This window comes from Podarcis melisellensis (assembly GCF_964234715.1).
Source record: "Podarcis melisellensis genome assembly, chromosome: Z".
NCBI lineage: Eukaryota > Metazoa > Chordata > Lepidosauria > Squamata > Lacertidae > Podarcis > Podarcis melisellensis.
Window position 1 is genome coordinate 13,647,729 of NC_138547.1, and position 277,068 is coordinate 13,924,796.

Here is a 277,068-nt window from a genome sequence, read left to right on the forward strand (position 1 = left end):
AGAACGTTTTGTTGTTGGGTGGGGATAAATACACTACATACTGTATAAGGTTTGTGTGGATTGCATCCATGCTAATCCTGCTCAGAACAGGCCCAATAAATATAACAGACATGGCTAACGTAGATCCATTCATTTCAACAGGTCTGCTCTAAATAGAACTTAGTTGGATATTATAACCCTATGTCTGCCTTAGCAGCCCAATGAGGCAGATTAAATTTCATGGTACAATGGGAGGTCCCACCTGCTGGGAACTGCCTGTGCTGTTTCTATAGTTTCTAACAAGCACATCTGATCATTGGCTGGCTGGCTGAACTAGCCTGCTGTACAAGGGTAACAATGATGTTTTGCCTCTGGCTCCACCAACTACTGGCATATGGCTCTCAAAAGGTTGCTCAGAAGGGAATGTGACGCTCAGCCTGAAAAAGTTCCCCTGACTCTGCTTTAGGTTGTCCTTCTCATAGGGACACAGGTCTCCCTAGTTGTTGACTGTGGCGACACTGTCTACTTGAGAATCTTAGATAAGGTAGTAGGCCTTCAAGTTTCTTTAGCCTGTTCTGCTTGCAGATTAGCAGGCAGGGTTTGAGAAGGAAGAGAGCTTTCTCTACTGGAAGTAGAGCAGTGGCAGGCTGAAATCTTGAACCATTTGCCCACACCCTCCTCTCAAAATATATAATGCAGGGGAAACCTTTGAAAGCAAGAACGACTCTCACTGCCTCCGCCAATCACCACTCTGACTTCCCTCCCAAGTGACACCTGTGTCTACCCATTGTAGGGATGTTTAAGAGCAGGCTTAAGACCTTTTTATTTGGCATGGCTTTTGGACCATGAGGTGGGGCTTTGTAGATAATTGTCACTGATTTGCTGCTCCATTGTAGCTGGATTAATATTTTGTGATGTTATTTACTTTGTGTAAATAAATAAAGTATTTATTTGTAATAAATAAATTTGGTAAATAAATAAAATAGAGCACCTAGAGGTGGGTGCTCTGGCCTCGTAGCTTACAGAGAACACATCTCATTCACATTACAATTCTTTGCATGGTTTTTGCTAATACGTACAGGAATTGCTCATCCTGGGTTTGCAAACCTAGAGAAAACTGAACCAGCAAAGTCAAAGCCCAGATACCTAATTCATTACAGCTGAAAAGAAATTAAGCAAAGCATGTTAGGAGTCATGCCTTTTCCATGAGTCCACAAAGCCAAATCCATTTCAAGCAAGACTCCCCCCCCCCCACAGAGATTGTCCCTGGGAGTAGTCTTGACATCTGCCACATTTGTGAAAATGGGAAGCAAATTGTGCTAATTATGCACTTTGAAGGATGACAGTGGCTCTGGGGCAGAGCACGTGCTTTGCATGCAGAAGGTCCAACATTTAATCCCCAGGCATCTCCAGGTGGATCTGGGAATGCTTCCTGTCTGAAACCCTGGAGAACTGCTGGCAGTCAGTGTCAGCAACACTGAGCTTGATGGGCCAATGCCATGGCTCAATGTAAGGCAGTTCCCTATGTTCCATGAGGACTAGAATCTTATTTTATTTTTAGGAGGACAATAGCACAGGAGCAGAGCGGATGCTTTGCATGTGAGAGGTCCAAAATTTAATCCCCAAGAGAATTCCAGGCAGGACTGAGAAACACACCTGTCTGAAGCCTTGGAGAGTCACTGCCAATCCATGTTGACAGTACCAAGCTTGATGAACCCGACAGCCTGATAGAACTATGACAAAACAGTTGCAACAGGGGAGCCTAGGGTGGTTTGCCTGCCACGGTAAAGCTAAGAGGGGGGAGTTAAATCCTGAGCTTCGGCTGTGCTTGAATCATGCCTGCGACTGGGGGAAAACGAGGGAGCTATACCCTTTAAAAGTCCTCCAGTATGTCTGCTTCCACACTGCAGAATTACTCCACGCCAAGCAATAAGTATCTCTACAGTAACTCATCTGAGCCCACCAATAGGATTTGCAGGTTCACAGCCTGGTTGAAATGAATGGATTCTGCAGCTCTGGCCTCCAAATAAAGAGATGGATGAGGATCTATGGCCTCTGTGATTGGAGGAGAAGTTTTCTGCACCTGCTATTCCCATACCGCCACCCTGTTTAACCAGTCTTCCTTCAGACGGCACGGCAACCAAGGGAGGCAGGGAAGAGGACGAAATTTGGCCCAGCAGCTGGGGTATATCGGTTGTGGGCAATAGGTGGGAGTCACTTTGCAAAATGGGGAGAGACATCCTGCCCCAGCTGAGCAGTGGGTAAATGCTGCAAGATTAGGCATGTGGAGGAGGGAGGTAAAGTTTCTCTCCTAAGTCAGGGATGGGCAAATTGGTCCATTTCAGTTTCTTGTTTTTTGCAAACTTAGGTTCAGTTCTTCTCACTTCTACACTGGTTTGAGTTTTTTTGTTTTTGTAAGTATTCCCCACTTTATATACACAGACGTTTAAAAAATATTTTTTTCTAATATGATATATTCTTATATGTGTCCATCCCCCCCCTCCATGCATGGCTGCATTTTCTGCACTCTGGGTTGTATGCAAAGTTAGCCCTACTCAGACTAGACTCATTGAAATGAATGGTTTCATCAGTTCATTAGCTTCAGTGAGTTCAGACTGAGTAGAATTTAACGTGGCCTTCTGTTCCTCTGTTTTCTTATGGGATGGGAATATAGCTCATTGTATTCCACTGAAAACAGGATTGCTCATGATAAATGCAAAAAGAAAGCGGGTGAGAATACTATCCAACAGTAGAGTGATACTCCAGCTTTTCACAAAAGTGACTCCAGCATCGCTACATCTATTTGTGAAGAGAGAGACAAAGAGAACACAGGAAGTAGCCTTGTATTGAATCAGACCACTAGTCTGTTTAGCTCAGCATCATCTACACTGACTGGCAGAAGCTCTGCAGGATTTCTGGATGGGACTAAACCAGATACCTTCTGCATGCGAAGCAGATACTCTACCACTGAGCTGTGACCTTTCCCCTAAAAAATAAAGTAAAATTCTAGTCCTCATGGTTCTAATTAAACAGCTAATTTACACAGGAAGCTGTTTTGCACCGGGTGAGACCCTGGTCCATCTAGCTCAGTATTGTCTACACTGACTGGCAGCAACTCTGCAGAGTCTTTTCTCAGCCCAGCTTCTATTTATTACCTATGTTAATCATGCAAATAAAACAATTACATAAGCAAGACTAGGTATACAAAAAAGATGGGGTGGAGTATAATTGGCAGCAGTAACAAAAGAATGTTCTCTGCTATATCTGCCTGGAGAACAATATGTGATAACTTAGGTTAATGTTATACATTTGCATCATCTACGTATTCTGAAATACTTCTGAAGGAGATTTGCCATTTTCAGATTGTAAGTGGAAGTTCTGAAGCTCCACTAGCCTGCCGAAAAGTAGCCCTTTCCCCTTTCCATATGCAGATAATGTGTTAGCTTATTGGCAAGAGCCATTTCCCATACTTCATTATGGCATTTTAACAGTAAGAGTCCTTGTAAGCCCTTGCAAAATCTAGTGGTCAGGGTTTTTGCTGCAATTAGCAAAAAACAATGACACCCAACCAGTTTCTCCTCACAAAATATGTCTTCATTATTTCCAGTAAACAAATTCAGTAATGTGAGTTCCGGTGTAAAGCAAAATTGTTTTTACTGAATTTTGTTCCAACATAAAAGGAGGGGAAAGGCTCCATCTTTCAGTAAATGTGTTGTCTCCCGCTCTCACCCTTACTATATTCATTAGCTTAACCATCTATGCTGTGCTCCAAATTCTAATTAATGACTCATCTGCTGTAAGTGATTTGGATTTTTTCCAGTTGTAACCTGTCACTGTAAGAGCTGCTGTTGGCAAGTGGACCATAATTTATGTACCTTCCATAAAGAGGATTTCCTTAGCAATGGGAGGGGAAACCCTGAAGTAGCCATCTCCAACCTGCCCCACCCCAGATTCTGAGCTGTAGCTCAAAACATCTGGAGGGCACCAGGTTTTGGGGGGGGGCTCTGTGGTCTAAACCACAGAGCCTAGGACTTGCCGATCAGAAGGTCGGCGGTTCAAATCCCCGCGACAGGGTGAGCTCCCGTTGCTCGGTCCCTGCTCCTGCCAACCTAGCAGTTCAAAAGCACGAAGTGCAAGTAGATAAATAGGTACTGCTCTGGCGGGAAGGTAAACGGTGTTTACGTGTGCTGCTCTGGTTCGCCAGAAGCGGCTTAGTCATGCTGGCCACATGACCCGGAAGCTGTACGCCGGCTTCCTCAGCCAATAAAGCTAGATGAACACCGCAACCCCAGAGTCGGCCACGACTGGACCTAATGGTCAGGGCCCCCTTTACCTTTACCCTAAGGAGAAAGACACTTGGGGGAATCAAATGTGCATCCTCAGCCAACCAGCAGGAGTGGGGGACATTTGGGCCTCCAGATGTTGTTGAACCACAACTCCTATCAAGTGTGGGAAATGGGAGCTGTAGTTCAGAAACATCTGGAAGGCCAAAGTTTCCCAGTGCCAGATCTCAGCCAGCCACCTTTTCTGCCTTCCTCTTTAAAGAGAGAGGGCCACACAGGATCCTGTCACAGCGAGGGCCTGGTAGTCAGAAGCCCATCGGTGGCTGAGCACAGTCAGTCATCAGGCCAGTTTCCAACAACCAACATCCAAAGAGAGCCAGGCAGGACTTGAGCTGTTGCTCCAGGGCTAGCTGCTGCTGGCTGTGTGGGCAAAGCATGTCTTCCCCCTCTTCAGGGCTGTCAATCCAGTGCGACATTTCCCAGTGTGGGATGTGCTCAAAAGGCACCATGAAAAGCAATGTGTGACTCCGATCGATCTTGCTTGTCAGTCACCCTGGCCACGCTCCCTGCCTAGAGCGACAGCTTGCGCAGCATCAGTATTCCCTCGATTCACAGTCGTTGCCTCTAGAGGCTGTTCCAACTCTCAAAGGTTTGCACTGGTGGGAAATCCTGAGATTATTTTTTTCCATTGACACTTTGGCTAGAGATAGGGCTTTGGTAGTGAGGTGGACACTTCCCCCAGCAGGTGCCCTGCCTGCCACCTCTGCTGGAGAAGCCATGCAGGTATCAGCACTGAGTTCCATCAAAATCTCACAAGGTCCTGCGGAGCCTGGGAGATCTCGCCATCTCCGCTGCCGCTTTGTGCCACTGCCACAAAAGATGTCAGGCGGCGGGGAATGGCGGTACTTCCTGTTTCGCCTCAGGTGGTGAAACAGGACGTGCCACCCTTGTTGGTAGCCATCACTGCCCTTTGAGGGAGCAAGTTTCATATGTGCTGTGTGAAGTAGTACTTTTTCAATCCATCCTGAATCTTCCGACATTTGTCTTCTTCTGATGCCAGTTGGTTCAATTGTTTTGAGAGAGGGAGAAAAATTCCCCCTAGCTGCTTTCACTATGCCAAACATCATTTTATGAACTTCCGTCAAGTCCCCTCTTGCTCGCCTTTTCTCTAAACTAAAAAGTCCCGAAGGCTGCAAACTTTCTTGCTGGGAAAATCCCTCCACCCCCTTGATCATTTGGGATGGAGAGGTATTATAGTTAATGCGTTGGGGAGATGGTTGGAGATGGTTGGATGGGGTCAGAGAGAGTCGGTTAGTTCTCCCCCAGAATCCCTGCCCGAATCTTAGCCCCAGCTGCACAAAGCCTACCTGGTGCCTTTTTGAAAAGACACTCTGCACATGTTCAGAGGCACTCTCATCCTGCTCTAACCCTTTGCTTGTTGTAGAGCTGAGCTTTTGGTTTAGTGGCGAAGCCCTGTGCCAGTGTCCCTGCTGGAAAGGTCAGCCAAGCACTTGGCTGTTACAGCACTCCTCCCTCCCTCCCATTTGTCTCTATCAATAAGAAGGCTATGAGGGTTTAAAGGAGCGGAGGGCGGGTGGGAAGACACCATCCAGCCTGCCCAGCATCTGCATCTTGTGATCCTGGAACTCAAGAGCCCCTCTGACTCAGCAAGTTATTAATAACGCACAGGCCCCCAGGCCTCCAGGCTTTTCCACTGCTGCAATCTCCATGCCAGCGTCTCCTCTATCTCTCCTCTAGAGACTGCAGAATGCACCGTTTGGTGCTTTTTTTATTTATTTTTAAAAAAAAATCACCAGCAAGGTTAAAATCTTCTCTTCCTCCCCCCCTCCCCCCACGTTCTGCGCCATCAGGCTTTCCCCCCTCCTCAGGGAGAGGCCTGGCAGTCGTTTGTTTGTTTTTTGCTGCAAGCTTGAAAAAGCCGATCTGTGCCTGAGACTCTCCTGCCATCCCAAGGGACAGAGGTGTGCTTACGACAGTGCTGTGCCAGAATACATTTTTCTCTCCTGTGGTGCCGTGAAAGTTATGAGTTCTGTTTGCACTAGTAGGACACGCTGCAAAAAGCAGACCAATCTACATAGAATACTCCCTTCTGATGGTCTGCCACAGTCCCAGGCAGCAAGGTCGGTTTTTTAAAATCCTGTTTTGGTGCCAGAATAGGGCTGTTAAGTCTGATCTGGGGCTGATCTTCTTACATTCTAAGGCCCTGTCTGCTTCTCAGAAGCCACTTTCACACCATACATTTAAGGCCCCGTGATACCTATTTAAACAGTGACAGCTTACCCCAAATAATACTGGGAGCTGTAGTTTGTTATGAGTGCCCCTTACAGAGGTACAATTCTAGAGTGGTTTAACCATGGGTAGGCCCGGGGGCTGGATCCGGCCCAATTGCCTTCTAAATCCGGCCCACGGACAGTCCAGGAATCAGCGTGTTTTTACATGAGTTGAATGTTTCCTTTTATTTAAAATGCATCTCTGGGTTATTTGTGGGGCCTGCCTGGTGTTTTTACATGAGTAGGATGTGTGTGTTTATTTAAAATGCATCTCTGGGTTATTTGTGGGGCATAGGAATGCATTCATTATTATTATTTTCAAAATATAGTCTGGCCCCCTACAAGGTCTGAGGGACAGTGGACCAGCCCATGGCTGAAAAAGTTTGCTGACCCCTGGAACTGTTTAACGATCAATCCCTCTTTCCAACAGACCCTAATCATTGTAGATCTGGGAGAGGATTAAGGGTTTCTTCACAACTCTCAGTGCTGTTTTACCTGTAAATAATCTATACCTGTAGTTAAACAGGAGATGCAGAGTGTTAGGCAATAACTCTGGACTCGACTCTGGACTCAGATCATCTAAGGCAGCTTCCTGTTCTCCTAGCCCAGCCCAGGTCTTTATTTTCTTCACACCTGGCTTGTGATGCCAGGTGCCAGCAAACGACACATACACATTATTGGCTTAAAACACAGCACAGTTGTTCCTCGCCCCATGTGTTTAAAGTTGTATGTTTACATTGCAGTATGGACCATTATCTGATTTGTTTTCCTGTGCCTGCAACCCACCCAGAACTCCTATTAAACACAACTATCTTCTGAGCATATTGCAATGGATGTCTGAAACGTACACATCTTGGTTTCACCGTGCAGTGCTCCTCAAGAAGCTGCATGATAAATACGGAATGTGGCCATAGCTGTCAACGTTTCCCTTTTTTAAAGGGAAATTCCCTTATTCCGAAGAGGATTCCTCGCAAGAAAAGGGAAAAGTTGACAGCTATGATTGTGGCTAACATCGTGGGTAACTGACCTCAAACACCAGCTGTGGTGCATTTGCACTGGAGCAAGAATAAATTGTGATATGTATACAGTGGTCAAATTAGAAGGAAAGTTGTCAAAAGTGGTCCTCTTTTTTTGACTTATCTGGCTTCTGGCAGGATAATTGGATGACTCTCAAGGCTTTCTGTGTGCTCTTTATCACATACTGCCATCCAGTGGTCAAAAATATATATGTATGCCATAAAAAATAATAATTCTTAAGCGGTCAAACTCACAGGATGTATAAAGTTAAAGGGAAAAAGAAATAGGGATTTTTTTTAAGGCTCCCCTTTACTCTTTTTATGAAATCTAGGTATAATCCTAGATGTTGACAAATGTAAGTGTTTCTCCATATGGTACTGGGTGTAGTGGTTAGAGTTTTCCACTAGGGCCCAGGATACCTGCGTTCAAGGAGTGTGTGACCTTGCGCTGGCCATTCTCTTTTTAGCCTAACCTACCTCACAGGGTTGCTGTGAGGACACAACAGGGAGGGGAGAGAACTGTATCTGTTGTCTTGAGCTCCTGGGTAGAAAAGTTGGATATAAATGGTATCAACTAAATAATGATGATGATAATGATGATTACTTGCCTTTATATTTGTATCTGCTCATTTACCTTTGTACTATTTCTTAAACTTTGATAGGGGCGCAATTGTTTTTGTCTTATAAATGGACATTTTGTCCCATTTGAATGAAATTGGATAATTAAGGGTTTGGGGGTCAATTATGTTGGTTGGCCAGTAAATTATTTTAGTTTCATATTAATACAATCTGGGTTGTTTCCATCCTGAAGCACACTACATTTATAGCCTGCTCTCAGGAACTAAAGTTGCAGTACATGGCTTTCTCCCCACCTCCATTTCCTCTTCACATCAATACTAACTACATGCCAGCAAATGTATGGTTCCCAGCCTTGGGCTTGCAGGATGCAGAGTGTGTGTGTGGTACCATTTGCAGGGGAGAAGAAGAGGTAGGTGGAAAAGGGGGCTACTGACCTTTCCCCAGTAACTACAGGACATACAGGTATGCCACATTCTGAATTTTGAAAAATGGGTCCTGCTGTAATGAAATGTTGCAGTACAAAGGGTTGCTCTTCGTTGTCCCAGCCAACCGCACTCTCTTTTTTATAAAAAAATGAAGCGCACCAAGCCCCTCACAAATCTGGGTTGTAACCTCCAGGGCAGAAGATTCAGGATGGATTCATGTGGAGAGAAAGTGTGTTTGTCCTCCTTATTTTGTTCAAAGAAGAGAATATTCATAAAACTAAGTTACATGAATGTGTTGCTTTAGCAAATGGGTTGAATATAAGCACTGAAGGGCAAGGACTTGGGCAGAACTGTTAAAAACGCTTTGTACATAACTAATCTTGAATGTAATCTGTTATCTGCACCTAGGTTAACAGTGGGTGGGCATGAAGTGAATTTTAGAAAGAATAAATGTCAAATTCTGAAAGGTAGGAAACTGTGTTCAGAAGGGAGAAATTCTGATTTTTGAATGTACTGAATGTGAAGGGTACTAATGTTGATGCTAGTGGTAAGAATGAGGCCAGTGCTGTTCGTGCTGTTAAACCACATGACAATGGTGTTCATTGTTTTCATAGACATTTTGGGCATGTAACTTTTAAAACAGTCGCCAACATGCAGGAAGGAGGGAGCTGCAGCCGAAGATAGAAAAAGAAGTGATAAGGGAGCACCTAGCTACTTTGTTGTTGTTTAGTCGTGTCCGACTCTTCGTGACCCCATGGACCAGAGCACGCCAGGCACTTCTGTCTTCCACTGCCTCCCGCAGTTTAGTCAAACTCATGCTGCTAGCTTCGAGAACACTATCCAACCACCTCGTCCTCTGTTGTCCCCAGTGGCGTAGCGTGGGTTGTCAGCACCCAGGGCAAGGCAAGTAATTTGCACCCCCTAACCCGTGGATTTGCGCCCCCTAACCCATGGATTTGCGCCCCCTAACCCTAACCCCCAGATGTTGCGCCCGGTGCGGCCGGCCCCCCCTGCACCCCCCACGCTACGCCACTGGTCATCCCCTTCTCCTTGTGCCCTCCATCTTTCCCAACATCAGGGTCTTTTCCAGGGAGTCTTCTCTTCTCATGAGGTGGCCAAAGTATTGGAGCCTCAACTTCACGATCTGTCCTTCCAGTGAGCACTTAGGGCTGATTTCCTTAAGAATAGATAGGTTTGATCTTTTTGCAGTCCATGGGACTCTCAAGAGTCTCCTCCAGCACCATAATTCAAAAGCATCAATTCTTCGGCGATCAGCCTTTTTTATGGTCCAGCTCTCACTTCCATACATCACTACTGGGAAAACCATAGCTTTTACTATACGGACCTAGCTACTTTAAATTACTTCAAATCTCCAAATTACTTCTGCACCCTAGGGTTCTAAAGGAGCTTGTGGATGTAATCTTAGAGACTCTGTCTATAATATCTGAGAATTATTGGTGAACAGGTGACATCCCTGCGGAATGAAAGTGGGCAAATGTTGTCCCCGTCTTCAAAAAGAGGGGAAAAGAACACACAAATAACTACCAACTTATTCAGGTTAACATCAATACCTGGAAAGGTCCTAAAACAGATAATTCAATAATTGGTCTGTGAACACTTAGAAAATAATGTGGTTATAGTGGTACCTCAGGTTAAGTACTTAATTCGTTCCAGAGGTCCGTTCTTAACCTGAAACTGTTCTTAACCTGAGGTACCACTTTAGCTAATGGGGCCTCCCATTGCCCCTGTGCGATTTCTGTTCTCATCCTGAAGCAAAGTTCTTAACCTGAGGTACTATTTCCGGGTTAGCAGAGTCTGTAACCTGAAGCGTATGTAACCCAAGGTACCACTGTACTAAGATCCAGCATGAGTTTCTCAAAAACAAGTGATGGCAGACGAATCTCATTACTGGGTGGGTGTGAAAAGGGTGGTTCACTACCTTAAAGGTACCACAAATTGCCATTTAAAGTTGTCAGCTCACAGCAATCCTGAACTGGTGGGTTATACTGATGTTGACTGAACTAGGGATTCCAAAGATTACAAATCTGCAGGTAGATGCGTATTTATGCTTAACAATGGTCCCATTTAATGGGCCAGTTATAAACAGAACTGTATAGCGTTGCCTTCTACAGAGTCTTGAATACATGACAGTCACAGAAGCCTTCTGAGATAATAATAATAATAATAATAATAATAATAATAATAATAATAATAATTTATTTATACCCCACCCATCTGGCTGTGCCTCCCCAGCCACTCTGGGCGGCTTCCAAAAAAACCAAAAATACAGTAAAATCGGGGGGTGAAGTTCCATTACGTATGTGAGGCCACCCAAGATGGACTTGTGGACTTGTCTAATTGCCATACCAAAGAGATGACTGCAGATATTCAGACCAAGCCTCTACCAAGAGACAAGATTCCAGAACCTTAAAGTCAAGATGGGACTCTGCGTGGTTTAATATAAATATAAATTTATGTTGTTTTGCCTGAGAAGGGGTGTGTGGGATATTTTAAATGTTGGTTAGATTGCATTTTAAATATCCCACAAAAAATTCATGTTTTGCCAGATAAGCACATGAAAGGAGCTAAAGGCCACAGAATTTACCTGTAAGCTTGCTAGAGAGAACTCTGTGAGAGAAACTTCCCCTGTGCCCTGACCGGGGCGGGGGGGGGGGCAGACGACATAGCTATACAGGCAAACCTTGGTTCTTGAAAGGTTTAGTTGATGAAAAAATCAGCTCCTGGACACCAAAAACCCAGAAGTGTTCCGGTTTTTGAACGTTTTTCCAACGCAGCTTCCACTTGAGTGCAGGAAGCTCCTGCAGCCACTTGGAAGCTGCACCTTGGTTCTGGGAGTCAAATGGACCTCTGGAACGGATTAAGCTCAAGAACCAAGGTTCCACTGTATATTATCCTACCTGCCTGGGCACACACTCGCTCTTTCTTTCTCTTCCTCTCTCCACCATGCCAGCAATGTGAGGACATCTGCAGTCTGAACTCTAAGCTCAGACTCCATTTTAAAGCTAGACTTAAGTATGTTTTTGTAACTGAATTATCATTTTAAGCCTGCTTGAACAAAGCTGCTGTATCTGTTACTCTTCAACAAGTATTCTGGGTGAGTAAATGCTATTTTTACATTTTACAAGACTGTTTGTGTGGTTGTTAATTTAATAATAATAATAATAATAATAATAATAATAATAATAATAATAAATTTATTATTTATATCCTGCCTATCTGGCTGGGTTTGCCCAGCCACTCTGGGCGGCTTCCAACATAATATTAAAATACAGTAGTTCGTCAAATGTTAAAAGCTTCCCTAATCAGGGCTGCCTTCAGATGTCTTCTAAAAGACTGGTAGTTGTTGTTCTCTGGTGGGAGGGCGGTTGCCACTACCAAGAAGGCCCTCTGCCTGGTTCCCTGTAACTTGGCTTCTCACAGTGAGGGAACCGCCAGAAGGCCCTCGGCGCTGGACCTCAGTGTCTGGGCAGAATGATGGGGGTGGAGATGCTCCTTCAGGTATACTGGACCGAGACCATTTAGGGCTTTAAAGGTCGGCACCAACACTTTGAATTGTGCTCAAAAATGTACTGGGAGCCAATGTAGGATTTTTCAATGTAGGTTATGTGGTCTCGGCGGCTGCTCCCAGTCACCAGTCTAGCTGCCGCATTCTGAATTAGTTGTAGTTTCCAGGTCACCTTCAATGGTAGCCCCACATAGAGCGCATTGCAGTAGTTCAAGCAGGAGATAACCAGAGCATGCACCACTCTGGCGAGACAGTCTGCAAGCAGGTAGGGTCTCAGCCTGCCTACCAGATGGAGCTGGTAGACTGCCACCCTGGACACATAATTGACCTGCGCCTCCATGGACAGCTGTGAGTCCAAAATAGCTCCCAGGCTGCGCACCTGGTCCTTCAGGAGCACAGTTACCTCATCCAGGACCAGGGAGTCCTCCACACCTGCCCTCCTCCTGTCCCCGCAAAACAGTACTTCTGTCTTGTCAGGATTAAACCTCAATCTGTTAGCTGCCATCCATCCTCCAACCACCTCCAGACACTCACACAGACATTCACCCCCTTCACTAGTTCTGATTTAAAAGAGAGGTAGAGCTGGGTATCATCCGCATATTGATAAACACCAAGCCCAAACCCCCTGATGATCTCTCCCAGCGGCTGCATGTAGATGTTGAAAAGCATGGGGGATAGGACAGAACCCTTAGGCACCCCACAAGTGAGAGCCCATGGGTCCGAACACTCACCCCCCTCCCCACCACTTTCTGAACATGGCCCAGGAAGAAGGAACAGAACCACTGTATAACAGTGCCCCCAGCTCCCAACCCCTCGGTCCAGAAGGATGTTATGGTTGATGATGTCAAAAGCCGCTGAGAGATCCAGCAGAACTAGGAAACAGCTCTCACCTTTGTCCCTAGCCCGCTGGAGATCATCAACCAGTGCGGCCAAGGCAGTTTCAGTCCCATGATGAAGTCTGAATCCCGACTGGAAGGGATCCAAATGGTCCGCTTCTTCCAGGCATGTCTGGAGTTGTTCAGCAACCACTTTAAGGGGGAGTAAAGGAGGAAATACCAGGAAAATCTGGTCTGCCTTAAAACATCCAGGATTACTTAAACTAAAAGGCTAAAACTAGCCTATCTAAGCTTCCTTTTTAAGTTGCAAAAGGATGGCACTCTGCTGAACTCACAAATGTGAGATAGGAAGGACAATATCTAATTTAAAATATCCTTTCCCATAGCATGTATTCACATTCCAACAGGCTCTGGGTGGTGATGGGAATTGTAGTCCAAAAAATCTGGAGTGTACCAGATTGCAGTAGGCTGATCTAGATCAGTGCTAGGCTGAAAGTAGCTTGTGATCTATCCGATGTGAATGACTTATCAGTTTATTTCAGGTATGGGAGAACACACCATGCTCATTAATTTGAATATATTACCTTCTTGTTTATTTTGAGATCTTTCTGCCCTATATGTTTGCAGAGAATAATTCTTGGTGCTTCTGTTCCCTGTCTTTGATATGTCTCCTTGGAGATACACAGGAGATCTCTAGAGAATGTGTTATTGATACGAATGGATGTGTAGGAGATGGTGTTAGAACAAGCCAGCTCCTGTCCCAAGGGAAGGAATAAGGGACTGTTTGAGTACACCATCTCTCTGTAATACAATAAAAATTAGAGAACATGGTGTAGTAGTGGATAGTGTTTATGGGTAGACTTGGGGTTAGTTCCCTGCTTTGCTGCAAAGATTTCTGGGCATCCTTAAGAAAGTCATTTTACCTAGGCCTGCTCAACCTTGCAAGGCTGTAGAGGGGATATGTTAAATAAGAGCTGTCAAGTAGTAAGTGAGGTAAAAGGGCACTGCATTACAAATGGGCTGTGGCTCAATTAAAAGCACATTCTGCAATGAGGAAACTAAAATCTGACATTTGCTCAATGCAAACTGGATAGATATTGCAAATATTTGATCCTGTCATTCAGTCAGTCTTGGAGAGAGGTCCTTGCCCTGTGGCCAAGTGCAGGTTTTAGATGGAAACGTTTGCAAGTTCGGTCCAAAATGCTGCATTAGACTGGCTTTCTGTCTCAGCAGGGCTCTTTAAAAAGCAGAGCTGGGAACCAATGTGGTGTAGTGGATACAGTATCAGACTAGGATCTGGGAGACCAGGGTTCAAATCCCCACTTGGCCATAAAGCTTACTGGGTGACCTTGAGCCAGCCCCTGTCACTGAAGCTAACCTACCTCACAGGGTAGTTGTGGGGATTAAACGAAAAAGGGGAGAACCATGTATACCACTTTGAGCTCCTTGGAAAAAAGGTGGGGTTTAAATGCAATATATAAAATAATGATAATAACTCTATTGTATCATACAACTGCCTTTGGTATGAGGATGGGCATTAGCTCAGTGAAACTGCATCTGATTTACATGCAGAAGGTGGCAGGTTTAATTATCAGTATTGGTATCTCCCGGTAGGGCTGGGAATGCCCCCTGCCTAAAGTCCTGGACAGTGGCTGCTTGTCTGTGGTTTTCAATCAGTGTGCTGTGGCACCCTGGGGTGACTTGAGGAACGTTCAGGGGGCCTCCAGTGGGTCGTCCTTTCATTAACTTGCAGCCCGTATCTCATGCATATATACATATCTCCCCATGTTTATCTCCCCAGGGGCAGAATGGGGGAATTCCCACTTACACATGTCCTGTAACGGAACCCCAGTGTAAGCGCCTCCCATAGGGTTGCCATAGAAAGAATGTGGTTGGTCAAGGGAGAAGTGGACTCAAAAAGGTTGAAAACCACAGGTGTAGATAATACTGAGTTACTTGGACTAATTGTCTGAGCTAGTATATAGCACTTTCTTATGTTCCTATGGTTGGGACAGTTCTGTTGCCTTACAGCTCTCTACTAATCATGTGTATTTGGAAGAAAGTCTTGTTGAACGCAATGGGTCTTGCTTCCAGGTAGGTAGGCTAAGGATTCAGCAGCCTTAGTTTTTAATGTAAATGAAGGGCTGCATCCAATGCTAGCTTTGCTCAGGAACAGACCCAATGCAAAATAATAATAATAATAATAATAATAAATGGACATGACTTACTTTCATCCATTAATTTCAGTGGGTTTATTCTGAGTAGAGTTTAGTTGGACACAATCTACTTTTTGTGACTGCATTTATGTAAGTTTTTTTAGAATTGTTTTTAATTGATGAATTTTGCTTATACGTTAGCTTTCTCCTAGTCAAAGACCAGAAGAGGCTCACAGCATAAATTAAAACAGATACAACTAAAACTAAAACACATTATAAACATAAACAGTAAAAACGATTTTAATGTTGTATTTTAAATTACCATAACCCACCCTGGGACTTTAGGGCGAAGGGCAAATAACAAAAGAACTGTTGTAAACAAAATCTGCCCTTCTTCCCTTATGAGGTATCCAAGAGCCCGTATAGAGTCCTTAAGTGGGTTCCCTATTGGTAGGAGAAAATAACAGAGGCCAACCAGAGAATATTGAGAAGCAAAGCAGCTAGTAAGCCAGATCTTTATTAAAGCTGTTGCAACAGAGTGCTCCTCTCACACGCTGGAGGACCCAGAACAAAGGTTTGCCCACCGTTATGTAGATATTTTAAATTGCCCGCCCTGCAGTCCAAGACCACCTCCAGAAACATCATACATACATCACAGAAGGAGTGTAGCCCAAGACCACCCCGCAGATGCATCATACCTACATTATAGAAAAGGTGGTCTACAGCAGAAATCTGAGTGCGTTGTTTATCTCCTGTCTGGCAGGTTACCTGTTAATGGTCACTTGATTGCATTACCTGGGGAGCCTTGCCAGTCTTTTGTTATGATAACTACTTAGTTCCTATTCATACACAGACATACCCTTAAGACAGGATTTGTGAAGGCTTTTCCATTTTCCTTCGACCTTGCAGAGAAATATTTGAGGTCAATTTGGGAGGGACAAAATGGTTTCAGGAATTTTTCTGTGGGGTTTCAGACATGTGGTTTATATATGCAGTTATGAACATTATATACAGTATATATATATGACCTTAAAATTCTTATAACATAACCATATATATGACTTTAAAACTCTTATAACACAACCAACCGCTCTAAGTGCTTAATTTTGTTGGGATCAGGTCCATTCTTTCTGTCTTTCTCTTTTCCCCTCTCTGATCTGCTCTCCCACCCATTTTTTCCTTTTTATTTCTTTCTGTTCCTTTCCCTTCATCCCTCCTCAGCCAAAGCGCCCTGCTTTCCCCGGCGGGCCCGGCAGGCGCCGCTGTCCCGTTTCGCAGGCCTGGCCGCTGCGGGTTCAGCTGTTCACTCCAGCCCGGGGATTGACAGGCCTTTTCGCAGGAGGCGGAGGAGGCGGAGGCAACCATAGCAGACACTGAGAGGCAGTCGCGAGAAGCCTGGGAGGTCGCCGCCGCCTCTGCCTTGCAATCCGCAGCCATCCTGACCCCCGAGCCCCCGAGCTCCCCCGCCAGCCGGCTCCCCAGGCACATTTGGCTCCCTACAACCACAACAGGTGGGTATTGGGGGGCTCAAGATGCAGTGCGGGGGCTTTTCTGTGGGGCGAGGTGGGAGGCCGGGCAGTTATAAAATGGAGACTGAGGAAGGAAAGCGAAGGAGTGAAGTAGGCCAGGTTTCCCCCCACCTCAGGGGTGGAGGGGAATGTTTTTTACCTTCCCCCCAACAATCCCATTAGCGCTCCCCACCTACCCCCCTTTTTGGCCCTTAAAGGGGTCGCAGCCCCCCTTCCATATTTGACTTATTTCAGACTCTGCTGACCCCATTTTGTTTGTTTTTGTTTTGCAAATGCAAAGCAGACCTCCATCCAGTTTTGATGCCTCCATGCAAAAGAAAAGACAAAAATCCAGAGCAACACCCAAATATGCATTTGGTTTAAGTCATTTTAGGGGTTGTGAAATAGCTCCTTGCTATTGCTGTTGCTATTAATTTGTGGTGGAGAAAGGGAATTGGAAGGTTTTGCAAGGGAGAATTGATGAAAGGGCGTTGGTTCCCCACCCCCCTCTGAAGTTTCAATAACAAACCGTGCAATTGTAATGATCGTTATTACTGCAAAATTGTGCGATGCTGATTTCAGGGTTGGAGGATGGAGGTTTGTCCTTGGTTTTGGAGAAGATGTGGGCCAGTTAACACCCACCTCTTTCTATTCTCTGCCCCCCCCCCCGCCGCTTCAAAACCACAACATAAATGAGAGTGACTGAATATATTTCGGGTTCGCTGGATTGGGAGAGTCTTGACTTTTAATTAGTGTGTTGCCTTTCGGCGTTGCCATTTTGCCCAGGCTTCTGTTTTGCTTTTAAATCCATCTCTGCCTTCCATTGTTTTGGCCGTGCGTTGTGGTTGTGGAAGGCCTGGATATGTATATCTACGTGTGTGTGTGTATATCTGTGTGTGCCCCCTGTGACTGAAACTGCAAAACTGTTTCTTACCTTAGATATCGGTCTCTGACATGCCATACATGTAAAACGTGTGTGTGTGTGTGTGTGTGTGTGTGTGGGCATCTTTTAAAATAGCAACCGACATCACCCTTCCATTACGACACACCTGATTGTATACAGAAATTGGCATTTTTGGCAGGGGTGGGCACACTTTAAATAGGGTAATAACGTGGAATTTTATTCTTATTATTTCAAATGCAGAAAGATGAGGATTCTTTAATTTTTTAAAAAAAAATAAAGAATTTTGAATCTCAACGGAATTTCAGAAGTTTGGGTCTGATCTTTTTCATTGGTTGTGTTGTGATCCTGTTGCGGCTTCTTATGGGTGGCGGGCAGGATCCTGGCCCAGAGACTAAAAGTGGAAGAGAGGAAATTAAGGAAAGTCTTGCTTTGAGAAATGAGTGACATTAAGTGCGTGTGTGGTGTGGTGTAATGAATGTTGGAAGTATATTGTTGGGTGATGTTATCCTCCACTGTGAGACTGGTGCGTGTGAATGGCTGTTAGTTTTTCTGATGTGGTCAGTCTCTTCCCCCCCCCCCCGCCCTTTCATAGATGAAATTAGAATTTTAAATTTGTTCTTTAAGAACTGTGCATTTAATGGGTTTGTAGGGAGAACACGCCCCTCTTTCCTGTGTCTTTTTGGGGCTACAAATCATGGTTTTCGTTCCCAAAGTTGTGCAGCTTCCCAGCTGTGAAATGGTGATGATGAAACAAGAGAACATTTGGGAAGTTGGATCTGTCTATGCCTCCAAGATGGTCACTGTGTGTCGCATCCAAAATTCTACTGTCAATGGCTGTCGCTGTAATACAAAATGAGGATTGTGACAATCGAATTTTTTTTTATTGTCGTCTTTGATCAATACCTCTTTAAGCTTTGGGGGGGGCATGATGAAAGGCACAAAAGGTGGTGCTACTTTTTTCTCAGGATGATGGCCTGTGTTTAAGAGTGCTTCTTATTTTCCTGAGGTGGCTTCTAGCAGGTAGAATTGCTGGGGTGTTTTTTTGGTGGAATGTTACATTAGATCTCTTCTACAGTGCTGAGCAGTCATTGATTTCTGTTAGCACCTAGCTTTCACACATTTTTCCAAAGTCAAGCATTTAAAGATCCAGAGCCACAGGTAAAATTGAGACGGGTGGGCTATGAAACTGTATATAAATATCAATAAACTCTGCTTGCCTTTTGCAGATATAGATACATGTTCTTTTACTGGTTAAAGCTTGAAAGTTCCTCTCCCCCCTGCCCCCACCCTAAGCCTAGTATTTGGGGTATATTCCCCATGGAGAGAGAGAGATGAAAACCTCTCTTTTGGACTTTTTCTTGTAGTCACGATACCTTGGACCACAAGCGTGCTAAATGCTTGATTTTTGGGATGGAGTGGAAGGAGCTTATCCAATGTGGGGTACACTTCATTCCTCCCCCCCTCTGCTTTTTGCGATAGAAGGGTTATCAGTATCCCAGTTCTGAAATTGGTTGGTAATTGGGAAGGTGTCCTTGAACAGTCCACATCTGCCTCGTGACCATTCCTGGTCCATGTTATGGTCTGTCTGAAAATGGCTCCTCTTATGTGTGTTGGGGTTAAAGATAGTGGACTTGTTTGGGCATCACTCTAAATCTGTGCCTCTCTCTGTGTCATTATGCTCCAACTCCCATTAATCCACATGGCCAGTGGTCAAAGATGATGGGATGAGAGCTGTAGTCCAATGATAGCTGGAGGGCCTCAGGTGTTCTTCACACTGGTGCTAAGCCATACTTGTCCCTGGGTAAGGTGGGTGAGGCTGCTCACCTGTCAATCACATTTACTTCAGGTGACTTTAGGGCTTGTCAGTAGCGTTTAGTGCTTTGAAGTGCTGCCGATCAAAAGATTGTTGATGCTTCTAAGCGCTAAGGAGGGCTCTTTATAAGCCCCTTCAAGGATTGACCAGTTATGGAATTTTCCATGGGAAGCATAAGAGCACAGCCAGACCCAGGAAGCTTTAAGTCAGTTCCTATCAGTTGCTAGCACTAACTTCAAGCCCTGCTTTCTATTGGGTCCAGCTGTGCTGAGGAGCTCCCCATGGGATACTCAGGAATATATCTGATCCCAGGTGACCTGCTCTTGCCACTGATCAGCTGATTGCCAGGGAGCCCAAGCCTCCCTTGTCATTGCACTTTAAGGCTCCTGATCATACAGTGGCAGCTGCATCTTCACCTGCCCCATACCTTATGTCACGGATGATGTGAGAGGTGGGGTGGGTGGGTGTGATTTGGGAAACAGCCTCATGGGCCAAATTGGGAGCCATGCTGAGCCTTATTAGCTTATATATCTGAGGTTCTAACACTGGATCTGTTGCTCCAAAACAGAGGGAAATATTAAAGTAGACCAGTTAAGACCAGAAATGTGAAGTCCTGGGGTGGTGATGGAATGGTATGGTATGGGGGGGGGGAATTTCTTGGTTTTTTTCCTCCCTAGACCTAGGGTTATATCCAGTGTAGTGCTACATGAGGAATTTGTTTGCACAGCAGAGTATTCTCCTCACTCCCCAAAACCAGCCTTAGGGGTTCCCCCAACCTTCTGGAGCAGAATTGGTGAGAGTGCAAAAGCAAAAGAGGATGGAAAGTCCCATTGCACAAGCAGAAATCATAAGAATGTAAGATGAGCCCTGCAGGGTTAGGCCAGTGCCCCATCTAGTCCAGCATCCTGTTATCACAGTGGCCAACCAGAGGCCTGTGGGAAACCTTCAAGCAGGACCCGAGCACAAGCCCCTCTCCCCTCCTGCCTGGTATTACAGCCTCCAGCTGTGGAGGCAGAGCACACCTATAATGGCTAGTAGCCAAATCCTTGCACTGATGGGACATTTGAGTTGAATACTGCCCTTAAAATTTATAGATGAGCATTTATTGGGGGGGGGAACAGGATGAGTCTATTGAGGGCTATTATTCATGATAGCCAAATGGAACTTCCATGCTCAGCACAGTATACCTCTCCCATGCCAGGTACGGTCGACAGACCTTTCGTGAGAGTGCAGGCTCTTCATGTTTCTTATATCGTCTGCTTTTGGTTTGAAATAGTATAAGATTTTGGCCTCCTTTTTCTTGGGGGCGTTTCTGCAGCTTGTGTAAGAGAAATTCCTCGTTCTTTATAACTCTGAGTACCATCCCCGGACTAGATTTGGGTTACTTTGTCCCCTCCGTATATTTGAGGGCTTTGTGTGAAGGAAACTCTGAGTGTTGTAATTAGCCTCAAATAGCTTTAGATAACTTTGAGGAGTTTTGGATGGTTTCAGCGGGATTTCAAAGGGGCTTTCGAAGAGCCTCAAAGGATGGGAGGATGTTTAGAATGCCATCCAGCGACTCCCGGAGTCCTTATCTGTGGCTGAGGTATAAGCTTGTTTTCTGGGAGTGTGTCTTGTATTATTTTTTAAAAGCTCCTACTCCCTCTGCTGAGGCTCACAGGAGACTTGCTTCAGGCACCATCTTCTTTCTCCTCTATATACCTTTCAATATCAGGTGTTGTTGACAAACTGCATAAAGGCTGTTGCCTTTAGGCTCAGGTTTGGGCTTCTCAGGTGTATAAGGATGGCTGCTGTTGAATTCTGACTGCTGAATTTGCTGCACTGTCGCAGCAGGAAAACATTTTATAAGCAGGGCCAGGGGACCTGTGACCCTCTGACCTTTCCAGGTACCTAGGAAACTGCCTTATACAGAGTCAGACCATTGACCCAAGTAGCTAAGCAGACTTGGCGGGAACTCTCCAGGATTTCAGGAAAAGGAACTTTCCCAGCCCTTCCTGGAATAGTTGCCATTGGTGATTGAACATGGGACTTTCTGCATGCAAAGCAGATGCTCCCCCATTAAGCTACAACCCTTTCATAGGGTTTCCCTGCTGCTCCTGCCTCTTGCCTAGGGCCCTAGCTAGGATCAAGAATGGGGAAACTATGGAATTTTCTGCCGCAAGATTTGGTGGCCACCAGCTTCAGGAACATAAGGAGAGCCCTGCTGAATCAGACAAAAAGCCTATCTAGTCCAGCATCCTCTTTTCCACAGCAGCCGAATGAAAGCCCCAGTGGGAAGCCTACAAGCTGGACATAAGAACAATGCCCTTTTCTTGCAGGTGTTGCAAGAAGGCCCTGTAACAGCAAACGTGACTAGCAGCCATTGGAAAGCAGAATAGGCACATTCACAGAAAATCAGGCTATCGGTGTTTGCTAGCCATGGTGGCTATATGCCACCTCCAGAATCAGAAACACTATGAAGTGCTGAGGAGGAGCAGCAGAAGAGAGGGCTATTGGCCGTATGGCCTGCTTGTGGGCTTCGCTGTTGGCCACTGTTGGAGAGAAAATACTAGAGTTGATGGGCATTTGACATGATTTGCTCCTAAATGTAGTGGCCACCAACTTGGATGGCTTTAGATGAATCAAGGATAAGTCTATCAGTGGCTACTAGCCGTGGTGACGATGCTGTGCTTCCACAGTCAGAGATGCTTCCAAATACCAGTTGCTGGAATCGTGTGTCCCTTTCTGACAACATCAAGCTAACAATCAAGATGGACAAGACTGTTGATACCAAGGAGCTTAATTAGACAGATCTGTCTTATTTAGACAAGCTCATGGAGGTAAAAGGCTATCAGTAGCTTCCTAGAATCCTCCAACTATGGGGCAGCTAGGTAGGTAAATAAGTATGGGGAAAGCAAAATGTCACTTAGAGAAAGATCTGCAATATTTTCCTTGAAGCTTGCATTTGTTTTCTTCTGGATTGTTTCACTTGATGTTTTAATGTGTTGTAAACTGCTTTGAGATTTTTTCTTTTAAAATGTGGATGATACCCAGAGCTATCTCTCCTTTAAATCAGAACCAGTGAAGGCAGTCAATGTCCTGTGTGAGTGTCTGAAGGTGGTTGGAGGAAATAATGGTGGTTAATGAATTGAGGTTGAATCCCGACAAGACAGAAGTACTGTTTTTGGAAGACAGGGTGTGGGCGGGTGTATGGGACTCCTTGCTCCCGAATGGGGTAACTGTGCCCCTGAATGACCAGGTGCACAGCCTGGGAGTCACTTTGGACTCACAGGTGTCCATGGGGGCACAGGTCATTTCTGTGTCTAGAGCAGCTGTCTTCCAGCTCCATCTGGTACCATGGGCGTAGCCAGGATTTTTGCTGTGGGGGGCAGGCCTTTGTTAGGGGGGCAGAACATCAGTTTGCTATGTATTTTTATTTATTTTTATTGATTTAGGGGGGCAGCTGCCCCCCCGGCTACGCCCATGTCTGGTATGCCAGCTGAGACCTACCTGCCCACAGACTGTTTTGCCATAGTGGTATGTGTTCTGATTTATCTCCATCTTGGACTACTGCAATGTCATCTACGTGAGGCTACCTTTGAAGGAGACTTGGAAACTACAACTAATCCAGAATGTAGCAGATAGACTGGTGACTAAGAGTGGCCTCCGGACCATATAACGCTGGTCCTAAAGGTTTTTCATGGGCTCCTAGTACGTTTCTGAACACAACTCAAAGTGCTGGTGCTCATCTTTAAATCCCTAAGTGGCCTTGGCCCAGTATACCTGAAGGAGCATCTCTACCCCCATTGTTCAGCCCAAACACTGAGGTCTACCTCCTGGGGTCTTCTGACAGTTCCCTCACTGCGAGAAGTGAAGAGGCAGAGGGCCTCCTTGGCAGTGGTGCCCTCCCTGTGGAATGCTCTCTATGTCAAGGAGATGAAGAACTTTTAGAAGACATCTGAAGGCAGCCCTGTATCAGGAAGGTTTTAGTATTTGACGTTTTATTATGTTTTTATATGTGCTGGAAGCCACCCAGAATGGCTGGGGAAACCTAGTCGGATGGATGGGTGGCTTATTATTATTATTAGGTATAGAAAGTAAATAATTCTTAATAATAATAATCCCTGCTATAAAAAGGCACCTAGATATATTGTGACTGTCACCCAGGTTTAAGGTGCCATTTGGCAATTAGCTGAAATATCTGTTTCTAACACTGCTCCCTGCTTGTGGAATGCTCTCCCAAGGGAGGCCCTACTGGCGTCATCGCTGTCTGTTTATAAGCACCAGGCACAAATACTGTTCTTTACCAAGGTCTTTACCCCTAGTTTGCAAAGTAATTGGTTATATCCGTGACCTTTCCCCCCGTTCATCCTTTTAGTTTAGTTTAGTTGAGGTGGATTTATCTTTTAAAATATTTTGGTTTTTATATTCATGGATTAGTATCTTAGGTCTAGTATTTATATTTTGTTTTAATGTTTCTTCTGATTCCTTATATCTACCTTCCATAGGATCATAGAATTGTAGAGTTGGAAGGGACCCCAAGGATGATCTATTCCAACCCCCTGCAATGCAGGAATCTCAGCCAAAGCATACATGACAGATGGCCATCCAACCTCTACTTAAAAACCTCCAGTGAAGGAAAGTCCATTGCTTTTCTCATCTTATGCCCACTTAAGAAACTGTTGTTTGTATTGGAATACCAGGCGTGAAATCCTCCTCCTGGGTATAAAGGATTACCTAAAGCCTTGGCAATAGGAATTTTGGGTTGTATCCAGAGTAGACCTATTAAAATTTATTGATCTAACATAGTCAAGATAGGCTCTGAGGTTCTCGGTTCTGAGAAGGACTAGCACTGGATCTAACCCTTTCTCTCTACCTGCCCCTATTTTAAACCTTGTGTTTGTTTTCCTTTGCCGCTAATCTTAACAGTTGTGAAGATAAGCTTCCACTTCTGACCTGGATACATGCCAGGGCAGTGTAGATGTGTTTCTGTGCTCCAGTTCATTTGCAACAGAAGGGGTAGAGAATGGGATTTGGCCAGGAGCCCAGATTGTTATCTCCTCCACACATAACTGATGGGCCAAATCTGGAAGATGGGCAGTGTCCCCCACCTGGCAATCACATGACATTACAATGAGACATTGGGGGGGGCATGGAAGCAGTGGGATCGTTTCACAGGCAGTGGCAATGTCACAGGACTGAGTGTCAGGCTCTTTGTTTGCTCCGCTTCAGTAAATACTTTACAGTTTTTTGTTGCATCTGAACTAGCAAACTATGGTTTGAGCTTGCCTTCCAAACCAGGATTCCAAACCACCATGGTTTGGCATTCCATCTGAACTGAAGCTCTGTAAGCGTTGGCAATTTTATCATTTCCATTCCTGGTTGGAAGTTGAATTTTGTGTATGGGTGTGAGGAAGATGCCTTATTCATATGTGGCTGAGCAGAGATTTGAACCTGGACATTCCATTCTATTCTCTCTGGTGAGAGTATCATAGCTCAGTGGCAGAGCACATGCTTTGCATGTAGAAGGTCCCAGGTTCCACTCCTGGCTTCTCCAGGTAATAAGATCAGCGCAGCAGGTGAGAGCCTTCTCTGCCCAAGCACCTACAGCAGGAGTGTGGAATAGCTGAAGTAAGTATTCCAGTTAGCAAACTTTTTTGGGAAGCCGAACGTCCAATATGGCTTCCGATTGAGGAAGCTCCTGCAGCCAATCAGAAGTCACATCTTGGTTTTCGAACCTTTTCAGAAGTAGAACGGACTTCTGGAACAGATTCTGTTCGAGAACCAAGGTACGACTGTACTGTGTTAGCACTGGGCATGGGGCAGGTCCGTGGGTCTTGGGAAAACAGCCTTGCAGGCCTAGTTTGTCCCATGGGCTGGAGGTTTCCCACCACTGAATGGGCAGTACCAGGCTAGATGGGCAAACAGTGTGTCCTAATATAAGGCAATTTCCAGTGTTTCCTCTGCATCTGCTTGCTGTTGCTTTTGGCAAGCATTTCGGGTGAGATTGGCAAGTGGCCCTTAGTTCTGAACTGCTGGGTTAGGATTTTTCTAAAGACTGTCGATAATGTGTGGGTGGGTGGGTGTTTTCTAATTGCCACCTTGCAAAATCAGCCCATAGGTGTTTTCTTACCCACCTGTCCACATGCACCTGTGCCAAATCATTTGTTGCCCATCAACAGCCTTCAGGGGGAGAGAAGTAATAACTGTCTCTCCTCTCATTTCCAAATGTTGTCCTACCTGGTAGACTCTCCCTCATCACCTTGAAGCTGGAAACCTCAGGGACATTGTGTGCTCCTTTCCTGAATTTCCAGCTTACATTTTAAAAAGTCAAGTGGCTAGCCCTTGTGGATATGAATTTTGAAAAGTGTGCAGACAGTTTTTGTGCTCAGTTGCTTGTGTAGACTTTAACCTTTTGCTTTTTCTGGGCTACTAATGTTTTGGCCACCAGTGGCAAAGAACTAAGCCCTTATATTTAAATTTTAAGCAATGTTTAGTACAATTAAATAACCTTGTTAAGTTACCTCTATTTGTTTTCTGGTTGCTCCACATTGATTCCACATCCCTTGCACTCTGTACCAAGATCAGTGCTAGAGGAAACGGTTTGCTTCCATGGTGAAAGGGAAAAGGTAGGAGGACACTTTTTGTTCTGGCCCTTAACAGATTTATCCCAAAGGCGATGTGGACCTTAACAACTCCAACCCTTGATCTGCACAATTTTTTTGTGAGCTGCAAGGAGGAAATTGGAATCCCTTGCTTCCATTTTTACTAATGGAAATGTCTCATTGTGTCCAAACTGTTGTGTTTAAAACTGTATGGTTTCTTGAAGCCAGGGTCATTAACCATGGTTTGAAAGTGGGGAGAAATCCAATGTGTTGTTGTTTGTTGTTGTTTAGTCGTGTCCGACTCGTCGTGACCCCATGGGCCAGAGCAGGCCAGGCACTCCTGTCTTCCACTGTCTCCCGCAGTTTGGTCAGACTCATGTTTGTAGCTTCGAGAACACTGTCCAACCATCTCGTCCTCTGTCGTCCCCTTCTCCTTGTGCCCTCCATCTTTCCCAACATCAGGGTCTTTTCCAGGGAGTCTTCTCTTCTCATGAGGTGGCCAAAGTATTAGAGCCAAAGGGAGCAATCCGGTTCAGCACATTTATTTTACTTGTATGTTGGTACTTCGGTTGACGAACTTAATCCATTCTGGAAGTCCGTTCTTAAACCAAAACCGTTCTTAAACCGAGGTACCATTGTACTTAGTAGAACAAACAAATAAATGGAAATGGCCAGACTTGTCTAAATATTGTTCTTGCACTTTGCATCTGTTCATGATACTCATTAGCTTACAAAATGGAAAATCTGCAGAAAAACTGGGGGAATATTTTTTTCACTTTCCACTCAAATCCAGCCTAGAGCTACCCTCATAGCACCTCAAAGCTAGGTTAGCCATTCTCTGTTCTAGACAGTTACTAGTATCAGACCTCATTGGCTTCTGCAAGGTGACAGCAACTATGTCTTTCATGGTGGCTGTCATGTCTTCTCTTGTGTGGGTATCTCATATGGTGTCCTTTGGGCATTAGACTACAGTGTCTATTATACCTGACCATTGGCTGCGCTGGCTTCAAAAGGTAGTGAAGGCTGCCACCTTGAAAGGAGTTAAAAGAGGGTTAGATGAATTCATGCAGGAAAAGGCTATTATTGGCTACTAGTCATGAAGTCTGTGTTCATCACCATCCACTGTCGGAAGCCTCTGGGTGCTAATTGCTAGGAATTGCAAGTAGGGAGATTGCTGTTGCCCTCATGTCCTGCCTCCCAAAGGCACTTGCAAGCACTAGGTGGGCCATTGGCCTTTTCGAACATGGCTTTTCTTACTATCTTTTGGCTGGGATTGACGGGTTCTGGTGGCACTATACCCTATTGTATACCACGATTAAACCTTGCCTAGGCGCCTCCCGCCCAGTGAAATTTATTATTATTATTTATTTCATTTCTATGTCACTTTACAGTTTAAATAAAAAAATCTTAAAACAATTCACAACACATTAAAACATCTGATAAAACAATCCAGAATAAAACAAATGCAAGCTTCAAGGAAAATATTGCAGATCCTTCTCTAAGTGACATTTTGCTTTCTCCCATACTTATTTAACTTAATAGCTGCCCCATAGCAGAAGGACTCTAGGAAGTCAGTGTGGTGTAGTGTGGTGTAGTGCTTAGAGTGACGGACTAGGACCTGGGAGATCAGGGTTCAAATCCCCACTCTGTCATGAACCTCACTGACCTTGGGTCAGTCACAGCCTCCATACCTACATCACAGGGTCGTTGTAGGGATTAATTGAGTGGGGGAATGAAGCATGTGCTCTTCGGAGAAAAAGGTAGGATATAAATGCAGTAAATAAGCTCTTCTGCTTACCTGTCTTAAGAAAGCTGGAGGGATCAGCCAGATGGAGATGTCAGTCGCCAGCCTGGCATCCAGAGACCTCCATGTGGTCACAGTTGGACCTGTGCCAGTTGCAAAATATGCCTGGTGCCTAGACAATTTTGGACACTGCAGAGTGGTGACCCAATATGAGCATTTTCAGCCACTTTTCCTGCACTGTCAGGTGCCCATTTCACTCTGTGATCATCAGCTGCTTCACACATCTTGCAAAGGCACATCTTTTTTGCTCAGGGTTTCCTAAGGACCAACATGGTCCTAAGACTGGACCATGTTGTCTCTGAATTCCTGTTTTTATAATGCTGCTGTTCTTTGCGAAAGATGCTGTTTTATTGCTGTTTATTCTGCATATTGCGTAGGGCTTTTAAATTATGAAGTGTTTTATAAATACTGATAAATAAACCTTTGGTGGGCTCTGTGTTGGCTGTACCTTATGATGTAGAGCAGGGGTCAGCAAACTTTTTCAGCAGGGGGCTGGTCCACACCCTGTGGGGGGGGCGGACTATTATTTTGGAGGGGGGGAGAACGAATTCCTATGCCCCACAAATAACCCATAGGTGCAGTTTAAATAAAAGGACACATTCAACTCATGTAAAAACATGCTGATTCCCGGACCATCCGCGGGCCGGATTTAGAAGGCAATTGGGCCGGATCTGGCCCCTGGGCCTTAGTTTGCCTACCCATGATGTAGAGCTCTCGAGGTAATCACCAGCACTTTGACTGTTTCTGGAATCATCTGGGTAACCAGAGCTGATGTGAAAGTTGTGGCTATAGAGAATAAGAATAAGAATTGTATGTGCTTCAGTCAATCTGGTTGGTTCTAGCAGGTGCCTTTTATTCATGCCCCGCAGAGTTGGACTGAGGAACAAGCAGCCCCTTTCTCTGCAGCTTGCCTAGGTATTTCACTGGCAAAATAACTATTTCTAGGTTTGCACTGTTTAGAGCAGGGGTTTGCAGAACTCCCAACTCCCATCCCTGAACGTTGGCCACGCTGGCTCAGGCTGATGGCAGGTGGAGCCAAAGCAATGTCTTGAGGGCGACATATCTCCCTTCCCTTGTCACAGTGTAGTGGCCGACACTGGTTTAGGGTGAGAGTGTGAGACACAGGTGGGAGGCAAGCACCCACTTGGTAGTTTTCCTTCTTCTACCCTTCTCTACACACCCTCTCCTAACCAGTGTCCTACCAGCACCTTTCTAGTACTCTTTATTTATTTACTTATTTTATTGCATTTTTCTCACTTTCCTCCAAGGAGCTTAATGTGGTACACAAGATTCTCTCCCCCCCCCCATTTAATCCCCACGAAAACCCTGTGAGGTATGTTATAGGCTTAGAGGTAGTGATTGGCCCAGAGTCACACCCAGTGAGCTTCATGGCCTTGAGGGGGGCAGTCAGTCATGGGTCAGCCCCCTTTCTTGCCTGTTCACCTTTTGTGCTTTAAATTTCATCACCTTCCTTCTTTACATGTGAGTGGGGCTGGGCCACTTTTGGAAAGGCATGAGGGGATCCAGCCCAAGCAGCTCTCAAGAAACCTTTTTGATGGTAATACTCTCTGAACATCCTTCCTTGAGATGTGGCAGTTGTTTATTCCTTCCTCTGTCATTGTTCCTATGCGAACTGGGATTGCGAGAAAGGGTGGTTGCTAGGGCTTCTCTTTGGTATCTCCACACTGTGATCTGTTTCGCTGGCTTTTCTTGAAGAATTACCACCTGCCCTCTCCTTTTTTCTTCTTCTTCTTCTCCATCCTCTGTTAACCATCTGACATCTGCTGCTGCAAATGTTCCCCTTCCTGCAAGGATCTGGGGAATTGTGTTGTCAATGGGAGTGCGCAGAGTGTGCAGGTTGATGAGTCACTGTTTTCCTGTTGTATATACATGCGTGCAATCGCTTTGATTCTGTTAAATTGCCAAGCGCAGGCAGGTCGCTATTGGGTCTTTCTCACATCCCTGTTGCTGCCAAGGCCACAGCGATCCAGACCTAATGAGTAGCACTAACTCATTATGCAGAAAAGACTAAACTGGTATTGCCACAACAGGAAAAGCAACTGCAAATAGGTAGATTATTCGGGTCTTTATTTGCATTAATGCTGTTTTGCTGATGAAAATCTGGGGAGCATGCCAAGCCTTTGTGTGCTTGGGGACTTGTGATGGGTTCGCCATCACTCTTTGCCTCGCTCTGGTCAGAGTGGAGGAACTCCAGGCCCAGGGGCTGGAAGTGGCCCTCCAGACCTCTCTGTCCTGCCCTCATAATTTTCCCCAGCCACACCTCTCACCAGTCCTGCTTTGCATCTCCCTTGAGTGTTTTTGCTTGGCTGCAAAGAGTCTCCTTAAACTCTGAAATTGCCACTTGCTTGCCTGGATGGGGGATAGAGAAGGGTTTGTGAGTGTATGCAGAAACCAGCCTACTGTAGAAGCGTGAATTCTAAATTTGTTGCTCTAACTACTTTTGCATCTGGCCCACCCGCCGGTGTCATTTGGCCACCACTTCTTTCTCTCTCTCTCTTTCCCTCTTTCCCTCCCTCCCTTCCCCCCACAACACACACACACACACACAGCAGTCCTTATGAAGTCCCAGCGGCCTAGAGCCATAGCAAAGCAACTTAATAAACTTGGAAAACAAACACAAACAACCTCAGTGGACTCATTTTCTAACATGGAAGGGTTGTTTAAAGAGAACCCACAGGACAAGTTATCCTCCTGAAATCTTGGCTGTTTTAAATAAAGCAGTAGGCTTTCTTTATGGAGGAGTTAACATAAAGTGCCCAGTTCTTGTGGGTGTGGAATGTTGGTCCAAAATGTTCTACATCCTGGGACCAAAGGAAAGTATGGACGCCCCCCCCCCCCGGACTCTGGAGAGCAGCAGTTGTTGTTAACAGCTGACTACATACAATTCTGCTGCTACTCCCTTCCTGTTTGGTCTATTCGTTTTGAACAGGTTATACCCCTCAATTCCTATATTCCAGTCATGAGTCTCATCCCACCAGGTTTCAGTAATGTCTGCAATTCAGTAATGTCTGCCATCCTGTATTAAAAACTCCAGTTCATCTTGTTTGTTTCCCATACTCTGTGCCTTTTGTAGAGACAACTGAAACCATGAGTTGTTCCCTGCAGCTGCTTTTTCCCTGTAGCTTCTTGCCCTTTAGCAGGAGCACCATCTCAGTTTCCTGTGCATCAATGAAACTACCATATATACTCAAGTATAGGCCTATTTGCATATATGTGATGTTTTAATGTAGGTGTTGTTGTTCTTAATAGAATTCATAGAATTGTAGAGTTAGGAGGGGCCCTACAATTTCATGATTCTATGAATTCTGTTAAAAACAGTAACAGCTACATTAAAACATCACCCACATATGCAAAAAGGTCATAGATAGTTGAATAAAAAGGAATGTCTTTTTGGAATATTTTTTTTAATGCTAGTTTTGGTCATTTCCAGAGGGTGGTGTGTATGTGTGTGTGCGTGCGCGTGTGTGTGCGCGCTTTTCCTGTGGAGCCTTCAATGTGGGGCTCCTCAGGGTTCAATTTTATCCCCTATGTATTTAACAACTTCATGAAACTGCTGTGTGGGGTCATCAGACTTTTGGAGTATGTTGTCAGCAGTTTGCTGAAGACACACAGCTGTATTTTTCTTTTTCATCTGCAGCTGTGGTGGCAGTGGATGTACTGGACCGTTATCTTGCCTTGGTAATGGACTGGATGAGAGCCAAAAAACTGAAGCTCAATCCAGATAAGACTGAGGCTCCGTTCGTGGGGGTTGCTTAGAATGGATGGATGGGAGGTTGCCTGCTCCTGATGGGGTTGCACCCCCTCTGAAGGAGCAGGGGCAGGGGTACTTCTGGATCTTTTGCTTTGATTGAGGCTTAGGTGGCCTCAGTGGTGTGGAGTGCCTTCCATCAGCTTCAGCTAGTGGTCCAGCTGAGCCCCTATCTTGACAGGGATAGCCCAGCTTCTGTTGTCTGCTCTGGTAGCCTCTAGGTTAGATTACTGCAGGGGTCAGCAAACATTTTCAGCAAGGGACCGGTCCACTGTCCCTCAGACGTTGTGGGGAGCCGGACTATATTGGGGGGGGAATGAACGACTTCCTATGCCCCACAAATAACCCAGAGATGCATTTTAAATAAAAGGACACATTCTACTAATGTAAAAACACGCTGATTCCTGGACCGTCCACAGTCCGGATTTATAAGGTGATTGGGCCAGATCCTGCCCCCGGGCCTTAGTTTGCTTACCCATGGATTACTGCAATGTGTAATGAGTAGGGCTTCCTCTGAAGGTTTGGAATCTTGAGCAGTCAGGTTGCTCACTGGAGTTAGGCGGTTTGAGCACAGGATTACACCAATCCTGGCACAGCTGCACTGGCTACCAATTAGTTTCCATGCTCAATTCAAAGTGCTGGTTTTGACCTATAAAGCCTTAAACGGCTCAGGACCACAATACCTGAAGGACCACCTCTCCCCACATGAACCGACCCAGACCCTGCACCCATCGTCTGATTCCCTTCTTTATGTGTCCCCTCCACGAGAAGCCTGGAAGGTGACAGAATGAGAACAGGCATGCTTGTGGAATGCTCTCCCCAGGGAGGCTCACTTTGTGCCTTCATTGCACATCTTTAGGTGCAAGGCAAAAACATTTCTTTATCGCTGAGCCTCTGGGTGATTAACATTCTGTGGCCTTTTAAATCTGTTTGTGGGAGGGGAATATTGGTTTGTTTTTTGTTTTATTATGTATTTTCATTCTTTATGTTGTGAACTTCCCTGCGATCTTTGAATGAAGGGTGCTGTACAAATTAAACATATAGAATAATAGTAATATATGTATGTGAGTATTTTTCTTAAAATATTGTAAATTGCTTTGAGGGGCTATGACAAAAAAGTATTAACACATTTAATAAATAATAACAATAATAACAAAAACAGGTCAATAAGATGCCTAGAATGCAGATTGATATTGTCCTTTATGTAAAAATGTGGTGTGTGTGTTTGTTTTTTTACTGTACTGCTTTTCTCCTCCCCCGCACCTCAGGCAGATCGGGAGCGGCGCAGAGAAATTTCTTTACTAGATGACATTTCATCGCAATGTCCGATCGTTTGGGGCAACTTACCAAGGGAAAGGATGGGAAAAGCAAGTACTCCACTCTCAGCCTGTTTGATAAGTATAAAGGAAAGTCAGTAGAAGCTATCAGGACCACAGGTAAGCAAGGAGGAGGGAGTGAACTTGGAGGGAAGCGGAGAGGGAACTATGGGCTAGAGGCTTTGGATTCATGGACAGTCTTCTGTGCAATAACAGTTGCCTTGCAAATAAGCTCACATAAGCTACTAGCCTGGTAGGAGGAAGGTTCAAGGCTCAGTGGCAAAGCATCCGCTTTGCATGCCAAAGGTCTTAGATTCTTCCTCTGACATCTGAACACAGGGACTGCAGAAGAACTCACTGTCTCAAATCCTGGAGGACGTCAACTGATCAGTGCAGATAACAGTGACCTGGGTGATAGGGCTTTGTGGAAGGGCATTTGTGCTTCTGTTTGTGCATCCAAGGCCAGTGCTCGTAGCTATGAAAGCAAGTGAGGGATGACTTGAAACAATTTAATCCCTCCAAGGTCTGGGAGACTGCTCTTTTAGAAAGATCAGTGTATAAACTGAGCATATCTAGAGGTCAAAGCAAGAATAATTTCCTTTCTATTTGATATGATTTTATTGAGTACGCTTATAATATGAAACATGGCCAGTCACCCCAGCTGCATTTAAATGGATCTGGCTGATTCAGTCGAATAATTGCACTAGTGGGCGAGTTTGCAGGAGTCATCATTCCTCCCACCCTTTCAAAAATAAGGGATAACTTAAGTTGATTCTCGAGTATTATATTTTATGTGTCTTTTTTATACCTCCTCAACCTGTCTTTAAAAATTAAAAAAATATACTTTTTATACATTTCACTAATTTTATACATTTCACTAATTTTACAATCATTTTGACATTTCAAAACATGACTTCCTTCCCCCTCTTTCTGCGGTTCCTTTAATTTATTTTTTAATATCTTCTGCATATCCAAATTAACTTAATTTGCTCATTTATTATTGCTCATTTTCTTTAAAAAATACTCTTATGAATCTGCAGGTTATTACAATAATCCTGCCAATGTTTTTATCTGTTTACAATTTATCTGTAAAAAGTCAATAAACCATTTCCACTCTTTTATAAAAAGTTTGTTATCTTGATTTCTTATTTTCCAGTAAGTTTTGCCATTTCTGGATATTCCATAATTTTTTGTATCCATTCTTCCTTTGCTGGGAGGACTTTTTTCCATTTTGGGGCAAGTAACATTCTTGCTGCTGTAGTAGCATCACTGGCGGAGAAAGAGGCGTGCCCCCAATGGCATGATCCCGGTGGGGTGCCACGGCCCTATGGCGGCAGGCCACACCCCCAAGATGCACGCCACGCCATTACGGGCGGTGTGCCAGCCCTGCCCCCGCCTGCCCTCCGCCCCCAGTGCTGGAGCATGAAGCTCCGCCACTGAGTAGTGTACATGAATAAATTTCTATACAGTTTAGATAGTCTGTCCCTATATTTCCAAAAGAAAACCTTTTGGGTTTGTTTGTTTTTACAAAGCTTATTTTAAACATCCTTTTCGTTTCATTATATATCATTTCTCGGTAAGCTTTAACATTACTAAAAGACCGCCACATATGATAAAAAGAACCCTCTTTCAATTTACATTTCCAACATGTATTTGATTTAGATTTATACATTTTTGCCAGTTTACTCAGTGTTAGATACCATTGATCCCCAATCTCTGTCCTGGTACTGTCTTCATTTTTGTTCTCTTTAATTACAGTGGTACCCCGCAAGACGAACGCCTCGGAAGACGAAAAACTCGCTAGACGAAGGAGTTTTTCGTTTTCTTAGCCGTTTCGCAAGACGCATTTCCCTATGGGCTTGCTTCGCGAAACGAAGCTTGCCCCGCAACCTCCGGGGATAGCGGAGAAGCGCAGCGCGTCTTCCCCGTTGTCTCCGGACCTCTTTTGAAGCAAGGGGCGGCGGGGAGAAGATCGCTTCTCCCAGTTGCCAGCCCCGCAATCTCCAGGGACAGAAGGCGCGCACCTTCCCCTCTCTCCCCGGACCCCTTTTGAACCAAGCGGCGGCAATGGGGAGAAGCGATTCTCCCCGCTGCCCCTTCCCTTGCTTTAAAACAGGTCCGGGGACAGAGGGGAAGACGCACGCCTTCTGTCCCGGAGATTGCGGGGCAGGCAACGGGGAGAAGCAATCTTCTCCCCGCTGCCCCTTGCTTTAAAACAGGTCCGGGGACAGAGGGGAAGGCGCGCGGCGCTCCCCCTCTGTCCCCGGACGGTCTCCATAGGAACGCATTGATTGATTTTCAATGCATTCCTATGGGAAACCGTGCTTCGCAAGACGAAAAACTCACAAGAAGAAAAAACTTGCGGAACGAATTAATTTCGTCTTGCGAGGCACCACTGTACACTACCCAGTGTGTTATTGGAGATATAAGCGTTATATTTATATGTGCAGTTTCTTTTTGTTTTGTTAAAATCTTTATGGATGCTGTACATATGTATTGCATTTGGTTGGAAAGTGTGCTAATTCTTGTGGTTTTTCTTTATTAACACCCAACCTCCCCCCTTTTTTTTCTTTTGAACATTCCCTGTTGATTTTAGGACTCCAATACCTAAAAGACTGTGTCCTTCCCTACCCACCTTATTAGGTGCTAAGATTGGCAGAGAGAGCTCTCCTGGTACTGCCTCCCTCAGAAGTTCAGGGTGAGGGTGGCCTGGGAGAGGACCTTCTCTGAGGCTGCCCCTAGGCTGTGGAACTCCCCCCCCCCCACAGAGGCACCTTCGCCATATAGTTTCCTTTTCATGCTTAAGTCTCATCTTTTGATGGGTGTATATTTTTAGGCTGCACCTTGTTTCTGTGATTGCAAGTTGTCTTTAAACTGTTTTAAATGTTTTAAAGGGATGCGGGTGGCACTGTGGTCTAAACCACAGAGCCTAGCGCTTGCTGATCAGAAGGTCGGCAGTTCGAATCCCCGCGACGGGGTGAGCTCCCGTTGCTCGGTCCCTGCTCCTGCCAACGTAGCAGTTTGAAAGCACGTCAAAAAGTGCCAGTAGATTAATAGGTACCGCTCCGGCGGGAAGGTAAACGGCGTTTCCGTGCGCTGCTCTGGTTTTGCCAGAAGCGGCTTAGTCATGCTGGCCACATGACCCGGAAAAACTGTCTGCAGACAAACGTTGGCTCCCTCGGCCAGTAAAGCGAGATGAGCGCCACAGCCCCAGAGTTGTTCACAACTGGACTTAACGGTCAGGAGTCCCTTTTTAATGTTGTGTTTTAATTGTTGCAACCTATGCTGGGAGCTTAGTGTGAAGGGGTGATGGTTTTATTTGGTAATGATAGTAATAATAATAAAAATTAAAATAGCTCTCCTTCTCCAGTTATTCCTAGACATGGCTTACAGAGTCTTGGGAAAGTTGCTGCTGCCCGGCGCATGCCACCTCCTGCCAATTTGCCAAGTTTGAAGTCTGAGAACAAAGGAAACGACCCTAATATCATCATCGTACCCAAGGACGGCACAGGATGGGCAAACAAGCAGGACCCGCCAGACCAAAAGAGGTAGGAGGAGGAGGAGCACCACCCTCAACCCTTGGTCCTTTGCTTGCAGGAGGCAGTGCCTTCTGCATTCAGCTTGAGTTCTCCAAGTATTTTTATTATTTTATTTATTTTATTTCTAGACCGCCCTTCATTTGAGAATTACAAGGTGGTTTACAGTATAAAAACACAAACATAAAGTAATAACAAAGCAACAAACACCCCACCCCCTGGTTTAAAAGCCCATGATTGTGTAATCAGGTAAAGGCTTGAGAGAAGAGGGAACTTTGGCGCCTAAAGATATGTAACGAGGACTCTATAGGGAGAGCATCCCACAAATGGGGAGCCACTGCAAAAAGACCTGTTCTTGTGTTGCCACTCTCCAGACCACTCATGGAGGGGGCACCTGATCACAGGATCTAGGTCGGTTCATATGGGGAGAAGTGGTCCTTGAGGTATTGTGGTCTTGAGCTTTTTAAGGCTTTATAGCTCAAAACCAGGACTTTAGATTGGCTCAGAAACTAATTGGCAGTGTAGACAGGCCAGGATTGGCATTATATGCTCAAACCATCTTGCCCCAGTGAACAGCCTGGCTGCTGAATTCTGCACCAGCTGAAGTTTCTGAACCGTCTTTAGAAGCAACCCTACATATAACTTGTTACAGTAATCTAACCTAGAGGTCACCAGAGCATAGATAACGGACGTTAAAGTACACCTGCTGAAATAAATAGAGCTAAGTTACGTCCATTAATGGGTCTGCTCTGAGTATAACCAGCATTGAGCTGTATCCAATGTTATGCCCGATTCACACCATACATTTAAAGCACAACAATACCACTTTAAAAAGTTATGACTTCCTTACCAGAGGATTTTTGGAATGGAGCAGATTAACCATCTATCCTTAATCACAAGGAACCCATGGAATATTGGCTCCATTGGCTTTGTTTCAAGCAAACCACAGCTAATGCTGAGTCCATTGCTTGCCAACAGTGTGGTCAACTGCTGTTAATAAAAAACAGAAGCAATATTTTTCCAAACCCCCTTTTTTTGCGGCTGGCCTAGACTTTTTCCTTTCACACTGGACAATGACTCCATCTTCTGGGGATGGAGAAGGGTGGTGATAGCTTGCTGAGATGCTCAGCATGGAGGTGCAGGTGTCCAAGCAGCTCCCAGACTTTGAGCTGGGAATGGAGGACCACCACAGAACTGCCAGGTCAGTTCCAACTCTCTGCTGAAACTTCCAAGCTGTGGAAAAGGCTGGAGTCTCATCATGCTTGCTAAACTGCTGCAGCGCAGATCGGATCAGAATAATGTTTATTTGCATCAGCCACTAGCCATAGCAATAAAATAAAATAAGATGTACTGAAGATAGAGGTAAAAACTTAGCTATACAAAATACGTTTTGGAGGTTTACATCAATAATCAAATAATAGACTGCAGCGCACAAATTTATTTCATTTGTAGAAAATATTTATATACTGCCGCATCATAAAAATACATCACAGCGATATAAAACAGTACAGTAAGACCAATTAAAAAAGTAAAAACCAAAAATCTTTTCAAGAAAAACATACTTCAGTAGACCATTGTGACGGATATACTCTTAATTGCCTGTATAGGCCTGACGGAATACAAATGTTTTCAGCAGGCACTTAAAAGTTGGCACAGCCGGTGCCAGCTGAATCTCAGTTGGCAGCCTGTTCCACAGGACTGGGGCAATGACACTAAAAGCTCAATTTCTCATGGTCATCAAATGAGCCTCACCAACTCAGGGAATGGCCAGAGATGCTCTTGCAGGCTATCTTGGTGATTGATCTGGGATATAAGGGTTCAGGCGGTCTCTGTGGGTATCCTGGGCCAAGTTGTTCAGGGCTTGGTTGCAGTGTAGAGAGGGCTTAGGCTGCAGTTGTGGCTTAATGGCAGATGTCTTTTGAGCTGGCCTTGATTTTGGGGCTTGGCCCACATAGCATGTGCAGTGTTTTAACTCTCCCCTGTTCTTGCCTTCCCCCAGTTCCAGTGCCACGGCCGCACAGCCGCAGGAGTTGCTGCCGCAGCAGGATTTGCAGAAATCTGTCTCCAGTTTACAGAAGCTGACGCAGTCAATCAGTCAGGAGGTGAGAGAATCATATTGGTTTTTCATGCCCCATGCACATTCCATCTTTGATTGAAAAGTGCTGCTTTCCTTGTCTGCTCAACTCTCTTGGACATGGGTTGCCAGTCTGCCCATTCATATTCAATCCCAAAGCTGTCAGGTCCTGATCCAGCTGGACTCTTCTTCATTCTCTTTTTGTCTTCTTCCACAGAGTACAAATTCAGTGCCAGGTGGACCAAAGTCATGGGCACAGCTGAATGGAAAGCCAGCCGGACCAGAAGGTGGTAAGTATAGGCAACCCCCCCCCCCCCCCGTTTGTGCAGAGGTTGTGTTCTGGGTCATTGCACATGTTGGCGGGGCGCACATAAGCCCACCCCCTTCTGGGGCCAAAAAAGGTATCCTTGTCAGTGGTCACATGTGCCTTGAAAGCACGTGAAACGGAAGTTGCCGTAACATATAGGCCATTGTGCATATTTTGTTCTTCTGGTTTTGTCTCTCCAGCTAAGAAGGAGGGATAGTTTTTGGAGCATGGAGCCCCAGCCTCTCTGCCTGATCATCTTGTTCCTCTTTTCTCCCCCCTCATCAGGTTCAAGGGCCTCAAGCCGACAGTTATCCTTCTCTCCCGAGGAGTTTCCAACACTGAAAGCAGCTGGCAAGCAGGACAAGGCTGGCAAAGAAAAGGGCGTCTTAGATCCGTCGTATGGGCCCGGACCAAGCCTCCGCCCCCAGAGTACGTAAACAGTAGGAGCCAGAGTCCTCCTCTCAATGTAGCAGACTCATTTCCTGGCCTCAGATGTACACACAGATGTTCAAACACCTCAGTGGCACAATATAACGCCCCCATCTGCGCTATTTATTAAGCAGTATCCTACCACTTTAAACAACCATGGCTTTCCCCCCAAGGGTTCTGGGAGCTGTAGTTTGTTAAATTTTAAGAGCTGTTAGGAGGCCCTTTCATAATAAAACTGCAGTTCTTAGAGTTACCTGGGAAGAGGGATTGATTACTAAGCCTCTCTGGTATTTTTAGCTTTGTGTGGGAATAGGGGTCTCTTAACAACGCACAGCAATCTTAACAATCCACACTTCCCAAGATGCTTTGGGGGAAGCCATGAGTGTTTAAAGTGCTATGATGCTCCTTTAAACATATAGTGCAGATAGGGCCTAAATTGCTCCTGAAGGTGGTACTTAGCACTTGCAAGATTGAATGGAATATTCACAGTAAATTGATTTAAATGCTGGAAATGCACATTTTTCTCCATACATGGTGGAAATGCCCATTCATGACTAATCATTGGAGGCAGATAGTATAGGCTGTAACTCTAATGTAATAGGAACCACTCTTGAGACTCAGCCCAGTATTGATTCTGTTTTAATGTAATCAGGGATGAAATGGTTACAAACCTAAAATCCCAAGAATACATCTTGTTGGTAGCTGCCAACCCAGCGTAAACCCAGAAACAGAAGTGTCAGCAAGCTCCAAAAAAGGAATGGAATTTGTTCATAAGATATATGGAATCAGACAGAAATGGATAAGTTAATCAAACTTGTTCAAACCAGAGAAGGAAGGTTTCAGATTGTTGATTTTGCAGAGAGGTGGAAATGTTTTGTTGAGTCCAGGGACACAAGATAGGGAAATGTAAGATGGAAAAGACAACACTAGGAACATGGGCCTAGTGGGTGGCCTAGAGGACAGCCGGTTTGTTTTGGTGTTTTCTCCCTGTCCTTGTCTCTTACAAGGGTACTGTGAACACTTGGCACCTCCAGCTCCCCCTTCTCCGCTTGGAGACAAGGGTGAAAGGTGGAACCTGTTGGCCATAGTGATGTTTGTGATTTACTGTATTGGTTACAGCTGTGATTGGCCAGCAGAGTAAATGGACAGCAAATACTCCAGGGAGTCTCTGAATTACAGGAAGTTTATGAATAGGGTTGGGGCTGGGGTGGGGAGGGGGGGGGAGACCTAGGACTGTTGGACTAATGCTATGGATTATGGTACAGAAAAATGCTTCTGGTAGGGCTCTGCCCCACCTTGCCCTGCTGACCAGCTTCCCTTGATAGGAACCTTTGAAAAAATCAGCTGTGTGTTCAGACAGTGGTGTATTTTGCTAGTTCTGAAGCAGAGTTCTAGTTTATTTGCCATTTTCACAATGTGGAACTCCCAAGAGTTGACATTTCCCATTAATAAAGCAGCCAACATTCTGAATTCAATATGTCATATCTCCACCGTACTCCCTGCAAGATTCAAGGCTTTCATATACATTCATATAAGGCAGAGGTGGGGACCCTGCAGCCCTCCTGATACTGTTGGACTCCAGTTCCCATCAGCCCTCAGTGGCCAGGGATGATGAGAATTATAGTCAATAATATCTGGAGTTCCATTGGCTCCCCATCTCTGATATAAGGGCCCATAGCCGCTGTTTTCCAGTATTAAGCAGCCTTTCCCAAACTGATTCCTTCCAGATGTTTTAGGCTATATGTCCACATCAGCCCTGACTCTTGGCCATGTTGACTGGGTCTTGGCAGTTGTAGTCTAAAATGTCTAGAGGGCCTCAGGCTGGCAAACACTGCCTTAATGTTTCAAATGGTACCTGTGGATTGAGTTAAGAGCATGGGAGGTGATAAGTAGTAACAATACAGCCATTTCATTTTCAAAACAAACAAACTTTCCTTTATATTTCCTAGTAGCAGCAGCAGCTGTAGCCAGATAAAAACATTCCTCTTTAACATTCACATCCAATGCCCTTTTAAAATGTGTTAGGAAGGGGGGTTATCAGGTTCTCTTTGTTTTTATTTTGATTATGTATTTTGTGTTTTTATATTGTGATTTTATCCTGTGAACTGCCCTGAGACCTGCGGGTATAGGGCAGTATACAAAATTTAATAATAATAATAATAATAATGATGATGATGATGTTCATCTTAGAACTGTGGTTTCCCCTCCACACAGATGTCACGAGTTGGAGGGAGGGCGGCGGCAGAAACATAACCCCTGCTGCATCTTTGACCGCCTCCCTGGCTGAGCTGGGCTGCAAGACCTCCAGCTCAGGAGATGGAGCCCCCTCCTCAGCAAACGCCAGTGACCTTAAGGAGCCCTCTCTCCGCTCTACTCAGCCGATCCGTAAGGGGGCTTCGCAGTTCATGGCCAATGCCTACCAACCCCCAACTTACCATGACATGCTACCAGCTTTCGTGAGTCTTCTCCTCCTTGCTTTCTCTTTTGACACTTGTGTTTTGAACTTTTGAGTTTTGAACTCTTATTCATTTCTTTCCAGATGTGCTCAAACCAACCATCCGAGACTCCTGGGCCGGTGGACCGTGGGTCCTTCCCCCTCCCACAGTTTCGCCTGGAGCCCCGTGTCCCTTTCAGACAATATCAGACCAACGACCAAGATGGGTAAGGCTGTTGCTAGTTAGACAGCTATGATGGCTGTGTTCTGTTTTCAAGTCCAGTAGTGCTGGAGACCACAGGAAGGGATAGTGCTCTTTTGCTCGAGTCCTGCTTGCCTGTTTCCCGCAGGAATATGGCTGGCCACTGTGAGAAGAGGATGTGGGGCTGGATGGGCCGTGGCCCTGATCCAGCAAGGCTTTTCTTAAGTTATTTAAAGGCAAGGAGCATTATCAGAACAACTGGCTCATCTGTCACAGCAGCTGAGCCTTTGCTGCAGCACTGGTCACGACTGGTGAGAGTTATAGTCCAAGATAGCTGTGTTGGTCAAGACTGATGGGAGTATTAGTCCACAAATGACTGGGCTAGTCAGGGCTGAGGGGTGTTGTATTCCAAGATAGTCATGCTGGCCAGGACTGATAGGTGTTGGAATATTCCAGGTTGGCCAAGAAAATAGACACTACGTACTTCTCTCTGGTTAAAAACAGCGCTGGGGAGGTGGGGGAGATGATGGAATGACAGCCATGGCAATGGGAAGGGGGTTTAACCCTGCTGCTCACATCCCATTTGTGTATTTTGTTTCATTTGTACATCACTCTGCGATCCCATGTGATGAAGGGGGGTTATAATGATGATGGCAATGATATCTTCCAAGGCTAATAGCACAGGGGTGGGTGCTATTTACTTCTCGGAAATGCCATAGGCTAAAGCTTTCCTACAACTGGAAGATACCACTGGTGAATTGCTCGTGTTTCGGCTTGTTTGGCCTTGAGACCTGTCCAGGAAGTAGCAGGCGCAGCTGACTGCTGAGTGCGCAAGCACAGCGTGGCCACCTTGTTTGCTGCACCAACCCTCGCTGCTTATTTTAGGCAGCTCACCCTGTCCCTTTGTCGGCTGTGCACACTTCCTTAGCAGGCACACAATGTCTTTCTGCCTTGCCCTCCACAGAAAAGAAAACCGGCTTGGGGTCTTGCGCCCTGCCCGGCCGCAAGGGGAGCGGGTTCCCCGGCCCACTATCATCAACGCAGAGAACCTGAAGGGGCTGGATGAACTTGATAATGATGCAGACGATGGATGGGCAGGTAAAAGGCCCTCTTGTGTGAGTTTGGGCTCTGTGGCCAGGCTGTAGTGTTCAGTTTCTGGGTCCCATCCCCCCCCTTCCCTTGGTGGCTCACATGGGTCCCTTCTCCTTCTGCCCACTCGTGATTATAGTAAAACAAAAATACAAAAACCCCAAAGCATTGCATTGATGGAAGGTGGTGACGTCTTTCTCTAGTGCCAAACCAGTAGGGTAGTCCACTATTTTTGTTTGTTTATTTAAAAGCATTTCTAAACAGCTTAATATTTTAATAGTCCCTAAGCAATGCACACTCTGTGCAGCGGGAGGGAATCCAGGGGCCATGCTGATATTTTTTGTTATTACCATTAACCGCCTTATAAATTGCCAGCTCAAGGCAATTTACGCATAAGGTAATTAAATAAGCTAAAAATATAGAAATGAAAAATACATTTAAAACAAGACCTAAACCCCTAATCAGCGAACATTTGTAGTAAAGACCTTTTATCCAGCTGGGAAAAAATGTCGATACAAAAATGCCTTCAGCTCTTTCTGCGAAGTGGAGATGGTGGGCGCCTGTTGTATATTGAAAGGAATGCTATTCCACAGAACATGGGCACCACACTAAAAAGCCTTGCTCCTCTGAGTTACTGCAGAGCTGGTTTCTGAGATCTTTGGCCTTTTGTGTCCTGTTGGTTTTGAGTGACAGGCCCAGCCAGGCGTAGGATGCGCAGATAATTTCAGGGAAGTGAGCTAACCACCCTCCATCTCTTTTGTTGTTGTTGCAGGGATCCACGACGAAGTGGATTACTCTGAGAAACTGAAGTTCAGCGAAGATGAAGAGGAGGAGGAGACTCATAAGGACGGGAGGCCAAAATGGTAAGAGCAGTGGTGGGACAGGGAATCCGCAGCTTAGCGGGCCTCCTTCAACCAACACACAGAGAGGTTGCTGTGCCCATGAATGTGGGTGAGAGAGGCAGAAGGTAGTGAGGCCTGCTTTGCACACAGAGCAGGAGGAGGGAATATTTTTCAGCTGGAGGGCCATGCTCTCATTTGTCTTATCTAGTCTGACATCCTTTTCTCACGGTTGCTAACCAGATGCCTGTGAGGAAAACTGCAAGCAGGACCTGAGCACAAGAGCCCTCTCCACTTCTGTGGTTTCCCAACTGATTTTCAAAAGCATTAGTGCCTCTGACCATGGAGACAGGACAGAGCCATCACAGCTGTTGATAGCCTTCTCTTCCATGAATTTGTCCAGTCCTGTTTTAAAGCCATCCTAATTGGTGGCCAACACTGCCTCCTGCAGGAGCAAGTTCGGTAGTTCAGCTGTGTGCTCTGTGAAGATCTTTATTTTATCTGTCCTGATTCTTCCAACATTCAGCTTCATTGGGTGCCCCCGAGTTCCATTGTTACGAGAGAGGAAGAAAAGTTTTTCTCTGCCCACTTTCTTCATGCCATGCAAAATTTAATGAACTTCAATCATGTCATCTCTGACTAAAGTCCCAAGCGCTGCAGCCTTTCCTTATGTGCAGTTCTCTGGGGGCTGCATGCCAGGGGTGCATGTGACCATATGAAAAAGTGGACAGAGCAATGGACGTGATTCTCACCTTTCTATGCTAGGTTGCCTTGCAGAGGTGTCTGTACACATATACACTGCCCCACCCATCTTTCCAACCAGGCAAGCAAGCCACATTATCACAGTTGCAGGACATTCTATCCAGGCAGAAGCAGTCAAAGGGAAGCAGTTGAGGGATATGAATGGATGGGGAACAGGAGTGTGTGGCATTGGGAGAGTCCCAAGGGTTTGAGGTACCCCCCCACCCTGATGCAGAAGGCCTCCGCTCCTGTCCTCAACAACTGCAGTTGATAGGAACATAGGAAGCTGCCTTATACCTGTTCAGAGAAATGCTCAGTCCAGTTCCATATTATCTGCACTGACAGGCAGCAACTCTAGGGTTTGAGGCTGGAGCCTCTCTCAGGCTTATTTGGAGATGCCAGGGATTGAACCTGGGGTCTCCTGCAGGCGAAGCACATGCCCTGCTACTGACCTACAGGAAGGTCAGAAAAAGGGTCCATCTAGCTTTATATTGTCTTATGTTCACTGGCAGCAGCTCTCCAGGGTTTTTAGACAAGGGACCCCCCTAGCCCTGCCTAAAGAAGCTGGGGGTTGAACCTAGCACCTTCTGCAATCAGTGCAGATGCTCTGCCCCATTTTACTTTGCCTTTCTCTGCAGTGGCAGGTTTGGAGAAGATTTTCCACTTCTCTTTAGGTCCTGATGAGCCTCTGTATGGCTTGATGGGGTGTGTATATGTGTGGCATAGATAGATAGAAATAATGTGTGTGTGTGTGTGTGTGTGTGTGAGAGAGAGAGAGAGAGAGAGAGAGAGAGAGAGAGAGAGAGCGCGAGCTTGAAGTCCAGTTGGTGTTGTTTTAACATCCAATGTGTCTTAATTGACAGGAACACCTGGGACCCCAGAAGACAGCGGCAGCTCTCCATGAGCTCGGCAGACAGCACAGAGGCCAGGCACCCCCCAGAAGAAGCAAAGAACTGGGGCGACTTGGCTGGCCTGTCTCGGCCAATCCGTAAAGGACCAGATAACTTGCCTCCCTCAGGGAAAGTGAATGGCTGGGCTCCCCTTTCAGACTATCAGGTATGGTGGGCTTGCTCAGCAAGGTGGCTTGCAATTATTAACTGCTATGTTAGTGTGCCATGTTGTGGCTGCTATGAAGGAGATGGGAAAGGGCTTTTGCATATAGCATTAAAAAGCTTTTCCTGCACTGTGCTAATGTGAGGTGTGCATTTCCAGGCTGCTTGAGTGTTTCCCCATATTAAAAGCAACCAGAGTACATTCCTGCATTCATTCATTCATTCATTTTTGACCGAACATTTTTATTGACGCTATTGCAATGTTATGTTTTTGTTCTTTTTATATTTTCCCCCTTGTTCTTTTTTCCCCATTTTTGCTACACAAATTCAATATAGAAAGTAGAAATGCAAAAATGATTAAATAGGAACAGAAAAAAAGAATGTTCAGTATATATAAATAAGTTACACAAACTACTTATTAATCTATTGCTCATTTCACTGCACATTCAGATGTGCACATGTATGAACATACTATCACATACATACATGGGTTGCTATTACTTCTTTATGCTCTATGCCACAGTATTATGCTTGTCTGTTACACTAGGGGCTGGGCCCCTGCTTGCTCTGCTCACCAACCCCCTTGCCACTCCCTCCACATTAAGCCCCTAGAGTTTCCCATTCCTGCTCCATGTAACTACTGAATCTACTTCTCACTTTCCCAGCCCTATTTTTGAAGCCACTTCTCTCTTCTGCTTTGTAATCCTACATTGCACAGCTGTTTTCACCTTCACCCCACATCCATGTCTCCTCCCACTCGCTTTTTTGCAACTCTCCCCCCCCCCCACAAACCACCTTCATGGTGACCTACGTCTTCCTCCTCCAGCACTTTGCAATTACTGAGCACCCTTTTCGTCTTCTGCCTCCTTATGAGGCCACCTGCCTTCTGTTCTACAGCCCCTTTTGCATTTCCGCATTCCCTCCCTCCCTGCCATGCTATGCAGCTTGCCTTTTCTTTTGCTCCCCTATCTCACCCTGACTTCATGCAAATTCAGGCACTACAGATTCTCCAGTGGGGGTTGTGGGACGCAGCCTTTAATTTTTATGTAAGTAGGAAGGTACAAAAACGTGGTGTATAGATACCTGAACAAATAAACATAAGAAAAGGGAGCACATTTCCCATCTTTGCAGATTTCTCCTGCTTGGTGTGGAGATGTTGGTACATATTTTCCCTCTCCTTGGTGCCTTTGAACTGTGGTTCACCACTGTAAGGACCTTCTTACTCTTCACCCCCCCCCCGCCTCCTGTGCTAGAAACCTTCACTGGGGGGCCTCCGGCAGCAGTCTTCTGAGGACAAGGAGGAGAAGCTCCCTCTGCGGCAGAAGTTTGTCCACTCTGAGATGTCCGAGGCCGTTGAGCGGGCCCGGAGGCGGCGGGAGGAGGAGGAGCGGCGAGCGCGGGAGGAGCGCCTGGCCGCTTGTGCTGCCAAGCTGAAGGAGCTGGATCAGAAGTGCAAGCTGGCACAGAAAGCTGGAGACGGCCACAAGCACGTGGAGAACGAAGAGCCCAGGCCCGCCACCTTGGAGATGGCCAGCCCGCCAGAGAACAGCCATGCCACCCGGAGAGGTAGGGCTGCACTGGCTGGATTCATGGGAGGCCAAAGGAGCTATCATACACTGAAGCAGACCATGGGTCCCTCTGGCTTAGTATTACCTACACTGGTTGGCAACAGCTCTCCAGGGTTTGAGAAAGAGAATGTTCCCCAGCCCTACCAAGAGATGCTGGGAATTGAACCAATGCCCCTCTGCGTGCAAAACAGACGCCCTGCTTTTGGGGGTGAGGGGAGGGCATCTGTGCCAACCGAGAGGTGCTTCGCCTGGAGCATCTTTATTAAGAAGACTTTTGTCTCTCTCTCCTCCTCAGCAAACCCTGAGTTTCATACCCAGGAAACTTCTTCCCCTCCTGCTTACCTGGAGGAGGAAACTCTGGCCACGTCGGCAGCACACCGAAGCAGCAGTGAGGAGGAGCTCCGAGAAGCCGTGTCCCCCGCACAGGAATTCAGCAAGTACCCGAAACTGCTTCCCCCACGGTTCCAACGGCAGCAGCAACAGCATGTAAGAACCTCCACTGGGCCAAACAGGCCGTTAATCTCGGAGGGGTGTGTCTATGTGCCATGGGGGAGAATTCTCTTTCATGTTATGTTGGCCACAGCCGCACTGTATATTTTAAGCATTGTGGTACCTCTTCACCAGTCATGGCCTCCCCCAAATAATCCTGTGGCTGGCTAAGGGGTGCTGACAGTTGTTAGGAGACCACCTCCCTGTTCCTCTCCCAGAAGGGAGTAGGGTTATCCTAACAACTCTCACAACCCTTAAGAGTTACGGCTTCAACCAGAGAATCCTGGGAACTGTAGTTTAATGGTGCTGAGAGTTGTTAGGAGCACCCCTGTTCCTCCTCACGGAACTACCACTCCCAGAGTTCCCTGGGAAGAGGGACTGATTGTTAAACCACTCTGGGAACTGTAGCTCTGGAATAAGTTCTAACAACAAACTACAGTTCCTTGAGGGAAGCCGTGAATGTTTAAAGTGCTTGGGAGTATGGGTGGATTATTAAACTACTCTGGCACCTTCTGCATGCAAAGCCCTGACCATCGCCTAAAAATAGAGTAAGATTTCAGTCCTCATAGAGCCAGACCATTGGTTCATCTAGGTCAGTATTGTCAATACTGACTGGCAGTGTCTCTCCAGGATTTCAGGCAGGGAGAATTTCCGCCAACTGGAGATGCCATTGGGGGTTGAACCTGATTTAACCCAGAGGCATAGAATTATGGGAATAGGGAGTCCAACAACGTGGTTTCTATTCAGGGGCTAATCAGGCACCTGCACTCCATGCCCATTTAGTTCTTTCTCTCCCTCTTAAGGACCAGCTGTACAAAATGCAGAGCTGGCCGCAGTCCCAGGTCTATCCTCCCTCCTCCCACCCTCAGCGGACCTTCTATCCACCACATCCACAGATGCTGGGCTTCGACCCCCGTTGGATGATGATGCCTTCCTACATGGACCCTCGCATGGTCCAGGGGCACCCCCAAGTGGATTTCTACCCCTCAGCCCTTCATCCTTCAGGTAATGTTTTCTTAAAAGGAAGAAAACACCAGTACTTGGTTAAATTGCATCAAATCATAGTTTGTGCTAACCAGGAGTTAGAATGCAACCATGGTTTAGCTTTCAAAGAGGCAAACCATGGTTTAGAGCTGATTGCCTGCTTTCATTTTCCTTTTGCTCTCTGTACACCCCGTTTTCTGTATCTCTTTGTAAGCCATGGTGATGAGCTGATAATCCATGTGAGCAAAGGCTGGTGCACTGATGTCATTGTAAGGGTCAGGTGATTGACAGGTAGGCAGCCCCACCCATTTGTGAATCCGGACCCTTCAGGATATGGGGGGGGGGGAGAGATAAGGTTTAAGCCTTCCAGCTAAATCCAGTTCCCCACTAAAGACTTAGAGGTAAGGGTCATTGAGAAATGTTTAATGTTTTGTAAAACACAGGGTCCAATAGAACAGAACCCAGGAAGTTTCTAGATCTCTAATGTATGTTCCACAAAGTATATGGAAACAAATAAAAACATTTCCAGAGATCATCCCAAAGACACATCTAGTCTGGCATCGTGTTCTCACAGTGGCCAACCAGAGGCCCCAAAGGGAAGCCCACAAGCGGGAATGGGAGCACAACCTGTAATTCCCAGCAGTTCCCAGTATTCAGGGGCACACTGCTTCTGACACTGAATGTAGCAGGTAGCCATCATGGCTAGTAGCCATCAATAGCCTTATCTTTCAGATATTTGTCTAATCTTCTTTTAAAGCCATCCAAACTAGTGGCTGTCACTGCTCTAATAGTTTTTGGTTTGATTTGTTCATTTGTTTTCCAAATTGCAGTTAATTATTCAAAGGTTACTAGCCTTCATGCATTCCCCAGGGAAAGAGTTAGAGGGCACCTCGGGACTGGGGATTACATCAGGGGTGAGATGAGCACAGGATGCTACCTTAGACTGAGTCAGACCATTCATGCACGTAGCTCACTGACCAACAGTCACTCTCAGACATTTTTTTGAGGGGGGAGTTCGCATCTGTCTCTCCAAGCCCTTCAAACAGAAGCTGGGGCCTCCTGGGTGCCTCTACCTCAGAACCCAGTTTGGGCTCCCAAGCTTCCCATTGCCTCCTCTCCTTATCTCTCCTTCTGTCCCAAAACAGGGGCCATGAAGCCAGCAGTCCAGCAGGATTCTCTGACCAATAGCAGCTGCATGTCGAAGGAGCAGAACAGCCAGTCCTCCATTCAGCAGGAGAGGAAGGCTGTGTCCGGGGAGACCCCTCCACCAGTGTGGGGTCAGGAGAGCTACACTTCCTCTCAGAGCAAAGGCTGCCCCATTTCCCGCCCGAAACAGACCGAAGGCATGGCCAGCGAAGGACTGCACGCCAGGTGAGGGGAAACCTGCCCAGGTGCTCTCATCATGAGGACACTCAGGCCCCTGGCTCGGTATTGTTTGAATTGTTCTTCTGGGTTGCAGACGATGATCTCTCCTAGCCCTGCTTGGAGATGCCATTGAACTTGGGACCTTTTGCATGTAAAGTTCCGCCACTGAGTTACAGCCCTTCCCCTAAAACCTCGAATACTCCCTTATCCCGAGTCAGATCCATTGGTCCACCTAACTCAATACTGTCTGCACTGATTAGCATGCTGGGGACTGAACCTGGGATTGTTTGTAAGTCATTGGCACAGTGGCAGTGCTCCTGTTGTAAACCACCTTGCTTGGATCAGGCCGCAACCTTCCCAAAGCAATGACATTCCAGACTTTTCAAACTGCCTGAGGAAAGGGAAACGTTTTTATCCAGCACTGAGAAATTATGAGAAGGAGTCTGTAGGAACATTTATATTTTTGAATTCTGAATGATCCGGATTTCCCCAATAATAAACATGTTTTTTAATTAAAAAAATAAGCTCTTTCGCTAAATTGCCTCCGGATTTGAGTCCACCACCACCTGCCTATGCCGCAGCACTCCCTTGCGCTATGCGCTCTGCCAGTAACTGGGCACTCCACTTTTGCGAAGTGCCCAGTGCCTAGAGGGCAAGAAGAAAAGCAAAAATTACAGCATATTAATGATAGAATTGTAGAGTTGGAATGGGGACTCCAAGGGTCATCTGGCCCAACCCCCTGAAATCATAAGCGTCCATTGCAGTGAGTGAGAGTGGCAGGTAATGGTCTTGGGAGCTTTCCAATATTAAATCTGGACCAACTGCGGATGCAAGTCCACAGCACTTTGCTTTTGCTGAAACAGAACTCTAGCAAAAGCCAGCATCCTGTTCTTACAGCGGCTAACCAGATGCTCCAACTGATACTCGGAGGCAGAACATAGCCCTCATGGCTAGTAGCCATTGATTGCCTTCTCTTTTATGAGCTTGTCTGAGCCTCTTTTAAAACCATCCAAGTTAGTAGCCACCGCTGCATCTTGGATGCAGAGAGAGAGAGATGGAGGAGGAATATGAATATTGGAAGGCTAAGAACCTAAGGAAAGCCCTGCTGCATCAGATGAAAGGCCCACCTAGTCCAACATCCTTCTCACAGCTGGCCAACCAGGTGCTCTCATGGGAAGCCCACCAGCAGGACCTGAGCCCACTAGTGATTCCAGGGGGAATGGTGTATCCTCTCCAGCAGGGGAGGTGGTACACAGCCGTCGTGGCTAGTAGCCACTGATAGCCATATCCTCCATGAACCTGTCTAATTGTCTTTTAAAGCCATCGCAAGTTGTTGACTGATTTATTTTTTTGTGGGCGACGTTTTCCTTTTTCAGGAACAACAGCTCCTACTCATCGCAGAGCACCAGCATCAACCCTGCACGTGACCTGTTTGAGGAGTCCAGAGAAGATTACTTAAACATCTTCGACAAGAAGCCCCAGGCCAATTTTGACAGCTGCGTCGGCTCCTCCCAAAGGCTGAGCCAAGACCGTCTCTTCCCACATCAAGAGTGTGCCCCTTCCGTTAGCACTGCCGACCCTCACCACACCAACCTGAGGAGCTCCTCCTTGGAAGCTGGCTTGGCCCACAGTGATAAGAAGCCAGAGTACAACGGCTGGGATACCGGCCACTATCAGAAATCCTCGGATGGGACGGCTTCTGCAAATGAAGAGGCCTGCCGAGATGAGCAGTCCTTTGGCGCTGAGGCATGGAAGAAAGACGGACCTGCCAGCAAGCAGGCAACTGCCAAGCCAGGGTGGGCTTCTGAGAGCCGAAATGCCAGCAGCCAGCAGCAACAGCAGCAGCAACAGCAGCAGCAGCAGCACCAGGAGCAGACGGGGAGGGCTCGAAGATCTGGCCCGATTAAGAAGCCAGTCCTGAAGGCTCTCAAAGTCGAAGAGAAGGAGAAAGAGCTGGAAAAGGTGAAAGCAGATGGGGAAGAGTCCGCCCCTCCCCCACCAAAGGAGAAGGCCCCGGTTCACAAGGCGCAGGAGGAGGAGGAGGATGACCATGATTCTGCTGCCTTGCTCCAGTCTGCCCGCTTCCACTTGCTGGACGAGAAGTACCCCTCTCGGGCAGTGGTCCAAGAAGCCGAGAAACCATGCGAGGAGGAGAAGGAGGAGGAAGGTGAAGAGCAGGAAGAGGAGGAAGAGGAGGAGGAGGAGAAAAACGGGAAAGTCTGGGAGGCCAAGCCTCAGTCGAGGGAGTCCAGCGACTTGCCCCCCACCAAAAGAAACAACTGGATATTTATTGATGAGGAACAAGCCTTTGGCGGAAGGGGACAGGGACGTGGTCGTGGCTTCCGGGAGTTCACCTTCCGAGGCCGTGGCAATGCTGTGGGCTGTGGCAGTGGCAACATCAGTAGCCGGGGTGCCTACAGCAGCAACAGCACTGGTGTCTGCAGTGCTCAGCGAAGCAGCAGAGGGCGGCCCCTGAGGGAATTCAACCAGCCAGAAGAGTTCCCACGAGGGAAGCTCAGGCGCAGGATTGCCAGCGAGACCCACAGCGAAGGTTCAGAGTACGAGGAGCTGCCCAAGCGCCGCCGCCAGCGGGGCTCTGAAAACAGCAATGAGGGCTCCCTTGCGGAAAGGGAGGAGAGCGACCTCAAGAAGGGAGACTTCCGCGACTCCTGGCGGTCCAACAAGATCTATTCGGATGACCAAGGCACCCTGGATGCCAGAGCGAAGACCCCACGAGCTTTCGGGCGCTCGCTACCCCCGAGACTTAGCAATTCTGGGTATGGGCGAAGAGGCTTTGCTTCCAAGGAGCCTTCCCAGTGGCAGGGCCGGAACGGGGGGAACACGTGGCAGGAGTACGGCCACGGCACACCTTTGGACACCTTTGGGGCCAGGCGCCTGTCTGAGAGGGACTATAGCCAAGACTCATATAAGCAGCCAGATTCCTTCACCCGGCGGGCCAACGAGGAGGATCCATTAGACAAGAGGCACTACTTCCAGGAGGATTACGGGGGTGATCCCGAGAATGCTGAGAATCGTCCTTTCCGCCGCCGGCGCCCACCTCGTCAGGACAAGCCTCCCCGGTTCAGGCGCTTGAGGCAGGAGCGCGAGTCCATGGGGCACTGGAACCCGGAAGAAAGCGGAACCAACCTCCTAGCTTGCCAGTGGCCAGGGAGAGCCAAGCTGACCATGATGGATCGGGGTGGTGCCGCTACCAGGAGGTCTCCCGAGCTGCCCTACCAGAACTCCTCTGACCATGCCAATGAAGAGTGGGAGACTGCCTCGGAGAGCAGCGACTTCAGCGAGAGGCGGGAGAGGCGCGGTGGCAGTGCCATCTCAGAGGGCGAAGCCCAGCTGGACGGCAATCTCTCCAGCAGCGGCATGGGGGAGAAGAGGGAGCTGGCCAAGAGAAGCTTCTCCAGCCAGAGACCCTTAGTGGATCGGCAGAGCCGGAAAGCTGATTCGACTGGGTTTGGGGAGAAAGCTGTGAGAGCTGGTGGGAATGGAGCAGCCTCCTGCTACGAAAGCCAGCAGATGAATGGGGCACAGATAAAAACAAAAAGGTAAGCCTCACAGCTTTAATGTTCTCCCACCTCCCAAGTAATGGCTGTAGTTGTGCAATCAGATCTTCTGCTTAATAAATAAAGATTTTGCTTTATTCGTTTTGTAAAATTGATGCGGTGGGCCTTCCACTTACGAGACGGTTCAGTTCTGAGAGTCCCATGTGCAAAGCCAAAATTGCGCCCCCCCCAGAACTGCCCCTTCCCCATCCCCACAAGGCAGGACTGCTTACCAGGGACTGGGAAAGTCGCATGAGGGCTTTGGGAGTTCCTGTGACCTTATACACCCTGGGAAGCAACATGCTGGGCTTTGGGAAGGAGGCACAAGGGATGTCGCCAGAACACTTGCACTGCCTTTCCAAAGTTTGAGAAGTGAGGAAAACGCACTGGGTGGGGAAATAAATAAATGGAGAGCGGGAATGGTGGGTTTCCCCCTACCTGTTCAATTATTATTCCTCCACCTGCACAAAGCTGCTATTGTATAAGTTTACTGTAAACCACCCAGTTGTAGAAAAAACACACTCAAAGTGGTTCACGAAAAAGACAAAACTATAAAATTATCAATAAGAGAATTAATAATAGTTTGAGACTTTCAAAATATTAAAATAAAATAACAATAGGCTCAAAACAGATTAAAGCCCACTCCAGGTTTCTAAACATCTGGATTGGATTGTCTAAATTATAATGTTTTTAGCAGGTGCCCAAAAGAGTACAGTGAAGGCGCCTGCTTGCTATCTATAAGCAGGGAGTTCCAGTGTGTAGGTGCTGCCACAGTAGAATATTTATTTTTTACAAATGGAGAATGGGTATTACATGGTACCTATAATGGTGGCAGTGGTGGGCTTGTGTAGCATAAGCTGACTTCGCATGTAAGGATGTGCCCGGATTGCGGCACTGCACTTAAATTCAACTTCTTTGCTTGTCACATTGTGGGCAAAAGCCATGGCTCAGTGGTAGAGCACCTGCTTTGCATGTAGAAGATCCCAGGTTCAGTCTCCGGCATAATCTCCAGGTAGGACTGGGAATGCCCCCTGACTCAAACCAAAGAGTCACTGCCAGTCATCTTTTGCAGCCCAAGAGCCACATTCCCTGTTGAGTAATCTTCCGAGGGCCACATGCCAGTGATGGGTGGAGCCTGAGGCACAAACAGAGCAACCAAGAAAAAAGCTTTTACCTTTCTGTTTTCTGCACATACTTGTGCACACACTTCTCTTACCTATCCTCCATCCAGACAAGGACACAGTCCGGCCAGGCTAAAAAAATACTTAGGATGTGAAGCATGCCAGTGAGGCCTGGCATGAGGGGGTGTGGCTTGGCAAGTTCCAAGAGCCAGAAAGAGAGGCCTGGAGGGTCACATTCAGGCCCCCACGCAAGAGGTTTTCCCATCCTTGCATGAAACATTCTCTGAAGCTGGTGCTCTTTCGCTTTCTCTTCTAGATCTCCCGATGACAGTGGGGGGCTTGACCCCAGCAGTCCTGAGAGCAGCCATTCCGTTTACGGCTCCCATGCTAACCTGAACAGCACCGAAGGGCTGGGAAAGAATCCAGAGAGGGAGCCCAAGTCTGGAACCCAGCAGATGGGAGAGAAGGGAGAGGCCATTTCTCAGTTTGAGCTGAGCTACGGAAGTAAGTCCTGTTCACTTAATCCAATAGAGCAGCCTTTCTCAACCTGTGGGTCCCCAGATGTTGTTGGACTACAACTCCCATCATCCCTAGCTAACAAGGCCAGAGCTCAGGGATGATGGGAGTTGTAGTCCAACAACATCTGGGGACCCACAGGTTGAGAACTGCTTCAATAGAGGATGAGCTTTTGATACACAGTTTGGGGAATCGTCTGTCTGCTTTCTGTGCATTTGGACACATCTTCAGGTGATTGTTCCAAACCACCTGAAGGTGTCTATGGAGAGAAGATGCAGTGGTTTCTGATTTGTCCAAGATTCAGAGAAGTGCATAATCTGATAGACAGCTCTGTTCCTGTCTGGAGGATATAAATCCAGGACCAGTGCATTAGATCAGTTCACTTCAAGATGTGGACCAAATGAATTATCTCTCCATGCCTAGAAATGGTTGGGTGAGTCATGGCACAGGGCCTTTTCTGTAGGTGTGCCCTTCCTCAGGAAGTTTGTTTGGCTTGCTGTCATGTAGCCCTTAAATGAATGGTCGATACAGTCATACCTCTTGTTAAGTTTGCTTCAGGTTAAATCTTTTCAGATTGTGTCCCGCGGCGACCGGAAAGGGTTACTTCTGGGTTTTGCCGCATGCGCAGATGCTCAAAATGACGTTACACGCATGTGCAGAAGCGGCGACGCACAGATGTGGGTTGTGTTCTGCTCATGTTGCGAATGGGGCTCCGGAACGGATCCCGTTCGCAACTAGAGGTACCACTGTATGTAGTTTTGCAAGGGTTTGGGATTGTTTTAATATTAACCCTGCTGCTGCAATTGATTTGCTGCTGCTTTGGTCCCCTCCCCCCAAACGTGTGGTATTGTTGTGGTTATTGTAAGCCATCTTGGCTCCTGCAGCTTAAAGGCAGGTTGTGAAGCTTCTTCTAAAGAGAGACATCCTGGAATGGCTGTCCAGACCAGGATGAGTGGTAGGAGGAGTTCAAAGAATTGGTGTCCAATGATCCTGGGATGGGACCGAGTGAGCTGGGTTGGGCCACATCTGGACCCGGAGAGGATATCAGAATGAGGACCCACCCAGATGCTTCCTGGTGCTTCTATCTTGTCCCCTTTGTCACCGCGGCCTTCCAGTCACTCTTGCCAGCAAGTCTGGCTGCAGGGGAAGCGCCTGAAGATGCTTTGGGCTTCAAGCCAGCACTGCCTCCTGTCTGGACACAAAGACATGAGCACCAGCAAAAACAGCTCAGACCCAGCCCTCTTGGAGGAGTGTCCATTTGCTTGCCCAGTCTGAAGATACTTATTGCTTGCCACTTTAGAGCAGGAGCCCTTTTGGGGGTGGATGTTGATGGTTAGAACAACAGCAGAGCTTGGTCTGCCATGCCGTACACCTGCTGCACTTTGAACCTCAAAGGTTTTGAGCATTGGAGGTTTTGGATGAAGCCGCAGCCCCAATGTCAAGTTCTTAGTCTAGTGAGAACCAGAGCAAAGTTGGAAATAAGCTGAAGTTGTCTTTAAACTGACTCTCAGATGGTATCATGGACGGACGGCTTTCAGGCCCTGCTGAAGAGACAGAAGTCGGACCGATTGGGAGCGAAGGATTCATCGAAGTCCTGACAAAGAAGCAGCGGAGGTTGCTGGAGGAGGAGCGACGGAAAAAAGAGCAAGCAGCCCAGGTGAGCACCTGGGGGCAGGAGTGCCCCCTGAACCTAGGTATACATTTTTAGCACACCCACACATGCCACATGTAAAGGCAGCTGTCTTAACAAACCAAGGTTTGGGTTTCATATCCTGGCATTATACATTCTAAACCAGGGGTGTGTGGGAACAACTTTTGCCTTCCAGGCATTTTGCAGAACTACAGCTCTCATCAGCTCCAGCAAGTGTGGCCAGTGGCCAAGGGTGATGGGAAGTGCAGCTCAGCAACATCTGGAAGGCCAAAGGTTCCCTTCATCTGTTGTAAACCAAACTCTTTTGGGGGCCAGTAGGCACATTTGGAATTGTGAGAGAGTTCCATGGGCACTAGGAACAAAGTGGCTGGAACAATGTGTCTAATCCTGCCATACAATGAAATGAGGGCATATTAAAGAGAGGACGGGGTTTCCCAGTGCATGGGAGGCTGCACTGGTGTAGAGAGGTACTGAGGAGGAAGAGCAAACAGCCTCTGGTTGTACACTGCGGACATTTGAGGGAGTAGTTTCTGAGACCTTTCTCAGGTGCCATAGGAGGTACTTACTGGTAGGCACTCTGGGTCCTTTGGGCACTTCATTGGCAACTCATTTTCTAAACCATCAGAAATGACAGGCAAGGACAACTTTGCCACCGCCACCAATCTTGGAGCAAAAGCTGGACAAAGCTGATCCTGTTCTTTCCCAAGCAAATCCCCATCCCAACCTGGAGACTTTATAGGAAAAAAGGGGCAACCGTGTGTGGTCCTCCGGGGTGTTCCATGCAGCCCTTCCAAGGTCCTGCTGCCACTTTTACAGTGGGCGTTGTTGCCAAATCTGTGTCAGGCTCCTGTCTTGCCTGAAGATTGTGCTGCAGATTTGAGTTCTCTGATGCCACTACTTGCCGGTGTTCTAACAGATCTAGCCCACCACTGTTTCTTGCTTCCTGCCCCATGATGATGCTGTTGCAGATTAGGGTCTCTGCACACCTGCCTCTCTTCACCACCCCCTTGAGTTGGAAGAAAGAGGTTCACACTTTGGCCAGACAAAAACCAATGTTTCCTTGAGATTCTGTCTCTGGGTCAAAGCCTTCCAGTGTTTCCCAGGAGTCCTGATGCCCTTGGGCTTCCCTCGTTTTTCCCACAGGCTCCAGCCAAGGGCCGCGTCCTTCAGTCTCGTATCCCACCTCGCTTTGCTAAGAAACAAAGCAGCATGTGCCTTGAGCAAGGAGATGTTTCGGTTTCTGGAAACAGCCTGGGCACAGAGATTTGGGAGACCAACAGTCCAGGTGAGTCAGGTGTGTCTGGGTCAGGGTGGGGGCCACATTCTCTTCCTGGATGTGCCAGTAGTTGGCATGGTCAGATGCAAAGGTGTGGGTGGAGCAGTGAATGCAAATTTTGCTTTTGTACAGTAGGCCAGTTTGTACACGTGCTCGCTCTCTCTCTCTCTCTCTCTCTCTCTCACACACACACACACACACGCACGCACACCCTCCCTCCCTCTGTCCTCCATCCTGGCAAGCAAGAGGCATTGCCAGAGTTCAAGGACACGGTCCAGGCAGGGAGAAACGCACAAGGAGGATATGAAGTAGGACTGCTCAGGCACGTGGCCTGGGAAGAGTCCCAAGGGCCAGATAGAGAGGGCTGCATTTGGCCCCAGACCTGAGATTCACCATCCCTGTCTGGAGGCACTTGTGAGTTACTCCATTTCCAGCAAACCCTGTAAACAACACTACCCTCTCTAGATTTTCTGGAAATGCATCAGATCCCAGGCAATCTCTGAAATGGAGCAGGGTAGGGAGAGAAAAATGGGGATGGTAGAAAGAGACGGAAAGGGGTGGTCCTCACTTTTGGCTGTGAGCCTGCCAAACACTAGTATACCCATCGTCTGGCAGATTACTGCTAAGGGAATGCAGCCACCCCTTCATCTATGAACGAAACTCAAAAGAAAACTCCTCAAAACATAAGATGGAGGTAGGGCCATAGCTCAGTGGTAGAGCATCTGCTTTCCATGCAGAAGGTCCCAGGTTCTGTCTCCCATGGCATCTCCAGGTAGGGATGAAAGAAAGCCCTGCTTGAAATCCTGCAGAGATGCTCGTAGTCAGTGTAGGCAGTACTGAACCAGATGGACCAACAGTCTGAATCGATATAAGCCAGCTTCTTACGTTCCCATGCACAAAAGGTATCAGGTAAAACCAAATCCAAACTGCTGAAGCCCATCCGTGCCATACAATTAAAAGCCAGAGGATAGCATTTCCCCCTTACTATTTGAGTTTTATTCTGCTTCCCCAACATGCATGTTTGGGAAAAGGCGACATATGTAACATGAGAAGCAGCCCGGGAGGCCTCTCTGAAACATCTTAACTCCCATTTATCTGCTCTTGCCACAGCACTCTCCGTTCAGTCATCTGGCACGGATTCCTGGAGCAAACCTGTCAATGCCTTTACCAGTAACGAATCCAGCTCCACCGAGGTAAGTGCACCCAAGCCTCTCCTCTGTAAAGAGTGGAAGGGAGGGCGGGTGTCCAGTCGGTGTGTAAAGAGGTGGGGATGCCTAGTGTAATAGAGGCTGAGCTGGTGTGGACAGGAATTGAGCACAAAGAGCAACCGCTGTTGTACACTGTGGATATGGTGACGACTTTGACAAAGAGGCGTTAATTTTGGCGGTGGCCTCACGTTTCTTATGACTTGTAGCGGTATTGCTGGGAGGGGTTTTAACACTTTCCACGCTTTGCGCAGCAGGGATTTAAAGGCAGCCAGGGGGATAGTGGCATTGACCTGAGCGCTGAGTCGCGGGAATCCTCCGCCACTTCTTCCCAGCGCAGCTCTCCATATGGCACTCTCAAGCCTGAAGAGATGAGTGGAGGTGGCCTGGTGGACCCCAAAAGTGACTGCCAGAAAGAGCAAGCGCCAAAGCAGTCAGATAAAAAGGTAACCTAGCTTAACTGCCACTGGCACCAGATGTGCTGTCTAGCATCTGGATCCAGCTGCTGGAAGTCAAGGGTGGTCTGGTTTTGTCAGGCACGTTCTGGAAACCAGGCTCGATAGGGCTGGAAGTCTTCTAGCTCAGTGTTGTCAATATTGGTTGGCAGCGGCTCTCCTGGGTTTAAGGCAGGGGACATTCTGAGCCTGACCTGGAGATGCTGGGAGCTGAACTTCCTCCCTCCCTTTAAATCAGAGCCTCTCTTGTTTCCCTGCTAAGGATTCAGATCAAAGCCTGGGTCAGAGTAAGGACCACAAGCCGGGCCCAATTGGCAATGAGCGCTCCCTGAAAAACCGGAAAGGCTCTGAAGGAGCAGAACGCCTTGAAGGCAGCGTCCCCCCAGTCAATGGGGTGGAGATCCACGTGGATTCGGTCCTTCCTGTGCCTCCCATTGAATTTGGAGTAAACCCTAAAGTAAGGATTGCTTTTGCTGCTTCTTTTTCCGCCTGTTATGGTTTTGTGGGCTTAGGCCCCAAATAACTGAAGGACTGCCTTCATCCCTACCAACCTTCTTGGGTGTTAGCATCTGTTTGGGCAGGTGTGTGTGTGTGTGTGCTCTCTTAGGCCACAGTCATGACATGCATTTAAAGCAGTATGATGCCACTTTAAACAGTCATGGCTTCCCCCAGAGGTGTAGCTTGTTAAGGGTGACCAGAATTGTTAGGAGGCCCCGATTCCCACCACAGAGCTGCCATTCCCAGGGTGGTTTAATAGTCAAATCCTCTTTCCAGGGAACTCTGTGAGTAGGGGTAGTTTGTGCATGAGATGAGGTGAAACCATTTGCCTCAAGTGGTGGATCCATCCCCCATTGTTGCGCCGCTGCCTACGCAGCTACTCTGGGGCTTCCTGTGCCACTAACACAACAACAGTGCCCTAATCACTGCCCCCTCTATATCCTCACTGCTGCTGCTGCATTGTGGCAGCAGTGTGGGTGTCGCCAGAGGTAAAGATACAATTCCAGTGATGGGGCTACTGATGGTAGTAGCGGGAGCGGGGCCAGAGTGGGGACCCAGAATTCAGGGGGAGGCATTAGGGCATTTTGCCTACAGTGGCAACAGGTCTCAGGCAGACCGTATCTGTAAGGTGAATAAGGCATCTCCTAACAACACTCAACAGACTACACATCCCAGGATTCTCTGGGGGGAGCCATGGCAGCTTAAGTGGTATCCCAATGCTTTAAATGTATATTGCAGGTGGGGCCTAAGTTTCAATATGGGCCCAAATCTCATTCTCACTCCCCCACCCCTTTCCTAGTGATAGGAGCTAATTTCCCTACTTCTTTCAACCCTTCATTTCTATGGGGAAAAGTTAAAGGAGGCACTGGAGGCTCTGCTAGGTTAGGGGGCTAACCCTGTCCCCTGTTAATCCTGACCATTAAAGTATCAAGCCAGCTGCCCCCTGTGTCATTCCTTCCCTGTCCTTCACATAGCCTCACCTTGGGGGGTTTGCATCTAGATTGGGCTGGGGAACCACAGCATTCCAGATGTCACTGGACTACATTTCCAATTATCCCCTGATCCTTGGCCATGCTGCCTGGGAACCTGATGGGAGTTCAGCAACCGTAAAAGGACTGGTAAGTTCTGCACTAAAAAGTTGAGTACAGGGTTATGTAGAAATTGCCTCTTTGCAGGATTCGGACTTCAGCCTACCCCCTGGACCGGCCTCCAGTACCACAGCTAACTCAGTCACAAAGCTTCAGGATGCCCTGGCCAGCAATGTAAGTAGACCTGCCATTTGCATTCCTTCCTATTGGCTTCCAGTCTGCCTTTCGACCTGCCCAGCTGGGAAGATCATCTGCTGATGCCCTTCTTCAGATCCTCCTCCTGCTGCCATTGGAGGTGGATGATGACGAAGGAGGGGTCTTTTTGAACTACAGTACCCTCCTTTTGGAAAGTCATCCCCAAAGAGGCCCTCCCAGCATCTATTTTGCAATCTTTTGGCACTAACTAAACCTCTTAATTATTCTCTCCAGTCCTTTAGTGATTGTCGAGCTCAAGTCTTATTTTTTTAATTAGAGTCTCATGGGATTTTTTTGTTTTGTTTCTTTATGCTGATTGTATTTTATATCTCTAATGAAGCTTTTGTCAGCCCTGACTTCTTTCTTAAATAAGAAGATTGGTATGCAGTTTCTCCAGAATAAAAACAAACCCTGTTGTCTTTGTATTTGTGTCTCTGCAGGCTGGGCTCACACAAACCCTCCCTGTGCTCCGAAGAGACCACCACCTTCCACGGTGCATCGGCCTGAATCCCATGTCTTTCCCCACGACTGACCTCACTCTTAAAGTAAACATTGGGTTTAACGGGAGTGGGGCAGTTAAGGGTACTTGCCTCAGGGGCAGCTTAGAAAGAAACAACAGCCTTTCACATCCAGCAAGGGCGGAGGATTTTTTTCTAAGCCTACGGACCTCGGGAGCTAAACTATGGAATTCACATCCCTTGAGAGATCTAGTGATGTTCCCCACTTTAGATGGGTTTAAAACAGGGGTGGGGGAGAGAAGTTTATGAAGGAGAATTAGGCTGTCAGTAGTCAAGGTGGCAGTGTAGTTCGTCCAGTATTGGAGGTGAGGTCAGCTTCTGAGAGCCAGTGTGGTGTAGTGGTTAAGAGCGGTAGTCTCGTAATCTGGGGAACCGGGTTCGCGTCTCTGCTCCTCCACATGCAGCTGCTTCTTCTTCTTCTGAATACCAGTTGCAGGGGAAAGACCAGTGGGGCCAGTACAGTTGTGCTTGTGAGCTCCTCTGAGGCATCTGATTGGTCGTTGTGGGATCTGGATTCTAGGCATAATGGGTCTTGGCTCTGATCCATCAGGGCTCTTACCTACTTTTCCTTTGATCTGTAAGGAAAGGTGTATGTATTTTAATGAAAGTTGGAATTCAAGAAAGGGACTTCCAGTATTACTCTGGGGGAGGTGGTGTGGGCTTCAGCACAGGAAGCTGCCTTATGTTGAGTTAGACCATTGGTCCGTCTACCTCAGCATTGTCTACACCAGTGATGGCTAAACTTGGCCCCCCAGCTGTTTTGGGACTACAATTTCCATCATCACTGACCACTGGTCCTGTTAGCCTAGGGATGATGGGAGTTGTAGTCCAAAAACAGCTGGAGGGCCAAGTTTGACCATCACTGGTCTACACTGACTGGTAGCAGCTATTGGGTCTTAAGCATGGTCTTCCTAAAGCCATACCCCGGGTAAATTGTAGTAATAGTGTTAATCTTGCTCCTGAGTAGACCTGTTGGAACTGAGAGAAGTTACTATCTTAGGCCCATTCATTTCAGTGGATCTGAGTCAGAAACAACTCAGGATCTTCTGAATACAGAGCACCCGCTGTTTCACGAAGCTTTCACATCTCATGAACAAGACCCCTCCCATTCTTTTCCTAGTTGCAAACTCTGGCTATGACTCCCTGGGGAACATTTTCTTTCTTGTTTCTAGAAGGGCTGTGGGGTTCAGTGGCTATGCACCCGCTTTGCACCTGAAATGTCTTGGGTTGTTCTTAGTCTTGTCCTCTCTGCCCTTGCAGATGGAATCAGCCCGCAAAGCTTGGGAAAACTCCCCCAGTCTCCCAGAACAGAGCTCTCCTGGGGGTGCTGGCTCCGGCATCCAACCTCCTGCCAGTGTTGGGGCTTCCAACGGCGTGAGCTACAGCTCCTTTGGTGGCGTTTCTGTACCACCAATGCCTGTGGCATCCGTGGCACCGTCTGCTTCGATCCCAGGTACACCGTTTGCTCTCCTTCCTCTCTGTTTGCCTGCTGGTCTCCTGCTTTTCTTTCCCTTCTAGAGAATTGAAATAAAATGGGCCGTTGTTGACGGTTGTATCAGGTGTGCTTACTAGTGACCTTAGCTTCTCACACAATGGTGCCCACATATCGACAGAGGGACCCCTCCTCTTGGTCATGAAATGGTGAGGGTGGTTAACTTTTCAAAGAAGAAAAGTACACGGAGCTGGGGAAAGAGTGATGCTGTTTCCCACTTCATCTTTCATCTCCGTTTGCTTCTCAAGGCTCAGATTAATTCTGTTGGTTATGACTTGTACTCCTTTATATAGCAAAGTGTGGTGGAGAGCTGGCATTGTGTGTGTTTTCCCAGAAAAACAAGGCATTCTGGGAGATCCCTTCTTGCGTGCCCTCAGTCTCTGTGATGTTTTGCAATGGATCCTACTGAACCCTATGCTGTATGAGCAAAGGGCATTTGAAGAGATCCTGTGGCTGAGAGACTCGAATCTTGCCTGTCACTGGACCAGCTTGTTTCTGCTACTATGCTGGGGACTATGTTAGGCAGAATTCATCTTCTCTTGAAAGATTTTAATTCTAATAAGATTTTTCCACAATACAGTAAAATTACAGCTCTGAAAAATTAGAAAGAAGAAAACCAGGAGAAAAGAAAAGAACAATAGAAATAAAGAGAGGAAAGAGAAAAAGAGAGATAAAATAAGAAAGGAAAATAAAAGAAACATTAGCAAAAATAATAATAATACAGAAGAACTTCTGATTTTCCACCTGCCGTTTACATAATAGAATAAAATATGACTATTTAAAACTTTCAGTCCATGCAAACATCCATCTTCACTTTGCGCTAAATAGTATTTCTTTTAAGTTAAGGTGTCTCAGAATAATTTGTTTCCTTTTCCCATGAAAAGTCCAAGATATTTCCTAATTATTATTATTATTAATAAATGCTAACCGTATTTTTTTCTTTTAATTTTGCCTCTATTAATTCCCACCACAGTTACTTCATATTGAATAACAATATTTTTTTCCATCCATTTCCATATTAAAGACTCCACTGTGATCACACATGGGGCCAATATTCCACTTTTGTTCCTCATATATCCTCTTGTTCATGTCCAGATCCATATGTTCAGTTGCATTTCCTGCTGTATTCCATTTCTTGTTGTATTTATGGTGGTATCCCGATCTTCTCCTCAAGAGCCTTCCACTTAATTTGCTTCAAATCTTTTTCCAGAGGTAGTAACATAGCTGTTATCACAACATTCTCTGAATTTGCTCCAAATTGTATGCAGAGTACTTTCTCTCAGCCAAAACTAAAAAAATACCAGGACTGAAGTCCCAAAGCTTTCCCCCCTCTCCCCTCCATCAACACCATATCCAAATAATTCTCCAAATCATTTGTGACTTTTATCTTTTACTTTCCCCCAAAATCCTTGTATGGAGGTCATTTCCTTTTCCACACGATTATCCATTTGATTATTTATTGATCCAGTTCTGCCAACTTTTCATCAATTTGTTCTGTGGCTTCTGCATATTTCTCATATCCATTTTCTACCTTATATTCCTCTAGCTTCTTTTTTCTTCATCATCTGGCTCATTTCCTTCATCAAATATTGAGCTGATCATTGTTAATTGCTCAGCCATCAATTGGCTGAACAAAACCAACAATCACTGGTTGAGCCCTATTGAATGCTTTTAATGTTTCTGGTTATTAATGGCCATTCAATCCACCTAAATATATCCTCCTGCAAAACTACAATCTTGGGCTTCTCTGACTGGTATCTCAAAACAAAATCATTTTCTCACAGCTAATGATAATTACTCTACTTTCATTTTCTTGAGTTCTTTAGTGCCAGGAGGGGGAAAAAAGATACCGGAATCTCTATAGTCTTGTTTTAATCTTACTTGTCCACCGCAGATCAAGCTTTCCACTTTGCTTTAGACACTTAAACAGTTAATTTCTTCTCAGTTTTTCCAGAAACAGAAGGTGGTATTCAAAGATTTTCAGATTGTAGATTTTCCCCAGCAGATGGAGGAGGGATCTCTCATTACACTTCCCTTGTCCCAAACATGTTTTAAAGGGTTTTGAAAAGAGGGTGCAATTCTGTTTTCAATTGAATGTGTAGAGTTTGAGGATGATGGTGTTCTCTGCCAGCCAGCTCCCATCTGAGCTGCAAGGCATAGAAAAACTGCTTTGATCCAGATGTCTTGAGGTTAACTTTCTTTGATCACTGTATCTCCAGAGTGATTAATAAAGCCAGACTATCTGTCTGGCTATTATCTATCACCAAGTAATTATCTTCTGTCAGCCAGAGCTAGCAGAATGATCTCTGAATCACCATGCCTCTCTCCCAGAAGCCAGGATTTTAATTTTATTAACTATCTATAGACATACCATACCTGAGCCATATCCGCCTAAGGAAGAGAGTGTCACCTAACTCAGTGTCTTTCTCTATCAGCCACACCCACTCTCCCCCAGAATTATTCTTTAAGAATTTGCTTTGATTCAGTTGCCCTGAATCAGTAGCCATTTACTAGGGATGCTTATTCAGAGCTTAAAATGACTGTTTACTTGCATTCACATGATGCATGAGCTTCATTTGCATTTTAAAAAACAAAACAAAAAGACCTGAGTTAATGAAATGGGAAGTTGGGTTCTTAGTGTAAGTATATATAGTATGCAGTGTTGAGTTGATGGATTAGTCTAAACTCTACTTTTTCCTAATATTTTTATTGAGGGTTTTTTTTAAAAGAGATTAGTTGTCACAATTGTCAATAAAGAAATAAAGAATGCAGCTATGTGATTTATCAGGTTGAAAATAAAACATATGTGTGGTCTATAATTACTAAGAGTTCCATGTTCAGATAGTTAGTTAGATAGATAGAGATACAGTGGTACCTCGGGTTACAGACGCTTCAGGTTACAGGCTCCGCTAACCCAGAAATAGTACCTCGGGTTAAGAACTTTGCTTCAGGATGAGAACAGAAATGGCGCGGCAGCAGCGGGAGGCCCCATTAGCTAAAGTGGTATCTCATGTTAAGAACAGTTTCAGGTTAAGAACGGACCTCCAGAACGAATTAAGTATGTAACCAGAGGTACCACTGTATAAAAAGTAACCTTGAACTCAATCCAAACACTCACAGAGACTTGCAAAACCTGTTCCAATGTTGTCATTTGATGCCCCAGTGCCCTTGGTAGCATGAGGCACTGGTTTACTAGCTTGAGCTGGTTTGCTTCCTGCAGCCTTTCCTAGACAGGGATGATCTGGTCACAGTGATCTATGCTCCAATAACCTTCTAGTTGGATTACTGTAATGTAATCTATGTGCGTCTGCTGTTGAAGACAAGATGGAAGGTGCAGGGAGTGCAGGATTTGATTCAACCACATGAATTCATATCACATCACTTTTGAAAAAACAGCACTGGCTGCCTCTTCGCTTTTTATCCCAGTGCATGATGCTGTCGTTTACCTATTAACATTGTATGTGTCTTGGAACCCAAATACCTGAAATAGCATCTCTTCAAAATACGTCTGCCCTGTCTAAAGATGGTCAGTTGAGTAGCCTTAAGGTGTCTTAATGTTGTCTGTTTTCTAAGCACCTTCTCTTGGGGAAGTGTGTTATGTCGCTGCAAAGGAAACAGCCGTTCCTATGGTGGCGCCCTCAAGTTTAGCGTGTCCTCTCCAATGAGATACGACTGGTACCACATTGCCATCAGTTCAGTCCCAGGTTACAATATTTATTTTAAATTATTATTTCCCTAGGCATTTTAAATTAATGTTACTTACTCTGCTTTATAGTTTTAAAAGTTTTTAGCCGCCTCTTATTTTGTTACCGTATTTTGTTTTGTTTTGTTTATTACATTTATATCCCACATTTCCTCCAGCGGGCTCCTCTTCATTTTATCCCTGCAACTACCCTGTGAGGTAGGTTAAGCTGAGAGGCAATGGCTGGTCGAAGGTCACCCTGTGAGCTTCATGGCTGAGTAGGGGATTTGAACTCTGGTCTCCCATGTCCAAGACACTAACCACTACACCACACTAGATGTTTGGGTATTAACAGATGTCCATGTTTTGCCTTATGTTATCCCCTTCCCCTACTATTTCCAACCCATCTAGTTGTGGGTTGTGTCTATTTCAATAAGATGTAAACAGATTTTGTACTGGTCATATATATGTATTGGTCATATCTATATCTATATCCTTTTATCATATATATGTTCAAATAGAATACTTCAGGTTGTATTCAATACTAGTCCTCCTCAGACCAGACCCATTGAAATTAACAGACCTAAAATAGCCTCCTTCTGCACTGTACATTTACATCACTATTTATACCACTTTGAACTGTCAATGGCTTTCCCTGAGGAATGCTGGGAATTGTAGTTTGTTATTAGGAGACCCCTGTTCCTTTCTCAGAGTTGCAATTCCCAGAGTGGTTAAACAGTCCCTCTTCTCAGGGAACTCTGGGAATTGTAGCTTTAGGAGGGGAATAGGGGTGTTCTTACAACTCTCAGCACCCTTAACAAACCACAGTTTGAGTGTTCTTTGGGGAAACCATAACTTATCAAAGTGGTATCTTAATGCTTTAAATGTACTGAGCAGATGGGGCCTCCGTTAGTCATTTCCATTAATTTCCGTGAGCCTGCTTTGAGCAAGACCACTAGTAGGATACAACCCATTCCAATTACGTCATGATTTCTAGTAATACTTTGCTATGGGTTGTGTGCTACTTGGAACAGGTCCATTGAAATCAATAAGACTAAATGGGTTATGTCCATTCATTTCAGTGGGTCTGCCCTGAGTAGGTCCGGCATCAGATTTGCAACCCTTTGAGATCTGTAATGTGGGAGTGTGTCTGGTGAAAGGAAATGCTATTTGCTTGTATTCCCTGAAAGCTTTTTATCCAGTCATATGAAGGGCAGTCTAGGAATACTCAAAACAGGTGGGAAAGAGAGGACAGACGTGTGTGCCCTTTTCGTAGGTCACTTTCCTCCTTCTTTTCCTGCCCCATTAACCTGCCTCCCTTTGCATTTAGGACCGTTATGGCAAAGGAGTGCAGAAGTAGGATTCTGGAGTTCAGTATGGGGTGGGACCCCTGTATCTTTGATGGCCGGGTGGAAGGGAGATGGTGAGCAGAAACGCCTTCTTCTACCCACTTCCCCGCCTCTCTGGAGTGAATGGGATTAACTGTTTGCCATTTCCCCCCCTCTCTCTGAAAAAAATATGATTCTAGGTAACCACATCCCACCCCTGTATCTAGATGGACACGTCTTTGCCAGCCAGCCACGTCTCGTCCCCCAGACAATACCCCAACAGCAGAGCTACCAGCAGGCAAGTCAACTGGGTCTGTGCAGATATGTTATCCAGAAAGGTTGTTAATATTTTATTTATTATGACTGGGCCTGTGCATATGTATTATTAAGGGAAGCTGTTCTTATTGCTGCGTTTGTGCAAATGTGTTATCAAGGAGTGTTATTATCTTCATAATCATCACCATCTAAGGCATTGGTCTTTGACTGGTGGGTTGAGATCCACCACTGGGCTGTTGTCCTTTCTGTGGTAGGTCATGGCAGCACCACCATGGCTGAACAAATATATAGGGGCAGGAGATTAAGAAACAGGTCCTCAGATACATTTTTGGGTTAAAGGTGGATCCTTGACCTGGAAAAGTTGATGGCTGATTCTAAGGAGTTTTAACCAATGTAGCACTGAGTTAAATCCTCTTAGTGGTATATGTGTTTCCACTGGCAAAAATGTTTTGCACCAGTGGTGGAACATTGCTGTGCAAGAGAATGCATCCAAGCAGGCTGCTGGTGACTTAGTTGCACAAAACATTGCACAGCCTGTTCCCAGGCACGTTTCTGCTGTTGCAGCTCTTGTGTCGGATTCCTCCTCTGCTTAACCTTAAAGCTCGCCCGTCCACTGGCAGACAGAGAGTGTTGCATACGGCCCTGGATTTTTACCCTGCCTTTCCTCCAAAATGAGTCCAGAACAGCAAACAGCAAGACCAGGTGCAAAAACAAAAAGGAATAAAAACCTTTGACAATCTTGCATGATGACAGAGCTGCCAGGCAGATTTGGGGGCTCGTCTCAAAACACTGAGATGGTGCTGGTGAACGTTGATAGCTACAGCAGCAGCTTCCCCTACCATCTGCCTAAAAGTGAAGAAATAGATATACCTCTTTTTAGACTTTTGCAGAATTCTATGTGGGATTGGCAGTGCTCGCATGTGAGAAGTTGGCATTTATCAGACTTAGAGTGTTAGCTCTGCTGCATGCACCTAGCTGTTACTCATTCTTTGCCTGTTGTTGCCAAAATCAGAGAGTTTTGAGTGCTTTTGAATAATTCCAACTGCCTGCCAAGAGGCTTGAAGCCATGAATGCCATCACCTGATGGGTATTTGCCAGTAAATAATAGAGAGGAGGGAACCCAAAGAGGGAGAAGGATATGAAGTCAAGAGCAGCAGGTTTTCATGGAGGCAGAAATGGTAGTCTGCGCCACAAGATGCTTCCCTTCCCTTTTGGTCCAGGAAGCTTGCTGCCTTGATCTCACCTTCTTGTTGTTTTTTCATACTCTTTGTAGGCTGCAGCTGCTCAGCAGATCCCCCTCTCTCTTCACACGTCCTTGCAAGCCCAGGCTCAACTCAGTCTGAGAGGTGGCCTTCCTGTTTCACAGTCCCAGGAGATCTATAGCTCAATCCAGCCCTTCAGGTAATGGGATCCCAAGCAAGTCCCTCCTTCCTCCCCCAGTTGGCTAGGGCTCAATCGACTTCTTCAGAGAATGAAATGCTGCTTCTGGGGGGGACCCCCCCACACACTCCTGTTTCACATAAGCAAGGGAAATTAGTAGGTTTTCTTAGTAGTGGAAGCAGAATGGAAATTATATAAATGTTTGATGATTGATTGTTTGGACCCACTGAAATGAGTGGGTCACAACTTAATTTCAGTAGGTCTACTCTGGGTGGGACTAGCATTGACTACAACCCTACATCTGGGGTCCCCAGACTGGTACCCTTAAACTACTACCCGCTTGGCCCCTCTGCTCTGATCAACCCATTTTTAAAAAAACATTTGTTTGGGGTTTTTTATGGGGGGGACAGGCATTCCCTGCTTTTTTGGTCTCTGTTATTTATTTTGAGTGTGTAGATAGGATGCTTGTTTATGTTGGTGGTGTGTGTGTGTGTGTGTGTGTGTGTGTGTGAGTGAGAGAGAGAGAGAGAGAGAGAGAGAGAGAGAGAGAGAGAGAGAGAGAGAGAGAAGGTTCTTAGAATTACCTGTTTTCCCTTCTGTGAAATGTTGTGGTCCCCACAACAGTTTCTCAGATACGCAAAAGGGCCCTGAGGCCCAAGAAGGCTGGGCAAAACACAATTAAATGAATTTGCACAGGATACGGAATTCTCCTCTTGGCACAGGACTTTATAGAGTTGTAAAATATACTGTGTACATAACCTGGAGCATAGAAGTTGGATATGAATAGCAGAGACCCAGAGCTGGCAGCCAACATTCCTAAATCCTACCTCAATGTCTCACTCAGACGTGGCCAAAACAGTACCACCTATGCACGAAAGGAAGGTATCAGCAAACTCAAGGCAAACACTGAGGTTTGTGCACATCTGCCTTGCATCCTTTTAGGTCTCAGGTCTACATGCATCCCAGCCTCTCCCAACCCAACACCGTGGTCCTGACTGGGGGCACTGCCCTGAAGCCTCCATATTCCGCCTTCCCAGGCATGCAGCCTTTGGAAATGGTGAAAACTCAATCCGGATCCCCTTATCAGCCAGTTAACGGGAGCCAGACCCTGGTGTATGAAGGCCAGATCAACCAGGCTCCCGGTATGGGAGCCTCACAGATGATGGAATCGCAGCTTACACAGGTCAGGGCTCTGCTGCTGTCATGAGGCTGGTGCTCAGTGTGCGTATCATTCTGTCTCTTCCCAACCCCCAACCCCCCCCCCACTCCTGTGCTTGTATTGATAAGGAGTTGCTAGCTTCCTGCCTGGGAAAAATATTTGCCAAAATGTGGCTTGAGACATGAAGCTTGTCTTTGCGCATGTCTAAAAAGATAGTAGAGTAGACAGGTGCTGATATTCTTCTGTATGCACCAGAGGGGTTTCATGGACACAGATGGTTTTCAAAAGTTGCTTAGTTTGCTGTTTTAGAACTGGCACAGAAGTATAGAGGTGGGGTTGGGGAGCATCTCCAGTTTTGTGTGTGTGTGTGGTTCTTTGTACATGCAGGTCCCACTACCAGAACACTTGCTCTCTGAAATCTTAGTTATCCAGACACAAAGAATTAACACCCAAAGCTCACAACACAAATGGCTGATTTAGTTAGCCAAATGGCTGGTCGGCAGCAGCAGTTTCGAGCAGAAAGGGAGGGAGATCAGACTAATCCAATTTTTGTTTGGCTTTTGCAGCAGCTTCAGGCAAAAAGTATGGAGGGAGAAAGCATGTACTAGAAAGGTTCCCATAGGAAATAATGGAAATCATCAGCTCACCTAATGAACAATTTCCTGGGAACACATTATGTTTGGAAAGCAGGACCTGTGTGTATAATAGTAGTCTACATTCCAGTCATGTGGAAGTGTGTGTGTGTGTGCGTGTGGAGGGTCCTTCTGCCACCCCCACTGCCATCCAACATAACCCCCACTGCCATCCAGCATAATCGAGGACACATTCCAGTCAAACAAAAGAACTGCAGTAACAGGACCTGGGGAGGGAGCCAAGAGCCAGATGGGGAGGTTGCAGTTAGCCCCTGAGCCTGAGGCTTCGCCACCCCTGTATAGACCTGGTTGCTTTTATCTGAACACCCCAGTTTTACCTGTGTGAGTTGTTCAGACATGAGGTTACTTCCAGCGTCTCTGAGCTATGCTTCTCTTACCTTTTAAAATTGGAATATATGAGGAGTAAATTGATCCAGCTGCAACAGCAAGCATGTTTTTAATGTGGCTCTTCAAGACGCTCGTTGCTTTCAGGAAACGAACCGTAACAGGTTTGGGAAGGCCCCTTTGAAAGGCCATCTGGCATTGAAGCACTTAAGATAATTTGGCGGAAAGTTGGTGTGCGGCTTAATCCTTTTATAGCAAACAGAAGACTTCAGGATGAGATACTCTTGTATACACGGTTGGAGGAAACTGAGAGGCAGATGGGGAGGGGAGGTTTTATCCCTGCAGAATCCTTTCACCACTACAAAGCATCTTTTTTGTGAAAAGTATTAAATATCAGCAAACATTACCGTTGGCTGGAGGAAGGAATTAGTGGTTGGGCATTCTGTATATGCTCTCCCCTCATTTCTTCCTCATGTGCGGCTGGGAAGGCGGATAAACCATGGTTTAATTTCACTTTCCTGGCTCATCATTGCATATGATCCAGGAAACATGGTTCAAACCAGGGATCACCAGTGGTACTCCCATGCGCCCAGTGGCGCCCTTGAGAGCTTCCTTTGGTCCCTACAAAGCCTCTTAGCCCCCTCCCCTCTTGCTGCTCCTTTGGTCATGATGTGGTAAGAATTTACTTGTAAGCCACATCTTAATGGTTCATGCCCAGGCGAGGGAATAACACCTTAAAGAAAAACGCAACCAAGAGAGATATACAAACTCATCATCCGGTAGGGACCCAATTTGTTAGAGGAGCTGTTGCAGTAGGGCAGCCTCCAAAACCAGTAGTTCAGTGGACCACCAGTTTAGGGAACTGCCCCAGAGACACATTTTAACAATGCTTTTACAGGGTTTTTTCCAACACAATACATCATTAGTTCATAGCACGCATACAGAAAGAGAGGCCACCAGTCAAGGGGTTAAAACTGTCTTGCTCCGTTACATTACCTTTCCTTCATGCAGACAGATAAGCTAGAGATTTAGTAGTTTGTAGGGTCACTCAGTACATAGCTCATATAAGACAGAAATACAAGAATCAAACAATTCATTGGTAGTAATCTTCTATACAGAGAATAAATGCAATTGCTGTAGGAGATAGAAGGCTATTAAGTGACTACAGCAAAAAAAATGTATCAGTGATGTGGTGCTGGTGGTTGTCTTTTGCCCCGTGAAAAGTGCATAGAACAGAAGGCGGAAGTTGGAAGAACAATGTTCTTTCTCGTTTCCTCTTTCATCTCTATGTGCGTTTCAAGGCTCAGGTGAATTATTTTGCCAGATTCCTTGGAAAAGTGGTGTGTGTGTGTGTGTGTGCATTCTTTGTCTGGGTGGGATGATCCAGGGGAGGGGTTGGTGAGAAGAGACCGGGTGGGGTGGGGTGGGTGGTCCCCTAGGCACCTCTCAAGAGATAAAAAGTTTTTATCTTGGGAATTAGCTATTCCCAACACCAAAACTGTTATGGTCCCTGGGAAGCAGCATTGTGGCTACTTCCCATTATTGCCTCTCAAGTAACTGTCTGCTCATTAACACGCAGCTAACAATGTCAATGCCGGGCTCCCAGCTCCCGATGGCCCGTTACGGTTCTGGCCAACAGCCCCTGATATTGCCACAGTCCATCCAGCTCCCCCAAGGCCAGAACCTGTCTGTTGGAGCTCCTCGCAGAATTCTCTCGCCTGGCTCTCAGCCGCCTGTCCTTGCTTCGAGCAGGGAGGTAAGGACCCACAGGGTGTGTATATATGTTAATTGATTTTTTTTAAAAAAATAACCTATTTCTATTATTAACATACTTTTTAAAATTCACAACCTCGAGGCTACACTACAATAATGCACCCTGCATGGAGTTGCCCTTGAACTCATTCCAAGAACCTTCAAGCAATTCATATGGCATCTCATCTCCTGACAGATTTAGGAGTGTGGCAAGCATGTTAACAAGATCTGCATTGGCTTCCAGTTACCTCGCAGTTGTCATTTGCCAAGCAACTTGCATTTTCTTACTTATCTGAAAGGTTGGGGGCGGGGAGAAAGATGACCAAGAGAGAGAGAGAGAGATGTGAAACAGGTTTTTATAAAGTCATGAATGATCTGGAGAGACTAAAATCCCACCTCTGCCACTGCAGTAGAACTCGAGGTCATCCAGAGTGAATTTGTTTGGCAGTAGATTCTGGACAGACAGTAGGAAGTACTTTGCCACACAGTGTATCCCTAACATGTAGAGCTCACTCCTCCACAGTGTGGTAAGGAGATTAGACAAAGTCATGGAAGAGAATTGGTCTGTAATTGTGACTGTCGTGTCCCCTCTGCACTATACATTTAAGGCATGTCTTGTCTTTTCTTCGCTCAAAGAATCTTGGGAAGTGTAGTTTGTTAAGTGAGCTGAGAGTTCTTAGAAGATCCCCAATTCCCCTCCACAAAGCTACAGTTCCTGGAGTTGCCTGCAAAGAGGAATTGACTGTTAAACCACTCTGGGAATTGTAGCTCTGAGAAGAGAACAGGAGTCTCCTAACAGCTCTCAGCACCCTTAACAAAGTACAGCTCCCAGGATTCTTTGGTCTGTGGGGAGCCATGACTGTTGGACATGGCATGATAACTGCTTTAAATGTATAGTGCAGCTGGGGCCTATGGTTTGGGAGAATGTCTGAAACTGAGCCAGAATCTCTTTCCCATCCTCAAGATGGTGAAGTATTTTTGTGAAAAGGAAATAACCCTGCAACCTGTTCCTTTCTCCTTCCAGTCCTCGCATGTAGAAATGAAAGGATTCCACTTTGCAGACGCAAAACAGAATACTCCCACAGCAGGGTCCATTCCATCGCCTCACACATACAGGTGAAATACAGTTTTGATTGCTGCAGGTTTATTTTTGTTGAGTGGGATGGAGAGAGAGCAGGGAAAGGGAAAGGTCCCCCCTCCCAAATTTGCATATATAAATGCCTATGAAATTTGTTAATTTAATTCTAATCTTAAGAAACTTGTATGTTAAACAAGGTTTATTTAGGGGTTCTATCCAGTGTTAGTTCTACTCAGTCAATCCACTGAAATTGATGGGTATGCCTAACCTTAATTTCATTGGGTCTCCTCTGAGTTGCATTTAGTGAGATCCAGTTAGCTTAATCAGGTTTTATTTTAATGATCTCCTGAAAAGGTGCCCCTGATTTTCTCATTTGCAGATTTTTAACATTTTATTATTTCTAATACAGTCGTAAAATCTGCAGAGGGGAAGTGTAACCTTAAAAAGACACCCCCGCCGTTTTTGCTTACAGAAGGGAAAGACTGTGGGTAAATAATATTCCACCTGCTTTGCCTGCAGAAGGTCCCAGATTCAATCCCCAGCATCTCCAGTGTGAAAGATTCCCCTTCTGAAACCATTTTCCCTGTCCCGCTGTCAACAATTATGATTGCTTGGCATTTTAATTGGCTGTATAAATAGCTGTAGATATTGATAGCATTATTTGACTAAGGATCCTAGCTCAGGGGCAGAGTATCTGCTTTGTATGCAGAAGGTTCCTGGTTCAATTCCTAAAGGCATCTCCAGGTAAGGATGGCAGGTAGACTCGCTCTCTGAAAACCACTGCCTTTCAGTGTAGATAGTATTGAGCTAGGTAGACTAGTGTTCTGACTCTGTACAAGGCAGCTTGCCTTTCCTCTAACCTGGATGGGGATGCTTCTTGCACATTTACTTTGGTAGAACAGGGATGGAGAAGCTGTGTGGTTGGCCTGCAACTCCCATCAGCCCCAGCCAAGCAACACGAGAGTGGTCTCAGATGATGGAAGTTGTAGTCCAGCAACATCTGGATGGTCACAGGTTCCCCACACCTGATCTAAAAAGCTTGCTTCAGATCCATTGGGTTGGATCCATAATCCTTTGCCTGCTTGAACTTGGTTGGTTGGGGTTGATGGAGAGCTACAGGTCCCCCTACACTTGATGTAAAAGAGCCAGTCAGGCTGAGCTGGTCTTCATTTCACCATGGTTTAGTACTACATGCATGAGCGGGAATGAGCCTAAGTGAGGCTCAGTTGCTCTCTCCTCCTCCCATGTGTCCAGGAGAAAGCTTTCTGCTCTGTGTAGTTTCAGTTTCCATGAATCTTGGGTTGTCCTTGCATAGAGACCACAGACTGTGATTTAAAACAACCCTGGTCAGGTTCTTAACAAGCCAGCTTCAACCCATGGTTTATGAAGCTGGTGTGCTCAGTAAACCAGAATTTGGGTGGTATCTGGTGCTGGTCCTACTCAGAGAGTATACCTACTGAAGTTAATAAACATGACTAACTTGGGTTCATTAATTATAATGGGTCTACCATGAGTAGGGCTTAGTTGAAAGCAACCCTTGGTTTTTAAGTCACAAGGTATACTTCATACCTAACACTCAGGTTCATGCGCACCAGAGTGCTAAATCAGGTGGGGGCCACATTTCCTCATGGGCAGCCTTCTAGGAGCCAGATGCAGAAGTGGGCTGGGTAAAGGAAATGACTCCATCATGGCCCATATTTTATTCTCAAAGAGATTTCAATGGCTACTGTTAATAGGCTGAACAAGGGCACTCCTCTTGGGGTCTGGGAATTCCCACTTGCATCCAATGTTAGTCCTACTCAGAATAGACCCATTGTAATTGATGGACATGACTAACGTTACATTGATTTCAGTAGACCTGCTCTGAGTACTTATGGATCACCTTCAGGGAGCCACATACTGGTGGTAGTCAGGGCCTGAGACAAAAGGGAGTAGAGCAATGAATATAAATACTACTTTTGTAGAATTGACTAATTTCTGCATGCACAAACACCTCTCTGTCCTCCCGTCCAAACAAGCAAAGGCACAATCTCAGTTCATGGACACATTCCAGCCAGGCAAAAAGACTCAAGGAGGGTGCAGGGCAAGACCACTGAGAAGGTGTGGCCTGGAGAAAGTCCTGAGAGCCAGAAAGCAAGGCCTTGGACACTGCATTTGGCCTCTGGGTCTGAGATTTATTATCCAACCCCAAATGTCACATTTTCTAGGAATTTTACTCAGTAATGTTATGCCAACCTCTTGAGTTGCTTAAGGCATTTCCATAACTGAAGCCACATTCACAGCTTACATATAAAGCCTTATGATACCACTTTAAACATCATGGCTTCCCCAAAAGAATTATGAGAGTTGTAGTTTGTTAAGGGTGCTGAAAGTTGTTAAGAGACCCTTAATTCTCCTCACAAAGCTAATATTCCCAAAGTGGTTTAGCACTCAATCTCAATTCCCAGGTAAATCTGAGAATTGCAGCTCTGTGAGGGGAATGAAGGGGAAGGTATCATAAATACTATAAGCAGCTTTAATAAATAGCTCTCCTGAATCATTGGGGGAAAGCTGTGACTTGGTATCATTGCACTTTAAATGTACGGTGTGGATGTGAGACACAGAGCCTCCTTCCTTGCCTCTTTTGGGCTGTTTAGTTTATCTGTGTTTCATTCCTGCACATTGTTTGTCTGTGGGATGCGTTACATAAAATTAAGGGCCTTGACTCTCTGAGGCACTGGATTTGCGCAGTTCCGGCAGCCGGCATTTGATTTGATTTTTGTTTTGTTTTGTGGTGGAATTTTGACATTTCAGCAGAGAAAGGATCGTTGGTGAGCATTGTGCTGGACATGTCGGGGCTCCAGAAGTGTGGGGAGGTAGGTAAAATGAAACAGGACTCGTGGTGGGGGGAACATGCCCCTGACTCCTGGCAAACACTTGAACATCTGTGAGGTGGATAAAAAAAAATGTGGAGTCCACAGGCAACCCTCTTTTAATTGTGATTGCCCCCTCCGGGGCCTGCCTGCTGAGCTCGTTCTTGATTTTTGAGGTGGTGATTCCCTCTGTCTTTGCTTGCTCTGTCTTAACCTTTGTGTGTGTGTGTGTGTATGTGTCTGTCTGTGTGCGTGTGTGTGTTTTCTTTTCGCCCCCTGCAGGCCTAATTCTGCCAGCCCCAGTGGGAAGCCCTCTGGACCGGCCGTCAATATGAACTCTGTGCAGGGGCATTATATCCAGCAGGTAAGGATAAAGGCAAAAGCTCCCTTGTATGTATGTAGTCCTCACAAAAATGGCTGCCGCAATGGCTGCCACATTCCTCTTCACAATGGCTGCCAAGGGGTAAGCAGGGACCAATGAGGCGAGGGCAGGTGGGACGTGAGGCAAGCAGCAGAAACCGGTGGCTTGAGATTGGCTCTACTGTCACCTGGTTTTCTGGGCCAGGAGGATTCTGGGAAAGGCCTACTCTTGCCTCTTTTCACCTGAAACTTGGATGAGGCTTGGGTCACATCCAAAGCATATACATTTAAAACAAATGACTTCCCCAGATGAATCCTGGGAGCTATTGTTTGTTAAGGGTGCTGGGAATTGTAGCTTTATAGAGTGTAAACTGCCATTACCAGGATTGTGGGGAGGAAGCTATGTTCTTTCAATGTGTGTTATATGTATGTTGTGGATATGCCCTTCACAGGGTTCCTGATCAAAGGCCTGCGACACCTGAAAACCCTTCTGCTGCAGACGTTATTCTGGGTCCCGTAGCATCTCAGAACTTCATTCCACCCCTGAAGCTGCCCTTTTAGGGGGTACCAGCAGCCATAGTTTCCACCTTCTATTCTTGCACGTGCTGTGGGGGCACTTTCTATCAGTGGGCTCCCCCACTTGGCAGTAGAGCTCCCCATTCCTGGCAGAGACACCTCCACTCCCATCTGCCCACTGAGGGCCAGTGTGATGTGGTGGTTAGAGTGTTGGGCTAGGAGTTGGGAGACCAGAGTTCAAATCCCTGCCTCAAGCAAGAAGCTCACTGGGTAGCCTTGGGTCATTCACTGCCTGTTCATGTAATCTACCCTCTCAGGCTGGGGGGTAGAATTAAATGAGGAAGGGGAGAACCATCTAACTACCTGGAACTTGGAGGAAAAATACAGATATACATGAAATTGTTATTAGTAGCAATAATATCCTTTTGAAGGTTAGGAGCACTCTGTCCCAAATAATCTGAATGTACATATAAACGAATAATTCTCTGAGTGGGCATTTCCATGCTGGCCACAGAGAATAAAGCATTTCTTTGCTGGAAGAGGTACATTATTGTTGTTTTAATAATTAGCTTGCATTTCCATGCTAGCCACAGAGAAGGGGGTTTCTCCCCCTTTGCAGCTCTCAGGCTACTAGCCTCTTAGTATTTAAAAAAATAAAAAATGCCAGACTTACTTGCAAGGCTGATTTAATCCGCATCCCTATATTCTAAGAAAATATTTTCATTGCAGGGGATTGGAGGGTCTCAGTGCACTGAGTGCGCTTGCAGGTCAAGCATGATCTCTCAGGTGCCCAATTCCTTCCTTTGTTTTCATATTCTCCCTCTTTCTCTCCTTCATATATCCCAGCAGGCAAAACAGCGACTGGACGAAAGCAAAGGCAGCCTTGGAGTGGTGAAACTTCCAGAGCCCCCTTCTGCCAGTCTGATTAAACCGGTGCGCACGGGAGCCATCAAGCCTCAGGCGGTCAAAGTGGAGGAGAGCAAGGCCTAAGCAACTATGCCACCAACCTACCCTCTTCCCCAGCCCCAGGATGCCAGTCAGCTTTGTTATACTCCACACACACCATAGAAAGAGAGAGTGAGAAGCCTCTGCAAATCACTCCACGTTTTCCACCCTGGCCACCGGCTGTGCTGAGACTCCTTGCCACCCTCCCCGGCTTTACTGCAACTTATCTGTCAGCTGCCTGAAGCGTTGGTCTCGTCAGAGTCCTCCTCCTCCCAACAAAGCAGTTCTTTGAGCCGTGGATTTTGATGTGGACCTGCTTGCTTTCAAATGACAACAACAAAAGGCAACCATTCCTGCTGTACCGCTGCTGCTGCTGTCCCCCCTCCCCGAAAATGACTTGAGTGGCTCTGGTGGCTTTTGTTCTTTCCTTTTCCTTGCTCCCACGTGCAAATAGCAGTGACCGCTTTTGGGGGGATGGAGCCCACCCTTCTCCTCTTTGTGTCAGCTGAGCGGTAACGAGATCAGGAGTGTGCTGGATTTTATTTTATTTTTTAATAACAAAAAAAAAAAAAAACCAGGCCTCCAAGGTTTTTAAAGCAAAACAGGATGCTGTGTCTTTGTTTTTATAGCAGGACGTTTCTAAGTTCACTTGCATTTCTTTCTCTTCTTGTCTTCTACTCTTTGCCTTCTGAAAAATGACACCCCCCTCCCCCAAATTAAATCATGTACCTGGGTGCTCCCACTTTGGGCAGAGGGGATGTATGGAAAACAGTTCCTGTGTGATATGTTGAGCTTTCTACGCTCCTTTTAAATTGAGGCTGTGTCAATGCTTAGCCCTTATTTGTTTATTTCATAAAATTGATATACCGCTTGCGGTTTGAATCCCCGTGACGGGGTGAGCTCCCGTTGCTCGGTCCCTGCTCCTGCCAACCTAGCAGTTTGAAAGCACATTAAAGTGCAAGTAGATAAATAGGTACCGCTCCGGCGGGAAGGTAAACGGCGTTTCCGTGCGCTGCTTTGGTTTGCCAGAAGCGGCTTGGTCATGCTGGCCACATGACCCGGAAGCTCCCTTGGCCAATAAAGCAAGATGAGCGCCGCAACCCCAGAGTCGGTCATGACTGGACCTAATGGTCAGGGGTCCCTTTACCTTTAAATACCGCTTGATTGTAGGAAATCCTCAAAGCGGTTTACAAAAGGTGAAAAAAAACGACACAATAAAATTGAGGCAAAATTACAACCCATTTTATCCCTAAGTTAAAATGCTCAAACATATTAAAATTACCTCAACTTTCTAAGCATCAGGGTAGGCTTGCCTAAACACGAATGTTTTTAGCAGGTGCCAAAAAGAGTACAATGAAGGCGCCTGCTTGATCTCAATGGGCAGGGATTAGCCGTTGGCTCTTTAAAATCCTTTCAAGTAAAATATAGGATAAATGTGTGGGGAACCCTTTTGGCCCTGTTGTTGAATGACGGTTCCCATAATCATCTCTAGCCATTGGCCATGCTTTTTGGGGTTGATGGGAGTTGTCGTTCAGCAGCATATGGAAGGCCACAGGTTCCCCACTCTTGGGATAGGTAAAGGCATTTGATGGCTTAGGACATGCTTCATTTCCTCCCTCTTCCCTTGTTAAACTAGAAGCAGAACTTGCTTTAAAAGTAAAAACCATTATTAAAGGCATTTATAGTAGGTCCAGTAGCTGCTCCAGTTGTTGTCTCTTCTGCCTGCCTGCCCCTTGCAGTATAAAAAGAACAAGAAAACCACCATTGCTCTCATTTCAGAAATGCCAGCACGTTTATTCCATGAGATCTACCCCAATCTGGTCATCATCTGTGTGGAGTTGGGGTGTTTTTGTTTATATTTAAAAACAAAAATTCTGGAAGCAATTAGATTCTACACAAGGGGGTCTCCTCAAGATTCTACACAAGGAAGTTCTTGCCTTGCTGGGATCTGAGTTAGTTGAGAGTCATTGGGTTGATTCCAGTGTCAACAATTTTCAGTTAGACCTCGTGAAATTGATGGACTTGACTAACTTAGGCACGCTAATTTCAGTAGGTCTGTTCTGATTAGAACTTTGTTCAGTGCCACCCAGTGGACTTCTTTTGGTAGCTGAGATGCATGCCCACTACTGAAGCAAAATGGTAGAAGCCTCCTTCTGCACAACACACAACAGCAGATCAAAGGCTTGATTCCTTGTGAATGAAAGAAATCGCCGTGTGTGGGAGAGTTTTATTTCCTTCCTCCTTCCTTCTCCCCTCTCACATCCACACAAACACACACCCTTTTGCAAATAATTACTTTTAGAGCACTTGGGTGACTCTAGAATCAACCAAACGTAACCTCTTCATAACTTGCAAAGCGGCCATGCTCTGAAAAGGCAGGATTATACTGGATTCCATTTTCATGTCTGGTTTTGTGTTTTTAAAAGATGCTAGAGGTCTCAAGTGGACTAATTGCTTCCACTTATTTCCTGTTTAGATTTGTCTTGTTAAAAACACTAGAGTGGAGAAGGAAAATTCTCTTTCTTTTGTAGACAGTAACTTGAAATTTTGTCCTAACCGCCTTTTTCTGCTGGTGGTTGTTCTGCTGGTGGCTCCAAAGACAAATGTTTTGAACAAAGAATGTATTTAAGAAGGATTTGCGAGAGGTGGTGGGGAGAGGATTTGCAAGATTTGGAACACCCTCCTGGATTTCTTTTTTTAAAAGAGTTTTTAATTTCTTAAGCTTGGTAAAAACCGTGACATTTATAGGACAGCTTTAGTCCTGACTTCTAGGCTTGTTTTAACTCAGCCATGGCAATGTTTTCTCTTCACCGTTTTGTGTGTGTCTGCGTGTTTGTTTTCCTTCATAGAAAACCGTGGAAGGGGCTTGAGATAGATGGTGCTTTTAAATAAATTTATAAAATTGCCATTCCTGGGGAGCAAGAGGGTTATTTCTTGGGTTTCTAGTTTTGATGGCAGAGCTGCCCCCAATGCTTCTAGCATCTTAGAGTGATTTGAAGTTTAGTAATATTGGAGTTGCAGAAGTTCTTTCCTCACCCCCTGAATCTCACCCTGCCCCCACCCCACCTTTTCAAAGACAGTGACGTTAATATTTCCCGGATAATCTTGCTCTTTTTCTTCTTCTGCATGATGCCTCTGCTACTTTGAAATATCATGAGCAATTATAAAAACGCTTCCTTGGATTTTTTAGGGGTGGGTGGGTGGGTGGGCTGTGACTGATTTTAAATTTCAACAAACTCAAATCCTGCTCTCACCAGCATATTGCTTTGCACCTTTAGCACTCTTGTGATGCCCTTTTAATTTTAAAGAAGACACAAACCTTGTTATTTCTTTTGTATATGACTTTCAGATGGTCCTTCTGCAAATCGCAAGGCCGAGGGGGAGGGTGGCATTGGTGGAGCTTGAGTTTATTGCTAGATGCAAAATATCACAGAAACTCCTGGTGTAAATTTAATCAGAAATACAGTACTTACTATTGAGGGGGGGCGGTGGGGGAAGTCACCCTCTTTTAACAAGACAAAACACTAGAATTTATTTATACGTATTTGATGTTGTAGGTCTAGGTGAAAAAAGAAGTAAATGTTTCACTGCTCTATTTATATATTATGTCTGAATTTACTCTGTGAAGGAGAGGCCAAGAAGCAACCTCTTACTTTTCATTGCCTCTTTTTGGGGACAGGCAGGTTTAATTTGCATTATTACTGTTACCTGCAGCTCACATGACTTGTTTTTCACATGGAAAGCTGTCCCCTTACACCCTTGTTTTTTCAAAAATGCAAATGATGTCCCTTCTTTGCCACGTCTTCTTGTTTTTCTTCCACTTTAGAAAAAGATATACTTTGTGTTTTTTACAGTACCTGTTGGGGATCAATAATAAGAAGTTGAAATTTGTCTCTTGATTCTTTCAGTGCTACATTCTTCAGCTGAAGGTGGGGATAATAACCAATTTGGAAAGAGGTAGCAGATTCATAAAACCTCTGTGGCCTTCTGCTTCTCTCCTTACATTTTTGTGCAGTGACTTTGTCAGTTCTGGTGATAGTGCTGGCAGCTGACCCATGGAAATAAACCAGTTGTGGATGAGATATCCTCTGTGAGTGGGCTCCTCTTCCACAAACTGGGTAATTTTTGTCGCCATTCAATAGAAGAGAAGACTGGGCTTTGCCTCAGTTTCCCCTATCACCGGAACTGACTCTGCACGCATCCTCTACTTCCGGCAGATGTTTCACTCAGAGACAGGATTGTCTTGCTCCTGAGGCTGATGCAGAAGGGGCAGCCATGTAAGCTCAATGGCAGCTGATGCATCACTGTGTTTTCCAACCAGCTGGCATAGCTGCAGGCTTTATTACGGCTACGGTCACGTGTAAATAGTGTTCGATTCTACGCCTCCATTGCATTGTGCAGTGGTTCCCTTCTCCTGAAAACCCTCTTGTGAGTTCTTAGCTACTTTTCACGCCACGGTTTGTGGCCAGTTGTGGAGCAGAGAAAAGGCTGCAGCATATCCCTCTAAAATTAAAGGTGAAGTTGCACAGGTTCATATGAAGCAGTCCTTAAGTTGAATAATCCGTGGCTAGCTCCTGCGCAGCATGAGAACAGCAGCCACACAATTCTCTGCCTGCTGAATTTCATTTATGTTTGTGGCCCTGCCCACTCATTGTGTTAAAACATACCTCCCTCTGCCCCTCTTGAAAGACTGCTCCAAACTGATGTAATTCTCCTCCCCTTTTGCTATACTTTTAAAAGAATAGATTTGCAGTTCAGCTGTTGCCTCCTTTTTCTTTTTTTTAAACTGGCAGCTGCACCCACAACTTCCAGCAAGGACCCCTTACATCTCATTTGAGTTGCATGCAGGGTGGTGGTGATGGTTAGCCTCTGATTTTATGCAAAGATGCAACTCCTTTTCCATTGGGAGTGTGGATGGATAAACAAGCTCATGAGATGAAGCAGAATTATCTTAATGTCATGGTTCATCAAATGAGATGAACAAATCATTTTGAAGCAGTGGAACTGCTAAGTGTGGGAAGAATGAAACTGGTCTGGGCCCTATTTTAGGATATAGTATGCTTGTAACTTAAGACCTACTTGTGTCCAGTGGTTTTTTTCTACAAGATGTAACCATCTGAATAGTTATGTGGGAATTGCAATAGCAGTGTGGTACTCGCTTTGGCATGTTGAGACATTTCTTAAGCAGCAAGTTCCCCACCCACCCCATGCCCCTCGTCCTGTATAAATTGCATTTGTCGTTTCTGAAAGAGGGTATTGTACTCCTTTTAACCTCACAAACTGTACAGTAAAACTTTTTTTTTTCTTTTTTGGGCCTTTCCTTCTATTTGTCTTTTCATGTAGACCATATATTTGAAATGACAACTGACAACTTAAAATATCTTTTAATGTTCGACGTGGTTTTTTTTCCACCCTTAAAAAAAAAACCTTTCTGGGACAACTTTTTAACATGGACTGGATGTCTCTGATGACAGAAATCGCCAGGCTGGTGGCAGCAACGAGCTCTCTCTTTCCTCTTCTTGATTTCAGTTCCTATGGTTTCTCCTTTCAAATATGTGATTGTATTAGCTCTTTCCATATGAAAGAATTCTCCTTATTTAAATAAAAAAAACCTTAAAAAAAAACCCATGGTGTGCTTGTCAGCATTAGCACATGTTCATGGTTAACAGGTGGGTCAGACCGTATGAGCTCTGCTGTATCAGACCAAAGGTAAATTTTACAAGAACACAACAGCCTGCTTGATTAGGCCAGTGGCCCATCTAATCCAGCACTTTGTTCTCATAGTGGTCAACCAGATGTCGGTGGGAAACTCACAAGCAGCACCCAAGCACAGGAGCACTCCTTGGTGGTTTCCAGAAACTGGTATTCAGGAGCATTACTGCCTCCCAATCATGGAGGCAGGGCAAAACCATCGTGGCTAGTAGGTTTTGATAGCCTTCTGCATGAATTTCTCCATTCCTTTCTCAAACCCATCCTGGTTGGTGATCATTACTGCCTCCTGTTCGAGTTAACTAGAATCATAGAACTGTGGAGTTGGAAGGGACCCTGATGGTCATCTAGTCCAACCCCCCACAATGTAGGTGTTTGTTCCCAGGTAGGATTTTAAAAAAGATGCAACCACGAGATACAAGAAGCAAGGCACCCTGTTGCTGACTCAAGCCCTACTTTCTTGATTCAAACCATGTTGCAGTATGAGGCTGCACATCATACACATCACTAATCTGTCAAGCTCTCACAAACAACAGCAGGCATTTTGCACTCCTTATTTTGCTTCAAAATGCTTGCATAGTAGAACCGTAGAGTTGAAAGGGACCCCAAGGGCCATCGAGTCCAACCCCCCAGCAATGGAAGAATCTCAGCATCCTCCACAGGCTCTTCCCTATATCTGGTGGGATGAACATCATAAGAGCCTTCAGGGCCAGACCATAAAGACCTGTATCCTGTTCTCAGGCCAACCAGATCAAGATCGGAGTACGAGAGCACGCCCGTTCTGCAATTTTAGGCAACTGGTATCAGAAACATTACTGCCTCAGTGCAACACCAAATTTCGGGGCGACCCTCCCTCGGCCTTCCCTTCTGGATCATTGTTGCGGCGCCTCCTGCAGCGCTCCCTAAATCCACGTCTTCCGAAGAGTAAACCCACCGAAATTGATGGACATGATGACAAACTCGACGTTTGATAAATGTCAGTGGTTCTGCTCTTGAGAAGAATTTCATGGGGATACAGCTCTTAAGCTGGGTTTATTTTGAGTCCCACTGAAATCAATGGGATGGTGTCATGACTAATTTGTCCCATTGATTTCCACGGGATCTAAATACAAGCAGCAGCCGTTTAATCAAGCTTGGGGAATCTGACCCTAATGTTTACAGGCGAGATCCATGCCATACATTTAAAGAGCATGAATCCCCGCCCTCCGGAGGATCATGGGAACTGTAGTTCCTCTCTAACGGAGCACCGATTCCCACCTACTCTAATATAAACTACAGTTCGCATGAATCTTCAGGAAATGCGCAACTTCTGCGCAGAAGGCATAAATTAGGCCGTATCTCTGGGTTGCTATGGAAACAGCCGCCCTTTGCCTCTCATCCCGCCCACCTCGGGGTAGTGCTGGTGACGTCACATCCTGCCTCGCGTCCTCCTTCGTAGCTTTCCTGATGGAAGTGAGCCGTCTCTCGTGCCCCCCTCCCTTTTATTAAAAGTGGTACGGCCCAGGCTCCGCTTCATCAGTAAAGGCAGGAGGACGGCCGCATTTCTTGCGTGGGGGGGGGGAGGGTGAGGGGCGGGAAAGAGCGGAGAGAGGAAGGAAGAAAAGGTAGCCACTTGCTGACTTTGTGTGGGTGAAATTAAATTTCCATACTTTGTCTTGATTGGGGAGGGGCGGGGTTAAAAGATGCTTAGATATAAACGAGCCTTTTCTTAGGCGCACAGTCGTGTCCTGCTTTACTGAGGGGCTGATCGGGGGCGAGAAATGCGGTTTTTAAAAAATAAAATGCGCGCGGGTGAGGGGTAACAAGGGGAAAGCGACGCACGTGGAGGGGAAAGGGGGGTTAATCTGGGAGGGGGACATAGGGAGGAGGCCACTTCAGGCAAGAGGAAAGATTTAAGTAGAGCCTCCTTGTCCAGCTGCAGAATATATTTGATGCTGAGGGAACAGAGAAGTAAGGGAAGGGTTTTCCAAAGTTGGGTCTCCAGCTGTTTTGAGACTACAACTCCCATCATCCTAAGCTAGTAGGACCGATGGTCAGGGATGATGTGAATTGCAGTCCAAAAACAGCTGGAGACCCAAGTTTGGGAAACCCTGAAGTAGGAGGTGTCTTTTGCTTAGGGCCATAAATTTGCATAAAATATGCACCTGTTGGGGTGTTTGTGTGTGTGGACTGTATACTATATTCCGTGTTAGTCATAGTCATAGCTGTCAACTTTCAGATTTGAAAATAAGGGATCAGTAGCCTTACCTGTCCCAGGCACAGTCTACGGGATATCTAACAATTCGGGATAGCAGCGGGAAACGACACTGGAATAAGGGAATTTCCCACAAAAAAGGGAAGGTTGACAGCTATGGTTATAGTAGACCCATTGAAATGAATGGGCATGACTAATTTAATTTCAGGAGGGCCTACTCAGAATAAAAAGAATGACCTGGGCTGAAAAAATAAGGGAGAAGATGATGTCAGAGATACAAAGCTGCCTTCAGAGTCTAACCAGTAGTCCATCTAGCTCACTGTTACCCAATTTTCCAAACTCTGTGCACCATAAAATACTATTTTATCAATCAAAGGGTTTGGGTGCACTCCTGTGCATATTTACTAAAGAGTGAGCCCACTGAATTAAGTGATGCTTATGGATTGCAGATTTAATGAATTAAAAGGTGAGCCCAAAGCATCCATTCACAGATGCCTGCATCATATCTGCCTTTTTCTAGTAAGCTGCTTTTATGGGTGGGCAGTCCGGAGGCTGTGACTCATGGGAAAGCATAGGTTTCTACACACACACACACACACACACACACCTGGGCAAGAAAGAGGCATTACTTTTCAAGGACGTATTCTAGTAAGGCCAAAACATCCAAGGAGATTACAGAGTAGGTATGGTGAAATGAAATGTGACCTGGAGAGGAGGTGTGACTTGGAGAAATCCTGAGACCAGGAAGACAAGCTTCAAGGGCTGCATTTGGTCCCTGGACTTGAGGTTCCCCACTCCCCCTTCTGGAACGATATTCTATTAAATAATGACAAGAGCTCTCTTTACTTTTAGACTTGACAAAACTGCTGGACAAGATGCTAGGATTCCTGAAGCACCCAATTGTATTTTCCGTGCAGATCAACATGAATCTGGTGGTTTTGACTGTGGTGGGATTATTAAGCCGGTTGTGGGCCCTGTCCTACCCTCGTGCTGTGGTGTAAGCGAATTCTTCGGTGGTTTATATATATTTTTAATGACATTGGTTCTCCTGCACTGCAAGATCCAACTCAGTTGTTTTGTTTTGCCCTTTGTGTCACATTCTGTGGAGGCCACCACTGAAGTTGAAAGTCAGACTAAACATATTTTACTGAGTGAATAAAGAAAATAAATCAACTGAATAACAGGCGGGTTCCTATCCTTTAATAATGACATCCTAAATCTGGAGCCTAGGTTATACTGCCCCACCTTCCCTCTTCTCCAGGATTTTCTTCCTCTGCAATTTGCAGCCTACCCAGTCAAATAGAAAGTTACATAGGAGGTTGCTTTGTATGTCAGACCACTGATCCATCTAGCTTAGCAGTGTGTCTGCTGTATTTCAGATGGGAGTCTCTCCCATCACTACCTGGAGATGCCGGGGAATGAACCTAGGGCATTGTGCATGCAAAGCAAACAATTACTGAGCTACTGCCCTTCCTAAAACATAGTAAGCTGCCCTGTACCAAGTCAGACCATTGGTCCATCTAGCTCAGTTACTGTGCATACTAATTGGCAGCAGCTGCCCAGGGTTTAAACATGAGTCTCTCTCATCCCTACCTGGAGATACCAGGGACTGAGCCTGGGGCCTCCTGCCAGAAAATTTGTTGTCCTTTGCTGTGATTGCTGCAAAACCCACAGTCATGTACACTGACAACCCAGTTCCTTGCCCAGCTACTGAGAAGTTCATGTGCTTTCTGCTTGCTTGTGGCCTTTCAGCTTTGACGAAGTTTACTATGGCCAGTTCCTCTCTCTATATATGAAGCGGATCTTCTTTGTGGATGACAGTGGCCCACCATTTGGTCACCTGCTTCTGGCCTTTGGAGGTAGGGATGAATTTCATTGAGCCCGTATTCATTTCTCCTTTGCCATGAGAAAAATAGTTGTGAAGGTTCAGCACAAGGGAACAGCGTTACAGGTTTAGAAGCTAACTGATGGAAGATTCAGAATGGATGAAAGGGAAGGGACCTCTTTAACACCATGCATAGTTAAAGTATGAAATTTGCTCCCATGAAATGTAGTGATGTCCATCAGTTTGGATGTCTTTGAAGAAGGATTAAACAAACCATGGAGGATAAGGCTATCAAGCCATTGTGATGTACTGTAGGAGGCAACATGCCTCTGAATATCGTGGGTGGGAGGAGTGTTGTTGCACCCTGGTCCTGCTTGCAGGTTTCCTGTGGGGGCAACTGGTTAGGCACTGTGAGGACAGGCTGCTGGACTAGTTGGGCTACTGGCCCGATCCAGCAGGGCCCGTCTTTATTTTCTTAATATTCTTATGATTATCCATACCTCTCCATGTGCTGCTTCTACTGCTCTTCATAAAGCAAAAAAGCAGAACACCAAATAGTGAATCCAAACCGTCTATATCTATATACCCAGTTTCTAGAAAAGTGTTCCCTTTGTTATGAATAATATGAGAGAGAGAGAGAGAACTTGCATGGAAACCAATATACTGATATATATGACTGGTCTGTTTGATTCTAAAATAGTTTGGGCTCTGTTGAATTGCCACTTTACACAATTTTACACCAAACACCCAGTGACTTATACACGCTCTTTAATAGTGCCCTCTTATGCATCAAAAGCAAGTACCATTGTTTCCCTAGCATAAGTATTTTCAGGATTGTAACCTTTGTATATGTGTGTGTGGCTGAAATCCTCTTTCCTCCCTTCCATTTTAGGTTACTTGGGTGGGTTTGATGGCAATTTCTTGTGGAACAGAATTGGTGCAGGTAAGAGGTGTATGTGGTTCATCATAGCATGTCTGAGCTAGCTGGAAGTTAATTCCTTTTGTGGAAGGGTACATCTCAAAAAAGAAAGCAATAGCTTTTTCGTTTGAGTTGCCAACAGACACACCTGAAAGAGGAACAGGTATAGGGTTGTTTCTTCCAGTTGTCGAAAAGTTATGTTCTCCTACCCCTCGGCCTCTGGGTTGAAAGTACATCTTTGCCTTCTCCCCCACCCCTTGCAGCCTCTGACAACTGTTCTTTTAAACTTTGAAATATACTCTGATAAGAGGCCAGGGTTATCTCCTGATTGACATAAGGGTCTCACTAGGATTGTGCACAGCCTAATTTTGAAAGTATGAGGGGGAAGTTGCTTCATGATTGACATGTTCCAGTTAATCAACACTCTGTGCAGCCTGGCTCTGAGAAGGGGGTAGAACTGCTTCTGGAGTAGCTAGTTGATTTTTTAAAAGTGTTTTTGCACTGAACCAGAAGAACAGCTGCTGTCCCGTCCCTCAGATTTTGTGGAGGAAGATGCACGTCTTTCAGGTGTGCTTGCAAAGCAGTTCATCTGCAGGCACTCTTGAATGGGAGCTGGATGTAGTAGCATAGTAGGGTTGGAAGAGAGCTCAAGGATCATCTTGTCCAACCCCCTACAATGCAGGAATCACAATTTATGAATCCCTGAAATACAGCCATCTAACCTCTGTTTAAAAATCTGAAGTGAAGGAGAGCTCAGTGACAGAGATATCTCAGGAAGGGAACCTTTCTGTTCAGTCCTAATTGTGAGCAAAAGAAAGTGAGTTGTATGCAGTATCAGTAAAACCACTGAAATTGATGGGTGTGACTAACTCGGGAGCAGCAACTTCAATGGCTGTGCTCTGAGTAGGACCAGCATTGGATACAGCCCAAAATACTAGGTATGACGTTTAAGCTTGTTCTTTTCAGCACACCCTTCCGCAACAACAAAGTTTCTTCCAGATGTTGCCACCTGCAAGTTCCATTAACTAGATATGTAGAATGCTAATGCAAATTTAAATCTGTTTTTAGCTAATCATTTTAATTATTCTTTGAATGTTTCAAATAACTATTTTAAGCTGTTTTATCAATAGTGTTATTGTTTTATTCTTTTAGTAAACCTCAAGCAGTTGTTGTTTGTAATTTTGTGCCATATGGATTTTATGAAATAAATAAATGACCCCAACCAGCATTCCCATCAGCCCTTGTGTCACTGGCTGGGGATGGTGGGAGTGGTGGTCCAAAAGCAGCTGTGTTAGCTGGGGATGGTGGTGGTTGCTGTCCAATCCATCTGGAAGGTGTCAGGTCAAGGGGGAGGCAGATGGCCATGTGGTGCTCAGTGATTCCTGACTCTTGCTTGTGTCCTGCTCTGTTTCAGAATACAATCCCACTGTGCCAGTTTGGGCCCTGCGGCTGCTACCAGCCTTGGCTGGCGCCTTGTGTGTTCCTCTGGCATACCAGATCCTTGTGGAACTGCATTACTCACACTTTGTTGCTTTTGGAGCTGCCCTGCTGTTTCTGCTGGGTAAGGAATTTCCCCCTTCAGCTGTTCTCTTTATTGGATGCTGGTCACCATCCCTAGAAAGTATGCATACTTTGTAAGCTGCCTTATACAGAGTCAGACCGTTTGGTCCATGTAGCTCAGTGTTGTAAACATTGACTGGTAGCAGCTCTCCAGAATTTCAAGCTGCCCTACCTGGAGATGCCAGAGATTGAACCCGGAACCTTCTGCATGCAAAGCTGATGCTCTACCACTCTTTGTTTATGCTCAGAGCTCTTTACTCATGCTCAAACTTGTAGGTTTTCACAGAGCTTTGATTTCTGTATGCAAGCTACAGTCATAAACAAGGGTAGCCCACATGGTATTTATTTATTTATATTCTGCCTTTATCTTCAAGGAGCTCAAAGTGGTGTACATAGTTCTCGCCCTCCTCATTTAATCCTTACAACAACCCTGTCAGGTAGGTTAGGCTGAGAGGCAGTGACTGGCCCAGAGTCACCCAGTGAGCCTCATGGCTGAGTGGGGGATATGAACCTTGGTCTTCCAGGTCCTAATCTGACACTGCAGCCACTGTACTAGATTGGTTCTGGAGCATAGGGAGCTGCCTTTGGTTCATGTAGCTCAGTACTGTCTACGTGGACTGGCAGCAGCTCTCCATGGTTTCAGGCACAGGATGATTCCCAGCTCTACCTGGAGATGCCGGGGATTGAAGCTAGGATCACCTGCATGTAAGGCAGATTACTACATCTCCCATTATCCCCAGCATGGCCAGTAGTTTGGGATGACAGGAATTGTACATCACGTTGGCTGCTCTTGAAATAATGTAAGGGAAGTGCATACTACTGAGTTGTCCTCTATGAGGAAGGTATGCAGGGGTAGCCAATGACATGCCTTCCAGATGTTGTTGGTCTCCAACTCCCATCAGCTCCAGGTAGCATGGTCAGTGGTGGAGGATCATGGGAATTGGGAGTCCAACAACATCTGGAGGGCATCATGTTGTCCAGTTTAGAGCATCGGGTTCTTGGAATGCTTCGTTTCCCCAGATTTAAAGACACATTTTGACTTGTTTTCACCACTTTTGAGTGAGGGTCAATCATTTTTATTCCAGCTAAGGTGTTCTCTCTTCCTCCTCATTTGCTAACAGAGAACTCCCTGATCACTCAGTCCAGGCTGATGCTACTGGAGTCCATTTTAATCTTTTTCATCCTGCTGGCAGTTTTATCTTATCTGAAGTTCTACAATTCGCAGAAGCAAAGGTAAAAGGTGGCACAGAATTCTTTTCAGTAAATAAAGTAAAATAATTTGACAGTGAGACATATAGTGACCATTGTTGGCAGATCCAACCAGAAAAAGTGGAGACTTTGGTTGAAGCTTTCTGAGTTAGATGGGATTTTTTAAGCCAGTTGTAAAAGCAAGGAGTAGCTGTGGATTCCTAGTTCCTTTCCCTGGCAAAGTGAAGAGCAAAGTGAAGCTGGTGCATATCTTGGCTTCATAAGCTGGGACACACTGACGCAAACTGGGCTGGTGTGCACATCTTGAGGTTTTAAATTTGCACTAATTGCTGTTGCATATAAATAAATATATAGCAATGGATATCTTGCCTTGCTTAGAAGGGTTCTGTGTGGTTCCTGAGGATTGACTGGAGGGGTGTGGAGGGACTGAATTGACACTCAAATTCATTTTATTCATCCAGTCAGGTTTCTAGCCTGAGGATGTGTTTAATTACTTCTGTCTCTAACTTATTTCTTAAAAAAGTATATCCTAGCCTTCATTGCCCACTTGGCCACTGTGCCTGTGTTTGTTTGATGAACATGACTGACACCCATGTAGACTATGCTGGGTGTGCAAGCTAGACTAGGAACATAAGGAGCTGCTTTACACTAAGACAGACCTTAGGTTCATCTACTGCCTACAGTGGCTGGCAGCAACTCTCCAGGATTCCAGGTAGGGATCCCTCCCTGCCCTACCTAGCTACAAAAGCTGAGTCTACAGAAGAGGCCAGAGACCATCTTGGCTGTCTCTTCATGGAGACCCAGGTCATTGAGCCTGAGCTTCCACAGCTGCTGCCTGCCGTGAACCACCAATGGCAGAATGGCAGCAGCAACAGCAGATATGTTCTATGCTTATGATAATTATTTTGTTCACTTGCTAATTACGCTGTTTTAAATGTGTATTTTATATCTGACTTCCTTTAGCAATGTTTTCTTTTGAAATGTTTAAGATAAAAAAAACCTGTTGGGGTTGACTTTGCTGCGTTAAAAGAGTAACCTGGCATGCATGATCAGGCTGAGATTCTTGCACTGCAGGGAGTTGGATTTGATGACCCTTGTGGTCCCTTCCCACTTTATGATTCTATTCTCTGTGTTGACATCTTTTGTAATGTTTTGTTTTGAAATCTTTTAAGGTAATATTTTAGTTTCCTGTTAATTATATTGCTTCCAGTGTATACTTGACTTGCTTCAGCAATGTTTTATTCTGGATTGTTTCATTTGGTGTTTTAAGGTGGGTTGTAAACCGCTTTGAGATCCACCCCCTTAAAAATATAAAGTGGTATAGAAATGAAAACAACAACAACAAAATACCAGGAGATGCCAACCAGGATTGAACCTTCTGCATGCAACGCATATGCTCTTCCACTGAGCTATGGCCCTTTCCAAGAATATAGAAAGCAGCCTTATGCAAAGTCATACCTTCCACCCTTTTAGCTCAGTATTGTCTGTGCTGACGGGCAGCAGTGGCTCTCCAGGAATTATTCACTGGGGACTTTCCTAGCCTTACCTGGAAATGCTGGGCATTGAACTCAGGACCTTCTGCACCCAATGCAGATGCTTTGCCACTCAGTGGTGGTCCAGGAGAGCTGATATTAGCCAGAGTGCCCAAAATTGCACAGCAGCCGCAGACGTTTGCATTTCATCAAGCACTTATTCAGAAGCAGTTAATTGTGATGGGTTTAACTGTTTGCCTATTATATATTTATATGTGTGTGTGTGTTTTAATGTTGTCTTTCTTATTCAAGCCCCTTTTCCTCAAGATGGTGGTTCTGGCTCTTGCTCACAGGACTTTGTTGCTCCTGTGCAATTGGGTAAGCATTCATTCCCCCCCCCCCCTCTGTCTCCTTTTTCTATTGTACAATAATTCTCTCCCAAGTTGTTCTGAGTAGGGTTTGTCTTAAATTTCCTGCCTCGTGATGATTCCTGAATTCCTTATTTATGGCTGTGTGTTTCGCTTTGCTTTGTTTGGTTTTTTTGTTAAATATTTATATGCCAATTTTACAGCATTTCTTTATAAAGCAACTTACAAGAGCAGCATGAGGAATTAAAATAATGTAAAGGCAATAAAAACAGAAAACAATAACTAGAAAATATATCAGCCATCAAAAATTGGGGAGAGGGGGATGGGGTAGATTCCTTTATGGAGAAATGTCAGTGGCCTGATTAAAAAAAAAGGTTTTCTAACCCATTTGGAAGGCAAACAGTGGCCTCATTTAATGTTAGGAGAACAATCTATTATAAACCTTGTGCTCACATGCTGTTCCCTCTCTTCTGGGACCTCAGCAAGTTTCCAGTTATTTTTTAGATCAACCACAGTTTAACATTACATCTGCTCTCTAAACTGTGCCTAATCTTAACCACCATTATTGAAAACAAGCCAGCTTTATAAACGATTGCTTACGGAGAGGCCATGTCACAGATAGTTGAAGCTTTGGCAATGTATTCAATGATTCCTTTGACAGAGTCCCCACATAACTTTTCTTTTTGTATGCAATTGATAGGTAACATGCTACAGGATTTCTTGGAATGGATCAACATTATTTTACTACAATGTAATAACATACTCTATTGACATCTATGCCTGGGTTCAGTTTAGGTTTTAGGTTAGTCTAAAGCAGAAGCTTTATAAAGATTTGACCAAACTGCGGGAGGCAGTGGAAGACAGGAGTGCCTGGCGTGCTCTGGTCCATGGGGTCACGAAGAGTCGGACACGACTAAACAACAACAGCAACAAAGCAGAAGCAGAAGCTTTTAAACATCCCTTGTGGCAGAGTTGGAGGTTGGGACGGTTGCACACAAGCCTAAGTCTCCTCTTTGTAATGCTAAACCATAGCTTAGTGCTATGTGCAAACACAACCGTTTCCCTTTTTCACAGAGCTGTTCCCCAGCCTGAGGCACAGTTGCAAGTACCTTAATTTCTAGCTGTTCACATTGAAGAGACAGGTAACTGAAGCATATCCTAGATTGCTGCCTGTGGGACTAATTTGGCACAAATTCAAAGGCTCTTCCTGAACAGGCAGGAGCATGACAAATGCCAAGAAATGTTCTTTGCATACATCTTCCATTCATTTTCCAGGGAGTAACACAGGAGACTGTTCTCTTGGACTTTCATCTTAGATTGTTAGTGACCTTTGAAAGACCTGAATTCAGCTCTGCTCTGTTTGGGAACATTTCATACATTTTAAATAATTTACATTTGGGAGGTCTGAGTGGTTTCATTGCTATTTATTGATTGATTGCTGCATTCACAGGGTGAAATATATGGGCCTCTTCACGTACATCCTGCTTTTGGCCATTGCAGGAATCCACTCCTGGCAACTGATCGGCGACCAGAACTTGCCCAATGTAAGTAGCAAAGTGCCTTGTGTATGCGTTGCTCGCCTTTAGAGCAGGAATAGCCAATATGGGGCCCTCAAAATGTAGTTGGAACTGTAACTCCCATCAGCCTCAGTCAGTATAGCCAATGGCAATGGAAGTTTGGTGCTATTTTTATTTATTTATCAAATCAAATCAAATGAATAAATTTAATTTTTATTTATTAAATTTGTATCCTGACCTTTCTTCCAAAGGAACTCAAGGAGAGCAGGCATCAAAGTGTTAGAACAACACACAATTTAAAACAACAGTTATACAAAACATGACAGAAAGCGTAAACAGCACTGTGATTTTAAACACTAAACACACACACACACACACACACTTGTTAAAGTTTCCAGGGCCACTTTGGAAAGAAATTCACTCAGGGAACCAAATCCATCCTGTGTCGCAATGACCACCAGCTTTCACAGCCTCAAAATGAGATTTGACTTATTTATTTATTAAAATTTATATACTGCTCACAAGATCTCAGGGCGGTTCACAGAGTAAAAAGCAAAATTAAAACACAAGTAAATAATTAAAAGCAACAAATTCATGTAGGAGAAGGCTATCCATGGCTGCTGGTATTACCTCCAGACTCCAGTTACTGCAGAACAGAAATGGGAGAGGGGCTATTGCCTTCCTGCGCAGCCTGTGCATGTCCTGGAGGCATATGGGAAAGAGGAAGCTGGAATGAGATAGGCCTTCAGTCACATCCCATAGGGCTCTTCTGAGTTGTCCATTCTTGTTTCTAGGTGTGAAAAGCAACCTTTTTTAGGGGGGTGTTTCCTCTTTCCTCCTAGATGTCCCTGCTGTGCCACTTGCTAGCCAGAGGTCTGGCCCTTGTGATCCTCCCAGTAGCCACATACCTGTCTTTCTTCTACATCCATTTGGCTTTGCTGTACCGCTCAGGGCCCCATGACCAGATCATGAGCAGTGCTTTCCAAGCAAGTTTGGAGGTAAGGAATGGGAGAAGGGGCAGGGGCTGCAGAGGCAGGGCAGGGTTCTGTTTCAGAAAGAATGCACTAAGATATATGCAACCATTTCTGGATCCTGAGCTATGTTTTAAATGAGTTCAGTCCTATCTACAAATGATTCAACCATTGAGCATATACATGAAGTGCATAGGAGTATAGGAATGTGCCTTATACCGAGTGAGACAGTTGTTCCTTCTAGCTCAGTATTGATCCAAGTAGTTCAGCATTGTCTCTACTGTATTTCAGACAACAGTTTCTCCCAGCCTTTCTGGGTGATAAACGTGGGGCCTTCTGCACGGAAGGCAGGTTCTCTACTGACACTGAGCTACAGCCCTTCCCCTAAAGCATGGGAAGCTTCCCTATACCAAGTCAGACCATTGGTCTATCTAGCTCAGTTGTTTTCTACACTGATTGGCAGCAGTTCTCCAGCATTTGAGGCAGGGGACATTCCCACCTCTACCTGGAGATGCCATGGAAGATTGAACCAGGTATTTTCTGAATGCAAAACAGATGCTCTGCCACTGAGCTGCTGCCCTTCCCAAACAGAGGCTACTTAGATTCTGGTGTGTACTTGGGCATAGCAAAGGACAACATTAAAATCAGGTGTTTCCATTTGTTCTCCACGTTTTGTGGCTCTTTCTAGGGTGGTCTCGCTCGGATCACGCAAGGCCAGCCTCTGGAGGTGGCATATGGCTCCCAGATCACCTTGCGCAACATCCTGGGGAAACCCATGCCCTGCTGGCTGCATTCTCACAAGAATACTTACCCTATCAGGTGAGAGAGAGGAGAGATCCTTTGCCCTAAGTCAGGGTGACACAGAGGACATTGTGTCTGACTTTGGTGTCTCTTAACTACTGGAGCAATACCTTAGTGAGATTTTTTGCTTCATTGAATTTCCAAAATGGCCTTTGGGTTGAACAAGCTGCCTCTGGACTTGTGAGTTTTGCAATCATGGTATAGGTTTCTTTTGCACTGTGTGTAGTAGGGATGGGGACTTCGAGTGGTTCCTTTCTGCTTTTAGTGGACTACAACTCCCATCACTCCCTGCTGGCTGCAGGCGCTTTTGGGAGTTGGAGTCTAACAATAGTTTGAGGTCATCAGGTTGTGTTGCTGAACTACAACTCCCATCATCCCCATACCATTGGCCATGCTGACTGCAGGGGCTGATGGGAGCTGGAGCCCACTAACATCTGGAGATCTCCCAGATTCCCCAGCCTTACCTAAGGAGAGATATCTCCCTCTTTCCATGGAGAGATGTCTCTTCTAAATAGAAGCATTATTCTGTCTCTTGCAGATAATGCTAATTGTTAGATCAGGGGATGGGGTATCCTTGGTTTCCAGGTGTTGCTGGATTACAATTCCTGTCATCCCTGACTATTAGCCATGCCGGCTGGAGGCTGATGGGTGTTGGAGTCCAGCTACATCTGAAGGGCACCAGATCCCTTGCTCCTATTCTGTATACCGTATTTTTCGCCCTATAGGACGCACTTTTTCCCCTCCAAAAATGAAGGGGAAATGCGTGTGCGTCCTATGGGGCGAATGCAGGCTTTCGCTGAAGCCTGGAGAGTGAGAGGGGTCGGTGCGCACCGACCCCTCTCGCTCTCCAGGCTTCAGGAGAGCCGCAGCGCCAGTGCCACAAGGTCGGGGGACAGCGGGGAGGCGAAACGCCGCCATCCCGCTGTCTCCCGATGTGGTTTGGAGGCTGACGGCGGGGAGACGCGTGCTTCTCCCGGCCGCCAGCCCCGCAAGCTCCGGGGACAGCTGGGAGGCGCAGCGCGTCCTCCCTCTGTCCCCGGACCTAATCTGCAGGCGGGCGGCGGGGAGAAGAGCGCTTCTCCCCGCTGCCTGCCCCGCAAGCTCCGGGGACAGCTGGGAGGCGCAGCGCGTCCTCCCTCAGTCCCCGGACCTGATCTGAAGGCAGGCGGCGGGGAGAAGAGCGCTTCTCCCCGCTGCCTGCCCCACAGGCTCCAGGGACAGTTGGGAGGCGCAGTGTGTCCTCCCTCTGTCCCCGGACCTGATCTGCAGGTGGGCTGCGGGGAGAAGAGCGCTTCTCCCCGCTGCCTGCCCCGCAAGCTCCGGGGACAGCTGGGAGGCGCAGTGTGTCCTCCCTCTGTCCCCGGACCTGATCTGCAGGTGGGCTGCGGGGAGAAGAGCGCTTCTCCCCGCTGCCTGCCCCGCAAGCTCCGGGGACAGCTGGGAGGCGCAGCGCGTCCTCCCTCTGTCCCCGGACCTGATCTGCAGGCGGGCGGCGGGTAGAAGAGCGCTTCTCCCCGCTGCCTGCCCCGCAAGCTCCGGGGACAGCTGGGAGGCGCAGTGCGTCCTCCCTCTGTCCCCGGACCTGATCTGCAGGCAGGCGGCGGGGAGAAGAGCGCTTCTCCCCGCTGCCTGCCCCACAGGCTCCAGGGACAGTTGGGAGGCGCAGTGTGTCCTCCCTCTGTCCCCGGACCTGATCTGCAGGTGGGCTGCGGGGAGAAGAGCGCTTCTCCCCGCTGCCTGCCCCGCAAGCTCCGGGGACAGCTGGGAGGCGCAGCGCGTCCTCCCTCTGTCCCCGGACCTGATCTGCAGGCGGGCGGCGGGTAGAAGAGCGCTTCTCCCCGCTGCCTGCCCCGCAAGCTCCGGGGACAGCTGGGAGGCGCAGTGCGTCCTCCCTCTGTCCCCGGACCTGATCTGCAGGCAGGCGGCGGGGAGAAGAGCGCTTCTCCCCGCTGCCTGCCCCACAGGCTCCAGGGACAGTTGGGAGGCGCAGTGTGTCCTCCCTCTGTCCCCGGACCTGATCTGCAGGTGGGCTGCGGGGAGAAGAGCGCTTCTCCCCGCTGCCTGCCCCGCAAGCTCCGGGGACAGCTGGGAGGCGCAGCGCGTCCTCCCTCTGTCCCCGGACCTGATCTGCAGGCGGGCGGCGGGGAGAAGAGCGCTTCTCCCCGCTGCCTGCCCCGCAAGCTCCGGGGACAGCTGGGAGGCGCAGTGCGTCCTCCCTCTGTCCCCGGACCTGATCTGCAGGCAGGCGGCGGGGAGAAGAGCGCTTCTCCCCGCTGCCTGCCCCACAGGCTCCAGGGACAGTTGGGAGGCGCAGTGTGTCCTCCCTCTGTCCCCGGACCTGATCTGCAGGTGGGCTGCGGGGAGAAGAGCGCTTCTCCCCGCTGCCTGCCCCGCAAGCTCCGGGGACAGCTGGGAGGCGCAGCGCGTCCTCCCTCTGTCCCCGGACCTGATCTGCAGGTGGGCGGCGGGGAGAAGAGCGCTTCTCCCCGCTGCCTGCCCCGCAAGCTCCGGGGACAGCTGGGAGGCGCAGCGCGTCCTCCCTCTGTCCCCGGACCTGATCTGCAGGCAGGCGGCGGGGAGAAGAGCGCTTCTCCCCGCTGCCTGCCCCACAGGCTCCAGGGACAGTTGGGAGGCGCAGTGTGTCCTCCCTCTGTCCCCGGACCTGATCTGCAGGTGGGCTGCGGGGAGAAGAGCGCTTCTCCCCGCTGCCTGCCCCGCAAGCTCCGGGGACAGCTGGGAGGCGCAGCGCGTCCTCCCTCTGTCCCCGGACCTGATCTGCAGGCGGGCGGCGGGGAGAAGAGCGCTTCTCCCCGCTGCCTGCCCCGCAAGCTCCGGGGACAGCTGGGAGGCGCAGTGCGTCCTCCCTCTGTCCCCGGACCTGATCTGCAGGCAGGCGGCGGGGAGAAGAGCGCTTCTCCCCGCTGCCTGCCCCACAGGCTCCAGGGACAGTTGGGAGGCGCAGTGTGTCCTCCCTCTGTCCCCGGACCTGATCTGCAGGTGGGCTGCGGGGAGAAGAGCGCTTCTCCCCGCTGCCTGCCCCGCAAGCTCCGGGGACAGCTGGGAGGCGCAGCGCGTCCTCCCTCTGTCCCCGGACCTGATCTGCAGGCGGGCGGCGGGGAGAAGAGCGCTTCTCCCCGCTGCCTGCCCCACAAGCTCCGGGGACAGCTGGGAGGCGCAGTGCGTCCTCCCTCTGTCCCCGGACCTGATCTGCAGGCAGGCGGCGGGGAGAAGAGCGCTTCTCCCCGCTGCCTGCCCCACAGGCTCCAGGGACAGTTGGGAGGCGCAGTGTGTCCTCCCTCTGTCCCCGGACCTGATCTGCAGGTGGGCTGCGGGGAGAAGAGCGCTTCTCCCCGCTGCCTGCCCCGCAAGCTCCGGGGACAGCTGGGAGGCGCAGCGCGTCCTCCCTCTGTCCCCGGACCTGATCTGCAGGTGGGCGGCGGGGAGAAGAGCGCTTCTCCCCGCTGCCTGCCCCGCAAGCTCCGGGGACAGCTGGGAGGCGCAGCGCGTCCTCCCTCTGTCCCCGGACCTGATCTGCAGGCAGGCGGCGGGGAGAAGAGCGCTTCTCCCCGCTGCCTGCCCCACAGGCTCCAGGGACAGTTGGGAGGCGCAGTGTGTCCTCCCTCTGTCCCCGGACCTGATCTGCAGGTGGGCTGCGGGGAGAAGAGCGCTTCTTCCCGCTGCCTGCCCCGCAAGCTCCGGGGACAGCTGGGAGGCACAGCGCGTCCTCCCTCTGTCCCCGGACCTGATCTGCAGGCGGGCGGCGGGGAGAAGAGCGCTTCTCCCCGCTGCCTGCCCCGCAAGCTCCGGGGACAGCTGGGAGGCGCAGTGCGTCCTCCCTCTGTCCCCGGACCTGATCTGCAGGCAGGCGGCGGGGAGAAGAGCGCTTCTCCCCGCTGCCTGCCCCACAGGCTCCAGGGACAGTTGGGAGGCGCAGTGTGTCCTCCCTCTGTCCCCGGACCTGATCTGCAGGTGGGCTGCGGGGAGAAGAGCGCTTCTCCCCGCTGCCTGCCCCGCAAGCTCCGGGGACAGCTGGGAGGCGCAGCGCGTCCTCCCTCTGTCCCCGGACCTGATCTGCAGGCAGGCGGCGGGGAGAAGAGCGCTTCTCCCCGCTGCCTGCCCCGCAAGCTCCGGGGACAGCTGGGAGGCGCAGCGCGTCCTCCCTCTGTCCCCGGACCTGATCTGCAGGCAGGCGGCGGGGAGAAGAGCGCTTCTCCCCGCTGCCTGCCCCACAGGCTCCAGGGACAGTTGGGAGGCGCAGTGTGTCCTCCCTCTGTCCCCGGACCTGATCTGCAGGCGGGCGGCGGGGAGAAGAGCGCTTCTCCCTGCTGCCTGTCCCACAGGCTCCAGGGACAGTTGGGAGGCGCAGTGTGTCCTCCCTCTGTCCCCGGACCTGATCTGCAGGTGGGCTGCGGGGAGAAGAGCGCTTCTCCCCGCTGCCGGCCCCACAAGCGCCTGGGGGGGAAATAAATTTTTTTTCTTTATTTCCCCCCAAAAAAACTTGGTGCGTCCTATGGGCTGGTGCGTCCTATGGGGCGAAAAATACGGTAATCCACAGGAATTTAGGAACTTCAGAAATTGTGATGACTACCCCCACCAGCAGAGCAAGCCAGCTTTTTAAATGCAGTGAGGGGTTTCCCTCCCTGCTGGGCTGTTGATTGAGATATACTCCTAGTATCCAAATCAGAGGCAATCATACCTCAGAATACTGGTTGCAGGAAATTGCAGAAATCACAGGAAGAGAGGCAGCTCACGTGTCCAGTTCCTGCTTGTGGGTTTTTCACAGGTGTCTGGTTGGCCACTGTGACAACAGGAGGGTGGTCTGATCTGGCAAAACTGTTCTTATGTTAACTCCTGAATTATTGCCTGATGCATGTGATGCTTTGGGAGTGAATCTTTCCCACAATTTCCATTCTTTATCCCTAGGTATGAAAACGGCCGTGGAAGCTCCCACCAGCAACAAGTCACCTGCTACCCTTTCAAGGACGTCAACAACTGGTGGATCGTGAAGGACCCTGGCATGTAAGTAGACAGACACTTCTCTTTAAAAGGGGTGGGAAGCCTCCTTTTCAGGCCCAGGCTGCATTCTCTTTCTGAGCAACCTTTCCAAACTATACAAGAGAGGAAAAAGCAAGAGATATTGCTTTATGCATTTTTACAAAACTGAGCTGGGATGGGCATGGGGGTGCAAGATTTATTTTGATTTTGGGTTTTTTGTTTTTGTTTTTTAAGCACAAGGATCATGCCAGGTGTGTTTATAAACTGAAATTGTAGATACAGTGGTGCCCCGCAAGACGAATTCCTCGCAAGACGGAAAACTCGCTAGACGAAAGAGTTTTCCGTTTTGGAGGTGCTTCACAAAACGAATTTCCTATAGGCTTGCTTTGCAAGACGAAAATGTCTTACGAGTTCCTGCGGGGTTTTTCCCCTCCCCCCCTTTTTCTAAGCTGCTAAGCCGCTTATCCGCTAAGCCAATAAGCCGCTAAAAGCCGCTAAAAGCGCTAATACCGCTAATCCGCTAATCCGTCAATGGGCTTGCTTCGCAAGACGAAAAAACCGCTAGACGAAGAGGCTCGCAGAACGGATTCTTTTCGTCTTGTGAGGCACCACTGTATTATCTAATGGGTTGAGAGTGGCCAGCACCTCATTTTGCGAACAACAGAGGGGCCCTCATGGTAGTTTTGCCTCACTCAGAAGCTTGGAGTGGTGACCCAGGAAAGGGCCTTCTCTGTGGCAGCCCCTCAGTTGTGGAATCCCCACTCCTTCTACAGAGGTGTGCCTGGCACTTTCACTATACAGTTTTTGGCAAATGCTGAAGGAGCGCCTCTTTTACCCTGGTCTTTGACACCCACCCTGGAACCTTAGGGTGAAATGTGAGTAATGAATCAATAGTGATGATGATGATGATGATGCTTCTACTGCTCTCTGATATTTGTAAAACCAGCAGTTATTTTGAGCTTCCTCTGGATTACCAGTTCTTTTAGATGTCTTTATTATTTTCTTGTACTGTATTTATCCCATGTCAATCCTACCCTTCCTCCCAAAGAGTAAAATAAGAACATAGCTAAAACATTTTGAAATGTTTTTGGAAATTACCTATTCCCACAGCTACTAATTTCAAAGCCGCCTGGAAACAATATCCTTTCAGCCATCAAATGGTGAGAGTTTTTGAATCCCTCCTGAATGTTAATAGGGAGGCAGGTGTACTTAATTCCAAAATGAAAAGACGCTGTCACTGGTCAGTGCCAACCAGGCAGCATCCAGCACCACCACCAACAGGGCCTCCCCCTGCCAGTCAAAAGGCTCAAGATGGTTGATGTTAAAGGAGACACTACTTTAGGTACTTGAGTCCCAAGCTGACTGCTGCACTGCTTGACTCCAGTGGTGGCTGGTGCCCACTGGGACTCATAGGGAGCTGAACAGTAGATAGTGGCAGAGGAAATGACAGGCAGAGCCCACCAATTCTGTCCCCCTACCCCATCCTCTAGGGATGCGGGTGGTGCTGTGGGTTAAACCACAGAGCCTAGGACTTGCCAATCAGAAGGTCGGTGGTTCGAATCCCTGTGACGGGGTGAGCTCCCGTTGCTCGGTCCCTGCTCCTGCCAACCTAGCAGTTCAAAAGCATGTCAAAGTGCAAGCAGATAAATAGGTACCGCTCCGGCGGAAAGGTAAACTGTGTTTGCGTGCACTGCTCTGGTTTGCCAGAAGTGGCTAGTCATGCTGGCCACATGACCTGGAAGCTGTACGCCGGCTCCCTCGGCCAATAAAGTGAGATGCGCCGTAACCCCAGAGTTGGTCACAACTGGACCTAATGGTCAGGGGTCCCTTTACCTTTACCCCATCCAATACAGAGACCAAGGAGGAGGAAGCTGACAGGCAGAACCACTCCCTGAGCTGGTTGTAAGTAAAAAGACTGGCATGCAGGGGCTGGCTGAGGGCAGACTGAAGGTGGTGGGGCAGTTCTCTTATTTGTCGTAATGGACCATCCTCCATTGCTTGACACCCTCAGACATATTTCTCCTGGTTTTTTAGCCTAGATCTGGTTTACTCTTTCTTTTCTTGAACATTTCACATAACTCTTTCATGGCTAATTACAGGGACCTGCTCTATTTTGGTATTTCCAGGCCTGCTAACTCCCCCTGCATCATCTTTGCACATCTCTCCAAACAGGCAGCAGCTGGTGGTGAGCAACCCCCCTCGCCCTGTGCGCCACGGCAGCATTGTGCAGCTTGTTCACGGGATCACAACTCGCTACCTCAACACGTAAGTAGCCCTTGGCTCTCAGCAAGGTTGCTTCTGCCCCCAGATGCAATTATTAAGCTTTGTTCAGATGGTAATTTACAGTAGACATCCAGCATTTTAAAAAGAGGAGAGATCTGGCAGGCATTTGCAGGTAAACAAGAACATAGCTCAGTTGGTTAGAGTGTTGTGCTGACAGTGCCATGGTTGCAGGTTCAGTCCCCATGATTCTACTTTATAAGAAGAGCTTAGCTATTGAATCAGGGCAAAAGCATCCTGATTCCTGGCAACTGGTATCCAGAACCATACTTACTGCAACAACAGAGGTAGAACATAGCGTGGTGGCTACTTGCCACTCTTATCCTTATCCTCCGTGAATTTGTCAATTCCCCCTTTAAAGCCATCCAAGTTGGGAGCCACCACTAAATCTTGATGAAAGCAAGTTCTGTACATAAATAGAGACAGATGGCCTTCAGGTAACCAGCTCCTAAGCCATGAAGGGGGTTTAAAGGTCAAAACCAGCATTGGGAAGCTGGTTTGGGGGTGGGGGGGGGTCAGTACAAGTTGCCAAAGCACAGCGTGTAATGATCACATGGCCATACTACCATTAAAGTAATTGAGCAGCTACATTTCCCCCCTTAATGGCGGTTTCTCAGAAGCAGCTACAAGGAACAGCACAGGTAGAGGCTTTAAGGAAACTGCTCTGCAGCTCTTTTATCCATCTGCCTTTACAGACATGACGTTGCTGCGCCCCTGAGCCCTCATTCCCAAGAGATTTCCTGCTACATTGATTACAACATTTCCATGCAGGCTCAGAATCTCTGGAGAGTGGTGAGTTGATGATCGGAGGAAAGGGAATCACACGCCCCATATTCTCCAATCTGAGATGAGCAAGGCTTCTTAAAGACTCTCCTCACAACATGTCAATTTTAGTTTCTTATTTTGCATCACAGTGATGTCTCACACATTCAGTTCAGCAACCTTTGCGCACACATGGGAGGAACAGGCTCTCTTTTGAAATACCCAGATGTTGCAGTGGGAGGAAGACCCAGACACCTGTACTCCTTCACTCACGCCTAATCCTGCCTGCTTTGCACTGTCAAGGCATTCTTGGTGATGTTAAACTACCATCCTTCCAATGATTATATAATGCAAACATAGAATCAACATGTTGTGCATTTAAAACTGAACGTTTAGAGCAGGGTTGTGGGGAACCTTAGGCCTGGGGGATGATGTTGACCTCCAGATGTCTCTGGCTGGTCATCAGGATTCTTGTCAGGTGACACCCCCTCTTGCTAAGCCACACTCCTCATTAGTCCTGCTCCATGCCCCTCTTCAGTGCTTTGCCTGGTTGAAATGTGTTCTTGAACTGTGATCATGTTTCTTCCTTGCCAAAATGAAGAATAGGCATTTGTGTGTGTAACATTGGAATAAATATATCCTCCTGTACAAAGGTGAAATTTACATTCATGGCTCCTCCCGCTACTGGTATGTGTCCCTTAGAAACTTGCTCAAAAGGAATGTGGCTCCTAGGCTGAAAAGGCTTTCCCAGCCCAGTTTTAGGGGGAGAGGTGAAAGGGAAGGAGTCTCTCAAACAAACCCACATTAAATACCTGCAGGCTGTGTTTCTTGGCTGGAAAAGTCAACTCAGCTGCAAACAGCTCAACTATAGAAATGATCAAAGTTCAAGTGATAACTTGCTATTATTGCAGGAAATTGTGAACCGAGACTCGGATACAGATGTCTGGAAAACAATCCTGTCTGAAGTAAGGCTTGTCCATGTGAACACCTCGGCAGTGCTAAAGGTATGTGGGTTTTGGAGTTTCCCCACCCCCGGAGCTTCCCACCAGGAATTGTGCAGAGGCACAGCAGGCACCCACTTCATGACTTTGGGCTCCTGGAAGCCTTTATTCATTTGATTTATTACATGCGAACTCAGCCTTGCCCAACACGAGTCTGCCCCTGTGGCTTGATGGAGGTAGAAACTGTCTTTCATGCCTTGTTACACTGCCATTTCTATGGGGATATACGCTCGGTATTTATTACCCCTGCTATGCAAAAATCTCCAAATGAATCCGAACTTCAGTGTCTAAAATCCCTGGTAGAAGACAAGGATCCTGAGATCACATTAAGGGTAGCCAAATTCTGTGTGATTTCCATAAAACTTAGGGAACAAGCTGTGCTATCATAACGATTAAGGCCTTAAATGATAATTTTAGGTTATATGTTAGTGACTAATGTATCCCTATTGTGTTTTATGACTTCCTTGATATTGTATGTGGGCTGGAATTGGTCTGTGACCAAAATAATAGAATTCAAGCCTTGCCCAACCTGAGACTCTTGTTCTGGACTAGGAAGAGCTTGGCTGCTGGATCAGGTCAGCGGCCGAGCTAGTCCAGCATCCTGTTCTCATGGTGGCCAACCAGATGCCCCAAAGGGAAGTCCACAGGCAGGATCTGAGCACAACAGCAACTCTCCCCTCCTGCAGTTTATAGAAACTGGTATTCAAGAGCATATTGCCTCTAACTATGTAGATAGAACACAAGCACAATGGCGTTTAGCCATTGCTAGCCTTCTCCTCCATAAATTTGTCCAGTCCTCTGAAGGCTACATGGTCATCATCACTGCCTCTTGTGAGTAAATTCCGAAGCTATAAGTCAGTGCTGTGTGAAGAAGGACTACAACTCCCATCAGCCCCTGCTGGTATAGCCAGTGGTGAGGGATGATGGATGTTGTAGTCCAGGAGCATCTGGAAGGAACCAGGTTGGTGGGGTGAAGCAGCACAGTTTGTGAACAGCTGTGCTGTGGGCTTCTTTGCATCACTATTGGCTGCTATAATTTTTGTTTTGGGAATGAAAGACAGCTGGCAGCCAATCAGTTTTCTCTTCTTTCCCTATCCTGCAGCTCAGTGGCGCATCTCTACCCGAGTGGGGCTATCGGCAGCTGGAGATAATTGGGGAAAAGGTTTCTAAAGGCTACCACCAGAGCATGCTGTGGAACGTGGAAGAACACAGATATGGGAAAAGTCAGTTCAAAACCTAAACACTCTTTAAGACCATTATGCAGGGCTGGGAAAGTCTCCTGTCTCCCTGGAGAGCTGCTGCCAGTTAGTGCCAACACCACTGAGCTGATGTAGCATTGGTCTGACTCAGGTTCCTATTTAAAACCAGCTCAAGCATTACCCCAGTCAGGAGCAACCAGTAAGCAGCAGTCAGGTCCTTTGGGTTCTCAGTAAATGGAGGGCAACAAACTCTTAAGGAGCAGAAGCAAGCTTTTTTAACTGCTATAATAATAAGCATAGAAACAGCAACAGGTGTTAGTATACAAAGTGAAGATAATTAAAAGATATAAGGGAATAAACTTAAAGATACCTGTCATTTCTGCCAGTGAGATTCCCGGAACCAGTGACAGCTCCGCTCTTACTTAGGCCAAAATATGCTTGGCACTTTACCTGAGCAGTCTAAGCTGAAATCTCATCGCTGGGGCTGGGGCCTTATATATTATTATTATTTATATTTACTGAATTTATATACCACCCTATACCTGCATCTGTAGAGGCCCTGTGCCCAGATCACGTAGTCTTTGATATACAGGTGCTCATGATGCCATCGTTTTCTCATCCACTTCTAAGGGTATGTCCTTGGAGTTCACACTTGGAAGTTGGCACATGAGGGAAGCTGTCCTCTTCCTGACCTCCCTGTTATATTCTCTGGCTGGCACCCTTGAACTTCTGCCATTACTTTCATTATAGCAAATATATAAACAATAGAAACTCCAGCTACATCAGAAGAAAGGAGAAGCACCACCTAGTGCCAATTTCTCGTGACGCTACAGATCTTTATTCAGGACCATGAGGACTAGAACCTTGTGTTTACTTTTAGGGAAAGGCCCATAGTTCAGTGGCAGAGCATTTGCCCTTTATGCAGAAGATCTCAGGTTCAATCCCTGGTGTCTCAGTTTGGGGCTGGGAAAGATTCCCTGCCTGAAACATTGGAGAGCTGCTGCCACTCAAGAGTAGAGAGTATTGAGCTACGTGGACCCCAGTAGTCTGTATAAGGCAGCTTCCTGTGTTCCTTTGGAATGTGTTGCATCCAAGGACCTGCATGCTTTTAAAACTTTTATATATAAAAAAGTGTTGTAGGGAAGCTTACTATTTCTCTTCCTCCCTCCCCTGCGAATCGGGTTATGTCTCAGACCAGTTTGTTTCGGCTTCTCTTCCAGGCCAGGAACAGAAGGAGAGGGAGGTGGAGCTGCATTCCCCAACGCAGATCAGCATCAGCCAGAACCTCAGTTTCATGGCCAAGTTCACGGAACTGCAGGTGAGAAGCAGAGAGAGGTTGAAGGCAGCAAAGAGTAGAGTGGAGGAATCTACCCACTGAAGCCCAGTGCAGGAGCCACCCAGTTGAAGTCTTGCACCATAAAGAAGACAGAAAGACCAGCCTGTTCCCATAGGAGAACTTGGCACTGAGCTCACCTGTGGAAAACCTCCAGACAGTGTTGATGGGAGTTGTTCTCTAACCCGGTGCCCTCCAGAGGTTTTTGAACTCCAGTTCCCATCAGCCCCAAACGGGGTGATGGGAGTTGTAGTCCAACAAGATCCCTGACAGCCGCAGGTTCCTCACCTTCCAGCTTCATAGGCTGACATAAATAGATTTTTAAAATGTTTTATTATTACTGTTTCATTTGCAGGTGGAAAATCCATTGTAAGGTGAATAGCTTGGGCATTGTGTGTGACTCACAGAAGGGGCTGGGTGGGCCAGACGAGCGGCTTTGGAGGCAGAAGACCCCAGGCCCAGTACCTGGTATCTTTATTTAAAGGATGTGAGATACCTGGGCTGGGAAATCCTCTTGCTTGAAAGCCAAGCACCTCATCAGCGGAGACACAGCACTGGGCTGGGTGGACCCAGTGGTCTTGCTGAGTATAAGACGCAGGGCCAGTGATGAGGCCCCTCTGGCCCTCCAGATGTCTCTGGACTGCAACTCCTTCCCTTCCCTTAAGGTTGATGGGACCTGTGATGTCCAGCATCATCAGGAGGGTTGCAAACACCCCATCTGTGATAGCAGACAGTGGGAATGGGTCGTGGCTCATTTGTATCTATACGTCCTCAGCTTCATTCCTGGCATCTTCAGCCAAAAGGATCTCAGGTACCCAGCCTGGGAAGGACTTGAGATGCCTTGATAGCTGCTGACTCTGATTGTTTATTATTCTACTTTATATTTACTTTATTATTACATTTACCAAATCATGGAGATCAGGGATTCCCCTATGGCTCAGATGCCCAGCTCATGCTTATCTGCCTCCAGTACGGTGGGCCAAACTTTATGGAATCTCCGAGAGGCTCCTGACTTGTTGAACTTCTGGCACCCACTGAAGACTATTCCCCCCCCCCCCCGCCTTTAAATTCTATCAAGCATTTTAACTGAATCTTGATTTTGTCATTTTAACTGATTTTTTATTTTTGTTGTATTGCATTTCTTATGCATTACTTAAGAGATGATTGTAAGTAAGGCAGTATAGAAGCTGTCCAGATAAATACATTATAAATATTTGTAGTTCCAGAGACTTCAAGATGGCATACATGGTTATCCCCTGTTTGTTTGTTTGTTTGTTGTTTGTTTGTGTATTGCATTTATATTCCGCCTGTTTCTCCAAGGAGATCAAGGTGGCATACACAGTGTCCCCGTCCCCCCATCCTCATTTAATCCCCACATCAACCCTGTGAGATAGGTTAGGCTGAGAAACAGTGACTGGCCCTAGATCTCCCTTGAGCTTCCTGTGGCCAAGTGGGGATTTGAACCCTGGTCTCTGATACTCTGACCACTACACCTGGGGATGCTGCTGAACTTTGTAACCTGCCTGTCCCCCAAATTGTCACATGGTTATCAAAAGTGTTTTGCTGGTGAGTAAGTTCTCATTCATAGAAATATATTGCCCTGCACTCATTAGTTTGCAGTGCTAATCAGGGTTAGGCCAGGGAACCGGTTGTAGCTGTATTGCTCTGATAAGTTCTTAGTTGTCCTGTTCTGTTCTCAGTGGAAGATACTGACTCTGAAAAATGAAGACACAGAACACAAATATAGCTCTTCTCCCCTGGAATGGATTACCTTGGACACAAACATCGCCTACTGGTTCCACTCCACCTCAGGGGTAGGTTAATCCATTAACTAGCATTATTTATACATTGTCTTCCAAGAAAAAAATGTTGTCTGGTTGGCTTTCAGTGTTAGGAAACTGCCTTACACTGAATCCAGCTGTTCGTACTCCTAGCTCAGTATTGTCTTTACAGAGGGGCAAGTGAACCTGGGTCCTCCATGCAAAGCAGGATTCTCTGTTGCTGAGCTTTGGTCCTCCTGATACATTAAAAAATACACTAAAGTTTTAAAACCAGAAAGATTAAAACAGAGACTAAAAAGCCTTATTGGAGAGCAGCTGGACAGAGAGCCACAGAACTGGACAATAGACATAGCTTAAAAGGCCCGGTAGAATGAATTTGGGAAACACTATTTTCCAAATAGTGGAATAGTTTCCACTATTTGCTGAAAAGACAGCAGACACGTCTTTCTACCTGCCCACACCTTTTTACTGCATCCAGGGGACCACTGCTAAAAGTTTCTGTTTGACAGTTTGGACCTCTCTTGAGGACAGCTCCTTATTATGTGAGAAGTCTATCCAGACACGCTTTATGGGAGTCATTTTTGGCCTAAAGGGCGGAGCCTACATTTTCAAAGGCCTGGTCACCTGGAAGCAGTTTTCTGCTTGCCACAGGCAATTGGCAAGTTGCAACCTTGTACAGGCAGGTTCCTCCTTAGTTTTAAAAGCCAGCCCCCACACACAAATGAATGATGCACTCCAGTTTTCAAATGTGAATAAACAGATGCGAAAATAGAATAAAGACGTAGCTTCTAAGGGCCTCTTCACCTATTTATACTTTCTGCCAAGAGAAGCAAAAATTAATGTATTGTATGCACCCTATGATTCTGCGGGAGTACAGAAAAAGGTAACATAGTAAGGAATGCAGCTTCCTGGGACTTAAAAAAGAACCCAGGCTTCTAGTCCTTATGGATGTGAAGTTTGCTTGGAAGTGTGTGGACTATATATTTTGAAATTTCAGAATTCAAGAGCTGTTTTCTCTCTCTCTCCACTGGATGAAAACAGCTTTAATGCACCTCTCCTGGATTAGGGGGGAAATGAAGGTAAATTGATGTCAGGAAAATGGGAATTGCAGTTTAAAGCATCGGGGGGGGGGGGGGTCACCAGGATGGGGAGGGCAAATTCCACAGCAGTGCTTTTAACATTGTTGGTTATTGGTTCTCTAGGCCCAGATCCACCTTCTGGGGAACATCGTCACCTGGATGTCAGCCAATGCAGCCACTGCTGCCTACGTGGCTCTGTTCCTGTGGTACCTGCTCCGGCGGAGACGGAATATCTGTGACATCCCTGAAGGTCAGATATTTCAGCTGTTATCCCACCTCTTGTTTGTTTGTTTATTTCCTTACCCGTTTTACAACTCATAGCTTCAAACATAAATTTATATTCCCATAAACAGCTTGCAAAGGAGCAAGAAAAAATTAAACTGCAGTTAAAAAAATACCACCACAACAACCCTGCAAGGTTGGTTAGGCAGAGAGGCAGAAGCTGACCCATGATCACCCAGTCAGCTTCATGCGCCCAATGGTGGATTTGAACCTGCATAAAACTGATTGGGGAGAACTTGAGCTCCTTGGAGGAAAGTCATAATATAAATGGAATAGAATTAACACTCCCTTATTAGTAAGGGCTGCAAGCTCATTGGCAGAGCACCTGCTTTGCATTCAGAAGGTTCAATCCTTGGCATCTCCAGGTAGGGCTGAGAGAGTCCCTTGCCTTAAACCCTGGAGAGCTGCAGCCAGTTAGTGCAAACAGTATTGCACCAGATGGACCTACATTCTTACTTAATTCAGCACTTTGCTGGGAACACGTGAACAAAAACTCCTACTTTATTTTTAGGGGAAAGGCTATAGCTTAGTAACGGAGCACCTGCTTTGCATGTAGAAGGTCCCATATTCAATCCCCAACCTCTCTAAACAGGCCTGTGAATGTCATTGCTTGAAATCCTGGAGGTTTCCAGTCTGTGTAGACAGCAGTGAGCTAGATCAAGCCATGGTCTGTTTAATGCAGCTCTCTGTGTTGCCCCTTTACCCTGACAGAGGCATGGCGGCAATGGGTGTCAGCAGGAGGCCTCTGCGTGGGAGGCTGGGCCATGAATTACCTCCCATTCTTCCTGATGGAGAAGACACTCTTCCTCTACCACTACCTGCCTGCTCTCACTTTCCAGATCCTCCTGATCCCTGTTGTCCTGCAGCACGCCAGCGAATACCTCTGCAGGTATGACTTCTCTTGCCAGGATTGCTCTCTGCCAGGAGGCTTTATGTTACAGGGGCATTGACAAAGCTTAGCATGTCCAGAGGCGGGTGGTGGTGGGGTCTGGAAACCCAAGTCCTACTAGCAGCAAATGAAAGGCTCAGTGTATGTTCAGCCTGGAGAAGAGCAGATTAAGGGGAAACATTATGGTTGACTTCAAATATCAGAATGGCCTGTTCCACAGAAGATGGGACTGCCTTGTTCTTGTTACTCCAGAGATCAGGATTCAATCCAGTGGCTGAAAACAGCAGGCAAGAAGGCTATAGTTAAGACTTATTTGTTGGCTTGTTGGCTGGTTTATTATTTATAGCATTTGTACCCTGCTGTTCAGCCATAAAGGCTCCCAGAGTGGCTTACGTAATATCAAAACAAGGCACTCCCTACCTGCAGGTTTACAATATTTAAAAACCCAAAAACCCAAAACACACAAGGGAAAGGGGACAAGGAGGGAAGAGGAAAATCAGAACTTAAACACCAATTTCTAGACAGCTGTTCCAGTATTGACCAGTTGCCACAGTTCAGAGGCAGGAAGTGCCTGGTACAGTTGGACCTCCAGCACAGCTCTTCTTCCTCTCTTTCCCATTGAGACAGCCTGATGGAATGACTTTTCCCAGATGACAGTTGAGGGACAGAAGGGCTGGCCTGTCTTTCGCAGCCGAGCCGATGTTTCTCAGCTCTCCATTGTGAGATAAGGGCTGTTTAGCAATGGAACTAACTGCCTTAAGGGGTAGCAGGTCTCCTTTTGCTGGAGTTTTTAAGGCAGGGCTTGGCATTTCTCTGCTTGGGATGCAAGAGTTTCATCTTGCACTGTGGATCCTGCACTGAACAGGGGCTTGGATCAGATAAAAACCCTTTCTTCCACATTCCGTGGAGGAGCCTTATGGCTTACCAAGAGAGCAACTGTGTTGGGAGCCATTAGAAAGCTCAGTGTTAGAAAAGACTCCTCTGCCTTGCTTGCAGGTGGTCTCCGCTTCTGTCCCCAGCATCTCCAGATGAGGCTGTGAGTTGGCCTTGTCTGAAACATTGCCAAACAATGTAGACAATACTGAGCTAGATGAGCCATTGGCCTGACTTGATAATATTGCAACTTATTTAAATTAGCCCTTTATTCAGAACTATACAGAGTAGAATATTACTTCTGGGGAAGAACTGGAGCTCAGCGGTAGAGCACCTGCTTTGCATGCAGAAGGTCCCAGGTTCAATCCCCAGCCTCTCCAGGCAGAGCTGGGAAAAGATGCCTTTCCAAAAGCCTGAAGAGCTGCTGCCAATCAGTGTAGACAACACTGAGTTGGATGGGTCAAATGTCTGACTGTATAAAGCAGGTTGCTATGCTCAGAATAACTGTCACTACTTATATAAATTCAAGTGATGTTATTGCAACATTAAGAGGGGCAGAAGTTCATTGGTTGAGACAATTTCCCCTTAAACTGCTGGTTCATGTTTGCTTCAGCCTGTGTGTCTCTTCTTTATAGATCCAGACTCTCAAAGAGCATGCACAGTGCTCTTGTGGTTGCCTGGTTCTCTTCTGTTTACCTGACCTACCACACATTCCGACCGCTCACCTATGGGAAGCCTCCGCTCACCAAAAATCAGCTCCAGGACCTACGCTGGAAGGACAGCTGGGACATCTTGATCAGCAAACACTAGTCTTGCAAGACGGGCAACAAACAGCCCCCTGGGCAACTTAGCCCACTGATCATGTCTGCAAACACATGTACTCTGATTGCTTGATGTGAGGACTTAGAACAGGGGAGGCCTGTCTTGTTCACCCACCTAAAGCAAAACGGGACGGCATCGGCCCTGCTGCAAAAACCTTGCTTACTGAGGTTGGGCAGCTGTGGGTTTTGGCAGGGGTGGGTTGCCAGGGTGTTCCCCCATGAAGTGAGAAAAAAAAGAAAGAGTTTGGATTTGATATCCAACTTTATCACTTCCCTTAAGGAGTCTCAAAGCGGCTAACATTCTCCTTTCCCTTCCTCCCCCACAACAAACACTCTGTGAGGTGAGTGGGGCTGAGAGACTTCAGAGAAGTGTGACTGGCCCAAGGTGACCCAGCAGCTGCATGTGGAGGAGCGGGGATGCGAACCCGGTTCACCAGATCACGAGTCCACCACTTTTAACCACTACACCACACTGGATCTCACAAGTGTGTTGCAAGATCTTGCCAGAAGCTGCTACTGCTTGCTTCTCCCATGGTGGGGGTGGGTACCCGTTGGGGTTAGAGGCAAGAATGACCAGGCTGTCATAATTCCACTGTTCATTCAGCCTTGCCCATCCTGCCAACTGATGACCAGTTTTGACACCACCTTTTAAACTGAAATGGAATCATAGAATTGTAGAGTTGGAAGGGGACCTAAGGGCTGTGTAGCTCAACCCCTTGCAATGCAGGAATCTCAACTAAAGCACCCATGACAGATGGATCAATGAAAACCATTGATTCGGAGTCCAAAATTTGGGAGATGTAGCATTTTACTATTCCCTTATGCATTAAGCAACAGGAAAAAAGGTGGCATCAGAATTGGCCCACTTTAAAGCAGTATTCCCACTCTTGTTTCTGGTAAACTAGAGCCCAGGAGGTTGAATATGGTTGGCGGCCAAGTCCATCTCTTGCTAAACCCGGATCAAGTTCTGTGATTCTGTGGCACAGGCAAAGTCTTGTTCCTCAAGAGGAAAGGGTGATGGTCTCTAGAGAGTGCAGAGGCACTGCTGGGCAATGTCTCACTTTGGCGTTCTGTGTACTGTAAATTATTTTATTTGCTTGTTGGAACTGTATGTATCATTTTAGAATGAGGGTGGAGCACAATCAGTGAATAAAATGTAGACAAGGGAGGAGAAATAATTGGAAGCTGGGCAGCTTTTAAAAAAATAAGAAGAAGAGAAACTTGGCCTAGAGTGCTAACAAAGCAGATGGCACGGAGTGATCTTCAACATACTCTTGTTTTAAACCCTGCCTTTTAGATAGAGCCTTCATCCTTAAGGAGGGAGTTTAATTAATTTTTTTTTTTGCCCTTCACCCTGAAGTGGACTGTTCTCCTATTGAGAGTATTTTGGGAGGACCTTCTCTTACAGATATTACAGAAGTGGCTCCTATACCTGCCAAACATGGGTCTGCTCTAATTCTGCAAGCACTCCAACTCATCTCAAGCAGTGATAAGGAAACTGTTGCCCTCCAGGTGTTTGTTGCCAAACTACAGATCTCATCAGCCCTGGCTCTCCTTGCTAGGGCTGATGGGACTGTAGTTCAGAAAACTCTGGAGGGCCAAAACTTACTCATGCCCACATTAGAAGCAGGGTAGTTTAGTCTCTATATTGCAACAGAGAGTGGGAAGCAAAAAGGGCTGAGTTGAGAAGTAGGAATGTTGCCGTTTAGAGAAAGGCAGTATCATTAATTGCATTAGAACAATTGCTCCTCTAAGAGCATTGCTGATGCCTTTCCTCCTTGGCACTGTGTTAAAGCACACCTGAATACTCGAGACCAGCAAACTGCAAAAACTTCAGCTTTTATAGAGGTGGGCAAACATGCTGATGATCAATTAAGCAGCGGCATTTGATTAGCAGGACCTGCATTCACCTTAGTCCCTTAAGTCCTACGGAAGTAGTAAGGGTCCCTGTTTTGGTTTCATTTTTGTTAAATAAATCATGACACTGTGTAGTATGTCGTGTTGTTCATCTGAGGTTGTATTTACCTAATTTTAAGATTTGGTAAGGAATAGATGATGATGATGATGTCTTGATATGTAAAACCACCAAATTCAAAGAGGGTGTACTTTCTTTCCCCCATGACTCTGTATTCCACCTTTTCCTCCAAGGAGCTCAAGGTGGCAAACGTGGTTCTTCCCTTCTTGCAGTGACTGGCCCAAGGTCACCCAGTGAGCTTCATGGCCAAGCAGGAATTCATACCCTGGTCTCCTAGGTCTTTAACCACCACACCATGCTGGACAGTTCACTGTCTCCTCTCTCAGCTGAACAGAGCCTCCATAAACCTGGATGGTTCCTGTTGAACAAATCCTGGCAACTACTGTATGATTAGCGTACTTGAAACCAAGGTAGGATTTGCACTGACCATATTCCTTTTGATCATATTATGGAGGTTCATAAATACACACACACAATGGAGGAAGGCAAAAACAACTCAGTCATGTGCCATTTTTCCATGTTTTTTTATTTATTAACAAAGCCAAAACAAACCAACTAACTGAGTCAAGCCTTGCTTTTAGAAAATGTAGAGCTGGCAAGGCCTCACTTTTACCACTTGCCTGGGGGTTAAAATGACTCTATAAAAACCACTGATCAGGTATTTTCCAACGTCAAAACAAGATCTCCGACTTTGAAAAATGCCACCTGGTAGTGGCAGCGATAGCAGCACAAATGCATTTTAATAGAAAAACATTTTAGATGAGGCAAACACTGTTTACTTAGTGGTGATTACTGATCAAAGAAGAATCTACCACTCGTTAAAACTACAAGTCAACTGGAAGCCATAAAGGGATGGATTCTGCTATTGCCCACAGCTGATCTCAGCGGTTGCCCTTGTCTTGCTATATAGAGAGCGCAGAACTGTTCAGTCAGTTCTCTCTATGCTGGCTAGATGCAGTCTGTGAAAAGGCAGCTGCTTTATATTTAAAAACACACATCCTCCTAAGTCTATCCCGTCGTTACCTAGTGGAGTGCATAAAACCACCAAAGTTATCCCCTCCACCCCGGTCCTTGAGAAAGCACCATAAAATTGAGAGATAGAAGGGGGCAGGCTACCCCCATGGTTGCTAGAAGATAATGGTGATGCTGGATTTTTTTTTTGTACTAAAATGATTCTGGCTTTTAAAGCTAATGGCCACCCTTTTCTTCTTTCCCTTAGCAGAGAGACAATACGCGGCAGAAGAGAAATTGCACACCATTCCACATGGCCCTTTCCTAACTCAAAATATTATGCAAAAGTCTTGCTTTAATGAAATGAATTTGCAGGAAGATAAATTTGACTCTGAAAAGCAGCCTTCTGGCCATCACTCCTGTGTCAAATTATATTGGGGGGGGGGGTAAGAAATAGGGAACGCACAAAGACAATTTGCTTGCCTGTGGCAGACCCATTTTCTTTCCTAGAAAATTAAAAACCATGGCAGGCAAAGACTAGAGAGAACACCAATAAAAGGAGCACTTTTCTTTTTAACTTCTGGGGCAGATTTAGGTACTATCTGAAAGGAGAGAAACTAAAAACAGAAGGCAGTTTAAAACCACAGATTTGTCACCTCTTGGAAGAGAATATGGAGCACTGAAGGGCATCCAAAGGGAACCTTGGAACCGGTCAAAAGTCCAGCTGGTGTGGGAGGGGCTTCCGGCCGCCTTAGTGGGGGCGGCTGCTGGACTCCAAGTGGGACCGTTTGCCGGGAGCCAGCAGTGGGCTGCTGTCTACTTGCTCAGGGAAGGGCCTCTTGGAGGAGCGTCCATGCCCGTTCATCGTCCCACGCTGCCACTTGCAGAGGTCACCATTAAGAATGTCCTGGATATGCTGCACAATGAGGTTTATAGCAACTGCCGGAAGAAAGGCAAGAGGTGAGTGGAGGAATTAATTACGGGAAGGGGACAGAGGTCAGTGGCAAACTAAGCACAGGGTCTGGCATCTACATTATTGCTAATTATTACAAAGGAATCGAGGGGCAGGTGGTGGAAAATTCCAGCTAATAACCATTTCAGAAGTCTGTGCATCTTCTTTGCCTGAAATGAATATACAAAATGAGCCTTCAGGAGCCTAGAACGGCAAAAATGCCTCTTACCCATGTTGTCCACTCCTCGAGGGATAATCACATCAGCGTATTTCTTGGTCTGGAGATAAGAAATACAACAACTGTGAGTCTATGAACAAACCTCCAGAGCTGCCTCTAGTGCCCTCTAGACATTGGTGGACTTCAACTCCCAGCATCCCTCAACATCCCCATTCTGGCTCAGTCTGATGAGAGCTAGAGTCCCAACCACATCTAGAGAGTTCCAGGTGAGGGAAGGCTGCTCTGGAGACACCTGACCTCTGCCTTTAGGGCAGGAAGGGAGCAAGGAGGCTAAGTCCATGTGGACTTTGTGAAGACGCTTCCTCTTGTTACTGGTGTCATTTATGACAGAGGAATCTTCCTCAGATCAGATTACTGTTCCCTTCTGGGCAACCCTCCAAGAGCCACATTCCAGTGATGGGTGGAACCGGAGGGAAAAGCAGATGGGGCAACCTATAAATTTTACCTTTGTAGAAACTAGCCTACTATACAAACACTGATGGACTCAACTCCAGCACCCAGACAAGTGAGAGGCATCAGTGGAGTTCAGGGAAGCATTCCAGCCAGGGAAATACATGTTTTGCAGCAAGGGCTTTGAGAGATGTAGCCTGGGGGAGTGTTCTGAAGGCCTGACACATCTGCAAGGCTTACAGTTTCCCAGGGCTGACTTTTCACAAGGTACTTTGGAGAACACACCCCACCAGCCCCAGCCACCACAGCCAACAACCAGGGAGGGATGGGAGCTGTAGTTCAGAACATCTGGATAGCACCAGGGGTTGGGGAAGGCTGTCAAAGAGGCACAATTCTTTCTGGGATGCAAGAAGTCCCTCTGGGTTCCATTCCCAGGTGAGGCTTTGTCCCAGAAGAAAGCGGGGAACCACACAATTAAGCTCAGTGGAATAACACAATTTAGGACACAGAAAGCCCCAGATCAGCATCTCCAGCTAAAATAAATAACCAAGGAGCAGCTGATGGGGAAAATACCTCCTCTCTGCTTGAGACTCAGGAAAGCTGCTGTCAGAATAGACACTACCTAGCTAGATGACCTAACAGTCTGACCTGGTCTAAGGCCACTTCCTATATTCCTAACATGAAGGGGAGGGGGAAGAAACCATAGGTTTGATTCCAAGCCAATGTTTATGAAACCTCTCTTGAGACAGCCAGAGAGATACTGCGAGGAGGAAATGCTCCTCCACCAGCCTTCCATGCTTCCAAAATGGGCTTGAGAGGGAGGAGGGGGGATAAAAGATTCTGGTACCGGCAAACAGAACTCTTCGAAGGCAGGCTTGACAAACGTTGTGTACTGGGTCAGGATCTGCTCCAGGTCCCTTCCCCGCTTCATATCCCGGAGAACTACAGCCGGAGGAACCAAACAGGGCAGTTTAAAGAGACAAAAGAAAGTCTTTCTTCAAGCAGCACAGAAATACAACCACAGTTCAAGTCCACAAGATGTAGTGATGGCCAGCAACGTAGAATGATTCAAAAGAGGACTGGACCAAGTCATGGGGAATAATAAGGCTATTGATGGCTACAAGCCACAACGTCTATGTTCTGTGTTCCAATGTTGGTGACAATATATGCCTTGGCATACCAGTTGCTGGGAATCACAAGTGCTGTTGGTCTCATGTCCTTCTTGTGGGCTTCCCATTACATCTTCTGGTTGACCATTACAGGATGCTGGACTAGATGAACGAATGACCTGACCCAGAAGGGTTCTCCTTATGTTCTTAGTTCAGAACATCTGGAGGTTGGGGAAGATGTAGTGATGTCCTCTCCCTTAGATGGCTTCAAATTTGTGGAGGAGAGGCTATCAGTAGTTCTAGGTTCTACTTCCATGGTCTCCATTCTACTTCTCCCTAACATATTTAGAACATTGCTTCCTGTATACCCAAGGGATGAGGAACCTGCAGCCCTCTGGATGTTGTGGGACTCCAACTCCCATCAGTCTCAGCCAACATGGCCAAGGATCAGGGATGCCAGGAGTTGGAAGTCCAGCAACATCCAAAAGGCCTTAGGTTTCCCCATCCCTGACTGAAGTAGCAGCATTCCTCTTCAATGCCTCTGTTTAGAAGCATAGGGATGCGGGTGGTGCTGTGGTCTAAATCACCGAGTTTCTTGGGCTTGCCAATCAGAAGGTTGGTGGTTCGAATCTGCACAACGGGGTGAGCTTCCGTTGCTCTGTCCCAGCTCCTGCCTACCTAGCAGTTTGAAAGCACACCAGTGCGAGTAGATAAATTGGTACCACTGCGGTGGGATGGTAAACGGCATTTCCGTGCGCTCTGGTTTCCATCACGGTGTTCCGTGGCACCAGAAGCGGTTTAGTCCTGCTGGCCACACGACCCAGAAAGCTGTCTGTGGGAAAACTCCGGTTCCCTCAGCCTGAAAGTGAGATGAGCACCACAACCCCATAGTCACCTTTGACTGGACTTAACCGTCCAGGGGTCCTTTACCTTTTACCTTTACCTCTGAAGAAGCATTTCCTAATGAGAAAAGAGATCTTTTTTTTATCAGGGCCGGGGAATCTGTGACCCTCCAGATGTTGCTGGACTCCAGCTCCCATCAGCCCCAGACAGCATGGCCAATGGTTTATGGGATAGTGGAGGCAACATCTAAGGAAGTTTCTGACCCCTGTGGTAAAAGGGTTTAAATAAATTCCAAGAAACCAGGGGTTACCTCTCCGGGAGAGCCTGACATCTGAGTCCGTATCAACGAAAAGACGGAGATGAAACATGTCCCGGATATCTTGAGTATAGAATACCAGAATTCCCTCAAACAGCACCACATCTGCAGGGTAGACCATAGTCGTCTCAGGCAGCCTGCAGTGGACATGACACGGAATGGCAAGATGTGGTTAAGAAAGGTCCCAGTGTGACTGTTGCAAATGCCCAGGGAGAACATCTGGAATGTCATGCTTCCCGTTTCAGCACTTTAGAATGCTTGAGGGGGCTGGGGATGTTTAGCCTGGAGAACAGGAGACCGAGAGGTGATAGGATAGCCATATTCAAAGAACTGAAGGGCTGTCACATGGAAGAGGGAGCAAGTTTGTTTTCTGCCGCTCCAGAGGGTAGGACCCAATGAATTCAAATGACCTTAGGAAGATCTTTCTGATGGTAAGAGCTGTTCCCCAGGGGAACAAGCTACGTCAGGACGTGGTCATCTTTCAGGGATTCTTTAGCTGCGATCCCTGCATTTGTAGAGGGTTGGACAAGATGACCCTTTCCAACTCTACAATTCTAAGACCACATTTTGCCCCCAAAAACAGGAAATGCATACTGACCTGGAATGGGTCACAAAATCGTACGTTGGAACCTCAACCGTTTGGCCATCCACAATATTCTTCAACGTCATTTGCATTAATTCATTGTCAAAAGCATCTGTGCAATGCAAAAAGATAAGGGTGGCCAAACGAAACTGGATCAGCAGCAGAGGCAGTTTCAGATTGAAGATGCACTGCAAGTCAGGCACTATGACGGTGGTACAAAAGCTGCTTCCACGCAGTCTGATCTCGTGTACTGAGGACCCATGCAGGCGATGTGAATTACTGGTCCTGTATCACAGCAGCAACTAACAAATAGGGCTTTTATTACCTGTTTGACAGGTGGGATGTGGAGGCAATTTCACCTGTACAAGGGGGCAAAAGCAGATGGTTCTGTGCAGTGCTAGCCCTGCTCAGAGTAGAACCACTGGAATGGATGGCCTTGACTTAGGTGCTTAAATTTCAGTGGGTCTACTCTGAACAGGGCTTAGCTGGCTGCAACATAAAGCTATCTATGGACAGCATCTTCAAAGGCAAGGTTTTTTAAAAAAAAAAATACAGTGGTACCTCGGGTTAAGTACTTAATTCATTCCGGAGGTCTGTTCTTAATCTGAAACTGTTCTTAACCTGAAGCACCACTTTAGCTAATGGGGCCTCCTGCTGCAGCTGCTGTGCCGTTGGAGCACAATTTCTGTTCTCATCCTGAAGCAAAGTTCTTAACCCGAGGTAATATTTCTGGGTTAGCGGAGTCTGTAAACTGAAGCGTATGTAACCTGAAGTGTATGTAACCTGAGGTACCCCTGTAAATGAATGCTGGGTTTAATTTTTAAAAATATAGACAATATTTGTTCCCAAGATTCTCCAGATCACAGGCTGGAAAACACAAAGTGAGACTGCTGCTGGATGCCATAAGCATAAAATTTGAGGGGCAGACATCCACTCTGAGGGAGACCCTGTTTCCCATCCATAGGACTGCTAAGTGTACTGTCTAAAAATTACCCGGCTGCCCCACTGGGTATACCTGGGTGATCAAAGTTGTACTGTCCCTTCAGGGCTTTTGCCTTCTGCTCCGTCGTAAGCACTTTATAGAACCGATCCTGGCTGAGGATAACGACTTTCCGCTGGCGGTGATCCACTTCATTTTGCCCCACCAACTCCATGATTTTCTCACACACTGTCGACTGCCCAGGAGGAGGAGAATTTTGGAACACATCAGAAAAACAAACCCACCTACGCACGTGGTCGAAATTTCTCAGCCTAACATACCTAAAACAATGAACATAGCACTATAGTCCACGAAGGAAGAGGCAGATGTAACCATAAATTTAAACTGAACAGAAGGAGAAGACCCTATAAACCAGAAGCCTTATAGTGCCTGCTTTATCATGCAAAGTAATGAGGGACTTGGGGGGATTTTTTGTGGGGAGAGCAGTGGTGGACCTACATTTTGGGGGCCTTGAAGCTTGAACTGTTATGGTGTGCCCTTCCCAACCAGCAATGAGGTCTGGGTAACCATTCTTATCTTCTTCAGTGGGTTGTTCCACAACAGATCACAACAATTTTCAAAGAAATTGTAACTACTGCACCTCACATTTTGATTAAAATTGCTGTACTGGATTATCTTGCATGTCAAAGCCACTGGTGTGAATAATAATAAAAAAATCCTATGCCTTATTGTTTTCTAGTTATGGGGGGAGGAAATGAAAAATAGGGGAAATTTGGGGTGTCCTTTTTGAAGAAAAAAATGTAAGCTATGTGGACTAAACTCACCTCTGCGCCCCCTCTGAAGATTTAGTTTCAATAGTTTCATAACAGATCATCTCTCCCTGGAGACCTAGAGATGTGAGGATAAACTGCTCCGCCTCCTTTCTTTTAGCAAATGTTTTGTGTCACTGGGGAAGTGGTAATTCTGTATTGATTTGTTTTGGATGTTTGTATGTGATGCCAATAAAAGGTTTGGTGATGATGATAATGGATCATCATCTGCCCCTGGATGGTGGAGCGGGAATCACAGGCAAAAAAACACTGTGGAGTAGGCACTAAAAAGTGTCAGACTAGGCCCTGGGAGAGATCAAGGCTCAAAACTTCCCTACTCCAACCATGAAGCCCACCGAGTGACCAGTTCCATAAGTGTCTCAGCCTAACCCACCTCACGGGGTTGCTGTGAGGGTAAAATAGGGCGGGGGGTGGGTGGGAGAAGAATACACGTGACCCCCTTGGAGGAAAGATGAGATACAAACGTTAGAATAAATGCAATGTAAGCATCACCATCATGATCAGGGACGTTTAAAGGTGTCAGGAGAGATATAGGAAAAATTCTCAGGGATTTGAAGCTTTTGCAAGAATCGCGCACAGGTTTTAACTGGTCCGCAGTGCAATGCAATGCAATCAGGAGAATTAACTCACATTCTGTTGCTTTGCTTGCAATATCGTTATTTTGTTGTTTTTGCATTTTTATTTTGCACTCTGGCAGGGGCGCGGCGGCCCACGTAGCCAGGGAGCCCCCGCTTACCTACCTTGCCGCTGGCGGTGCCTCCGCTCACCCCGATCAGGAAAGGACGCGGATGCGGCCGCTCCACCTCCCCGGTACCCGGCAGGCTGCTGCTGCTGTTAGTACTACCGCTGCACCCGATGCCATTGCTGCCCGTAGTGGCCATGGCTTGGGCATTGCAGAAAGGGCCGGCCCCGTCTCAGATGCCGCAGCTGCCACTGCCCCAGGACGCACAGACTCCATCTCCCAGCAACCACAGCGCGGCGGGGAGCGCTCCGTCGGCTCATGGGCGGGCCGCGGGGCACGCTGGGAAACGAAGTTCTTTAGCCTCCTCCGGAGAGCTTGCGCAAAGTCGGTTGCGCACGAAGGCGGTAGTGATAAGGGGCGGGGCGGGGGCGCCGTGGGCGGGGCTTTCGGGGTTAGGAGGCGGGGCTGAAGCTGGGAAGGAAGCGCAATAAAGTGCTGCAGCACAGGATAAAAAAAAAAAGTTAAATACTTGGAAATCCGAGCAACTATAATCAACCAAATTTTGTTCATTGCGCTGCAGCACACAAGGCTGAGTACACAGCATACATTTAAAGTGCATTATTCATTACCAGCACCAAGAATCCTGGGAACTGCAGTTATGGGTTTTGGGAATAGTAGTACTGTCAAGGGATTATCTACAATTTTCAGGATTATTTGGGGGGAATTATGTACCGGGTACTTTAAATGTATGCCATGTAGGCAGCCTAAGAGACTTGTGACATCTAAAAGACTAACAATTCACTTTAGCTTATGCAAATTGTTTATTAAATTTCTATCCCACAGTTCCTTTCAAAAGGAGCCCAGGAGTGGCAGAAATACTATTAAAAATAAAATAAAATATATTAAAAACCATTTGTAACATCTAAAATCATCCCCCATCCTCCAGTAGCTTCAGGGTTAACTGAATATCTCAATAGGACTTGGCAGCAGAAAGAAAAACAGCTAACCCCAAATTACATTCTGAAGCTGGGGCAGCAGTGGCAGAGCAAGCAGAATTGGAATGGAGTAACCATCCACTGAGTGCTGGACAAAAGCCCTTGCACCATTATGATAGGACTGGAAGCGCCTACACCTGTGAAACAACATGTGGAAGGCTCAGCCAAATGGCAAGCTGCGCCTCCAGGCAACACCCAGTAGTGCAGGATCTTAGAGCGCCAGAGGAGGAAGTGGTGCTGGCCAGAGTGCCAGTACCCTAGAGCCTAGGTAAAGGGAACATAGTTCCGCATGGCACCTATGGGCAGATTGCAAGGGGAAGGAAAGGTGCTGCTACATAATATCAGCGCAGAGGATGTGGTGCTTCTGGGTGGCCAGCGCATAGCCCAGCTGATTTGTGAAAAACTGGGCACACCAGCCATCCAACAGGTAGCAGAGCCAGGGCTCCCCACCAACCCTGGTGCCAACTCCAGGGGCCTCGTGGGCTTGTGTACCCACAAAAATGTTGCTGTGGGTGCCCAGCCTCTGCCCCTGCTGCTGCTGCCACCTGCCGCCTTACCTCTGGCGCTGTGGTGGTGACTGGGCTGAAGCCTGTGCCTCCATTGTGCGGCCTCTGTTGAGGCTTGCTGCAGCCATGGATGTGGTTATGGGGTGGTTCTGTAGGTGGCCTCAATAGAGGCTCCACAGCAGAGGCCCAGGCCCAGTTGCTATTGCAGTGCTGGAGCACGGTTGTGCGCTGCGCATCATGATGTGGCAATGTGACGTCACACTGACATGACGGTGTGGTGCGTGCAGAGTACCCACAGCGCGGGGCCGAAGTCAGTGCACCTGCTACCAACAGAAGGGGTAAAGTTTTCGGATCCACAGATTGTGAGTTAACACCAGGACAGAAGGTACAGTGGTGCCCCGCAAGACGAATGCCTCGCAAGACGGAAAACCCACTAGACGAAAGGGTTTTCCGTTTTGGAGGTGCTTCGCAAAACGAATTTCCTATGGGCTTGCTTCGCAAGACGAAAATGACTTGCGAGTTCCTGCGGGGTTTTTTTCCTCCCCCCCCCTTTTCCCAAGCCGCTAAGCCGCTTATCAGCTGATCCGCTAAGCCACTTATCAGCTGATCCGCTAAGCAGCTAATCCGCTTATCAGCTGATCCGCTAAGCAGCTAAGCCACTTATCAGCTGATCCGCTAAGCAGCTAAGCCACTTATCAGCTGATCCGCTAAGCAGCTAATCCGCTTATCAGCTGATCCGCTTATCAGCTGATCCGCTAAGCCACTTATCAGCTGATCCGCTAAGCCACTTATCAGCTGATCCGCTAAGCCACTAATAGCGCTAATTCGCTAATGGGCTTGCATCGCAAGACGAAAAAACCGCAAGACGAAGAGACTTGCAGAACGGATTCTTTTCGTCTTGCGAGGCACCACTGTATGGGTTGTTTATCCCAATCAACTCAACCAACCTGATGAGATGATCAGTCAGAGCTACTTACTGCGTGGTAATAACTAACGCCGTTTGCCCAATTCATCTGCGTACAGCTTAAGTAAGGTGCAGGAATAACGGGATTCTCGGCCTGCTTAGAGGAAGCATAACACACTACCTGTGTCATACAGTCCTTTATCTTGTGTGTATTATGTTCCCCATATTGTATATAACCTTTTTTTTTTTAAAATGCAAGCAGGTCATGGGAAAGGGAAACAAGCAATTGATGGACGCAACCCAATAAACTCTTCTGTGCATGAGCAGCAAGTTCCTTTCTAGAACCGAAGACTGATGTGACAGACAACTGGAAACAGTCCTATTCCCAAGTGCAAGCTGTTATTGGGGGGGGGGGGCTGAGAGAGCAGAACAATTAGTAAGATATGAAGGGAAGATAGTGTAAAGCCAAGGGGTGGAATGTGGTGGAAATGCAGAAGAATTGCAATTGAGGTGGTGTGGGTGGCCTTGCGCAATTCACCCTTCGTCTAATGAGGTGCTGCTGACTTCATTGCTTGCAGGAGCGCTTCTGTTCTTGGAGATGGCCCAGCTGTGGGTTAATTGCTTTGCTGGCGTAGATCATGGGTAGGCAACCTAAGGCCTGGGTGCCAGATCCGGCCCAATCGCCTTCTAAACCTGACCGGCGGACGGCCCGGGAATCAGCGTGTTTTTACATGAGTAGAATGTGTCCTTTTATTTAAAATGCATCTCTGGGTTATTTGTGGGGCATAGGAATTCATCTTTATTTTATTTTCAAAATATAGTCTGGGCCCCCACAAGGTCTGAGGGACAGTGGACCGGCCCCCTGCTGAAAAAGTTTGCTGACCTCTGGCCTAGATCATGTCAGATGAAGGTAACCTAGAGAAAGGGAAGCTTTGCTGCAGTTCTAAACTGCTGATATGTGCAGCATAGCCTGGCCAGGCTGAGAAATACCGTAATTTTCCATCCATAAGATGCCCCCATGTATAAGACACCCTTATTTTTTGGGACTCAAGAAAACGGGGGGAGATGACACAGAGTTATTGAGCTTTTTTTAGGGGGGACTGCTGAAAATCGCTCACCTGCACGCATCCAAAACTACACCTCTTGTCTTTCCCCTCGCCAGCAGAAGCGGCCTGCGCAACTGCCACAGTGTCAGCCAATCAACACCAGCCATTGATGCAGCAACCAATAACACACCCAATAGTTGCTGACAGCCGCAGCAGCAACCAATCAAACATCTACCCCATGCACTATCCATGTATAAGAAAAAAACCATAGTCTTATACATGGAAAAGTACGGTACTTTGCTGCTACATCCCTGGGGCTTTCTGCAGCTGAAAGGAGGGTTTCTGCCATTTGTATCCTTGTGTAAAGCAGGGTCTGGTATTCTTGTGTCAAGATCCTTTGGCCTTTGGCAAAACAGAAAAGTAGCTCTGTTTTTGATACAAATGTCTGGGCACATTTTTGCCTCCACAAAGGGAATGGCTTCCACCCCAACATGGGATGACCTTCTTTGAAGAACCATAGCTCCCTGGTAGAGCACCTGCCTTGCAAGCAGAAGGTCCCAGCATCTATTCCCAGCATCTCCAGGTAGGGCTGCAAAACTCTAAGACCCCAGGAGGGTCCATCAGCCTCTGGCCCGTTTGTTCTGTGAGTCACCATTTAAATACTGCAGAAAGCCACAGTAGCACTATACTGGGTGCCCATGGGCACTGGGGGAAATTTAAAAATCAGCTCCCGTACATCACTGGGGGGCAGTGTTGCTGTCACCACCATGCAGATGCCTAACGCTGGCTCAGACCGGAAGGAACTTTAGGAACCCAAATCAGACTCGTTGGGCCATCCAGTTCAATACTGTCTACACTATCTGGGAGAGGCTTTCAGGCAGGGGGTCTCTTCCATTCCTTCCTGGAGATGCCAGAGGTTGGACCTGGGACCTTCTGCATGAAAAACATGCACAATACCACTTAGTTGTGGTCTACTTTCAAAGATGAAGTAATATTCTAGTCTCTGTGGTCCTGAAGAGCTGGTTTTAAGTAGGGACCTGGAAAGCTGGCATTATCCTGAAGCAAACTATTGGTCCACCCAGAGCAGTATAGTCTACACTGACTGGCAGTGGCTCTCTGGGGTTTTAGGCAGGGGGACTTATCCCAGTCCTGTTTGAAGCTGTTGGGGATTCAATTTAGGACCTTCTGCTTGCAAAGCAGATGCTTACACCAGTGAGCTACAGCCCTCAAACTTTACTCTGGGACATATTGATTCTGAAGCTGGCCATGGTAATTCGCCTACCACCTGGTTCTCTGGTGTGGGATTTCCCACTGTGGATCGCCCCACCTTCCCCCCATCTCCCACCAGGCGAATGGCCCAGACAGGCCAACCAACAGGAACCAGGAAGAGAGACATGGTAGACAAGCAGGAAACCAGACCAATGGGAGAAACTGGATTTGATTGTCACTTTAATCTTGGCTGACCAAGGCATGCACTGTAAAATAGGATGATATTCAAGGCTGGGTTCTTTAACCACATTTATTGTCACTTGTTTGAGTGTCTCCCTCGCCCCTTTCTCTTTAATATATAAAAAAGTAACAGGTTTGGACATTTTTACAATCAGGATTCAGGGTGGGTGGGGTAAACCATAAATATACACCATCAGACCGAGGGAGGCTGGTTGGCAGAACAGCAAAGTCAAGGAAATTTTTCAGCAAGCTTGAAAATGCAAGGAATGCCTCATCTTTTTTGAAGCACAGAGTCACAACTTGAACTGGAAAAAAACCCCACCACCGCTTCCTCCCTTTGCCCCCAATGCCTTCGCCCCCACCCCAATTTAAGTAAAACCCCATCCCTGCCACGGGAATGACTGTGAGAGCACCACAGTAAATAGTGCTGAAATTAAAACAAACCAACAGTCGGATTCTGAAGCTGGGTATTTTTTTTGCAGTAAATGCAATTTTTATGGGTTCAAATTCCAGCACATATTTTTCTTTAAAAAGCTCCAATGCCTGGGGTTAACAATCATTTAAAACTCTCACCTGTCTACCCGCCCACCCAATTCTGAACGGAGCAAGGGTTAGAGGAAAGTCTGGAAGCCTTTGGTCTACAAATCCCATTACCCACCACACCATGTAACCCCAAGCTGGCTACAGGGGCGGATGGGAATTGTGGACTGACAACCTCTAGCAGGCTAGACTACAACCGGTGGGGCGTCCCTGGCTCTATCCACTTACTCATGAACCAAGACACAGGGGCAAAGGCTCACCTAACCCTTCGCTCCCCAATGTGAAGTGCAATTAGGTGACTAATAGTATCATTCTGAAGCTGCCAGGGTATGAAAGCTGCAGATTCTGGTGAGGGCCAGAACCCCTCCAAAGGCGGTAGAAATGTAAGGACCTTTTTAGGTCCACCTTAGCTGCAAGACTGAGGGCAAATACAAAACATCCAATATTTTCTCAGGGGGGAGTCCTTCACCAAACTCCAACCCCAGACCTCCTGATGTCACTGGCAACTTGCACAGGAGGTTCACCCACACATGCCCATCTGTGGCAAGTTGAAATGAAAGACACACACAAGGGTATAAACGGCAACATATTGCTTGCTGCAAAACACCCTTTAAATTAATAAAACAAAATAAAGTAAGATGAGCTGCACAGTATTACACTGAAAGATTCTGCAGAGAAGGTTGGGGCCAGGTGAGTAGTCTGCTTCTGCCCAGTAGATTTCCTCCTCCCAATTTTATTCACAGGACAAGGAAAGAGATAGAAGCCTTTGCCTCAATAGATAACAAAGCCATTGGCTACAGTTAACAAACTGAAAAGCAAAAGTCATTCCCAAATCCTGGGCAGGCAAGTCAGGAGTCCACGTCTTGAGCCCAACTTTCAACAAATTGCTTTCAAGATTATTTGGCATCAAGAAAAAAACAACACTGCTCTGTTTAGGCCCCCTTATATTATATTAAAAAAGAGAGAACATGAGCTGGTTTGGATTTAATAATCCTAATTTGCTAAACCAGCAGTGCATTGTGGTTTCTTTAAACTAGACTTGGGGAACTTTTGGTCTTGCAGATGTTGCTGAATTACAGTTCCCCTCATCCCTGGCCACGCTTGCTGGAGCTGATGAGAACTGTCTTCAGGAACATCAGGAGACCCCAAAGTTCCCCACGCCTGCTTCAAAACCCAAAGCTTCCTGTTGACTCCAAAATGTTGTAATTTAATCCTTGGGCTCCAAATTTGATGTAAAAAACCAGAATTAAATCCTGGCCACAGTAATATTTCAGCTGCAACAAGAAACTCTGGTCTAAAATAACCATGATGGAAGGGTCAAAGGCACAGGAGTGAGAAGGGGGCACAACACTCATTGCCGGGCCAGTAAAGTTTTATTAAACCAGGATCATTATCTCTGAGCTGGCCCCCATATCAGCCGCAGGTCCTATGAAGGTGACCTGTAGCCAAGGAGATGCTTGCTTGTTGCTCAGACCAAGAACCCAGTGTGACCTGGAAGCTGTTTTATGTAAGGTGAAGGTGCTGGACTAAGGTGGTTGATTTCAGGTGCCACAGTGGGTTAGCAGATTGAGATGGACAGATATGACTCATTTGGGGAAGAGAAATCCATTGGGAAGTTCTTCTACAGAAGCATCAATGAAATAAATGGAAGATGCGAAAGAGTGTTCTGATGCAGGTCTCTCCAACCCACTTAATTTGAGGCAGCTTTTCAACCATTTTGCTCCAACTGGATGGCGCAACAGCTCCTCATAGATGTGCCCTCCCACCCCAAGTTCTCACTTTGATTTTTGACACCACCCCCATCTCAGCCTCAAGTATTTTGTTTGCTTAGTTTTCCTTTACGCGTTGCTTAGAACTTTGAAGTTTCTTCTTAAAAACCCCCACGGGCCACTCAGTCATGCATCCAAAGAAAAAGGAAAGGAAACTGATGATGTTGCCTAGAGGTTCGTATTTACAGACGGTCTCATTTTCTACATGTTTACTGCATTAACAGCTAGTACCATCGCTACAATAAGGGCTCCCATAGCGAGTACAAGGGGGTGGATGTCACAGAACCTCAACAATTCCAGATTTCCTGAGTCAAATAAGAGTAAAGAGATTCCAGGTGAACTTGGGGAAGATCCAGGTGAGTTTGGAGAAGATCTAGGTGAATTTGGAGAAGATCCAGGTGAGTTTGGGGAAGATCCAGGTGAGTTTGGAGACGATCTAGGTGAATTTGGAGAAGATCCAGGTGAGTTTGGAGAGGATCTAGGTGAATTTGGAGAAGATCCAGGTGAATTTGAGGAAGATCCAGGTGAGTTTGGAGAAGATCTAGGTGAGTTTGGAGAAGATCCAGGTGAGTTTGGAGAGGATCTAGGTGAATTTGGAGAAGATCCAGGTGAGTTTGGAGAGGATCTAGGTGTATTTGGAGAAGATCCAGGTGAGTTTGGAGAAGATCCAGGTGAATTTGGAGAAGATCCAGGTGAGTTTGGGGAAGATCCAGGTGAGTTTGGGGAAGATCCAGGTGAGTTTGGGGAAGATCCAGGTGAGTTTGGGGAAGATCCAGGTGAGTTTGGGGAAGATCCAGGTGAATTTGGAGAAGCTGTGTCAGTGGTGGACATATTGTCCAGAGGGCAGCTGCCCATCTTGTTCCTTTTCCACATTGGTGATGGGGGCCATTTGATTGATTAAATATCCCTGTAAACATGTAAGACTTTGCAAGGGTAGAATGTTACTTCACTCTTTTTCCTTTTTTCTTTTCCTCCCAGTGTCTGTGGGTGGGGAAGTATTGTGAAAAATGGTTCTCCTCGGTTATGACCTTGATGGCAACCCATTTTTCATCCCTCACACATGCTAAATGCCCATTGGGCGAGACCATGGGCACGTCAATACATGGCTCAACGCAAGATGCAGCAACTTCACTTCCCTCTCGTCGTGTTGCAGTGCGAGGAGCGCAAGAAAAAAAAAGTTCAGATTTGGCAAAAGTGGGAACACTCTGGCACTAAAAAACAAACAAACCCTGACCCCCTTTCCTGTGTGCTCCCTTTTCAGGCAGAAAAGCTCATCTATGGCACTGAGGAAGGAGAGCAGGACGCTGCTTTGGTGACTCTCCCCTGCGGCCTGATGGGAAGAAAGCCCACAGGTGCTGCTGAGACAACTCAACCCCTGGGCTGGGCCCAGGAGGGGAGGAGGTGGGGGGATATGGCCCAGTCACAGGTCCAAGTCTCATAGCTGCCGTCTGTGCAGGCGCCCAGCGATCCTTTTGCCCATGGCCTTCATTAGCTTCCCGTCTAGGTTTTCTCCTCCCTGTCTGTCTTCCGCCTTGTGATGTTTCGAGGCTTGATTTTGAGCGAAAGTTCCCACAAGGCCTCCTCCGCCAGGTGGTCGCTGAAGTCATTGAAAAATGAGATGATGTCATCATTCCGTTTGATGTCGTAATGCCTGCAGCAATGAGAGAGAGAGAGATGCTTTATAACAGAAAGTGCCGCTTTATTCAGGACTGCCCCCTAGCTGGAAGCCAAAAGAATGCAATGTTCAATTCACTGCCTTCCCACCCAAAAAGGCAAGGCTCACTGATATAACCAGAACATAAAAATTCTGCAAGCCAAGCATCCAAAATCCTGTGCTAAGAGAAGTCAGATACTGTGGTCTGTATAAATTGGACAGATTCACCTAATTCCCCTCCTTCACTATCTTCCTTGGCTGCTTCTAAGGGTGCAGTAATTGTCTCCAAATGGTTAGGCTAAAATAAAAAGCTGGTTGGTTCTCTGCCTGCCCAGTGGTATCCGTTACAAAGCTACTATAGACATAATCCCGTAAATGTCCACAACACGACAAGCAGCCCGGTGCATGGGGAACGTGGTGCCCCCATACATCAAGAGGTATTTCCTGTCTTCCAATATACATGCAGGTCCTGCTTACCAGCCACAATGCATTTCCTGAAAATTGTTAGACAAGTGCTTGCATAACAAGTCCATGATTTCCATTGATTCTTATGGGAACATTTCTAATCCATGATCTCTCTCTCCCCCCTCCCACCACGGCTTCTTCCTTAAATGGCTGCAGTCAACCAGCAAAGAGACAAAAGAAAAACTCTCCTTCTGTCTGATTTGTCCAACCTCTCTCCCTGTCTCCATGGCTTTGGCCTGAAAATGGCTGTTGGTGACCAGCAGCAAAGTTGTGGCTAATAGTTTCTGGCTTTAATCGAGTGGACAGTGAAGTGAAGTGTAACTCTCCACCCCCCACCCTTTCATAAAATGCAAGTCTAGACAAGTTTCATGCTCTTTGCTATAGTCACACATCGCATGCTCCTAGTCCTCAAGTGTTCATAGGTGTGCACAATGCAAGAAAGCAGTGGGTACCACTTACACTTGCTGGAAGCACCTCATGCTGTCCAGGATGTTGAACTGCTGCCAGCGCTTGGAGAAGTTGACTTTGCCATCAATGTAGTCCGGATTCCCCAAGTGGACAAAGGTCAAGTCTTGCAGTATGAGACCTCTGGAGAGAGTGGAAGATGAAGGCCTTCTGTTATGGTTTGAAATGACAAGTGTGTTCACATAGGTCTATTAATATCTCTGGGTCCATCCCAGAGGGCAGGACTTCAGTTACAGGAGGGTAGATTCCTCGTGAACACCAGGAGAAATGTCTTGATGGGAAGAGCAGGTTTAAAAGGGAACTGTTGACCTAAAGCAGGCGTGGGGAGCCTTTGGCCCTCTGGATGTTGCTGAACTACAACACCCATGATCCCTGGCCATGCTTACTCAGTCTGATGGGATCTCTGCTCCTGACCTGGAGGGATAATGGTCTCTCATTTGCTGCGAGAGATTTGGCCAGCCATCTGTTGGTGATGACCTTCCTCTGGACTTCCCCAAACTGAGCAGCAGGTGACGTGGACCAGATGGATTGCAAGACTCCCCTTGCAGCCAGCAGGGAAACCCCAGAGAATGTTTGTCTGTGTGAGCTACTCACAAGTAAGGTATGCAAGGCGGCTCCACCTCTGAGAGGGCAGCTCGGTATGCCCGGAAGGAGGAAGAACTGTCAATCAGAGTGCAATACTCAGCCAGACCCTGGCAGGAGACACAAAACATGAAGACATAGCATGAATTCTCTGAGAGACGGAACACATTTGGATGCTCCACAAATCCAGGTGGGTTGGAGGCAAAAGATGCACCTCTCTGTATTCTGCTATGGGACACAGAAGAATCTAGCACCTCAAGAACCTCATTCCTGGCAAACAGCAATAAAAACGAAAAAGCAAGTGGCTACTAGCTCTCATGGTTGTGGTGAAAAACGTAAGGGCACACACTTTACTACACAGTGTTTCCCATCAACAGCTGATGACTGGTGGCAGCCCGTCTTGTTACTGCAATCCACTGGAAAGAAACTCAAGAGCTTGTGCTAGATAAGGGATACCACCTTTTATGGAATATTGAGATTATACAGGAGAAATCACGCACATTCCAAAATATTGACAAGGAGGATTATCAGCACCAGACTCTTTTCAAATGGTGTGCACTCTTTCATTTCTTACACAGCGAGTGAAACTTTCTCTTCACAACTGTCTGCTCAAGCTTGGGATATTTGGAATTACACCTGACTGTAATATGCTGTGTTCTTCTCTTTCATGTATGCTGAAATTGTGGTGATCCAAATGTTTAATGTTTGGTTTGTTGTTTTATAATGTAGATGGCAGGAACAGGGAAGTTGCTTAATTTGTTTTTTTTTTTTAATTATGGTTTCCTCCCTTCTTCCCCCACCTCACTCCTTCTTTCTCCCTTCTTTCTTTTTCCGTTTTGCTCTTCTCTTTTGCTATGCTCCTGTTGTCATTTTTTATGTACCATCACTGTTGAAAATACTATAAGAAGCTATTTACCAAAAAAACAAACAAACCCAAAACGAGTTGACAACTGGCAGCAGAAGGCATTGAGTGGTTCCTTTGAAAAGCACTGCCTTTAAGGCAAGGTGTACATGTTAGCCAATGCAGTACCCTCCAGATGTGGTTGGGCTACAGCTTCTGTCATCCCTGGCTGGCTAGGCCTGATGGGGTGGTGGTGGAGTCTAACAACATCTGGAAGGTTTTGTTCATACAAAACATCTTCATCTGCTTCAAGGAGCAAAGACTGAAGTACCAGGGAAGAGCAAAGCGGGAGTGAGCTCCTCTGTGGTATGCAGAGTGTGGCTTCTGAATTTGGCTAGACAGCTGACTTTACCTTTTGCAATCCCACACAGAGAAATATTAGTAGAGTAAAAATAGCAAAGTTGCTTATTTTAGGAAGTGCATTAACTTGGACAGAAAAGATTGTAGTTTTATGCTAACTAACTAGTCATGAGGAAAACAAAGGCAGCCATGCTTGCTCTTTGTTCTTTCTAGTGCTGGACTTTTGGAAACATAGGACGAAAACATTTTTGAAAAGATATATATTGAAAAACCGACCTCTGAGGTTTGTTTCTGCCACTCGAGCCTCCGAATGGGTGCTGAATCCAGGGCAGAGAGTATAGCCAAGTAGGAGTTGAAGTTGTTGAGCTTTCGTAAGTGCTGGAGCAAAACGGAAAAAAGAGGACGAAGGGTTGGAGGTGTTCCAAGGTGTTCTGGGGTGGGGGGAGAAGGTGGCAGTGTGGCATAGTAGTTAGAATGCTGGGCTTGGGCCTTGGAGAGACCAGGATTCAAATCCCCACTTGGGCAGGAAGCTCACTGGGTGGCCTTGGGGCAGTCACTCTGCTGCTTAGCCAACTACAAGGTTCTCCTCACAATGTTGTTGTGGGGATAAAATGGGGAGGGGGCAAACCACGCATGCTCCTTGGAGGAAAGGTGGCATATAAACACATGAAACAAAATGAAATGAAAGGCCACTTGTCAGGGCAAAGGGTTGGGCTGTGGGCAGATGTAGAACTTCCTGGAATTTGGTAACACCTTGGTCCTGGAACTGTGGATCAGGTGAGTCTGCTTTGGAATTTGGACCTGCCAAAATTCACTAAGCATCTCCAGTCTGACCCACACAGGTGTATCCCTAGATCGGGCTTCAGCCTTAGGCTGTGACATCACTGAGGTTCAGACCTCCAAGTCCCTGGGCACTCACAATGATGTTTGTGGTGGTAATAGCAACCCTTTGCAGGACTTACCTTCATGATCTTTATAAACTTCAGGAGCAACCTCTCTCGGTCCTGGGCTTTCTCCTGCTGCATAATTATTGAGCGGACCCTGTGAGTTTGCAGATTGGGAGAGATGCAACAACGCAGCCATCAGGATTAAACAGTTCAAGCAGGTTTCTGATCCAGGAATCCCTGCTGAGCTGCTAAGCGCTGGCTGAAGCACCAGTAATGTTGGCTTCCTGATTCATCTTGGCTGGTAGTCCTGGAAGACCTGCCCCCTGCCTTGCAGGCCTTTTTCCACCTGGCCGGGAAGGGCAGCGTCCTGACGGTCTCCAGCTACAAAAGCTGAGGCTGTGGAACAGAATCTTGGGCTGGGGTGCCATTTAGGGGGTTTGTTGTGGATGGGATTGTTGCTGGCGTTGCTGTTAATTTTTTGGCTCTTATGATTCTATGTGGAAATTGTTAAATTTGGTTGTTTTGTTTACTGTTTGTTTTTGGTGTTTTGTTTATTGTTTAAAATGATTGCTCTCTTGCGCAAAAAGCTTTCCTCTCTCTTTCTCAATGACCAAGAAGCATGTGCACCTCCTACACACAGGAACTAATCTGCAGCACTCACTTTCAGAACAGCAGACAGTGGAACACATTTCCTGATGTTTGTGAGTCAGTGCGTTATATTTTTCCTAGCAGGGATCCCAATGTCAGCCTTGTCCTATTTCCCACCACCACCCCAAAACCTGGCAGGATGAGGAAGGCTATGTCGTCCCCAGCAACCTTTCCTGAGGACTAGTAGATTGTGCTAACTCAAAAGGTGGGTTGGTTGGTGAGAGGGGAAAACGCAATTTTAAGGGAAGGGCTCAATATTATATGAAGAATCAAATGAAGAATCAGAAATTCTTTTTCCTGTTCCCTTCTTTGTTTTTTCCTTTTTCCTGTAAGCTTTCTCTACCTTCCTGTCTCTTTCTTTTTCTTCTTTCATGGCCTGTGTTTTTATTTAGATTGGCTTTGATAAAAATATATTTGATATTAATTTTTGTATTCCTTTTTTTCCAAATTTTAATAAAATTTATTCAAAAAGAAAAGAAGTATTGTTTACACTGGCTGGCAGCCGCTCTCTTGGGTTTCAGAAGAGGGACTTTCTCATACCTGTAGATGCTGTCAACTGAAGCTGGATTCTTTTGCATGTAAAGCAGACACTCTGTTGCTGAGCTGTGAACATCAGTCCGGGGCCCTCCAGCTGTTTTGAACAACAACTTCCATCAGCCCCAGGCTGCAGGGGCTGATGGGAGATGTAGTCCAAGGCATCTATAGAGAACCTAATTGGTGATGGCTAGTCTACACTAATTGGCAGTCACCCTCCAGGACAGGATTTCAGACAGAACTCTTTCCTGACCTGAAGATGCTGGGGATCTAACATAAGATCACCTATGTGCAAAGTGCAGGCTCCACCACCAGAGCAATGTTCTTTCCCTCAAATTAACGCAGGTGTGGGAAGATGCAAAGTGCTATGGTGGGAGGGTATGGACAAGCCGGATTTGATTTCATGGGTAGGAGGATGTTTTGCCTGGAGATCACATCTAGCATGGCCTGGTGTAGTGGTTAGAATGCTGGAATGCTGGCCAGTCACTAGCCTACCTCACAGGACTTTTGTGAAGATAAAATATAGGAAAGGAGAGGAAGAATTGTGTAGGCGACCTTGCATTCAGAAAGGTGAACTGTAGTAAACAGATAAACAACTCTTCATGGCGCTACTCTGAATAAAAACGAACCTCTTAGACCTCCAAAGCCTGCCTCTTGTCAAAAAATGTGAGCCACAAACCAGGGACTTCCTTTGTGCATTGCTCAGAACCGCAGCCCTTCCTGTGATCCCTCAAAATACACACACCCTCTTGTCATCAATGCAGCTTCCCCTCCCAACAAAATATGCAACTCCGAAACTAGACAGGAAGTGAGATTTGTTGCTCTTTTGTCTTTCTTACCAGTAGGACATGTTATTAAAGTGCTCGGTAAATTGCGTCAAGTTGGGGCTTTTCTCTTCATTCTGCTCTTTTGCCCAAAGCAGAACTTCAGGGATCTGCAAAGGAAAAAAAAAGGTGACCAAAGGGACAAAAGTTGATTGTCCCTTTTGCCACTGAAAACACAGATACGTCCAGGGAAGGGAGGGCTTCTCCTTGACACTGAGAGCTGCCCTAGCTGCACTGTCAAAATGTCTATGCATGCAACTGCTTACTTGTTTTATAAATATTCAGGAGGCTAGTAGGACAGTTCCAACTATAAATAAAATGGTTTGGTCTTTTAAAGGTAAAAACAGGATCAGCTGAAGAATGGATAGATGAAGACAAATGAAATGCAAATCCAATTCATGGAGTCAATGGTTTTGATGATAGGTTATAGAAACAACAACAATGAATGCTGTAAAGGGAACATTAGTACTGTATTTTACAGTAGATTGCATGTTATGTTAAGTGGAAGATTCTTAATTCTATATGTAGAATAGGACGTGTGCTTTAAAGAAATGGAATCTGAATCTGAAATACAGCTCAAGGCGAGAGGAAGGCTAATTTATATTAATACTTTAATCGATATTACTTTTGCAATAGTTTGGTATGGGTAATAATAAGAAAATATATTTAAAAAAGAAAACTCTGTGTGTGTGTGTGTGTGTGTGTGTGTGTGTGTGTGTGTGTATTAAAAAGTTGCATCCCAACCTGGAAAAGTTGTTTGGGAGGGAGGCCAGCACACATCACATCCTCACCATATATTTAAAGCACATCTTTCCCATGTTAACAGTCTTGTGATTCCCCAAAGCATTCTTGGAAACAGTAGCTTAGCCCTTTCAGAGCTATAATTCCCAGCACCCTTAACAAACAACAGTGCCCAGGATTCTTCGGGAGAAGCCATGTGTTTTAAATGTTTTAGGTGTGAATGTGACCCCAGGAACCAGAAAACAGTGGAGTTAGCAGGCAGCCACCTATGAGTGGTGCTTTGGGTAACATGAGCCTTTCACCTTTTCACAAAATGTATTTCTTGTGGGACAGTGGCTGTTCTCCCTTTAAGTATGGTTTAGGTGCTTCTTCTACAAGAATACAGGCTAGCTCTGACATGTTGTTTGGAATACCTCAATTTTATAAAAGAGCTCTGCATCCAGGAGGGTCAGTTGTTCTGCTATCTCATGGCTGTGGAAATCGTGGAGGGTCCCTGGTCTGGACAAGGAAAGAATGAAAAAGGTGATGCACAAACTCTGGAGTGTCTTAGTTTGCTCTTCCTTTTTAAGCCTCCCCAAGTTTCAATTCATTTTAGTTGCAGAGGGAGGTTTGCACACGTATGGTGACATCTCAGAAACTAGTAAGATAGGATAAATATATAGGTGCTGCCCCCAGCTTCCTGAACTTTTTTAGCAGGTTCCCACTCAATGGGACTGCTTTCCTGTTGACCTAAAAGTACTCCAGAGTAGTGAGGAAAAGAAATCATTCACAATAATGTGGGCACCAAGAAGCACTTCAAGTGTGGTACAATTCACTCCAACGAACTGCAAGTATTGCATTCTACTCTGGCACTGAATACTTGCAAGAAATTATATATGATTAAAGCAATTTGAACCTTTCAAGTGCCAGACGTTTTGCAAAAGATATTTGAGCAAATATACTTCACAAAGACTTTGGGATCCCTGGCTTGGGATTGGGTTTCCCCCTACTTTTGAGGGAAGACCAAAAACAGCACCATCTCACCTGGCTGCCACCCATCGAGCTGCAAGAGGTTTGATCGAGTTGGTGTATCGCAGCATTTTCTTCTGATCCACTTTGTCCAGGATGTTTTTGCGCAGGACTCTGGCAAGGCTGAGCTCCCCATTGCAGACCAAGCGGAACACAAGGTCCATGAGCAGCTTGAGGATCTCCTCCGTCAGCTCCACCAAACTGAGAAAGAAAATGTGTGAGAAACCTAGGGAAAGTCCCCTTCAGCCAGTATATATGTACATGTGCTGCACTCACCCACACCATTTATAACCAGTGCTTTTTACCCCAAAAAGCTGTCTAAAAAGACATGGCACGTGAGGGAAAGAGAGGAGGAAAAATACAAGCACAAGGTCCTGAATTTACAGCCAATATATATTTTGGAAAATATATATATATATCAGAGGCTGACTTGCTTTCAATAAGGAGCAAAAATACTTCCCCTCACCCCCAACATCAGACCCAGCAGCAGAGCTGGTGACAATCTCTAGGCCGGCTCCTGCTATGGTCATATTTAATGAAAACTCTTCATTCTGATGATGTGAGTTTTCGCTTATTTTTAAAAAGGCACGAAAACCAGCTGCTAGTCCTTATGATCGCGGCAGAAAAAGTTCTGTTTTCTGCATCTGTTAAGAAGTATGGTCTTATCGTCTGCCCCAAAATCTGTGCTGTGAAGCAGCTAAATGGTGCAGGTCTAAAACTTCTCAATTGTTTTAATGCATGTTTAATGCTTTGAAAAATACATAAAGACCAGCAGTAGTGGTGATTGGGTTGTAGTAGATTCTCATCAGCATAAACTGTAGGGACTTCTGTCCATTGCCCTGGGTAACCTTGCAAAGGGAGTAAGGATAAGTCTCCTCCATGTTTTGTAATGATTGGCATTTCAGATCCATGCAACTGTGATTAGAAAGTGAGAAAAAACTCACTCACCACAGCTCATCCACAACTCGGACCAGGACGAAGAAGGTGTTCTTGCTTACTCGCTTCTTGAAGGTGTCCGGACAGTGGCAGAATTTCTCATATGTTGAGGGGCAAGTTAAAGGACTAACATGACATAGCTGAGTTGCAAGGACCAAACCAATGCAGAAGACCTTAAGGTACCTCTCATTTACAGTGAACCCTCCAGTTCTGAACCTGGGTGGGCAGCCTCAGGGAGAAGTATTAAAGTCAAGTATCACCAACCTGTTGCCAGTCCAGATGACACAAGACTACAACTCCCATCACCCCTGGACATGCTGGCAGGGGATAATGGGAGCTGGAGTCTAGCAACATCTGGAGGGCCAGGGGATCCCAATTCCTGGGCTGCAGCAGGCTAAGAAGAAACAGTTGCATGTTATCTTCCTGGTTCCAGGATAACTCTGCCCACCTAGGAAGCCTGATTGGTTCTCCCTGGCCCGGCTTGGCTGTAAATGCTCCCAGGTAAGGTCAGATCCAGTTTCTCCCAAAGAGCTCAAAGACCCCATTCTACTAAGACTCGTACCCAGAGCTCCTGGCTGACATGCCGGGATTCACGTGCACCCAAGCACACTGCAAAAATAATAACCAGTTGCTAGTCATCATAATTACAAAGGAAAAGCTCAGCAGTCTGTTGGCCATCCCTATTCCCAAAGCACAGTGCCGCTTCCAGCTGCCCAGAGTGGCTGGGGAAACTCAGTTAAATGGATGGGGTATAAATATTATTGTTATTATTATTACTATTCCAAAGCTTCTGCTTCTCATCCAGCTTGAAACCCATAAGGCAAAGCAGATATAACAGTACAGATCTAATAACCCACATCCCTGAGAGGTGTCACAGAAAGAAAGGAGATGCAGAAATAAAAGTGAACAGGGGCTTTACACACACACACACAGCTTCGTTCCTGCCTTCTGCCTGAGAGAAGAATGCTGCTCTCATTCCTGCCCTTGCAGATGGGAGCATAGATTTATAGCTTCTGGCCACGAGCAAAGGATTTCCACCGACAGCTGGGAGGAGGGCAGTGCAGAGGCTGCTACGTCACATTAATCAGCAGCAGGGGCCATTTCTTGGCAGCAGGTGGCAGTGATGAGCCAGGTGTGGCACCATGCCTCTGGAACACGCTGGCACACGACCGGCAAAGCCACAAGGCCTGTGCGCTCAAGTGGAGAATGTGGGTGGTTTAGAAAAATATATCGCCCTAGGACAAAGGCAGAAAAAGGATGGCATTCTGCAACACTAAGGGAAGGCACCACTCCCTTTGTGTGCAGGAGTGGAAGGGAAGGTGGGGAGAGGCAAATGAGAGCCACAAACACCCCTACCATTGAAGAAAGATTGAGGGCAGGGAGCCATTTGCAGCCCAAGGGCCATATTCCCTAATGGGATACCTTGTGGGGGCCACACAGGAGGGCCAGTGGCAAGAATGGGCAGAGGAATGGATGTAAAATTTATCTTTGTACATTAGGCAAGTTCCTACACATACATGCGCGCGCGCGCACGCACACACACACAACACTCTACCCTCCAACCAGGCAAGCAAGAGGCACTAAAAGAGTTCAAGGATGCATTCCAGCTTGGCAAAAGAACTCAGATTTTGTTGCAAGGCCAGTGAGAGGTGTGTGGTGTGTGTGTCCTGAAGAGAAGAGTTGTGACCTGGAGATAGTTCCAAAGGTCAGACAAGAGAGGCCTGAAGGGCTTCATTTGGCCTCCAGAACTGAAGAAGATGGTTGTGGGAAGGAGATGGATTGGCAAGAACTGCCATCTACGCTGAAACCTTAAAGAGAAATGGTAGCCCTTATGAAAGATCCTGATGAATAAATCTGTCAATTCTGGTTACTCTCTGATTTTCGTTTTTAAGGTTCAGATCAACCCATTCCTGCATCTACTTACACATGTCCCCCCCCCCAAAAAAAAAGTCTGTGTGAAAACAGCAAGCGACTTCCATGCACATTTCTCCTGATATATATGTAGTTCTGTATGCAGGTTCCCTGCTATGGTCCCACTAAGCACTTCTCCTTGAAGCAGGTGGTGGGGAGAGAATGGGTAAGAAGCCTGCACTTCACAGGCTTCTTTAGCCGTTTCTCTGCTTGCTCTCCTGAAGCTCACTTAAAGGAGAAGTTCCTGCCCATCAGCTGACATCACCAGTGAAGACAGCGGGTGGGCTTTATTTGTGGGGAAATGGCCTTGCAGGTGAAACTGGACCCCCTTGGTGTGCCAAGATTGGCCCAAAGGGTGGAGGTTTCCCACCCCCAATCCACCCCCCCATTTTCTGTGCCTGCTTTTGGGTTGGAGAACTGCATCATAAAATTCAGAAAAGTGCAAATTTCAAAATATAGCTGTGTCTCAGCTTGTGAATGTGATGGATGCCTAAGGAGAAAAAACACAACAGCATCCAGAGAGTGGCCACAGTGAAATGCCCTTCCAGCTCAAATGGAAATCTAAATATTCCCTTTTTTTTGTCCAAAGACTCCAGTCTTCACAAATTCCTCTTCTGATATGCAACCTGGTTCCTGGGGGGTGGAAGAAGAGAGAAACCTCAAGCTTCTTCACACCACCTTCTTTTGAATCTTTGGGTGCAACTGACAACCCAAAGGAATATAGAAAGCTGCCTTCTACCTAGCTTAGTACTGCCCAGACTGACTGACAGTGGCTCTCCAGGGTTTCAGGCAAAAGGACATTCTCAGCCTTACCTGGAGAGGATGAAGAATGGACTTGGGATCTTCGGCATGCAAAGCGGGTGCCCTGAGCTATGGCCTTTCCCCTAAAATGAAAGCAAGGATCTGGTCCTCATGTTCCTGAAAAAAGTTGATTTTGAATAGGAACCTAAGGAACTGCCTTATGCTGAGTCGGACCAATGGTCCATATAACTAGACAATAGAGTTCTTTAGGATTTCAAGCAGGAGTCTTTTACCCAGAGACATTGCCGATTGAGACCTTCTGCACGTAAAGCAGATACTCTGCCAATGCACTACGGAAGGGCCGCATTGACATTGTTCTAAGCTGACCAGGGGTTCTGCCTCTTGGAAGGTAGACACACTGCACAATTTGGGCAGGGGAGAGAGGGGTGGGGAGATTTGCTGAGTGTTTGAAAGGATATCTGTATTGCAGTTTTTTGATGAGCTCTTCAGGTGTGATGAACGTGCGGTAAGTGGTCAAAAAGGCCTCACAGTACAGCACCAAATCTGTTGAGGACAAAAGAAAGAAGAGAAGAAAAGATAAGACACCTGTCAATCAACAGAACAGCTTTCACCCAACATGGTGCCCTCTCAATGTTTTGGACTACAACGCTCATCCATCCTAGCAAACATGCCTAAGGGGAAGAATAAAATAGAAACACATGGCCTCTGTTTACCCTGATCATGGTTAGGGGGTCAGGAAGCCAGAGAGAGAATTGGAACACATGACTCTAAGACACAACCCTAACATCCAAACCACAGTGTGTTGTTGTTGCTAATAACTGTATCTATTAAATTTCTTACTCACTCTTCATGAATCATGATTCTCCAATACAACTCTCAAAATCAATCAAGACAAGAGATGTTGTAGCAAACAATATCACAGTAAAGAAGGGCAACTTCAGCGTGTTCAGTTGCATGGGAATCTAGTCACCATTCAGTGGGTTGTGTCTTACTCAGAGTAGACCCACAGAAATTGATAAGATGCTTAGGTACATTAACTTCAATGAGCCAATTCTTGAGTGGAACCTAGCTGGATAGAACGCAGTCAAATTTAATATGTGAGCAGTGCAGAGTCAACTTCGAAGCTCTTACTAAGCAAAAACAACAATCAGAACTGTACTGTAAATGGAAATGACTGACGATGTGCAAACAACAAGCCTGCACACCCCAATGAAATCTACAATGGCCCCACTTGCAGACAGGAGCTAACACGCTCCCTTCCGCAGATGCACACAACTATAACTGTTGCAGCGAATGTTATCTCTTGTCTGATTGTAGCTAAGCAGAATCCTCCTCTGCGTGTTGCCCCAGATTCAAGGATCCTGCCTGCCCTGATCTGCAAAACGTGACAGTGATGTGGGGAGTTTTCTGCAAGCCACTCTCACTTCTGCAATACCTTTCCTGTCGGTCTCTGTTGCGTGGACCAAGAGGATGTCACCTGAACCGCCACGAACATCTGGTCCGTCGTCGCCCTGTATGAGAAGCAAAACAAATGGAGATTGTGCTTCAGGTGGGTCCGCAGGAACTAAGGAAACCTCCTTCATACCAGGTTAGACCATTGGTCCATTTTCAACATTGTCATCTGTGACAAGAAGCTGCCTTATACTGACTCAGTCCATCACCCAAGAGCTCAGGACCAACTTCAATCAGATCTCTGGGGTTCAGGTAGTGGGTTTCTCTCAGCTAGGGCTGCCATACTTCGAAGAGCAAAAAAGAGGACGCTATGACGGCCATTCAACGCAAATAAATGCAATTTGCCTCAAATTTCAGCCCTGAAAAAGAGGACACATGGCAACCCTAGCCCTGCCTGAAAACACCAGGAATTGAACCTGGGGCCTTCTGCTTGTGAAGTGAGTTGAGCCCCTGCCTTTGCCTTCTGGGAGACCCTGGTGCCTGAACAGACTAGTAAGCCACACAGAAATTCCTTATGCTGCATGCCGAGTCTTGAGCTGGGGGGTGGAGAGATATCTGGGCTTGCTAGCGCCCTGGAGGTGACCTCCAGCCCAAACTTGACTTTGTTTTGTCAGACTTAAAGGGAGTGGGCAGACACCTGTGAACTCTTGAGGCTTGTGAGGAGAAGGAAAATCTATGTGTTTGTCACTGGAGGTTATGTGGGGGCCAGTGTGAGTGGGCTTTGGTGTATCGTGAGCCAGATCCCACCACCACAAGGAACAATTTGATCAGATCTTCAAGGTGTACATCAAAAGGCCGAGTGAAATGGATTAACTATAAAGATGTTACTTGGAAAGTCCATGCAGACCCCACAGGGATGCAGCGATTACATTCAGACATTCTGAAGTTACTCATAGGTTGCCCATCCTTGCATTAGAGAACGTGTAGGGAGGACCTGTGACCCCACAGATGCCCCCAAACTACAATCTGCATCATCCCTGGCCATTGATCACGCTTGCTGGGGCTGTTGGGAACTGTAGTTCAGCAACAGCTGGAGGATCATAGCTTCCCCACACCTGAATTAGAGGAATGATTTTTTGAGCGGCAGGGGAAGATACCACACAGACCTGATTTTAAAGCGTTACATGTGCAAAAGACGTCAAAATGGCGCCTGGCTCTTCATAGAAAAGAACACCAGGAGGGCTGGCGGATGGCTACCAGCATCTATCAGAGAAATTATGTTCATGACACAATCCTTGAGCTATTTCTCTGGCAAGGCTCCTGGAATTCCACTTAAGATATGAGTAATGGCTTCTCCCTGCCTGCTGGCGGATCGTGGCTGGCCAGAGCACTTCTCCTGCCTCCTGCTCAAAAAACACATGCAGCATATGCCCACAAATGATCAATTGCTGCTCTCTTCCAGACAGGACCTCTTGACAGTCTGGGAGCTTCAAAGGCCCAGCCTCATTCCCTGGAGCCCCAGGAAAGCAAGTGAGCCAGGCTGCCTGGCACAGGATCCACTGGGGGCTTCCTTCCTTCCTTCCTTCCTTCCTTCCTTCCTTCCTTCCTTCCTTCCTTCCTTCCTTCCTTCCTTCCTTCCTCCCTCCCTCCCTCCCTCCCTCCCTCCCTCCCTCCCTCTCCTTCCTTCCTTCCTTCCTTCCTTCCTTCCTTCCTTCCTCCCTCCCTCCCTCCCTCCCTCCCTCCCTCCCTCCCTCCCTCCTTCCTTCCTTCCTTCCTTCCTTCCTTCCTTCCTTCCTTCCTTCCTTCCTTCCTTCCTTCCTTCCTTCTCTCTCTCTCTCTCTCTCTCTCTCTCTCTCTCTCTCTCTCTCTCTCTCTCTCTCTTTCTTTCTTTCTTTCTTTCTTTCTTTCTTTCTTTCTTTCTTTCTTTCTTTCTTTCTTTCTTTCTTTCTTTCTTTCTTTCTTTCTTTCTTTCTTTCTTTCTTTCTTTCCCCAAAGCAGCCGTTTAGGGGAATAACTGGGAATCAAGGCTGCTTGTCAAGCATTGCTTGTGTGATAGCATGCAGTTTGTGGCGCCCCAAGAACTTCAGCTTTCATTTTAAAAGAAAGCAAAGTTTCTAGTTCAATGGCAGGGGGGAGATAAGTTTCAAAGTGTGTGTTCATAGCACCCAATGCAGAACACTTTTCTGCTTGACAATTGGCTGCCAAGGACCACTTACAATAAAAGAAAGTTTACAGCAGTAGTGACGGCAGAAGCATGCTTTTGGGGTCGGGCCTATGATGATGTTAACTCTTCACTACCCAGGCCATGAATAAAATTTTTCCAGGTCAATACAAGTTTCTTCAAAGTTTCAAAACTTGCAGCAGCCCTAAGGTCTAGTAACTTGTTTTACTGTTTTACAAGTCCCATCCAGCAGTAAGGTTCTATGTGAAATGAAAGGACACTCAGCTGTGCTGCTTGCTAACACGAAAATATTAGCTCAAGGGTTCAGCTCCGATATTTAGTTTAGCATTCAATCCAATTTGATTCGGGCCTGAATATGATAGCATAAAAGCCATGCTGCTGCTGGACTAACCTCTTGTTTCAATGTCAACCTGGCCATGATTTCATTGTGGTCAGTCAAGGACAGTTCATCTACGTCCTCCTCCGGTTGGGAAGACTCTGAAGATTCTGCTGACTTCTGTTGCCTGGGTGCGGAACAAGTGATAGTTATTGCCAAGTTTCTAGCCCACAGTGTTTCAAAGAAATGTTAACATAAGCAAGAGGTAGGTCTCTGACCAAAGGAGGTCACAATCAACATATTGGTTATGGGTGGAGATAAGGCAAAGCTAACAAGTGATGGAGATGAACACACACGAGAAAAGTGTGTGTGTGGGGGGGGAGAAGGTTCTAGTCTTCATGGTGTTCTGAGGGGGAAGCCTGCCTTATGATGACAAGCTGACTGATACACACTCTAAGGAGCCATGGTGGAAATGTTGAGCTTCTATACTCAAGAATATGGGACTTAAACCTAGCCCCCCCTCGCCTTCCATTTCCCAGCCCTTGGTTTTGAAGTTTGGCCAAGCTGCTCCACTGAGCCTGCCAGCCCCAGGATATAAGTTTTTTGACACCCCTACATCCCTTCTGGCAGTTCCCTCTTTGTGAGAAGTGAGGTTACAGGGGACCAGCCAGAGGGCCTTCTTGGTAGTGGCACCCACCTTGTGACTTTTAGAAGACACCTGAAGGCAGCCCTGTCAGGTGTTCAACCAAGTCAAATGGAAATAATAATAATAATAATAATAATAATAATAATAATAATAATAATAATTAATAATAATAATAATAATAATAATAATAATAATAATAATCCAACCAAGATTCCATCTCCAGTTGTGGATGGCAGATTTCAAATATATGAAGGCATGAGTTGCATTTTGAGAAAACATAGCCAGCTGGTAATAATACTTATTCTTTTGCAAAACTGCATTGTAAATTTCTTCTGGACTTTTTCCTGAGGGAGAATATGCATATATCCAGCAAACTGATTACCCTAAACATATAAACAGAGGCAACAGGAGTCCCACCTTTCACTCTCATCTTGGTTCTCCTTCCCTTGGGTGCTGCTCAGAGAAGCAGAGTCCTTGGCATGACAGTCTTTTATTGCTGGGGATTCCTGCCAAAAAGAAACAAGCTTTGCGTTATTAACACAGGACCTCTCACCAGGGGTGCCAACTCAATGCGCAGTGTCTAATTAACCCACCTGTACAAATTAAATACACCAACAGAATACGCACAACTCAGTTAGAACGGGGGTAGTATCCAACGAAGGCCCCATCTGCACTATACATTTAAAGTATTACCAAACCACTTTAAAGAGTCACAGCTTCCCTCAAAGAATCCTGGGAAGTGTAGTTTGTAAAGTGTGTTGAGAGTTGTTAGGCAACCATATTGCCCTTACAGAGTTACCAATCCCTCTTTCCAGGGAACTCTGAGAATTGAAGCTGTGTGAGGGAAATAGTGGTCTCCTAACAACTAAATAAATGACACTTTATCCTAGGCAAATGACACTTTCCACAATTCTTGGGCTGGGGAGGAGCCATGACTGGTTAAGTGGTATGATACTGCTTTAAATGTATGATGTGGATGTAGCTTGAGTCTTACTCAGAGCAGGCCCACTAAAATCATTAGCTAGGATGAAGTTTAGCCCATTGATGTCAATGGGTCTACCCTCAAGTATAACATAACTGAATCCAACCTGGGGAAATCAGAATGCTCCCCGGTCACCTAACAGGGGTTGGGAGTCTGTATCCCTGCAGAGATTCTCATGACCCTCCGTCAGCATTGCCAATATTCAGGGAAGATGGGAACTGCCATTCATATTTCAGCAAGATTTGGATGGCCAGAGGTTCTCTGTTCTTGACTCACACGCTGTTATTGTTTCTTTTGAGTCATTGTGACATGAAATCGAACGCCAATCACCACTGGCAAGTTTTAAAATCATTGCCAACTGGGTGCCAACCCATTGGCTTTGGGCAAATATTCAACAAAGTCCATAACAGCCACGTGTGAGCAACATCGATGTACCTTTTAAAACTGCATCATGGAGTGGGTGGGTGTTATCTGACAGCAATGAGCGGAGTGAAGAGCTGTTGTTTCCCAGCCCAGCAGAAATCAGAGTCATGCATAAACAAATCCCTCATTTGGAGGAAGTTTGAAAACCCCTCATCACTCCCGCCCTCCCCCCACCACTTGGGAGTGCCAAGTTCCAGGCTTAATAAGCTTCCATCTCAGGGCGATGGGCCAGAACTGAGTAGCAGGAATGAGAAGATTACTTCCTACTTGGCTTGATGAGATCCTTGGCTATTATCTCGGTACTGAAAAGTCCATTAGGACATGGCTGAGCCCCCAGGCATTCTCTCATCCTCTCTCCTCACTTGCACTCATGAGGCTCTGCCACTGACCAGAGGGCCCCTCTCAATTAGTGGACATGGACTACAGCTGCAGGCCACCTCTAAGCAGGAAAGCACAGGAGGAAGTAGAAAGTACAAGTCTCTGCTGCCATCAAAGGGTTACCCTTTATTTCAAGTGCTGGATTAGACCCCCATAACTAGAAACACAGAGATGAGCAGTGGGAAAAGTGCAGCTCCTGATATCTCATCTTCCATGCTTTCTGTCTACAAGAATAGCCCTCCCCGCGGTTCCTCCTTTGCAATTGGTTACCCAAACATGGAGAGGAGTGGTCCTTATGGTGACTGAGGCTCTGCCCTCCCCCCCACCTCAGCCAGGCCACACCTGCCTTCCTTAGTGTCCGCCATCTTCTATGACCGTATCACGAACCACAAGTGTGAATCACTTTGGTGCACGGAAAGGAAGAGGCAGTTCGGACACGAAATGGAGAAGGGCATTGGCCAATCACAGTGGGAAGGGGGCGGAGGAAGAGCTCCAAACAGCCAACCATGCCCTTGCTGGAGTACTCCATTCCACCACCCACTTTTATTATTTAATAATATTTGCCCGCTGAGAATGCTTATGTCTTCTCTCTTTCTGCACTTCTGAACAGAGTCCCCCCAACACCCGCCACCAAAATTTTCTATACTTCTGTAAATCTTCAGAGTCCCCCTCCCCACCCTGCCTCCCACTTGGGCATAGATAGTGACACCTTGTTTATGCAGATGCAAGTGAGCGCCCCCCCCCCACTGAGAGTTCACTTTTAGTACCCAGATAACGATATAACAACTAAGCGACTGGACTCTTTTCTGATCACATTATTTCAATGCCCCAGAATGTCATCACAATGCTTAAACCGGGATGGGGGTGGAAGGGTAGTTTGGGATCTTCTGGTATATCTCTGGTTGATTTCAAGCAGATCAGAAAGGATTGTTTAGCAAAGGCAACGACAAAATGCCATCGTCGTCCCCCCATCCACCTTTATATTATATTGCTGAAATGCAGAAAGCTTACAGGTTGAACAGGGGAAGATAACCATAAGCTAGTCTGGGTGTGTGGGTGCGTGCAGAAAGGGCTGTGGCTTCAGTTCAGTACTGGTATTCAAAACCAATTCCTAGACTCAGGATCTTTCAACTGTAAATGTCTGTTGCCTATGTTTGGATCTTGGGAGTTCCTAGTAAAACAGAAAAACACCTGGATTTAAAATGAGTGAGCTGTCCCTCCTCTATGGCTCTGAAGGCCTGAGACCTTTTTCATTTGCCTCCATTGCAGAGGATGCCACTTAGTTGAACTGTGTTAAAATACAGTTTTGGATTGATTATTTGGTTTTCCAAAGAGGTGGCCCCATTTAGCTGATTCATTCAACACCCAACTTGGGCATATATATCTGTTGAGCACAGAACAGCAGGTACAAAGCATCTTCCTTTCATATCCATGTATGAATGCAATGTTTCATCAAATATAAATAGAAGCCAATTATCATAGTGTTTTACAGCGGGGGGGGAGGGGAGGGGAGGGAAGGCACCGCAAAAGCACATGGTAAGTGGCACGGGGGGGGGGGGAGAGAACACAAGGCCTATTTGAAAAAACGCTCCCCAAATCCCTAAGAGCCATGCGCAACACCAGCAAATAGCACTGAGCAGCCCACACACCAACAGACAGGCCTACTTGGGAGTAACCCAGGGCACCGCATGGCTGGAGAAAGGCTTTGCGAGAAGCGCCACTCCCCTCTCCGACAGCAGCCCAGCCAGCATGCAGGCCCCACCAGACATATTGGCAAAAAGGTCTCCCCCAACCGCAGTTTTACTTACTCCTTCAGAGTGAGGGAGTTCCCCGTTGCTCTGACTGGAGGAATACAGATTGACGTATTCACCCTCCCCTGCCTCCTCACTGGCGTTTTCACTCTACAGGAGACAGGATGGAAGAAAGTGGGTGACTGGCTTGGTGGGTGGGTGAGCTTTGTGGGCTGAGCACAGTCCATTCAGCAAAGCGAGCAGTCTGGGCTCACAGGGCTGAGACCCTCCCCCCCAAAAAAACTTAAAGGTGGCAGGCGGAGAGAATTTACGGCATTCATTCAGTTTTAGGGTCTTTCCAACGGAGCAATTTCCCACCTCTTAAAAGCTGCCCCCCCAAAATATATATGTATTTCAGGATGCATTAATGAGTGTGCAATCAAAGTGTGAGGAGCATCGCAGTTGGGAAACGGGTCTCTTGAAAACCAGGTGACTAATCTGTGTGGAGGGCTGACACAAGCAGATACCAGCTTCGGATGGCAGAGATGAACGTTCCTTCTGAATTATATTCGGAGGAAGATTTCACACTGTCACGTGAAAAGGTTCACTTTTAGAATGTGTAAAGGCAAGACTCTCCCCGCATTCAGGGAAGTGTCCCCCCACTGCCATCGCCGTGTTCCTGCATGCATTACTGGTCTTGGTCCTTATGACTTTGGGGAAGATGCCCAGGGTTCCAATCAGCAGACTGAGCAGGACGTCCCCCCCCCTCAAAAAAGCACCGGTGTTAGATTACTCTAGCCTGCAGCAAGTGACCTAATGCACAATATTGCCATCTAAAGAGGTGAGCCTCCCTAAGACCACTCTAAAATTACCTAACTGCGGCACTGATTGGGATGTACTGCTTCACTTGAAGGAGGCAAACAGAAGAACAACTCATACAGAAGTGAGATGAGTGGGTCTTTTATGGGTAGGTGCTCTGGACCCACAGATCCTCTCGTGACATACAGATTGGGAATGACTCCTTTCGTGCCTTAGAATATTCTATGCATCCTACCCCCACATCAAGGTAAACCGTTTTAGCGATTAGTCTCTTGGTTTCCAAATTTGGCATGCAGCTGAAGACAACCTGCATGAGAAACAAGAGCCACCAGACTCTCAAAATTAAAATAATCAGGGTCACTTGGGGCGGTGGCCTCCCCTGCAGGTTGTGCTCCTTGCCTTCCACCCCACCAGTCTCAATGAGCACCAACCATTGCTGCTACTAGATGGGTGTGGTCAAAGTGCTGGCGAGCTGGCTGGCAGCTTTTGCAGATTAAGCTTGCAAGGCTGATTTCAGGCATGCCCACCTTGTTCTCTTTCCAGCCATCCAACACGCAAACCCGCCCCCCCCATCATGATCAACACAGTGCACAAGGCAACCTAAGCAGCCTACAACAGAGAGGTTGCCTCGAACGGCCAAAGAGTTCTCACCGAAGATGTCTGGAGAGAATCAGTGAAAGAGGTTTCAGAAGGAAGGCAGACAGAAGCAGTCCCACTAAAGCTGCTCTCCTGAGAGGAAGAGGTAACCCCGCCATCTGCAAGGCCGAGAGGCTGGCCGGCTGCGGCAGACCCTGCCGCCAGGTCAGAGTTCGGAGACTGGTGTGCAGGTGGGAAGCACAGAGGCAGGGAGGAGGCGGCCGAGGCAGATGAGAGAAAAGGAGGGATGGAAACTTGGCTGCGAGGCACAAAGTCTTGGGAGAAAGACCTGAACACCGATTTGTACTGCAGTGGGTGGGGAGAAGACAGCAACAGTGGTGGAGAAGTAAAAGGGCCAAGCCAACGGGGAGGGATTTGGGGAGCAGGGGGAAAGGAGAGGAAGAGAGACAGAGAAAAGAGAAAAGAAATTAGATCAACAGCAGCTCTAGGCAAAGTCACAACGTCAGCTCTAGGCAAAGCGGTCCACGGCCAAGGCGACACCATCGCATCAGCCTCCTTCCTCCCTTCTCCAATTCTTTTAATGTTTCTGCCATGCCCCCCAAAAAATGAACTGGAGGGCATAGCTGGGACTATGTGCACTAACAAATAAACGAAACATTCCGTACCACAGGAAGTGGCATTCTGCAGTCCACATACCATGATGCAAATAGAGAATATCTACATATTCCTCTCCTATTCTGCACAATCTATTCCGCTTTTTAAAAACAAAACAAAACAAAACAAAAGCACTCTAGATTTCACAAGTCAATGAGCCAGACTTATAAAAAACTCAAAAAAGTAACTAGTTTGCTCACTCCTTCTTGTTCTTTTTTACTAGGTTGTGCTCTCATGATGGCTGCAGAAGAGGGGAAAGTCCTCTTCTTTTGCAGCCAGCATGAAAATTTATGATATCAACCTCTTAGCAGACTACTAATTGCTTCTTTAAATGCCTTCTATCTAGCAGACTGGTGGAGGAGAGACAGAGGTGAGAGGAAAATTCCCTTCATCTGTAGCCAGCACAAAACCAAGTGGACTAGTTGATGAGGAATGGAAAGATCTGTCATTCTTCCACCAGCCTGCTCTCTTGCCTGCATAAAATTCCCAGTCATCTACGGTGAACAAGAGGAGTTGTTACTGAACAGTACTTAGCTACAGAGGAAGCATTTACTCTTGACCATTGATACTGTTGTCCAGTAAACCACCTGGATTCTGATGTGTCAACAGGCACTGCCCATACACTTACAAGCTTGCCATTAATTTTGCAGCCACACGGGTTAATAACTTTAAGTATAATAAGAATTTTTAAAAGAGATTTTCATGAAGCTGAACTCCCTGTATCTAAGACCACTTCGTCTGCTTTTTCTGGACTGTCGTGGAATCACAGAATGCACAGATCTCTGGCAGTGTGCAGTATGTTTTCTTTTTTTAAAGGTGCTAGTCCATATGGCTTCAAAAATAAGCTGGAACATACAAGGACAATGCCCAGAGGAAATTCAGCATCTGCAGCTAGGGTTTGCAGTTGTTAGGCAGCAGGGCTCCAGAGTCCCGCCAAGTAAATTTAGCCCTAAATAGCAGAGTCAGAATTTGGAAGATTGCTTTGCATGAGTTACAGAATTCATAGAAACCTGCTTTCCTTGGTACAGAAGTAACTATTTCCTTTGCACATGGCACACACAACACTTGACTGCACCCACATGAAATCCCGGGCATCGCCTTCTTTTTGACATGTGTCCATAGTGGGTGCTAGGATCTGCTTCTTGATAAGAGCCTGATGCTGCCTGGGGGCAATTCCCATATTACATAAAAACAGGATAAGCTTGGAACGGCATCTACGAAAATGTATTGATAGGCTTGCCTAAACAACAACGTTTTTAGCAGGCATCAAAAAGAGTACAGCAATTCATGCCTCTGCTGTTGCCCTAAGAGGACAAACTCCCACCAGAATGGTATATTCAAAATTTTAAGGATTTGTTAAAAAGAAAAAAAAGGCTCTAATCCCTATTGATGCAAAGATACCAGAAGGGGGACTGCTGAGTAAGATCTAGGGGGGCTTCAGTGCCAAGCTTAGCCTCTAGCCTCTCCGGCTGAATTGTCAAACAAGCAGAAATTATGCAAACTTACTAAAAACAATGGAGAGCAGATGATATGGCATTTGCTCTATTTGTATAATTTATGAAGGTTGTGGAATTAAAAGAGCTGAGACATGTCTCTGTCAACCAGGCACTCTCCAGATGTTTTGAACTAAAACTCCCATCAGCCTCAGTCAGCCCAAAGGATCATCCCTCCATCTCCCTCCCTCCACAGCTCAAAAAATCTGTGCACACGCACGCACGTGTGTGCACACACACACACACACACACAGTGAGTGAGAGAGTGTTAATCTCTCTAGGTTAAGGAGTAATTGGTTTTACAATGCACACCTCAGAACAAGACCTCAAGAAAGTGTCAGGGTTTGAAAGAGGCAAATGAGCCATGCCAGATCAGTCCCAGAGACCACTGGGCCTTCCCAACTGTGCTTGCCACTGGCAAAAAAAGGAGAGAGGTGCTGACAGTGTTGTATGGTGGCTAGAGTGTCATACTATGGCCTGAAAGACCACTGTTCAGATCTCTGCTTGGCCATGAAGCTCACTGGGTGACCTTGGGCCCTGTCACTACCCCTCTCGGCCTAACCTACCTCATTGAGTTATTATGGGGATTCAGTGAGTGGGTAGGAGAACCACACATGCCACTTTGATCTCCTTGGAGAAAGGAAGGCGACATATGAATGCAATAAATGAATTGTTGTTGGGCTGGGCTCCTAGCACACTTGGCACAGGAGTTTCTTGAGCTGTGAAATGTCAGGGCAAAATAAAACAAATATTTGCACAAAGAGCTAATCTGCATTTTGGTGGACACACAAACAGCGATCCAATTTCACACTTTAAAAAAAGTATTCAAACAAGTTGCCCCAGGTGTAAAACCAGCATTTGCAAGACTTCATGGGGCTATGAGTTAAAGCAGGTTGCTAACAGACAACCTGTCCATTGAACACTCATCCTGATTTGCTAAGGAAATTAGGCTTCATTGGCTATTTAGTGAGTGTTCATTCTAATTCATTTACAGGGAGGAAAGATGACACTGGGTTGCCCCACACTTTTAGGTACATTTCCCCTTCACTTTCCTTATCACAAAAGTCTGATCTTTTGTGGAAGGGGGTCAGCTTCCACAAATCGAAGTACAAATCTAAGTACAACCAAAACTTGCTGGCACATGACTCACACCCCAAATCAGGAACAGTGTAATTTATTACCTTAAACCCCACCCTCTGCTATTGCCCCTTATGCCTGCAACTCCACCCCAAAACTTCCTACATGATGTTATTTTGCTCTCTCCACTTCAAATCCCTTCCTCAAAACCCAACTTTTCTTTCTTTCTTTCTTTCTTTCTTTCTTTCTTTCTTTCTTTCTTTCTTTCTTTCTTTCTGCAAAATGTATGTACCACATAATGATAATGATGATGATAACAACAACAACAACAACAACATAAAAATCTCTAAGAAACTTTACATAACTATGGTATAATATATCCATTAAAAACTAGCAATAAAAACAGACTATTTAAAAACCAGTAGATTTAAAAGGATTACCAGAAAATAGGTAAAACCAACAGTTACACACACACACACAATAAAATTATGTGCCAAAATAGGTTGGCCTAAGCAAAAGAAGTTTTTAGCAGGAACAGGAAACAGGGAAGGCTCCTGTCTGACACCAACAGGTAGGGAGTTCCATAGAGTAGCTGCTGCAACATGCAAGAGGCTGATTACTTGCAAAGAAAAAGCAAACACTGTACAGGTTTTGTAAAATAGCTAGTTCTAGCTTTATCCCCAAGTCCTCACTCCCAAATGCCTAAGTACATCTAATTGCGACTGGGCAGCCAGTGCAGTATAATGGTTAGAGTATTGAACCAGGACCTGGGAGCCTAGAGTTCAAATCCTCATTCAGCCATGAAACTCCCTGGGCTAGTCACTGTCGCTCAGACTAATTTACCTCACAGGGTAGGTGTGAGGATAAAACAAGGAGGGGGCAGCACCATCTCTGAATGCTTTAAATAGCTGCTTTTACAGATAATCTACATAAATGTTACGAAATAAAGAAAAAAAATCTTGAGCTCCTTGAAGGAAAAAGTGCTATATGAAATGCAATCAATAAATGAATTGCTGGCAGCCACCCCTTGCTAACTTCCTTGATCCGTTGTTCTTTTCCTGCCCACTGTCTGGACAGAAACCCACATGCAGCCTCCTACTACTAGAAGGCTAAAAAAAGGCCCCACCCAAGACAGAGAAGCCAGCGGCTCACACTTTACCTCCCGACCGTCTACTGATGGAGCAGTTTTCCCCTTTCCCGAATCGAGCGCAGCCTGCCCAAGACCGTCTCCCATCTCCCGTCTTTGGGACTTGACTGGATTTTCCATGCATAAAGAATTGAGAAGAGGGTAAGCGGGGGGTGGGGGGGCAGGGGGGTATTCTGGGTGGCTGAAACTAAAGGTGTATGGAGGGGGGAAGGAGAGGCATAAGAGGAAGATACTGGTTTCCAGATGAGGCTCTTCTTGCCCCTCCCTGCCTGCTTTGTTCCAGATGAGCAGAGCCAGTGGGAATGTGTGTGTAGGGGGTGGGCGGAGGGGTCCTGCACCATCGGCCTTTGGTGCTGCCTCAGTAACCCCGACAGCCCTAATCTCCATATTGATTCTGGGTCATGGACAGCAGTTTGGAGAGTCTCTCGTGCCTGCCTGGCCCGAAAACATTAAATCCCCAGTTAAGACTCCTGGCTCATGACATCACCCTAGCTCAGCAAATCCCATTCTGCTGGCCCAGGCTGCCTGATACCTTTGGCGTGATCAGCTCAGCCTACTGGGGAGAGATTTGTGGAAGTTGTAGGTTGGAGGGTGTCCTGTTCGGGATCTAGTTATTTCACTGCACACGCATGCTCTCTTACTCTCTGTTTTAGTGGAAAGCTCAGTAGTTAAGAGCACTGGCTCTGCATGCCAAAGGACCCAGCCTCTATCCCCAGCATCTTCTATTCCGAATCATGAAGACTATAGTCTTACATTACATTTAGATGAAGGATAGTAATTCAGTGACGAAGCACCTATTCTGCATGCAGAAGGTCCCATGTTCAATGCCCAGTGGCATCTCCAGGTATAGCTGGGAAGGTCCCCTGCCTGAAACCCTGAAAAGCTGCTGCCAGTCAGTGTAGGTCATAATGAGCTAGATGGACCAAAGGTTTGACTTGGTACAAAGCAACTTATTGGGTTTCTGCATAATCCAGCGCTTGCATGAGCGAGACCTTAGGTTCAACCCTTGATGGCAACTCAAGCTCGGTCTGGGGACATCCCCTGCCTTAGACCCTGGAGAGCTACTGCTGTCCATCATTGTCCCTTCTGTTTTAGCAGGTCCCAAGCAACCAGGAATGGAAGATGGAACTGATAATAGAACCAGCATCATCACGAAGAATAAAAGGAAACAAGTTAGAAATATCAATTCAGGACTGAAGAGCCACAAAGGGTACAATCTGACCAGACTTAACTGTCTTTCTTTCCTTTCTAAAAAAGTTTCTAGTTCTTATGCCTGTCAACAGATACTGGAAAATATACGGGCAATGTCTGCTGAAATCTCAATGACAGCCATCCATCCATCTACCCACCCACCCAATAAAATGCATACAATGCTGGATTGTAAAAAAAAACCCAACAACCCTCAAAGTAATTTTCCAAAAAAAGATGAAAAATAAAATTATCAATAAGAAAAATAACAATAATTTAAGACTTTTGAAAAGTCAAACTAAGAATAGACTAAAAACAGATTAAAACTTGCATCAGTTTTCTAACATTTGGGTTTAAACAGAAATGTTTTTAGTGGGTGTGTGCAAATACAATTCCTAGTGGTCTGGGGGTAGGTGGGAGCTTTGCTCCTCTGCCTAATGGGGTGCCCCTCCTCCTCACCTGGCAAACTCAGAACAATGCTGCTGAACAGAGCTAAATGCAGACTTGTTGCAGAATTTATGCAAATATGGTTGCAAAATTTACTGAGCTTGCAGAAGCGCGTGCACGTACACACACACACACACACACACACACACACAGCATTGCCTGGGTACAATTTTTTTTATTTTATTTCTTGAAGGAGGCTACTGTTATGATTTCTCGAGGGACTGTCCCCACCCCTCCTTGGAGCAGATCAGCATGTCTGGAATCAGGCAGTGGAATTTTAACTATGCAGTCATGCTGGGACCAGTGCCAATTATGAAGCAAGTATTTAACAAAATGCGTGTGTCTATATGTGCCGGAGGGCGTGGCTGAGAAGACTTTAGGTCTTTTGTCTACCTGGATATCCTCCTCACTGATCGCCGGCTGATAAACCAAAGCAAAGCAAACCTCTCCAGAACACACTGGTGCTTCCACCCCTTAGCTCACACTTCTTTCTTTCTTTGAGGGATCCAATAGCCAGGAAGAGGGACCATCCAGTCCACAGAATTGCTAGAAGCTTAACAAATCGCAGCTGAAGATTTAAACTTGGAAGCTGTCCGGCGCCTGTGGGTTCTCCCCCTCCTCTGCCTCCTGCAGGGTCAGATGGGTTAAAGCCAACAGCTGACTGTGGCCTGGAAACCCCCCAGCAAGGGCTCCTCTGTCAAGTGAGCAATTCTCCAGTGGGAAAGAAGAACTGAGGCAATGCAGAACAGAAGCTTTGGAAGACAAGGGCTTTTAAATAATAAAGATGAAATGGTCAGCCAAAATCAGCCTAGGGTCAAAGGAAGAGATTGTGTGTTTGTTTTTGTTTTAAATAGAAAGCTAGCTGAATGAAGACCAACAGTTGTTACTTTGGGGCATGATTCATACTGCCAAAGGTTGCAGAATTCTAGCTGATTGGGAGGGTCTTGGGCAATAAGCCTAGTTTGCCAAAAGATTAAAACAAATAAATGGCACTATAAGTGACAGGAAAACACACAGGAAAGTGCAGGGTGACATTTTGGCTCTGACACAATGTCATCTAACTTCCCTGCAATCGAATCAGGATGAAGGCTCACTAAATAGCCAATGTCGTCTAAGACCCCTGCAAATAAACCAGAACAGATCCTTAATAACCTGCTTGTCTTAATAACCAGTAGAGGACAATGCCAGAACTTAGAATGTGAGGAGGTAACTTAAGTGAGGATGTCTAAATGTGTGTCTCCAAGGAGAGCAAGGTAAAGTGATAGTCTCCCAACTCAAGAGGACTGGCTTTAAACAGTGCGGGCTAGAAGTCTGGCTCCTTTACCTTGATTTACCTTCATTTCCTCACACAAAGCTTACGCAGAGGCCAGACACTGCATGGTAATCACTAGCATTCATTCTGAGCTTGGGCAGGGCAGTTTTACAGCAATGAGCATCCACCCTGATTTGCCAGGGTGTTCAAGTGTGTTTCCATGTCTTCCTGTTAAACATTTGTTCATCCCACACTTTTCAGCACATTTCTCCATTACTTTCCTAAGTTGTTGTATTTTAAGTGGATTTGTTGCACTGGGCTAGGGCAACCCAGTGCTTTAATTCACAGCCATCACACAAACCTAAAGTTCTAGTTTGGGCCTGAATCCCTCACACTAAATTACTGACCATCTGGGGGCACCCTGGACCTGGATAAGGGTTGAAAACATGGGTCTGGCCACTGGCTCCCAAGAAAATCACTCTCTTTCTCAGCTTCAACCCCTTTTTTGCTAAGGGGGAAAGGGTGATCTTAAGGCACTGCTCACCCACCTCCGGGGTAATAGTTCCATTTCACTACCAACCTAAGGAGCTGGGGCTGGCATTTTTATTTATTTATTTGTTCTCACAAGCAGAATGGGTAAGGAGACTGCCCTCTACTAAATAAACAAAATCTATCATATTGGTTTTCTACATTCTTCATTTTTCAAGTCTTAAGATCAGTTCTCCTCAAGAAAATTCATCAATATTTTTATGCCAATTTCTAATGACTATATTTTTTGTATGCAGTTTTTGTCTAATAAACATGTTTTTGCAAGCAATTTCTCCTAATATACAGCATTTTTGTATGTATTGTTTTACTAGATAACTGCATAATCTGGAGAAGTGGGAATTAGGTATTTTCTTATTAAAACAAACAAAAATGCATTTCTTTTACATCCCTATGTAAAACCAGTTCCTGGAACTTTTCTCTACCCTGCCTTCTTCACAAGAACACTACTGCTTTAAATGCATACAGTGGTGCCCCGCAAGACGAACGCCTCGCAAGACGAAAAACCCGCTAGACGAAAGGGTTTTCCGTTTTGGAGGCGCTTCGTGAAACGAATTCCCCTATGGGGTTGCTTCGCAAGACGAAAAAAATCTTGCATCCCCCCGCGGGTTTTTTTCGCTTTTTTCGCCCTTTTCTTAAGCCGCTAAGCCGCTTATCAGCTGTTCCGCTGATAAGCCGCTTAACAGCTGATCGCTGGAAGCCGCTTGACAGCTGTAGCGCTAATCCGCTAAGCTGTCAATGGGCTTGCTTCGCAAGACGAAAAAACCGCTATACGAAGAGCCTCACGGAACGGATTAATTTCGTCTTGCGAGGCACCACTGTAGTAAAGGTAAAGGTACCCCTGCCCGTACAAGCCAGTCTTGACAGACTCTGGGGTTGTGCACCCATCTCACTTAAGAGGCCAGGGGCCAGCGCTGTCCGGAGACACTTCCGGGTCACGTGGCCAGCGTGACATCGCTGCTCTGGCGAGCCAGAGCCGCACACGGAAACGCCGTTTACCTTCCCGCTGGTAAGCGGTCCCTATTTATCTACTTGCACCCGGAGGTGCTTTCGAACTGCTAGGTTGGCAGGCGCTGGGACCGAGCAGCAGGAGCGCACCCCGCAGCAGGGATTCGAACCGCCGACCTTTCGATCGGCAAGTCCTAGGCGCTGAGGCTTTAACCCACAGCGCCACCTGCGTCCCTACTGTAGTAAAGATGAGGCCTTATTTCAGAGAGCCAGCAAAAGTGACACTCATTTTCAGTGGCTGAATTTCACTGCTGCCACAGTGCAACCTCCCTCATCATGGTACCTCCAGAAGTTGTCGGGACTCCAACTCCCATCACCGCTGACCATTGGTTACATTAGCTGGGGCTGATGGGAGCTCTAGTCTAACCATGCCCCGGAGGATACCAGGTTAAGGGAAAGCAAATGAACTACAATTCTCATCATGCCTGACCACTGCTTGTGCAGGTTGGGGCTTATGCAAACACCTGCAGAGAGTTGGGGGAGGCTGAAAGATTCTAGTCCTCATAGAGAAGGAAGAAAGTATACTCCAAAATATTCCAAAAATCAACTGAACATCACCAGGGAAGGAAACAAAATGGCGCAGAAGGAGCTACTGGGATGGAACTAGGAAAGATCCTTTATGCACCCTCATTTATTACACAGTTGATTTTCAAAGGCAATGGACGGGTGGGCAATACAGCACGTGGTTCTGGATGCAGAAAGCCTAAGAGTCAAATCTAATTTCAAGGCTTGCAAGCAGCAGAGCTAGAATAGGCCCCTGCAGAGGACCGTGGAGAGATGTCGCTGTTCAGAATAGGTTAGGTAAGTACCATTCAACCTTGGATCCCTAGATGTTGTTGGACTACAACTCCCAGCATATCTGCCCATTGGCAGATGTTTCTCATCATGGGACTCCCTGGCAAATGTCCCTACTCCTGTCAGCTACTAGCCACCTCTTCCCCTCCCTCCCATATATTCCTGCTGGACGCAAGGTGTGGAGCTTACCTGAAGGACCAGCCCAGACATTGTGGTCTTCATCAAAGGCTTTTCTCTGTGTGCTTTGACTGAGGCCGGTATGGAGTGACCCCATGAGAACAAGCCCTTTTCAGTGGCGCCTGCCCTTACCCTCCCAGTTTGTGGAATGCTCTTGCTAGGGAGCTTTCTGGCCTCAGGTTAGACAGTTTTTAGTACTCAGACCCTTGGTAGTGAAGCGAGCCTCTACTGTGATGCTCACATTTGAGATGGGTGTGGTAGGACTTGTCCCACTAATTGGATGAGTGTTTTAGGAATGCTGTATGGTACAGTGGTATACTCTGGTTTCACCTCAGATCGTATAAATCTGTATGGTACAGTGGTTTAACAATAAATTCCTTGTCCCAGGGAACTCTGGGAATTATAGCTTCATGAGGAAAGTAAGGGGTCTCTTAATAACTCCCAACACCTTTAACAAGTTACAGTTCCTAGGATTCTGTGGATGAAGCCATGACTGCTTAAAGTGGTACAAAGTAGTGCAGTGGCAAATTCAGAAGTGCAGGGTCCCTTCGCCATAGCCATGCCCCCTCACAGCTGATGCCCCTTGTCAGTGTTCCTAAGTGCTTAGCTTTGGTGCATGCATAACAACTTCTCCAGAGTTTGCATAACAACTTCTCCAGAAGTTGTTCTTCTCCAGAGTTTCCCTGAGGAGTCAATCCTCAGTGGCTGGCTCATCTCCTTTCACTCTGATGGGCTCCAATCAGCTCCAATCAGCACAAAGGGTAAGAAGACTTCTCAGTAGCCGAAAAGCTCCTCTTTCACGCCAATCAGGATGCTGGAGACAGGGATTCTTGCTGTGGAAATAGCAATCGGTCTCTGACCCCTCCCGATCCCCTGCAACACTATGCCTCTGGTGGCTTGTTGTTGCTTTAAATGTATGGTGCAGTTATGGCCGGTATATTTGGCACCCAAAGAATCACAAACACATTGCCCCCTCCCCCACAACACCCACCCCACCGCCATCTGGGGCAGTAAATCACAACCGTCACCCCCCACCAAAGAGACAGCAGGAGTCAGCAAGACAAGACAAGAAGTCCAAAGTTAGTAACTCACCGAGTGCACAGGAAGGGTGCTATGCTGGTGGAGGAAGGAATTAGAGATGGACATAGTGAGGCCCTGAGCCGTGCCGATGTCCTCGGTGGCGATGGGCACTTTAGGTGGCTGGACACAGTAGGAGACAGAGGAGAAGGAGGAGGAGGCAGCAAAAGAGGCCTGCTGGAGGAAGAGAGAATGAGAGAGGAAGAGGAAGAAAGAGGAAGAAAGGAGGAGGAGGGAAGAAAGGGGGGAAAGAATGGCCTCAAGCCAGGCCCTGCAAACTCCCAGACCAAACAGCTGACAGGGGCAGGATCTTTTGAGACCTGCATAGCTTCTTATTCTTCTACATTGCTAAAGGAAATAGACGAAATTATAGAAAAGAAGGGAATATCTGCAAACAGGATCTTTGTTTCATTTCATTGTCTTGCAGTGCAAGTTTATGAGGAAACATCTAAAATTCAGAACCGGCTGCCTGTGTTTGATTTGCCATGTTAACTGTAAAGCTGGGCTCTCTCTGCAGACAAAAAGTCTGCTGCGACTTTAAATTAGAAAACACCAGAAAAGGGAGATTGTCCCACAAGAACTAACCCCCCCCCCAATGTTTCGCCATTTTTGAGAGTTTCTGCTATTTAACTATTATGGAATTCCCATAATGGGTATCTGGTTGGCCACTGTGAGGACAGGATGCTTAACTAGCTGGGTCCTGGGTCCTTGGCCTGATCCAGCAGGGCTCTTCTTGTGTTCTACATCCACTGACTGAGACAATATGCCTCTGAATGCCAGATTTGGAAGCAGGAAGAGAGCTATTGCACTCAAGTCCTGCTCACAGGCTTTCCATTGGCGCACCTGGTTTGCCAATGTGAGAGCAGAATGTTTGACTAGATTGGCCCCTGGCCTGGAGGTCTAGGGTGATAGCACAACCTCCATGCCCAGTTGATGAGGAACAACTGGAGAGCACTGTTGCAAACAGGTCCCACTTGTGAGCATCTAGTTGACCATGGTGAGAACCAGATGCTAGACTAGACAGGCCTCCTTTGGCCTGATCCAGCAGCCAGGCTCTTCCGATGTTCGAATCCAATGCCTTCACCCTGGTGGCTTTTGGGTCGTATGGTCAAGACCCTATAAATTACCCAAGTAGGTGAAATAAAAACAAAATCATCTATAAACATTTGGTGGGAGAGAAAAACTACAAGTAATGGGGCCTGTCTCCTTGGCAGGGTGGATAAAACGAATCTGAAATGCATCACATCTGGTGGGTCAGGAAGAGGAGAGGAGCACTCACCAACTGCCGCTGTTTTGGTGGGAGGGCAGGAGGTGGAGCAAGATCCTGCCCAGAGTCGGCACTGCTGAAGGAGTCGTTGAACCCATAAACCTCCATCAGGTGCTTGTTCTTCTGTTGGTAGATGTGTTCATTCTGCGGTGTCTGGTAGAACATAGAAGGCTGTGGTTCTGAGTAGTCCTCTACAAACTGCATATAGGCCATCACTGGAACAGAAAAGACACAGGAGGGTGTGAGTGGGTTACCCACCTGGGAGGCTTCTGGGGAACCTTCCCTTCCCCAGCACCATTGGCGGCATCAATGGATCAAGGTATAGAACCAATCCAAGCTATCTTTGCCATTTCAGCTGTGTGGTAGCATTTTTTTTAAATGCAAAGTGATGTGGAAATGTGGAGAACTGAAAATTTGAAAAATGAACTGAGAGAAAACTTCCAGACTCCAGCTCCACCTGCAGCCAAAATGGCTAATAGTCAGGGACGATGAGAGATGTAGTCCAGCAATATCCAGAGGGCCATAATCACCTTGCCTGTGATCTGGGTCATTACTGTCTGCACTAACTGGCAGAGCCTCTCTAGGGTTTCAGGCAGAAATCTTTCCCAGCCATTCCTGGAGATGGCAGGGATTCACCCTAGAGTTCCTACATGCAACCATGTGCTCTACCACTGTGGAATGTTGGAAGTACAACAGCAGGGATCATTCAGTTGGTATGATTGGCTATGTGGTTCCAAGGGAGTTTTCCTCCGTATATTTGGATGTTTGTCTTTCTGCTATGTACATGAACCAAAAAAGACAAAACCTCTCTGTTCCTTTCTCCTCAAACTATACACAGTTTTTTCAGGTTTGCACACGGAAGTATTATCAGGCCTTTTTGCTCGAGACTCCATCTGCATTATTTTAAGTGACTCTGCTAACATGGAGCCCCTTCCTGAGCTGCAATGGGCACATGAGCCACGAGAAACTGAGTCAATTCCGCACTTACTGTGTTTGTTTTTCTTCTCTGGCAGAGGTGGCGGTTTCTCAGAGTCACTAGTGGAGTCCGGAATGAGAAAGTCAGTGAGGAATTCAACGGGGGCTGGGGAGTTCCCTGGCTGGAAGGGCAGCACGGTAGCAAAAGGCGTGATGGTCATAGGGGGGAGCAGGGTGGGGTTGTGCAGATCGTCCTCTGAAATGTTGTCATACTGCGAAGGGTGCCTCTCGAACAAGACACGGCAGCCGGAAGTATCAAAAGTAGGGTTGACTGTCCCCCTCCTCTTCTTCTCTGGAAGAGCTGGAGGGACCTCAGCAGCCAAAGCGGCCGCCACTGGCAGCTGGAAAGTGCGTCCGTAAAACGGGGAGCCGGCCTCCCCCAGAGACTCTGGCAAAGGGCTGAGGGCGGTGGGCCCCTGCTGAGGTAACTGGTCGGCATTCGAGAGGTCCTGCTGCAGGAACTCGTAGTCTGGATCATAATGATCTGTGGAGAATAGAAGAGAGGCAACCGTCAGGAGACTGAGCAACAGTGAGCCCCAACTGCTAGGTCAGAAGGGTATTGATACACATCAGGACAGACTAGCAGTGGGTGGTGCCCCTTGGGACTGGTGGGGCAGAAGCAGAGGTGGATTTAAGGGAGCACAGCAAGTTCAGTCATACTGAGTGTGGAGCATCAGGGGCACCACAACTATTACATAGCGTGGAAGGCAAGAGGTGGGGAGGAGGAGGTGCCAAATTTTGGTGTCGCATATGGCACTGCTGATCGTTGAGGCCCCAGGGTCTGCCACTCGCAGGAAGTCAGGGAGGCCAACAGTAAGTGGCTCCACACACAATGACAGGCAGAGCCAACTAAGGCCACATCAACACCATATATTTCAAGTACTACGACACCACTTTAAGCGGCCATGGCTTCCCCCAAGTAATTCTGGAAGCTGTGGCTTGGTAAGGGTGCTGAGAGTTGTTAAGGGAACCCTATTTCCTTCACACAACTACTATTTCCCAGAGATGCCTGTGAAGAGGGAGTGGCTGTTAAACCACTCTGTCCTGAGCATTCAGCTTCAATGGATAATCCTCTCTCAATCCAGTTTCTCCACACCATGCATCATTTTTACTATACACCTCTAGTACATCTCCCTCTTATTTGCCTTTTCTTTAAACTGCACACAAAAAGCAACACCAGAAAAGGGCCTTCTCAGTGGTGGCTTCCTGTTTGCAGAACAGTCCCTTCCCAGCAAGGCTCCACTAGCAGCTGTCACTATCTGGTCTTACTTGCCAGGCAAAAACATTTTTATTCACCCAGTCTTCTGGCCCTTAGTTTTCTGCTTTCTTTTTTTTTTTAGCAGGATAGGTTGAGTAGAATAAAACATAACATATACTTTATCATTCTAGGCTGTCTCCAAATGTTTGATTCTGTGAGTTGCTTTGAGTTCACATTTGTGAAATGGAGCTACTAATCAATCACCATCAGCTTAGATGCTACAAAGGCATTTCCAAACACCAGGCCCTCAAAACCCAAGCTGCAGGGTGCATGTACCCTGTCCCCTTTCCCCTCTCCAGGTCCTCTGGCAAGAACACCCACTCCCTACCTAGCGTTTCACAGCTTGTGTTGCGGGAGCACTGCCCGCTGTCACAGTCCAGCGAGGAGAGCTGCTCATCGGATTTGCTGAGCTTGCCCATGCTGTTGTATGGCGAGAGGCGGGGGGATTCCCCGCCATAGGACTGGCTGCCTCCTGACAGCCTCCGCTGCGCGTAACAGTCTGCATCAAAATCCTGGAGGCACAGAAGAAGAAGAAGAGGAGGAGAGTTATGTTTGTTTCATTTATTCAAGGTATTTATTTTATTTAAATATTTACAAGCCACACTTTCATTAAAAATAAATAACAAAGCGGTACACAACAAAGGCATGATATAATGTGAAAACATCAATAAAATGCTTTCAGGTTTTAATGTGTTTTGAAAAGTTAAAGTTTTGTTGTCTTGGAATGTTTGGGAGTTGCATTGCGGGAATTTAGTTTTATTTATTTATTTCGTTTATATTCCGCCTTTCCTCCAAGGAGTTCAATGTGCTGTACACAGTTCTCCCAGTTGTGGGGGTGGGGGCAGGAAGGTGATTTGGCAGGGGTGGAGCCAAAAGACCTCCCACACACATGGGGAGAGCACCAGCTGTACGTAAAGTATATAACCCCCTCTACGTTTATCTACTTAAGAAACTAGGCTTCTCAACCTTTGCAATAAAACTGTCTCACCTCCCTCCCCACCCCCCTAAAAAGCTGCACGCATATAGGGGCAAAGGTAGTCTATACCACACCCAGACCCAGATATACAGATCCAACACGGAACCCTTCCTTTTGAATGAGTGGGGAGAGGGCCCAACACGTGTCTCCATCACTGTGCTGGGCCAGGCCAAGCCTTTCAACTTCCTTGCCCTGTACAGTGACAAAATAGGGACCAACATCATGCAGTGCCCACTGGTACTCTGCACTTTCATGTCCCACCACCAGCAATTAAATTGTGTTTGGGGAGGCTGCCAGTGCAGCCTTGGCAAGCCAGTGGTCCGCTACTCACAGCAGAAAACTAGATGGGCCAACAGTCTGAACCGGCACGAGGCAACTTCCGACTTACCTGCCTATTTATTCCAATTGGCAAACTGGACCCACTGGTGGTCCGGCTCATGGGTGCCACAACAGCCACTCTAGTGGGAGATGGCGCCGACTGACGTTTCTTCGGCGGCAGTGCAGGAGGAGGACTGTGAAAGGTGGGTCAAAGAAAAATATGAACACAACAACGCCAGTCAAGAACTTCTGGATCAAAAAGCTACAATAACCATCTCTAAGAAGGTTGGGGAAGGGCCATAGCTCAGTGGCAGAGCATTTCCTTTGCATAAAGAAGGTCCCACGTTTGATCCCTGCTGGCATTTCTAGGTAGGGCTGGGAGAGACCACCACCCTCCACCCAAAACTCTGGAGAGCTGCTGCTCCTGATCAGTGCAGACAAGATGGAACTAGACTGACCAGTTGTTTCTCAGATGTGGAGTCTCTCCCAGACCTACCTGAAGATGCTGGGGAGAGAACCTAGGCCCTTCCCCTGAAAACAAAGTAAGATTCCAGTCTTCATGGTTCTGAATAAAGTACAGTGGTGCCCCGCAAGACGAATGCCTCGCAAAACAAAAAACGCACAAGACGAAAGGGTTTTTCGGTTTTTGCGTCGCTTCGCTAGACAAATTTCCCTATGGACTTGCTTCGCAAGACGAAACGTCTTGCGAGTTTTTTTCCTTTTTCTTAAAGCCGCTAAACCGTTAATAGCCGCTAAGCCGTTAATAGCCGCTAAGCCGCTAATCCGCTAATAGCCGTGCTTCGCAAGACGAAAAAACTGCAAGACGAAGAGACTCGTGGAACGGATTAATTTCGTCTTGCGAGGCACCACTGTACTGATTTAAACAGGAAAACCTAAGAGGCTTCCTTCTAATGAGATAGACCGCTGGGTCCATCTAGCTCAGTACTGTCTACACTGACTGGCAGAGGTCCTCCAGCGTTTCAGGCAGGCAATCTTTTCCAGCCCTACCTGAAGATGCTGGAGATTGAACCTGCGACCTTTTGCAAGTAAAGCAGATGCTCTACCACTGAGCTATAGTCTTTTCCTCATTAGCTGCTACAGTGGTACCTCCGGATGCGAACGGGATCTGTTCTGGAGCCCCGTTCACATCCTGAGCAGAACACAACCCGTGTCTGTGGGTAGCGATTTGCTGCTTCTGCGCATGACGTCATTTTGAGCATCTGCACATGCGTGAGCAGCAAAACCTGGAAGTAACCTGTTCTGTTACTTCCGGGTCGCCGTGGAACGCAACCTGAAAACACTTAACCTGAAGCTACTTTAACCCGAGGTATGACTGTATTTCCTTCAAAGGATGGAGTTTCTCATGAAGTTTGAAAATGGTAGTAAAACCCAAACCAACCATTCCTCTGCATTCAACGAGGGGGGGGGGAGAGTTAATTGTTCCTAATGGGGCTGACCAAAAAAACACACACCCCAAGCAACCAGATAATGGTAAGATTTTCTAGATGCCAATATGTTTGCAAATTGTTCTGTTTCTGGGGCACGCCCATTGCCCCAGAGGGTGTCTTGATGTCAAAGCCCTTCAACAGTGAGAAAGCTGCACAGCCAACTCACACCAGTGACCACAGAGCCTGCAAAAGGAAAAGAATCTCACACGATTCTCGCAAGCCACACAGTATTTGTTTGCATCCCTCATCACAGACTTCAACAAGAAAGGTGTTGCCGTTTTTCTTAAACAACCCTGAACAGCTGGGTGGAGGGTCATAAGAAACATCACACCCACCCACCCAACTTCTCAAAAATATGTAAGGAGACTCTTGCTGGATCAGGCCAATTGCCCATCCAGTCTAGCATCCTGTTTTTACAGTTGCCAACCTGATGCCTAAGGGAAGCTCATAAGCAGGATCCAAGCACAAGACACTTCTCTCCTCATGCAGTTTCCAGCACTTAGTATTCAGAAGCATTACTGGATCCAGCCATGGAGGCAGAACGAAGCCACCATGTCTAGTAGCCATTCATAGCCCTCTCCTCCATGAATCTGTCCAGTCCTAATTTGAAGCCATCTAAGTTTGTGACAGGGACGCGGGTGGCGCTGTGGGTTAAACCACAGAGCCTAGGACTTGCCGATCAGAAGTTCGGAGGTTCGAATCCCTGCGACGGGATGAGCTCCCGTTACTCGGTCCCTGCTCCTGCCAACCTAGCAGTTTGAAAGCATGTCAAAGTGCAAGTAGATAAATAGGTACCACTCCAGCGGGAAGGTAAACGGCGTTTCTGTGTGCTGATCTGGTTCGCCAGAAGCAGCTGTCATGCTAGCCACATGAACCGGAAGCTGTACGCTGGCTCCCTCGGCCAATAAAGCGAGATGAGCGCCGCAACCCCAGAGTCGGTCACGACTGGACCTAATAGTCAGGGGTCCCTTCACTTTTACCTTTAAGTTTGTGACCATTTCTGCCACAATTTAGGAGCTCTTGTGTGCTTGCAGCTTAAGGAAGATAACAAGAGTTTCGCTTTGTCTTCTTCCACTCTTTTTTGCTTTATTTCCGCATGCCCTCCACCCCTATTTCCATGAAACCAGAAATGAATGCACCTGCACCCACTCAACTTATGCATCTAATCTCACCTTGCTTAGGAAATGAGAATGTTTTCCAGTACCAGTGGTGAGTGTGGCCAATGTATGCCTGCTCAGATGTGCACACTGTACAGATACAGACCACACACAGAGACAGACAGATCATTTCCAGCCTCTTGTCATCAGTGCAGGAAATGCTGCCTTTTACTTCTGCCCTACCAACCCCAAGAAGTACTGCACCAGCCACCCCTGAGGTTCTACAGTCCATTCACACAACACAAGACAGCAGCATGAACCCAGAACAGTGCTGGTTCTCTGCCGGACAAGCTGACATGGAAAGGGTTCTCTAAAGTCTGAAAACCTCTGAATGACAACTAGTTAATTATTTCAACCCTGACTGTAGTAACAAGAGGCTACTGAGGCAACTCCCGAACTCATTTCTTCCAGCTGTACCTGTTTTCAGCGACCCGGATGCAGGGAAGGGGAGGCTTGGGAGGGGCGACTTCTTCGTCCATAGGATCCGTCAAAACCTCTGTCGTCTGAGCAATCCCTGTTGTCTTGTTGAGAATCTCCATCTCACGATCCGTCAGGGGAAGCTCTGAAGGGCTGAGAAGGATGGAAAAAGCATGGCTTGCTTTGTATACAGCATTTGCAGCATTATGGTTCATTTGGCATTGTGCACCAGGGGCCCAGAGAGGGCGCCAGGCGCTGTGTAGAACGTACAAATATTTAGAAGACCCAGTCGCTCACTCTGGCCCTTTAAGAAAGCACCTTTTCCCACATGCATGTTTAACAATTAATTGATATAACTTAAATCAGTTCCTCTCCCTATATTCCTTTTGCTCATACAACTATTTATCTAATGCATAAATGTACCCAAATATAATCAATTCATTAATTAACTACTAACCCCATAGGCAGGGCACTATTTTTTAAATACTACAGTCTTTTAATTTACTGTATAAGAGGATAGCACAATACACAAGCATTTGATCACTGGGAGCCAGTGTGGTGTAGTGGTTAAGAGCGGTAGTCTCGTAATCTGGGGAACCGGGTTCGCTTCCCTGCTCCTCCACATGCAGCTGCTGGGTGACCTTGGGCCAGTCACACTTCTTTGAGGTCTCTCAGCCCCACTCACCTCACAGAGTGTTTGTTGTGGGGGAGGAAGGGAAAGGAGAATGTTAGCCGCTTTGAGACTCCTTTGGGTAGTGATAAAGCGGGATATCAAATCCAAACTCTTCTTCTCTTCTTCTTCTTCTTCATCACATCCACACCATACATTCAAAGCCTGTGGCTTCCACTTAGGAATCCTGGGAACTGTAGTTTGCTAAGGGTGCTGGGAATTGTACCTCTGAGAAGCCTAAACTTTTAAGCTTGGAGCCGAGTTTTACTCAAAGCAGACATGTTGAAATTAATGTGCCTGCATTAGTCATGCCCAGTTATTTCCATAGGTCTACTCTGAGTAGGATCCACATCAGATAAAAGCCTACTATACCCATGATTTTTTTGGGTGGGGAAGTCACAACAGTTAAAGGGCTATGAATGTTCCTTAAATGTATGGTGAAAATATGACCTTATGTTCCACGGATTCAGCAGCAAACCAGAGCAAGAGACCCCCCTGAACTTGATGCTGCTTCCTCCCTTCATCTTCCACTATTTCTCTTTTGGGTGTGTTCCCTGCAAACAACTGATACAGGCCTGTCCCACGAGTAGCTTTGGTTTCTGACTGCTTCATCAGACACTCTTTGTGACTCACCTGTCCGTTGAAGAAGCAGGGATGCTGGGTTTAACGGGGCTTGTGGGGGACGGGTGTTCTTGCTTCTCAATGGTGAGCTTCACCAGCTCCTAATCATAAAATGGAATACAGGACAAAAAGGAAGGCTCAGTCAAAGGCCGCTGCAACTTTATTCTCCACCAGACAAAACTTGTTTCTATTCTGCTTCACGGTTTTGGATTTTTCAAAGCCCCCAACCCCTTCCAAAACCTTCACTCAATGCCCTGGACAGAAAGAAATAGAACAGAAGAATGTGAGAACTGGAAAGATGCCTTAGCGGTCTAAACCATGAAAAGCTTACATTGCAAGGTGTAAACACAGCAATCCTGAAAGAAAGACCTGCCCAACCTCTGCTTAAAAGACCCCCTCCTGCAACGGAAGTCTGCCAACTCCAGGAGACAGTCCTGTCCACTTTAGAAAAGCTCTGGCCTCTTTGACATTTCACCTAATAGTGAGGTGAGATCTGCTCCCTTGCAATTTCCACCCTCTGGCCACAAAGAGGACTGAGAACTAGAGAAGTGTAATAACACAGGACAGTCGGCTACTGTCTTTTCAGATTGAGGCCCCTCTTCTAAATCCCAGCTTTCTGTAGAGGGGCCACTTCTCAGTTTCACTGACTTTGCTGTTCATAAGAAGAGGGTGGGGGGGGGACTCTGGATCACACCCTCTAATGCTGGTAAGCCTGCTTCACCACTACCCCAACCTCTCTAGCTTCTAATTCCCCCACAACACACATCCACATGCTGATGAGTCCATGAGGGCTAGCACCTTGCTGGCTTTAAAAACTTTTATTTTCAGGATAACGTATGTTTCCAAGATGTTGAAACCTGTGCGTAACCATGTCAGCGCTTGCGTGGGGTAACAAAGCAAGAAGTGACACATGAATTGCAAGGTAATATACACATGGAAAACAGCTCTCTCCATGCAGACTGGTGGCTGCCTGGGTTTGTGTTCCAAGCAGGCTTCGAGAGTTGGTTCATTGTAGATCATAGCATAGACTGTCGCTTTTCTGAATTCTCATCTCCCAAGATGCAAAAAATAAGGAGGGTTCAAGCAAGACTTCCAAACAAAGGTGTATTGCATTGAAATGTATGTGTGTATTGAAATATATGAATGGAAATTTCATGGGAACGCAAGATATATCAAAGAGGGAAGTAGCTACTGGAAAGCGGAAGCGGAACGGAAGAGGTTTGCTGGACTTTCAGAAAGGACACCAGGGGGAAAGGGTCGGGGGGGGGAGTGGGTGTGGCTCTTTCCTTTGTATAGTAGTAGACAACATTCCAGCTGGGCAAAAGTTACTCTTTCTGCACACGGCCCTCTTCTATCTAGGCAGCCAATCAGCATTTATCATAGCCCAGGGCCAAGTTACATCCGGTCTAAAATGTGTGAAGCAGGCTTGGCGATGGTGTGTGGTCTGGGGAAAAGCAGAGCTGTTCAGAGAGATTTGGAAGGCTACATTTGGCCCCCTGACTTGCTTTAGATCCTTGCTCAAATCCCACCGTTTATATGAAGCTGTCAGCTCAATGTTTTGTTCCTATGCTCTCCTACAAATGAGCCTACAATCTACAGGCGTGCTTGTTGAGCAAACCATCACACTCTTTCCCTGCTTGTCCCTGTGCTACTTCTCTCCCTTTGCTGTTTGCCCTGTATGAAATTGTGGATTGTGAGTTCTTCAGCGCAGGGACCTGTCTTTATACTCAGTAAAGAACCATACGTGCTGATTAAATAGCAGCAACAATACAGTGGTACCTCGGGTTAATAACTTAATTTGTTCCGGAGGTCCGTTCTTAACCTGAAATTGTTCTTAACCTGAGGCACCACTTTAACTAATGGGGCCTCCCGCTGCCGCCGCACAATTTCTGTTCTCATCCTGAGGTAAAGTTCTTAACCCAAGGTACTATTTCTGGATAGGCAGTCTGTAAGCTGTAGGTACCACTGTACTGTGTTGCCTCAGAAATTCTGGGCCTCTTCTAAGGAAGTGTACTGCTTTTGTTTTAAAATCAATGTAACTGGTTATCAACAGCTAAAATTTGATGGCAAACATAGGAGATGGTTCCCCCAAAATACCACAGCTGCACAACCACAGAAGCCAGAAGGCTGGGAGGTGGTTTTCATTTCTGCATCAGGTTCCCACAGCTCAATATGTTAGCCTAGGCACCACGGTGACTTGTCTGAAGAGACAGCTGTTTATGACTAAAGTTTTAAGGATAGCAATGTTGCTTTTGTATTTGTGACATTTTTGCAGGCGTGCGGAATACAAATGGGTTACGCAAAGCTCCTAGAATATGAAATCCTTCTTTAAAAGGTAGCTCATCTCTTCTGGCAGACTTGGTCAGTTAACAAAACAGAATTAAAACAACAACCCTAAATGCAATGATTGCCACTTAACACAAAGGAACTTATTACTTCCATGCCAACAAATAATAACGTAGCACAGCCCAAACATCAAGTGGGCTGCCTGATACTGATGCAGAGGATTTCAGTTAAACTCTGCATGGCCAGTAAGGACTGTTTAAGAGTAAGAGGAAGGGCCATAGGTCAGTGGGACACCAATTTTGCAAGCAGAAGGTCCCAGATTCAACCCAAAACATCTCCAAGTAGGGCTGGAATAGACACCAATGAGAGACCCCGGATATCTGCTGTCCATCAGTGTTGACAATACAAAGCTAGATGGACCAAGGGCTTGACATGGGGTTCCTTCAGATGACAGAGCATTTCTGATTTCCTTGCACAAAGCTTCCCTGGAGGTTAGACTATATGAGTAGCGTCCAACTAAGTTCTATTCAGTGTAGACCCACTGCAACTTTTTAGAGCATTCCCCCATCACTTTACTAGGTGCAAAACAAAAACAAAAACACAAAAACACAAAAAAACAACCCTTTTAAAAGTGGATTTGTTGCATCAGAGTTTTAATCCATTTTAACTGTACAAACCTAATGTTCCGGTACATGCTTAAATTCCTCTTGCAAATTACTTATGGTCTGGAGGTGACTTAAGTAGAACACAGCTGTCTATGCTCTAATAACGATAAAGTTAATAATAAACCATGACAGATCCACCTTGCAAATCAGGATTTCAAATGAGAAAGGTATGCTTTATTGGGGGGGGGGGAGCCCCCTAGGAATTCTACTGTTTCTGACCAAGTTATGAGTGCAGATGCATTTGAGGTGTGTGCTATAACTAAGCATCTATAGAAGTGTGTCAGAAGAGCCCAGCCTTAGTATTGCTACCATCAGTTTTGAGACAGCCCGTTCTCATGGTGGGAGCAAGGGGTCTGAGGTATGGTCAGAAGCAGAAAAGACAGCACTGTACCTTGACTCCATCCAGAACAGCCTTGATGACCCCTTTCACTGTGTTCACCACCTCTTTATCTTCAGAGTTCAAACCCTCCAGCATCACCTGATCAGACCAACGTATCAGATTGCCCAGGCTCTGGTACACACGGCTATAGCAGGAAGAGATGGCCGAACTGCAGGAGCAAATAAATAAATAATGCATCGGCATGGAGAATACGTGGAGAGAGGTGTTTCAATAAAGGAAAACTGCTAGGGGGGAAATCCTTTGTCACAATATATTTTATTCTGATGTATGACTCACCCAGTCCCCGATTTGAAGACTATTAATTTTATATTTAATAAGCAAGTCAAGATAATCTCATCCCAAGACTGACGAGGAACAGTTAAAAACAAACAAACAAACAAACAAACAAACAAACAAACAAACAAACAAGGCTCTTACTACTGAGTCACTGCCTCACAACAGTGCCTGAAGCTTCAGAATAATCTTCAAGGGGCTGCCCAACAACCCATGCTGTACCTGTGCCCACCCTAAAAAAATCAACCAACAATTTGCACAATTTTCTAGGGAGACTATTGAGGGTCAGATTCAACAGAATAGTTTTGCCAGCAGGATTCTGCGTAATGGGTCCCTATAATAATAATAATAATAATAATAATAATAATAGTTTTATTTGTAAGTCGCCCATCTGACTGGGTTGCCCCAGTCAATCTGGGCGGCTCCCAACAGAGTATTAAAAACACAATGAAACACCAAACATTAAAAACTTTCCTAAAGAGGGCTGCAATGGGGCTTCCCCCTACTCTCCCTGGCACAATGTTGCAATAAGGCTTCCTCCTGCTCCCCCTGGCCTCCTCAAATTGGCTTGTGGTCGGGGTCAGGACAGAATGCAGAGGGAGGACAAGGGAGACTGTTCCATCTGGCAAACGGGAATGCTTACACTGACAGAACAATAATAGCAGCCTGGCATTGAATTCCTCCTTATAGGCTTAAATTATGCCATGTGCGACCTGAATTTGTTGGATTTGTGTTTCATCCATGCCACCCCATCCCCCTTTCTGCTGCACAGTCTGATGAATGGCAGATAAGGAAACAACACATCTCCAATTCTGAAAACAGCACACTATGGTCACCGTTCATGAGAAAATGTAGAACTAAGCAGTTGCTTGTTATAGTTCTACTTCCCCTGTTGATGATGCAAAACGCATTGGCTTCAAACGAGAGGGAGAGGAGAGAGAAATAAATCTAGACACATGTGTCAGGAAGGAAAAATTATATAAAAGTTATTGCATGCCACATATCTATATTAATGGAGTAGATCATATATTCCCTAGTGAACGCAAGAAGTGTCCAGCTGGATTATACTAATGATCCAGTCTTGACCTGGGGGTGTTGGCGGTGAGAACAAAGCTGTGCAGCTTCAGAACTTATCTCAGCAAGCTCTGGGAAGCGTCCCAAGCAAAGACATTTCTCATAGGCTCTGATAACTCTTGCCCTGCCAATGCTTTCTCGACCTTGTTAGGTCCACATTTATCCTTAAAATGAGTGAAGATCCAAGGCCTTGTGGTGGGAGCATTGAGTATGCAGGCATTTGACGTCAACCACACTGCTGTGGTGCCTTTGCAGCTGGTGAATTTCTTGGTGATCATGTGGCTGGAGGGAGGCAGGGTTTGAGCCTTTCAAAACTGAATATATTCCACATCACAATAGCATGCCCAATTGAGTGCAGACCCACTGGATCTACCTTAATGACATTAATGGATCACCTGGCAACTCTGTGGTCACTGGATGGGAGGTTGTTCTTAGCTGTAATTGCTTATAATATGCTTTTAACAGCAGCAGCAACAACAACCTCCTTGTTCCTGGTTAATCCCCTGGCAGCAACTCACCTCTGCTGAATCCGCGTCTCTGCTTGGACCAGGGGCAAGATGGCTTCCAGTACTTTGCTGGCAGATCCCGGCAGCATCTCCAGCACCTTGCTGTCAATTGCCATTTTGTCAACGATGGTCTTGAAATAGCGTAGTGCACTCACTACATCCTTCTCTCTCTCCTCCAGCCAAGTGAGATTCTGAGGAGGAATGGAAGGAAGGAGAAAGGGAAACATTTACTGTTTCGGTCAGTGACCATACAGGAAGGAAGGGGCTATCAAAAAAGATACTGGGCCAACTAACTGCTACATGTGTCGGTTTGCATGTCGTTATTATTCATAGAATCACAGAATTACAGAGTTGGAAGGGGCCCCTAAGAGTCATCCATTCCAATATCCTGCAATGCAGGAATCACAACTAAAAGAATCCCTGGCAGAATTCAATTATGAATTACTTCCGATGAAGGACCTTGAAGCTATTTCGCAATGCGAGAAAAACATCTATTAAAGGTAAAGGGACCCCTGACCATTAGATCCAGTTGTGGCCGTCTCTGGAGTTGCGGTGCTTATCTCGCTTTATTGGCCGAGGGAGCCGGCGTACAGCTTCCGGGTCATGTGGCCAGCATTACTAAGTTGCTTCTGGCTAACCAGAGCAGCACACGGAAACGCCATTTACCTTCCTGCTGGAGCGTACCTATTTATCTACTTGCACCTTGACGTGCTTTCAAATTGCTAGGTTGGCAGGAGCTGGGACCGAACAATGGGAGCTCACCCCGTCACGGGGATTTGAACCGCCAACCTTCTGATCGGCAAGTCCTAGGCTCTGTGGGACACAGCCACCCACATCCCCATCTTATTTTAAGAATGGTTTTGAATTCAATATGAATACCAACTGTGATAAAAAATAACCCCCACTTTATTGAAAGAGGAGCATCTTCAATACAGCCAAGCAGGCCCTTGGAAATGGTGCCTGGCTGATATGTAACAGGAGGGAGTTCCAAAGGGATGTGCCTCCCTCCAGCTACACGCAAGAGGACTGTACCAAACAAAAGCTAGAAGAGTAGAACCACCACAACTCTCTCAGAAAACTAAATGAGCGACTCACACCTACACAATCCAAGAAACTGGAGCCCTAGCAACTGATGGGCTGCATCAGAAAGGTACACTTTATTTCTCCCTGATACAGAAATCACATGGAATGGTGTTTTGGGGACGCTTTCCTGCAGCAAGTCTTGGGAATCAAATTTAGCACAAGACAAACAGGGCTCTATTAAAAGTAAGCAGGTGTGTTTTTTTAAAACTTTGTTTCGGGTTGGGAGTCCCCCCCCCCCCGGGGTGGGGGTTGCACCATACCCAGGAATTTCAATGTTACTTTTGGCGACTCCATTTCCACTTTAGCTAGACTCTCCCTAGTCAATGGTTAACCAGGCTTGGCCCCCAAAATAAATATATACAGATACAGGACAAATAATACAGAGCCTGCTCTGAAACACCCATGTTGGCTCTGCATAAAATCTTGAGGAAGCCTTCCACGGGCCACTCTCATTCTCCCAAAGTGACAGCATCCTTGCCTGCACTGTGAACCTGATCAGTTGCATCCCTTTCGGCTAATCATTTGGCTGAAGACAATAGTTAACACTGCTTAGGAGCTAATCCCCACAAAGACTGACTGTTGTGCAAGTCTCTCTGCTTAAACACTTGGCCTCATAAATAAATTCACCCAATGCTGCAGGCTGCCTCATTCTCTCTCTCCCAGAACCCCAACCTAGAGCAGCAGACTAAGCAGGATGGAGCCTGGCCAGGTGCGTCAGACCAGTGGCACCAACAAGGAGGCTTGCTGGTGACTCAGACATACAGCATGATGTTCACACCTGAGATGGATTGAGTGTTCAGGCCTGGCAGAGTGGTGGTGATGGTCTTGGTCCAGGGACCCCTGGAGTGGGGCCTCCACACTGGGGACCTATGGCCCCTGCCTTCTTGGCCCATCAACACCAGAAATGCACGGGGGGGGGGGGAGGAGGAGGAGGCACGAATCCACAAAGACTCAACTCAGACCAAGGAGCAAGGCTGGCCTGCAGGCTTGTGGCGCAAGGAAGTTTCTGTGGTGGACCTCCCTACTTCCACTGCTTCCTGCTCAACATATCTACTTAAGAGCAATGCCTCTATTGCACCACCTGCCCCTCATGGGCTTTGCCTTTGGGGAGGGGGCATGACACCACACGCTTACCTTGTTCACCACCTTCTCAGGAGTCTTCACCATGAGGTCAGGCTGCTTCCCTTTCCTGGATGGTGTCCGCTTTATTTTGGGAGAGTGGAACTTGTCCTTCAACTTCATGGTGAATGAGGCGAGATGGGAGCGCTGAGAATCTACAAGAAAAGATGAGAGGTATGAGTGTATTTATCTGACTGGGCTGGAATCCAACTTGCACCAAGCGATATGCCCATATCAATAAATCAAATCTTTATTATGGTTGGCTGATGCTGAAACAAAGCACATGATATACAGCAATACAAAATCGTAGCGTCAGAAGAACTAGCTATTAATGATTCAAGATGACAAATGAGAAACTGACCATTATAGCAGGTGTTGCATATTGCAGTCTTCAAATATGTACACTGAAAACTGCCATGTGCAGGTCAGACTGGTGGTCCCTTCTAGTCCAGAACTGTCAACACTGACTAGTAGCAGCTCACCAGGGTGTCAGACTAGGAGTCTTTCCCTGCTCTACCTGGAGATGCTCTGCCACTGGTCAGTAACAGATTTATTTGACCCCTCAAAGCAGTGCTTTTTTTCTGAGGGTACTCAAGGGTCCGCAGTACCAGCACCTTTCCCCTGCCCACCCAGAAGCACTGGTTAAAAGTGTGGTACTTGTGGTAACAACTTCATAGTGAGTACAGACACCTTTTTTTACTAGAATGAAAACACTGCCAGTTTAAATAATATGCCTCAATGGTGCTGAGTGGAGACTGTGGGTGGAAGCAGATTTGGTTCTTTCCCTGTCTTCAGTATAATTTGTCAATAATAGTACAGGATCAACATGGGCTTTCATGATCTAATATTTTAGATATTAAAGCTTTAATCTCCTCCCAGTTTTTCCAATATAAGGGTGCTGAGAGCTGTTACAAGACCCCCGTGCCCCTCCCAAAACTACAATTCCCAGAGTTTCCTGTGAAGGATTGTTAAAACCCTCAAGAAATGTAGCTCTGTGAGAATAGGGGGTGTCCTGACAACTCTCAACGCCCCTAACAAACTACAGATCTCAGAATCTTTTGTCAGAAACCGTAACTGTTTAAAGTAGCATTAGAATGCTTTAAGAGTACAATGTGAATGTGGCCTCTGTTGAATACAACCCAACATGCCAGCAGATATATGGGGGGAGGCCATGGTAGCTGGAATAAATGCGGAAAAGGATATACAGTGGTACCTTGGTTTGCAACTGCTTTGGATTACAACCGTTTTGGATTACAACCACGTCAAACCCAGAAGTCTGTCCCTTTTTTTGGGATTACAACCAATTTTTTTTTAGGCCCCATTGGCGAAAGTGTGCCTTGGGTTACAACCTGTTTTGGTTTACAACCGGACCTCCGGAACGGATTATGGTTGTAAACCAAAGTACTACTGTAAAAATATATTGTTAAACTGGCGGCTTAAATGAGGAGAGGAAGCATAATCATGTATGGGGTGTCCCCCCCCCCCATTTTCATTTGAGCTATTTTAGTTTCAATGCACTTTTCACGGTCTGTAGCCCTTGCAAAGAAGAAGCGGTACCTTTCTAACATCAGCAGGCATGTTTGTAACCACTTAAACTGCAAAGTGAAACAAGCCCCGGTGATTTCACAGTAAGCCACTGCTGGCAGTCTCCTGCCTAACCTGACACAGCTGGTCTCAGAAGAGATGCTGGGACTCCCAGACAACTGGTTTGGGGGGAGGGGGACTTCAACATCCATACTGAGGCAACTGGCTCTGGGGTGGCTCAGGACTTTGTGTGTGTGTGTGTGTGTGCATGTTCATATGTATGTATATCTTTATCTATACTGCTCTTCAACATCATGGCTCCAATGATGACTATGCGGCTGTCATGGCTCCAATGATGACTATGCCAGGCCACACTCTGGACCTTGTTTTCTCAACTGGATAGGAAGAGGGTGATCTCAAAGTAGGGGATATTGACATCAGTCCCTTGTCAGATCACTTCCTGTTGTGATGTAGGCTTTCAGCACCTTTTCCCCTCTGCTGAGGTGGGGGACCTGTTAGGATGGTCTGCCCTTAGAAGCCGATGGATCCAGTGGGCTTCCAGAGTGCTCTGGGAGATTTCCTGTCCGAGCTCTGGCTGACTTCTGGAACAACTGAATGGCTCAGGCTGCTGACAGGATCACCCCATAGCGCCCTCTCCTGCTTGGCTCCCTGGTATACTCCAGAGCTTAGAGCGAAAAACAGAGTCATAGCTACAGGGGAGCTAGCCAGGTGTTTTGCCCGGTGTGAAGGCTCCAGAGGGTCGCCACTGAGGCTCCCAGGCTCTCTCTCTGTGTGTATGCAAATATGCACAAGGAGGTGCCAAACCTGGTCTTTGACCCAGGTGAAATACAGCCTAGTTTTGCCCTTGGCAAGGAAAGATGCTAGGAAATAGAAGAACAATCTGGTTGAATGCAATCAAACTCTGGTGGGGGCTCATCAGTGAGCAGTGAAGCCTGCAAAGAAGACTTACTCTACTGCTTCCACTGCATTCTCATTGTGTGGTCTAGCAGAGCTTTCCCAGGTAGCATGGGGCCTGCTACAGTCTGGTCCGAGGGAGGTGGCCGAACCTATGGCAGCTCACTGTGACTTGTTTGCAAAGCTTTTGAGGATAAAATTGCTTGCATCCACTGGAATCTTGACACCGCTGTTACAACAGATGAAGGGCAGTATATAAATTTAAACAACAGGGGGAGCTAAGCGGCGAGGCAGGCAAGCCAGATGGGAAACAACCACCTGGCCTACAATATTAGACAAAAATAAACACTGGCTCTCTCAATCTGTTCCTTCAGCTTGTTCAAGGATGCGGTTGCCTCAGTTTATAAATCACACCGGCTGTTATCTCTATCTGCCTACAGTTAGGCTAGGCAAACAGAATACATGAGAATGCAAGAAGAGCCTGGCTGCTGGAACAACATCCCATCTAGGCCAACATCCTCTTCTCCACAGTGGCCAACCAGAGGCCCAATGGGAAGCCTGCAAGTAGGACCTGAGGACAAGGGCAATTCTCCACTTTTGTGGTTTCCAGCAACTGGTATTCAGAAGCATTACTGCCTCCGACCATGGAGGCATAGCACAACCATCATGGCTAGTTGCCATCAATAGCTTTTTCCTCTATGAGTCTGTCAAATCCTCTGTTAAAGCCATCCAAGTTGGTAGTTATCATTGCTTTCTGTGGAAGGAGGCTCTAGAGTTTAACGATGTGCTGCATGAAGAAGTCTTTCCTTTTATCTGTCCTAAATTTCCAACATTTGACTTTATTAGAAGTCCACCAGTTCTGGTGTTTTGAGAGAGGGAGAAAAACTTTTTTCTATATACATTTCCCCGATGCCATGCAAAATTTTATAAACTTCTCTCACATCACATCTACTTTGGCAGAGGACTGGACATACCAAGAAGGTTGGATCTCATTTTTGTAGCAAGTTATAGCTGTAAGGGGTTGGGGAGTAGGGCTGCTTTTCAAATAAAGAAGCAATATATTCCATTTTGAAATAATCCTTACACAAAGGAACATAGGGAGTTGCCTTACATAGAGTCCCCTAATCATAAAGTAACATTCTAGTCCTTAGAGTTCTGAATAAATAGGTACATAAATTAATAGGTACATACTGAAATAGACCATGAGTTCATCAAGCCCAGTACTGTCTACACTGTCTGGCAGTGGCTCTCTGGAGTTTCATCAAGGGACATTCCCAGACCTACTTAGAAATGCCAGTAATTGACCTTCTGGGTAAAAGACAGATGTTCTAATACTTTATGCTGTGAACCACCCAGGGATCTTTGGATGAAGGGCAGTATACAAATTTAATAAATAAAAATAAGTAACATTGAGCTTCAGCTCTTTTCTGAAGGATTCCAGACTGTCTGGTTGTCCAGGGGCATTTCTCAATCACCATAGGTGAGTGGCTATGTACATGTGTGGCCGATTTAACTAGCTTCAATGGCCGAATAGCCAAGAGGGAACCAAGTTTCTAATTTCACTGTGCAGCTTCAAATGAGAGATTTATTTATTTATTTGCTTGATTTTAAATATCAGAGCCAACATTCTTAGGATGCCGAATTTTTGTGCAAGGGAACAGATTCTGCAGCCATGTGGTAAACCCACAAATGGACAGGTTGAAATCCGGAGCTGCTCATGTCAAAGGAAACGGGAGATGGGTCATCACTGGCATGCAGACAACTGGCCCAGGGAGCTGCTGAGTCACACAGAAGTCTTCGTAGACTCAAGACTTACCTCAAAGTACTCAGAAAAAAGAAACTACTAGCACTATTTGCACTCTTCCCACCCCAAGTCTTGCAATATAACACAACTGCAGTCCACAGCTGACTTCCATACTGTGGTAATACATAGTTTTGGGGTACAGTGGTACCTCTGGTTATGAACTCTTCTGGTTATGAGCTCTGCTAACCTAGAAGTAGCTGCTCCTGGTTGTGAACTTTGCCCCAGGATGCGAACGGAAATCGTGCACTAGAGGCGCACATGCAGCGTGAGGCCCCATTAGCTAAAGTAGTACCTCAGGTTAAGAACGGTTTCAGCTTAAGAACGGACTTCTGGAACAAATTAAGTTTGTAACTAGAGGTACCACTGTACTTGCAGGCTGCTACAGAGGTCATTATGCAAAACTCCCTCTGTGCTAGCAGAAAAAGTACTGCATTATGACTGTCAGTTGTTTCAACACTAACCTTCTCTCTCTAACAATGATAAATGCTAAGTTTAGCCTTTTCTATTCCAGCATATGTGACTGTCCAACACCAAAACAAATGGCCATGACATAAATGGTGCTCTGGGTGTTCCTAATCCAAATAACAACGTGCCAAAGATGCATAGGACATTGAGGCGGGGTTGGCTCTTCAAAGATAACCTGGTCCAATATCCCTGGAACGTGGCCTCTGCTTGAAAATCTCTTAGCAAAGGTAAGTCTGCTGCCTTCTGAATTTTTAAATGTTCTGTCAAAATTCTGCTTCTTGTCATTTGGACCTGTAAGGTTGTGTCCTCCCCTCTGGAGGATTGGAGGATAATTTGCTGCATGATACATGAGATAGGCTTTTTCTCCCTTAAAAAGTACGTAGAGCTGAAAGGCGAAGCTGGAAGGATGACATTTTTAAGGCTCAGTTTAACTCTAGTAGATCCAACTTCTACCCAAAACTCTTAGTAAAGTGATGAGTGAATGTCTTTTTGGGTATGCGTATCTTGAAGTGACCAGAGGGGATGCTGTCTACAGTGTTCTGTGCCCAAAGGATTGAAAAGGTTTTAGACCTCTGGTCTAAAACAAAGGACGGAAAGAACTCTTTTGTATTTCTATGCAAATTTACACAGATTGCTTCCATGGATTAAAATTCACACAATTAGATTAGCCATGGCTTTTTAAAATGGGTGACAGGCCTAATTCTAGTATTTCCACAGTGAGATGGGTTTACCCCGCCTTCACCATGTCCTGCTTTCGAATGAGATTAAATTTGATTGGGTTGCAATCACAGAAAGAATAACATTTCCTCCAACGCTCAGCTTTCCTTATCCCTCTTGTCTAGTAAGTAACTGAGAGGGAAATTATGTATATGTTTACTAAGAATTAAGGCTTCATCTACATCAAACCTTTAAAGCACTACTGTACTATATCACTTTGTAGCCAAAAATAAATATAGGAGCTGTAGTTTGTTAAGGGTCCTGGGAGTTGTTAGACGACCCCTTTTCTTTGCACCAAGCTAGAATTCCCAGAGTGGTTTTAACAGCTAAACCCTCTTCCCCAGGGAACTCTGGGAATTGTAGTTCTGGGAAGAGAATACGATATCTCCTAAAAACTCTCACCATCGTGTACATGCTGCACTTCCACAGATGCTTTGGGGGGAACAATGACTGTTTAAAGTTGTATGATAGTGTTTTTAACGTACAGTGCAGATGGGTCCAGATTCCCACCAAGTTTAATGGGAATTATTCCTAGCTAAGACTGTGTATGGTTAGGTTTTTTCTTAAAAAACAACATCACTGAAGCTTTCTTTTAGGAATTCTAGGTGCCGAATTCCTAAGAGAGCAGAAAAGACTGTTTATGTATGGGACCATAGCTGTGTGGATATTATTGGCCCAGAGATGGAAAGAAGATAAAGTCCCTACCAGAGAAGAATGGCAGATCAAGTTGATGGGATTGTGCCTCAATGGCAAAAATGAACAGAAGAATAAGAAATCAGGAAGATCAAAATTTTAATAAGGAATGGGGAAATTTTTATAATTTACCTTAAAAACCATTGTAAACAATTAAAATCGTTAGTAGGATTTGGATAACACTTGTAGTTTAATGGTGAATTTTGGATATACAATGGAGATGTAAAAGATTTGATTATAAAAGATGCAGGAGGAAATGATTAATAATAGGGCCCACAAAGGGGAGGAGGGAAGTCCAGGAGATTCTCTGGAATCTTGTCTTTATGTTGTATGTTTGTGATTGTAAAATTTTAATTTGAAAACCAAATAAATTTATGTGTACGGTTAGGAATGCCCTTGTTACATTTTCTTTCCTCCTACCCCATGCCAGAGTGTGTGGTGCTATCAATATGACGTGAAAATAGTTCTTCACATCTACTGCTTTTATGTCAGCCTGTAAATGATATGAAAATGTTCAAATTTTACAATTCCAAAATCCATAACTAGGCAACACCTTTGCTATCCAACATATCAAAATGTCACAAAATAGCAAGCATGTTTTTGAAATGTCCATAGCAAGGGATAGAGTGGGAAAGAGCAAAAATGAACCGGAAAGGGAGCTGCTAAAGTCATTAAGATGTGATGATGAATTATGGAGAACCTCTGAAAGCTTGCTCATTATTTTTAGCGGTTAAGTCTGTCAAAGATCATGGTTCCAATCAGAAGAGCCTGGTGCACTGGATCAGGTCCAAGGCCCATCTAGTCACACATCGTGTTCTCACAGTGCCCAACCAGAGGCCTAAGAAAACCCCCAAGTGGGACCCTGAGTGCAACAGCCATCTCTTCACAGGTGATTCCCAGCAAGTGGATTTAAGAGGCATAAAGAAGCATATCATAGCTACCAGCCAATGATAGCCTTTGCTCCATGTGTTTGTCTACTTCCTCTTTAAAGCCATTCAAACTGGTGGTTATCGCATCATCCTGCTGCAGCCAATCCTACTGTTTTAACTATGTGTTGTGTGGAGCACTACTTCTTTGTGCCTGTCTTGAAATATTCAAATATATTCACCTTCAAGGGAAGATCCTGGGGTTCTAGTGTTATGAGAAGGGGAGGAGAAATGTCACTCTAATCGCTTTCTCCATGCCATGCATAGTTTTATACCCCTTTACTCAAACAATTTCATTCCCTCTCAAAACAGCCTCCCATGGGCACCTGCATTTCATCTCCATGGATGCTTCCTTGCCTTTGAAAATGGTTAACAACAGAGCCCCTGATCCTAACCAAGATCTCTTGGCCACAGCCTTTGCCTCCTCTCTACATCCCTGAGAGAAAGTCTAACACATAAGCCTGCATACAAACCTTCCTCATTTCATCCGTTTGGCAAAGACGAATGTGCCTTATTACCAGGCCGGGTTTGAACGTGGTCCAGCTGCTGAGTCATGGCCTTATGCTGGCTTTAAAGCTTGCCTTGCCACAAGTCGGCGCGTGCCTAACTCCTGACAACACACACAGCGCGCGCGCACATGCACTGACAAAAATTTTAAAACCAGCCTGTGACTTCCAGGCAAGAGTGCCCTGACTGGGAAACCGCCTTCAGGCACAGAGAGCCAGTCCCGAGCACCAGCAATTCTGAGTCACCTTCGAATGCTGCTGGAGCAGCTCACAGCAGCTGGGCGACATTTCGACACACTGCAATTTGCTTGAGCAAAGCTTTTGTCAGTTGGCCAACATTAAAACCTGGCGAAGGAGGTCCATTTTTTATTTTTATTTTTCGAAAACCATAGGGGCGGATTGAGGCAGGAAAAAAGGAGCCAGTGGAGGATTTATTGGCCCCAGGCTTGAAGCAGGATGAAAGCAGCAGGACAAAAAACAAGCTTACTTTTTTGCAAAATAAAACAAGTGACTCTTTTGTTTGGGGGACGTGTAGTGTGCTGCTTGTGGGTTGTAGCCAGCAGATTAGACCATGCAAAATTCATGAACCTAAGTTAGTCATGTCTATCAGTTTCAATGAGTCTCCTCTGAGTAGGACGAATCTTGGATTATTGCCCACAATTTAACTCCTGTGTAAGCTTTGTGCAAGCGAATCAGGAGGAAGCATACGGCCATAGTGGGACATGCACAGAAAAAGCTGTAATATGTATCTCACCTACAGGCTTCTGTTCAGGATTCTAGTCAGCCCAGCATGCTCTCCTCAAGGATACTCCATTCCACTCCCTCTTTCCAGTTTCCTTTCTAACCAACCTATTATGCGGCAAGTAAGCAAGCTGAGTTTTCTTTGGGATTATTTGGGGCTGCTGTGTTTTAACTCCCTTAAGAGTTTGTGTGGTTTGTAAGAAAAAGAGTCTGTACTTTGCAAACCTCAAGGTAGCCCTGCCACAACATACCAATTTATCTCTCTCTTGTTTCTTAGTGGTCCCAGTTTGACTCCACTATTTCTGTCGGTACCCACCACATGAGTTCACTATTAGAGAGACTGAGAACAATCCAGCCTAGATATAAATAATCTGAAAACCCAAAGCCCTTGATTTCCTCAAAGGACACTTTTCTGAAACTGCTTTTTAAAAAAATGATTCATTTAAAAGACCAGGCAGACAATTTCACACATAAAAAAGCCCCAGGTCAGTCAAAACATTTATTTCCCCCACTGTGACAATGATGCTTGGAAGCAGACACAGCTTTTGAAAGAACACTCAAAATTTAAGAATCGTGCAATCAACTGGAGGGCTAACAAGCTGTGTCACTCTTTTTCAAAAAAGGCCTAAGGGGACAGGAAGGAAGCATCCCAAAAGCTACCAGAGGGAGAGCAACAAAGGTCCTCTCTTCCCACCTGATAATGAAGCCACAAAGCGCCTCTGAGTGAACAGAACTCTTCCAAAGCGCTTCTGAGCACAGAGGTGACTTATGTAACGAGTTACACAACGCTGCCCATTAAAATGGCATTTCCCTCTTCACTGAGCGCCTCTCTGTCATCTGAAGAGTGAGTGGCAAAGACAGAGAAGCTTCAATTAAAGCCCTGGCCAACGGGGAGGGGGAGTGGGGGTGCATGAGGATTTTGGCGGAAGTAGAGCAGAAGGATGAACTCCAGATGAAAGAGGAAGCTTGGGCTTTAGAGGCCAAAGCATACTGTTAACATTATACCACTTCCTAAGCTCTGCAAAAGTGTAACGAGGGTGGGTGGGTGTCCCTGAAACAAGAGGGTTTAAAACGTAAGCTTTGACAGGTGTGGGCCAGAAAGCGATGGGAAGAATGGAAAAGGAAGAGTACTGTATTTTTCGCCCTATAGGACGCACTTTTCCCCCTCCAAAAATGAAGGGGGAATGTGTGTGCGTCCTATGGGGCGAATGCAGGCTTTCGCTGAAACCTGGAGGCTTCAGGAAGCTCTGTGCAACCCTTGGGAGACTGGCGCGACTTCGTGCCAGTCTCCCAAGGGTTGCGCAGAGCTGCCTGCATTCCTGGGCTTCGCGCAGCTCTGTGCAACCCTAGGGAGCCCGGTGCGAAGTCCCGCCGGTCTCCCAAGGGTTGCGCAGAGCTGCCTGCATTCCGAAGCCTGGGGCTTGCTGAAGAGCGCGTCTGGGCTTCGCACAGCTCTCCGCAAGCCTGGGGAGACCAGCGCGACTTCCCTCCGGGCTCCCTAGGCTTGCGGATAGCAGGCTGTTCTGGGGGCTGGGGTCGGGGGAAGCTCGGGCTTCCCCCGCGCCAGCCCCGCGCCTGGGGGGGAAATAATTTTTTTTCTTTATTCCCCCCCCCAAAAAAAACTAGGTGCGCCCTATGGGAAGAAGAATATGGAGCTCTCTTTTCAACTCACTGGCTTCAATTTTGGTTTAAGTGTTTAAACCTGCTTCAGTTGTTTTATTGCTTATTCAGGAATGGAAAGCATCTTTCTGCCCGTATAGGTAACTGCTGGGGCAGGGATGTCCCACCCCTGAGGCAAGGTGAGGCAATCACCTCAGGCAGCAGGATCCATAGGGGCAGCAGATCTGTCCTCGGAGGAATGCATCGGTCACTGCTGCAGTGAACTCCTTAGAGGCTGGATCTGCTCTCCCATGCCACCTCTACAGTGGCCTCTTGGCAATTAAGAGGCACTGCTGGTCTTCCAAATTTAGGGAGGAAATAGCGGGGCTGCCCATTATTATTATTATTATTATTATTATTATTATTATTATTATTATTATTATACCCCACCCATCTGGCTGGGTCCCCCCAGCCACTCTGGGCAGCTTCCAGCAAAATACTAAAATACAATTCATCAAATTATTCCCTAAACAGGGCTGCCTTCAGATGTCTTCTAAAAGTCTGGTAGTTGTTTATTTCTTTGACATCTGATGGGAGGGTGTTCCACCGAGAAGGCCCTCTGCCTGGTTCCCTGTAACTTCACTTCTCACATTGAGGGAACCGCCAGAAGGCCCTCGGAGATGGATCTCAGTGTCTGGGCTGAACGATGGGTGTGGAGACGCTCCTTCAGGTATACTGGGCCAAGGCCGTTTAGAACTTTAAAGGTCAGCACCAACACGTTGAATTGTGCCCGGAAACATACTGGGAGCCAACGTACTATAGGGTCTCCTGGACTGTGCACCCGATTGGCAGGATTCAGAGTGAGCCCCTTCCTTCCAACTGTGACGGCCTTTGAATCCCACTTCAGCCATGGGGTAACACTGATTTGACACCCACCCCCATTCCCGATGTAGATCTTCACTCACCCATTCTTCCCTGGCAGGGGGGCCGGTTCACGTTAAGTGCCAAAATGTCTTGGGCCGGTGCTATGCTGGGGGCCAGAGATAGAAAGAGGGTGGAGCAATGGATGTTTCCCAATTAAGGCAAGCAATAATACTGCTCTATTCCACCTTGGCTAGAGCACACCTAGAGTACTGTGTCCAGTTCTGGGCACCACAGTTTAATAAGGATATTGACAGACTGGAATGTATGCAGAGGAGGGTAGAATAGAACCAAGCCTTATGAGGAATGGTTGAGGGAGTTGGGTATGTTTCAACTATCTAAAGAGCTGTCTAATGGAAGACAGTGTAAGCTTGTTTTCTGGCAGGCATTACTGAAATCTGGTGGGATGAGACTCAAGACTGGAATGTAGAAATTGAAGGGTAAAACCTGTTCAAAAGGAACAGACCAAATAGGAAGGGAGGAGTAGCAACATTATATGTAGAGGATATGTACACTTGTGAAGTTATCCATGACCTGGAGCATGAAAAGCAGATTGAGAGTATATGGGTAAAAATTGTAGGAGAGAGAAACAACAGTGACCTTACTGTGGGTGTCTGCCAAGCCAGGCTAAAGAGTTGGATGCGCTTCCTAGAGCAGATTACCAAACATTCAAGAAGGAGAGATATAATACTCATAGGAGACTTCAACTTCCCTGATATCTGTTGGAACTCAACCTCTGCCGAGAATGTAAGGTTTAACTAAGCAATAAGGGGATCATCTATTTTGGACCAGATCCTCAACGAGAGAGAGGAACTGATTGACGGAGTGGAACTACTCAAAAACTTGGGAAGAAGTGATCATGTCCTCCTGGGTTTCATAATACAGAGGCTAGGGCAGGGGTCAGCAACCCGCGGCTCCGGAGCCGCATGTGGCTCTTTTACACCTTTGCTGCGGCTCCGGGGCGGATACTAGCGAGGGGAGGAGGCGCAATGTGCGTCCCGACACTCCCCACTGTGGCGGGCGCTGTACTGGCTGTGACGTCACATGGGGCGGTGTGTGTGTTAGTCACGCACTGTCCCGACGTCACCTTCCCGCCCGCCTACTACATTGTAAGGGGCGTGTACGCTGGTCACTGCATTGAAAGGGGGCATGTACGCTGGTGACTGTTTTGAAGGGGGGTGAAGAACACACACACAAAAAAAAGGTAACTTGTTAATTTAACATTTATTTCTATGAGGAGGAGTAATTCTGAGGGGTCAAACAAAGAAATAATAAAAAACTGACCAAAAAGTTGTTTTTATAATGACGAGTTTTGCAGCTCCCAGTTTTTTTTTTCTTCGGAAACAGGTCCAAGTGGCTCTTTTTGTCTTAAAAGGTTGCAGACCCCTGGGCTAGGGGAAACTGAGTGTAGTCAGACATGCACTCTGGACTTTAAGGAGGCTGATTTCAAAAAACTTAAGGACCTACTGGGTGAGGTCCCATGGTCAGAAATGAATGGGAGTCAGCGGCGTAGCAAGCCACTCAGGCACCCAAGGCAGCGCATGCATCCTGCGCCCGGGGCAAGCCGCCAATGGGGCAAGCCGGGGCAGGGTGAGCTGCGCAGAGCCGGGCCTCCCCCTCCGCTGTAGGGCGGCTGAGGGGGAGGTGGTGGACAGATGCAATCCCCATGCTGTAGCCTGCCCATCACCTCACCCTCAGCTGCGCTACAGCTGAGGGGGAAACGATGGTCAGATGCCAGCCCTGCGCTGCTCAAAAGAGCCGCACAAAGCTTGCAGACAGTCAACTAACTGCCTCCCCCTCAGTTGTATGTTGGCTGAGCCTGCAGGAAGTGGCGGGCAGACGCAAGCCCCACGCTGCTTTTTGGGGCAATGCGGAGCCTGCAGGCATCTACCGTGTCACTCCCAGGAGAGACATGTGGCTCACAGTGTGGCGTCCAGTGCCCCCCCCCCGCCCCCTAACTATGCCTTAAAGGTGAAATATTGAAGGCAGAAAGACAGACAATTCCAACAAGAGAGATGGGAGGCATCTAAAGAAACCTGTGTGGCTGCATAAGGAGATTACAGCTGAGCTGAGATTTAAGAAGGGCATATACAAGAAATGGAAGAAAAAGGAAATCACAAAGAAAGAGTATACATGAGTAGCCAACAGTTGCAGGGTGAATGTCAAGTGAGCTAAAGCTCAGAATGAACTCAGGCTTGCAAGAAAGGCTATGCTCTGGTGGGTAGGACCTGGACCAATGGCTTCAAATTACAAGTAAGGAGATTACGAATAAACATTGGGAAGTACTTTCTAATGGTAAGAGCTGCTCAATAGCAGAACGGGCTTGGGCTTCCTTGGGAGATGGTGGACTCTCCCTCCTTGGAGGAATTTAAGCAGAGGCTGGGTGGCCATCTGTCATGGATGCTTTAGTTGAGATTCCTCATTGCAGGGGGATGGACTAGATGATACTTGGAGTCCTTTCCAACTCTACAATTCTATGATTCCGTGATACTTTTTTGCATAGCTTGTTTACTTCTACGCATGCAAAAGTAAGGAATTTCTATACACACACACACCCTTCATCTAAGGCAAACGAGAGATTATCACAGCTCAAGGACACATTCCAGCCAGGCAAAAGCAGTCAAGGAGGGTGTGGAGGAGAGCCAGGGAAGGTGCAGCTTGCTGAAGAGACATGGCCAGAAGCTGGATAAAGAATCTGGAGCACCACATGTGGCTCTTGGACCTTAGAGGTTCCGTACCCCTCAAATGTAAGTTTCTGTAAACTGCTTTGAGGGCCCTTGTTAGCACCAAATGGTGGTTTAGGAATGTAAATACATACTTTCTTATTTATATAAGGTTAAATTTCAGTTGGGAATGAAGATTCTAAGGTCTTTAAGCCAGGTGTATAAATGAAGTTACTAGCCTGCAAAATAATATTTACTAGCCTGCTGGCAAAGGAGAGAAGGAGAGTGCCACCCCTTTTTCCATTAGCCAAGTGTGCATTTCTATTCTGAGTACAGCAAAGGGATAGAGCGCGCCATCTCCTGCCAGCCTGCTCACTTTACCTGCATGCCATTCCATGTTGCTACCAGTTCACTCCACCAAGCCCATGGATACATGTGCAAAGCATGAACTAGACAGTCTCTCAGCTCTCTTCCAATTCTATGCTTTTATAAGTGTGCAATGACCATCATTTCCCATTTATTGTCCCTAATGATGTTGTGGTGGACCATGTATAAGCTGTAAGTCACTTATACTGGCGACTACCTCTAGGAATCACATATTTATGCCCAGAGCTATTCAGACATGCTAAAATTAGTCCGTTAACAGTTTTAGTGTCTTAACCACCACCCACTTAAATTCTAAACAATAGAAGAGAAGTAAATGCTATTGCATTCTCCTGTCTTAAAATATTTACAAGTCCTACAATAAAAATAGTTTCCAAGTAAAGCACTCAATTGGTTCAAACATTTAAGCCATGCTACTCTCATTTGATTAAATCTACCCCAGTCCCAATTTCAATTCAAGTGATTTTTTTAATATTATTTGGGAAAACTTGTCAAGATAGCATGAAAAAAACTAACATGGCAGATTTTCTTTATTTTTTTGCTTTTGTTTACTGAAGATATATATATAAAAGTCAGAGATACTAAATCAGATCTCTCATCAATTTAGGGCAGTAGTAAATCTTCAAAATCAACGTTCTAGAGAAACCATGCTCACTGCTTGCATTGCTTGCACCACCACTACCCCTGCAGAGGCCACAGAAAGAACAGTAAGTGGATGGATGCCATATTGGCCATCCTTTGGACCTCCTAGGAAACTCACCCAACCAAACCTGCTGCTGCCTGGAAGTGGGTTCATGCAGTACAGCTAATCTGAGAGCAGAATGGGATGCAGTGGTGGGTAGCCCAAGGAAGCACCATCAGACCTGGGTGCCTGCCCATAAACCCCAGCATGAAAGACTAGGATGGTGCCAGCAGATTCCAGGAAACTTCTTTGGGAGTGGAGTGATCTGTGAGTTTGTTGGGCCCTGCGTGAGAGCCAGGTGTCTGAAGGAGTGGCAGAAAATAGTTAGAAGAAGGAATTTACATTAGTATTTATTTATTACTGTGTATTAATAGTTTTATTGTGTATTTTTGCAACATAAATGCACTCCCCTCGAGGCCGATGGGAAATTTCCCAATCTGATGAGAAATTTTAGTCCTACTGTAGCCTTTCCAGCCTTGTGCTCTACAGATAGTGGACTACACCTTCCACCATCCCCAAACAATGGCCATGCTGGCTGGGGCTTATTCAAATTTGAGTCCAACAATGTCTGGAGGGCACCAGGTCAAGGCAGGCTGCCCTACAAACCCCCTTTTTTACATCCTTTGATTGTGTGTAAATGCAGTCTTGGCTCATTTCCTTTCTGAAGACAAGGGAAGAAGCTTCAACATACAGGAAACTGGCCCACCCTTAACCTCTGTTGCTTGGGTGGAGCTGTCCCAAGTCCCAAGACTCTGTAGGGAATGAGCAGATTAGGAAAGCAGCCAGGATTCAGTGGAAGAAGGCGGAGGTGGTGGGCAGGCATGGGCTGAATCCAGACAGTCCAGCCAGATTGATGGGAGAAACTTGTTCCTGATCTGCAGGTCACCCTCCCAAGCAGCTTGGCCCTCAGGAAGCAGAGGCAGCCAGCGGCCACTTTTGACTTCACTGACATTTCAATGGCTGGGCTGAACCAGGCAGCTCATAACGGAGGGCAAAGCAGCATCTGAAGGCTGGAGAAGGGAGGGCCCTCTCTCCTTCCTCTGCTGGCCAGGGGAATGCTCCATGACTCACAGATGTCATTGCCTTCCATGTCTGGAAGGGGCTGGTGGAGAAAGCAAAATAAAATAAAATATTTTTTTTGGAGGGGGATAGTTTCATTTGGAATCCTAGCCACCTACCCTAAGCAACAGCAGTCAAGGTGTTCCTAGCTGCAGGGCTATCAAAGGGGGAGTTCTTCTGTCACTCAAAGGGTTGGTCCATCTACCACAGTATTGTCAACACTGACTGGCAGCAGCTCTCGTGGGTTTCAGGCAGGGGTCTCTCCCAGCTCTACCTAGAGATGCTGGAGTTTTATAAGACCTATAAAACTGTGAGTGCCTGGAGGCGGTTGGAGGTTGGATGGCGGCTAACAGATTGAGGTTGAATCCTGACAAGACAGAAGTACTGTTTTTGGGGAACAGGAGGCGGGCAGGTGTGGAGGATTCCCTGGTCCTGAATGGGGTAACTGTGCCCCTGAAGGACCAGGTGCGCAGCCTGGGAGTCATTTTGGACTCACAGCTGTCCATGGAGGCGCAGGTTATCTCTGTGTCCAGGGCAGCTGTCTACCAGCTCCACCTGGTACGCAGGCTAAGACCCTACCTCCCCGCGGACTGTCTCGCCAGAGTGGTGCATGCTCTAGTTATCTCACGCTTGGACTACTGCAACGCGCTCTACGTGGGGCTACCTTTGAAGGTGACCCGGAAACTGCAATTAATCCAGAATGCGGCAGCTAGACTGGTGACTGGGAGTGGCCGCCGGGACCACATAACACCGGTTCTGAGAGATCTGCACTGGCTCCCAGTACGTTTCCGAGCACGATTCAAAGTGTTGGTGCTGACCTTTAAAGCCCTAAACGGCCTCGGTCCTGTATACCTGAAGGAGCGTCTCCACCCCCATCGTTCAGCCCGGACACTGAGATCCAGCGCCGAGGGCCTTCTGGTGGTTCCCTCATTGCGAGAAGTGAGGCTACAGGGAACCAGACAGAGGGCCTTCTCGGTAGTGGCGCCCGCCCTGTGGAACGCCCTCCCATCAGATGTCAAAGAGATAAAGAATTACCTGACATTCAGAAAACATCTTAAGGCAGCCCTGTTCAGGGAAGTTTTTAATATGTAATGCTGTACTGTTTTTAACACTGATTGGGAGCCGCCCAGAGTGGCTGGGGAAACTCAGCCAGATGGGCGGGGTATAAATAATAAATCATTATTATTATTATTATTATTATTATTATTATTATTATTATTATTATTATTATTATTATTACTATGGTCAGGGATGATGGGAGGTATAGTCCAGCAATCTTAGGATGGCCACAGGTGAACCATCCTTCGCCTTACACTAGACTTTTTTAAACATATGTAAATGCACGCCTCTTATTCAATCCATCAATCTCTTTGTTATGGTCCATCTAGCTCTGAATTATCAACATTGGTAGGCAGCAGCTCTCCAGCCTTTCAAGTGGTGAGCATTCTCAGCCCTACCTGGGGATGCTGGCAGGGATTAAACCTGGGACCTTCGGCATGCAAAACAAATCCTCTACCAGTGGAACTTCCTCAAAAGGGTGAATTAACTGGTGGCAGGCCAACAGCACAGCAGTCCCGAGCATGGGGCCAGAAGGGTATCAAGTGCGAATGTAATCTGCATAGCCCCCCTACAACTCCCGATAGATAAAGTCAGAGCTGACAGAAGACTAGCTGCACCAGCAAGAAAGGAGCACAGGAAGCTGCCTTATAACAGATCATGCGACTTAGGTTTGTCCAGGTTCAATTTACAAATCAGTATTTTGGCTTGCCTGGAGGCCCCCCCTCCGCCAGCATGCAGAAACCCATCTCTTGCTTTCGGGCAAGCCCAGCAGATGTTGCAGGAGGGGTGCAAAAGACCACCAAGGCTGCTACTGGATTATACCAAAATCCTAGTGTGAAAAGGCTATAATAACAAATAGCTCAGGCACTTAAGGTCTGAAGCACCTTCAGTGGTTGAATTTCCAGGATGGAAAGCCACATCCTCCCGAAAAGAACAAAAGGCTCTGACCCTTCCCATCCCCCACAAGGCACCAGCCTCAAGCTGGAGGAACAGTGAAAGGGTGTGAAACATTGATATTGTGCCCATTTTCTTGTTTGACCTGCCTGTCACTTCCCTTGGGAAGGTTCAGTGTCCCGTCCCCCCCTTCTTGGGGGAAAGGAAAACGAACTTCGCAATTTAGGCTTGGATTTCAAGGCATGCGACTTGTCTGGCTGGAATACAGGTTTCTAAAAAGAACCCCATGTTGCCAGGGGCTGTTTACCCATTGCCAAGGCAACAGGGGTGATGTCATTGTCTCTCACCATTAAGGCACACAATTATGGCAAGGGCTGTGGAGGACACCAATGCTAACAACAAGCTATCCTAGGGTTCAAGAGCTCAGATGTAAGGCACTCCACAGAGAGTTTTATAAATAAAATAACATAAAATAAAATAAAAGAAAGAAAGCACCTTCTAATACTAAGTGCTGACATAAATGGAGTCGGAATAAAAGCACTGAGAACAAGAGAGCTGGTATGCCATGCTCAGGGAAATGCTGAGATTTGAAGCAGTACAGAACATATATAAATGAATGCCTAAAGGGGGCTTATTATTTATTCTTATTCTTATTTTATTTATTATTTGTTGAATTTATATGCCACCCTATACCCAGAGGTCTCAGGATGGTTCACAGAACAAAATCAAACCACAAATCAAAATAAAATCAACAGCCCAATATTCCCCCCAAACCCCCCCAACACATTTTAAAAGGGCATAGGTTCCAATGAGAATTGAGCAGGCTCAGTAGCCAAAGAATGGAATGGACTGGAAATGCAAAATTAGGATGGGAATGGGCTGGAATAGCCAAAATTATGAGTTCACTGACCCCTTGATAAAGTTTCTATTGTCCCCAACTGAAATTATTAGAAGCATAAATTGAATAAAGTAAAAAAATAATAATCAATATATCACCTATTGTTTATTACCAACCATGATTACAGTGGTACCTCGGGTTAAGAACTTAATTTGTTCTGGAGGTCCATTCTTAACCTGAAACTGCTCTTAACCTGAGGTACCACTTTAGCTAATGGGGCCTCCCGCTGCTGCCGTGCCACCGCGGCGCAATTTCTGTTCTCATCCTGAAGCAAAGTTCTTAACCCAAGGTACTATTTCTGGGTTAGCGGAGTCTGTAACCTGAAGCATCTGTAACCTGAAGCGCCTGTAACTCGAGGTACCACTGTACTAGGATTTGTAATCTGTAAGAAGAAAATAAATAAGCAAAACAAGTGCGGGGGGAATGATACCCTACTTTTAATATTCTCTGATGAGACGGGTGCACCTGGGTGGGCTTTAGTCTCTAGCAAGTTGGGAATTCTGGGCTATAGGTTTGAAATTGTTTAAAAAGTGAAACTCTGAAGCTGTCTACAATTCTTATTTGAAGTAAGAGGAAGAACAAGCAAGTGGTGAAGATGGAGAAATGCTATTGGGTGACAAAGAGAAGGCAGAACTGTTCAACACCTACTTTGCCTCTTGTCTTCACCCAATAGGAACGCAATGCCCAACCTGGTGATAACGTAATAAATGATGTGAGGCAGGAGCTGCGGCCCAAGAGAGGAAAAGAGGTGATAAGGGAACACCTAGCTAATTTAAATGAATTCAAATCTCCAGGCCTAGTAAACTGCACCCAAGGGTACTAAAGGAGCCTGCGGATGTAATCTTAGAACCTCTGTCTATAATCTTTGAGAATTCTTGGAGAACAGGTGAAGTCCCTGCAGACTGAAGGTGGGCAAGTGTTGCCCCCATCTTCAAAAAAGGGGGGGCATCAAATTATCTATGATTCTATGAGCTATGAAGAAAGAAATATGGCCTGAGAATACTGTTATATTGTGGAATCATCTGATTAAATACAGATGTTCCTTAATGGCAAGGCAGATGCCTTCTGTACATGCTCATGCTCTTGATTTCTCATAGTTCCTAATTAAATTTCCCGCATCTAATTAGAGTGCCTGCATTATAACTCAGAAACTTATTTTCCACTGCTGGGAAGAGAAGAAACAGGATGGTGCACCTGCACCAAAAAATCATCATAGTAATGAAACATTTCTCTCCCATATCGGCCTCTACAGCCACAGCAGGCACTGCGACCTACCTATAGTATGACTTCACCCGCAAAAGTGTACTCCTCCATTGTCTACCAAGCAAGATCGATGCCAAGCAACTAGTTTGCATTAGTTAGTACTTGTTTGGATGCCAAGCAACTAGTCTTGAAACTTGTCAGAACCCTGTCTTGAAAATGATGGTTCTGCTGTATAAAGGAATGCCAAATCATATACAAATTGCCTGGAAGTTTTAGTCCTTTTCAAAATCTCAAAGTGTGTATTATTTCTTTCATTTATAGCTATATTTCAGAGCGAGTGGTAGCAAGTATCCTGTGTAAGATTTTGGGCTGTTTTCCACTGAGTTGCAATTACTATTCATGCTGACAAGATCATATATAAGATCAAGATTAATGTTAACCTGGTAGCATTAATTTTGGATTTTTTATTTATTTACTTTTTATTTGGAGTTTATTTAGTAATATCTATTATTTCTGTCACAATTAAATTCCAAAAATCTTGCACCAACTGATATTCCCACCACAAATGATAATATGTACCAAGTTTATTGCAACCCCTCCAACAATTAAATGATATAGTAGAAAACATTTTTGACATTTTGCAAAGGAGTGCAATACCATCTGTGTAGTAATTTTAAGGAATTCACCCCTAGCTATTCTGGAAACAGATTTTAAGGGTCACAATTCCCAAATTTTATTCCAATCCTTGGGAAGAATTTGTGTGCCAACAGCTGGTTCGCATATCTTTCTGTTGTTGTTGTTAATTTTTTTATTCAGTTTCAATAACAATCTTCCAATTAATGACAAATTAAATCAAATCAGTCCAAATTACAATAATAACAATACCACCTATTATACATTCCAATTATAAAATTATTATTGGGGGGTGGGACTTCACATGTTCCAGATGTCTAGAGATAATCATGCTCATTCATGTTTTTGCATTTTCGGCTACTTTTCAAGTTCCAAACTAATATTTTTCAAATTATCCATCCTTATTCTCAGTCTGATCAGTCATTGTTTCTGTGGCTCACATCTTCTGTAGCAAAATTTTTATATTGTTATCCCACAGGAGGCATTCCCCCCCCATCTTATTCTCTGTCCAATTATGTTGGTGTTCAGTTCTCTTATCTCTCCTTTGTTCGTTAAGTTCTCATTAAAGGCACCGGGCTTCATTCCAAAAATAGAGTTTATAAATGGCAAGTCAACAAGTTCTCTCTGATGTCTCTTAATGAGCTGGTGTCCGTATATGTCTGTATATAATGCTGTATTGTGGGGCATGTTTCCCGGCTGTATATTATGTGAGAATTATTTAAATTCCTCCCAGAACAAAAGGACAGCTCCTCCAGGCCCTAGAAGAGCTGGCAGGGATCTAGCGCTCTCCATCCTTCTGTCCATAATTTCTGTCCACGATAATGTATAAAAATAATCCATACAAGCAGATGTATTTTAGAACAAAGTACAGTGGATGCTTGGGTTGTGGATGTGATCCATGTGGGAAGCACATTCGCAACCCGCAGTGCCATGTCTGCGCATGTTGCGATTTGGTCTTCTGCGCATGCGCAACCGCCGAAACCCAGAAGTAACCCATTCCGGTACTTCTGGGTTTCAGCGCGTCCATAACCTGAAAAAACGCAACCTGAAGTGTCTGTAACCCGAGGTATGATTGTACACCCCAAGTCCAATGGAGCTCTTTTCCATTAGAATTCCTCTTTTCTTTTCTTTTTGTAACTGCGCGATAATACTTGCCATTTTGTTTCCATCTTCAGCCTGAGCTGCCATATCTGATCTTATTTTGCCAGCTCTAATTCTCATTAGAGTTCTCTGTTGAAGGCTGTGCATTATACATTCAATTAAAATTTTTGCCTCTTGTGTTTCGTTTAAGTAATTAAATTATTTCTGGCTGAGCTTCGCCAAATCGTGATGTAATATAGCAAGTACGGAAAGATAGCAGTTACTCACCTTAATCCATGTTTCAAGATGAGAGTCTGTTTAAAGTCCAAAATTCAGCATTCAACGACTATATAATTTGTCAGTTTTTTCCTCCTCCATCTGGAACATGCCTTTTTTTTATTTATTTATCCAAATCTTGTTATTTTACAAAACAGGTGTCTCCTGCGTGTAGGAGTGGCTCTGGAGAGTGCCATCAGTGCTGTGCTCTTAGACTCAGCATCCCTGCCACTTGCGGGAATGTAAGAAAGTGAAAGACTTCTGGGAAAAAATATATAATGAATTGAAGAAGATTCTAAAATATACATTTATAAAGAAACCAGAAGTCTTTCTGTTAGGGATATTAGGAAACGAGATAAAAAGAAGAGATGGTAAATTTTTCCAATATGCAGTAACAGCAGCAAGAGTGTTACTGGCCCAGAAATGGAAACAGCAAGAAATACCGACTGTGGAAGAATGGAGAATGAAGTTGTTGGATTATATGGAGCTAGACAAATTGACAGGAAAGATTGGATACTTAAGAGACCAAAAGTTCATCGAGGACTGGGGAAAATTTGTGGAATATCTGGAACATATAAGTGAGGGACAGATAACGCTTACGGGATTTAAAGAAGCACTGTGAAAGACTATGAAATATTGTCTAAAGGGAATAGAAAGAAAGATATAAACAATGTCAATACAAAATTAAGAAATGCGCAACTTAAATTATAACTACGGATGATTTACGGATAAGCTGGAGGAAGTCCTAAAAAGGAATATGTTGTGAAATTTTGATGTGAAACTAATATGTTTTTTGTTTGTTTTTTCTTTTGATGTAAATTAATAAAAAAATCTTTTTTTTAAAAAAGCATCTCTGCCACTTGCACCTTGATGCGAGCCGACAGGTCACGGATGATCTGCAGGTCTGTGAGACAGTCCTCCCCCACCCTGGGGAGTCTGCCAGGATTAATTACCCCCATATCAACCCTGAATTACTGACACGGCTGGGGGCTGTTTGTGTGGGAGGCAGCCATTCCCCACAGCAGGAAACTGGAAGTGGTTTGCATATATTTTAAAGGGGTTCTACATATCCATAAGTTACATTAAGCAGTATAAAACTACCCCAGGCCCTTTTTGACCCCCCTTTCAACTCTTATGTCCTTATTCATCCCCTGCACAGTCCCATGGTGGGAGGGTCAAAACCAATCACTATGGGAAATTGGCTAGCTGGCTTCCTGAACAAGAAAAATCCAGCTAGAAGGTGAAGCTGACACTGCAACATTTTGCTGCAGATATTACTAGTCCATGCCTCATCTAAAACGGGAACTGGAAGTAAACATTCTAGTTCATATTAAAAACATGTGGATTGATCTGTGTCACCAAATGCTCTGCATTTCCTGTTTTGGAAAATCTCTTCAGGACTTGAACAGGAAGCATTCTGTAGTTGTTTTCATACTCTCAAGCAGGGCAGGGATAAACCATCATCACTGACTATCGCTCATGCTGTTTGGGATGATGGGAGTCGAGTCCAACAACATCTGGAGTGCACCAGGTTGGTGAAGGCTAATGCTCTAAACCAGTGGCTCCCAATCAGGCTGTCTGTGTAACCCACCTAGGGGATCCGTAGCACTAACCCACCAACTGTCCAGGACATCCTGTTTTTGAGAGCCATGCTCTTCTCACATGAATATGGCACCCAAAACCACATGAGATCACAGCCAGATGCACATCTTACCCAAGATTGTGGCGACCCAAAACACATGTTTGTCAGCGCTGTGCTCTTTCATGGGTCATGTGACTCACATGGATGCATGGTCCTGAAAACATGTGTCCCAGTTTTGTGCTGGGACATATTGGAGGTTATGGTGGCATCATTCACATAACAAAAACTACCATAGAGATGTCAACACTTTCAAAAGTAGGGAGTCAATGGTTTGGCTTTTGAAAAACAGGGAGTCCGTAATACTTACCTAATTGGGGACCACTGCTCTAAATCATAGCTCTAAACCAATACAACACACATTTTGCAGCCGACAAGTCCCCTGTATCATGATGAAGGACTACCTAGTCTAGCATCCTGTTTTTTTACAGCAACTGACCAGATGCTTCCTAGAATCCCACAAGCAAGGACTGAAAATAGGAGCTTTCTCCCACCCCTTCCAAATACTGCCTGCATCTTCAGTAGGTGGCATACAAGGTACACTGCTTCTTAACTTGGAGGCTCTATTCAGACACCACAGCTAAGAACTACTGACAGACTCTTCCTCCTCCAGGACTTTGCCTCATTCCTCTTTAGATATTTGCCATGGAAAACATTGACAACTCCAGCTCCCATCATCCCCAGTCACCATGGCCAATAGTGAGGGATGATGGGAACTGTAGTCCAACAACATCTGTAGCCCAACAGCCCCATCCCTGCTCTTTAAGGTGGGAAATAAAGCTGCTGTCAACTGGATTTCCACAGCAATTTTTTTTTTAAATGTGTGTAGCAAGAGAACCAAGGATGGGTCAAGTGGCCTCAGGGACACTTGCATTCCAAGATAGGGCAAAGTTAAGGAGTGATTGCAGACAGACGACAGGGGACAATCAAATGACCACAGACAATAAAATTGTGCAATGATTGACTAGAATTTGTGGGTCATCCAACAACTGATTGGCAGTAGATTTGGTAGGGCCAAAGATAACAGGGGAAAGGTTGATAGGACTGGACATCTTTAGCTCGGAAGAAAAGAATTGAGTGGGGAAGGCAAGATAATTGTATTCAAATCTCTGTAAGGTTGTCACATAGAAGACAGCAAAAGTGTGTTGTCTGCTGTGGTGAAGAGCCCACACTAGATATAGTGAGCTTCAGATTCAGGAGGGGAGATTTTCAGTTGAACATTACGTGGCATTTCCTGAAGGTCACAGCTATTCAATAATGGAGCTAGATATGGGTGGGGGTGCATCCTCTGGCTGGAGGTCCTCCAGCAGAAGCTGGAGAATTGCCTGTTTGCTGGGCGGGGGTCCTAGCTGTGGATTTCCAGCTTCAAATAGGAGACTGCCCTAGATGGCGCACTAGGATCACCCTCCAGCTCAATGATTCTATGACTTGTTGACAAAACACATAGCTTAATTGATAGAATCTGGTGTCCCCACTGTTGGGGACAAGCAGCAGAAAGAAAGGGCTATTGCCTTTGCACCCTGTTTGTAGGCTCCCCAGGAGGTACCAGGCTAGCTACTAAGGAAAGCAGAATGGACCTTTGAGGTGTCACATAGCAAAGCTCTTCCAACATTAATGCATATATAGTTGGATTTGATAGCTGTGCACAGAATGTAGGAAGCTGCCTTAAGTGGAGTCGGACCAATGGTCCATCTAGCTTAGTGTTACCTAAGCTGACTGGCCGTGGCTCTCCAGGGTCTCAGACAGGGAATCTTTCCCAGCCTTGCCTGGAGATGCCAGGGATTGACTCTGGGACCTTCTGCATGCAAAGCAGATGCTCTCTCACTGAGCTACAGTCCTTCACTATAATGAATCAGACCATTGATCCACCTAGGTCAGTACTGTCCATGCTGCCTGGCAGCAGCTCTCCAACATTGCAGAACAGGGTCTTCTGCAGCCCCACCTGGAGATGCCAGGGATGAAACACAGATCCTTCCACATGCAAGGTTGATGCTCTGCCATCAAACTACAGTCCTTGTACACAACTGTGCAACACAAAATTAAGTGAAGGGAACCAGGGTTCTCAAATAAGAGATTTTGGCAGGTTGACACAAGTACCTTACTCTCTCTGTACCACTGGGGTAGCCTGGCTTTGGCATGTGCTTCGCTACCATGACCAACTCAAAGGTGGCACTGCAGCTTGGCAGAGACCGGCGGCACAAGGCAGCCAACAGCACTTGCCTGTGAGTGCTCCAATTGGAGAACAGGACGCAAGGGAGAAATGTGCTAAGAGAAATGCACGCTTGGCAAATACACACCGTGATCAACTCCTGCCCAGAAACCTATGTCCCCACTGTGGAAGGACATGTGGATCCAGAATTAGCCTCCAGAGTCACTTATGGGCTCATTGTTAAAACCGTGTTTATGGAAGACAATCTTACTCAGCTACAAGTGATCGCCAAAGAATAAGAAGACCTGATCGTACAAAATTCTGATCTCGGTCTGGCTCAATCTGAAGACAGCTGTGAGTGGCTGCTGGTATCCTTCCTGACTGGTCCACCAGAACCAGTCATAAATCACTCAGACTCAGCCAGGAGATCCAGTGTTAGACAATTCCCAGGCACCTGGCTACTCAGGCACCTAACAGTGCTCAGGATTTGATGCATTTCTGAAGCCTGGCAGTAGAAACATATGGAAGTTTCTTTAGTGTGTGTCATGTGTGCAGCATTCCTGCAAACTGAGTCCAGCCAAAGCCCACACAATGGCAGCAGGAATAGGGAGACACTTGTAAGTGAACTAAAAACAGGCCTTGCATCAACTGAAAGGCTTTTGGGCCAGAGGCCACAACTTCCTACACCTCCCTAAATGGATTTTAGAGGGTGGGAGAAGAACAGACTTTCCTGAAAGAGGACCTCCTTCTTTCTATCACTAACCAAACCATCTTTACCCTCAGGCTCAAGAGAAGTTGAGGAACTAAAGCTGTGGTGATGTACAACTTTTTTTTGCTGTTCTGAGCAGTTCGGCTATTGCAAGAGGGTGGTAGTGGTGTGTGTGAGAGTGTGTAAAGGGAAAGGTTGGAGGCTCATTTCTCCACTGGGAAAAACCCTCAGAAGGCAAAACTCCCTGACAACCCCACCTAGCGAGCTGCATTATAGTGAGTCAGACCTCACTAGGTCAGGTTCATTTAACTCAGTACTGTCTACACTGACCGGTAGTGGCTCTCCAGGGTTTGGGGCAGGGACTTTCCCAGCCCTACCTGAAAATTACAGGGATTCAACCTAGGCTTGGGTCTTCTGCATGAAAGCAATGCTCCAACACTGAGCTCTAATGAAGAAAGGAAAGGCTGAATGTTAAGTAAACCAATTATTACAATCAAGCACAACACAAATATTGTGAAATAAAACAAATACATAACTAGCCAGGATCCTGTGATCTCAAAGTTTCACGTTAAAGTATTCTTGCTGCATTTCTGCAAGATGTACTGTTCAGCAGCGGGGGCGGGGTGCAGGGGTAATTCTGTCCTTACTCTGAATCAGTGTGACTGGAGCACTTAATCACTCCTGACATAGAAAGAGTAGAATAACCTAAGCCTTGAGGAGGCTGTCTGATGTAACTCTGTACTGTGCCAAATGCACCTCCTTCCAGTTAGTGACTTGTGCAGAAGTCAGGGGTTGTTGTGTTTCTGTTTGTAAAGATGCAAGATTGAAGCAGTGCTCCAATTCTCCCTCTCTCTCTGGATCGTGGCCCCAATCCTGTGATCCTGACCATCGAATCAGTAGCTCAGAACTAATTTTAGCTAGTGCTAAACTAAGAGATACATTCTTTGGGAACTGAACTGTCTAGTTAAAGGCAGAAAAAGGAGATGGTGCCCCAAAATGAAGGGAAAGACAGCCAACAGGGCATCTGGGAAGTGGTAATAATAACCCCACAGCCCAGCCTTAGCATCACAGCACATGAAATGTCAGAGGCCAAGGGAGGTCAGGCTTGGACATCTTTATATCCAGAGAGTGTTCTCATTAACATAAGGTTCAGCCTAGCAATCCATCACAGTTTAGATGCAGTGAACTCACCTTTTAAAAGCACTAAAAATGCAACAAACAAACCCCAAACAGCTAGTTTACATCTTTATTTCTACAGTTTTCAAGCAAGTGTGATGTTCAGGGTTCAAGGTCTGAAACACAAGTGCAGAAAAATGTTCCTTCTATGCTGTTCTAGACATTCCCTACAGCTCCAGGCTTTGTTTTTATTTACAAGTAACCAACATAAATAAAACTCTTCACAACTAGCTGACGTGGAGTTCCATTTGTACGGTATAGCTTTCCTTTAGTGAGTGAAGGACAAAGATATATTGTGGGAGGAAGGGGCCAGTCAGCCAATCGGTTACAAAAGCAGAGGAAAAGGACGGAGAACCTCTAGCCCACTGCCTCACAAACTGTGCTACATGGACCACCAATAGTCTGTGACAGTGCCTTTTTTCTGGGGGGGACGCAGGGAGATGCATAACCTAAACATTTTGTGTTTAGGTTATGTTCGGCCTTATTGAAGGACAGTATTTCAATATGAGTAGGAAAATGATAGAACTCCTAAACATGTTGTTGTTTTTAAAGCACTGGTCATCAGTGCCAGGCCGCAAGGCCAACGGCCAGATGGGTCAAGGGCGTTGTAGTCCAGCAGTATCTGGAGAAACATAGCTTCCCCACATCCCTGCCACAGGACGTCAGGAACTCCAGCAAAAAATAAATAAAAAGAAGGTATCTATCACCAAAGAAGCAGCAATAAAGCTATAATGGTTTTTTAAAAACAACCATATTTTTTAAAATAAATGCTTCACCAGCTTACATACTGGAATACCTTTTTTTTTTTAAAGACACTGAGCCCACCCAACAGTTGCCCACAGAACCAGATCAACAACAGTTGCCTTAAACAGAACACAGGCACCCATCCCCTTGAAGAGTTCAGTGTCACCCACAGGCCAAAAGTTCTTCCTTGCCTCCCCTCCAAGCCTGGAGCTCTACTGTTTGGTTGCATTATCTGATCGCTGCTTCTTAGGTTGTCCAAGTGTTAAATCATCAAACTGAGGGCACTTGAGTAGAGGCTTCCAAGGACTGCCCACCCCATCCCCTAGAAAGCAATTTTCATTAGGAACCCAATTACCCACAAGGCGCAATAAAAAACATTTAAGGTCCCTGATCTCATAACTCTTCGGAAAAGTAGTCAATGCTCACAGGCTTCCAATGGAGGGGTGGGGGTGGGGTGAGAGAAGGAACCACTTGAGCAAATGCTAGAAAAGGAGGAAAGCTGTAAAATTATTTGCTGCTAAATGCCTTCCACCAGCACCCACCCTCCCAACAGAAGAATTCTGTCTGGGAGAGTATATTGTTGCTGGTACAGTGGTACCTCGGGTTAAGTACTTAATTCGTTCCAGAGGTCCATTCTTAACCTGAAACTGTTCTTAACCTGAAGCACCACTTTAGCCAATGGGGCCTGTTCTTATCCTGAAGCAAAGTTCTTAACCTGAAGCACTATTTCTAGGTAAGCAGAGTGTGTAACCTGAAGTGTATGTAACCCAAGGTACCACTGTATTCGTTTGTAGCCAGTGTTAGCTCTAATCAGACCCCTGTACATTTAAAGCTAATTTAAAGCACTTGACTACCCCTAAATAATCCTAGGAGCTGTCACTTATTAAGGGGTGGTGTGAATAGGGGAGGGGTCAAATACAGTTCCCAGGATCCTTTGGGGAAGTCACATACTTCAAATATATGTGCTCTCAGTCTTAGAAGCAAGAAACCACAAGTGGGATGGGTTGACAGTCTTTAGAGAAGGACATGAGAAGAGCCTGTTGGATCAGGCAATTTGCCCATCTGTTCTCACAATGGCCAGTCAGATGCCTGAATGTGAAGCCCACAAGCAGGACCCTAGCACAAGCGTCCTCTCTCAGGCTGCTGGTATTCCAACAGCTGGTATTTAGAAGCATTACTGCCTCTGACTGCGGAGGCAGAATTTGCCACTGCAGCTAGTAGCCACTGATAGACCCCATCAGGTTCATTCTTCTGAACTATGGAAATCTGCCCAAAATCTAAGCATGGTTTAAAAGTCCTGCATTCCCTTTGTTTGCAAATGTCTAACCCGGTGCAAGGAGAAAGGTCTCCCTCCCCCATCTCTCTTTGATAAGGTCCTTTTAAATCAGATCAAAATGTGTAGCCTGAGGGAGATGGTGCCTTGTCACTCCAGCCAGCTCTCTTTCTGCCTCCCTAATTAACAGGGAGTGGACAACAGCAGTCTGCAGCCTGGAGGCTTGGAAGCTCTCAGCACAACAAGAGGCCAAGCCTGCTACGCGCTATGCGCAGGACCAACCATGCATTGGCAGAGCTGCTGATGCATGTAACAGTTTTGGCTGCAGCAATGGAGTTGACACCCAAGAGGAAACTGGGCGGCTGAAATCATGGAACCAGTATACACCCCAATGACCAAACCTGGAAGCCTTGAGGCAAGAGGAAGATGTCACAGCAGATGTGGCTGGCTAACTACTGAAGGGTGACTAAAGTGTTGGGGAAGATTAAGGCTGGTCTTACCATACAACATACAAGAAACGGAATGATAGGCACAGAGAATAAGATCCCGTTAGACCAACCTGGTAGCCTCCAGATGTTTTCATCTTCAACTTCCCTAAGACCCAGCCAGCACAGCTGAGGGTCAAGGAATGATGGGAGTTGCAGTCCAACAACATTAAGAGAAAACTAGGTTAGGGGACACTAGAGATGTGGGAGGAGGTCATAGTTTGGTGATAGGAGCACCTGCTTTGCATGGATAAGGTCCCAGGTTAAATCCCCAATGGCATCTCCAGGCAGGAATGGGAATGTGCCCTGCCTGAAACCCTGGAGTACTGCTGCCACTCAGTGTAGACAATGCTAAGCTAGGTGGGGATCAAGGATCTGAGTCGCTATAAGGCAGCTTTCTAAGTGAGTGCTGACTGGGTGCTAAGATTTGAAGTTAGGCAGGCCTGGACTCACCTGACTCTGTTCCCTGGTCAACTGCAGAGGATTTGTTACTTAAAGGCAACCATGCAGGTGAGGATTTACCAGCCTGAATGAGCACTGCAAGAGCAGTCAAGGCATTTCTTACAGCTGTGATTCACCTAGAGCTCCAGGCAGTATCTTAGTATCTTCTCTGGCTGGGCTTGCTCATTCAAAGAAGAAGATAACTATCCCACTGCGACAGAGTGTTTGAGTGAGAGATAGAGACAGACAAAGAGAAAGGTATATATTCTCAGGCAAAGATTAGTGGAATATTATGCAGCACAACATTCATTTGTCAACTTACAAGAAAATTATGCACTTCATCTCTATTCAAGGCAGGAATTTTCTGCTTAGGTAGCCATCCAAATAGCAATGCTGTCTATCTGGTATGGGCCTTGAAAGCAGAGAATGACAGGAAGCCTATCAAGCGTGTCTGTCTATCTCCTAACAGGAAGGGATCTGTTGATCTTGGAACTGGTGCAGAGCAAGATAACAGGGAGCTGCTTTATACCAAGTCAGTCCATTGGGTCCATCTTGCTCCATAATGTCTACACATTGTGGCTTTACGGGACCGCCTCTCCTGGTATGCCCCCACAGAGGAACTTAAGATCCATGAATAACCATAGTTTAGAGGTCCCGGATCCTAAGGAAGTCAGACTATCCTCCACCAGGGCCAGGGCCTTTTCAGTGATGGCTCCGACCTGGTGGAATGCTCTGTCCCATGAGACTAGGGCTCTGTCCCATGAGACTAGGATTTAACCTCCTTTCGCCAGGCTTGTAAGACAGAGCTATTTGGCCTGGCCTTTAATTTGAATTCAGCCTGATCTTTTATTTCCCTTCTCTTTCCTCCCCCTCCCCTTTTATGTAGATAACCTGCTCTTGGACCCCACAGCTAATTCTCCCCTGGCTGCCTCGCTGGCACAAGTAGGACTAATTCAGCCAGCTAGCCCTGGTGACTATCTAATGTTTATTGGATGGATTTTCCCCAAATTGATTTTTGAACTTTGAATTTTATTGCTATTCATGCTTTTATACTGTACTTTATGTTGCTTCTACGTTGTATTACAATTAAGTGCTTTAAATTTGTTGTTTGCCGCCCTGAGCCTGGAACAGGGAAGGGCGGGGTATAAATAAATTATTATTATTATTATTATTATTATTATTATTATTATTATTATTATTATTACTACTACTACTACTACTACTACAATGTCTGGCACCAGCTCTCCAGGGTTTCAGGAAGGGCACATTCCTAGCCCTACCTGGAGATATTGTTGGGAATTGAACCTGGGACGTTCTGCATGAAAGACAAATGATCTACCACCAAGTTGCAGACCTTTCCCCTAGATGGAGTGGGTGATTCACAGAATGAGACCATTGGACCTCCTAGTTCAGTATTGTCTGCACTGACTTTCAGCAGCTCTACAGGGTTTCAAAGAAGAGTCTGTCTTAATCCTACCCAAAAATGTTGGGTACTGAATCTTGAACCTTCTTCCTCCAAACCTGAAGTTCTTCCCATCACCAGAAACACCAACACCTAGTGTGAGCTGGAAAGCTTTGAATTCAAATCTCAATTCAGCTGCTGTGGGTGGCTTCAGGCAAGTAATACTTTCTCCCTTTGCTAAAATGATTATTTAAAATCTGTCATACATTTTACCTATTCAAAATAATTATGCTATTATTTTTTAATGCTGCAAGCCACCTTACATAATAATTTATTTATTTCACAAAAATTATATACCACTTGACTGTAAAAAAAACCCCAAACCCTTCATCAGTTACAAAAGAACAGCTAAAAAATCTATTTAGAACAGTTAAAAAATTATTAAAATCGGTGATAAACTGCTGCGTCTGGGTCTGTCAGGCCAAGGCGCTGCTCAGAAGAGACCAAAACCAAGTTGGAGAGTGCCCCCCCCCCGCAATTCCATTTACAATTAAAAAAAGGAAAATCAGGTGTAAATGGTTAGAACACACAGAAGATAGAAGGGATAACTGATCAGGAAAGTGATGGTACAAGATTACTTAGCATTGCTTATTCTAAAGAGATTCTCCTCATTTATTCTCTAATCTACACAATAATCCTGAAGAGAGAGAGAGAGAGAGAAGAGAGATGCAGCTGTTGTGTTTTGCTGCCAGCCAGTGAAGGCGGTAACCACTTCCTATTGATGCTGAGGATTTCCCGAGATTTCTCCACACATCCCTCCCGCTTCATGTGGCTTACTCATAAGGAACAGCTGCTCTGGCAAGGGTCAGAATCAACATGCAACTTCCTTGCTTAAATATAAATCAATGTATTAGAACGCAAAGGGGGAAGTCAAAACCTTCCTCCCTTAAAACAATCCAGATCCTAGATCGGGTTTGTGTGTGTGTGTCTTGCAACCCTGGCTTCCTGCCATCAGCGCTCCCTTCGAGGAAACAGTTACACCCTCTATACAACTGGAGAAAAGGAAGAGAGCTGAAAGGGAAAATGTTTTAGACAGGTTTCCCAGGGTAAGAAGACATCCGAAAGTCCCTTGAGTGCGACCGATATTGTTTCCAGCATAAGAATAATATCGCAGAAACACACACACACTCCAGATGGCAAAAAACAAAACTGAAAACAAAACAGTTTCCTTCTCCACTGTTCAAAATTCACACAAGAAAATTCCTCCACTCTCTTAGCAAATTTTACAGAGCAGACAGAGCTCAAGCAGCACAGGACATACTTTGCATACACAGGATCCCAAGTTCCACACCCAGCATCTTCGGGCAGAGCTGAGAAAGAAACATATCCACACACACGAAATCCTGGAGAAATGATGCCAGCCAATGTTGACAATTCTGAGGTTCATGGACCTATGGTCTGATGTACTGTAAGGTAGTATAAGCCCTGGCGCAACTCCAGGGGTCCTTGGGGACAACCTATGTGTCCCCCCTGCTACTGTCCAGCTTTCACTGCCCCCCACAGTGCATCACCGCCTTACCTCTGGCACTCAGGCGCTCTAGTGTCAACTGAGCCTGAGTCTGCACCTCTGCTGCAAGGCCTCTAATAGGGCCATGACATCATGTCACTGTGACGTCTTCACAGCACAGCGTTGCACGTGCACAAGGGCACTCATGGTGTGGGGCTCAAGTCAGGCCCACTGAAGCCCTCTGTTCCTAACTGGCAACACATTCAATTTGAAACTGTTATTTACCACAGCTTGAGTAGGCTTGCATTTAGCCACTTGCCTGGTCACCTGTGACGCTTTATGCATTTGCCTTCCATAACGTGGTACTCTCTTCTTCTTTTTTCCAGGCATGAGTCTACCTTCCTTGTCTGATGGGGTTCAGGAGGAAGGCACTCCTCTTTTACAATGAAAACTTTGGAAGGAGTTTCCCATATAGGGAGGCTCCCTCTTCACCAGCAATAACCTTCACAGTCCTCCTGTGCTTTCTCCCACTTACTACACTGATAACTAGATGGGCAAAGGACTTTGGGGAAACTCTATGAACAACAATAGACAAGCTGGAATGTGTGCAGAGGAGGGCAACAATTATCAAGGGTCTGGAAACTAAGCTTTATGAGGAACAGTTGAGGAAGCTGGGTATGTTTAGCCTGGAAAAGAGGAGACTGAGAGATGTGATCACCATCATCAAATATATCAAGGGCTGTCACATGGAACAAGCTTAATTTCTCCTGCTCTGGAGGGTAGGACTCAAACCAATGGATTCAAGCTATAAGAAAGGAGATTCTGACTAAATATCAGGAAGAGCTTTCTGACAGTAATAGGTGTTCAACAGTTGAATGGTCTCCCTTGGGAACTCTTCTTCCTTTTAAGCAGAGGTTGTATGGTCATCTGCCATGGATGCTTTAGTTGAGATTCCTGAAATGCAGGGGGGTTGGAATATGTGACCCTCAGTGTCCTTTCCAACTCTACAATTCTATGATCCTATAACTACAGTTCCCATCAGGTCCAGCCAGCAGAGTCTTCTCCCTGCTTGGAGTTGGACAGGACACACACACCCTGTTATGCTGAGTCCAGTGCAACTGCAAGGATCCTGCCAGTTCCCTCCAGCTTATAATACTAGAAATCAAGATCACCCAATGAAACTGAATAGGGGAAGATTCATGGCTACTGAAATACTTTCACACAGCACATAGCTAAACTATGAAACTCACTCCCACAAGATGTTGTGACAGCCAGAAACTTGGATGGCTTTAAAAGTGGATTAGATCATGGAGGAAGAAGTCTATCAATGTCTACTAGCCATGATGACTATGTTCTAAATCGAATACAAGTTGCTGGAAATTACAAGTGGGGAGAAAGCTCTTGAAATCAGGTCCTGCTTGTGGGCTTCCCATTGAGGCACCCAATTGGCCACTGTGAGACCAAGATGCTGGGCTAAATGGTCCATTGGCCTGACCCTGACAACTTCTCTTATGCTATGTTCTTATGGACTTTTGGCCTGATGCAGCAGGACTCTTCTTACGTTCTTAACCTTTCTTGCAGAGAACCCTGTCCAATATCACTTAATGCCTCATTGGGCAACAACTCAAAAGCCTGACAGTGACTCCAAGGGACTCCTGCAAGGCTGTCTGAAACATAGTTTTGGTGACCATTGGTCGTATTTTTAACAGAAAACACATCCATCACCCATGACATGTGCATACAAAAATGTTTGCTAATCAAGCTTTGCCCTTTCAGCTCAGGATGGAAAATCCACAGCCTCTTGCTGAACCACTGACCGCCTCTGGCAACACAAGCTCCCAGAATGTCCACAGATGCAGACGGCTACAAGGATTGAGCAAGGATGGCTTGGCCCAAAACTCAATCCTTTCCGCAGTCTGGGTATCCAAGTCGAGACACAGCACACAAAGGACTCCTTGTAAAACCCAGACCCACTCACAATGCAGCCACAGTCGCCCAGAGTTATCAGGACAAACATTATGACATTAAATGGCATCTGTTGAATCAACTGAAATGACAAGAGAGGCTTTATTATTATTATTATAAAAAGAACAGCCTCACAACTCGCCATGGAGAGAGTGCTCCAAGTGCTGTGACAAGAGAGTCAAGCTGTGGCACAAAAGCATCCTCAACACCACTCAGAGACGACACTGAAAAGTTGCCTTCACAAACACTACCAGTCCTGAACCAGACAGTCATCAGCAGCCTGGTGTCCTCCAGATGTTTGGGACTACAACTCCCATCAGCCTCAGGTGACACAGCCATGCTGAAGAGCACTAGTTTGGCAGACCAACCAGTCCTCATGTCTTGCCCTGCACATCTGTGTGCCCTGCATATCTGTGTGCTGTGATGAGGAAGGGGACATTGATTCCCAAATGATGCACCAAGGGAAGCAAGTGCATCATGAGAAATGCATTCCCATTATACAGGGATTTGGAACTCATGGCCCTGCAGATGTCAATGAACTCCCCTGTAATTTGCCCCAGTCAGTAAGGCTGATGGTAGGGGATGGTGAGAGGTGGAGTCTAACAATAGCTGGAAGGCCACAGTTTCCCCATTCCTGCCTTTTTAAAAAAGTAACAACTCCTGAGCTCAAAGAATGCATTATTCCATGTTCTGACCTCATTCACTCCCCAAACAAACCTTTTGATGCAAGCTTATCAAGGGTGGAACCCTGACTTTCAGGCTCTTTTTCTCCAGGAGATTAGTCTAAGGATGTGGAACAGGAAAAGGAATTGCCCTCAATGGTATATAAGAAAGCAGAAACACTTAAGTAAAAGAAGCCCATTATGGCAGTATCAATTTGACCCAAGGATGTTGTGTTTCTAGCTCAGAAGCCCTAGAAAAACCTAAACCCCCATCAGAAACAACTGCTAAAGTGGCCTCGGCCCCTTTAAATGAAGATCCTCCTCCCACTGAAGGAGGAGCCAGGAGCTAAGACTGGGCTTCAGCTCTTATTTAAGGCTCAGTGGGGGAAAACTGCTGCTGAAGCAACATCTAAGCTCGGCTGTCATGGAGGCGCCAGCCTGAGTCTTTTATCTATCCTGAATTTACAACATTCAGCTTCACTGAATGTCCATTAGTTCTGATGGGGAGAGGGAGAGGGAGAAGCTTTTCCCTATCCACTGTCTCCAGGCAATGCATATTTTTATAAACTTCTATCATAGCACCTCTTACTTTCCTTTTCTCTAAATCTGCAAGTCCCAAACACTGCAACCTTTCTTCATAGTGGAGTCACTTCCTTGTTTTGGATGCCCTCTTCTGAACTTCTTGTTCTAACTCTATAATACCCTTTTTTGAGGTGAGCCCAGTGTTAGAAAATCAGGTGCATAAGCTATGCGCCAAAAGGCTCCTTAAATCAGGGTCACAGTCACCAAAACGAAAGTTGTATTTTTCAATATGATTTCTTGATTCCTGAATATCATTCGAAGTGTGCGGATAAAATATAACCTATAGAGGCTTCTCCAGGCTTCCAGTCAGAGGACATTCCCAGCCCTGCCTGGAGATGCCAGGGATTGAACCTGGATGCTCTACCATTGAGTTACAGCCCTTTGCAAAGTCATACTCAAATTACTCATCAAGGCTTTTATGCACATGTACAGAACTTAAGACGTTTGTTGGCTTCAGATGGGAGTGGGGGCTGAAACAGCTGCCAGGGTTTGTGGGATTAAAATAAGGGTCCAATAAGGTTGCCTCAGCTTCCCGCTGAGGCTGCCAAAGGCATCCCAGGCTGCTGCTTTCCCCAAACATCTTAGCTAGAGGCACACCCTTCACTCACCAAAGGTGTCAGCTTTCCAAGAGATTCCTCAGCTGCTCAAGGGTTGCATTCAAGGGAACGCTCTGGCTTTAATTGGTTCAACACATCTGTAAAGCTGAATGCTTTAGATTCCTGCTTATTTTTCCAGTTAAGCACAAGCACTGATGATTGAGCAGAGGTTTGTTTTATTTCATTGCTTTGACGGCCTAGTCAACCATCCATTGTCACTGTTCACTATTTCCTCAGTGGGGCAGAGCTGCAGGAGGGCTCCAGGCAAGCAAAGTGTACTGACCCTCTCAGACAAAAACATGAGTTTCTCGTAAAGGCAGGGGCTAACCAGCATTTCAACAACACACTTGTGGTCAGAACTGCATGTACCCCCTGCTGTAAAGAACAAAGTCATTTTTATTTATCTGTTTTATTTTCTGCTGCTGGTAGTATAAATTATACAAATTCATTTCGTCTACATACATGTAATCTCTTTTGCTTCTCTCCGTCATGAAAGGAGGACAAGGAATTAAAAGGGCACTGAAGGACCTTCGATTTTAAAAAAGCAGTTTAAGTGCAGAATCTTATCCTTGTTTGTATCTGTAATGGATTAGAAGTTGTTTTCATACATATTTTTCATTTTTGGTGTTTTTACCAGCAAGGGCTTGGGGATGTACGGGAACTGATTCATAAATGAAATGAATAAATAAATAAAATCTTTAGCTACTATGGAAACCTTCAGGTGGAAAACATATCATATTACATACCTAGTGTTCTTCAACTGTGGGTCCCCAGATGTGGGTGGACTGCAACTTCCACCATCCTTGAACACTGGGCTAAGCTAGCTGTGGATGGTGGGAGTTGTAATTCACCCAGAACTGGGGACATCATATGCCATCACCCTGCTTGCCCTACACCAATCTAGTCCTAAGCACGTTGCTCCACTTGAGCAGCAAACTCCTTCACAAACACTGTGCCAAGAATGGCAGCCTAATGCAAGCCAAAAGAAAGAGAGAATGATGTCATGCCCTGCTCCAGTTTAGACAGATGAGTACATTGCTAAATCAACTTGTTTACAATGGTCTAATTGCCCCCGCACCGGCAAGGAAGCGTAGCCCTGAGGGACAATTACCACCCACGCCACCGCCCTTTTTGAGCTGTCTCCCAAACTTCTCTCCTGGGAGAAAAAAATACTGAGTAGAGAAAGCATGCAAAGATGTGTCTATTATTGTGCCTTAGAAGCTTCCCTGCCTCCACCCATTTCAATTAACAGCAGGAACAGTTAAACTGGTAGCCTGAGGGCCAGAGCCAGTCTTGGAAGCTGTTTTATTTACTACCCACCACCCACGGTTGATGGCATTACCAAATCTTACTCAAGGTGCAGTTAAAAGGGGAGGAACCATGTGAATGAGTCAGAATAAAGAAATACAAATCAGATAATGGATCAGGGTAGGGAAGACCTATTTATTTAAAGCATGTTTAGTTCATTCCTCTAGCAAAAATAAAAAAGGGGGAGAGGTCCTAAAGCAGTTTACAAATGTTAGTGATAAAACAGTCCTTGCCCTCAGGTTTAGAATCTAAAAGACATGACACAAAAGGAAAAGTGACTGGGAGGGGAAACCCCAGGCACAAAATTGACACTAGCATAGTTCTTCCTGTATGATCATATGAAGTTCCTACATTACTACTGAAGAATGAAGAGAATGCTGGAACGTTACTGATAGCTGGGATAGAACAGTCAGCCAGTTGACTCATATTCAAGGAGCAGGGACCAGATCAAGACTCGTCCATCCCTACCTCTCAGACCCATGAGATGGGTGTGCGTCTTCCCTAAAGGTGACAGGAATACCAGGTCAGAACTGACTGGTAAAATGCCTATAATGTCTTCCACCTATTCAGATCAAATGATCTGTCCTCAACACAGTTTATTTCCAAAGCACTCCTTGTAAACACCAAGTGCTGATACTTCAGTCATCTGTTTCCCGGTTTCCATTCCTGACAGCTTTATTTTAAGATTGTAGAATGTTTCCAAACAATTCTTTTTCTAAGTCAAACTGATGAGTTTCCAAACAAAATCACTTAACACAATCCGGCTGCTCTAAGAATGTTTGTTTGTCTCACTGGAAGCTCAACAGTTGGGTGGTTTCTAAACATGTGTGGAATTTGGTTGCTGTGGAAGAATCTGAACTCTCCTCCTTTCCCGCAATCCCCCCACCAAATTCCACAAATTCTTCAGGACTAAGATTTTTGGTGGTGTTTCCAAAATAAGAGGAGCAAGGGGAAGAGGCTCCTTCTATGCAAATTGGGAGATCAGACTTCTGGGATAACAGTTAGAGGCAAAAGGGTATGTGGGTCTCTAAAAACATTAGAATGTAAGAAGAGCCCTGTTGGATCAGGCCAACGACCCTTCTAGTACAGTATCCTGTTCTCACAGCGGCCAACCAGATGCCTGCAGGAAAAACACAAGCAGGACCCCAGCACAAGAGCCCTCTTCCCTCCTGTAGTTTCTAGCAACTGGTATTAAGAAGAATTACTGTCTACACACACACACACACAACCTTCACAGTTACCTGGACATGTTTATGGGCCGCACATTTGGAAACAAGGAACAAATTGCACATTGCCCCTCAACTTTCAGTTTCTCATCTGTAATAAGAAATCTGATGAGCCCACCTTCTAGGAAGGCCAGGCTGTTAGTACTTTCTGCCCCACTTTCCCAGTTATTTAGAGGGTGCTGCTAACTGCTTGGGACCAAGCAATTCTGTGTGTCTGGGCACTAAGTCCCTGAACGTTCAGGCCAAGTCATTTCAAGTCTCTCCACAGGTATCCCCCAACTACTGGAAGTTACCAGCACAGATGAATAATTCACCTTACAGCTGCTTCTAATGTCAGACAACTGGCAATGCAGACTCTGAACCATGCATTTTTCAGAGAGGTGGAAAATAAGACCTGCTAAAACATGCAATAGCTAGTGGTACTTATGTAATCTCTTAAAAAAGAAAAAAGAAAAGAATCCTGGTTTCTGAGGTCAATTAAACTTGCATACGTTTGGGGACATCTTGGGATCAAAGCGGTTAGACGACAACCGCTCAAGATGCAGTGTCAGGTGAGGTGATCTGGTGCTTAAGTGTTCTTGACATGTCTCCACTGAAGGCCCACAAAACCCATCCCTCACCCATTTGCTCTTCTGAACCAAGGAAGAGAAACTCTAGGAGGCCAAACTTTACTTTCTAAGTCTTCGTGGCTACAAAGCTCTATTTCGAAATATAATGGCTATAAATAAATGAACAGTACAGTTTTGCAATTGTCCACAAAAATGACTGCTTCTCAGACATATCTATGTATAGAATGTATTTGTGGCAAATCAGCAGCTTGAAAGGGAAGGCAAAAACATTGCAGAATAACTTCCTGTTCTGGTCCCTTGAAGGCAATTCTTACTCACTATGGGTGACAAGCATGAATTAGGGGTGCTCAATAGAGGAAGTTGCCTGATTAAGAGCCAGCCCCTCAGCCCATCTAGCTCAGTATTGTCTACAATGACTGGTCGCAGCTCTCTATGGTTTTAGGTAAGGAGTCTTTTCCAGCCAAACTGGAGCAGTTGAACCTGGGACCTTTTGCATGCAAAACATGTTCTCTACCACTGTGCAATGGCCTTTCCCTGAAAAGTAAAGTAATAGTCTAGTCCTCAAGGTTCTGAATATAGGGCTGAATTAAGAACATAGGTTCATCTACCCAACCTGAGACTGCCTGTAGGACATTATATTCAAATGGAAGACTGGGAAAAATTATGGAAAGTAAATTTAAAATTTACCAATTGTATATTATTAAGAAAGAATTACAGGAAGATGATGTTTCGATGGTATATTACACCTGCTAAAATGGCAAAAATGTATAGAACAGGCTCCAATAAGTGTTGGAAGTGTAAAGAAAAAGAAGGCACATTCTTTCATATGTGGTGGAATTGTAAAATAATTAAAAAGTATTGGGAAAAGATTTATAATGAATTGAAAAGAATGTTTAAGATAACTTTTGTTAAAAGACCAGAAGCCTTTTTATTAGGCATTTCAGGTCAAGATACGCCAAAAGAGATGAAAAAACTGTTCATGTACGCTACAACAGCGGCTAAGATGGAAAAACAATGAAATACGAACCAAAGAACAATGGCAAGAAAAACTGATGGAATATGCTGAAATGGCGAAGCTAACTGAAAGACTCCGAGAGAAAGACAATAGAGATTTTAAAGAAGATTGTGAACCATTTATGCTGTATTTACAGAATCAATGTAAAGAAATGAACTCACTAGCAGGGTCTGAGTAAACACCTACAATTAATAATATAAACATAGAAGCTATAAAGATGAGGTTAAGAATATAACAACATTCAATTTAAGGATATAATATTGAAGTATAGTATTGTAAGCAGGACAAGTTTATATGTAAAAAAACCAGAAGGGGAACTTAAGGGAAGTCATGGGGTGGGGGGTGGGGAATTCAATTTGTTATTATTTGTTATGATGTAATTGTGATAAAAGAATAATAATGTAAAATTCAACAAAAAAACCTGAGGCTGCCTGCATACAAGGCAGATGTTCACAAAGCTAAGGTCCTTCCACTAATGAAACTGACTAGCAATGCATCCCGGATCAGTTTCTCCTTCCACAACTGGGAAGGGAAGGGCACCCCAACTCAAGTGAGCTGTCAGTTCCAGTACTGCTCATGCATTCACTCATCCCAAGCACACCGAGAACACCGCAATCCTTATCTTAGGAAGGGGACCATATGGGTAGCAGCTAAAAGCTCTTTCTTAGAAGAGGAAAGGTCTACCCAGACTGAACCCTCTATTCCCCATGACAGTACAGTACTCTGAAAACAAAAGGTCACACTCACAATGTCTCCACCTGCTAGGATCATGAGCAACAATTCTGATAATCCCTGGTCCAGTGGCATTTTGTACCAGGAAAGACAGGTGCTAGAGCTGTATCAACCCCTATGATCTAAGGCAGGAGGAGCAATAAGAACTGTAAGGCACAATAGACACTAGATGTGCTTTGGGACCAAGGGTGGGGCGTCCCTTGTGGTCTTGAACACATCAACCCTGCCAAAGCTCCTTCACAGCTGAGAATAGCCAATCCAAAACATGTCTGGAAGTGCCTATGTTCCACTTCTTAATGCCAACCTGCACAGCTTATCAAAGCAGTAGCACAAATTAAATGAAGATATGAATATGCAAATCAAGGGAAGATAAGAATATTCAAATGCAGCCACAGCTGGTCATATATTTTCAACACAGTTGTCATCTGTAAGACAAACTGCTTGGGCCCTTGCCTGCCCAATCCCCAATAAAATAAAAATATCTCTTGGGAAATAAATTATGAAAGCTGGGGGAGAGTGGAGGGCAGGAGGCAAAATGGCTTCCTATTTATTTCAGCATTTCAAGGCATTTGAACCCCTGCATATCAGTGTCAAGTTTCCAAGCAACTAACAAACTCCACAAGAAATGGCCATGACATCTGGGGCTTTTGAGTTTAGAAAGGCGTGTTATGAGGAATGAGAAAAGGGATACAGAAAAGATTTCATCCCTCTCTTATAATAGTAGGACTCGAGGGCCATCCAATGAAGCTGAATACAAGAAGATTCAGGAGAGATAAAAGGCATCTAGCTGGTGAGAACAGGAAGCTGGACTAGATGGGCCACTGCCCTGATCCAACAAACTGTTCTTATTTGCCAAGCATTTATAAAAAGTTGAAAATGCACAAAAACAAAATTGCAGAGGTAGCAACCAGGAAAGTGACTTCAAAAGATCAGAAAGCAAGCCTGCTGGAAGAAATGAGCCTTGCCTAGCCCGTCAAACTGTGAGCAAAAAGACAGAACTGGATGGATCTATCCTGAAAGGGATTCTCATGTTTTAGGCACCACTACAGAAAAGGCCCTGTTTCCTATGCTCCACCTGCTGTGCGTCTTATTGGCTACAGTTCCACTGAGCAAAACCTCCATCTTAAGACATAGGCAGGTTTATGGCTGTGTGGACTATCACCAGTTTAAGGTGCCAACAGCTGGTGTATAAAGCTCTGAATGGCTCAGGACCAACTCATGCCTTGATATCTGTAGGGGGTGGCCCTGTTCTTGGCACTCCCAAGAACAGTTCACTATGTAGGGGCAGGGCCTTCACTGTAGCAGCACCCCAATTGTGGAACTTCCACCACTTGAAATAAGACTGCTCCACTTCATATTAATCTTTCACTGCCATGTGAAGGCATATTTTTCTATACAGTCTTTTGAGATGATAAGTAGGAAGAAAAGGCTGTATGAATGCCAGTTTTTAAAGAAGTATGCAAGACACTATCATTCGATTTTCTTTTCAGTTGCAGTTATGTGCTGTTGAATTTTATATGATTTATATAGATTAAAGGTAGTCTAGAAATGAAAGACCATAAACTAAGTAAATTGGGAGAAAACAATCCTTTCACAACACTTTTAAAGGCACAACACACTGATATTTTACTGAGCTTGGACACGGTTCAGGTTCCCTACTCATCCACAAAAGCTCACTGGATGTCCTGGGGCAAGCCCTTGTCTCATGTTCACACATGCAGGCCTCACCATCTGATCCAGGGCATGTGTCAGTGTGCCATCACAGGTCGAACGCCACAATGAGAACCTCCGCATCGCCTCAATGCATTCCATGGCGTCCCACTGGCACACTGAGTTGCAACTCATCAAGGAAGAGGAAACAGAAGGAGAAGAGGAGGTGGAGACAGAAAGTGAGCAAGTCTAAAGGGAAGATGAGAAGAAAGAGAAAGCTAGTGAAGAAGAAAGCAGTATTTCAAGATAAAAAAGAAGTCTAGTCAGGATGAGGAACCCTTTTCTGTTGAGATCTGCATGCCCTCAGACTGCATGCCACCCCCTTTTCTTTTTCAGCTACTCCTTTTCTCTCTCACTCCCCTCTTCCTGTTACTGGAGGAATAGGTTGCTCTTTGAGAGAGGTCCAAACTGAGCTTTTGCTGCTTCCATCATCCCATCTGATTCAGGTTCCCTCCCTCCAGACTGTTTTTCCTGCCTAGGCTCCTGCCCCCCACGAACCCGCCCCCCACCATCAATGTTTACAGGGGAAGGGGACAATTCACCTGTCAATCACCTGATATCATTATGATGCCAGGTGATTTGATAGATGGCTTGTCCCACCCACACCCACCTTGGTCAAAAGTACCTTGTGCAGTGCTTCCCAAAGCACTTAACAGCTGGTTGGTTATCAGACACTTCAGAACTGCAGCATAAGGAGCTTTACTGGCCTCATGTTCAGCAAACCTCCAAATTCAGGGCTGACAAAGTTACTTTCTGCAGGGATCAGCTTCCCCATGGGCTGTAGGGTGCCCACTCCTGATCTAAATGAGCACCTGAATATATCCTGAATGGCTGACATTGTTTAGGACACAGTAAAGTAGCATTTAATAAAGCAGCAAGGAGTTCAACCAAGAAAACATTACCTGTTCTACCTGGGAATAAGAAAAGGCACAGACTAAGTAGTTCATTTACTTGTAGATGGCTTGCATGTGTTGTGCGACAGAGCCACTGGCTTCTACTGGTTCTTAGGGGAGGGAAGGCTGCAAAGCTTCCAAGTGCACACACAATGCATGGGCTCTTTGGGAAGAAAGAGTGGGGTAAAAATTTAATAAATAACAGATCCAGCACTCTCCTTTATGGACAGCAAATTCCAAATATGATTTCACATGTTTCCCATTTCTCTCTGAGATTCTGGAAATAAACATTGACCCCAAGTGCAGAATGAACAACAACACCTACAACTTGAGGTAGAAGGCTAGAAAAGGATTATAACCTAAGAAGGCAATTCCTACACTACATTCCTCATGGCCCATCTCCAGAGGAGGTTGCCTGATTTATCTCTGCATGAGTCATAGTGCTCTAAGGCAGCTTCCTTTCAATAAAGACCAACATCCTGGGTCAGGACATCACCAGCACTCCATGCATCCGATTAGTGAAAACATTCTTGAGATGGTGGAAAATGTTGTCAACTTGGGTTCCACCATAACCAGCAACCTTTCCACCGATGCTGAGATGGACAAGCATATTGGCAAGGCAATGATTTGCCTCCCCAAAAGGGTATGGGAGAATGTGATGCTAACAACCAATACTAAGATGAAGGTGTACCAGCCTTGCATGTTGAGCACACTGTTCTATGGAAGTGAGTCGTGGGCAACTTGCCAGGAGTGATGCCTCAATGCATCACATGGCATGTCTCAAACAAAGATGTGCTCTCCCGAGCCCACATTCCTAGCATGTTCACACTTCTGTCTCAGTGAGGTCTAGGCTGACTTGGTCATGTACACAGAATGAAAGATCACAGGATCCCCAAGGATGTGCTCTCCAGGGAGCATGCTTCAAGCACTAGGCCTGTTGGCAGACCAATTCTGCATTACAAAGATGTCCACAAACGTTGTATGAAGGCTGGCAACATTAACCCTGCCATATGGGAATTCCCTGCAGACGATTACAGTGCTGGGAGACAGACAGTCAGGTCATGTATCCACAGCAGTGACCAAAGGAGAAATGACTAGGAAGAGCACAGGAAAAAAACCCACTATGGTGCACCAAAACCAGATGCCTTCATCTGCCACACCTGCAACAAAATATGCCTCTCCTGTATCAATCTCTACAGTCACAGAAAGAGCTGTAACTCTCCAACAGTTTGACTTTACTCCCAAAGGCACACTCTTCCATTGTCTCCCAAGACAGAGAGAGCAAAACAATAAGAAGACAAACAACATCCATTATTGCAGACCACTGGCCAACATGAGCAAGGCTGATGGTAGCTGGAGTCCAGCAATACCTGGAGGGCCACAATTTCCTCACACCTTGCTCTAAAAGTAAGCTTTTTTTTAAGGATAAGAATGAAAATTGTCTCCAAATATCATTATTTTTAAATCAATCTTCTCTTTTCAGAAGCTTGGAAAGCAGTGAGCTAGGCAGAGGCTTATGAGCCTGAACCTAGTGGGCACATCCTATCTAAACTATTGATTTCCCCTTGAGCTTTTCTCTGCATGACAGTTGGCATTTTTTTTTTGAAAAAAAACAGAACTGGTTTCTAAATACAGAGTACATTCCTCAGGCTATTTTAATGCCATTCAGACCACAGACATGTACAGAGGTTCACTGGATTAGAAAACACACTTCAGAAAACTATAAGAGATTTGCAAAGACGAAACAACCCATGGAAGGCACTAAAGAAACTCCTGAGACCTTTCAATGCAATCAGTTGTTCATGACCATTGTACACAATGGATTGTTTGGGGTGTGTCCTTTTCTACGGATTTCAATTGTCATCAGCTTTGAATGGTTTTCTGGAAACACAGAATATGAATGGATAAATAAAGGAACCAGGGCTGAAGATAGTTGCAGAGTAATTAATGAATGAAATTAGTTCACAATTATGCTGCCCACACAGTTGCAATTCTTTAATGACCGGCATATTTCTGAAAAAGTCATAACCTGCAGGCAATGCCCTGCTACAACCCTTTGTAAGTGAAGATCATTCAGATTCAGGGCAGTCCAACTTTTCATACCAAGTCAGCTGCAATAGTACTTCAACACGGAACCTGTGGGCCACACACTGCCTAGTTGCGTGCACAGGGGCTAGGGAGTGAGTCCAAAATCTGATGCCCCACCCTGTTCTCATGCTGCCTTCCCAAAGGCAGCTATACAAGGTGTCGAGCTTTGGGAAGGAGGCACAAGGCTATCGCAGGGACCGGGAGTCCTCCTACCTCCTTCACAAAGCACAGTGCCTTGCTCACCCAGCTTTAGGAAGGCAGCATTAGGTTGGAGGGGGGTGTCAAATGTTGCTGAGGGCCACCCAAAAAACGGTATTGAGGGCTGCATGCAGTCCTCAGATTGTGCATTCTGGTTCAGAGTGAACAGAACTGCCTTGCTTGATCAGACCAAAGAGGTGTCTACTCCAGAGAAGCTAAAGGTGGAGGCAGCAGTCCACTGGTATCTCACAAGCTCCACCCAGATGGCCCGCAGAATGATTGTGGGATGGCCAAGAACAGTCAAGCCAGTGCTGTGCATGCCAAATGCAAGGAGAGCTGGGAATGGCACTTTTCCCAGAGCTACTGACCCACATTGGTGGCAGTGGGAAACTCTGAAAATCTCAGAAATTGGTTCAAAAGAACTGAGGTAGTTTCCAAATTTTGGGGTGGAGTGTCAAGTTTTTGTCTGAGCACTGCTAGGGAGTTTGTTCTCCGCCAGACTGAATGCAGCTTAAGTACCTAGATGAGTCTTTTAGTTAGCGTGAGCTACCTGTCCCCAGAAAGAGTGTAAATTGGTCTATTGCCAAATGTTGTTCAAATTGGTGACATATGACCAAAACAAAACAATGTGACTATTGTTGGCCAATCTGTGACCATCCAGATTTTGCTGGGCCATAACCCTCATCATCTCTGGCTACTAGCTATGCTGGCAGGGACTGACAGGAGTTGGGTGTCCACAATATCTGGTGCATTGTATGATCCCCTTTCCCACTCTATGGTTCAAAGAACTGCAAAGCAGAGTAGATATCTTAAGGAAATCAGCAGCACACTCACATAATGATGCAAGGAAAGTCCTGATGGCCCATCTAGTCCAGCGTTCTGTTCTAAAAGTGGTCAACCAAATGCCCTAGAGAAGGTGTGGAGAACATCTGGCCTTCCGGATGTTGCTGAAACTCCCTTCATCTCTAGCCACTGGCCGTGTTTGTTAGGTGTGATGGGAATTGTAGTTCAGCAAGATTTGGAAGTTTATAGGTTCCCCACTCCTGCCTCCAAGGGAAAGCCACAAGCAGGACCTGAGTACATTAGCACTTTTAGCACATGTGATTCTCGGCAACCCATGCTCTGAGGTACACTGCCTCCAACAGTAGAGGCAATAGCCTTTTTCTCCATGAATATGCCTATTCCTCTTTTAAAGGCCTCCAAGATGGTGGCCATCACTGCCTCGTGTAGGACCAAATCCCACATGAAGAACTAACCGTTGCCTTTCTGCCATCGAAAGAGTCTGGCAGCAACAACTACATTGGAAAAAGCAAATTATGGGTTCAGGATACATGGGGGAGAAAAATCTCTTGCCAAAAAGGGCAGCCGGGTTGCACCAACAGATATTTTTAGCCAGATTTTGAGCCCCTCTTCTCTTTGATGGTGAGCCCAAAGGAACTGTCCACACCCAGAAAATAAATTTAGAAATTCTTTCCAAATTCAGCTTTTTGGTTAAGTCACAAGCCAGCTGCCTTGCATTCCATTAGACTCCAGCTGTCTCCCTCCCCATCCCAATAACACAAAACACACATTCCCTTCTTACACCCGAACAGGCCCTTAATGAGTCGGTTGGCTACTTTGTTTATTTTAGCAATACTGTTTTTTAGATTATAACCACAGTATTTTCAACACTATTTTCAATTGCCTCCACTATCAGAGGCAATCTGCCCCTGAACAGCAGTTGCTGTATTACATTCAGGTCCTGTTTTTAGGCTTCCTATCATGGGCCTCTTGTTGGCCACTGTGAGAACAGGATGCTGGACTAGACAAGCCTTTGGCCTGATCCAGGAGCCAGACTCTTCTGATGTCCAAGCTGGCTCTCCCTCACCACACATCAGCACTCAATGTTTACCGGATGTAAAAGCTATGCACTGCACCCATGGTGTACATTTCATACATACAGCTTGTTGCCATGCGGTGAGCAGTAAGATACATTTGCACCAGCCTGAAAGCAGAAATCAGCTGATCACAGTGTTAGTGCAAGCCTGCCAGTTATTTCCAGGATTGAGTGCCAAGTATACAGATTTCTTGTCCATTTCGATTTCCATTCATAAATTGCCTCCATCTCATGTCTACATTAAAATGTTATTTTGGAAAAATGAAATTTATACCCAAGCATGTATTTTATCTCAGTGTACTTATTTCTTAAATATTTCATTATAAAATATGCATTTTAAACAACTTTTAAAAGTCAATAAGAATCTCAAAATTCAGATAACTACAAAATTGGAAGGAATAATTTGTTATTCTGATCCACACATCAACCTAGGAGGTGCAGATAAGGGTAAATTGGCATCAGAATTCACAGACTCCAATCCCTTGAGCATCTCTGGGGCCACTTCTGGGAGAGAGGAATGGCGATTTAGCTGTGGATCTGCTCGCTGCAACTGACAGAAGATAATTACAGTAGATTCCGGCATATTAGGCGACTGGGAGTATTAGACAACCCCCCAAATTGGTAGTTGCAATTTGGGGGTTCATCTTAGAAGCCCAGTCGCCTAATACGCCAGGCAGCTCTGCACCGGGAGAAAGCCGCCAGGTGTGGAGCAGAGCCCACCGCCCCATCTGCTGCCTCCGAAGTACTGGGGGGGACTCCCCGCCAGGCGACTTTCTCCCGGCACAGAGTGGAGCCCACCGCCCGCTGCTGCTGTTTCGGAGCAGCGCGGGGGGGGGGGGGGGAGGCAGGCTCCAAGCCGTGCCACCCATACCCGGCATATAAGATGACCCCAAACTTTTTAACCTCTTTTCCGGGGTTAAAAAGTTGTCTTATACGCCGGAATCTACGGTATGTGGTGATTGAAAAAATTCCGACAGATCACTCTGGAGATCATGGTGATCTGGGAGTCAACCTCAAGACACTTGGATCAAAGCCGTTTTCCTGCTGTCTATGCTTGCATTTTGGACAGAAGATAGGATGAGCTGGCAAACTATGGAGTAACACCATCATGCCAAAATGCCACACAGTCACCTTATAGGTAAATAAGAATCACATCCTCTCTTTTTAAAACATCTTTGGGATGCAGAAACTGTCACAAGACACCCCCCCCAAAAAAAATCTGCTGGGGAAAATCTAAAATTTGAAAATCTTTGAGTACCACTTTCTGTTGTTGAGAAAACAGAGAGGGAACTAATTCTTAAAGTATCTAAAGCAAACTAGAAGGCTTGATTTATGGTGGACAAGAAATATTAAAATGAATTATAGGAACTCCTGTATTTGAAAATCTTTAATCTTTCCCCCCCTCTGCCACGAAAGAATTGGTGAAACTGAAAGTCAAGTGGCCATCATTAGCTGTGGTTGATGGAGAGAGACCCCTGAAAATTTTGGTCTCCCAGGGTGAGAGATTGGGAGGAGTAAGGAAAAATCCCAGGTGAGAGCTGGCAGGGACCACTCTCCTTTGTGGGTGGTAAGGACCTATAATTATTTTACTTATTTGATTTGTATCTTCTGCAGTTGTAATTCACCAGATTATGGGAAAATCTTAATAATGAGGCCACTTTCTGCATCTCCAAATGATTTACCTCATCAACCTCGTAAAAGGTAACTTCCTATGTATGAGTCAGATTCCTCCATATTGTAGGGTTGCTATACGTCCAGTTTTTGCCAGACATGTCCTCTTTTTCAGGGGTGAAATTACTGTCCAGGCAGATTTTTAAATCTTTGGAAAATGTCTGCCTCTGTGTTTTCTCTTCCTACAATTAGTTATAGTGATGGGAATGAGGAAGGTCCCAAGATGGACCTGGTGTGCTGGGTGTGGAGCTTGTTGCCTCCCCACCTGGCCCACCAAAGGCTGTGAGGATGCAATGGCCCTTCTGGAACTTAAGTAGATGGCTAAGTGTGGGAGAGTTGGGAGTGCGGACAGGTGGGAGAGGAAACATCATTTTTCTTTAGGGTGGGGGAAGAGGGTTATTTACTATTATAGGGGTGGGGAGAGAATCAGTTTTTTTCTTTCTGTTTGGGGCCATCAGGATTTGTTCCCAAATTGCCACTTCTCTAAATTTCTACAGAAGCGCGGGGGTGGGGGGAGGGGGAGAGAGAAGGGATGTTCTTGGCCAATCAAGAAAGCTTTGTTTATCTTTAGGAAGACATATTATGCTTAAGTCTGCTCCCCCCCCCCCAATCTTTTCATGATAGGAGATTTCATTAATGTCTCTTTGGAAAGGGAAAGAAAGTATCAGTTTGCTCTGAAAATCATTCCCTTTTTAAAGGGAGGGGCAGTATGCACTTAGGCTAGTATTGTCTGACACATTATGTTGTAAAAATCTAAATTGGGCTCAGTCTGAAAAGCTCAAAATGATGTTAGCCTAAGCTCCCTCACTACAACACTGTGCGGTTAAGACATGAGATTTTGCCCAGAGCCTCTGAATGCAATATCCCATGGGACTCCCACAACCAATAAAAAAATTTCTGGGGAGTGTGTTTGCTTCAAACAGTAGTATATGGTGCTGAAATATGAACATCCTTTGGAAATTGGCACATGTGTCCTCTTTTTTGCTCTTCAATATTGTATATGTCAACCCTACCATACTGCCTGCATTAACTGGCAGTGGGTCTCCAGGATAAGTGTCTTTCCCAGCCCTACCTGACGATGCCGGGGATGGAATATGGGACGCTCTACCACTGAGCTACTGCCCTTCTGAAGTCTCTACATTAGAAGCAGCTGAGACATTTAATCACTCCCAGTGCGCACACTCGTCAGAATTACCCACCCTTGAAGCTGGTTGCCTATTGACAAAAACACAGGAGGGGAAGCTGCTTCAATGCTTTAAAAAATAAGCCTGTTGGAAAAAGAAACAGAGGGAACCTCCCATTTTAATTTAGAAGAAGCATGCCTCAACTATCAAAAGTTTGCGAAATACTCCTATAGACAAAGCAAGCTTGCGTAAGATCAATTACTGTGGATTAATTAACCTTAAGATGATGTAAATGTTGCAACCCTATGTATGCCTGCTTGGGAGTACACATCCTATCAAATTCAAAAAGGCTTGCTTTCAAATAAGCATGCATAGAATCAGTCTCATAACCACCTGTTACTTTCAACAGAGCAATGTTAGAAATTCAAATATTATAAGCTAGGCACCAAATGGCTTCTTAAATCAAGGTTACAGTCACCAAAATGAAATGCCTAGTTGCCATTTTGGGGCCAGACAGCTCAAAAGTTGTATTTTTCAATATGACTTTTTGGTTATTGAAATTCATTTGGATTGTGCAGATAAAACATAACCCATAGAATTCTACAGGATGTGTTGCTAGTGTGTGAACACAGTCAAGATCCAAGGATCCCCAACCATGCACCTTCAGATGATGAAGTCAGACACCATCCTGCTGCCCTTCGCTTGGTCATCTTCACTTGGTCGCAAGTGGCTAATAGCCAGGTGCGAAATGAGCCTTGCAAATTCCAAACGAGGTGAGGAACCTCAAGCCCAGGAGCCAAATGCAGCCTTCTGGCCTCTCTTTCTGGTCCTTGGAATACTCCCCAAGCCATGCACCCTCTCTGATGCCACACCCCTCACTGGCCCTCCTTCACACCTGAGTGTTATTTCTTGGCTGGAATGTGCCCTTGATTTTTGATAATACTTCTTGATTGTATGGTCAGCAGTTCGAATCTGTGTGATTGGGTGAGCTCTTGTTGCTCTGTCCCAGCTCCTTCCAACCTAGCATTCGAAAGCATACCAGCGTGAGTAGATAAATAGGTACCACTGTGGCGTGAAGGTAAACAGCGTTTCCATGCGCTCTGACTTCCATCACGGTGTTCCGTTTCACCAGAAGCAGTTTAGTCCTGCTGGCCACATGACACAGAAAGCTGGCCGCAGACAAACACTGGCTCCCTCAGCCTGAAAGCGGAGATGAGTGCCACAACCCACAGTCAAATCTGACTGGACTTAACCGTCCAGAAGTCCTTTACCTTTACCATACCAACTTCTTGAAAAAGATTCCAAAGCCCCTGGTTTGAAGGCAGTTTTGCAAATAAGCTTGCAGAAGTTGCTAGCTGCCTTTCAAGATATAGTACCTGGGCTTATTATTTGCAGCCAGGAAGAGAAAGAACAGCCAGGTCTAGCTGTCCTGTAATGGCAGGCTGACATGACATTTCGTTTCTCCAATTAACCTGCTGGGACAGCCAGTTAATCTTTCACCAGAGGTTCACAGTGCTCCTGGGATCCTTGCCTCCCAACAGCATCAGGCAAACCCCTGTGTCCTTCCTTTACCCCTGGGTTGGGGAATCCTTTTCAGTCCACATTGCTTCATAGGCAACTTTTTGGGAGCAAGATGACACTAGTAGGAGGGCAACAGATGTAATTCTGACAATGGCACAATGGGCTTCATCAAAGCTGTACAAAGGCCAGAGTCTTCAATACTCCCTTTCCATGTTTGTCTCCATCCTCTACCCAGACAAACAGGTAGCTACGGCACAGTTTAAGGATACATCCTAGCCAGGCAAAAGTACTCAAGGAGGGCATGGAGGAAGCCTGAGAAGGGAATGACAGCCTGGGAAGAGAGCTAAGGACTGGACAGAAGCCCAAAGGGCTGTATTTGATCCTGGCTACTGCTTCGCCCCCTAACCGAAGGAATGGGAGATCCCCTGAAAAGTATTGCCCTAGGTTGCTTTATATACAGTTGCTATATTCAACACACACACACACACACACACACACACACACACACACACACAGTAAAAGTAAAGGACCCCTTAAAGGATGGTTAAGTCCAGTCAAATTTGATTATGGGGTATGGCACTCATCTCCACTTTCAGGCCAAGTGAGCCAGTGTTTATCTGCAGACAGCTTTTCAGGTCAACTGCCCAGCATGACTAAACAGCTCTGGCACACAGAACACCATGACGAGTGCCAGAGCACACAGAAAGGCCATTTACTTTCCCGCCACAGTGGTACCTATTTATCTAATCGCACTGGTATGCTTTCAAACTGCTAGGCTGGCAGGGGCTGAGACAAAGCAATGGGAGCTCACCACTGTTGGGTGGATTTGAACTGCTGACCTTATGATCTGCAAGCTCAAGAGGCTCAGTGGTTTAGACCACAGTGCCACCCGTGTCCCTCTGTCACAGTATTCTGCTCCAAGCATTCAGAAGATATTACTCAGCAATTAATCAGTATCTGGGGAACAATCTGACCTCTGACACAATGGGATGCTCACTTGTTTTAGACAGTTACCGTACTTGGTACAAGAGACACGATTTGCACAGTGCATAGTACTTGAAATCAGCTGCTAGGAAATCCAAGTCACTTTTTATTTCCAAGGGGTCCCTCCAAAACCTTATCACAGGAAGACAGATTCAGTTGCTGCACAGAGCTAAGAAGTCAAGACAAAAAGCATTTAAAAATCATCAGACCCAGAAATCTCTCTATGCCTTTCAAGCAAGTAGAGACAGACAGGTCTGAACAGTGACTGTTTGGTGGGGAAAGGGTGGTGGCATGACACCACAACTGTTACTGTACATTCCCCCAAGGAAGATATCCAGAGAGTCCTTACAGCACAGAACACAATACAACATTGATTTCTCTCTGCTAATTAAATGCTACATAATGAAACCAAATAAATTCACTGCTTGATTTGCAAAACACTAATTGAATCTTTAAATATAACACCTCTGGTACACCGAAAAGCAGCTGTAAACAGATACAGCTTAAAATCAGAGGAGACCCTTTAGGAGTCTGAAGTGCCACTAGGCATCCCAGTTAAATGCTTCCCAGTTCACTGCTTCAAGCAGAGGAATGTCTTCCTAACCTTTCTCTTTTCAAGACTAGGGAGAGGGAGATCCCAGCCAGATCCAGCATTCTGGAGAACAAAGAAGAGGAAGGAAGGAATATTAAGAGAATATATTCCACTCTTTCTACTAAACAGGACATTTAGAATTTAAAAATCAGTCATTATGCACAAAGCTATGCCACTCGTTAACAGCCTTGTTTTTAGCTAATAAATGTGCAAAAATACAACTTTCAGAACAGTGGGTATTAGTTTTCAGAAATAATATGAAAGACTTGAGAAACTAATTTCCAGTGCACCCCTCTCAACGCATGCAAAAAAGCAAAAAAAATATATAAACAAGTAGAAAATTTCTTTCAAGTGCCATTTGGAGTTTCCCCTCACAGGAGGCCTCAACTCATACCTCTCTGTTCAAACTTCGGTGGCAATGCAATTCAGCAGGAAAACCCCATCCCCCCTTCAATGGGTGCTGGGACAGGCATTTCCCCACCTACACCCCAATATCAGTCACATCTGGAAACACCCACCAGTTCCCCCAGTCACCACCAGTTTCATACCGCAAATCGGGAGCAGAAACTCTGCAAATTCTAAGTCTGTGGGGCTTCTGCAAATATCAAGAAAATGCCAAAGAACACTTTCATGAGGCTAATCAATAGAGGATAAGCATATACATGAATGCAAGAAGTCTCCTTCTGTTGTTCCATGCTACCTGCAAAGGACCCTGTTTGGAGGGATGAGGGAGAAAGCCAAAGGTCTCTGACAGGTTACTCGTGTAAACCACACATCCTCAATCTGATATCCTCCAGATATTTTGTACTACAACTCAGACCGACCCAGCGCCTTGGGAAGTAGCATCTACAGATACAACTTTTCATAGCTGTGTGTGGCTATAAACCCAGACCTCCACAGTCCCAGCCCAACACCACCAAATCCTAATAGTGAAATACAGTAGGTCAGTGGAAATTAATACCACCCCCTTGAACACTACTTGAGAAAGCTCCCCCACAAAGTCTGCTTTATAGGACTCAGCGAAGCTGGGGCTGATGGGAGTCCAAAATTATTTGGAGGGCACTGGGTTGCCAATGTGCTATAGTAGTTAAAGGGTCGGACTAAGACCCGGGAGACCCAGGTTCAAATCCCTACTCAGCATGAAGCTCACAGGATGGCTTTGGGCCACTCATTGCCTCTCAGCCTGTTCTACCTTGTATGGTTATTGTGGGGATTAAATGATGAGGGGAAGAATCATGCACACCACCTTGAGCTCCATGGAGAAAAGCTGCAATATAAATGCAATAAATAAATAAATAAATAAATAAATAAATAAATAAATAAATAAATAAGGAGTTGGAAGAATAAACTCTTTATCCAGTACTGTACTAGGATGAATTTACACTATAGATTTTATTTAAAAGGCCCAGGTCAGGGTGGGGGAAAAGTGTTAATCTGCAAGTGGAATGAAGTTTGTTTTACAGAGCTTTATGAAGCATGAGAGCTGGTTTTTTTTATAGAGTTGGAAGAAAAACAAGATACTCTGTGGCATTGGGGAAACCATCTATTCTACAGTAATAAGAAGAATCTGATTTATGAAGCTGGAGATGATTGTTCAGGTCAGGAAACAAGATTATCTACTGTATTGCACTATGAAAGTGGTTACATCGTGGTGCTGATAATGCCAAGGCTGCAGGTCCAATTGCCATATGGGAGAGAAGCATATTCCTGCACTGCAGAGGGTTGGACTAGATGATCATCAGGGTCTCTTCCAGCTCTACAATTCTATGATTATATGAAAGAGTCTGTTCTGAATGAAGTTTCGGGGAAAGGTGCTGCTGCTGCTGCCATATGGGGAAGGAGGAACTCTGCTCTGAATGATTCTGTGCTGAAAGAAGTTGAGAAGCTTATATAGTTCTGAGGGAGGGAGCATACCTGACACACAGGCCTAAGAAATAAAGAGTGTCCTTTGGGGGGGTGGGGAATCCAGTTCATTCTTTTAAGACTGGTTTTGAGAAACCCTCCCAGTAGTATGTGGGGCTTGGTGCAAGTCCCCCCTATAGGTCAAGAAGCCTTCAATGTCTTTTACAACAGGGGTACATGAATGTAGAGCCGCTATTCCATGGGGCAGAAGTAAACCTGTTTTATAGCACCCTCCTACAGGACTGAAAGAGTAAACAAATAGCTGTACAGGGTGCAATAGGAATTATTCCACAGGAGGAAAAAAGGCTGTATGCAAATATCGGGGGGATACTGAACTTAGGGAAGATGGCTCTGATTCTATGCATAAAATAAAGAGCATTATATGTGAGGAAATTGGGAGCATCCCAGGACCTATGGTTTGAGTTAGTCCCCAAACGTATGTGTCCTATTGGACTGACAACAGTGCCAAGAGACAGGAACCCTTATTACTCCACAGTATTAGAAGCAGCATTTTTTTTATAATAAAAAAGGGGGAAAGGGGGTGTGTTCCTCCAAAGGGGGTAGGAAAGACGCCTTTTCTATAGGGCTCCCTATACTGGGGGGTATGTGTGTGTGCATCTCTCATATTTGCTATTTATGATTTGCAGCCTTACCCTTTACATATATTTTTTTTAAAGCTGCTCTTCTATAGGGCAGGAAAGGGCCTACTACTCTCTGGCATTTAGAAGACTTTTTTTGAAAATGAAGAGAGATGGGGCTGCTATTCTATGGGGCAAGAGGAAAACGTTTTTAAGAAAAACAAAAGGAGAAGGGGACAAGAGGAAAGTCGAACTTCAATGGATCTCTGCCGTGGGCGCGGGAGGATTACTATATTCTGTAAGGCGGCCAGACCCTTCCGGGTGGGGGCTGCCTCCACTGAGCATGGGCGAGGGGGGGCGTGTGTGTCTGTGTGATTCTCTCTCTCTCAGACCCATATAAACCCAGCTGATGAAAGAAATCAGGAACCAAAACGGCGTGTGAATGAAAAGCCGTGGTCTCTAGTGCGCCCCCACCCCACACAATCTCCCTCCCCCCCCCCCGTCTCCAAAATACCGCCCCGCCGACTGAGGAAAGGCGGACGGCCTCCCCCTGCCCCCTTTCTCTCAGCGGCCTTCCCGCCGTCCACCCACCTGCTTTCTCGATCTTGCCGGACATGTCGCGGCCGCGCCGGGGCTGGGCTCCGATCCCGCCCGCCTGCAGAGGGGGGCTTGGGACGGGAGCTCGGGGCTCAGAGGCCCAGCCCGGCTGGAGGAAGCGGCGGAGGTGGAAGACGACGACGACGACGAAGCTGCCGCCGCGAGGGAACACCCGAGCCGGGCGGGAAGGAAGCCAGTCTGCTCCGCCTCAAGACGCCGCAGCGGGGCCTAAGACGAGCGGCTCAGCCCGGCCTCCTCGTCCTCCTCCTCCTCGGTCGCCGCCGCCTCGTCTCGCTTCCCCTCCCTCGGCCGGGCCCCGGTGTGTGTGAGAGAGAGAGGCTGGAGAGGAGGCCGCACAGCGCGCCCTGCTGCCCGCCCTGGAGAAGGCAGTGGAGCCGGTGGCGGTGGCTATGGGGAAGGAAAAGGCCTCTCGCCTTCTCTTCCCCTGCTGGATGGCAGCCTGCCTTGGGAGGCAGGGAGCCCCCCTCCCCACTGGACTCATTGGGGCAGGGGGAAGGCCTCGCCCCGTCATGAACCAGGCCCTCTGCTTAGGAAGGGAGCCCCACAGAATTCAGCAAGCCTTACTCCGGGGAAGCGGGCGCTGTGACCTTGCTTGGGATGAAGCCCTGTTGAATTCAGTGGGGCAAAAAGGCAAGTGAGAGCTGGACCATAAAGAAGGCTGATCGCCGAAGAATTGATGCTTTTGAATTATGGTGCTGGAGGAGACTCTTGAGAGTCCCATGGACTGCAAGAAGATCAAACCTCTCCATTCTTAAGGAAATCAGCCCTGAGTGCTCACTGGAAGGACAGATCCTGAAGCTGAGGCTCCAATGCTTTGGCCACCTCATGAGAAGAGAAGACTCCTTGGAAAAGACCCTGATGCTGGGAAAGATGGAGGGCACAAGGAGAAGGGGACGACAGAGGACAAGATGGTTGGACAGTGTTCTTGAAGCTACCAGCATGAGTCTGACCAAACTGCGGGAGGCAGTGGAAGACAGGAGTGCCTGGCCTGCTCTCGTCCATGGGGTCACAAAGAGTCGGACAGGACCAAACAACAACAAAGTCCTGTCTAGTCAGAGACGGGTCCCTCAGGGCAAAACACTGCCTACACAGGAGTAAACCCCTCCAAGGAAATCCTGTGTTAAGCCCCACTGAGTCCAGCAGAAGCTTACTCCCAGGGAAGTGCATATATTGGATTGTCAATAATAGGTTTTATTTTACTCCCAAGTTGCTCAAGGTGGCATAAATAAGTCACCCTCTCCCCATTTTACCCTAATGACAACCCTGTGAGGTAGATTAGGCTGAGAGGCAGTGACACGTCCAAGGTCACCCAGTGAGCTTCATGGCTGAGTGAGGTTTAAATGTGTGGGGGGGGGGGAGCAGCAGGGAGAACCACATACAGCACCTTGAACTTTTTGGAGGAAAAATGGGATATAAATAAATGCAAGTAATGCTAATAAAGTAAGCATGGATAGGACTTCAGTCTATGTGTCTACTAAGGAGCAGTTATAAAGTTTCAAGGTGACTTCTCACCATAACCAACTCAACGCAGGGGCAATTGGGTTGCCTGTGGACCAGGTGTAGTGAAGCTTTGTTACCCCTCCAGGTGTTGCTGAACTACAATTGCCCATCCCTGGCTGTGCTTGCTAGGGCTAATGGGAGCCATCATTTGATAACATCTAGAAGGCCAAGGTTTCTGCCCCCCCCCAGCTGTAGTAAATGGTTAAGAGGAGTCTGAACATCATATCAGAACTAAAGGAAAATTAATCTGTAGCCATTTTGAGCAGGACTGGGGAACCCCGGCCTTCTCCAGATGTTGGGCTCCAAGCTCCCATCAACATAGCCAAGAGTTCAAATGCCTCATGTGAAATACTCCTGCTGCTTAGAATTCTTAGTCACTTTTCAGCTTCAGGTGAAAATATTGCAAGATCTTGAGGACATAAACAATTTATGAACAAAACAATCTTTCACTGCCCCCTCCATATCAGCAAAGCAAAGTCATAGAGTTGTAAGGGACCACAAGGATCGTTTAGTTCAACCTCCCCTGCAATGCAGGGATCTTTAGCCCAAACTAGAGTTTGGGACTCAAACTCGCAACCCTGAGATTAAAAGCCTCATGCCCTACTGACTGAGCTATCCCAGGGATTGTGTGAGTTTAATTTTCATTTTCATTCAACTGTATTGTTTTTCTTTTATTTCTTTACCATAATATGTTAATTGAATTATATGTTTTTGGTTAAATAAATAAAAATAAATATTTAAGAAGAAAAAAACCCTGGCAAGTGGTCAGGGATGATGGTAATTGTAATCCAGCAACATCTGGAGGGCCATAGGTGCCCTAGCCCTGATTTAGAGACTAAACTGGAGGTAGGTTTCCTGGTCTTCTAAATATTTCTGTTCAAGTGAAGCTTTTCTCCTGGTATGGAGAGATTAAGAGATGGGTAGTAGCCTTCCTTTGTTGGTTTTAGTTTATTTATCTCAATGCAAAGCCTTTACATTTCCCTCAGCCTTGCATTCACTTCAGAATAACAACGCATTGGCAATTATGAGCTCCCTTTCACATGCAAGCATATTTCTATCACACAGTGCATATTCAGACTGTGGAACTCACTCCCACAGGAAACAGTGACAGGATGGCTTTCAAAGAGGATTCCACAAATTACAGAGGATAAGGCTATCAGTGTCTACTAGTCATAATGGCTATGGTCTGCCTTCACAGTCAGAGGGGCAGAAATGCAGAAATACCAGTTGGTGGAAGTAGGGAGAAAACCTTTGCGCTCAGATCCTGCATGTGGTCACTTCCTATTGAGGCATCTGGTTAGCTAGTGTGAGAAAAGGATGCTGAACTATATGGGACTTATAGAATCATAAAACTGTAGAGTTGGAAGGGACCCTGAGGGTCATCTAGTCCAACCCCCTGCAATGTAGGAATCTCAACTAGATTATTCATGACAGATGGTCATCCAACCTCTGCTTGAAACCTCCAAAGGAGAGTCCACCACCTCTTGTCGAAGGTTGTTCCATTGTTGAACAGCTCTTACAGTCTTGTGTTCTTATCCAGATTGGATCTTATTTTGACTTTGGAATAACAAAAAGCAGGTTTACCCCCCCTCCCTCAGCCCCTAAAAAAGTGAGACTGTGTATCCATGTATGATGGGAAACAGGGTATCATGCCAGTGTAACTGGGAGGAAAAGGTTTAATTAATGAATAAATGACACATTCTCCCCTCACACTGGGCACTGTGCCCTTCTCTATAACCAACTGCCTGAAAAGCATGGCTTCTTGTTGGTTCAATTGTAATCCTGACCCTGGTTGGTGCACTCTTTGACAGTTCCAGTGGAAAGCCTTGAAATTATTTTGGCCAGACAGAGAGAGTGGGTGGCCTCTAGTGGTGGTGGTGGGGAAAGAAATTATGCTACATAAATCTGGCATAATTTTTTTTTTAATATTACTTTCCAAAACTTTCTAACCCTTTTAGGGAACCTGTACCACACCAGCTTGCCTGCTGGACACCCCCTGCGTGATTGCTACAGAACCCCATTGCTTGCAGATAATTGTGGGAAAGGTTCTGGCATGCCCCCTCTGTTCCTGAGGTGACAGTTCTGGTGAGTAATCTTCCTTTCAGGTAAGCTTTTTCCATATTATAGAGCTCCATGTTAAGGAAGTCCCTGTTTTTGTAGAACAGCATATGTAGTTTTTGAAAACAAATGAAGAATTTTTATGTTTAGGAAACAACAAGGAGAAGCAGGACTAAGATGCGGAGATAAGCTCCAGAGATCCAGACCGTGGGGAGCCCCGAGAAATTAATAAATACAATTTGGACTATAGTTTGATCTTTTTTATTTTAGTTTTTTATTTTTTAATTGATTGGATATTTAATTGGATGTTTTCAATTGGAAAATCAATAAAAATGATTTTTAAAAAAGAATTTTTATGTTTCAACAAACCATTCCAGTTGACTGATGTATGTATGTATGTATTTATTTATTTATAAATATAAAATAAGGTCTCTGCCTAGGGCAGTGGTTCCCAAACTTTTTCAAGCCACCACCCCCTTAGTTCCATAAGTTCATCCCCAGTGCCTCCTACCCTGCTCTATAGAAAACATGATTCAGAGCAGCTGTTTGCACAACTAATGTTATTGTTGGCATCCATCTGTCTCGAGAAACAATGGAGTGCACTTCTGGGGTTGCAGTCAAACTGCTGGAGAGTCCCAGCGCCTGCTGTGGCTGCAGAGACCAGTAATTCATAACTGCTGCCTCCTGTGCTGTTTTTGCTGCATTAGCAGCACCAAAAGTGCCATCTCCAGGATGCAGGCCTTGGCAGTGTGCATGGAGGTCATGGGCTGCCCATACAACCAGTGATGTGGTCCAAGGGAAAGCGTTTGGCACCAGTTTGGCTGCCAGGAGTTTCTAGAAGTAGGCATACAAGGTTCCAGCCAACTGCAGGGACTTCACTACAGATTTTTTGTAATGTTTACTCTCTATCTTTTTCTTCTCCAGAAGATAAGAACACAATAAAATTAAAACCAATTAATTGCATTTATTCAAAATCCAACTAAAACTATTTAATTTAATTAATTCAACAAAAATGAAGTTGATCCAGTGATTCCAGCTTTTCTATGTCATTTACATCTCCAGTGCCTCTCCCCCCCCCCGTTAATCCCCTCCCCAGGGAGCAGTACAACCACGGTTCTAGGGTGTTTGTGTTGTTTTTAATACACACCTTTGTATTTCTCTTAAACCTATTTTTGTTGCTTTTGCTGTGTGCTTGTAAATCACCTCGAAACTTATGTGAAAGGCAACTCTTTTATTAAATTAACTCTAGTGTTTTTCATAATACTAAACAACATTGTTTTAAAGGAATACAAGTGAAACTTAAAACAAAATCTTGCTGTGTATGGAGTGTTCTTGTTCAGGCATCCATGATTTCATCCATGATATGCTACTCTTCCTCCCTTCTGGTTTTCTGTCCTCCCCCCACTCCCCCCAGACCTCATCTTCACTATACATAAAAGCCACTATGATACCACTTCAGACAGTTATGGGTTCCCTCAAGGAATCCTGGGAGCTATAGTTGGTTAACGGTGCTGAGAATTATTAGGAGATCCCTATTCCCATCATGGAGCTGCAATTCCCACAGTGGTTTATCAAACCCCAATCCCAGGGAACATCTGGTAGGACCCATCACTGCTCTCCTCCAAAAGCCTGCAATTACCGTAAGCCTAAACAGTCCCTGCTTATTTAACTTATATGCAGAATACATCATGCGAAAGGCTGCACTGGATGAATCCCTAGCCGGAATTAAGATCGCCAGAAGAAATATCAACAACTTCAGATATGCAGATGACACAACCTTGATGGCAGAAAGTGAGGAGGAATTAAAGAACCTTTTATTGAGGATGAAAGAGGAGAGCGCAAAATATGGTCTGAAGCTCAACATCAAAAAAACGAAGATCATGGCCACTGGTCCCATCACCTCCTGGCAAATAGAAGGGGAAGAAATGGAGGCAGTGAGAGAGTTTACTTTCTTGGGCTCCATGATCACTGCAGATGACGACAGCAGCCACAAAATTAAAAGACACCTGCTTCTTGGGAGAAAAGCAATGACAAACCTAGACAGCATCTTAAAAAGCAGAGACATCACCTTGCCAACAAAGGTCCGTATAGTAAAAGCTATGGTTTTCCCCGTAGTGATGTATGGAAGTAAGAGCTGGACCATAAAGAAGGCTGATCGCCGAAGAATAGATGCTTTTGAATTATGGTGCTGGAGGAGACTCTTGAGAGTCCCATGGACTGCAAGAAGATCAAACCTCTCCATTCTTAAGGAAATCAGCCCTGAGTGCTCACTGGAAGGACAGATCCTGAAGCTGAGACTCCAATACTTTGGCCACCTCTTGAGAAGAGAAGACTCCCTGGAAAAGACCCTGATGTTGGGAAAGATGGAGGTCACATGGAGAAGGGGACGACAGAGGACGAGATGGTTGGACGGTGTTCTTGAAGCTACGAACATGAGTTTGACCAAACTGCGGGAGGCAGTGGAAGACAGGAGTGCCTGGCGTGCTCTGGTCCAGGGGGGCACGAAGAGTCGGACAGGACTAAACGACTAAACAACAACAAAGCCTAAACAGTAAATGCACACAACTGAAATGGTTGCTTAGCTGTCATTCAATCACATGCGGCCTCAGTTTCCCCTCCACTGTCATTCTGGCTGCTGTCTTAGAGCTGAATAGGCTTTATGAAGCAGAATAGGGTCAGATGTTCCAGTAAGCTCCCAGCTCCAGAGGGTGACCAAGGCATTGACAGAACCACAAGCCATGTCAGCAGGAACACACACATCCCTGAGCTAACTAAGAAACAGTTGGATCTATCAGACTCTGGGGGTGAGCCATTCTAATTGGCCTCCACCCCTGCAGAGTTTTGAGGGTGCCAAATAGGCACATTTCTCCCATTAATGCTGTGAAAAGCTTTGCCTCCTAATTACTGCATTTCACACTGCAGGAGCTGGCCAAGCCTCCCCCACCCACTGCCAGTTGGCAACCATAATGTTATATTCTTAGTTGTCATTAGCCCTGGTGTTATTATCCACAGCCAAGATATGTTTCCCATAACTGAGATTCAGCAATTGTTTTGGGGGTATTTAAGAGAATAATTTTCTTACCATCAGCTCAATGCACACAGAGTTCCAGGGAGTTAGCACTGAGTTGTGGGGAGTGGTCTGCAGTGAGACAGGAGCTATGGATAAGGACCATAGAGCCAGCCAGGAGGCATCAAATGCTGGAATTAAAGCAACAACAGTTGCAATAAGTTACCTGAACCATTTGGGCATAATAGACAGAAAGGCATCCTATTCTTCCCTCACCGATCCCTTCTTGAGTAACCATTTGTTCCTTCAGGCTTTAATTCCTTCCTGCTGCTTCTTCTTCAGTGTTGGATCTTCCTTTTCACATCCTCATGACTCCATAATGGCCACATGTAAGCTTGTGCTCAGATTGGTTTTGTTTGCCAGGCTTGATGAACCTTAACATTTCTTTATCCTTCCAACTAGCAGCCTTACCAGATTATTTATTTATGCACTTCACTGTGCTATTTACACACACACACACACACACACACACACACACACTAACTAACAGGAACAAGGGGCAAGTCAAGAGGCAGGGTAGAGGGGCAAACCAGAACGCCAAAACCAAAGGGCAACTGTATGAAGCAGATAAGCTCAAGCAAGGTTTATCTGGAGCAGGAACCCCTTATGGTTGTTATTGTCCAGAAGGAGTCAATGAATGGAGTGAGTGCAGAGACCCAGTGGCATAGTGTGGTGGTGGTGGGAGACGGGTGGTTTCCCCAGGTGCAAAATTGTTAGAGGAGCAAAATTTAAACAACCAGCAATTCCTCAATACTGCGTGCTTCTGTCGCTGGGCTCCATTGAAAATGGCTTCTCCGTGCAAACCAGGAAGTGACCTCTCCATCCAGACAATGGAGCAACTCTTCTTATCTCTGCAGCTGCGGTCTGGGTGAAATGTTAGGCAGATGAATGTGCATACATACTCTGCCTGTTTCCCACCCACCCATCCACATGGCCCTGGGCACTGGCAACCCACGCTACACTACTGCAGAGACCAAGGATGCTAAATTGCGCAGGCCGCTGCTGCCACATGCAGTTCTGTGCCTCACCACACAGGGCAGCTGCACACAGACCCAAAAGTTCTTCATTTGAACCCCTCACAGCGCCCAACAACAGGTGAAACAGAGGGCTTTAATGTGCATCAATCACAGCACACATCAAACTAGGCCAGAGGGGTATAATGTTGTGTCTCTTTCTGTTCTGTGGCTCCAAGGATGAGGTGGTCTGCTTCATTCCATTACTTGCTCATCAGTACTCTTGCTAATTCTGGTGTTCAGAGGGGAGTGTCAATCATTATTTAACCAGGATCAATGCACAAGCAACAGGGAGCAATCAGGAGGCTTCTGGGAACCCCAAGGTCTGCAGAAGTACAAAAAATAAAAATCCAGGGAGGTGATGATAGATAGATAGAGAGACAGATGGATGGATGGATGGATGGATGATAGATATAATGTATTCCTGTTAACTCAATCCATGCATCAACTAAAGACTCCAGAATAAATGCAGCAGTCAGCTTAGTGTTTGTCTTGTTGCCCTGGAGTTCAAGGACCCACCTGAGGACCCGAATGAGAGGATAGTTCATTTAGTAACAATGTGGTGCTCATAATGCCAAGGTTGCAGGTCTGATCCCAGAAAGTGACAGCTGCATATTCCTGCATTGCAGGGGGTTGGACTAGATGATCCTCAGGGTCCCTTCCGACTCTATGATTTTGTGATATGAGAATGCTGAATGATCAGGATCAGCAACTGCAGAGGCAGAATTAGGGCAGCACAACTGCTCCTGCAACACTGGGCATTGAGTCTAGGGGGCGCCATGGGGCACTTGAACATTGTGAATTGAGCACTGCTGAAATTTGAAAGACCAAAGTCCACTCCTGGCAACAGGAAACAGAGGAGGGTTACATTGACAGTTGTTACACAAAGGAGGAATATAAGAAGGGTGGGGGGCATCACCAGGGAACTGTTGTGATTGGTGATTTTCAGCTTGTTAATAATAATAATAATAATAATAATAATAATAATAATATATATTAATATATATATATATATATATATATATATATATATATATATATATACACACACACACACCTCGCCCATCTGGCTGGGCTTCCCCAGCCACTCTGGGCGGCTTCCCAAAAAATATTAAAATACTGCAATACATCAAACATTAAAAGCTTCCCTAAACAGAGCTGCCTTCAGATGTCTTCTAAAAGTCTGTTAGTTGTTGTCCTCTTTGACATCTGGTGGGAGGGCGTTCCACAGGGAGGGCGCCTCTACTGAGAAGGCCATCTGCCTGGTTCCCTGTAACTTGGCTTCTCGCAGTGAGGGAACCGCCAGAAAGCCCTCAGTGCTGAACCTCAGTGTCCAGGTAGAATGATGGGGGTGGAGACGCTCCTTCAGATATACTGGACCGAGGCTGTTTAGGGCTTTAAAGGTCAGCACCAACACATTGAATTGTGCTCGGAAATGTACTGGGAGCCAATGTAGGTCTTTCAAGACCGGTGTTATATGGTCTCGGCGGCCGCTCCCAGTCACCAGTCTAGCTGCCGCATTCTGGATTAGTTGTAGTTTCCGAGTCACCTTCAAAGGTAGCCCCACATAGAGCGCATTGCAGTAGTTCAAGCAGGAGATAACCAGAGCATGCACCACTCTGGCGAGACAGTCTGCAAGCAGGTAGGGTCTCAGCCTGCCTACCAGATGGAGCTGGTAGACTGCCGCCCTGGACACAGAATTGACCTGCGCCTCCATGGACAGCTGCGAGTCCAAAATAGCTCCCAGGCTGCGCACCTGGTCCTTCAGGAGCACAGTTACCTCATCCAGGACCAGGGAGTCCTCCACACCTGCCCTCCTCCTGTCCCCGCAAAACAGTACTTCTGTCTTGTCGGGATTCAATCTCAATCTGTTAGCCGCCATCCATCCTCCAACCGTAAGAATAGCCCTGCTGGATCAGGCTGAAAGACCCACCTCATCCAACATCCTGTTCTTACAGAGAACCAACCCATAGCTGTCAACTTTTCCCTTTTCTTGCAAGGAATCCCATTCAGAATAAGGGAATTTCCCTTTAAAAAAGGGAAACGTTGACAGCTATGAACCAACCACATGCCGCAATGGGAAGTCTGCAAACAGCACCCTGAGTTCAACAACTCCCCCCCACCCCAGGTTTCCAGCAATATATGTGAAGATATTGTAATTCACTTCCAGATGTCTCACAGGAAGCTGTTCATAAATGAAATAAATAATAAATAATAGTGGCCAACCAGATGCCTAAAATATTTCAAAGTAATAAATTTAACACAATTTCTGATACATTTTGATAATTTTTAAAACCTCATTTAAATTGTTTTTGTCTGGCAAGAATATTTACTGAAGTATATGGATATACAGTACTTTCAAATATATGTGGTTAGACTATTCCAGTCCAAAATGTCCTCTTTTAAAAGGGCAGTGTTTAAAGTTTAGTTCATTTATGTCCTTAGATGCATTTTTCTTAAAGAACAAAAGAACAAAGGCATCTAACAGATTCAGACTGTTATGGCTAAAATCTGGGTGCGGGGCTACACTGCCACCCAGCTCGTCGGACTAAGTGTCCGCGGGTCCCTGCGGAAGAAAATGAGCTCAGCCGGACAGGAGCAAAATGCGGAGATCCAAGGTTTATTGCGCAACAGGTTCAAGACGAGATTGAACAGCGAGAAAGGGGTGACATGAACTTTTAAAACTCCCTCCATGTCCCAGAATACAGTGCAAAATACATCCCAGTTACATCATGAATACATTAAGGAAAGGTTGGGTTACACAGATTACATCATGAATACATTAAGGAGAGGTTGGGTTACACCGGATTAACATATGGAGGAGGGAGGGGGGAATATGCAGAGCTGGAGATATGCGCAGATAAGCGCTTCCTGAGGGTGATGGGAAGACAATGGTCCATGTATGCATAGTTTGTCACCTGGCATTGCCCGGAGGAAAGGTTTGGCAGAGTGATTTTGACAGGATTAGGGTCTTGACACCTTACTTGAGGGATTATGGAGGACAGGGGAGGGGTGATGGAGTCCTAGAGAAATTGAGCAAATTGGCACGTTGATTTTCTATGGATTTTATAGATTTTTGTCCCTTTTGACATTGACAATTGGGAATAAATGGATATATTGTAGCGAAGAAGGTGAAGAAGACATGCCCCCCCCTTCCGTAACAAGACAGAGAAAAACAAGAACAAAAAATAAATTCCATAAAAATAGACAATCCTATGTTGTCTTCAACTTAAGTTCTACTCAGAGTAGACCCACTGAAAATAATGGATCCATGTTAGTTATGTCCATTGTTTTATTTATTAATTCATGCACAACTTAAATGCCATAATGGCCTCTAAAACAGTTTTACAGCTATAAATAAAATAAATATGTAATGAAAATGTGTAATAACAAATCCATCAGGGTATTAAAACATCAGGGTATTAAAACAAATGGGTCTACTCTGATTAGGACTAACATTTGCTCCAACCTCATTTTTTCTATTTCAAAAACTTTTAAGCCGTAATTTGTCCATCTATCAATCAATTCATGATTAAATCTATTTTATTCAATAATAGGCCTACCATAAACACAAGTTATAATTTGATACCATCAATTTTCTCTAGAGGGCAGCATTGCATGGGACATAATAAACATGCCATTATAATTGAAGTTTAAATTATTAAAGGATTCCAAACAGAGACATCTGCATTCAGTGTAACCGGCTGATGCATGGAAGCATAGCAAAGATCTAGACACTTGCTACCAAAGTATTACATTACAGTACGATAACAATCCTTCTCTTTGATTAACCTTGATTCCTGGTTGTGGTCAATGGGGAGAACCAGGTCTAGGCATCCTGACCTCTTTAGACACCCCCTTGCTGCTGGCCAAGACTCCCCCTGCCCATTTCAATATTTTCCTCTTAAATTTTTTTTCTTAACTAATTTTTAAAGTTGTCAATCAAATATTTGTTGTGGTCAACCAAACACCAAAGAAAGTGCCAAATATCTTCCGATATTTAAAAACAAATGGATGTCATCATGCTGCAGTTCATGCAGCTGCTGATAGGCTGTAAAGTTAAAGGTAGAGGGACCCCTGACCATTAGGTCCAGTCGTGGCCAACTCTGGGGTTGCGGCGCTCATCTCGCATTATTGGCTGAGGGAGCCGGCACACAGCTTCCGGGTCGTGTGACCAGCATGGCTAAGCCGCTTCTGGTGAACCAGAGCAGCACACGGAAATGCCGCTTACCTTCCCGCTGGAGCGGTACCTATTTATTTACTTGCACTTTGACGTGCTTTCGAACTGCTAGGTTGGCAGGAGCAGGGACGAGCAACGGGAGCTCACCCCGTCGCGGGGATTCGAACCGCCGACCTTCTGATCGGCAAGTCCTAGGCTCTGTGGTTTAACCCACAGTGTCACCCGCATCCCTTTGATAGGCTGTAGTGAAGTTTAATGGAGGGAGGGGAAACTATTGAGAAAACTGCTCTCTGTAGCTTCTTACCCTTCTTTAAAAGAGGCTGGGGTGAGCTGTAAGTGTTGAGTGAGGTATAAAAAGAGGGGTTTGGTCAGGTGTAAAGGGAGGTGGGGTTGGTGTGGGGGAATAGGGGTTGGCAAACTCTGGGTTGGTGAGCAGAGTCCCTAATATAGTTAGAAAAAAAAACCATAATCATAGCCTCAGAAGAAGAATCGCGGTCTAAGAAATATCTCAACATTCAAATATGTTGCCACCCCTCTCCCTTTCAAGGAAGATATCAAAAGGATCTCCAAAGATCACCCAGGAAACTGCCCTGTAAAGGGACAAATTATGCATTATCTGACCGGTTGATAGAATCTACAGTAGAAAAACACTTGAGCCTTTCAAGCTCTATAGCATTGCTAGGACTTTTCCCTAGGGCTGTGTGTTGTTTGGGGGCAGTGGACGTTGTTGCCTATTTTTTATGTCTTGTGTTTTATTTTTGGGGTGTGTGTATATGTTTTGCCTAGTTTTTAGGGGGTTCTCAACATCATCACCTTTTCAGCTAGCACCAGATTTGTAATCCAAGAGACAGAACCAGGCCCCGGCAAGGCCAGGGTAAATACTGTACAGCAGAAGACAAGCCCAGGTAGAGAAGGCAAAGTTGGGGCAGCACCCTGGAAAGCTCCCAGTGACACCTTGGTTGGAAGTCGCAGAATGAGACTATGCCTGAAGTAGGTCCACAGCTACCTTTGAGTGCTAGACCTGGGAGACCAGGGTTCAAATCCCTGCTGAGCCATGAAGGGTGACTTTGGGTGACTGAGCAACTGTCTCTCAGCCTGACCTACCCCACAGTCTCGTTTTGAGGATAAAATGTAGCAGGGGGAGAGAAGTGTATACATCACCTTGAGTTCCTTGGAGGAAAGGTTAGGAGTGTGGCAAAAGGCCATGGGGTAAGCCACTACGATGCATCTTTGAGACTGAGCTGGCTTCCTTGATCATCTACAAGAGAGACGTTCCATATAAAATCTCAGCATGCAACCCATGGTGTTTTTCGAGTCAAATAATCGCCAACAGAGCCATCGTTCCTTTGAAAACCTCTTTCTATGACCAGCAAATTCAAAGGCAGAGTTGTTCTCTCCTCCCTGCCTCCCCCACATCCAAAATCAGAGAGGAGCTGAAGGTGACTCTGGGCTTGCTTTGCAGAAAGAAGAAGAAGAAGGGGAAACAAGTGAAAATTAACAGGACACAAAAACAAGGAAATTCAAAATCAATATCCCAAAGTCAAATCCTAAAAAATCATGCTCTGGAAGGAAAGGTGACCCCCACGAGAAATGTTACAAGACATGACAGCTCTGATCTCCAATTTCGTTTCTCCTTGCTCTAGTTCCGGGCATGCAGAGTTTATTCTGGAGCCAAGAAAACATCATCCCTCCATATTGCCAAGTTCCCACAAACTTCCTGGATGCTAACAGTGGACCAGTAACACCAGAAATGGGGAGGGGAGGGGAAGGAGTGTGTGAAGAAGTGGGGGGGGGTGCTCCTGAAGACTGAAATTCAAAGGGGACCAGAACTTTTTTTTATCTTTTTTTAAAATAATATTTATTAACAGTTTTATTTTGATTACAATACCGATAAACAAAACAATATAACACATCTCTTAACTTAATTTTCTTAACTTCTTTGGACTCCCTCACATCTCCCGCTCCTGCGTTCTTGTCTGTAAAGTTTTGTCCAGCAAATTTATCCTCTTGTTTCTATTCTTATTATCTAATTTTCCAATGTTATATCTCTAATTTTAAATGCCTTTTTACTCAGATCTTAAAACATTGAATATAACCTAAAACTTCCAAATATTAATCTTTTCTTGAATTTAGCTTATCTTCATAATTCACTTCCTCTAGCTTAATGGTGCCAAGTTGTTTATACTCTAGCATCCTTCTTAACACTCATACAGTTTACAATATTTTTGTAAATAAATCTTGAATTTCTTCCAATCTTCTTCTATCGTCTCTTCTCCCAGGTCTCGGATTCTGCCAGTCATCTCCGCCAATTCCATATAATCTATCAGTTGCGTCTGCCATTCTTCCAATGTGGGTAGATCTTGGGTTTTCCAATACTTAGCTACAAGTATCCTTGCTTCTGTTGTTGCATACATAAAGAAGGTTCGATCTTTCTTTAACACCTTCTGGTCGACGATGCCCAGCAGGAAGGCCTCTGGTTTCTTAGGGAATGTATACTTAAATACCTTTTTCAGCTCATTATATATCATTTCCCAGAAGGCCTTCACTCTAGGGCAGGTCCACCAGAGGTGAAAGAATGTTCCTTCACTTTCTCTACATTTCCAACATTTGTTATCAGACAAGTGGTACATTTTTGCAAGTTTGACTGGGGTCATATACCATCTATATATCATTTTCATAACATTTTCTTTCAAGGCATTACATGCGGTAAAATTCAGCCCAGTAGTCCACAACCTCTCCCAGTCCTCAAACATGATGTTATATCCAATGTCCTGTGCCCACTTTATCATAGCCGATTTAACCGTTTCATCCTGTGTATTCCATTTTAACAGCAAGTTATACATTCTTGAAAGTACCTTAGTCTTAGGTTCTAATAATTCTGTTTCTAGCTTCGATTTTTCCACCTGGAATCCTAACTTTTTATCATGTTTAAAAACTTCTCTAATCTGAGCATAGTGTAACCAATCTCGCACTTTGTCTTTCATTTTCTCCTGACTCTGCAATTTCCAATTATCTCCTTTTTCTAATATTTCCCAATATTTCGGCCATTTGGCCTCCATATTGAGTCTTTTCCGGGCCTTGGCTTCCAATGGTGAGAGCCACCTTGGAGTTTTATTTTCCAATAAGTCTTTGTATTTTGTCCAGACATTAAACACTGCTTTTCTGACAATATGGTTCTTAAAAGTCTTATTAATCTTAACCTTGTCATACCATAAATATGCATGCAGAACTTTTTTTTTTATCATGGAGTAGGGTGCCGGACAGCCCTGTCCTCCTCTGCAGCGCTGCCTTCCATACCCTGGTCCCCTGCTTTCCATTTCCTACTACAATCAGCATTCTGTGGCCATTGGGTTCCCCCTATCCCTTTTGGACTCTCCCCCCTATAAAAATCTGGCGCTGTTTTTTTAACATAGGCCTTAGGTTTCTCTGATTCCTTCCTCTTATGGATGGAAGGTGATGTTTTGGATAACTAAGGAGGCACACCTGAATAATGAGTTCATTTGTTAGTATTTACGCAATGCTTCGTGTGCTGTGAGTGGGTGCAGGAGCCTTTCATGTGAGGGCCATGTTCCCTTCTGGGCAACCTTCCATGGTGGTGGGCAGGGCCAGAACCAAAAGTGGGGGGAGCAATGTATTCTCACTTTACCTTTGTGCACTAGGCTTCTTTCTGCATACACTCAGAGATACCCCTCCCCTCACTCTCTGTCCTTTATCCAAGCAAGCAAGAGACATGATTACAGCTGAAGGGCACATCCCAGGCAAGAAAAAGCTCTTGGGGAAGGTGCAGATTGAGGTGTGTCACCTGAGGACAGGGGTGTGACCTAGGAAGCTGCGTAGCCCAGAAAGTCCCACAGGCCTGGCAGAGAGGTCTGGAGGGCTGCATTTGGCCCCTGGGTTTAAGGTTCCTGACTGCAGAAGAGGAGAGCTCTCTTAGAATCATAGAATTGGTAGAGTTGGAAGGGACCATGAGGGCCATCCAGTCTGACCCCCTGCAGCGTAGGAATATTTTGTCCGATGTGGGACTCAAACCCACGACCTTGTGATTAAGCTAACTCAACTGCCTGGTCCATTAGACAACACATCTGCCTTTGCAATTGCTTCCAGACCACACTTTTTTTAAAAAAAAAATTCAGGGCACATAACGAGAGAAATGCCACAGCATTATTTCCTTTCTTAAGCACTCCTCTTCACAATTCCTGCACTGCAAGGGGTTGGGCTAGATGACCCTTTGGGTCCCATCCAAACCTTACAGTTGTATGATTCTATAATTCAAGTCTGCCTCAACTCCATTACTGTGTTTCCTTTTTCCCCTTTTCAGAGCCTGACCTCCAGATTTCCGTCTTTGGGGGTTATTTATTTATTTGTTTATTTTGTCTGGTAATTCAGAGGAAGCAGCAGGGAAAGAAGCCCTCCATAATGCCTATTTGTTGACACACAGAGCCTTTTCCTCGTCAGACAAAGGGAACAAAGGCCAGAATAGGCAAGGGGGTCCATAGCATGGCAGGGAGGGCAGTTGCGCCTTCATTTCCCGGTGGCCACGGGAGGTCCCCAACCCTTGAAAAGTTAATCGAGTTCAACTGTGCCATCAGAGAGCTCCTACCGAGCCCAGTTGGAAAGAGCCACTCGGCTCATTTATTCTGGCCCCACTCAAGATTTCGCCTCTTGGCATCTTCATTCCTTTCACATTATCCACCAGAAACTAAACCCTACACCGCCCAGCAGATTAACAATAAAGTCTCTGAATGTGTCTCACATCCATCGAAGTTCACAAAAGCTGATGCCTAATAAATTTTGCCAGTCTTGAAAATGCCACAAGTCTCTTTGTTGTCAAAGAGCTAATTGTCACTCAGTGGTTGATCTAGAATGGGCCTTTTGTGTGAGGCAGAATTCAAAGTAGGCTAGCACAGAATGCTGCTGCCTGATCGCTGACAGGACTGAGGCCCTGTCAGCGTATAACACCTGTGCTCAGAGACCTGAACTGGTTGCTGATTGCTAACCGGCCAAGTTCAAAGTATTACCAGTGGTGTACAAAGCCTTTAACAGCTTGGAGCCAGTTTACCTGAGAGATGGCCTGACGACATATATGCCCACTTCGATATGCGAAACCGGCGCAGTTACAGATGCCACAATAATATAAATAAAATTAAAAGGGCCAGAGCAGTGTAGGGATTTGCGTGCTAGACCAAATACATTTTGGGGGCTGAGGCAGATAAGATTATACTTCCCCTCCCAACACAAAAAAAAATCACATAGAGATACATACCAGACAGACAGTTAAATCTTACTTTTTTCCAAAACTTTTTAATTGGTTTTCCAAAATTTATAACAAACACAAAAGAAAAACATTACAATATTAAATAGACAAAGAACTAAATATGTATCCTAACTGTTAGAATCCCAATTTAAATATCGTTGTTGAATGACTTCCTCAAATCCCTCCTGTTTTCCATAGAATTCATTGTAGCAGTTTTCCAGTATCCATTTTCAAATAAAATTAACTTATTCAATTAACATCTTTCTTTCTTTTCATAATGTTCTCAATCCATTATGCTATACAATTCAACATATTTTACTCCTAGGCCAATTTGGTACTTACAAGTAGTTCTATGTTATGTTAGAATGTCTAGCTAAATAGTCCTTGAATTTCGTCCATTCTTCTTGATGCTCCTCCTCTTTTTGTTCGTGGGTTCTTCCAATCAGGTCGGCCAGCTCCAAAAAGTCCATCATCTTCATCTGCCATTTCTCCACTCAGACAGTTAAATCTTACTTCAGGAGTGGAGAACCTCAGGCCTCCTGGACCACACACTGACCACAGCCACTAGTACTAAATAACTTTCAGGGATTGCTTACAAGCTGGCCCCTTACTCAAGAGTAGCACAACAACCGTGGGTGCATAGATGTATGCTATGACGCTGTTGTTCAGCCTGGACCTTTGGTGCTGATGTTCTTGAGGACTGGAGCACCACCACCTTTTCCTCCAACAGCTACAGGGGTTCTCCAGCAAGTCCCGGCCAGAGGTCACCCCAAGGGGATCCTAAATACCAGTACTAGAAGACCCTGTCTGATGGTTAAGATGCTCAACAAGTGGTGTTATCCTTGGAGTACTCCATGGCTGGTGTCAGTCCAGGATTAGGTATGAGAGACTTGGGCTTTTAGACTAGGGAAATCAGGGTTCAAATCCACACATAAAGATTACTTGATAACTTTGGGCCAGGCAGCACCTCTCAGGGACAGGCACCTGCAAGGTACAGGACATAAAGGCGATCAATAATAAACAGCTGATGTAATAAAATAACAATGTTTAAAACAAACAATTTGTTAACAATGCATGCAACGTTATAGTCAAAAGAGGATTCTGACCTCTTTATTCCTCTGATGATGGAAGCCGTCTGTTTTTTTAGGGACTGTTATCTAAATGGATGATCCATTTTCACCTTCAATTCCATATTCATTTTCATTCATTGCACAAATGATGTTGCAGAAGTGGTAAAAGGTCCAAGCAAAAGCAACACAAGTGATCAGTGGCCCAAGAAATAGTAACCAACAGGCGAAGGTCAGGACTTTCCAAAACTGTCTATGACATTAGCACCGAGCAAGGCTGGTGAGGGAGGGGCATGAGCTGGGGAAGGATTCTGAGGGCCTTGTAGAGAAGGCTAGAGGGCCACAACCATCTCCTGGGCCTGAGGATTCCCAGTCTGTGTCTGAAGGATTTGGCAGATCCAGAGACACAGGAATGATTTCATAAGGCCATTCAAAGAGCCAAGATTTTCATTTTGTTAGGACTGATGGGATTTTAAATCTTAATGCCTGAACATACAAAAATAATAATAATCTGCTTTTAAATATTGTTGGAACCCACCCTGATCTTTCATGATAAGGGCAAGTAGAGGGCCTCTAATGAATAATGCATTTCAGCACAGTGGCCGTGATTACTCGCTGATCTTTCAGACTCAATAGCAGCAATTGGGCGACCAGCCCAGGATTGAACCTGGCCCAGAAGACCGGCCCGGCCAGAGTGTGACAGGAATCTCCAAAGGTTATAATGCTGAGTATTAACACGCTCGTCTTGTGCCTGACCATTCTCCCTGACCTCTGCAAAAGATCAAGGTGAAGCAGCGTTTTTCAGGGAATAAAAATTGAGGTGTGAAATACTGCAGAAAGGAACTGGAACAGGCAGAATTAAAGAAATAAAGTCTGCCCCTCTTGTCAATCCGTTATTTCAGATCTGGGATGGGAACACATAAATCTTAGAACTTTACTATTTTAGAGAAAGAATAATAAGAGGTGATATGACAGAGGTTTATAAGATTATGCAGTGCATGGAGAATGCGGATAAAGGTTTTTTTTGTTGACTCCCTCATAACACCAGAACTCCTGGAGATCCAGTCTAGCTGAATACTGGAAGATTTGGTACAGACAAAAGAAAGTACTTCTTCACATAGCTCATGGTTAAACTGTGGAACTCACTCCCACAGGAAGAAATGATAGCCACCAACTTGGATGGCTTTATAAGCAGATTGGACAAATTCATAGAGGAAAAGGCTATTAGCCATGGAGGCAGTGATGCCTCTGAATACCTGTTGCTGGAAATCACAGGAGGAGAGAAAGCTTTCATGCCCAGGTCTTGCTTGAGGCTTTCCCATGGGCATTTAGTTGGCCACTGTGAGAACATGATACTAGGCTAGATGGTCATTGGCCTGATTCATCAGGCTCTCCTTATGTTCTTATCTTTTCCCTTCTAAGTTAAGTGCATGAGGACCATTTTAAATTTTAGATGGGAGAGGTGTTAAATGTCAACAAGTTTTAAAGCAGGGTAGGGAAATTTGCCACCCCAAATACCACTGGGCCTCAGCTCCCAGCAGCCCAAGCAGGAGGTCCAATGGTCAGGAATGATGGGAGTTCTAGGACAGGAACAGTCTGAAGCTGGTGACTATAATGATACAGAGGAAGGAGTCCTTCTCAAACCCTCTAGGAAGTGACGTCCTAGTAATGAATGACTCCACAGAAAAGTTTCTGAGATTGCAGTCAAGCATATATAAAAACATAAGAAGAGCTCTGCTGGATCAAGCCAAATGCCCATTTAGTCCAGCACTCTGTTTTCATGATGGCCAACAAGAAGTCCCTTATGGGAAGCTGGCAAGCGGAACCCAAGTACAACAACGACCCTCCTGATGTGTGCTTCTCAGCAGCTGGTATTCAGAGGTGATACTGCCTCCATTAGTGAAGGAAGAGCACAGTCCTTATAACTAGTAGCAGGACGGCAGTGTCAGGGTGCTGCCCAGGAAAGCAGAGAGGCAGAAAAAACACAGGCTTTTTAGTCATTTTTATTATTACTTAAGATGCCAAGGCATGGCAACCAAGCACCTTTCAGTATCTAACATTGCTCTGAATGAAGCTCCTCGCTCCCCCCTTCTCCATACTTTCCCATACTCCTCCCCTCTCATATGGTTGCTGTTATGGACCACCTGCCTTTGAGCTCTGCTATTTTCAGTGAACGTCTGGTTTCGCAGGAGGGGACAGGTTCTGGGAGATGCAACAGCGTGTCAGTCAGCTGCTGCTCGGGCTGTGCCTCATCTCCCATTATTTCCCAACTTCTTCCCTCTTTTTCTTCTTCCTCTCGGGTGTGCCCTGTGCCAAACCAGTCTTGTAGACTATCTGCCCCTTCTTCCTCTCTGGAAGGCTCCTGGGGAGGTGGTCTCCACCACTGCTCTTCATCTGCCCAGTCCCTGACAAGCAGGTTGAGATTCACATGAAATTCTGAAGGTGCCAAAACGAGAAAGAAGTATGCAAGGTGGGCAGATACTCCCTCACATATACAGTATCCTGCAGTGGGATGAGGACTCTATTTCTCTCCAGATGTTGGACTCCATTTCCCATGAGCCCCAGTCAGCATTAGCCAGGAATTATGAGAGTTGTAGTCCAGCAATATCTAGAAGGCCACAGGCTTCCCATCCCTGTTTTAGCAGTGAAAAAAAGCTACTTTTGCTATTGCAGGCAAATCAACATGCCAGGTAGGCTACCTTAAAAGTAAAGCTAGATTATCACGTGATATTTTTATAGAGTTAGGAGGATCATGGGGCTGGGAAGTAGCTCACATAACAGTAATATTTTCCACAGTCAAGATGGATGAGCATTGTTGTGGGTGTGGCAGGTCAGTCCAGATGGTGACCTGAGTCCCTTCCAATTCTTGAGGTTCTGTACCCAGTGAGACTGGAATCTAAAAGAGGAAGTTGCTGAACTAGTCTTTGTAAGACACAGGACCTTACCTGGCCAATTAAGGGTCCTCATCAGCATCACCAAAGGCTGAACTAGGTTGCAAGAGCTACAACTAAGTGATGGTGCCCTCCAGGCTAATGGATGGGCTTTTCCTCCACCTAGCTGCTAGGTAGGAGAACATGAGCTGAGCTGGAATCAGGGTGGAAGCTAGAGACACAGATACATGCTTGATCTGTGATGGATGCCAAACTGTGACTAATGGGGATGCAAGATCTGTTGGGATGTTAGTGCTGAAAACCCTTCCACCTTTTGCTCAGGTTGTTTATATCTGTTTATTTGACCATATCTCCTAAGGACACTACGGGCTTTGCAGACCTTCATCCCAAGTGCTAGAACAGCATTACACCTGTGTAACAGTTACAGATAGGTAGCCGTGTTGGTCTGCCATAGTCAAAACAAAAAAAAATTCCTTCCAGTAGCATCTTAAAGACCAACTAAGTTAGTTCTTGGTATGAGCTTTCGTGTGCATGCACACTTCTTCAGATACACTATCAGATACACTTCAAATACACTGTGTATCTGAAGAAGTGTGCATGCACACGAAAGCTCATACCAAGAACTAACTTAGTTGGTCTTTAAGGTGCTACTGGAAGGATTTTTTGTTTTGCTTTACCTGTGTAACAGTATTTTGCAAATCACTCCGATAATTCTTGCAAACCGAAAACCACCAACTTTCAGAGGAATCTCTTGACAGGGGGATGGGGTGTGCATGGGGCAGGAGGGGGTGGTGTGGGGAGGCTTAGATTGTGCAATTAAGGACAACTTAATTCCCTTCCAGAGTCTCCACCTGCAGCCTGATCAGGTTAAAGAGGAGACCTCTGGCAGAGCAAAAAGTTAAAAACAAGTCCAAAGAGTTTAAGTTAATAGAACCATTAACTGGTGCTGTATTCCTGGCTAATGAGGATCCTGCGTGTGAGAGGGCGAGGGGGGAAAGTCAGTCTGTTGCGAGATAATGAATCGCGGCGACTTTAACTGACTAGAGGCACTGGAGCTAATGAAGTCACTCGAGAGTTGAGATCCCTCCTCTGGCAAATCTGACATTGTTCTGAACAATGCCTCACGTATTTCAGACGAAGAGCTGAAGCAGGAACAATGGACCCAAGGCGCAAACCACGGTTGCGTGGTTGCGTGATGAGGGAGACGGCTAGGGCCCATTCTCCTCCTGCGGGCCTAGAGAAAGTCAACTGCTTCTAAGCAAAAGGACGAGTGCCACTTTGCAAGGGAACCATCCTGATCCGGCAGAGATTCACCGGAGTTTTCCAGAATGGGTAAAAGTTACATAACTCAGTGGTAGAGCACCTGCTTTGCATACTGAATGTCCTAGGTTCAGTCCCTGATGGCATCTCCAGGTAAGGCTGGGATAAGATTATTTCCTGGAAACCCTGGAGAGTTGCTGCCAGTCAGTGTTGAAAATACTGAGCTGGGTGGAGCAATGACAGCCAGTGCTGTGTAATAGTTAGAGTGGAAGAGATCTGGGGGAGACCAGGGTTCAAATCCCTCCACTTAGCCATGAAGCACACTGGGTGTGGCCTTGGGCCAGTCACTGCGTCTCAGCTTAACCTAACAGGCTTTTGTGGGGATTAATTGAGATGGGGTAGAGCCATGTGCACCATCTTCAGCTCTTTGGATTAAAAAAAAAATGTGGGATATAAATGCAATAAATAAATAAATGTGTGTCCTGCTACAAAGTAGCCTTCTCTGCCCCCATTAAATTCCCTATATGGTGATGGCACTGGGGTGTTACTAATTAATAACAGTATTTATATGCTGCTTTTCAGGTGGACCTCATAAAGCCATTTATCTAAGATTACAGCAATAAGCATCATATATATATATATATATATATATGAATGGAAGAGGCAGCTTGCTTGTTTATAAAAAGTTGTTGCTACTTCTTCTCCCCTCCCCTCAAGGCAAGACATCCAATACAGGGCTGGCTCACCCATGAGGCAAGGTGAGGTGACCACCTCAGGCGGCAGGAGCTACAGGGGTAGGGTTGCCATATTTCAAGAGGTCAAAATCTGGACACAAAAGCTGTTGAGCTTTGGGAATTCGACCCAATAAGGCATTCCAGACATGACAACCCTATACAGTGGTGCCCCGCAAGATGAATGCCTCGCAAGACGAAAAACCCGCTAGACGAAAGGGTTTTCCGTTTTTCGATGCCCTTCGCAAGACGAATTTCCCTATGGGCTTGCTTCGCAAGATGAAAACGCCTTGCGAGTCTTGCGATTTTTTCCCTGCTCCCCCCCCCTTTTCTAAGCCGCTAATAGCCTTTTAGCCGCTAAGCCACTAAGCCTTTAATAGCCGCTAAGCCGCTAATAGCGCTAATCCGCTAAGCCGCTAATAGGGTTGCTTCGCAAGGCGAAAAAACCGCTAGACGAAGAGACTCGCGGAACGGATTATTTTCATCTTGCGAGGCACCACTGTACATGTCAATCTTTATTCCTTCCTTGTTCCTGATGCTGATCTTCACTCTCCCTGGCAGGGAGGGGAGCGTCATTTTGTGGTTTGCCTCAGGTGCCAAAACATATTGAGCTGCCCCAGGCCCTACACTTGAACCTGAGGCTTTTCTGCACACAAAGCACTTGTCCTGCCCCTCAGCTACGGCCCTTCCCCTCAATGTCTTTACTGAACCAGCAAAGTGGGTGGTCCAAGCTTGTTTCCTTTCTTCCATAAAAATGCAGAGCTTCCAGTGATTCCCATGGTTTAAGCATTCCTTTATGTGAAATGGCCTGAGCAGACCTAAGAGAAACATCAGAAGCTGTCTTATACTATCTAGACTGGCAGAGGCTCTCCAGGGTTTCAGGCAGGAAACCATCCCAACCCCACCTGGAGATGATTGAGATGGAGCCCAGGGCCTTCAAAAGCAGGGGCTCTGCCATTGAGCTGTGACCCTCCGCCTAAAAAGGAATTAAGATTCTAGTTCCTATGAATAAAGTGCTCAATTGATATAGGAGCACAGGAAGCCCAAGTATGACCATTGTGGTCCATGTAGCTCAGTGCTGTCTACACTGACTGGCAGTGACTCTCTGGGATTTTGGGCAGGGGTCTTTCCCAGCCTTACCTGGAGATGCCAGTTGGGAATGAACCCAGGACCTTCTGTTCTTACCCTCTCTGACTCAGTTTGGCTGCCTCGCCACTTAAGAACATTTTGTCTGGTGGCCTAACCAAACTTTTCACGTCTTTCTCCCCCCCCCACCCAAAAAAAGCGCCTTGTGGTCTCCTTTTGCCTCTTGCATCCCCTTAGATTCTGGGTGCTTCCACTGGAATACACTGCCAGCCAAAACCTACCCCATTAGGATTTGCAACCCAGCTGCTCCAGCTGTTCCTGATTTGAAGATCTCTCCACTGTCTCCTTCCTCCCCCTGCCTCTCTGCTCTCCCCACCACCTTACACCTCCAGGCTACAGCTCAACAGATTCGTCCTGAAGGCTTATGAGTAATTCCTGCCCATAAACCTTCTGACGAACCTGTGTGCTTGTAATATGCATGCCCTCCCTGGCTTCGGAAAATGCTTACTGTGCAGAAGTGAAACAAGGAAAGAACAAATGAGAGTTATTCATTTGACTCATGTGGAGTGGGTGCCTATAGCTCATCTGCTATGGCAAGGTGGGACCCTCAGGGACCAGGAGCAAATGTGGCCCTACGTTTCATTCTACCTGGCCCTCTGAGCTCTCCCTTTGCCCTGTGCCCAGCCCTTCTCAGCACCCTCCTTGAGAGCCTTTGTTTGGCTTGGAATGTGTCGTCTGCTAGTTTTTATCAGGCAAGAGGGGCTTGTTGTGTCAGTTTAAAAAAGGAGGCCAAACAAAAGGCTGCACCTGTAATAAGCTGCAATACACTAAGACAGATGCAATCCATATTCGAAAAATAATTTTGTATTAATGAAAGCGATAATATGTCAAGAATCAAGACACCAAACCTGTCCAAAAAGTGGTTTTTAATTTTTTTTCGTAATAATTATATACTGCTCAATTGTCAAAATGAAACCCAAAAGCAGTTTACAAAAAACGTATAATGAAATTGTCAATGAGAAGAGTTAACAACAATAATTGTAAATGTTCAAAAAAGTGAAAAAGAGATTAAATCATGTGTCAGTGTTCCAAATATCTGGATAGGCTTGTTAGTAGGCATCTGACAAAAATACAGTGCAGAGTCCCTGCCAGATCTCAACTGGCAGGGAATTCTGAATAGTACGTGGTCAGGGGTCCTCTGGGTAAGAATTAATGAACGAAATAAAAGGAAGCCAGACCTTAAGGACTTTAACTATTTCAGTTTCACCTCTCATGGCTCTAGAGTGTCATTTCCCACACTCTGTCATACCAATTCTGGAAAGTGCTCTTGAACTATGGGAACATCAATGTACACAGTACTGCGCTAGATGGAACCAAGGTAGCTTCCCATTTTATTCTGTCACCTCACAAAGTTGAGAACCCCACGCCCCCTGATATTCTAGTCTCCTGAGAATGCAGCAGGACAACTGAAGCCTTAAAACAACAATAAGAAGAAGAGGAAGAGGAAGAGGAAGAAGAAGAAGCAGAGGAAGAAAACCTTTGAGAAACCAGAGGACTGGTTTTTACAGAGCCCCACTTGTAGTAACTGCACATCAGGGAGAAAGGCTTCTGTTCATTTCACTGGGGGTCAGTGAGGGAAAACTGATCAGTGGATGTCTTGCTCCCACTCTGCCACCTTTAATGGTGCCCTAAATCCATTGATTAGGGTGACTGCCTCAGATTGCCTCATGGTAGGGCCTGACTTTTAATTAAACTCCCACAAGGGACATGCATCCTCAGCCATTTCTGCGAAGGCCAAGAACTCCCTTATCCACAGCCTGATTAACACTTGGCCTTCAGTGCAATTAAATCAGCTAACGAGGGGAAGTCACAAAGCCTCTCATATCGAATTGTCTCGGATAGGCAATGCAATTTTCAAAGACCAGTGGTACCAGCAATCCTATATATAAAAAAGGCGGTGGTTTGTTTTTTTGCACAAATTAAATGGATTTATCAGGAAACATTTTCAGCCTGTGGGTGGGGAAGATGCACTTATATTATCAGGAGTCCAGTCTTCCGGGAACTGGGAGAAAATTTGATTCATTTTGTGAACATACCTAATCCACACTCTCCACAACTGTATGTAGAGAGAAAAGCTGCTGTCCTTCAAAATTTGCCCTTTGGATTTTTGCCCTACAGCTTTCCAAGTGAAGAAAAATATGAGTACAGAAATAAGTCTATTCAGGGAGGAAGCATTCGTAAAAATGCATATATACTGAATGCAGCACACACGCACATTTTAATTGCTGTGCTTTTTTTAATGGGGCTGCTTTATTGTGCATTTTAACTATGGGTGCTTACACTTTAATGGGGATGTTTCATTACATATTTTAATTTTCAGTGTTTATATTTTACTGACTTTGCAGTGAGTTTTTGCATTAGGAGCCTACTTTGGCATTGTGGTATATAAATAATTTGTTTTCGTTTTTCTTATTATTGTAGGAGTAGGAGTAGAGGTAGAAGTAGTAATAGTAATAGGAATAATACTTAATGGTAATGCAAAATTGCTTGCAAAAATGTGTAGATGGGGCAGCGGTGCCTACAAAAATATGTGTTAATCGGAGAAATGCACATGAAAAAGCTGACAAACTTTATTATTATTATTATTATTATTTTGTACCCAGCTAATCTAGGCAGCTTCCAGCATATATCAGGATACCTTCCACCCAAATAACAAACTGATGCAGAAATAAGATGAGCTGACCTTGAGACTGAACAGTTAAAAGATCTGAATCGACATAGTCATTCCTCTGTCCAGGTCCGTCAAGTATGGACATTAGTTAAGACTGGAAAGCAGGCCTGGATTAAAGTAACCAGAGGTGCAGGGCTAGGAAATTTATAACCTTTCGTAAGTTTGGAATTAATGAAGACAATCACACAGAACACTCATAGGGGAATCATAGCTATACGTTAAGGACAGGTAAAGGTCCATTAGGTCCAGTCTTGGCCAACTCTGGGGTTGCGGCACTCATCTCGCTTTATTGGCCGAGGGAGCCGGCGTACAGCTTCCGGGTCATGTGCCCAGCATGACTAAGCCGCTTCTGGCGAACCAGAGCAGTGCACGGAAACACCGTTTACCTTCCCGCCAGAGTGGTACCTATTGATCTACTTGCACTGGCGTGCTTTTGAACTGCTAGGTTGGCAGGAGCAAGGACCGAGCAATGGGAGCTCACCCTGTCGTGGGGATTTGAACCGCTGACCTTCTGATCAGCAAGTCCTAGGCTCTGTGGTTTAACCCACAGCGCCACACTGCGTCCCTGCTATACGTTATAACATTACATTATTTACAAAGTCAGGACAGTTTCTTTTGAGCTCTTTTTGGATTCAAACTTACCAGTTTTATCAACAAAATCAGAAAGTTGTAGTTTATCATTTTCTGTGCTGAGAATGCATAGAACTCTGGGAGCTGTAGCCCTGTGGGGGGCTAGATGTGTCTTTGGCCTGATCCAACAGGGCTCTGTTTATGTCCTTATGGCTAGCCCAGGTATAAATTGAGTATCTGAGTACTGGACCCCACTCCCTGGTTCTGAGATCCAAAGGATATCCCTGCTCTGCTTCCTTCCACTCAGCAATTTCACCACTCCCACACTTTAAAACCTGTGCCATTGCTTTGTTGTTTTATTGCAGCAGAACCTTTTCCCACCTCTTGGCAAGGGCTGTAGGAGTAGAGCCTCTCCCTTTCTTGCAAAAGGTCCAGATTCACTCCTTGGCATTTCAAGGGAGGGCTGGGAGAAACTTCCTATTCAAAATGCCAGAGAGCTGCTGCCAGTCAGTGTCAACAGTACTGAGCTTGATGGACCAGTAGGCCAACGTTTGGTGAACCATGTGCTCCTTGGACAAAAGGGTGGGATATAAATGCAATAAATAAGCTTAAGAAAGCTGGTGGGGCCAGCCAGGTGGAGATCTCAGGTACCAACCTGGCATCCAGAGACCTCCATGTGGTCACAGTTTGACCCACACCAGTCATAAAGCACACCTGAGGTCTGCCTAATTTCTAACACTGCCCCATAGGTGTGATCAGACACACCCCAATGAAGCACGTGTTTGGTGAGGGAGTCTCCCAAGTAAGCTCGCACCACCTCATCTTTAAAAGCTTTGCAGGAGGTGCATGACAACTGTTGGGAAAAAGTTGGGACCAAGTTCGTTGCTTCATATGGGAGTGAGTTCCATATTTTTATCTGCCCCAAATCTTCCAGCATTCTGGTTAACTGAATATCCATGAGGTCTAGTGTTGAGAGAAGAAGCAAAAGTCTTGAGAGAAGCAAAAGTCTTCTCTTTGCATTTTCTCCATGCCTTGCATAATTTTATAAACTCCCACAAGAAGCAGTGATGGCCACCAACTTGGGTGGGTTCAAAAGGTGATTAGACAAATTTGTGGATGGTAAGGCTAGCAATTGGCTACAAGGCACAATGGCTATACAGTCCTACCTTGGTTGACAAACACCTTAGCAGTCGAACGTTTTGGCTCCCGAATGCCACAAACCCAAAAGTGAGTGTTCCAGTTTTCGAACGTTCTTTTGGAAGTCAAACATCCAGCAGGGCTTCCACGGCTTCCGATTGGCTGCAGGAAGCTCCTGTAGCCAATCGGAAGCCATGCCTTGGAAGTCAAACATTTTGGAAGTCGAATGCTTCCGGAACAGATTCTGTTTGGCTTCCAAGGTACGACTGCATTCTACTTCCACTATTGGAGGCTGGTTGCCTTTGAGTACCAGTTTCTGAAAACTTCAGGAAGAGAGAGTGCCATTAAGGCCATGTCCTGCTTGTGGGCTTCTTGTAATGGTCATCTGTCTGACCTCTGAGAGAACTGGATGCTGGATTAGATGGGCCTTTGGCCTGATCCACCAGCCGGGCTCTTCTTCCGAGTCATCATTTGAGAGATCTAAGGACTTGGCCGCAACGCTATATTCATGACGAAGGCCTTTGATTTGTCAACAGGTGCTAGAATCAACACTTCAGTTCAAAAGATCCTTCCCTCTCCCGGCTTCCCTCCCATTTCCCAGGCTGCCTCCCTGAGCGCACAGCGCAACCACGTCAACCACAGTTCAAAAGCACAGCTTGCATTAAAACACACCACCATTCCCCCTCGTTGGCTGAGATCAGAAACACCTGCAGTGTTGATTGATTGCCTGATTAAGGGTGGGATTGATTGGCCTGTCCTCATTAGCATATTGTTAGCAATGACCCTGTGGCTGGCCCGAGATGAGGAAGTGGTGACCTGGATGGATTAAAAAGCGCAATGCGTCAGAGAAGGATGGGAGGATCTGTAAAGGGAAGGGGGTGGCAGTGGTGGGAAATGACTCTCTGTAAAAAGCTAGATCGATTATATGCACATTATTAGCCTGCTGAGGTTTGAAGAACTGCTGACTGGCAGCCGAAGAGCCTTGTGCTAAGGCCTTCCTATCTTCCCTGGGTTCTTGTGGATTCTGAAACCCACCCACCCCAGACCCAATATTTCCTGCTGTCACAAGCTGGTATTGTCATGGAGGCACTGATCCTTGAAGGGCCCTGTGCCAAAATCTATTAGGCTTGCACTAGGCCAACAGCTCACAAGAATGTTCCAGAAGTCGCAGGTTTTTATCCAGTGCCAGTCGCTTTCCGCTGCTTTTATTTGTTTGTTTTCAAAATAAATAATAAATAAATAAGTCCTACTCAGAGCAGACTGGCTGAAAATAATGGACATGGCTTACTCAGGCCCACTAAGTTCAGGATAACAACTCTGAGCAGAACTTACTTTGATACAACCCATGGCTCCTCTGATAAAGGCTGAAATCCTCTGAAATATGCCAACTGTGAGGATCATCAGACCCACCCAGGGGCCAAATGCGCCCTTCTATGTGGCCCTTGGGGACTCTCACTTCACCACACCCTCTCCAAAAGCCACACCCCCTCTCTGGCCCTGCTCTTTGTCTTCCTTGGGTGCCTCTGCCTGGTTGGAATGTTGCCTATTGTACAAAGGTAGGAATCACATTTGTTGCCTCGGCCATGGTTTGCCTCTGTCCCCATCGACCCGCAAAAGGAAATCCACAAGGGGATTGCAGCCCTTGAGTGGAAAAAGGTTCCCCACACCAGGGCAACACCCATGAATCTTAAGCGTCTGGTGCCTGGGTTCAGTGGGGTGCAGGGGTCAGCCCTAAATGTCCTTTTTGGCAGCATTAAGAGAGTTTGCAGTGGTAGCCTGGAGCTGATCAGCATTGCTGAGAATGGACAACAGGTCACTGCAGGAGAAGGAGGCACCGTGGCAGGCAGGCAAGACCAGGGAAGGGAGGAAGAAGAAGAAGAGTTTGGATTTGATATCCCGCTTTATCACTACCCTAAGAAGTCTCACCTCCTCATGAGAAGAGAAGACTCCCTGGAAAAGACCCTGATGTTGGGAAAGATGGAGGGCACAAGGAGAAGGGGATGACAGAGGACGAGATGGTTGGAGAGTGTTCTCGAGGCTACCAGCATGGGTTTGGCCAAACTCTGGGAGGCAGTGGAAGACAGGAGTGCCTGGCATGCTCTGGTCCATGGGGTCACGAAGAGTTGGACACGACTAAACAACAACAAGGAGTCTCAAAGCGGCTAACATTCTCCTTTCCCTTCCTCCCCCACAACAAACACTCTGTGAGGTAAGTGAGGCTGAGAGCCTTCAGGGAAGTGTGACTAGCCCAAGGTAACCCAGCAGCTGCATGTGGAGGAGTGGGGAATCGAACCCGGTTCGCCAGATTACGAGTCTATACCGCTCTTAACCACTACACCACAGGGTCTTCGGGATCACAGACAGCTGCCAGGCAGCAGATGAGTTACTTTGGCAAGGTGCAGAGCTCAACGCATTGGTTGTCTTAATATTTTGACACAAGGTTTGGAAAGACAGCTGCATTCATTCACCTTTGAATCAAGGTGGTGATGGAACTTCTTTTTTCTCTTTTTTTTAATATAATTTTTATTAAGATTTTCCAAATTAAAAACAAATTAGATCCAATTCATACACTTTCTTCCAAAACCAAAGCTAGGACTTCCCCTTCCCGCCCCCAATTGCGTTCCAAATCTTCCGAATAAGCAATTAAATTCAACAAGTTTTTATCCCATGACTCACTTAACATCAATAACCCAATTTTTCCAAATTCCCATCCCCTAAGATCGATTTTTTCCCTTCCACGAGTTCCCCCTTTCAAAATTTTATAAAAAAAGAAAAAAAGATATAAAGATAAAAAAAATAATTTTACAACCTTTGGATTCCAAATTTCTCTCCCCCCTTTCTCTGTTGTGTTCCTTCTATCCCTTCATCCTAATGTCTTCCTGAAGTTCCTACCCGCTTAATCCATATCCCTCTAGTAGTTTGCCAGTCATATTTAATTACAAATGTCCAATCTTGGAAGGAGTCTGTCTCAAAAAGGGGCCCATTTTTTCTATCCAGATTTTTATATCCAGGAGTAAAAAACTCCCATTTAATTTCCATAAGCTTGTCAAATCTGGATGTCCCAAATGTTCCCAATTCTGTCCAGTTCATGATGTTTCCATATTCTTGTCATTCTCTCTCCTCCTTCTGTTTCCCTGTTTTCCCGCAAAAATGTTCTTTTTCCATGACCTTCTTATTTTCTGCAGAGGCTTGTTATTCAGAAGCAAAACATTATGTCATGTCCCTTTCGTTTTCCAACTAAAGAATCCATTGTTTCCTGTAGTTTGTAGCCCTCTGTAGACAAAACAATGTTCCATTTCTGCAGTTCCCAAGAGATTAAAAGTTACAACTGTTCAGGTTTCCTGAGAAAAACACATGCAATGTCGCTCAGCTCCTCTAGGTGGATCGCAGTAACTATGTTCCCTTCCAGATCGAATCCATTAGTCCAAATAGTTTGTAAATCCTTATTTGAAACAATTTGTATACAATTTAAAACAAATGTAACCGGCAAAGTCCTCAAAGCAAAGTCCCTGCTTTATTCTTCCGTTTTGACAGCCTTTGACAGCTGTCAAAACTCCCGATGCTCTTCCCCAGGTAGTTTCGCGGATCACTCCAGGGATTCCGGGGGGGGGGTTGTTTTTTTAATACAAATTCCACTTTTCTCCTCCAGCACAGTCTTATAATTTTCCCTCGCGAAGTTGCTAATTCATGAAGATAGAGATACGCTCGATCTTAGTCGTTAAGTCCTTTGTTTTGGCTCTTCTACAATTAAGGGGTAGGCTGACTTCCTTTTTTCCACCTCCCCCGTTCGCTCCAGATTTTAAAAATTTATCCCTCTTTTTTAATCCATAGTCCAATTACTCACGGGTTCTTCTTTTAGGTCCAAATTTTCAATAGAAGAAGTCAGCGCTCTCCGCCGGATGGCATGCGGCTGCGCTCGGCAGGGATAGCAGAGAACTCAAAGCACCACGCTTCTCCCCGGCGCCCGATCCGTAGCCTTTAAAAAGGCTCCTTCACGAGCCGGGAGGGCGCTAACGGTGCCAGCCGAGTCTCCATGTCCACGGCCTCACTCTGGCCGTGGTTTTTGAGGGTCCCCGCATCGCCGGTGCGGTAGGACCCAGCCCCTGCCGAGCAGGCTCCCTCCGGAGCTCGGAGGGAGCCCGCCATTCGGCGATGGCGCCGACCCGGAAGTCGGAACTTCTTTTTTTTCAGGCAGATGCATTCTCCTGCAGCTAGCCTTTGCAGGGGGCTGCATTGCAGTGGTGGGTGGTGCCACCCCACTCTCTCATGCATACACAGATATTATACACATCCACCCACACACCTATATAGACAAAATCATTGGAGCCAATTGGAGTCTGCTTACAAGAGGGGAGAGTGTGGGCTTGATGAAGATGCCTGACGGCCACATCTGGCTCATCCAGGCGTTGTTGCCAGAGACAATGTTTAATTCTGATGGGACCTAGGAAGCTGCCTTATATTGAGCGAGACCATTGTTTTATATAGTTCAGTATTGTCTACACTGACTGGCAGGGGCTCTCCTAGTGTTTCAGGGGACATTCCCAGTCCTATCTGGAGATGCCACTGGGTACTGAACCAGGGGCTTTCTGCTTGCAAAATGGATTCTCTACCACTGAGCCCCTACTGTGCTCCCCTACGTTGAACCCTTTTAGCTCCTATTTACACTGATGTTTTTGTATTTCTACTGCTATGCCTTAACGTGATTTGTGGATTGCCTAATCTTGGTGTGCCTTAATAGAAGACGCTTCTTTGGCCTTTTAATAGTTGCATTAATCTTTGCTTTTTGCTTTTTTGCAGTTGTTAGGGAATAATCTCGATTATGTTGCTATGCTAACTTCCCCGATGTCATTGTGAGCTGCTTTGAGCACAGTCTACCATGGCAGAGTAGCACACAAGTAAACTGAAAAACAAAATTGAACTGGAGCCTGCAATTGCAAGGTAGGAAGCGATCCAGCAGGTGACACACTTCTGGAGCCAGCTCTGTGCCCTGTTTCTCCTCAAGAAGAACACACGTATGCGGGCGCGCGCGCACACACACACACACACTCACTCTCTCTCTCTCTCTCTCTCACACACACACACACACACAAAGTTGTCTGCTACCAACAAGGATACTCAAAGAAGTCTCCTGATGGAAGTGCATGGACATGCAGGAAATAGATAAAGAGAAGTTGTTCTGTCTCTTGGAGCATCTGGTGAAGCTGAACATTGGAGAATTCAGGACAGACAGAGCCATAGACCAGTGGCAGAACATCTGCTCTGCAGGCGGACATACTTAGGTTTGATTCCTCACATCTCCAGGCAGCAGATTAGTGACAGAGCATCTGCTTTGCCATGCAGAAGGTCTCAGGGAGAGGCCCTTGCCTGAAGCCTTGGGAGACTATTGCCAGCCACTGCAGACATGACACGACCAAGCAAGATGTGCCACTGGCCTGATCCAAACAAGGCTCTTCTAATGCACCACCTCCACGGTTGGAGCAGCCTGTTTCTGGGTACCAGTTGCTGGAAGTCAGAGCTGGGCAGAGAGCTCTTATGCTCAGAGCCTTTGGGGCATCTGGTTGGATAAGGATGCTGGACTAGATGAGCCACTGGCCCAATCCAGCAAGGCCCTGTGTTTTCCTGCACTTTTAAGCATCTGTGCTGGGGCAGAATCTTAGCAAGTGAAGATTTTTCCTTGACAAGTAGCGTCTGCCAAAATTCCATCTTCCAAACAGCTACGAAATCTGCAGGAGCTCTGCTATCCTCCTTGGCATCTGGTCATCACTCAAGACTCGAGCAGCACTACCTGCTTCACTTGGAAACGTTCCGCCTCCCAACTTTCTCACTTTTTGCACATTGACTAACAGGCATGTTGCTGTTTCTCTCCCCCCCCCCCCACTTCTCCTCTTTCTTCTCCTCTTCTTTCCCCGCTTTCTTTTTTAGTACAGTGAATCACCAGCCTCATATAGGATTTCCATCTGCTCAAAGGCAGACCTTGCCAGACTGTGTGGCATTCGGCTTCTGTCCAAATTCAGAACCCAAACACACACAAAAAAGAGTTTTAACTTGCTTCTGCTGTAGCTCTCTCTCTTCCACACACACACAATTATATACACATTTTATGAAGATAGGCAGCTGTCTCAGTAGGACGGGCCATCAGGCCATCTAGCTCCTTATTAAAGCCTCTGAATGAAAACAGCTTCCCAGACAGCAGTCAGGGAACATTCCCAGACATAGCTGTGCTCTCTCAGCTGGGCCTGGCTAAAGGGTGTAGTCCAGTGGCAGAGGATCTACTTTGCATGCAGGAGGTCCCAGGTTCAAGACCCGGCAGCATCTCCAAGTGGGGCTGGGAACTTCGTCTTCAGGTGCAAGGAGAGCCTGGGCGATTTCAAATGTCTCCCCTCTGCAGACGCTGAAGAATATTGCCCTCTTCTTGGCGTCTTCTTCGTTGGTGACCCCTTTGGCTTCTAGGAGGAAAGTGAAACGGGAGGCATATGCTTCCAATCTCCTGATGCTGGGTTGAACGGCGAGAAGCTGCTGTCAGTTGCCCTTCTGAGTTCCTTGGGTCCCGGAGCTGAAGCCTAGATACACAGTGCGAGGCAGTGGTGTGGCGGTCAGCTCAGTGGGATCCCACCTTCATCGCCAGTGAAATATACTCGGAGTCGAGAGTGGATTTCATGCTCTTTATTCAGCTCATAGTGGTTAGGAGGAAAATGAATGTTCCCCCAAAATATCTGCTTTATATACATTATTTACACAATGGGCTGCACATGATTGGCTAATTCCGGGATTCTCCTGTAGGCCAATCAGGTTGTGGATTCACTTCCACCTGGAGCTGGATTGGGTGGCTCCTGTGGACCAATCATACTGCTGCATTGTTCTAGGACCAATCAGACTGCTGCATTTTGGATCCTATTCAACTCAGTACATAACACTTCCCCTGCCTGAAACCAAGAAGAGCTTCTGCCAGACACTGCAGGCAACGCTAAGCAAGATGGACCAGTGAGTCTTGCTCAGTGTAAAGCAGCTTCCTATCTTTGCAGAAACTCATCCCCTTTAATAAGCAAAGCCTTGAACAACTTGGGCCTGTAGTACCTTAAGGACAGCCTGATCCATTATGCTCCACAGCAATCACTGAGAGCATTCCATAGGGGACCCCTGTGTTTCAGTCTGGCCTTTGTTAGGGAGCGAGTCTCAGAGGTGGTTTTAAAGGTAAAGGTAAAGGTATCCCTGCCCGTACGGGCCAGTCTTGACAGACTCTGGGGTTGTGCGCCCATCTCACTTAAGAGGCCAGGGGCCAGCGCTGTCCGGAGACACTTCCGGGTCACGTGGCCAGCGTGACATCGCTGCTCTGGCGAGCCAGAGCCGCACACGGAAATGCCGTTTACCTTCCCGCTGGTAAGCGGTCCCTATTTATCTACTTGCACCCGGAGGTGCTTTCGAACTGCTAGGTTGGCAGGCGGTGGGACCAAGCAGCGGGAGCGCACCCCACCGCAGGGATTCGAACCGCCGACCTTTCGATCGGCAAGTCCTAGGCGCTGAGGCTTTAACCCACAGCGCCACCTGTGTCCCTACTGGTGGTTTTAGGGCAGTGCAATTGGTCCCTCATGCACCGGGCACCGAGTAGAGAGGGAGACCAGTAAGCACTTGTTCTGCTATGGAAAGGAGGCGTAAGGATTCTGACAGTCCTTCCACCCAGGGCCAGATTTCGGTTTGATGAGGCCCTAAGCTACTGAAGGTAATGGGGCCCTTTATATGTCCAGCTGCCCTTTGTCAACAACATACAGTATTGTGACTGGTTTTTGTGTTGAATATATGCTATATGGTAATTGATGGACCTAATAGGTATCTAAAGCCATTTGCACATAACAAAATATGTATTTTATCAAAGTCATTGTTGAACTGAAATACAGTTAAGAAGTATACTAATAGTGAAATACAATTAAGAAGAAATTGCTGTTTTAGGGGTTGTTTTTAAAGGTCTGGAAAAGATTAATCCATTTTTCATTACAATGGAACCTCGGGTTACATACGCTTCAGGTTACATACACTTCAGGTTACAGACTCTGCTAACCCAGAAATAGTACCTCGGGTTAAGAACTTTGCTTCAGGATGAGAACAGAAATCGCATGGCGGCAGGAGGCCCCATTAGCTAAAGTGGTGCTTCAGGTTAAGAACAGTTTCAGGTTAAGAATGGACCTCCGGAACGAATTAAGTACTTAACCTGAGGTACCACTGTATTTGGGCCAATACGGTACCTCTCCCGTAACACCCCCCATATATCACAATTGCATGATATCATGATTTTGTGATTCGATATCATGAAATCGTGATACCATACAATTGCTGATATAATACAATCATGAAAGCATACCACGATTTCACACCACGATGCCACGGAATCACAATTTCACGAATTGTGACAACACACAATCATGAAATCATGATATCTTGATCTCACACTTTGAAATCATGAAATCATGATTTCATTTCATGAATTCACAAATTCAGGATTTCATGAATTCATGATGTCATGGTTTTCATGATGTCATGAATTCATGGTTTCATGAATTCATGATGTCATGAATTCGTGGTTTCATGAATTCATGATGTCATGATTTCATGAATTCATGGTTTCGTGAATTCATGATTTCATGATGTCATGATTTCATGAATTCATGATGTCATGGTTTCGTGAATTCATGGTTTCATGATGTCATGATTTCATGAATTCATGGTTTCATGAATTCATGGTTTCATGAATTCATGATTTCATGATGCCTATATCATGATTGCTTGTGGAATGATATGATTGCTTGATATCATATTGGCCCAAATATAAGCCACACTTTTTTTTCCAAATTCTGGCTGTGAAAA

General features: G+C 46.0%; 4 protein-coding genes and 4 long non-coding RNA genes across 30 annotated transcripts; 5 read left to right on the plus strand and 3 right to left on the minus strand.

Annotated features, from left to right (window-relative positions):
• Positions 1-9,145: 9,145 nt before the first annotated feature.
• On the minus strand, positions 9,146-10,292 carry LOC309361665. The gene is made up of 2 exons (XR_014164584.1): positions 9,919-10,292; positions 9,146-9,280 (listed from the first exon to the last, which is right to left on the minus strand). It is a non-coding gene; the product is annotated as an uncharacterized lncRNA (long non-coding RNA).
• Positions 10,293-16,448: 6,156 nt separating this feature from the next.
• On the plus strand, positions 16,449-85,399 carry PRRC2B (proline rich coiled-coil 2B; the record flags this gene model as incomplete). Of its 13 annotated transcripts, none has more annotated exons than XM_081897134.1 (34): positions 16,449-16,602; positions 32,742-32,909; positions 36,160-36,337; positions 38,325-38,427; positions 38,617-38,689; positions 38,992-39,135; positions 41,350-41,591; positions 41,675-41,796; positions 42,736-42,869; positions 43,633-43,723; positions 45,304-45,496; positions 46,746-47,058; positions 47,356-47,546; positions 48,353-48,554; positions 49,679-49,904; positions 51,275-53,458; positions 54,893-55,080; positions 56,604-56,749; positions 57,887-58,028; positions 59,130-59,212; positions 59,479-59,670; positions 59,942-60,136; positions 61,353-61,439; positions 61,901-62,005; positions 63,239-63,431; positions 68,483-68,575; positions 68,681-68,778; positions 70,030-70,157; positions 71,079-71,319; positions 73,852-74,043; positions 75,049-75,140; positions 77,896-77,957; positions 78,237-78,318; positions 79,677-79,882. In XM_081897134.1, exons 2-33 carry the CDS (start codon positions 32,795-32,797, stop codon positions 78,287-78,289), a joined length of 6,801 nt encoding a protein of 2,266 aa, XP_081753260.1. In that variant the 5' UTR covers positions 16,449-16,602; positions 32,742-32,794. The 13 variants fall into 13 exon arrangements, with proteins under 13 accessions (XP_081753260.1, XP_081753261.1, XP_081753262.1 ...); XM_081897135.1 differs by having other exon boundaries at positions 77,899-77,957; XM_081897136.1 differs by having other exon boundaries at positions 73,852-74,028.
• A 1,495-nt stretch (positions 85,400-86,894) lies between these two features.
• POMT1 (protein O-mannosyltransferase 1) lies at positions 86,895-118,864 on the plus strand. 4 transcript variants are annotated; one of them, XM_081897163.1, is made up of 20 exons: positions 86,895-86,977; positions 88,531-88,675; positions 89,431-89,537; positions 90,396-90,446; positions 91,837-91,983; positions 93,104-93,215; positions 94,976-95,041; positions 96,482-96,575; positions 97,391-97,546; positions 98,208-98,338; positions 103,244-103,339; positions 105,488-105,580; positions 106,291-106,387; positions 107,269-107,361; positions 108,461-108,581; positions 109,778-109,875; positions 111,591-111,704; positions 112,874-113,000; positions 113,744-113,921; positions 115,430-118,864. In XM_081897163.1, the coding sequence occupies exons 2-20, from the start codon at positions 88,554-88,556 to the stop codon at positions 115,602-115,604; spliced, it is 2,178 nt and encodes a 725-aa protein (XP_081753289.1). In that variant the 5' UTR covers positions 86,895-86,977; positions 88,531-88,553; the 3' UTR covers positions 115,605-118,864. The 4 variants fall into 4 exon arrangements, with proteins under 4 accessions (XP_081753289.1, XP_081753291.1, XP_081753290.1 ...); XM_081897165.1 differs by lacking the exon at positions 86,895-86,977 and adding an exon at positions 87,007-87,109; XM_081897164.1 differs by lacking the exon at positions 86,895-86,977 and adding an exon at positions 87,049-87,088.
• UCK1 (uridine-cytidine kinase 1) lies at positions 118,099-125,697 on the minus strand. Its single transcript, XM_081897202.1, has 7 exons — positions 125,483-125,697; positions 123,988-124,147; positions 122,988-123,084; positions 122,384-122,526; positions 120,969-121,063; positions 119,723-119,771; positions 118,099-119,480 (listed from the first exon to the last, which is right to left on the minus strand). Exons 1-7 carry the CDS (start codon positions 125,621-125,623, stop codon positions 119,293-119,295), a joined length of 873 nt encoding a protein of 290 aa, XP_081753328.1. The 5' UTR covers positions 125,624-125,697; the 3' UTR covers positions 118,099-119,292.
• Positions 125,698-130,307: 4,610 nt separating this feature from the next.
• Positions 130,308-239,915, minus strand: RAPGEF1 (Rap guanine nucleotide exchange factor 1). 7 transcript variants are annotated; one of them, XM_081897140.1, is made up of 26 exons: positions 239,641-239,911; positions 182,106-182,245; positions 179,901-180,079; positions 178,027-178,183; positions 174,697-174,785; positions 173,394-173,546; positions 170,442-170,565; positions 169,406-169,589; positions 167,833-168,303; positions 166,857-167,059; positions 165,593-165,751; positions 154,771-155,061; positions 153,379-153,471; positions 150,205-150,293; positions 149,217-149,328; positions 146,687-146,762; positions 145,706-145,794; positions 142,591-142,679; positions 141,658-141,843; positions 141,048-141,132; positions 139,909-140,003; positions 137,963-138,041; positions 137,277-137,378; positions 135,812-135,909; positions 135,212-135,340; positions 130,308-134,284 (listed from the first exon to the last, which is right to left on the minus strand). In XM_081897140.1, exons 1-26 carry the CDS (start codon positions 239,663-239,665, stop codon positions 134,134-134,136), a joined length of 3,648 nt encoding a protein of 1,215 aa, XP_081753266.1. In that variant the 5' UTR covers positions 239,666-239,911; the 3' UTR covers positions 130,308-134,133. The 7 variants fall into 7 exon arrangements, 6 of the variants coding, with proteins under 6 accessions (XP_081753266.1, XP_081753265.1, XP_081753267.1 ...); XM_081897139.1 differs by having other exon boundaries at positions 165,593-165,754; XM_081897141.1 differs by lacking the exon at positions 153,379-153,471 and having other exon boundaries at positions 165,593-165,754.
• Positions 154,775-162,809, plus strand: LOC309361909. Of its 2 annotated transcripts, XR_014164694.1 has the most exons (4): positions 154,775-154,861; positions 159,018-159,228; positions 160,183-160,297; positions 160,916-162,809. It is a non-coding gene; the product is annotated as an uncharacterized lncRNA (long non-coding RNA). The 2 variants fall into 2 exon arrangements; XR_014164693.1 differs by having other exon boundaries at positions 159,018-160,297.
• LOC309361913 lies at positions 199,630-203,968 on the plus strand. Its single transcript, XR_014164698.1, has 3 exons — positions 199,630-200,071; positions 201,108-202,038; positions 203,891-203,968. It is a non-coding gene; the product is annotated as an uncharacterized lncRNA (long non-coding RNA).
• Positions 239,916-241,014: 1,099 nt separating the features above from the next.
• LOC309361906 lies at positions 241,015-243,505 on the plus strand. Its single transcript, XR_014164690.1, has 3 exons — positions 241,015-241,795; positions 243,126-243,252; positions 243,376-243,505. It is a non-coding gene; the product is annotated as an uncharacterized lncRNA (long non-coding RNA).
• Positions 243,506-277,068: the final 33,563 nt, after the last annotated feature.

What these genes read in the sequence shown, in the direction of transcription:
- RAPGEF1 (XM_081897139.1), bottom strand. Translation starts at nt 239,665, where the DNA reads ATGTCCGGCAAGATCGAGAAAGCAG. An exon ending in AGAGAAGAAAAACAAACACA is followed by an intron (nt 167,060 to 167,832) that starts GTAAGTGCGGAA and finishes TTTCTGTTCCAG; the next exon opens with TGATGGCCTATATGCAGTTT. An exon ending in GGCAGAAACAAACCTCAGAG is followed by an intron (nt 135,910 to 137,276) that starts GTCGGTTTTTCA and finishes GTCTCCTGCCAG; the next exon opens with GGTCTGGCTGAGTATTGCAC.
- POMT1 (XM_081897163.1), top strand. Translation starts at nt 88,554, where the DNA reads ATGCTAGGATTCCTGAAGCACCCAATTGTATTTTCCGTGCAGATCAAC. An exon ending in TGTTGCTCCTGTGCAATTGG is followed by an intron (nt 95,042 to 96,481) that starts GTAAGCATTCAT and finishes CTGCATTCACAG; the next exon opens with GGTGAAATATATGGGCCTCT. An exon ending in CCAAGTTCACGGAACTGCAG is followed by an intron (nt 109,876 to 111,590) that starts GTGAGAAGCAGA and finishes TTCTGTTCTCAG; the next exon opens with TGGAAGATACTGACTCTGAA.
- UCK1 (XM_081897202.1), bottom strand. Translation starts at nt 125,623, where the DNA reads ATGGCCACTACGGGCAGCAATGGCATCGGGTGCAGCGGTAGTACTAAC. An exon ending in TGTCAGGCTCTCCCGGAGAG is followed by an intron (nt 121,064 to 122,383) that starts GTAACCCCTGGT and finishes CTCCGGCTGTAG; the next exon opens with TTCTCCGGGATATGAAGCGG. An exon ending in TCGAGGAGTGGACAACATGG is followed by an intron (nt 119,481 to 119,722) that starts GTAAGAGGCATT and finishes TTCTTCCGGCAG; the next exon opens with TTGCTATAAACCTCATTGTG.